The 206,750-nt window shown below is 40.4% G+C and overlaps 21 protein-coding genes and 1 non-coding gene across 22 annotated transcripts; 9 read left to right on the top strand and 13 right to left on the bottom strand.

Annotated features, from left to right (window-relative positions):
• Positions 1-17,600: 17,600 nt before the first annotated feature.
• smyd4 (SET and MYND domain containing 4) lies at positions 17,601-21,929 on the top strand. Its single transcript, XM_030793080.1, has 10 exons — positions 17,601-17,734; positions 17,962-18,106; positions 18,472-18,561; positions 18,706-19,768; positions 20,104-20,367; positions 20,459-20,631; positions 20,858-20,993; positions 21,163-21,279; positions 21,427-21,550; positions 21,800-21,929. Exons 1-10 carry the CDS (start codon positions 17,601-17,603, stop codon positions 21,927-21,929), a joined length of 2,376 nt encoding a protein of 791 aa, XP_030648940.1.
• A 12,004-nt stretch (positions 21,930-33,933) lies between these two features.
• On the top strand, positions 33,934-34,914 carry tpbgl (trophoblast glycoprotein like). The gene has a single exon (XM_030792278.1). The coding sequence runs from the start codon at positions 33,934-33,936 to the stop codon at positions 34,912-34,914; it is 981 nt and encodes a 326-aa protein (XP_030648138.1).
• Positions 34,915-39,445: 4,531 nt separating this feature from the next.
• trnap-cgg (transfer RNA proline (anticodon CGG)) lies at positions 39,446-39,517 on the top strand. Its single transcript has one exon. It is a non-coding gene; the product is annotated as a tRNA-Pro (tRNA).
• Positions 39,518-43,958: 4,441 nt separating this feature from the next.
• LOC115828316 (olfactory receptor 2A12-like) lies at positions 43,959-44,945 on the top strand. Its single transcript, XM_030792277.1, has one exon. The coding sequence runs from the start codon at positions 43,959-43,961 to the stop codon at positions 44,943-44,945; it is 987 nt and encodes a 328-aa protein (XP_030648137.1).
• Positions 44,946-46,586: 1,641 nt separating this feature from the next.
• On the top strand, positions 46,587-47,573 carry coa4 (cytochrome c oxidase assembly factor 4 homolog). Its single transcript, XM_030792110.1, has 2 exons — positions 46,587-46,638; positions 47,097-47,573. The coding sequence occupies exon 2, from the start codon at positions 47,115-47,117 to the stop codon at positions 47,361-47,363; it is 249 nt and encodes an 82-aa protein (XP_030647970.1). The 5' UTR covers positions 46,587-46,638; positions 47,097-47,114; the 3' UTR covers positions 47,364-47,573.
• A 715-nt stretch (positions 47,574-48,288) lies between these two features.
• Positions 48,289-49,281, bottom strand: LOC115828315 (olfactory receptor 1-like). Its single transcript, XM_030792276.1, has one exon. The coding sequence runs from the start codon at positions 49,279-49,281 to the stop codon at positions 48,289-48,291; it is 993 nt and encodes a 330-aa protein (XP_030648136.1).
• A 9,731-nt stretch (positions 49,282-59,012) lies between these two features.
• Positions 59,013-73,208, bottom strand: LOC115828314 (olfactory receptor 52K2-like). Its single transcript, XM_030792275.1, has 7 exons — positions 72,225-73,208; positions 62,810-62,923; positions 61,638-61,781; positions 61,380-61,532; positions 60,938-61,010; positions 60,511-60,576; positions 59,013-59,146 (listed from the first exon to the last, which is right to left on the bottom strand). Exons 1-7 carry the CDS (start codon positions 73,206-73,208, stop codon positions 59,013-59,015), a joined length of 1,668 nt encoding a protein of 555 aa, XP_030648135.1.
• Positions 73,209-76,703: 3,495 nt separating this feature from the next.
• On the bottom strand, positions 76,704-77,675 carry LOC115828313 (olfactory receptor 52B2-like; the record flags this gene model as incomplete). Its single annotated transcript, XM_030792273.1, has 1 exon — positions 76,704-77,675. A coding segment is annotated over exon 1 (972 nt), but the record flags the coding sequence as incomplete, so codon positions are not given.
• A 4,867-nt stretch (positions 77,676-82,542) lies between these two features.
• Positions 82,543-83,535, bottom strand: LOC115828312 (olfactory receptor 6F1-like). Its single transcript, XM_030792272.1, has one exon. The coding sequence runs from the start codon at positions 83,533-83,535 to the stop codon at positions 82,543-82,545; it is 993 nt and encodes a 330-aa protein (XP_030648132.1).
• A 4,649-nt stretch (positions 83,536-88,184) lies between these two features.
• On the bottom strand, positions 88,185-91,249 carry LOC115828311 (olfactory receptor 52B2-like; the record flags this gene model as incomplete). Its single annotated transcript, XM_030792271.1, has 2 exons — positions 90,289-91,249; positions 88,185-88,219 (listed from the first exon to the last, which is right to left on the bottom strand). Coding segments are annotated over exons 1-2 (996 nt in total), but the record flags the coding sequence as incomplete, so codon positions are not given.
• A 7,378-nt stretch (positions 91,250-98,627) lies between these two features.
• Positions 98,628-99,620, bottom strand: LOC115828310 (olfactory receptor 143-like). The gene has a single exon (XM_030792270.1). It carries the CDS (start codon positions 99,618-99,620, stop codon positions 98,628-98,630), a length of 993 nt encoding a protein of 330 aa, XP_030648130.1.
• Positions 99,621-107,408: 7,788 nt separating this feature from the next.
• Positions 107,409-108,404, bottom strand: LOC115828309 (olfactory receptor 52B2-like). Its single transcript, XM_030792269.1, has one exon. The coding sequence runs from the start codon at positions 108,402-108,404 to the stop codon at positions 107,409-107,411; it is 996 nt and encodes a 331-aa protein (XP_030648129.1).
• A 13,252-nt stretch (positions 108,405-121,656) lies between these two features.
• Positions 121,657-123,104, bottom strand: LOC115828308 (olfactory receptor 51E2-like). Its single transcript, XM_030792268.1, has 2 exons — positions 122,126-123,104; positions 121,657-121,697 (listed from the first exon to the last, which is right to left on the bottom strand). Exons 1-2 carry the CDS (start codon positions 123,102-123,104, stop codon positions 121,657-121,659), a joined length of 1,020 nt encoding a protein of 339 aa, XP_030648128.1.
• A 3,059-nt stretch (positions 123,105-126,163) lies between these two features.
• Positions 126,164-127,156, bottom strand: LOC115828307 (olfactory receptor 143-like). Its single transcript, XM_030792267.1, has one exon. It carries the CDS (start codon positions 127,154-127,156, stop codon positions 126,164-126,166), a length of 993 nt encoding a protein of 330 aa, XP_030648127.1.
• A 2,808-nt stretch (positions 127,157-129,964) lies between these two features.
• Positions 129,965-131,349, bottom strand: LOC115828306 (olfactory receptor 2AT4-like). Its single transcript, XM_030792265.1, has 2 exons — positions 130,422-131,349; positions 129,965-130,035 (listed from the first exon to the last, which is right to left on the bottom strand). The coding sequence occupies exons 1-2, from the start codon at positions 131,347-131,349 to the stop codon at positions 129,965-129,967; spliced, it is 999 nt and encodes a 332-aa protein (XP_030648125.1).
• Positions 131,350-134,470: 3,121 nt separating this feature from the next.
• Positions 134,471-135,427, bottom strand: LOC115828305 (olfactory receptor 2AT4-like). Its single transcript, XM_030792264.1, has one exon. It carries the CDS (start codon positions 135,425-135,427, stop codon positions 134,471-134,473), a length of 957 nt encoding a protein of 318 aa, XP_030648124.1.
• Positions 135,428-138,511: 3,084 nt separating this feature from the next.
• LOC115828612 (olfactory receptor 2AT4-like) lies at positions 138,512-139,468 on the bottom strand. Its single transcript, XM_030792661.1, has one exon. The coding sequence runs from the start codon at positions 139,466-139,468 to the stop codon at positions 138,512-138,514; it is 957 nt and encodes a 318-aa protein (XP_030648521.1).
• A 3,920-nt stretch (positions 139,469-143,388) lies between these two features.
• LOC115828624 (olfactory receptor 10H2-like) lies at positions 143,389-144,345 on the bottom strand. The gene has a single exon (XM_030792676.1). The coding sequence runs from the start codon at positions 144,343-144,345 to the stop codon at positions 143,389-143,391; it is 957 nt and encodes a 318-aa protein (XP_030648536.1).
• Positions 144,346-171,438: 27,093 nt separating this feature from the next.
• Positions 171,439-172,389, top strand: LOC115828304 (olfactory receptor 10G4-like). The gene has a single exon (XM_030792263.1). The coding sequence runs from the start codon at positions 171,439-171,441 to the stop codon at positions 172,387-172,389; it is 951 nt and encodes a 316-aa protein (XP_030648123.1).
• Positions 172,390-180,235: 7,846 nt separating this feature from the next.
• LOC115828303 (olfactory receptor 10G4-like) lies at positions 180,236-181,198 on the top strand. The gene has a single exon (XM_030792262.1). The coding sequence runs from the start codon at positions 180,236-180,238 to the stop codon at positions 181,196-181,198; it is 963 nt and encodes a 320-aa protein (XP_030648122.1).
• A 9,425-nt stretch (positions 181,199-190,623) lies between these two features.
• Positions 190,624-191,595, top strand: LOC115828302 (olfactory receptor 10G4-like). The gene has a single exon (XM_030792261.1). The coding sequence runs from the start codon at positions 190,624-190,626 to the stop codon at positions 191,593-191,595; it is 972 nt and encodes a 323-aa protein (XP_030648121.1).
• A 10,391-nt stretch (positions 191,596-201,986) lies between these two features.
• LOC115828301 (olfactory receptor 10G4-like) lies at positions 201,987-202,934 on the top strand. Its single transcript, XM_030792260.1, has one exon. The coding sequence runs from the start codon at positions 201,987-201,989 to the stop codon at positions 202,932-202,934; it is 948 nt and encodes a 315-aa protein (XP_030648120.1).
• The last annotated feature ends 3,816 nt before the right edge of the window (positions 202,935-206,750 follow it).

The raw sequence follows: 206,750 nt of genomic DNA, 5'->3' as shown, positions 1-206,750 counted from the left end.
TGAGCACGTTCTTTAGAGGAGATGCAATTTGTAAACATGAGCATGTGGGTCACACTGCGTGTTTGCAAACTCGTGGTTTAATTTAGAATGCGTACAGGTGTGTCCTGTTAACTTGTAGACATGCCACACGTTACGTTTTGTAATATACCTCTGCTCGTGATTGGCGTTTCCCGATTGCTTTTCTCCTCCTCTTTCAGCTCCACCAATCCCTGCCATTTCCTGTTAATTTGCATTGAGTCAACATAGTATAAAAGCAGGATGAAAACTGTTACTTGGTTTAACAAGCCACACTAGTGTCATCTGTGGTTTAGAGTGGTAGCACAAATAATTAGGGTGTAGAATATGTATTTACTACATAGATAATGCATGTGTATCTGCTGCATGGGGGTGGAGGATGGGGGGTCAGAGATGAAAATCTATTTCAGGCAGTGAACATCATACTGTGGTAAATACTGTGGTTTCTTTTTTCTATCCTGCCAAGTCAGTGAAGAAAACAACCCTTTGTTAACTCAGAGTAAGAGCTTAATTTGGCCAGATCTCACTTGCTTTGGGGATGCAGTACCAAACCCAGTGAGAACATCCTGTATGAAGTCAGATGTGTGTTAGTTCTTTTGGCTAATCCATGTTTGTGGCATAAATCGGGTCAATCAGGTAGGCTAATGCTGTTGGCAGGTCTGGAAGATCTTGGATTGTTTGGTCTTCCAGCACAACAGCAGTTTTTCGGACTGATGCCAAGGAGGTTGATGTCCCATCATCCTCTACGATGGTGAGAACACCAACGCTGATGCCTCTGGTCTGTCTCGCCTCTGGGTCAGGTTTCTATTGGTTATTAGTGTGAAAATAAAATACCATTAATACAGACACTAAGACCAGCGGCACAGGTGTGAGAAAGTAAGCCAATTCTGAAAGCAAGCCAGTTATGTAGAATTAATTTACACATTTTGCCACAATCTGGTATGTGTCTTAGCAACACTGCTGTGTGTGTCTGAATGTGTGTGTGTGTGGGGGGGGGTGGTCGCTGGTAGAGCCACCGCCCCTCTGAACGTCTCTGCACATCACTGAGGAGGATCGTACTTTTTGTTGTGAATTGTATGGATTTTATTCCAACTGCGCCATGCAGCCTTTGTGGCGACACAGCAAGCCATCAACATCAACCCAGGTCAGCGTATCCTTGAGCTACAGAAGCTCTCAGACACCCGGTGGAGCTGCAGGAAGAGAGCCCTGAAGACACTCTCAAAGGGCCTCCCTGCTCTTATTCAACGCCTGGAGGATCTGACAAAGCGTGAGCCACCTGATCAGGCTGCTGGAGGGGCATAAATGCTGTTGCACAGTATAAACTTTGAATTCTTTCTATGTCTCGAAATGGCAACACCGGTCCTCATGGAAGCAGCAATTGCTCTCAAACAGCAAGACCTGGACTTAGCAGCTGCATACATGGTTGTTGATGGTGTCTTGAGTTGCGTGAGGGAACTGAGGACTGAAGTATAATTTTAAGGACATTTTCCACAATGCCTCAGTGAATGCAGAGGCTATGGAAATTGAAGTACCACAAGACATCTGAGGGGCAAGTAAGACGCCAAAAAGTCCCTGGTAAATTCAAGTACTCCTCCGTGGCAGCAACTCAGGACCACCAAGCAGAAAACAATGGAAGACTTCTATCGAGCAGCTCCAGAGATGATTTTGAGGGCGAGGGAGCCAATTGAATCGGTTCAAGGAATGAAAACGAAAACCCCAAAAAATCGATATTTTGCCAGGAACGAAAACGAAACCAGAAACTTTTTAGTTTAATGTTCTGGAACAAACATTTATTTGAAATAATGGTAACCGGTTAATAACGTTTTTTTTTTTTTTTTTATTTACTACAATAAATTAAAAGATTTTCTGCTTATACTAACCTTGTTGTTTGCTTCCTGGTTTTTGATGTCATAGCGTTGTACGTTTCTCACTTTACAGTAGGCTTGCATGTACATTTCATGCTGCCAAGGGGAAGCCAGACTTAGTTCACGCCCACTTGGCCTCCTGTCACTTTTTTTTTTTAGAAAAATTTGACTTTTTTTAGAAAAATGATCCCCTTTAAGTGTTGTACTGCACTGTGAAGGAAAAAAAAAGCCCAGTGGGTGTGCAGAGGAAGCCCATGAATGTTTAGCTTCCATGAAAACATACAGTAAATTGTCAGAGGGCGGGCGAGGGAATCCAACCTGCTGCTGTCTTCGCACCAATCAGGTCTGAAATGCAAATCGTGACTGTCTGACATGAGCAGCCAATAAACTGAATTTCAACCAGAGAGTGAATCGTTGGTCAGAGATCATTTTATTAGCAAGATGGATGTCGACTTGGATTTTTTGTTGCATAATGCTTTTGTTAAGTTGCCATTGGAACAACAACTTAATATTAAAAAGAAAGGGAGGCCGACACCAGATATTGTGATAGAGCAAAAGAAAACAGTCAGAACCTTTTCTACTCAACGTTACAGCAAGACTGCGTGGTTAACTGCAGGCACGACACTTGGGAGGCTATACTGTTGGCCGTGCGTTCTGTTTGAGAGGACAGCTGAGTGTGTTAGCAATCTGTGGGTTATAACCGGGTTTGCAGATTTAGCTAATTTGACTGGAGCAAATTGAAGTCCCACATTACATCCAGTCTTAAATGAAAGTTATTCGGCAAAGTCAGGATTGATCAGGCCCTCGATCAAGCAGTTGCCATAAGCGTCGAAGCAGTTGTGACAGAAATTTCGAAACAGTTTCGAAACAATCCAACACCCTTCTCCACGGTGACACCCACTGGCCACTTTTACTACTGTAACATCTTGATATTGCAACTCTGTGAAACAACGACTCAGACAAGCATTGACAAATTCTAAACTACTTATTATTCTGGTGGGTTATGCCAGGCTATCAATACATATGATCAATACATTTCGAAGAAATCACCATACAACAAACAAAGAAACAAAACCTTTGAGATTGTCAGAGACAGCAAATTGGGACTGTAATGAACAATGTGTTTCAATAAATATTTCTTTTTTCTGTTGTTTTGAGTTCATTAACATCTGTGAGGCTATTTCAGTTACTTGGTATTTCAGTTTCATGTGTAAGACCTGACATTTAGGAAGATAATTTATCGACAAAAGGCTGCTATGTTTATTGGGATAAATAACCATATGGGTTTGTGGTTTTTAATGTACTTTGTAACCTCTGAAGTTAATAATATTCCACAAATAAAGGGCATTATTTAATCTATGGCGGAATTAAGTCTGAGTGAAAACCCCTCAAAACGGGGATGTGTCTGCTTGACTTTTAACCATTCAGGGAATTTTTTGTTGAGACAGATCAGGTTTGTTCCAGACAGCGTCAATCAAATGTAGGAGCGGCAGGTATGCCACCCGCTGAAACAGGGTTTTGAAACAGGGGTGAAATGCACCGAAGCTTCGGTTAGCCATGGTCACGTGACTTGGGCATTCTGAACCACACTTCGGAGCAGTGTTTTGAAACGTCTGTGCTTCGGAAGCTCGACACAGCCTCGAAACATCTGTATCAAACATCCCTTCCCTATTGAAAAGACCAGCCTTCTTGGTTTTTGGGGAATTACACAATGGGATGATAGTGTCCAACTGAATTTGAAAATGTTATGAAGGCTGCATTGTAGGTTGTATTGTGTTTCTGTACATGGGCCAGCTCTGTTGGATTTGGTGATTGCAGCAAAAAAATCAAATTCAGCAGGTGTTTCCTCTTCTCTGAATATGTCTGCATCACTGTCCTCCTTTTCTCTCTCCATGTCCTCTCTTCCTTTCTCCAACTCTACATGTTTTGCCTCTGCCCTCTTTATTTCCATAGCTTCTCTGTGTGTTGGCCGGCCATGCTCAGCCATTGACCCCTGGGTTTGACTCTATAGGTCTGCACTGCCCTGATGTGGCTCCTCAAGAGAGCTCAGCGAGCTCTGACTCACTTTCTGGTCTAGAGCCTTGTGGTTGTCTGTTGTCTTAAAGTGAATTATTAGAATCAGAATTAAGAATCTGCATTTTCTACAGCATTTTCCACTCAAAAGTTTCACTTGAACGTGGTGGAACTACTGGCCTATTTCAAATATGGAGATAGATATTTGGGACATGGCTCCCAGATGTTTTCTATGATTCACCTGCTGGTGGTTTTGAATCCAGCTCTGAAGGCTTGCGCTACCACTAGCTGCCTTCCTCAGCTCTTTGTCTCGCTGCCTCTTTCTCCTCTACTTGGATGGCACTGTAGCAATACTGCAACGGCAACACATTAACCTTCATTAAATCACTGTTTGAACGTCTAAAAGAAAAAGGCAACATTTACTACATCTGCTTGTTGGCTGAAAAAGTGAAAAATAATCACAACTAGGCCTTAGTGAATGAAGCTAGGCTACAACACCTCAAAGAATATGCTACAGCGAACATATCAAGACAGGCTATTGCCTCATTTGGAGGACTGTGAGGTGAGACATTTTTATTTATAGTGGGGTTGTACAATATATAAAAAAATATCATCATAGCCTATCACAATGTCAAAGTGATAATGTAATGTCAAGATAATGTTGCAATATTTTGTTCACACTTTGGCATCAATAGGCAAACACCTTGGCCTGTCCTGTATTTACTTTAAGACCTGAGTGAGCTTGCACAAAGTGTGGCCTTTTGGCCTAGTGTATCAAAAATTACTCAGGCATGTGATTGGTGAAGGACAAAAAAAAAAAGAAAAAAGGAAAAGCCCCCCCCCCCCCCGGCAGAAGTTTGTATGTTAGACACTTTATTTCTTATGCGAGTGAGTCACAGTGTAGAACATTTTTTGTCCAAAAGGGTGATCTCATATACAGGAGCTAGCACACCCTAACATAACCTTTACCCGCCACAGAAATGTTGCTTCGGATGCACACAAAAAGTGAAATGTGCTGTCACAACACACTCTTCTCACTGACGTATTCATAAGCTGAGTTGACTATATAACCTGGTTAAAACAAAACTGAGCTGGGAGACTTTTTTGACAACTGAAATGTGTAATTTATAAAATTTTATACTATTCATTTGAACAACAAAAACAACAACAAAAACATATCAAACAAACTGTGTTGAAGGGAACACAGAAGGAGAGAGAGATCACAATAAAAACTGCGAGCTGTCTGAATATTTCACAGTTCCTCTCTAGGCCTCTTTAGCCTTTGCAGCCTTTGGAGATCAAGAAAAGTAGAAAGTTATCTTTAGATGATTAGGACATACTCCCACCATTATACTGCTACAGTTGCCTACACATAACGTTAACTACTACATGACCTACCTAATGACAAAGTTACACAGTTGGCGAGCTAGCTAGAAAGAATGACGTTCAGTAGAATGTTTGTAGCCTGAGGGCAGGCTTAAAGCCTCTTCTCAGTAGCGAAATAGCTAGCTAAGCTAACTATCACTAACTAACGATATGTAGCTTGCTTGAAGCTTATATTAACTGTTAACACAACTTATCTATTACCTAGCTAACTAGCTAGCTCACATAAAAACAAAGACCAATTGCATATGTTACATAGACATCAAACTAGTTTGCAAGCGATAGCTTGCTGGTTATGTATCCAGCCTGCAAAGCCAGTCAAAGGCAGTCTGCAGCCATTGCCATCACTGTTGCTCAAAGCATTTTCTTCTGACTAGCTAGTTAAGATATTCACGTTTGAAGGAGCCCATGACTGCTTCAATGGGGCGCAAAGCCAGTGGCTGCTGAGGGTAGCAAGGACAGATAACCGTTTACACTGAACTAAGGAGCCTACATAATGCACGTAAGCCACAGAGTCCCTCCCAACCAGTCAGGAACTATCTTACTAATATATCGCTCTTGTCAACAACAACTATGATGAAAACATAACTAATAGCTTTAACTAAAATAATATGGCAATTTGATTTGGTCTAACTTCAGCAATGATGTACTAGTGATACTACTGGCTAATCCCAGCTATCAGAGTCCTTCAGAGGGGGAGATTGGCCAAAAGAGGGCCAATGGGCCGTTGCCTGGGCAACAATAGCATGAAAGCGTGCACGTCCCTGATCCTCCAGCCTTCTGGGAACTCTGGTATATGATCTGGAAAGATGTAATCCAGGTCCACGTGAAGTTTTAAAAACACACACACACAGCGTGAGTGGATACAAGGCCAGTGAGTTGCTTCTCCATGTCACAGACAAGCAGTCCTTTGGCAGAGCCTCTTCTTTGCAGCTTCTAAACTTAAATTTGTAAAGCATGAGTATTACTACCCTGAAGGAAAAAAAAAAAAGAAAAAAGCTGAAAGCATTAACTGCAGAGCTGGCTCTTTTTTTCTGCATTGAAAGGCCTAACATTGACCTGGATAATGATCGGTTCTGCTGGAAATCACACATACCTATCCGTCGGCAACCATTTCTTGTGACGTTTAATTGAAAAGGGCCTAGTGAGCCAAATAAACATGAGTTGCATGCGATGATGGATTGTTTTCCGTTTTCCAGTTTTACATCAAATCAGAAATCCAATATCAGTTCGTTAGCCGTTTTACAGTTTCCTATCGCTAATCGAAAATCGTATAGACAAAATGTACACGGACAGAAGTAACAGTCTTGTTTGAAATTAGTGTGTGTATTTATTCCTATGTTGAGCGGCAAAAGTTGAGTCCATTTCAGCACAATATTTCTTCATGTTGTGTTCATTCTAACGGCTGAATGATTCTGCAAAACTTTCAGTGAAGCTGACGGGTGCAGGCAGTCAGGAGACGCCCTTGCCACCTTACGGTTAGGGCTTAACGTGGGTGGGAAGGTGGGTGAGTGAGCGAGTTCCAAGTCAGACACTCTTGAAGCGGACATGAAAAGGAACGTTCTGATGTCATAGCAGGGCTGCATCTGTCAGTGAGGGGGTAAAAAGCTTACAGCACGAGGTATTCCCAAGTGGTCTCCCATCCAAGTTAAAAAAAAAAAAAAAAAAAAAAGAAGGAGAAGAAGAAGAAGAAGAAGAAAAAACTTCAACAAAGCCTAAGTTGCTTGAATACGACTATTCATTTCTCTGCTTCCACATTTCCAGTCTGAACATATAACTGTGTATGCATATGTAAGATTAATACTTGAAAACTTGAAATTCCCAAAGAGAAAAAAGGAGCATGTAATATACTCTCCAATTTCTTGGGACACTTTTTTTTTGAATAATGCAAGGAACTGCAGCTTTCTTCCTGATGACTTTATCCGAACGAGGCACCAGCCCAGTCATGCCAAAGGCCATAAACATTACTTGTGCCTCTGAGTCAACAGATCACAATTTAATTAATGAGCCAAAAGCCATTAGGCATTTTAATTACATAACTCAACTGAACTGAAAATACCAGAATTCTGTGCAGCTCAGTGGAGGTCACATCTTGCACTGCAGAAAAGATATGCGGCAGAAAAGATATATGGATATATCAAAATCGTGCTCACTTTTCATGCTTTTTATCCTCTCTCATTAAACTTTTGGGTTTTTTTTTTTCCTGGAAACTCATATTGTTCTGTGGGCAAAAGAAAGTAAAAAAAACAAAGTAAATATAAATCCATTAAAAAAAAAGAAAAACTAAGAAGCAATCACAGGGGGGTGGGGGCGGGGGAGAAGAGAAGAGAAAAGCATAGTTATAACAGCAAAGAGAAAACTGTTTGATGGATTGTTTTTCTTTCTTTTTTTTTTTTATTTCTATGCCTTTAAATGTTTGAGACTAAAACTCAAAGAAAATGAGCCGTCTCAGAGAAGCTCGAACTTATCCTTTCATCTCCTATCTGTCAACACATACAACAAGAACATACACACGCTCTACAGAAATAACATGTAACATGCACCCGACATGGCCAGCAGCCATAATAAACATCAACTTGCATTCAATCAAATGTCACATCATGCACCATAACAGTGAAATCTCTCCCAGTTTGTACAGGAAGATGAACTGGCGTAGACGGAGGGCTCGAATGCAGAATTAGCTGTTGTTATTGTCAGTTTTGACATGAGCGTTGCCCGTCTGGAGGTCTCACGGTGGTTGCCAAGGCACGGCTCAAGTAGCACACTAAACAGAATAAACTGCCGTGATATGTGGGTAGGGTCTTACAAAGTCTGGGTTGAATTTAGGGTGGCCAAAATGATTGACATGTTCAAGCAACAAATGAAAATCTTCTGAATTCCAAACGTCCTTATTAAAATGCTGAAAATATGTACTTGGTTTCTTTGGAGGCAAATTAGACATGTGTAAGAAATCACTATCTTTCTTTCATCTCCAGAAAGCACCGTACATCCAAACCCAAACAGTGACACATAGGAACAAGACTGACAGAGAGAAACAAGATCATTCTTACTGTTCAACTTCATCAATGTTTCATTTATTTTATTTATATATCCTTAATTTATCCAGAGTGGGTAGCGCTGTCGCCTCACAGCAAGAAGGTTTCAGGTTCGGTTCTCGGCCGGGTGGCCAGGGTCCTTTCTGAGTGGAGTTTGCATGTTCTCCCCGTGTCTGCGTGGGTTTCCTCCCACAGTCCAAAGACATGCAGGTTAGGTGAATTGGAGACACTAAATTGCCCTTAGGTATGAATGTGTGTGTGAGTGTGTTTGTCTGTGTGTCTGCCCTGCGATGGACTGGCGACCTGTCCAGGGTGTTTCCCTGCCTTTCGCCCTATGAGCGCTGGGATAGGCTCCAGCACCCTCCGCGACCCTAATCAGGATAAGCAGCTTAGATAGTGAGTGAGTGAGTAATTTATCCAGGTGAATCCCACAGACATTAAAATCCTCTTTCAAGGGAGCCCAATCAAGAATGTTGAATGCCCAAACGGAACTGTGCAAATCGTTAAAACAGTTTTCTACAATTAAGTATACGCACACACACACACACACACACATATATATATGTATGTATGTATGTGTATATATATATATATATATGTGTGTGTGTGTGTGTGTGTGTGTGTGTGTATGTGTATATATATATATATATATACATATATATATATATGAATTTTGACAAACTGATAGAGAATTAAGTATACGCACACACACACACACACACACACACACACATATATATATATATGAATTTTGACAAACTGATAGAGAATTAAGTACAAATGAGGTTAAGTAAATAGCAGTCTATTTTGATTCAATTCAAATCGATTTACTTCAATTCAATTTTATTAGCAGTGTGCTTTTTACAAGGAAGAATTACTGTATGCCAGACCCAATACCCTCTGTGAGCAAACCTCTGTGTTTGTATATATGTATGTATGTATGTATGTACGTATATATAAATAAAGAAAGAAAAAGATTTAAATCATGATGGTTTACAGTCATCTTTTAGTAATGGATTCTCTGATGGTTGAGTTTAAGACATAATGTTCCATTTTGAACTAAATATAAGGTTGTATTTTCCTTTACTGAGGTAATAATTAGAATCTGATGAATAGAATCTCACAATTCATGAATAATTCATTTCAGGTGTAGAGCTAGTTTGTCACTGTAAAAAAACAAACAAACAAAAAAAAACAAAAATTTGTAAACTACAATGGATATAAATGATCTCATAAAGTCGTTATGGAGATAAACAAACACTCATCACATTCAAAACAGGCCGTGTAATGAAAGAGGATCATGAATCCAGCAGTTGCTAAGCAGTCCAACTAACTGCAAGAGAAAAAAGTCAAACGGAAGTCTTTTTTCAAGCTTAACTAGGTTTTATTCACTCTGCTGACCATCAGAATGGGTCATTACCACAGTGTTTCACATGTTTCTCTTCATATGCCAACGGTGTGGAGAACTGACAGGTAAAGTACATTTATACTCCCTCACATTTACACTCTGATGTGTCATATGCTTTTCCATGTGGAGGATGAGGGTCAAATCTGAAATTAAAACCCTGGATGTTCACAGTGTTGGTCTTTTTTATAAGGCCCCTGCGGTGTTGTCCGACAACCAGCGAGCAAGTCGGCAATCAGTTCCTCCCTGTCAGAAAGTTTCCACACAACTTTTCTGGGCACGTTCTCCTGAGAGCTGGAAAACGGAGAAATAAGGATATCCATTCTTCCACAGCTGTTTTAATCACTCAAACTCAAGACGTTGACGAAATGTGACGGAGAGGAAACGGATCTGTCTGCGACAAATGAAAAAAACATCATAATAAGTGCAGCTCATAATTGCCGTTTTGTAGATCTGAGTCTTTCGAAAGTCTGAGATGCCAGATTTCATTGTCAAAAACGAATGAATAAATGATTTGATCCCCTGAGTCGTTCTAACAAGCGTCTGTAACGGCGAACACAGGCATGACTGAAAAGAACATTCCCCAACATCGGTTCCTCAGTCAGAAACAGAGTCACAGAAAGTCTCGTTAAATATTATACAACAGTCATCAGATGAAGCGTGTAGATTTTCGGCTAGACACGTTGTTCATCATCTAAAAATTATGGCCATCTCAAAACAAATGAAATATACTGCTCTGTCCATTATCATGTTTACTGAGCTTCCCAAAGGTTCCCAACTAAATGAAGGAGAGCTATGGAGAGCGGTTAAGGATGACTGTTTGATGTTATCCCCCCTAGGATTAGCTTGTGTTTGAAAGTCGCAGTAAAAAACACACAAAGTTTGTGAGTAAACTTTCCTTTGGCGTCCAGGTCAAGGTCACGTAGTTCAATAAAGCAAATCAGATTTTACACTCCAGAAACTTGAATCAAACAGCCCATAGACCCTAAACCCCGGATTAACCGCTCACGGCCCACAGACTCTCAGTTTAACTGCAAATCAACTCTCTCGAGACACGGCACATGAGATAAAGTGGTACACAAGGTCCTGATCACCTTGCAGAAGTGTGTGTGTGTGTGTGTGTGTGTGTGTGTGTGTGTGTGTGCGCGTGTGTGTGCATGTGAGAGAGAGGAAGAGAGAGAGAGAGTGATCAACTGGTGTGTGTGTGTGTGTGTGTGTGTGTGTGTGTGTGTGTGTGTGTGTGTGTGTGCCTGCATGTGAGAGAGAGAGAGAGGGAATGGGAGAAAGAGAGTGTGTGAGAGAGAGAGAGAATAAGAGAGCATTCATCTTGTACATGTGTGCGTGAGGGAGAGAGAGAGAGCATGCTAACAGTGAAATAGCAGTGTAATACCTACCCCCATGTGGTTGTGGCTATTTGTTCATCTGCTCAAAACCAAATTTTTTTCTATCTGAGATTAATAAGACGCAATACAGGTTCAAATCTCATTCCTTCTGCCTACTTGTCATTCAGGTCATTGCATTCTGCCTCTCCACAACATCAGACAGAGCAGGACACACAAAGGAGAGACCTTTCGCTCCACTGCAGCTTGTCCCCACTTTGTCAATGACCCTGGGTGTTTGTTTTGACATGCAGTATACTTAATAGACTGATAACAATAATTTTGAGGCTACGAGGCTAAAATCCAATCTTAACTTGTGATTAGATTGTCATGCTTTGTCAAAATAAGGTCGCCCTTCAATTCAAAACATGCTTGAGTAACTGTGAAACTGACTAGTTATCCAATTTAAATGCAGACTCCATTAGGAACGACTCATTTGCTTTCACTGAGAGGTAGAGAGAAAAAAATCAAATTTTGTAGCATCAGCTTTACCACCAATTAATCTGCTACAAACAAATGGCAGGATAAGCTTAATCCAAAGAAGTCAATTTCTACTCTTAATGTATTTCTACTCTCACTGCAATTTTACACTCACTGCAATTCTACTCTCACTGCAATTCTATTCTCACTGCAATTCTATTCTCAGTGTTTTTCTGCCCTCTCTGTATTTCTACTCTCAAGGAAGGAGCCTGCAGGGAAAGTGAATCTGCATTCATGACATGAATTATTGCTTTAAGTTTGAATAAGCAAGGCCTTGTTAAGTCATTATGTCATTAAGATAAATTTGCAACAGATTATTATTAGTGTTTTTATTATGGTTGTTGTTGACGATAATGATGATGATAATGATGATGATGATGATGATGTGACACAAACAAGCTAAACACAAAACACATTACTGTTTGCTTTAGCAGCAGAAATGTTTAAAATTAGAAAAGTGTTCAAATTTCTGAAGTTCAGAACTGTATGTAATTTATGGGAACAGTCTTAAATTCTGTTGCAGTACATTAAAAAAAATTTAATTTTTTAATATTTGCATTTATTAATTCATAGCTCGTATAACAGTACACTGATCATAAACCAACCCAGACTGATCAGTTAAAAAATACAATTTAAAAATCCAGTCTTTAGAAAAGAGAAGAGAAAAAGAAAAAGAGAAGCAAGGTGTTTTGTGTTTTTTCCAATACCTGAAAGAAAGGAAGTAATTGACCAAAGTGAGAAACAGTGCTGAGATTGATTACTGGGAAGTAACACCCCATTAGATGCTGATTTAATAGGAAACAGTGAAAAAACAGATGAAAAATTAAAAAAAAAAAAGTAAAAGAAAAAACAAAGGCTGCCGCAGTAGCAGTCGATGTGTGTGTGTGGACTGTGTATTACCCAGGAGCCCCTGCTGTTGCACAGCTCCTCAGCTAAGCCTAAGAGAGCTGTGAGACCTGCCATAAAGTAAGGTCATTCTCTAAATGAAGTGAACTGATTTCATTTCCATTTAAATTTACCAGTGCCCCAGAGAACCCACAACTACTGGAATTTCAACTGTGAGATGTGTATTTGTGTATGTGTGTGTGAGAGAGAAAGAAGGAGAGAGAGAGAGTGTGTGTGCGCGTGTTTGCGTTTGTGTGTGTGTGTGTGTGAGAGAGAGAGGGAGAGAGAGAGTGTGTGTGTGCGTGTTTGCGTTTGTGTGTGTGTGTGTGTGTGTGTGTGTGTGTGTGTGTGTGTGTGTTTAAATAGCTGTCAGTGATACCAGATTCTTGTGCTCTGTTTGTCTTGCATTATTCAAAGTGATGTCCTTTGACAGGATAAAAAGCATTAGGGAAGTGGAGACTGTGTTATTTCGGAATGTGTCCTGACACTATTTCAACGGTGAACGCTTCTGTCTTTTTTATTTTTATTTATTTTATTTATTTATTTATTTATTTATCTATCTATTTTTTGTGGAAAGTGTTTGGGCAGATGGCAGCAGGTGCTGCAGTCAGCTACAAGATGTCAGTTTGCTGTTTGAAGCTGTGGAAGACAAAAAAAAAAGAAAAAGAGAAAGAAAGAAAGAAAAGAAAGAAAGAAAAGCCCTGTGTGCTTTGTGAGAGTTCGGATGGATCATGGAATAGCAATGCGCATTCTGAACAACAAGATTTGATCTATTTTTAATCACCAGAGCTGAGGCGGATTTGGCCCTCACACAGATAATGGGCAGATCCTTTTCTGTGAGTGTCCAACTTTTTTTTTTTTTGAGTTTCATATTTTAAATCATTCATTGAGCAAAGTATCATGAATTCCATATTTGTGTTGTGAACAGCGTTTTCTGAACAGCCAGTGTTAAATTAACCCTGTAAATGTTCAATCAACACTGTTGACAAAAAAAAAAAGTTTTTGGTGTTAATTTATCAGTCTCAAGTTGATTTAACACTGAGTGAGTAATTATGTGAATTCTATGTGATGGTAATTGTATGGTGTTGAATATTACATAATAATGTCAGTGTCAGTCTGCAAAGGTCTGTAAACGTGTGGTTTCAGTGGAGCATGGCAGCACACGGCGAGTGAGTTTGATTGCCGTTCCACTAATCACAGTAAGATACTGAATGAGGAACAAAACATCGAGAGATCTGAAACGCAGAAAGATGGCGCTACATGTAACGCAGAGAAGCAGTAGACAGAACGAAAAAGCAAAAACAGTACAAAAAATCAATACATGCAATAAATTACAAGACAATACACATAATGGACAACAGACAACAGGCACAAAACAATAACAATAAACAAGGAGCATAAACAATAAGTGCTGAATAGAAAATACACAGTAGCTGTAGTTGTAAGGGCATTCCTTAGCAGCAGATAACAGTGTACACAGTGTAGTCAGTATGTGAACAATGAAAGAGCCTTGTGCATATGAGGTGAAATATAACGTCTCTCACATACAGTGACTAGGTGCAGTGGGTAAAGCCCAGTTGATGAGGATGAGGAGTAGATTCAAGTATGAGTGGGATATCAGGCAAGGCCGTTGGCCAATCATCTGATGGCCTGTGGGAAGTAGCTTTTCAGGAATCCAGAGGATCTGGCCCAGACGCTACGAAACCTTCCTCCAGATGGGAGGGTGTGTAAACAGTCCATGGACAGGGCGAGAGGAGTCCTTCCCGATAATCCTTCCTTTCTCATACATCGTTTGGTGTAGATATCCTTGATGGTAGTAAAACTTGACCCGGTAACAGACTGTGAAGTTTTTACGACCAGCTGCAGTGCCTGTCGGTCTGAGGCAGAGCAGTTTCCATACTAGACAGTGATGCTACAGGTCAGTATACTCTCCCTGAAGTACCCACAGAAGCTGGAGGTGGGGGGGGGGGGGGTCATGGTGAGGATGGCTGTGTGCAGACCAGCCCCTCTTCAGACTTCTTAAGGAGCAGTGGTGTTACTCTGCCTTCTTCAATAATGAGGAGGTGTTCAGGGACCACGGGAGGTTTTCGGTAACGTGCACTGACAGAAACTTAAGGCTGCAGGCTGTTTCCACTGATGGCACCCTGGTCTGCAGAGGGGTGTGAGCCACCTGGGAACTTCTGAAGTCAATAATCAGCCTTTTGTCTTGTTGACATTATGGGAAAGGTTGTTTTCCTTGCACCAGACCTCAAACCGTCTCACTTTCCCTCAATAGGCAGTCTCATTGCTGTTGGTGATGAGCTCTATAACTGTGGTGTTGACAGCAAAATTGATGGTGTGATTTCTGCGATGTCTGACGATGCAGGAAGTCTAGAACCCAAACACAAAGCGAGATTAAGTTAAAGAACACAGACTTAAGGAAATTCCAAGATGAAATGATATCTTACATGTTCTTCACTGGAGTGAAGAGCAATGTTGTCAGTTTAACCAGAGTTTACTACAGTCTTCAATGACATGCAGAGATTGGTGCTAAGGCCATATTTAGGCTACTAAAATGTTCAATAAATATCTTGGATATTTGACTGTTTGCAGAGAGCACAAAAGTCTGACTGCAATTTGGAAGAATCTAGTAATAAACACAGGAACAAAAAAAAAACAACAAAAAACAAGCAAGGCCAAGATGACATCTGTGTTCTAAAGAAAAATGGAGGCATTTTCCTACCAGAGATTAATGACATCTTCAATGGCACACACACCACAGTTATGTCAGAGCACTCTTCTCTCACCATTTGGCCCATTTAGTTCAAGCTTAAGTTACTCAGCTGCAGTGATTTAACAGTTATTGCGGAAAATGTCAGAGGTCACACAGTGGTCAGGAGTAACCTGGGGTGTAAGAGCTTTGCTCATGGCAAACATCAGCTGTAAATTGTTGGCCAGAGGTTTGAATGCACATGGTTCTGATAACTTCCTTAACACTATGTTATTACTGCCACTACTGACATAACTGCTATGGTTAATTTGTTTATGATGACACCCCCCCAACCCCGGCCCTCCGCAAAGAGAAACTCCACTGTCATGGAGCTACTGCTACTTGACAATCAGACATCTGAATCTCTGTTAGAAGAACCCTTTACCTCACAGTTAAAGGGAAGATGAGCTAGTCAAAACAGTGAAAAGGAACAACAAACCATATAAAACCACTGTGAAGCTAAAAGCCACAAATTTAGCAAGCTTAAAGGGACAGAAAATGTCCAAAAAGACAAGCACTGAAGTATTCATCTGCCAGGGCGAGAGAGAGAGAGAGAGAGAGAGAGAGAGAGAGAGAGAGAGAGAGAGAGAGAGAGAGAGAGAGAGAGAGATCTTGTGTTGTGGTTCACAGTATCCTGCTGTAAAAAGAAAGAAAGGCATAAAAAATGCATGACACTTAAGTTGTCCTGAATTACTGAGGCATGGTACCGCACTATGGGGACATCAGCATGGCAAGCGCAACTCCTCTGAGTGCGCTCTCATGTACAACTCCCGTTACAGATCATTACAAACTCAGTACGGTAATAAGATGTGTGATGAATAGCCCACAGTCTCAAAGGAAATCACAGACGAAGCTGCTATTTTAAGTTCTAATTGACCATTAATATTCATATGCATGTAGTATTCAGTACCAGGAGAAGGCGTTAGGAGAGCGAAGTAGCGGTACAGGATTCCTGTCCATTTGTTTTCAAACAGCGTAGATGGGACCAGACTGAATAGGCGTCTAAGGCGAGGGAATGAAGATAGAGGAGTAATCAAGGTAATATCTGCCTTTTAAACGCGCCTGAGAGGCAACGTGCTGTGAGGGAAACGCACAGCAAATTATGAAATATTTGCAGTCATACAATGGAGCAAAATACATTAAACAGCGCTGTGATAATCTGAAGAAACCATTTCCCTGCCAACAAAACCTGCAACGCCCCATAACCCGTTTAACAGCCAACGCATCCATTATCCAGCTAAAACGTGTTTATTTCTGTATTAAGTTAAATACCAGGCAATTTAGCAAATGTGACTATTTGGACAGCTTGGCGTGCTTAGTATGCGAAGGCAAAGGGAACAGTGTGGCATCTTGTGTCTTTTTCCGTAGTAAAGTACAGCCGTGTCTTTGACAAGCCTGTTTTTCTCAGCACAGCAGCTGCCCTTTATAAACAGCTGAAATTCATAGTAATTAAGCCTCCAGAGGGCTGAGACAGTGATGCAGTACAAGGGATGTAAAGAAAAGGTCTCCAGGGTCCGTAACCAGTTTCAATACATAAGTAAATAAGTAAGTAAATAAATAAATAAATGCCGCGCGGCCCACATTTGTCATATTAAGCGTGACATTACCCAAATGTGCAAACATAAATTCATCAGTGTGTGAATGGCGCCATCTGAAGGAGGGGGAAAACACCTCATATGTCTGATCAGTTTGTCACGCAGTCTTACCTTTTAAAATATTGGTAAATAAATGTTGGCGCAAGTTGTTAGTATGAGAAGAGATATAACCGTGTCGTGATAGTGCTAACTTAAATGTATGTGTTTTACGCAAGCAGATTAATTACACGATACGTTTGCAGTAACACTACACAGCACTGACTGAAATGGAGAATGTAGTATGGGGAGAATTTTAGTGTGCATATGTTTCATCTTTTGCATTCTCAAAAATATGATTTTCGACAATTATTAAATAGAACAAGCAACTTGGTGAACTGATAAGGAACTGAATTCACCGGTGAGAGTTTCCGCGGACTGTAATGTGTGTTCCGGTGTGATGTTGAAATATGAAAGCAACAGAAATAGGTTTTCACTCTTTACAGATTCGGTTCGAAATTAATTTACTATAACTCGATGCAGCTGTAAAGCATAATAATTCTCAGCTTCAAATGGAACAGTTTCGAACAGTTAAAAACGAAAACAAAAAAATGTCCTACGCTATCGGCCATGCAAAGTGGGTACACGAGCAAATGAAACTACTTCCGTGTTGAGGAAAAAATCAGCCAGGTAAAGTGATGAGAGAATGGTTGCTTCATGAGAGGTTGCTTAATATTAAGTCCTGTCATTGTGTGCTGTTCGTTGCAGTCCTGATAGGTTAACCCAGGTTTGCAGTCCTACGTTTCCTCAGCAACATACAATGGATCTTCCCTGTCCTAAATGGATGAAACACGTTGAGCAGAAATGGACCGGACTAAGTGCAGAGACTAGACAGAGTTTCACAGTTCTTGATAAAACTGATGAAATGTTCCAGTTTGGATTATCACAAATAAAGTTAGTAAAACACGCATCTTTTGATCCATCGTACGCTGTTGCATTAGCATTTGCATTTCCCAGTTATGTGGCTGAGTTGGTTGCCAAGGCTGAAACGTTTTAAACCCAAAAGCTGTACAAATAATCAGCAATTGAATACACCTGTCATCTTGTAAGTATATTGCTTTCATCGTGCTCTGTGGAGGATCGAGCAAATTTTCCCTCATCTTTCCCCCTCCCGTTTTTAGTCAAGAAGACCTTGAAATTTTGACAGATGTCTCGGGGGACTACGGTGCGCAGAAGTCCCCAGAATCTGCAGGGAGGTTCAGGGAGCAAGGCAATAGGAGCTTTAAAGCCAGGGATTACGCTGCTGCAGCTCTACTCTATTCTAAGGTGAATATAATGCCATATCGTTACGAGCCAGCTGTCGGTTATCATCGACTGTTATACACCGAAACTTGTATTTGTATCTTTTATCATAGATGTTCGTAACTGAAATGAGTTTGCGTTCCTTATCGTTTCTCGCAGTGGATCTTATCCAGTCTTGAGTTGATAGAACAGTTAACACTGATCGTGAATTCCAATGACACTGTCTTTCACATTGCTTTACACTGCGACAGTAAGTAAACAAGCTGTCTGGGATTCAGTTTATTAACACACACACACACTATAAACTGCAGTCACAACAATGCAGAAAAAAACAAGAATGTCTTTAATGTTGTTATTGAAACCCCATATCCCTTTCTTTTATGTTGCAGGGTATATGCCATGCCACGAAGGGCACAGAACAGTTAGCCCTGTGCTATGCTAATCGCTCAGCTGCCTTGTTCTATCTCTCTCTATATAAGGTGTGACTCTACAATCCAGTTAAATGTCCCACAGTCGAAAAATGTTTTTAAAGTTCTTAAAGTTTTAGTAACGCGCATGTCAAGATAAGGTCATGTGCATTATCCCATGGGAGTGTGATTGTTTTGATTGATTCTTTTTCACAGGAATGCCTTGCTGACATCTGTCGGGCTCTTGACGAAGGCTACCCTGGTCACCTTCGGCATAAACTCTCCGAGAGACGGACTCAGTGTCTGAATCGCCTCAGAGAGCAGGGACGGGATCCAGAGGTGAATGGGACAGAAAATGTTTTGGTAAACACAGACTTTCAGACAGCACAGGGGGAGGAGGGGGCAGATGCGGTCTCCTACGTATCCCCTGACGTGTCTGTCTGCCTCAACCCAGGGAAGGGCCGTCACCTGCTCGCCAGAGTGGAGAAACCAGCAGGGGAGGTGGTACTCGAGGACACAGCTTACAGCTCTGTTCTCATACCTGGGGAGGGAAGATGTACCGAGGGGGAGCGCACCAAAAGGACTGCGTTTGGTACAGAGGACAGACACTGTCACCACTGTTTAAGTCATAGTCTGAACCCCATCCCGTGCGCAAGCTGTAGCTACGCCCGTTACTGTGGGGAAAGATGCCAGAGAGAGGCGTGGCAGCAATACCACTGTTGGGACTGTCCAATCGGTAGCGAGCTTTTGGCTCTGGGGGTGCTTGCACATCTCTCGTTAAGGGTGGCATTGAAAGCCGGGTTGAAGGAGGTCCAGAAAGCGCGAGGGAATGCAGTTACCCCAAAGAACGACGTGCACGAACCAACCAAAGAAAACTTCTTAAATGAGGACAAAGATGGTGGGGAGGGTCTCAGCACAAAGTTTCCAAGTGGTCAGAAGAGCCCAGCGTCGGAGGTGCCTTTTGGGGGAAATTCCCTGTCAGTCACCTGCAGTCAATGCCACGACCACTCGAGCTGTTACCACGAATCATATTTGGGCGTCTACAGCCTGTTACCACATGTAACTAAACAGGCACCCAGCCTACGCTTCCTATTGGCCGTTACCATGGGAGTGTTGTATCAGAGACTACAAAAGGTGGGGCCACCACCGGCGTCATGGGATTCCACTGGCCAGGGAGGAGGTTGGGCTCCAGAGATGACCATGCTGGGAGCTACAGCACTCAGACACATGATGCAGCTCAGATGTAATGCTCAGGCCGTCAGGACAGTAAGAGTCTCAGGTCTGTCTGTGCCGCTTGCGTCTCGCTGCACATATGCATAAACTGTCATTTTGAGAAAACCTACGCAATGGCGCAGCTGCAGTGAACCTTACAGAACTTTTCATGCTGTTGTGCGAATTAGCAGGATGTGCATTCTGCTAGCTATTTACAGTGATCATTCAACAGCTTCGTATCAGGGTTCATGTCATTTTAAGTTTAGATATCTGAAGAGATCAAAATGGCTTCAGTGCCTGAATACATTAGCTAACAGTGTGAAGGTTGTGTATGATTCATCAGTAATTAAATTCTTTTCTTCTCCCCGTTCCCCACCCTCAACCTTCTCTGCAATTTCACAGATGAGACAGGAAGTTCAGTGCAGTCCAGTCAGGAAATACGGGTCGCCACGGCGATCTTCCCAGTCCTCAGTCTGCTGAACCACTCATGTTCTCCAAATACAAGCCTTACATTTACCACTGACTTACCGTCTGAACCTTCGAAGACTACCGATTCTGATGGTCCAGAAACCAAATCCGTGATCTCTCATACTAGCCCAGGCATAAGAGTCGTCGTCCGGACCTCCAGAGATGTCGCTGCAGGACAGGAGCTACTGCATTGTTATGGTACTTCCTGTGTTGGTTGTGCTTGAGCAGTGTCCTTTGTCTCATCTGACATGATGTTCAGCATATATCTGACTCACCTGTTCTCCCTCAGGACCTCACTACAGCAGAATGGAGGTTTGGGAGCGTCAGCACCTCCTGCAGGAGCAGTACTTTTTCCACTGTCAGTGCCAGGCATGCCAGCGCGAAACCGGATCGAGCAGCAAGACTCAAGAGCCTGCAGCAGCCAGGGGGTTCAAATGTTCTAAATGTGAAGGCCCCCTACAGGTAGAACTGTGAATACCGTTAACAGTCCCTGACCATTCTGAATAAGAACTCACACAAATAGAATCAACAGTCCCTGAACACTCTGTTTACAACTTCACTTGAACAGAATTAGCAGTCCCTAAACACTCTGAATGAATTTGTAATCTTACTCAGCGTGTGTTAGCTGTTTTATGAAAGAGAAAAGCCGAGCTAATGAAATATGTCTACTTCTTTGTTCTCACTCCAGTCTGATGGAGATGGTTCTCTGTGTCTGCGGTCATCGTGTGGTCACTTTGTGTCTAAAACTGACATGGAATGGAGACTTCAGAGCATACGACATCACCTGGATCGAGGGGTGCAGTCCTTAGAGATGGACAGAGCGGGTAAGGAGAGAAGGAACCTTTAAAACCGTGGCATCAGAGTGTGTCTTTACTGACTTAGAGAGTGGGTGTGCCCTTAACAAGCCTTTGGCCTCGTGTGCCTGTTGTGAATGTGTCACCATTGATCAGGTCCATTTTTCTCACCCTCTGTGGCTGTCCCTCCCTGTGTTAGATGAGGCCCTTGGGATTTTGAAGGAAGCATCTGCTCAAGCGGACAGTATCCTGGAGAGGACCCACCCGTTACAGGGTGAACTGGCTGATACAGTGGCCCGAGCTTATGCCACAATGGGTGAGATCCAGAGTTTTTTCTCTTTTTACAAAAGCCTTAAAATGCATGGAGCTGATGTGCATTTACCACAGAATCTTTTTAAGCCAGAACATTTTTATTTTAAACAGCCAGTAATTACAGTCTTGTTTGTTACTCTGGGCTGTGCAGGAGACTGGAGCAGGGCTGCGGTCCATTTGAGGAGAAGCGTGGAAGCAGTTCGCTCACAGTATGGAGAAAACAGCGTAGAACTGGGACGGCAGCTCTTCAAATTAGCGCAGCTCCATTTTAACGGGTAAGAGCAAAACTAAACGTAACTATGACAGCTTTTATCAGCAGGCTGTCGTCTTCATAAACTGGCGAGCTAAGACAAAATGGCTCAGTTTATAGAGGATACAGCAGAGGGGGGGGGGGGGGGGGGGGATTCAAGTCCTTAGTTCCACTCAGCAGTGTTTTATCATTGTAAATGCTTCTCATTCTGCGTCACCCGTCCCTTTTCCCTGTCTCCCTTGGCTGTCCCTGCGGCCCTTCCCCGGCATTCCAGAGGGGACGCCGGATCTGCGATGTCTGTCATTCCCGCAGCGCGATGCTCGCTCTCTCTGCACTGCGGTCCACGCTGTGAGGAGCTGCAGGAGCTGCAGGCCATGGAGGACTGTTTGAGAGGTGTACTGTGACACGCCACAGATGCTCGTCCAAATTCTTCCCTCAGTGGCCCTCAGCAGATAATAATAATAATAATAATAATAACAATAATAATAATAAAATCAATTTTGAAGAATTGCCTAGTGTCTTCTTAATATTGCCTGCAGATACAGAGACAAACCTGTAGGGGGCAGTGTATATTAACAGTAAGAGGAGTACTTACCTTGCCCTTGAGCCAGGCTGTGGTTGAACTGGTGACAAAAGTTTGAAAATCTGATGGTTCTACACTTAACCACGAGCATGCTTCACCAATTAAGGTTAAGATACACATGCTAAGTAAGTGACCATTTGACCAGATGTCACTTTTTTCCATTTGCTTTTCCACTGTCAACCAAACACAGATTCTGTTGCATGCTTTGTGTAATACTGAAATTCTATCTCCTAATCAATGGGCTGTTCAGTGTGAACAAAGAACCACACGTTTTCTGTGCTGTGGAATCAATGCCAAACATCTGTGTAATCGTAATTGCATTGAATTAACATAACGCTATTCCTGCATGCAATATCATGACTTCCACCACAATAATATTCAATATCAGCTGCGTGGAGGATGAGGTATGCAGGTCTCAGATGAGACATGAAGTGAAAACACTACTTACTGACTGTAATAATTCTCTTAATTGACCGGCTGTTCCCTGTGGTTTATTATCCATTCGCGTTGCAAAGGCCAATGACCTAATTGACCTTTACGATCCTGATAGGCTTTCAGACAGCTATGATGTAACTCAATACGCAGGCACGTTCTCTCAGAAAAATCATTAAAGCTTTTCTTCACACTTCAGTTTTAATAACTGTCAGGTGGTCAAGGGGAGAGGCTGACCCAGAAGATTAAGTAGCGCTGTTCTTTTCCCCTTTGGTTCAAGGCACCATGGAGACTTTTTTTTTTCTTTTTTCCTCTTTTTTTTTTTCTTCCTCAGCTCAGTGTTTATGTTGTTGTTTATCAGTCTATTTCGCGGTGGTTCATTTCAGCCTGTGGTCGAGGTTCCGGGATTGTAAATCTGTTTAATAGTTTGGGGATAATGTGATTATGTTTCTCTGGAGAGCATGAACGGTGCGTTCGACCTCTCCCAGGCATCCAGGGCACAGCAGCCAAACAGGCAAAAAATAAAAAAATAAAATAAACCAATCACATTTTAAAATAAGATCCCAGAGAAAGGTGGACACGCAGAATCAACCTAACTCGGACATCGTAACCTCGCTGACAGCCAATAAACACATCTCAAGTATGGATATAATCAAATCACTGTGTAATCACGCATCAGTGTATTTTATTTATAATGTTCCCAGAACTTGAAATTTTCATATATTTTTTTAGGACTTAATGGACAAATCTAGGCAAAAGCCTACTGCATGCCCACCCACCCACTCACACGTTAACCCCACTCCTGTTTAGTGTCAGGTATTCCCGTGGTGGCAGAAATGCCCTGAGAATTTAACGTCAGGTGATCTAAGCTGTCTGTGTGGGCTCTCCACTTTGCCCTGACACTGTCCCCTCTCGTTAAAGCCCATGAAAGCATCCACTTGTGTTTGCATGCAACACTCACTGTCACTGGACACAGCAGAGAGCGGATGAGAGACAGAGAGAGAAAGAGACTCTTTCTAGAAATCCTGTACTCAGCCTGTCTGCACATGGATTCTTTGTCCTATCTCGTTACTTAGAGACGTGTGCCGCCTTTCACAGGTCGTTAAACGTCCCTCTGTGCATGCCTCAAGGACGTCACAGACATCTCCCCAGTGAATATTTCCACCGCTAATTCCCGAAAAATGTAATTCCACCTGGTAACTAAAAGCCTGCGTCGTCCGTCTATGTAACGTAAAGATATTTATTGTGTGTGTGTGCGTGTGTGTGTGTGTGTGTGTGTGTGTGTGTGTGGGGAGAGGACTATCGAGATGCTTCCGACCTTAGTCGTAACCTTGACAAGCTTCTTTGTCAAGTTCTGACATGAAAAGCTGAGTAAGGTCAGAGAATTGTTGTCAAAATGGCGCGTGAAATACTTTTATTTTGCTGATGTCAGTGTCTCGGGTATGGCATTAGCCCCTCTCCCCGTTCCTGAAAGATGAGTGATCTGCTCTCCAGACTCACCAAGCATAACACAGACCTGCCAATCACAGAGAGTGATGTCTTTCTTTTTTTTTTTTTCTTTTTTGCAAGCCAAGGTCATGCTGACAGGGAAGTCAGGCAGAATACACGACAGAGAGCAAGCAGAGAGTAAACCATCAGCACCCCTCTCTCTCTCTCTCTCTCTCTCTCTCTCTCACTCTCTCTCCCTCTGTGTGTGTGTGTGTGTATACACGTGTGAGGAGATACCAACAAGACTGACCACCTCTGTGTCCCGCCACTTGGCGCTATTGATCTGGGCCTTATCAAATGACTTGCTATACATAATGCAATCAAAAGCCTGGAGTAAAACGCTTGTGCCGTGTATTCTGTAGCCAGAGCTGCGTCAGCCGTGTCATTTGACACACGCAGAGAGGCATGCCCGCAGACTGGAAGGATGAGGACTCAGAAGATGGTTGTCCATCATCGCAAGCCACTCCACTCCACGGCTGACGTTGCATTATGCATGCAGGCCGGCCCCGGGTGACGCGGGAGCTGGATGCCCGTCTTAGTCAAGTTATAGGAATATGAGAGAGAGGGAGAGTAGTCAACCACACTTCATGGTTTGTCTGTGGTCAGAATAGTGGGTCCGAACAGACTGAAAATATTCTAGGGCTTGCTAAAGACATCATTTGTCATGCTTAATCAAATGATGAATTGGTTAACAGGATAGGTTAATACTTTTTAATGCTGAAATCATTTTAAACATGATTTAGACTTCCAAGGCGAGTCAAGGGACTGTCGAGCTCTGAATAACATCTTCAAACGTAAACTGCATCAGAGCAATTAGATATAGCCTTCGCTATGGAGTTAATAACCGTTATTCACTCTCATTCACATTCATCTATTTTTCCATTCCCATTTAACTCTTTTAACATGATGTCTGAGAGAGGAAGCTTGATTTCCTCTCCATTTATCAGGTAAAATCCACATTACTGTCTCTCATACAGTCATTACTGTAATATATGAGCCAAAGGCACTAACTGAAGCCAAGTCTTAGCCTGGTGAATTTTTTATGAACTCAGCAGTTGACTCGGTAGTAGTGAGGGGGCACAAGGTTAAGCTGTGAGATTCTGACTGATGGAGGTTCATTTTTGTAAAGAGAAATCAAAGAACAAAACGAAACATGTCAGCTCTCTTAAAGAGGCCTGTTTACTTCCAGGTGCTTATTTTCCGGGAACTAATTGCGGGCGGTTTGTGTCCATACTGGAAGTTATTTTTACTGTATTCAGAGCAGCGCTCTCAATCTTTCTGACACAAACCTATTTTAAACATCTCCCTGGGCGAAGGCTTGAGAGAGAACGAGAGAGAGAGAGAGAACAAGAGAGAGAGAGAGAGAGAGAGCGGCAGATATGGAGGTAAAAGAGAGTCACGTTCACTTTGTGTTAGAAAGGTGATGTAATTTCAGCTGCTCTAAAAAAGGGCTTCTCTAGCGAGCTGCAGAAAACCCACAGCAGTGCAGTGTTACTGTATCTGACTAAAGTGGGGGGGGGGGGGCCTCTTTATCAAAGATGACTGTACATGTCTTCCTTTTCTAAAGAGCTTTTTAAAAGCATGACAGACCTGCAAGAGTTCAAATAAATACCTGAACATATCCCTAACAATGTGTCCTATATGTATTTGATTGTTTCATATTTGAGATCTTTGTTGAATCTGCTTAAATAGATTTGTTAAACCTAGCTTAATTGTTGCTTAAATAGAGCTTATTAATTAAATTTGATACGAACTCATTTACCTCTCTAGGGTGGCTAATGATGAAGGGTGTCAGGTCAGAAAAATGAATGAGCAGTCAGTTTTTTGATCAATGGGTTACTATTTTATAACAGGGAAACTCTTAACAGGAGTGATCTCCCTGAAACCATGTTAATTTCATTAACCATAATTGTCCGTCCCACTGTAATAGAAAAAAGCACCTTCTCTGTAATTGAAGACACAAGTCAAACACAGATATTTAACAGTACAAGGGCGTTTCCTTCTCTCTGATGAAAATCATCGTAGCCTCTCACAGCAGACAGCTCCACATCATCAATAATTGAATTTGTGTGAAGACATTAGCTTGGCTGGACTATCATTCTAACCAAGGTCACTCCCCGTGGCAGAGAGCGATGACCGCTGTCCGCGGCTCTCGTCCACGCCCGGCGGACGGACGGGGTGCGGCCGCGCCCTGATTTATGACGCCTCTGACACTCACAGGATATGGACCCTCATGTCACTAACACAGATTTTCATGGGCCAGTCATCAAATACACACACTGCTATCTGTGTTCAACCGGATGACAAAGCATAGTCCCAATGCATATGTGCATATGTTTGTATGTATGTGTATATATGTATAGACACACACACACACACATATACACACACAATCCATCAACTTCTGCAGAAATTCACATCATAATTTGTTTGTAAGCAGCTGAACTCACTTACCCAAAGGCAAGGCTTTTGGGAGTGTATAAATGTATCAGATATCATTGCCTAGTGGAATACTCTTAGCATAACGATCCATGCTATATGACCTAAGTAAATGTATCAAAAATAGAGGTTTCAGATTATGGTGTTTGCTGCGAACTTCAAACCAAACAGGAAACACTGCCATATTTCGTAAACGATTGCCAGTTCAGTTCTTCCACGGACGACTAAGGGGATGTTGAGTGACTAAGTGCTATGTTAATGACATTTGCTACTCACTATAAAGGGGGGAAATGTTAAAAGGATATTCAGGCTCATGGAAAATTACTCTTTTCAGTCATAAGAAAATCTACTCAAGAAAATCAGTGTGGGAAATAGAGGCATAACAAACTAAGTGACAAACATTGCAGCCATTTTCGCTGAATATCAACCCCCTGAACAAAATACGCTGAAAACATTTCAAGAGCTTGATTATTTGCAGTTTCCATAGAACGCTCTGACTCCACGACCGTCATTTTAAAGTACCCTAAAGCGCCGGCTGCACACACTAGTTGTAAGAGGAAAGTTGAATCGAAGGACAGAAAGGTGTTGATTGTTAGCATGTGACGGTACTTTGCGAACCCGAGACGGCGTGACCGTGTGAAACGCCTGTCCGTACGACAGAGTTACTCCGTCCTTCTCTGCCTGGTACATCTGGACACAACCCACTCCATTACAAGACAGAATGACTAATTAATGGCAAGTGACACTATTTTATAAGTATCCATTACTCCACGGCCCATGGGTATCATAATGTATTCAGACTGGACAGACGTGGAGTCAGTCTTCATCACTTATTAATTCCTACTCAGCAGTAGTGTTTAAGAAAGTGCGTCTCTCCTACACCTCGCCAGTGCTTCGCAGGCTTTTTATCCACACTCCACAGGCCGCAGGGCTATCCTGATCAAACAGGCTGTGAGCCTACATCCGATAGGCATGGAGGTTTGTCTGAGGCCGAACTGAAAACCAAATTCAACAAAAGAAAAATTATTTGAATTTTCATGAGTGGGATAGTCGAGGTTCTTATCACGAGGTTAAACAAATATGTGACGCCCCCCCCCCCCCCCCCCCAACTGAGTCCTTTGCATTCAAATGGATTTCAGACTCAGATTGACACAAGTTGAAAGTATCCTATTGCTGTATTGACTGTTTCCTCCCGGTGGGATGTATGACTGACTAATCTATAAGATTCAGTGACCCAAAAATGAAACAGAAAGAGGTAACTCGAGTCACGACTCGCTAACCACAAATAACCTCGCATCTTGAGGAATGGCAGCAGTGCACTGGTGTCAACGCTTTGTCATCCAGGGGGTAGTTTGTCTCCTCAGATAGGAGTTTACACTGTAAGCGGCTGATGGATGAGATATCCCTTTTTTAAAGTTAGTGTGTGTGTGTGTGTGTGTGTACAGTTTGTGCTTCCACGCATGCACGAGAGAGAGAGAGAGAGAGAAACGGCTTCCGTGTCGGATGTGCCAGATTAGTCTCTCAGGGCCACCAGAGTCCTTCAACTTCTCACCCTGGCCTCCAAGGCAGCTCTGAAGGACAGAAACGGAGACGGGAGGAGGATGAGCTTCCTGCGCTCACAAATCCTCGCCTTTTGGGACACTCTGGGCTCCCTCATGTCAGGCCGATGGGACCACGTAGTGAATGGCTGAGTTTTAATCCCCGATGACACGAACACCCTCGACGGGTCACTTTCATAACGCGCTCCCTTATTTACGTGCACCTAAGCTTTCATGCAACTCAGAAATAATAAACCGTATAGGAGGATGAAAGGTTGATACTAATCAGTTTCCCTATTTCTAGCATTTTACTTGGAATTATATAACAAATAATCCACAAATAATCAGTCGGATATTACCCTGGTGTTTACCCTCTGTCTCTGAGCCCTCCGATTCTGGACTCAGTTTTGAAAAGAGAATGATATCGAACAGTACCCCAAAGTGGCACGTAAGAAACAAGCAGTAGAAGTCAGGTTAACTCATGTTTGTTTGTTACAAGGTGGATATTCAGGCAAGGAAGAAAACACAACCTGTTCTCGAGCTCTGTTCTTATAATCTCATACTTCGAACAGCTGATTGAACTGCAGCTCAAAGCAAGAGTAAGAGACTAAAACAGTATTAAAAAAGTAACAAATCAGTTAGTGTAGCGTGATCTGAAAACACCAGGCTCTGCAACTTACAGTGCCAAAACACCAGCATGAACCTGTAAAACACTGTCAATCTGCATATCAATCACTAACAAAAATAATAATAATAATAATAACATCGTAAAGCTCATAAAACTTCAGGCAACCGACAGTCTCAAATCTAAACAATTAAGCACCAAAACAAAAGCAATTCCAAAGAGCCACCCATTGTGTAAAAATACCTATAAATATACATGTAAAACATATAGATATGGGTTCTTAATTTATTGAGTTTTGTTTCTGTGGTGGTCAGTAGCATTGGATTTTTTTGAGCTATTGCAGCGTTTTGTTGTTGTTGTTCTTGTTGTTGTTGTTGTTTGTTTTTTGTTTTGTTTTATTTTGTTTTGTACAGTCCAGGGGTGGCAGGACATTGGCTGGACATCAGAAAGGCTACAGAACCTCTTCCAGAACCTTCTCTTGCTTGTGCCTGAGGTGTGATGCTGCCCCCAGGTTTCTGTGTTTATGTTTTCTTTTTCCGTTCCATCTCAGCTTGGCACACTGAGCTTTATGCTGACTCACTGACTGGTGGAATCAGTCATCGGGTTTGGGGCCTGGGGTGACGGAGAGGTGAAGGGGAAAATTCGAGGTGGCTGGTGCCACTGAGGCCTGGCCTGAAAAGAGGAGACGGGGAGGTGTCTTTGGCAGGCTCAAGACGGGCAGAGTCTCTCGGTGCAAGGCAGCTCTCAGTGGATATCTCCTGCTATATCAAATTCAATGTCAAACTGGGGGCCCTGCATTAGGGCTTTAATATTGCAATTACGAGGTTTGATTAGACACCTGCAGTAAATTCTGTCGCGGAGATCGGGGGACAGTCAGACAGAGCCAGAGCCGCCAAAGCGGGTTTGATGGATACAAGCCACAGATGTCCTGCTGAGATTGGGCCGTCAGATGCTTGGCCACAAGGGGAGCACCTTGTCCTAATGAAACATAAAACCTGCTGTTAATCGGGCCGTCCTGCTTATCAGAGTGAGCAGAGCCGTTCCCTCTGAATCACCACGCACCAGCCCACCCACCCCCAGGCTCTGCCTACCCACCAGCCCTTGGCTTTGAACAGGCTCTGGAGCCCTCAGTTTGAACAAAAACAGACTTTTAAATGAGTTGAGCTATCAGGGGATTACTAATATCCCTCCTTTTCGCCACACTGTCACCCACACATTACGCAACACAAGGACACAGGCTTCAACTGGGCCCTGTTAAAAGAGCAGTTGTCCTGTAACAATGTTTGTCCTGCTAAATGCATGGGAAGAAGAGGAGTGTTATCATTAATGGCCAAAATATATAAAAATGTTAAATGATAAGGATTAATCCTTTTCCAGTCATTGCTCTTTTGAAGAATTCGCAACAATATTAATCGATTAAATCACATCACACCAACATTCACAACAAAACAATTATCACTTTTTTCAAAAGGATTGTAAAAAGAAAATACAAAAGGCAAAAATATACTTGCCTTTTTGTCTCACATGTGTAATATCTTTTTTTTTTTAATTTAAAAACATTTAAAACCGATTAAATTGTATAACTGCTGAAACAGGGGAAACATCCCAGATAACGAGGGTATAAACTACATTTGAAGCAGATGCCTCCAAACAGATTCTCTTAATTAGTTAAATGATTGCCTTCTCATCATGCCTTTGGGGTAGGATAAAAATGAGGGGAGGACCAGTCACTCAGTATTTTGGCTGCTGTGGCCAGAGGAAGAGATTTCAGTGAAATCCAAACTGGCGATTGGTCAGTCTAACTGTAGCCCCACAACTTGGAGGTGGGGATAAGAACATATGGTTGAGAGATGGAGTTGGAGGCAAAGGAGAAATGCCATAAATATGATGAAGAGAGTATCTATCCATGGGATGAATAAAGTGTCTATCTATCTATCTATCTATCTATCTATCTATCTATCTATCTATCTATCTATCTATCTATCTATCTATCTATCTATCTATCTATCTATCTATCTATCTATCTATCAAGTGAGAGGGGGAGGATAGATACAGCACTTGAATACTGTGGTTTGATTGGTGTTGGGAGACCAAAGCATCTTCAAATCCCTCCTCCAGAATTCTCATTAGGACCTTCACCAAAGGTGATGCTGGCATGCAGGTTAGCTGGGGTCACTTCTGGCTAAACATGCACATTCCTTGCCAAGTAATGTCTGGGCATTGGTTCAAGAAGTGTCACAAAAAGAGACAAGCAACACTGAATCAGCTGACTGCAAATATCAACCTAGGGCCTAAGCAAACACCTCCGTCAAGAACAGCCCATTGAAAACTTCACAGAAAAGTACACTTATGGTCAGATTGCAGTGCACCAACCCTATACAGCACATGAAAATGCATGTTCATGGGTAAAATGGGACAATGAGCACAAGCAGTGGACCACCCATCAGTGGACAGACATTCGTGCAGTTAGATGAGTCAGCCATTGTTCTCAACAAATGGTTGAGTGCGTCATGTGTGGAGCACGGCAGGCAAGTGCATGTTTCCCACTGTGACAAGTTCTGGTGGCTCTGTGGTGGTGTGATGTGCATTTTCCTGGCATGGTTCAGGTCAGCCCATGCCCTCAGAGGGCAAAGTCAATGACAAAACAATACAAAGCTCTTCCAAACTATCGCTGTCAACCTATGGTAAAACGTTACTGTCTTGGTAATGGTATCTTCCTGGATGAACACATGCCTATCCACACGGCATGAACGTTTATTGAATTGCTTGGCGAATGCTGAACCGATGCAGGCTAAACCATACAGCAGACACACACAGCTCATTGGCCAGACCTGAACCCCCAGCCTAATTTATGAGATCTCAACACAACTTATAAGATGTGCTGTCCGAGATGGCACTGAGAACAAAACACCAAACGATGGAATTTATTGTGGGGGACCGGTGTGACATCCTTTATACAAAGCTCCAGACACCTATAGCATCTATGCTATGATGCACTTAAGATGTTCTGGGTGCTCACTGGGGCCCAGGAGCCTATCAAAAACACTTTGCACTGGTGTTTTTCCTTTACCTTGGCATTTTTGCGTAGAATACGGGGGTTGGGTTTAAACAGATGGAAAGTAATCAGATAAAAGTATCGCAGTGTGTCAGGGTCTAGTGGAAACAGTAGTGTAGGAAGAGATCAGAGAATCACAGTCCATAACACAACAACTCTGCCAGCTGGCACAAATCCAGTCCACTCAGCCAACGCTCCTGGTTTAAAGATGTAGGCACAGTGCAAGCAAACAGTGTCAGAAACAACAATGCGCAACTGACACAAAGGACATAACACAATACACATTGCCAGCAGACAAAGGTTACATCAAACAGGCTCCCAAACAAATACAAATGGATCCACATAAAAGCAACAAGCCAACACCATCACCTAGCAGCTCTGCACACAGCAAATAGGACTGCAACAAAGTCACGCTGTCATTTAGCATACAAGTAAAACATTCAACCAACAAGCACATTTGAGGATGACACATATACACGTAATGATATACACTTCAGATAATTCAACAACAGATTCATGTCTAACATAATCCTGGCTGTCCATTTCCGACTAACAAACCCAAACAATACATTGACAAAACACATCGGCATTACGGCCCCAAAAGGTCCACTCACAGACACCACAAACAAAACAGGAAACCGCCACTTCCGGGTAATACTCAAGGTAAACAAGTGTGGCATTACGACAGCACACACATCTCAGTTACGGAGTGTGTAAGTGATAGTGCCCATCCATCCTAAGACACACACACACACACACAAAAACTAGTTTACTTCAGGATGACAGGTATAAGTGCCTTCGCTTAGCTTTCTGCCAAATGACTGAGGAAACAATGTCACAATAACTTGATAAGAGAAACCACTTATCTTTCCCTTTATGCTACAATGACAATGCCTCCTTGACCATGTAATCGAGGTAGTGCACGACTGGTTGGCAGAGGTCTGTCTGCACAGTGGACGTGAGCGCAGCTGATCTGATTAATTATGTTAGTCATGCAGAAATGAAAGAGAGGGTAGAATTTAATTAAGTTCCCACAACTGAATTATCACTAGCGTTGACAGTTGTATGTTCCTGCAGTCTGGGTTGAATGAGTGATGAATGCACCTCTTTGAACTGTAGTAACCTCCAGAGATAACCAAGGGCCGTGGTTTAGTGTCCCCACCCCGCCATCTACCAGCAACACACTCTCTACAACCCATTAAACTGTTAGCCTCCAGGCCCTGTGACACCAAACCATTCATCAGCTCTGTCTCTGATCCTGTTTGTTGCTTAGACCACAACTACCTGAGCAGTAATATTGTACCTGACTACACAATGTTAAACATGATGAGCATAGAGACTGTTTCCTCCAATCAGAACCCATATTTCACTCCCAACATTCATAAACAAACATACACATGCGCGCGCGCGCGCACACACACACACACACACACACACACACAGGAAGGAACTTCAAGTAACATTAAACCTTGAGGACAAATACCTCCCACTAGCATGATTAGATTCCACGCTCACAGCAACGGAAACACAGAATAAACACCACACACACACACACACACACACACACACACACACACACAAACAAACAATTTAACAGTTTAACATGCATATAGCTATATGAAAACTGAAAATGAAAAAATGAGGTGAACATGTATGAGTGACCACAAAAATCGTATAGACAGTATGTAACAGTAATAACTTAGTAATAAGTAATTAATCTTGCTGAGTTACTTATCCATGTGTTCGAGATTAGTGGGGACACTTTTGAAAACCCAATATTAGGATGCTATACCTAATTTATTTTTCATGTCCTTTAGGTCTAGCTACTGTGACAGGGAAACTCCTCCTGTCCGTAGTTACAGGGAGGACACAGGGTGGGCGAGGCTCAGACCTCTCTCCTATGTTGGGGGAAAGCACTTGACTGCAGTCGTGGTGTGAGCGTCAAAAGGACTTTCCAGAATGAACGTGCCGAGCGGTGGCGTCCTAGACATTACAGATTTTAAACCACGCTGACAGCATTTCTCAAAGGAATGGATGAAATTCTTTCATTCACTCAGAAATATGGGACATTACATAATCTTTAACACTTTTCTCAAATAACCTGCACTTGAAAACACACTTGACAACACAATCATTTTTTTTAAACGACGCGTTCGTCTCCGTCAAAATGGAAAGAAAGAAGACGTGGATTTTTTCATGTGACCGTATGACATTCCACTTTTTAACGCATCAGTATTTTAAGTCCTTGATGGTTTGCTTTCTGTTTTTGTCCGCCAGTGCTGAGAACTGTCCCTTGTCCTGCACCTGCATCCGAAGTACAGCGACCGTTACCTGTCTTGACTCGCCAGAAATCGAACTGCCCCTCGTCGTGTCCCAGTGGACCCACACATTAATTCTCAGAGGGAACAATGTCACCACTATACCAGAGGGCGCGTTCTCCAAAAATGGGACAGAATTAGGACTATTGACTCTCCTTCTGACTGGAAACAACGTACAGGTAATCGAAGCTTACGCTTTTGCCGGGCTCCCACATCTTCTCCATTTAGATCTCAGCTACAATAATTTGATGGTAATTTCAGCTATGGCATTTGGAGGGTTGAGGGAGCTGCGTTATCTGTACCTGAATAACACGCTCGCGATTTCAGGCGCGAGGCAGCTTTCAAGTGCGCTGTCATCGGAAAGTTTGCAAAGTCTTCAGAGACTGGAATTATCTGGAAACGGTTTAAAAGCAATTCCCATCTCCAGGTTTGACATTTTTAATTTGAATGCACTGGTACTAACAAATAATTCTATCGAGGCCATAGGAAAAAACAATGTGTCGAGTTTGAGTGAATTCAAGAAAATAAGACTATATTTATCTCAGAATCCTTTCAAATGCAGCTGCGAACTGGAGCCGTTTTATTACTGGCTAAAAAACGGCTCTCAGTGCCCTGATTCGAGTCGCGTGCTCTGCGCGCAACCGGAGGCGAGGAGGGGAACACCCGTAGAGAAACTTCGAAGGGAGGACGTGGACTGCATAAACCCGGAGTTAGAAGCTGTCTCATATGTGTTTCTTGGCATTGTGCTGGCTCTGATTGGAGTTGTGTTTCTTATGGTTTTGTACTTGAACAGAGGCGGTATCAAAAGATGGCTTAACAACATCAGAGAAGCGTGCCGTGACCAGATGGAAGTATATCATTACAGATACGAACAGGACTCTGATCCCAGATTGGCTAATGTAGCCGTTTAAGCAAACATGCAGGAACATATGCCGCGATTACCTGTTTGACATCGGTTTATTAAATCCTGTATAGTATTACCCCATAACTTTTAATCATCACTGAAAACACACAGCTTGCTAAAAATAGAAAAGTGACGTTGTCAATCAGCCCCTTAGTGTAAAAACTGGTACTGGTTTGAATATATGTTAGTTTGAAAACATAATGAGTAGACTTCAGGTTTTGATTAACGTCAATATATTTTATCTACAGTTGTTTGAAAACAAAAATCAAAATAAAAAGATATAACCAGCAAGATATATTAATGTTATTATTATTTATGGAATGATATGTTATGATATGATATGATATGATATGATATGATATGATATGATATGATATGATATGATATGGAGTCCCCTAGTTTTAACTGGCAAAGTGATAGTATGCCTTGTACAGAAGGCAGGTCATTTAAGTCTGTCAAGGAGATCCAAAGGCAGGAGAGACACAAATCATCAGTTTTGACTTGTATTGGATGTATTTAGTCAATGTAAGGGTGAATGCAGCGTTGTGTTTGTGAGACACATTGCTGTTTTTTTTTTTGTTTTGTTTTTTTACACTGGTTTGTACACTGTGCCAAGTCTTTAGAGAGGAGTTGCTGACTCCTTGTGATGATCAACAAGATAGCCCATGAACTTTATTTCAATCCAGTACCGTTCACCTGTCAGTGTACATAAGAACTAGAGGCTGCAAAGCATTTTACATTGAAGTCAGTACATATTTACATACGGTCCCCATTCAGTGTAGTGTGTAAAATGAACGAACATCTGTATAAAAATGGTGTTATATGCTCAATAGTTGTATGCTCAACTTTTTTGTATGAGAATGAACTGCATCCATAATAAACCATTCAAATATCAAGCTTAGTCCACCTCTTCTTTTGTCTTGTTCCTCGACAAGAAGAAACGTTTGCTTTGTTGGGCAGTTTTCCTTAAAAAAAAAAAGGGAATCCAAAGGTATTTCAGTTTTACAGTGAAACAAAACAGAAAGTTTTACACAAAATTAATTTTCACTAGTAAGTAACCACAGACTCCTGCTGAAAAAAATTTCTCAGAATTAACATCTTTGGAGTATGTCATCGAAGCCTCAAAGCCAACATGTCATTTTGACTGGTCCCAGAAGAGATTCCCAGTGCCAAGTGGTTTTCAAATAACACTCAGTGACAGAGCTATCTGTACATATTACTGATGGGGGGGCGGAGACAATTTGCTGCTAATAAAAGAACTGTGACATGGCTAAAGATGAATCTCCTCCATAATTATAGGAAAAATGGGATTAATCTCGACCGTGCTGTGACTAAGAGCAAGGCTGCGTTTAGGTCCCTATAAATCCTGACACTCTTCGCCTGCTTCATTTGGCCATTTTAATTAACAGGCTCTAGACGACAGGGTGTCTGATTTTAATGGCAAGGTCAAACGGGCGTGAATGCCATGTCTGAGGGGTTTTGCTGAGTGTACAGAACATTATGGTACTATTCACCCGCACCTGCACCGTATGTGCGTGGATGTGTGTCTGTGTGTGTGTGTGTGTGTGTGTGTGTGTCTGTGTGTGTGTGCGTGTGTGTGTCTGTGTGTATACTGTATATATGAGTCATAGTAAGATTTTGCGTACGAAGATAGCAGACTTCATCTGAGAGCATTATTTCTTCTGAGGTTAAGTTTCTAGCAATCTGTCCCTTCGTGATTTGACATTGATTTTGTTGGGTATGACTAGGGTACCCTTAAGAATTTTACTGTAGTTTTAGTATTGCAGAACTGAATTTGTCGCAGGAAAGATAAAACAGCTGCAGTCATGTTGAGCTAATGAAAGGGGAAGCCGAGGAAGAAAATGAGAGGACCAAAATCAAATCCACTTCGGAAATTACTATTTAATTACACTTGCGACTACTGTTGGTGATTGGGCAGTTGCGAGTGAAGTTTAAGAGGGAAACAAGCCAATCGGCATTCTTTTGGAATACTCTGACTTACTTTTTGCCTGCCTACAATCACGGGCACCTCTTTAGCATACGTTGTCCCACACAGACCTCTGCCTCCCAGTACACTGGCCCTCTGATTCAGAACAAGCTTTGCCTTGCAAATTACTTCAGCCAGCCCAGTGACTTTTTCATATGAGGGAGGACAGAACAGATGACAACTAAAGCAGAAAAAGAGTGAAGGCAAGCAGAAAAGGAGAAAAATCCATAGAAATTGAGTAATTTTTCTATTATTGTAGGTTTAGCCTTTTGTGCACTTCTGGCCTTGTGTCACCTTTTTTCTCCATAGTTCTGGGTCATTCAGCCATTGCAATTCCATATTATTAGTTGAGCACCGCTCTCAGAGTAGAATCTGCCAGTCACAGTTTCACATTGTCATGTCAGAGACGACAATTTAATGAAAGTAACTGTTGATGTTGAATGTTCTATAGTGATGTCGGACATTTTGGTCGCATATGACCTAAAATCCTCCATACGTTTGATGGTCTTTTGACAAAGTCAAGAACTGTGTTCACAGTTGAAGCTAAATCTAAAGTTATGTTCTAATGTGAAAGAAATCAAGGTCATTCTTACACCCTAGTGTTAAGAAAGCTCAGGCAAATCTCACCTTCAAAAAAAAGTTTTTTCTTTTACATAATAGGAGATGGTGTATTGTGGTAACCATTGGACTGTCGATTTGCACTGTATCTTGAACTGCATGCATTTGTCTGAGACGAGATATTCGGTTTAATTGTTGTTCATTTGGGAGGAAGGAGAAGAGGGACACAAGGCTGTTCTCTAGAGTAGCACATTACAGCTGCAATAACAAAAATGTTTTCTTTTCCGCTCTCCAATTAACTCTCATTAAGGTCAATAGAGAAGTTTTCTGTTTTTTTCTCTTTTTTCTTTCTTTTTTTGGTTGTTGTTGTTGGTGGTGGTTATGATCAGCAAGGAGGTCCCAACAGGGACAGCTAAAATCCAGTTAAGCATTAAGGAATGCTAGTTAACGCAAAAGTTAATTAACCCCAAGATTACTTTATTGTCAAGGGTGATGCAGTCGTGCATTGGTTGTCTCCTCAGTGGAATACAGACCACAAAGATTATGCAGTCTTAAAACTGTGGAAATGTAACCACTCTAATGGAAAAAGAAATTTAAGCATGGTTTAAGTATTTTGACAGGGACAAAAAATTTTACTGAAAGACTTTCTTGGTTTTGAGTTTGCAACCGTGAACTAACAACTGTTTTCCTTCGCAACTAGAAATGAAAAAATCTTCGTCACAGAACTGGTGTGTGTGTACAGATTTTCTGTGCACTTTGGTGCTTGATTTATTGATTATGACTTTAAAGATTAAAGCACTGAACTGTAATGATAGTGCCAATCGCCAGTCACAAGACGAAGAGGACTCCCTACCCTGGGTCCCTTTTGGCAGTGTGACTGAAATAACCAATCCAGAAAAATACTGCAGAAAGATTCCCACTCAAAGATAAAAAGCCAGGATGCATAGGCAAAATAACCACACCAAGTCAAACAGCTTGGTTTCACACACTTTTCTCATTTGTCCTGTATCTTTTTTTTATCATGTCAAGCTGCTAGTAAAGGAGGACTTTTTGTATCTTGGCCTCTGATTTTCGTGACCACGTATATTGACCTTGCATATTTACAAACTTTCTTTTCTTACGCTCCAGTCATTACATCTATATTCTCTCACACCATCATTACCAACATCATACATGGTCATAAGTCCGTCATCACTTACCTACATTTTAACATCAGACACATCAAATTCTCTGTCACCACATGGGTGATTCATATGACTCAGTGAAGCCTGAAATGACATCAGTTCTCTAGGATTATTTAATTTAGTAATATTCCTCTGTTCAATTTGAATTATTTCGGTTTCACCAAACTGCTTGACCTTCTCCAAATTCTGAATCACGAATAACAGCCAGTTGTACAAAATTCAGTCACTTTGAAGTTTTTTTCACATGTTATAATTGCTTCTGAAGAAAGGTCTTCTCTCTGAAAAAAAAAAAAACACTTGTGAAGATTAATTAGCTTGCTCTAAGGACTAAACACTACTTTGTTTACACGCCAGTTTCCAATAGGTTCATTACTTAGTACACCCTTGAGATGCGAACAGGACCAAGCTAATTAGCACGGCACCTCAGAGGGCAAAAGTGTAGTCTATACAATGACTTCAGTTTCTAAATTCTGTCACAAGAAAACATTCCCTTTTTCTGAGTTGACAGGTTGTTTTGGCATTACACTGAACAGCTGGTACTGGATGGGAGTGATGCATCAAACTTTCTTTCTTTCTTTCCTTCTGTTTTTTTTTTTTGTGGCATGCAGTTCACGTTTAAAGAAATCTTAATGCTTAACAATAACCGTCTGCAATGCACAAATCTGTTCAGTTCTCATGGTTTAGCACACTGTGCCCCTGTTACTATATGCTGTAAATCACATTATTATCATTAAAGATGAATGAATAATATGGTGCTAATAACGCCAACGCCACGGGTTTGATACCCGTACATGCCAGCCTGTTTTGTCGGCTCGTTGGTCTAGGCGTATGATTCTCGCTTCGGGTGCGAGAGGTCCCGGGTTCAATTCCCGGACGAGCCCCTTGGCTGGGCTGGGCTGGCCAGCTTGGGTTTAACTGCATTTTGTTGGCTTTGTACCTGTACTCTGCACAATGACAATAAAGTTGACAGTAAAGTTGAATCTGTCCAATATACATGTTGAAACAGTTCAAAAATCGGACACCCCCCCCCCCCCCCCCCCCTTTACTGACCATTTAGCCATCTCACAGTTTCAGCGTACCTTTTACCTGAGCATGAAAGAAGGGTGCTTTAAATATAAAAACAATTAAGAAGAGTGAGGTTGTATGGAATAAGGCGATGATTCAAAAAAGGAGGGTGGTCCAATTCTTGCTCTTACACACAGACAAGGCAGCATTCCAAGGTCAGGTTGACAAACCTCGTTCTTCAACGAAACTTAGAAACAATGTCCAAATGTTCTGAAAAATATGCTAAACATGCCTAACATGAAGACATTGCTCTTAATCAAAGGGTCAAAAAGGGGCAAGTTACAATGCAATCAAACTCTTTGCCTGTAGTAAACTGAGGTTTACTGTGGTAAACAGATGTTTACTCATTTGGATTCATGATATATTAATGACAATGTCTCTGGGACAAGATGAAAAATACAGAGCTTAGGACATACAGGAATTTCCTGGCAAATAATTTGGGGAATGATTCTAATTGTTGTCTTCCAAAAGCTTCACTAGGACTCACATAGCCAGATACAGTGGAATTAAGTCCCTTTATGTGTTCACATTTTAAACAGCTTTATCCTGAATGTTCGGGGATTTATTGCATTTTTCTGGTGTTTTGTAAGTTCTCATCAAGCAGTTATATTGGATCATTCTAAATTCACTATTAACTGACAAAGTTTGTGCAGGAGAGCACTCCACTCTTTCTCTGTAACATCTGTTGGAAGATCATGGATTCATGCTACTTTTGTTGTTGTTGTTGTTGTTGTTGATGTTGTTATTTGAAATGTCTTAAGGTGCGTTCACAGATTTTTCCATACAAAAGAGTAATCTGCCTTTTTGTCGGATTACCCAGTTCCAATTTACAAATGTATACACAGAACTGCAAAATTATGTTAATTTATAAACAAAAATAATCTGAATCCATAATAGCTTCTGCGATTATGACAAAATTAATCAAATTCAGTCTCTGAGACTCTAGTCTTTACAGTTATTGAACTGAGTGATACTGAGTCGCTCTCAAAGGGGCCTAAGATGATGAAGATGCTCACTGAGAATTTTTGTGATAACATCTGCAGCATGGAAGAAAAATGAGCTGATAGCATGCATTTCCTGTTTTTCCGTTTCCATTTGCTTTTTTTTCCCATCAAGACTAAAATTAATTTCTTCATTATTTAAATCCAAAATGGAGACTATACAGTACTCATATTTGCATGTCTTTAATGAAGTATCATTTGGATCCCTCTTTCTAAACCTGCAAAAAAAGAAAGAAAGAAAGAAAGAAAGAAAGAAATCACCATCATCTTAACAGTCAAAAAAGAATATATTTCATTTCAGTACAATAAAATACATTACAATTCAATCAAAGCAATAACAATGCCATACGCAGTCAAATGGCATTATATATACATATAAGGTATCAACATGCTTTGGACTTAATGAACATGCTTGATTGAGGTTTGTTATACACAGTAAATGTAGTCCAGCATGCTGTTTGATGACTGAAAAAGCTGGAAAAAAAAAACCCCTGGGAATTATCTTGTGGCTAATTTAAACCTCCGATTAGATCCTGGGGTTGGATCACTTCCAGCATACTGTGGATGAGAAGACCCTGTCGATCGAATGCCCTCTGACCCCCTGGTGTTCTCTGTGTTAACAAGCTCTTGGAGGTCGACATCTAAGCTAATTAATATTTCCTTGGGATTTCATGCTCATTATTTGTCACTTCCAATTTAAGCAGAAACTTATTCCACTAAACCATGTTTGAAGAAAATAATTTATAAAGTATTATAAAGCTATTCAAAACCACTCAGCACAATTTGGCTGAAGTGGGCACTGACAGGTTGGCATTCTGACATATTAGTGTCAGTGCTGATGGACTGTTTCTCTTTCAGGGCATTTTTGTAGGTGTTTGTGTCTCTCCACAATAATTTAAACGCCTCGAAGCATCCATGTCTCTTGTGGCAAGTCATCAGTCTGTCTTCCTGTCCACCATTTGTTTCAATTACTGTAACTTCACAGCTTGGCAACAGGGAGAACAGATGTCTAAGTGTCTATATTGGGAATTCAGAGAGTCCTTCTTTCTAGAAGGTGGCAGCTTACATGGAGATCTGACCACATGCATCACTGAGTGCAAAGTCAAATAACACAGGAAGCCAAACAAGGTGAGTTACAACCAAAGATATTTAGTAATAACAATAGCAATTGAATACAATTCAAATACACAATATCACTGTAAAAACAGACAAAAAAAAACCCAAAGTTTGGTTTATTAAAAAACGCAAGGCGACTTAGTTCTTACTTTTCAGCTTTTAGGAGGGAACTCCAAAAACTACTCGGCATATAGGTGCTTAAAGGTCTGGAAAATTGAATTTCACTCAGAAAGAAAGTAAAAGTTAACTTTAATAAATAACTGCTCGGTGTACTTGGTTCGGTTCACTCAGCAAAAAATCAGTGGGATGTTTGTCTGACCAAAGAAGAGCAACAGCAAGAGCTAACTGTGCAACCACAATAAGGAAAAAAAGAAACACACACAAGATGCATAGGATAGACGATCAAATCTCAAACAAAACAAAATACTTAAGGTGTCACTATCATCCTATTTGTAATGTCTGTGTGATGTAACTGTTGATAATGGTTAAGTGTAATCCTATCAATATAGTTCCAATTTTATCCACCAATATGCTTGCAAGAAGGAGAAACAGATTACAAGTCCCGAGCCCTTTCAGATGCTCCAGGCTCCTGCACGCCTTGTCTGGTTAACTGGGAACTGGAGTCAACTGAATTAGTCAACATGAATTAGTGTGATAGACCAAAGACTTTTATCATAATGTCTATATCTATACAGCTCTCTGGTCAAGTGGTCATGAGGGCATAAGGAAGGAGAGTGTTTAAGGAGTACTAGAACAGGCTCAAGGACTTGATTGCCTTAAATATACAGTACATCCAATCCTGATCAGTAAACAGCTACTGAAACCCCGCTAGTGATACTACTTTTATATTTCAATTCAGTGTTTTTCATGATTACTTTCTGAGCAACATGGAACTTTTATTTAAATAAACTCTGCAAATGCATTTACTGTAACACATCTATCCTGCCAGATATAATTCGGGGGTAGGGGGGGAAGGGGGGTGCTCTCACCATCCATCTCTCTCCATCGCTCATGCCAAGAGTTCTTCTTCTCCGTACTTTTTATTCCTCACATGAGAGCAAGAATCCATCAAACTCTGTACAGAAATATGACAAATGTTCTGTCAGAGTTAGAAAAGAGATTAAGATCAATAACTATGAGTTGTTTTCTCAGAATGATTTGTGAAGGAAAAGTAGATGTTTCTCAACAGTTTAACTTTGTCACAGTTATTCGACACTGAAAACATCTGGAGAATTTGTACAGATTTTTTTTTGCTGTTTAATCTCCCTCCCATGCACAGCTATCCTTCACGTGGTCTTTTACTGCGTCTGTTCTGGAAGTTTCATTATTATAAATGAGCAACAATAGATGGAAGAAACTGAAACTGAATCTTTTCTTCATATATACATAGATAAAACCCATCCCCTGGGAATTTACAGAATAAAAGTATATAGGCAGAGATACATCAAAACACATACCAACCAATACAAAAAATCCATATATACATACACACATGCATAAAATAACATGGGGGATACTTTTCGCTGAACAGGATTCATCAATGTTTATCCCTTCAGGAGAATGTACATATTAGAGAATGAGTTTTTTTTTTTTTTTCAGAGTAATGACACCTCTGGAGAACAAAGTGGTTTATAAATCTGTAGAGGAGAATGATGAAGTGGATTTGGGGATCCACAACATCCTGGTGAGACATTTCTCGCAGAGAGAAACATTTGTTGGATGACTGTTTTAGTTTTGTGTGTGAGTGTGTGTGTGTGTGTGTGTGTGTGTGTTTACACACTTCGTGAGTATTTATAAATGCTTACATTAATGTCTTGCAGGTGATTCATTAACGATTTTTAAGAATAAATTTAAGTATAATAAAACAGGACAAATATAAAGACGATAGTCTTGCATCACAGTTCTGTGTCCTCCGATAGATGTTTGTATGTGCAGGTAGGGGAGAGAGATAACCAAATCGTTCTACACATTTAAATTGTTATTTATTCAATCCAAGATAAAAGTAACAGATACAGGAGTTAGGTAAGAGCGGCATGACAATGTCTTGTGATGGGTAGGCCAGAATTTAAGTCGCCTAATTGTTTTATATACAGGTAGCACGGAAACACGGGCAAACTGGAGCAGCATACGGACAGTGGCTATGCTGCATCTCAGGAGCTCAGCGCATAACAACTCCATCATTCATCCATCCGGGTTTTACATCATTGGCTTCACATCTTTGCCATATTCAAGTCTCTACGTAATTTTCTTAGCCGTGGTTTACGTCATAACAGTACTATCAAATTCTTTTGTCATTAGTATAATCTCGTTTGACGAGCGTTTACATCGTCCAAAATTCCTGGCTGTCGGGAACCTTGCGGTCGTCGATCTGATCCTCAGTACCTCTCTTATTCCTGGAATGATAAAGACTTACCTTTTCAAAGACAATTTTGTGCCTTTTAAATTATGCCTGGTGCAAATGTATTTTTATTACACCCCTTTGTGTCTTGAATCATTTTCCCTCGCGGTGTTGGCTTTTGATAGATTTATTGCTATATGTTTCCCTTTGCGACAAAACTCCATTAACACGAATATCACCATGGTATCCATACTGACAGTGTGTTGGTCGTTTTGCATAGGCATGGTAATGTATTCCGTCTACATAATGAAATATTTATCTTTCTGTGGCTCTGTCCTGGTAAATAGCTACTTCTGTGACTATGCTCCAGTTTTCAGGTTAGCTTGCAATGATAACTCTATGCAGTGGGCCACAGCGACGTCTTTGAGTTTAATAATCTTGTTTGGGCCGCTGTCTTTAATAATTATCTCATACGTCAGCATTTTGATCGCTGTGTTCAAGATGAAAAGCGTTGAGAGCAGATTCAAAGCGTTGGCCACTTGTACGGAACACCTCATCCTCGTTGCTGTTTTTTACATACCGATTCTGACCATTTTTATCATTGGATTTTTCTGGCATGGTGTCAACTCAGACCTCAGGGTGTTGAGTTTGTCATTATCCTCTTGCATTCCTCCCTGTCTGAACCCAATCATCTATTCTCTCAAAACGAGTGAGATAAGGAGACAGGCGTCTTTTCTCTTACGAAAAAGTATATTTGGTACTCTGTGGAAAACTGTTCATCCTTTTTGATAGAAATATAAGTTAACATAGGTCAAACATATGTCAAATAAAACTTCTGGGTTTTTTAAATTAGTAATAATTTATTTATTTATTTATTTTTTGGTTTCTCCAGGACGTTGCAGCTCTAATGCGGTGAAAACCTAATAGCCATTCAAAGAATTCCATTACACAGCTGTGTACTTACATTGTGCATAAACGTAATAATTTGTCAATCATTCCTTCACATAGCTCTCGTGTAATTGCAACGTAGGAAACACTGCTTCGTCATAACATGTGTTGTATGTAACGTGCTGCCTACTTTTTTACATAAATACACACAGACTGTTTTAATTCTAAAACTGTACATTTGCAATGGAAAACAAACCTATCCTGGCTAATGTAGTATGGCATAAGGTTATAGAGCATAAAGCTTATTGTTTTTACTGTTTTATAACTCATGGTTTTGCGGTTTTGATAGGTAAAGATGGGGGCTTTAACGTTTATCAAATAACATTTGATAAATGTTAAAGGCTAAATTGTTGGTTTAGTGTATGCAGATTAGCAGTTCACAAATTGCACAAGTAGTAGGCTACAGTGGAAGTATCTAAGATGCTAAATGGTAAAACAGTTGTGTGTTCTATTTATTCTGTGTTTTAGTCATTTAGTAATCATGCTGCCTATACTGCCTGGCTTGTTGTTATTATTGTTGTCTGGTTTAAGTTTATACCGTGTTTGCTGGGCTTCAAACGAATAATGATTTATTTATTTATTTATTTTTACTTCAGTGTTGTTTAGTGTTATTAGCGTTTGCTCGTCTGCTCTTCGCGCCCTTTCTTCAGTTTACATTAAAGAAACAAATGCTGTAAGTTTTAAGCATCCAACTGTAATTTATATCCACCTGTCACATAGCCTACCCAGCAATTCGTTTGAATATGCCATCCAACAGAATATGCCCTCCTCCCTTTGTTTAACACCTTCACACTATCCAATAAGATATCTTACAATAGAGATCAGGCAGAGAGAGAACATGAATGTGAACATGTTGATACTCAAGGATCAGAAAAACATATTTAGGCTACACAATCTCAACAAGAAGCCTTTTTTACGCATAAGTGGCCAGGTTGAAGTGTAGCCTACGTGTCTTGATGAATAGAGACAGTGATTACAGCCATCGTACAGTACAATATTTTGCCCTGCTTCACTCATATAGACAATTTGCTGACCCTTTGGTTTCTTATTGAAGGCAAGACCTGCTAATTTACGAGAGAAACTGTAGGCTCTATCTTCTACAGTGCTGCTAAATGCAAGGATAGACTTCAGGATTGACTCCATATCATTAAAGGGTTTATTCTGAGGGACTAAAAAGAACCATAATTTAATGGTTTCGTTTAATTTCTACACTCAGTAAACACAAATAAGCTTTACTCGAGCCGTACCATTCAGCTATCTGCTTTCACAACAAGCAAAAAATAATCTAATTTAGGAAATACACTGAGGTTCTAAAATGGTACGATACTTCCCTCTAGCGGAAGGAAGGATAAAATACCCGACAATGCGGATCAACACAGCAGAGGGCAGCACTACATTTGAGAGCGAAGTGAGAGGTAGTTGCGAAGTCGGACATGTTTATATGTTGCGCCTTTCCTGTCCTCCCATTAAATTCTTCCGTGTCTTAAGTGGAGGCGTTATGAAAGGTGGTCGTCTGAAGAGCGGAGAGTGAAAGGTAATTTTGAAAGACAGTTTGTCGTACTATTAATATGTGTTGAAATATGTATTTAATTCTCTTTGAGCAGTGATTGAGCTCAGTACACATTCGCGTTTACATTAATGCAAAATTCAGACACACTTTTGTAAGCCTGAAGTCTTGTTCAGAGACTGTTCAGAGCACATTGAGTGTACAGTGGATGATGTCTTTACAGATTCAAAAAGTGTCCATGCAGTCTCATTGCGACTACATATTTTATACGTTTTCACTGTAGCTTTAATGAGTATGATTTAAAGTGTTCTTGAACTGAATCCAACGTTCTCGTGCTTTTCCTGGTCTGTAATTCAGTCTACGAGGATTTCGCTATCGTTTTCGAGACAACTGTTGCACACCTAATATCCGGATGAATGAGAAAAGGAAGTTTTAAATGTGTCATCTGTGGGTGCGTCGTTATAACAATCTTTTAAATTTCACAGTAACCGGTTCGAGGCAAAATGACATCTGGGCCATCACCACACAACCGCAGCAGGAGTGAGGAAGAGGATGATCCTGTGGATCAGATGATTTCTAAAACAGGCTGTGCAGAGCTGCACTACGCCGTTCAGGACTGTATGGCTGAACACCAGGACTGGCGGAAGTGCCAGAGTCCAGTGCAGAACTTTAAAGACTGCATGATGTCATTTCAGAAAGCAAGGAAGGAACAGCTGCTGAAACAGAAAGGAGCTGTCACAGAGTCTACCTAAAAACACTGTCCTCAGTGGGGGTTTTTTTTCTCTTCTTTTTTTTTTTTTTACACTGGACTGTCTCTTAATAATAATATGAGGAAATGCCAACAAGCTTACGTTGGCTTTCAGTCAGATGGAAACTGAGTGCTACACAGTGACTGACAAACAGAGATTTTTCAGAGATTTCTCTCATTTCCTGTGGTTTTGCTAAAAGGACTTCTTATCTGATGTCAGCACAAAACATGATGATTGAGGGTGAAAATAAAGTTACAGAATGAGTGGAAATTGCACACTGCTTCTGAATGACTTATTTCTGTCTCTGTGCCACCGTGGTTGACGTCTAGGTTTAAAACACACATTGAAAATTGTTATAAATACATTCTCAGTAGTGTCACAGTCTTAACTCCAGACTGTTTGATTAATTATTCTGTTTTATAAACACCTTTTAGTACGACGCTCTTGTTTGTTTTCCAGTTTTCAGTTAAAAGAAAATTCAGGATAATTGATGGATTATTAATAGGCCTACACACATGGATCAGACATTAACACATGGATGATTTATTTATTACATATGCAAGAAAAAAAAGCTTAAATCATTCTTCTCCTTTAACTCTAGTCTTTCATCTTTAATAAATCTTTATTCAGCGTAGGGAAGAGTTTGAAAAAAGAAAAAGTCATGCAGTTCCAGTTTAAGCATAATTCAATTCAATTCAGTTTTATTGTCATTACCACAATGTGCAGGCACATGTGTAAAAGAAAAGATATCATGCCTTTCATTTGGCTTCTTTTTCCATTAAATAAATGATATACGACAATGTTTTACTCTAGGACTTAAAAACAACAAACCCTGAAGGGACATGGCTTCCACATAAACTCTGTTTCTATTGGTTAACAAAGCCACTACCTATTTGCATGTTTGTAATCACATTGCATGTTTAGGGTTCTATCTTGCCTCTGTTCTCATTGTGTTTTTCTCTGTTGTGTTATTTACCATGGCTCGTTTGTAGAGCCCTCTCATAGACTGCCTGACCTCTTCTGTATTAATCGTGTAAATGAAAGGGTTTAGCATGGATGGTATTGTTTGCGTAAGAGAGTAACTGATTATCCTGGCATTAGCATTAGTAGCCCCTGCCCATGCTGCTGCATATATGCTAAAGATTGGCAGATAGAAAACAGCAACTAAAATGAGATGGGATGTACATGTTTTCATGGCTTTGATCCGTGCCGTGCCCTGAGCGATTCTCAGCAGTGCAACAGCTATGCAAGCATATGAAATAGTTATTAATATAAACGGAATGCAAAGGATGCTGGCAGTGCAGACAAAGCCCATGATGTCATTCAGAGAATAGTCATTACAGGCCAGTTTATAAATTGGGCCATGGTCACAGAAGTAGCCATTGATCACAGTAGATCGACAAAAAGAGAGTCTGGTAATCAGTGCTACAGTGGAAGCAACTAGAGCTGTTGAAAACACCCACATACATCCAACGATTGAAGCCATTGCTGTTTTAGTGACGGTTGCATGGTATCTGAGAGGAAAACAAATTGCAACCACTCTGTCATAAGCCAAAAGAAGCAGAGTGAGAGACTGCAGAGTCATGAAAAAGAAAACAAAAAACATGTTGGCCAAGCAAGCTTCATAAGATATGTACTGGTGTTCAAACAAAAATGTTTCTATGAGCTTTGGAATCAGAGCAGTACTTCCGCCCAAATCAGTCACAGCCAAGTTAAACACAGCAATGTACTTCGCTGTGTGAAGAGTACGGGCCAGGCATATAGTACACATTATAAAGGAGTTCCCAAAGACCGTTGTGGTGTAGACAAGGCAGAGAAATATATAATAATACTTTGCATGTGGGACGTTGGAAAATCCATTAATATAAAATGTGGATGGACGCACAAATGTTGTGTTCGCAGAGACTGGCTGTATGGGCATCATGAAATGTCTTCTTTTTTTCATGTGCAGGGAGCAATCTGAAAAGATTCAGTTCATGTGAATTAATATAAGTTAAATTAATTTTCAAGAAAAAAGATACAAATGCAATCCATACCACCTTTTCTCAGAATATCACCAATATCCACTTGTAAAATTGATGAAATGCTGCTCTTTTATCTTCACGTTCACTTCATGAGTAACAAATATTGAATCAGTAATAAAGAGTACAACCTGTTCAACAACGCGGGAGAAAAAGGAACTGATCAAAAACAGATTTAAGTTGTGTTATCTTTGTTCTTGTGTCTGAAGCAACCTGACGATCTACGTGCAGCATTCACAGATTCTGAATATATATACAGTTGGCAAGTGGCTCATTTCCAGTGCAGAACTGGCTCTGCCCCCCAGAGACGGTCCGAGAGAAAGCAATAACTGTTTACCAGAATGCCTCTTTACGCCCTCTGCACCCTCACTTGGTCTCGATCGTTATGAAGCGGGTATGTAACCCCAAGTGTGAAACTGGCGAGTGACAACATACAAAATCATTTGAAAAAGATTTACCCACAACACTTACCCACCTACCCCATTTGGTTAATAGTAAAAAGAACAAACTGTGGATGTCATGTCGTTTTGTTGACTGGGTCCAGCTTCTTTGTTATTCTCTGATGGGCACATAGTCCTCCATACTGTGAATATCAATCACACTTGATGAGTGTCTTTTGTTTACATAATCAGAGGGGCAATTAAAGAAATGATATAATCCTGAAATGGGAAATGGTAGGACTCAAAACTTTTCCAGATAAAATTACAGTATGGGTTTCAATCTCTCAGCTGAAGCTTACATATGGAGTTGAAATTGTGTCGAAGATTCCCCCAGTTTCCCAGTTTGTGTTTGACAGATGCGTACTGAAATATCTCAAACTGGTAATAGATATAGGAGTTTGTGAATGCTCACACCTTCACACATTGATACAAAGCTGACTGCACAATTGACATTTATAAATGTGCACAGCAAAGTGCACAATTAGTAACACAGAACAAATTAGCATTTGTAGATCTTTCGGATGCGTTGATTTTTGAATATTTTGAAGTGGCAAAGGAAAAGCAGAATTTTTACTTCCCATTTGAATCCAAGTATGCGTGAAAAATTGTCAAGTTGGAACATGCATTTGGAACTAGGATCCAAGTGTGAATCCAAATCTGACATAGCACCTGTCAGCCGTGGTACATAGCACCTGTCAGCTGTGTTTTTTCGTGATTTAATGGGTTTAGTTTGCAAGTATGAAGACTGCATAACAAGCCTTGTGACTGGTTGTTCTTAAATGATGTTGGCAGTCTTATACAACACTTGAGTCTATGTTATTACATGCTCAGGACTTGACTAAGTCTTCATTAAGAAAGGCAATTTAACCTTACATTTAATTTTCCATAAATGAAAATGCAGCACACTTTGTGGAAACTGTATGGTCTCTGTGCACAGAGACAAGGCAAAAACATGGATCAAAACAAGGAGGCTGTCTTAATGTCTCAAACGTTCACAACATACTAACGAATGACAACACACAGTGAGAGTACTTGTCTGGCTGAAACTGTGAATAAATAATATTAGCAGATATCTGAAGAACACAGACCATTCACACCTACACTTGTGGCAATAAGAGCCATGTCCCCTTATAATAAAATATTTTTTTAAAAAAAGAAACATGGCGTCTGCATACGGGTCATGATCCGTGTCTATAAATACCTGGCCCAGGTAACATTGCGCTCTCTCCCCCCACTTCCTCTGTCTGGTGTGTCGCACTTGTGCGTTTTTAGTACACCTTGAGGTGGCTGCGCTGTCCGGACGCGCTTGGTTTTTTTTTTTGAGTATCGTAGAGAGAGCGAGGTTTTCTTTTTCCTCCATTCTGAGCCTTCTGAACCCGACAAGTTCCACCGGTAAGCCGTGGTCAGTTACTGCTTACGATTTTATTGTGATTTTTTTTAATCGTATTTAGCAGGTGACACGGCAGCGGTGAGGCAAATCTTTTTTTTTAAGTCCGGTTCCATACTGACCGCTCTTTAGAAGCCGTAACCTTGGGCTACGGCTTGGGTTTTTTTTTTCTTCTGAAAGGGTTTTTTTAAACCTTGGGATAGCTCTTCTGTTCTCCGTTTATTTCAGTTTTGTTTTATTTTATTGTTATTTTCCTATGGCGCCCGGGTTGCCCTATTATTGTTAATGTGATGGAAATTGTGTTTAAAGGTATTCTGTTACAGAAATTTTAAAAGTCGGATTGTCGGAATTTTGCGTCTAAAGACTTTTGTTACTGCGCACCGACTGCCGAAATACAACGCATCTTGGAAGATTGGTTCAGGACTAATTTTCTTTAGACAAGTAAATAAATAAATAATTGAATAACTGTGCCTGTTGTGTTTGGTTCACTGTAGCTTTAGCCAGCATCAGTAACCTTTATTATTATAATATATTTATTTTTAACCACTCTGTCTGAGTGGTGGTGGATTTCACCTGGCGCCCGAACTGTTAAAATTAAAATAGTCCCACTACCGTCACACACTCCTCTTAGTAAAGCAGGGCTGGAGATCCAAAACAGATAATGCCCAAACTGTCACCTGCCATTAGAATCCTCTTTGGGGTATTTTGGTGTAGGGGCTGCATAACGGAGGATGTCAGATACCTCTTGCTACAGGCACCTGTAGATCCACCTGGATCTCTGCTGAACTGAAGACTCACAGCGTGCTGAGCACAGTCCCTGTCTCCATGGCTGAAGACATTAAACCAGAATTAGATTCTTATCGAACATCAAGCACGAGGCTAATTCTATATTGCTGTGCTCTACCGTCGCAGTGGCTTTGTCAATAACTGCCAGGACCTTTAAGGCCTTGAGACAATAGCTGACGGAGGAGAGAAAATGTGTTTGAAAGCTGCACAGTTAGGAAGATGTACTTTCTGTTGTGAGGTAGCAAAGGATAGGTGAATGGCAGGCAGATCTGAGTGTTTTAGTCATTAGGACCTAGTGGGTAGCTTGCTGAAACCACAAGACAGAGGAGATGTTGTGGATGGTGCACGATCAAATCCAAATCACACAGATACAAATTCTTAAAGCTGGCCCCCAATCCACCCACAGTGGGAGTTAATAAAATCCAGGGATGGGTTTGGCAGTGAGTCAGGCCCTGACAAAATATTTAGAGCTTGTATAAGTTGTCTTACATGGTCTGTGAGAAATGGTAAGTTGTCTTACCCATGCTGTGAGAAAGTATTCCTTGTGCTATTGTAACCCACGTGAATTAATTCCATACTCTGTAAGCCAGTTATAGATAGTTCCTTTAGAGGGCGCACTTCCGAAAAAAATGGCAGCACAGTATACATGCACGAGTTGAACTGATCTCACGCAGACAGTAGCGAACATTTCAGAAGAAAGCCCGTTAGTATGTCATACAGGAGTCAGTCAGTTTTTTTATTTCATAATTGACGATAACTCTGTGTTAGAGCAACGTGTAGAGTAACTTTTCCCGCGTCTGCATTTGTTGAGCGAAACTCAGGTGAGTTGTTTCTTTTTTTGTGCTATGCTAGCAAATTCGCTAGTCATGTTAGCATGGTATTAGTATATATAGTCAAGTGAATGATAGACCTGGGACTAAATTCGGTGCGTACAAAGGAGTACGAGTTTTTTGGAAAAAAAAAAAACAATCGGAGTAGTGTTGTATGATTGTCGATCGTATGATTGTATGAACTTGTGTAAGGCTGGTAATCTTTATGCGTGTGTGTGCTAGTGCGTGGAGTGATCGGATATGCTACTGTAACAGACCCTTTTGAATGTGTAATTCGATACCCTACACTGTATTTGAATTTTTATTTTGTTATGGGGAAAAAATGCAGATTTTCTAAGTGTACGTTGCAAATGTGAATTTATGTATTTCATAAATTAACAGTTAAGTTTTCCTGCATTTTGTTCTTTCTAAGTGCATCCCTTGTTCAGTTAAAGAAATAGCGAGAGAGAGAGTTTTTTGTAACTAGGTTGTAAGGTTGCAGAATTGACCATAATGAACGTATTCTGTGCCATGCAGTTTTTTTTTTTCTTTTACCACAACTAGACGGTATATTACATGGCGAGCCAGACCCAGCGGTGAGCGCATGCCGAGATAGTGTGAGGAGTTCCTGTGGTCAGACGCCTTCCGTCAGCTAACTGTACGTTCACACTGAACGCGGCGAGAGCGTCAAAGTGACCGGAAGTCATTCATTTTCAATGAGAGCCAGCGTCTTTAAGCGGCGAAGAGCGTCGCGGCAAAGGGCGTCGCGGTGAGGGTGGTTTGGGCGTCAAAATACAGTTGAAGTTCGGTTAACTTTATGGTAATGAGATATGACGCGGTTGGGCGGCAACCAATAGAAACTTGGAAGTGCTCCGCTCTAGAGAATTGTAGAGAACACGACAGTATAAACTATTGTTCCCACAAAACTTTTGGTCCTAAGCAAAATGGAGGAGAAACTGATTATATCGGTGGTGGGTTTCCCCATGTTGTACTGTAATGTAGGTTATGCACAAACGTTAGTGTTAATTAAAGACCAAGGCTAGTAAACGTGTCCTATAAACTCCATGCTGGAATTTGACCTAGCCTATCATTAACACAAAAGACACACAACAACAAAAAGCTTTTAAGTAGTGTTTTTCATTAGTTAATTTTGTTACGAAATATGTAATTAGCATTGTTTATTTATTTCTGTCATCGGTCGATTTCGCACCTTCACATTTAAAATATCTCATAAGGTTAACTTATAGCCTACTGGTGGTCAGTCAGCACAAAGATACCGCTCGACCTGTTTGTTTGCTTTATAGCCCCTTTAAAAACATTTGCATAACCAAGCTTTCCGAAGGAACTTGTACCCGCCTATTTCATCAACGGCAGAGCGTCCACAGTGTTCAACAGCGTCGTTGGCAGGGAGGTTTGGGCGACTCTTGACGCTCTCGCCGCTCTCAGTGTGAACGTACAGTAAGAGACACAGACAGTGCACTGCTACTCTTTTTTTTTTCACATTCAATCACATATACATTTCCACATACACTTGGACTTGTGCCTACAGCAAAGAAGCCTACCCGGGTAGCAACTGTGGGACAGAAAAGATTTATTCTTTTGTATTTATTTATTTTTTGTTGTTTGTTTTTGTTCCCTGAGGCCTCATTAGGCGCTTTCGGACAGTTCTAGGGTCTCAGTTGATAGGAACTACCCCCTGGGGAGCTTCCCCTAGAACTACATACATTCTAGGGCCTTTTTTCTGTTTGCATTCGCACCGCCAGTAGGAACGCTGAAGTGACGGTACAGCTGATGGTACAGCTAAGAGCTGTTGTTTACGACTAACCATGGATAGCTGCACATTTTTGGTCATTGTGGGGGGATATAAAATACCGGTAAAATAAAACATAAAAACCATGTCTCCCCTCCTACAATTCCAGACATTTTAAGGCATTTTTAGACATGAATATCAAAAAATAAATGTAATACGTTCTAAGACTTTATATTTTGCACTGATCTTTAAAAATGGCGGTTACAGTCATTGTATACCTGCGACTGGACCAATGGACCATCTACGTCACAAGGTTCCTATTGCGCTGCGAAAGTACCTACCCTGAAGTAGGAGCTAAAAAAGCCCCTCAAAACGGCGTTCTAAGAACTATGATCATTCTAAGTTCCTGCGGTGTGAACACGCGAAAAAGGGGGTACTTTCTCCGACAGTTCTAAGAACTATGGAAAAGTTCCTCCGGTGTGAAAGCACCTATTGTCAGTATTGTAACTTGTTCTGCAATTTATGTTTAGAAGTGAATATATTTCTTTTCCTTTAATACATACTTACCTGTTTTCTACCAAACCATATTCTTGTTGTGCTTTTCTGCCCGCTTACTATCCTCCTTCCCGAACCTAGAGACGTGGTGTTAACTGTGCTGTGCCCGTTAGTTATCAATTAGAGAAGAGACCACCACGTTACACCATGTTGGAACAGCCCAGTGTTGGGTAGTGGATGGAACAGGTGGCCAGTCTCACTGTGAAACTGTGAAATATCACTGTGAAACACCTTACGGTGCAGAATGGGCATGGACTGAGGGTGACCATACATCAGATGTAGTTAGAGGGCCAGTAGAATACAGTGCTGCCCCAAGACTGAATGACTCCTTACTAAAATAGAGAAACCCTTGCCCTTGACTGTGATGGAAATTTGGGTAAAGGAATCATGCCGACCTACAGGCATGGAGGGTTTTTGATTGGCTAATCCAAATGCCACACTGTATAAAGGACTGGATAGGAATGTAAACCAGGAGGTAGCTGAAGGGCTCTGGATACTCTGGAGGACAAAAGAAGGATGTCAGAGGCCCATTTGCCTCATTGGGTATTGACCACAAACAATAGAGGGATTGCAGGCACGAGCCCTGAGATTGTGAAAACACCAAACCATTGCATTCTGTTGTGTCAGAGATGAATAACCTGATGGATAAAATATTGTGTTTTAGTAAAGATCTTTATTAGCTGATCAGCTGGTTTCATTAATCTTACTTCCAAATTTTATTTTATATTTTAAATTTCTCTGGTTGTAAACTTTAGTAATGAGCACACAGCCACACAGAGGGAACAGGGTAAGGCTGAGGCATTTAATTATGTGCTTAATACATGTAGTAGTACTGCTTCTCCACAAGGGGGAAGCAGTGACCAGAGATGGAGGAACTCAGTTTGCTGGCAGGGTACTGTCTCCTCCAGAGCTGTGATGATTGTCCTGTGCCATACAATGTGTTGAAGGGTACCTTTTGGTTTTACTGAGCTGTCCAGAGTGGCACTGCGATCTGTCAGATGATGTTGATAACTTCAGACTCCCAAGACAAGATATCCACTTGTTCTGTGTGATTATTCACAGAGAAAAGATAGGCAGTACTCTTTTGCTGTCTAACACAAACGAAAATGGCATTTGAGATCAGAAGTTAATCTGAAATAGCTACATATTCACAACAGAGAACCTACAATCTCTGCAAAAAGACACTGAAGGTCTGATCAAAATCAAGCTATATTAGCTATTTTGGCAGTGCAATTCAAGTTAATTACATGTCAGTGACGTCAAGGAGATATGCTAGCATCTAGCACATGATGGTTCAAAAAATTGCTCGATGCATCAGATTCTCCCCAAATTATTCAAAATATGGACATGTATTACAAGATAAGGATAAACACAGTTTTGCATAAGCCTGAGACTTCTGCAAATGGATGCTGATTCTAACATGTACAGTAAGTACAGTGAATGCATTAAAGGCCTACCATCCTTAGAAATTCACACTCAAGATATTCAAAAGGTATTCACACTCCAGACTGAGCAAACACTAATTTCCTTTGTATGGGCTATATTATGTGTACTAAAGAATATTCTTAACATTAGAAGGAGACAGATTAAAGTGGGCACTGAATAGAGGTGTACAGAGATGTGATTATCTGTATCTGTATCTGTTCAACCAACAAAGTTATCTGTCTCTGTATCTGTATTCAGATAGTAGACCAGAAGTGTTCATGGTTTACGGCGGAAGTCATGTTAAATAGTGCAAATGTTGTATTTCCTAACCTAATATTCATTGGTAATGCATTATTTTAGCCTTCAAAGCATCAAATTGATTTAATACTGGCATATAATTAATTATGAAATATATTTCCACATCCTCATACTGTACTTTTCATCTCTCTCTCTCCCTCTCTCTCTCTCTCTCTCCTCTGTCTTACACTTTTTTTTAAATTCTTAGTTTTAACTAAACTAAGTTCTATGAACTGCACCCCCCCCCCCCCCCGACTTTAACTGAAGGACACTGAACAATCTGTTTTATAAATCGAAAGATTCTCTTTTGCATTGGAAATAGAAACTATTTACAGTAAAACTATACAGAAAATATCCTTCCGTTAAAGGGAATAATCCTAAATTGCAATGATGCTGTGTTCGCGATTCTTCGTGTGTTAAAGTCACTGCAGTTCGCTAGGCAAACGTGAATTACTATTTTACAACAGTAATTTGCGCTGACTTGGTGGGGGTGACTAGACAATGTAGCTATCACTTTTCAATAATGTGTAGCAGCCTAAATGAAACGACGTGAGGTTTTTTGAAGTGGAGGAAATTAACACATAACCTACAGCTAAAAACTACAGGTTCTAAACTTCATTTTGATATAGGCCTGTAGGTTGCAGGGGTAATCCAGCTGCCCCACCAGGCTTTTGTCTCGCTAGCTCCCGCGCTTGACTCGGAGGGGGCGACTACAGAATGTAGCGATCAGTTTTCAATAATGTGTAGTAAATGAAACGACTAATTTGTGAAATTAAAGTCCTATGTTGCAAACAGGATGGGCATTTTATCTTGTGGCCATCCACAACTATAAGGGTCGATTTGAAGAAACACAATGGCTGACGTACAGACATGTCCCCTAAAATCCCAAAAGGTAATATTTTTTTGTCTTGTGCGAACAAGTTAATATCAGCGTAGTAAAGGCATGATAGGCATATCCTTTGAAGACCATGGGAGTAAGTTGTGTTTATAGCTTTTGTTGAGTTTGTTTATTTCTCAGGTATGTTTGAAACATGGTGGCGTTCATTGGTTTATTTGAACAGTCAGTTTGCCATGTTCTTGGTGGGTGAGCTGGTTGAAGATAGCTTTGTGCGACTCTTTAGTTGTACCGAAGTGTTCATGTCCGCCTAAACAGAACCTGTCGGTTGCTGTGTGCATCTGAGGTTGTTAGAGACGCATATGAATTTTGTAGTAATCATCTTGTGCGCACAAGATGATAATAAATTGTTCGCACGAGATAATAACTTGTGCGCACAAGATAAAAAGAGATTTTTCACAGTGTGGAACTCCTTGTACTTTTTGATTATGCTTTGCACTGTGTCCACTGCCACTTGAGAGCACTTGGATACAGCTTTATACCCTAGTGGAAATTCCAGTTCAAATCCAGTAGAAAATCCTAGTAGACATCCAGTAGAATACCAGTAGAAAACCATTTAAAAACCAATAGCAATTTTAACTGGTTCCTATTGTTTTTCTTAGAGGAACTGAAACACATTCAACTGGTTTCATAACTGGTTTCTACTGGAATGCCCAGTAGACATCCAGTAGAACACCAGTAGAAAACCATTTAAAAACCAATAGAAATTTCTACTGGAATGTTTGGTCTGGTTCCAGTTGAGAAAAAACTGATAGAAGCTGCTGGTCTCAAATGGTCTGTATTGGCTGAACTGGTCTCAGATGGTCTGTACTGTTTGAACTGGTCTCAGGTAGTCTGTACTGGTTCTAGCTGGCGTTACTAGGTTCCCAGTGGTGTCTGAAATGTTACTGTTGGTACTTAAAGGCAATGGGTGGAACCTGGAATTATAGTGAATACATAACTGCATTCAATTCATGTTCTAACTATTTATATCCACCACTCCCACAACACACACACACACCTCTGTATACTGGAACATACATGCACCTTGATAATAACAATTTAACAGAGAATATTGAAGTAGAGGCAACAGGTAAATGTATAACAAAGACAAATACCTTTATTTTCATTGTACATGTACAGTGAGATTCAGTGTGCTATATCATACACAGGAGGAATTGAAATATAAATACAAAATGTAAATACAAAAAAAATATATATAGGAATATAAAAATATGAATACAAAGTGATTTTAAAGTGGCAAGTGCTGTCAGTGACAGTTTGTGTTAGTGTAGTTAACTTTAACTATTACGACTTTTTCAGCGATTTGTTGATGTCCATGATTTTCTCCGAGACGTACTGCCCACTTTTTCGGCTGCACGTAGCCACCTCTGTTTCAGACACACCTTTTTCCAGCAGCCATCTCTTGAAAGAGCCTGTCACTGGAAAAACAATACATAGAGTTGAAAAATTATATGTAATTTCCACAGGGATATACCCTAACTCTTGCATACAACCACGCAAACATCTTTCACTGAAATAAAATACTAACCTTTAACTGCTTGGTATTTTTCTGGAGTGAGGGGAGGTTTCACAACAGCTCCTTTGGGCTTTGAGCCTGTTGCACACCTTCCCCTCAGTGGACCGGTTCTGCAGGACCTCTGACCCCCAGATGGATACGGCTAGGTCCTTGCAGACCCGGGAGTCATTTTTGGCTCTCCTAATCCAGGTCCAGGTCCCTGCTGGAATGTAGGCTCCACCCCCAATATGTATTTAAGAGAAGAATAAAGAAAAATTGTTAGGAAAATTAAGCAATAGTACAGGAGAGGCAATGGCAACAACATGAGTGACATCACTCCCATCACAACAAGCAACATAAGTCACACAAGAACAGCAGTGGTCATTGCATTTATCCTATTTGCAATACAGCTTGGTACAATCGTCACAATTACTTTGAAAGTATTATGGTCACACAATGACACTGAGGAACAAAAGCTGATTACTGCAGAGTAATAAAATGTACCTTTCCTTCCGGACATTGAAGGGTTGTCTCTTCACTGGTCTGTGAGGGGCTGGGCAGCACAGGTGTACCGAAGGATACTGAAAAAAATTATACCTGTCAATTTTACTTTGTTGCAATTAGCTATTGTCAAAGTGTCAGGAGTTTCTTAAAACAAATTTGCTAGGAAGTTTGACCTTCAGTAGCCAATAGAAATTTACACATTTACCCAAGTGCTATGCGTTGGTATGCATGTTATGTGGTTAAATGTGTACTATGTTTAGTCTTCAAAAACAAAAAGGTGGCAGTAGGAATGAAAATAATATGGTAGTTTCATATCAGTTATAATTACATCATTTAAATGTTTGTTCACCCTCTAACGCTTCCCCTTGGAGCAGTGATCTTATCTTGCCCTGGATGGACCGTAAGTAGTCACACTCGCCTTTGTACTGGTCACATTCATTTTGTATCCCCTGTCACGACTCGGCTCAGAAGAGGTGACAAAAAGAAGGGCAGACCACACACAGATCTCATTAAGGACAAAGCAAATTTATTATCAAAGCAAAAACCACCAATAACTTAACAATTAGGCTGGTAGTCAGCAGTATCAGTAGTGCAGGCAAGGTATGGATGTGTGTTAGAGAAGTGTGGGGGTGTTGAAATGCAGTAACCAAAATCCTCATGAAACAAATGGTGGAGGCCTAAGGAAGAAAGAAACAGAAAATAGGTAGAAGGAAAGGAAAAGCAAGAGAGGAAGGGGAGAAGTGAGAGAGAGGTAGAACCGTCAGTTCCCTTTAGGCTTTATACACCTGGAGATCAGAGCACCCAGGTGCCCAATATCAACCAGGACGGCCCTCCCACTCTGACACCCAACTGCACCCAACACAAATACAGAGCGGAGGCCGTCACACCCTCCTCCTAAAAAAGGATTCCACCAGGAACCTTAACAGATTAACTACTCAATTTTAAACAAAGTCAACCCAAAATGTTTAACCTAAATCCAACACCACAGAATTCAATAAACCAACTAACTTACCTTGCTTTACCCTAAAACATGAACCTTATTTACCAAAATCTCCCTTTTTTAGCACAAAATAACATCACACACTTACATATTAATCTACCTTAATCTAAGGTTATTCAATCAGCTTAAACAAATATCCCCCAGAACTCCCCTGGAACAATTTTTACTCCAGCACAAACCACCAAGCCATGAACCACCTGCACCTTGTACCTGCATTTTCTCCACTGGCCGTGCTAACCCCCCAACTCAGCAACCTCGGTACCTCAGGAAGCAAATTAAGAGACTGGAAGATGAACCATCCAACAAGAGATGAGTAAAAACCAACAGGTCAAAGACAGGCAATACACAGTCACTATAATAAAGGCGCGCGAGACAGAGCATCTGCGATGACATTATCAGCGCCCTTAATATGACGAATATCTAAACAGTAGGGCTGAAGAAATAACGCCCAACGCATCAGTCGTTGGTTTGGATTCTGTAAAGAACGAAGAAAAGTTAAAGGATTATGATCGGTATAAACAGTCAAGGGAGTAACACCAGAACCCAAATAAACATCAAAATGCTGAAGCGCCCAAATAAGAGCCAATGCCTCCTTTTCAATGACCGAATAGTTTAACTGGTAAAAATTGAATTTTCTCGAGAAGTAACTCACAGGACGCTCCACGCCCAGGTCATCGGTCTGCAACAACACAGCACCTGCCCCTATGTGGCTAGCATCCACCTGGAGACAAAACGGCTCCTCCAACCGCGGAGCGGCCAATACCGGCGCAGAACAAAGAAGTGCTTTCACATTGTCAAAGGCGCACTGGCATTCAGACGACCATATGTATTTTGACTGTAACTTTAAAAGGTTCGTTAATGGGGCAACTACGGACGAAAAGTTTTTGCAAAAACTTCGATAATAACCTACCATTCCAAGAAAACGCATCAGCTCCTTCTTGGTGGCGGGAGGCGGGAACTTCTTTATAGCCAGAACTTTTGCATGCATCGGTCGTACCTCGCCTTTACCCACTACTTTGCCCAAATAGGTCACGGTAGCTTTTACAAACTCGCACTTGGCCAAGTTCACAGTCAAATTAGCCCAAGACAACCGATCAAATAAAGCACGGATACGTTGAACATGCTCAGTCCAAGAACTACTATAAACAACAACATCGTCCAGATAAACAGCACAACCCTCCAGTCCTGAAACTACGTGGTTCATTAAACGCTGAAATGTAGCAGGTGCGTTTTTTAAACCAAAAGGCATTACAGCGTAAGAATATAAGCCAAAGGGAGTAATAAAAGCACAAATCTCCTGAGCACGTTTAGTCAAAGGAACCTGCCAATAACCTTTCAGCAAATCAAACTTGCTTACATATGTAGCTGAACCAATCTGATCAACACAATCCTCCATCCGAGGAAGTGGATAAGAATCTGTCTTGGTTATGCTATTAACTCTACGATAATCTGTGCAAAGTCTAAGAGTGAAATCGGGTTTCCTCACCAGTAGACAAGGAGAAGCCCAACTAGAACGAGATGGTTCCGCTATCCCGTTCTCCAGCATATACTGAACTTCGGCTTCTAATAGTCTCCGTTTCTCTGGGCTAACTCTATAAAAACGTTGTTTTATTGGCTCAACATCGCCGACAATCACATCATGTTCAATAAGATGTGTCCGAGAAGGTGTATTTAGGAACAAAGTTGGATAACTTTGAATAAGAGCAACCAATTCACTGCGATGGGGCTCCTCCAAATAGCCCAGCAAATCATGCAATTTTGCAAGCGACTCAGAATTTCTTAGTCGACCCCGCAATACGGCATCGTCAGGCGCCGACAATTCGTCCTCCTCCCCATAAAATTCCCCTGAATGTGGGATATGAGCAGAACCTGCAGTAGAATGAACTGACAACACTGCACGGACCTTTTCTGTTCAATAGGCCCATATTCAGCTGAACGTGTATAATAAGGCTTCAACAAATTAACATGACAAAGCATGGTGGATTTCTTACGAGGGGGAGTCGCAATCAAATAATTCTGATCAGAAATCTTACGAATGATGGTATAAGGACCACTAAATTTGGCTTGAAATGGTGAACTTACAACAGGTAACAAGGCCAGGACTTGATCACCAGGACTAAACTGTCGTTGTTCAGCGCTACGGTCATACAATCGTTTCATTTTTCGTTGAGAAACCTCAAGTTTCTGTTTTGCCAACTCCCCAGCTGCATACAGTCTATAACGAAAACCGTTAACATAATCAAGCAGATTTTTAGGGGGTTCTGAAGACTTCCAATCGTCGCTCAATACTGCTAGGAGACCGCGCACCGTATGCCCAAACACCAAATCATTTGGACTAAATCCTGTGCTCTCCTGAACAACCTCTCTACAAGACAACAACAACCATGGCATACCCTCCTCCCAGTCTTGGTTCAACTCTGTGCAATATGCTCGTAACAATGACTTAAAAGACTGATGAAACCGTTCCAGGGCGCCTTGACTTTGCGCATGGTAAGGAGAGGCTTTATTGTGTTTTACACGCAACAGTTTTAAAATTTGTGCAAACAAGTGTGACGTGAAATTGGATCCTTGGTCGCTCTGAATGGTTTTGGGTATTCCAAACACTGAAATGAACAAAGACAAAGCTTTTACTACCGACTTAGCTGTGATATTACAAAGTGGATACGCCGCTGGATATCTGGTAGCCAGACACATAACGGTCAGCAGATAATTGCTACCCGATTTTGAGCGAGGCAAAGGCCCAACACAATCAATGATCAGATGTTCAAAAGGCTGACAAATTACTGGAATAGGGTACAAAGGGACAGGAGTAATTTCCTGATTCGGCTTCCCGGTGAGCTGACAGGTATGACAAGTTTTAATATATGCAGAAACCTCCCGTTTGAGCCGAGGCCAAAAGAACTGACGCAAAATGCGTTCATACGTTTTCCTAACACCCATATGTCCTGCACGATTTCCATGCGCAGTCTGTAATACTAGATTTCGAAATTTAACCGGCACAACAATTTGCCAAATCGGGTCGCCCGCAAAACTCTCAGACTGAGGCAACCACTTCCTTACCAATAAACCATCATGAAGTGTATACCCCTGTGCACAACTATCAACTTCGTGAGGAGGCAGGAGGCCATCATACAACAATTTTAAGGAGGGATCATTTCTTTGCTCCTCAATCAATTCCTCTTGAGAAACTGTCGAAAACTCTGGAGGTAAAAGCAGATTAAACCGCTTCCGAGCAAACTCACATTTCGTGTCTGGGCCTGATTTAAGTCGACTCATAGCCCTAGTCACTGCACAAGCGGGAAACAGGTCAGAAGGACCTGGAACATTCTCCAATTCTGCGTGACCCAACGGGGAAGCCGGCACCTGGGCAACAACATTTGGTGGCGGGGCATCAGGCCAAACATGCCCCCCAGCAAGATCGTTCCCCAGAATCATATCAACACCTGAAACTGGCAACGAGGGACGCACTCCAACCTGTACCACACCCTGTACCAAATCCGAAGAGAGCCTTATAGCATGCAGCGGAACAGACAAAGTATTTAAACCTATACCTTGTATTAAAATCTGAGCACCTGTAGCAGACTCCGATGAAAAAGGCAATATCGACTCCCGCAGAAAAGAGTTCGAGGCACCTGTGTCACGCAAAATAGTAACTGGCACTTGTTTATTATTGCAAAGAAGTGAGACGTAACCTGTCGAGACAAAAGCAGAGTAATCTGGATCCTTAGTAATCGGACAGGAATGTTCAGGTTCAATCTCAGGACAAATTAAACCGAGGACAGGTGCAGCCAATACCACAGGTTTAACGTGAATGCCCCTACTGGAAGATTTTAACTTTGCTTTTAAGACCGGACATTCATTTTTCCAGTGACCACTACAGCGGCAGTAATTACAAGTTCCATCAAAAACCCTTCTGTCCGATGGAACACGGCCAGATTTGTGTGCTGCTGCACCACCGAACCTAATTCTCCTTTCAACCACGGAAGAACTGTCCACGTGGTTACCTTCAGTGTACCCTGTACTGACAAACTTACTTTTATGAGTTAAAACATACTCATCAGCGAGAACGGCAGCTTCACTAGGGGTTTTCACTTTATTCTGGTTAATATACATAGCAATAGACCCAGGAACTGAATTCTTAAACTGCTCCAATACCACCAACTCGCTAAGTTCTACAAACGTTTTAACGTCCGACGCAGAACACCAACAACTGAACAACGAATTTAAGTCTCTTACAAACTCTAAGTGTGTCTGTTTCTCAGCCCTTTTCCAATTACAAAAACGTTGCCGATACGCTTCTGGAACCAGCTCATAAGCTTTAAGTACAGCAGCCTTTACCTTCTGATAAACTTTGGCGTCGCCTGGATTTAACGCCGAATAAGCCTCCTGAGCCTTACCTGTAAAAACACATTGCAGAAGAAGCATTCAAGCATCGTCAGACCAGTTACGGGAATCAGCTATCCGCTCAAACAAAGAGAAAAAGGTATCTGGATCCCGCTCATTAAATTTAGGCATCAACTTCAAATAGCCAATTATATCAGTGCTAGTTCGCCCAATCAAAACGGAACCTTCGTCAGCGTGATCAGAAAATCGTCCCTCTTGGCCTAAGGTAAGCTTATATCGTTCTAATTCCAGTCGGGCTTTCTTTGTTTGCAGTTTCATATGTTCCAATTCCAATTCTTTTTGATGTTTCAATTTTTCTAATTCGAACTCCCGTTGTTGTTGTTCCAGCTGTAACATCAAAAGCTCCTTTTGTTGATTAAAATTTAGTCCAGGAGAAACGACAGGCACTGAAGGGCCAGGACTAGGTGGGTTTGACGAAGTTAATACACCTGCCTCTACCAAATTTGCACACAAAATAGCCTTTATATCATCTTTTCTTCTCTGTGTTCCAATTTCAATTTTATAGTGCTCAGCAATTTTCAACAACTGTTGTTTCTTACATTTGTCTAAAAGCTCTTCTCAGGGGGACTGAAAAAATTCTTCCACAGCAGATTCCATGGTCCAACCAACAAACACCAACCCTGATCCACAAGACTACGATAACACAACACTTTTGCAACAATAAAAGCACTTTACCTGGAGCATCCCCACCCCTAACTAACTAAGTGGCGCGTCCAACTAACTATCTAAGCTCAACCCTAGTCTTCGTACGATTACTTGTGGTGGGTACTTATGCACTAAAAGCCCGCTGGCACGGGAAGCAACCGAAAAAGGGCGACTCCACGCAACCACGGAAGTGCTCCCAGGACAACTGCCGCATCCACGTTCACCGCCACACTAATAAAAACAACAAACACCAATGGAGTCCATAGGGGACAACATGGTTAAACCTAACGGGTAGACAGCTCCAGATTACAAACCAACAGTCACAAAACAAAGGATCAGGCTTACCTCCAGGCCTACCACAACTCACAGCTTAACTCCACAAAGCACAGGCCACAAAACAATGGAGGTCCAAATGAGCTCCTCCCTCAAGCACTACAAACAAATTCCCCACAAATCTTAGAACAACAGAAAACAAAACCAGGTTTGTCTCTTCCAACTCTGCATATCTAGGGTTGCATAAAAATGGAGAAAAGACAAAAGAACTTTTAACTGTCCTATAATGGTAAAGACCACTACCATAACTGCACAACCAGAATCCTAGACTTGAGGAGAACACAATATTTTGTACATTTACCACTGGGAATCAACGACAATCAAAATTTCAATGACAATTTCATTTCATTTTCACAACATTTCATCTATGAAAGGCAACAACTGTCCCAGTATTGACTCTTTATGTCCAAAGTACTTACTTCTGTTGAAGATCACTGAGCTCCACTGACAGTCGCTGCTTCTTCTTCTTTAATTGATGGTACCCTTGGAGCAATTCATCATAAATTTGCTGGGAGATCACCCCACCTTCATCTGTGCTATCAGAATCCTAATTGTGAAGGAAAGACTTCAATGCATCTCTTGAGATGTGTTACGTCCCCGTGAGTTAGGTCTAGGGACTTTGGGAGGTAACAACAAAAAAAACTCGAAAAGATAGATGGGAAACGGAAATATGTGAGTTGTGAATTTATTGAGTCAGGAAAAGAAAAAATAAAGGGTTATAACAAAACCAAAAGTAATATCCAAATCTACTTAATCGCCGTCATCCGATTTATACACAAAGATATATCACTGTAATAGTTACAGGACACGCGCGCGCGCACGCACACAGCGTTAACCCTGCCGTCTGGCCCACTGGCCCCGTCTATAGGTCTCCCCAGGACTTTTAAAACAGCCGGTTCCAGTGAACAATTAAGCACCGGTGCTGTTAACCACTCATGGTGACGATGAGAACAGGGGAGGGCGGTACCTGGAGAGAGACGTGGAGAGAAAAAAAACACACCCCAACACCACAGCCGTAACAAGATGTTTACTATATGGCTTAGGCTACTTATGCCAACCTTGTCTGTGCCAATTACCACGAGACATAAGCAAGAATTTGGTCACATATGCTTGGAAGTCCTACCTCATCATCTGAAGACAGCACTCCTCTTTTTCTCTTCTTCTGTACCTTCTCCGAGGTATCAGAGTAAGTTTCTTCACACTGTGGATTTTTTCTTTTGGCAGTGATTTTTTTCATCAGCACACTGGTGCCTCTCTTCTTAGCCTACAATTCAAGAAATAGGATTTTCTCAACACCCTGGCTTGTGTTGTTTAAAAGGAAACTGCATTATTTTTCACTAGATCACTTATTCAGCCACCCATAACACTGAAATACCTCTGATCGTCGGTAATGAGCACTTATGCACATTTTTTGGTCCCCCTCCCTTTCATGCCTCTTCATTGCCTGAAGAAATGTTGTGATTGATTTAGCAGTACATTGGAGTATGGAAAATTCTAAACTTTAAAACAGCGCCGTCCATTTCTAGGCTATTTCATAGGCCTAAATATTGTTAACTAAGCATACAACATTCGCTACTAATGGTCATAAATACAATACAGAATTCCTATTTTAAAATCATACTTTGCCGTTCTTATTGGCGGTGGCCTCCAATCCAGTGCTGTCTTTCCTGGTGGGTGACGCGCTTTCTGTCCTTATTTTGGGGACCGGGGCCCTCTTGTTCTCTAGACGCTGTCTTAGCGAGTTCTCTTGATCTGAATTATAGAAAACCCGTAACCATGTACTCATTACACACATCAACAGCAGCAGGCATATACAATATAAACCGTATCTACATACATGTTCTGGCCAGCCTAATGTTACGATTGACAAAAAACAAAGCATGTTGAATTCACTGGCTCATCAGCGGGAAATACAATGGGGACACACGACTAACTAATTTAGTAACATTATCTTTAACTATCAATATAACTGGCATGCTAGCCCACGAAGTGAATACTTGTTTTTGGCATATGTTAAGGCTGAACTAAGCTAAAGACAAAGTTAAAGACAACTTTCAAAAATAAGTACGTAATGCTACCGATTTTGCTTACCTGAAAGGAGCAAAACTTGGCCTTGGCCGCCGTCCCTCCACAACACCCAGTGCTTGGTTGTTTTGTCGAAATTGTTGATGTTGGCTGGGTCGAAATCTTTTATGTTTTTGTAACATTTTTACTGTGAACTAACACGGACTTCAGACAGCAACTGTAAAGCTGTGTTTTAACCGAATGAGAAGTGAAATACGCGGGGTTTGGTCGCTTGCCTTCGCACCACATCACAGCGAGTGTAGTGCACCAATCAGATTACACATGAGCAGCTTGTCCTCCATGTCACGTGAAAATTTTGTCTGGCGAAAGCCAATGACCCTCAAGTATGGCTAGAAACCATGCCCCTTTCCCCAGAAATCTCTTCAAGTAGGGTGGAGGACAAGCTGATCGTGTAATCTGATTGGTGAATTAAAAAATGTGGCGCAAAATTCGTTTTTTTATTTTCAGCCAAGCGATCAAACCCGTGCGAGGAAAGTGAGAACACAGCTAGTCTTCGCTATGGAATCAAGGAGGAAACAATACAAGTGATATTTAGAGCCACAAATCTCTGCTTCAGTGCCCCGAAGTTTAAAGTGGCGACGGAAGCAACGCCCAACAAAGGTAAGAACAGGACATAAAGGAAAAAATGTATAGGCCAGGTATGTGAAAATGCAGATTATGTCAAAACGCTCTCCGTCCACACTACTGTTTTCATACCGTTTTCCAAATGTTCCTTGTCCACACCAGAACGCTGAAATGATACCGAGCATTTATGTTTGTTTTGGAGTACAAAGTTTTGCAGTGTCATGGTAACCGTTCGTCATCGTTTCACTTGCATGTTCTTTGTATGTTTTCTGTCCATTACAACGCAGACCTGGCGTTTTCAAATTTATGCACCTCAGAGAACGTTTTTCGAAAAGTATCATTTTCAGTGGTGGAATTAATGCCGTTTTAGTGTGGAAGGCTAAACGGAGAAATAATTATCTGTTTTGATGTACTCGGCTAGTGGTATAGCTGCATGTTAAGTACATTTTGTTGTTCTATCGTTCTATATTAAACGGTTATAATCATTCCTTCTCCTGCACAGGGTCATGATGAAGACTCATGGCCAGACGAAGATCAGGGCCCTCATGGTGTTGCCTCTGTGGTACGTTCTGTTACTGATATGGGTCCCCAACATATTACCCAGTTTTGTGTTAATCCCGTTTAAATCTTTCCTTCTCATATCTCCCCTGCACAGGATCAATTTTATTATATTTCATTATTTCTGAATACATTCTCAATGTACAGCACTTTCTAACAAGTGCCAAGGTATTGGGTTTGTTAGACCAGGTGAGACCAATTGTTTCCAATTGAAATAAATAGCAGACAACACCAGTTACATCCTATTGGTTTCAACTGGGTTAAACTGGTGAAGCAGCCACTGCCCATAGCTCTATTGGCTTAAATGGGTTTTAAATGGTTTCGACTGGTATTCTTAACTGGGGAAACCATTAGAATCTGAAAACCCAGTTGGATCCAGTTGAAACCAGTACAGACCATTTGAGACCAGTTCATTTCAATAGACTAGCTACTGGATTTTCAACTGGAATTTCCACTAGGGTAGCCTTTCCCTGTCTTGTTAGCAGCCACAATGCGCAACCGGAGGTCCTCACTAAGCTCTGTAGTTTTCGCCATGACTTGTAATTTACTAGTAACTAACCAGAGAACTTCTGCATCAACTGTTCTCAGTTTACAGCTGATGAGAATGCTGTAGAACATGGTAGAAATTACTAGGGCCGTTTGGAATGGTATAAAAGCTTGCACTTTCTCAAACATTTGTGATCATTTCAAAGGGTATGCATCATTTTGGACATGGCATTTTTAATAAAAATGTAAGAAAACAAACAAGCATGCAGATGTAACTGGGGTGTTCCATCTTCTATCTGCACCTCCGTTAACTTAGCTTCTGTAATCTGCATTGTGTTCGATGGTCTGCTTAACTTGACTGGATAATGATCACACTGATGATTCCAGTTGTTGTGTTTTTATTCAAGAAGAGATACCGACTGCACAAATTAACACAGAACGAAAAAAATGTTTGACATGCAGCCCTCACGCACACACACAGGACATCAGCAACCTCTCCTCAGTTCAACAACCGCAGACTGAGAGCGACACAGTTATGACAACTACTAACTGCAGTGTCTTAAAGAAGCAGTACAGGTGCTACAACTCAGTGCTGAAGTTAAACACATTACATAAACACATTATTTACAAACATAAAATAGGACAATAGCAATCATGTCAGGATTTGGTGAAGTTTCATACAATAATAAAAAAAACAAATGTGCACTTTTTAACCTGGTTATACAAACGACAACAAGCAAACAAACAAATAAATAAATAATTTATTGGTCAAATAAAAATTCACTATAAATCATAATTTGGCATGGGTATGAATAATTTTGGGCTTAACTGTAAGTGTAATAACATTATGATCAAGTTATTCAGAATCAATACAAGTGTAACCCATTTGAAATATAGGGCAACTAGTACCCAGTATGTCATGTAGAGGTGTAGTGGCATGCTGCTCCTGAGGGGAGCGTATAATGCACATCTGAAATGGTAGAGAACACTATGTGCAGTCATTATTTCTGCTGGAGGTCTCTTCTTGTAAATGTGCTGTGAACCAACGTAATGATTTCGGTACGAAACGCCACACAGTAGTCCTAAATTTTGGACTGTTTCCATATATCAACGCTAATAAGCTGTCTTTTATCAGAATCCCAGCTGTGAGCGTGAGAAAGGCAGTTCTGTGGAGTAATAACTCTCATGGGTTTTTGAACTACCAGATAGAATCTGGAGGATTCCATGATCGTGAGGCCAGCCCAGCGAGACTGTGGACGGTCGTGGAAGCGGTGTGGCCTGCCATAGGATCTGTTCCCAGGAGATGTCTGACTAGCTCGATGCGTTCATCCGGACACCAGATAAGAGACCATACACACTATTTCCTCTACCCAGGCAGAAATAGTCAGAATAGTAGTACGTCCAATACACACACAAGGACAAGGACTTGAACCCTTTGGATCTCAAACTCCTATATTTAAAGGAGCAGTCATCGAGGGTTGCAACTCAAAAGAGACTTTATTTGTTCTCCCATTTTCATTTAGCATTGGAAAGAGCTCTGTTTTTTTCCCCATTTCTTTATATACAAGGTTCAGCGCTCTGTGTGCACTGTGTATGTTATGTGTTGTGGTAAAGCAATATAAATGGCAGGGGTTCAACTCAACATCAACTCTCCCCGTGAGTTAGTCAAGGCATACCACTCCCTGAACCTAGGTAGATGTTAGTGTCTTCACTACTACAACTGGTTAGGACTAGAGGCGCTACACAAGTTTTACATATTGAAATGTTATCCGCATTCTTATGTTTAGTCTAGTACAATCTTTCTTCGGTATGGAATTTCGTTGAATTTCATCAAATTCAGTTTCGTTTACCATAATTCCAGTTCCAGTATCTCCTGTGATATCAATTCAATTTACATGACTTAAATGATTACCGTGATTAATCGTGATGATAATATAAATATAGAATGGAGTATGTCAGTCTCAGCTGAGCCCTATATTGTACTAAAACATGCTATAGTGAGGTAAAAAAAAACATCACATTGTATATTTTGTTTATTTTCGAAGTTTCACTTAAGTATGGTACACAATACTGCTAAATGACAGTTTCAAATGGGAGAAAAGGGGGAAGAATATTACGATTTTAGGTGAAGCACCTCAAACATGCAGAAGAGCATGGACTAAGCAAAAATGGAGAAAAAAAATTCAAATGTAGAAACTAAATATTTTAAGTCACATCTCCTCATTAACTCTATTTTACCCATTACGTTTTTGTAAATCCAAGTCAGAGAAGTCCTCGTTTTATGTTATTAATTTTGCTTTTGAATGATATAAAACCCTAAATGTTTTCTCTCAGCAGCAAGCCTTGAAAGGGCCATGCCCCTACCTAAAGGCTTCCCTCCATTGCATTACAAAGTAGCTTGCATTACAGGATTTTATTTTGCTCTGGAATTCTTCATATTTTTGTCTACTGTTTTATTTACCATGGCTCTTTTGTAGAGTCCTCTAATAGACTGCCTGACCTCCTCTGTCTTAACTGTGTATATAATAGGATTCAGCATGGATGGTATTGTTTGTGTGAGAGAGTAATTGATTATCCTGACATTAGGGTCTAGTCTTGACACCACAGCTGCTATGTTTATGAATAAAACTGGCAGGTAGAACATGGCCACTAATATCAAATGGGATGTACAGGTTTTCATGGCTTTGATACGCTCAGTTCCCTGTGCAATTCTCAGTAATGCAAAAGCTATGCAAGCATATGAAATACCTATTAACATCAATGGAATGCAAATGATTACAGCAAAACAGACATAGGCCATGATGTCATTCAACGATGTGTCATTACAGGCCAGTGCATAAATTGGTCCATGGTCACAAAAATAGCTGTTAACAACAGTAGATCGACAAAAAGAGAGTCTGGTAATCAGTGCTACAGTGGAAGCAATTAGAACTGTTGAAAACATCCAGATACATCCAGTGATCAAAGCCATAGTTGTTTTAGTGACAATTGCATGGTATCTGAGAGGAAAACAAATTGCAACCGCTCTGTCATAAGCCAAAGCAAGCAGAGTGAGAGACTGCAGAGTCATGAAAAAGAAAACAAAAAACATGTTGGCCAAGCAAGCTTCATATGATATGTACTGGTGTTCAAACAAAAATGTGTCCACAAGCCTCGGAATCAGAGCAGTACTTCCGCCCAAGTCAGTCACAGCCAAGTTAAACACGGCAATGTACTTCGCTGTGTGAAGAGTACGGGCCAGGCATATAGTACACATTATAAAGGAGTTCCCAAGGACCGTTGTGGTGTAGACAAGGCAGAGAAATATATAATAATACTTTGCATGTGGGACATTGGAAAATCCATTAATATAAAATGTGGATGGACGTACAAATGTTGTGTTCACAGAGACTGGCTGTATGGGCATCTTGAAATGTCTCCTTTTTTCACGTACAGGGAAAAATGTCTGAAAAAAAAGAATACAGTTGCATGAATGATTGAATATTTCAACTGAAATAATCTTTCAGGGATGAAAAGTAGTAAAAACATAGTTACTAAAGTCATGCTTACCTTTCTTATAAAACCATGAGGCTTCAGTGGTATACCTCATTAAATGCTTTTACCTTTATGATTAAATATTAGCTTGAACAAAAAAAATATTTTACAAATTTTACAAATATTTCCTAATGAGGAGTAGCTGCAATACAAGACCAATTCAAGACACAAGTGAAGATGAATGGAAATGGCAGCATGTTGATCTACAAGCAGGGATCACACATTCTGCATAAGCATATATATCCTTCTATAATGGCTATAATCCAGTGTAGAGGCAGGCGTCTCTATGTCCAGGAAATGATCCTGTTCCCAGAAGAATGCAATGGGTGTTTTCAAAATCACATGTTCATGTTCTCTACTTTTGTGTACTCAGATTCTCAGGTGTTCTCTTGAGTCTGTGGCACAAGTAAGGAGCGGAATGCCCTGGTTACTGTTTATTACAAAGTTAAAGTATGAAGAAAACATATTGTAGCAAGGAGGGAAAGACACATTTAGCAAAATATACTAAGGAACACAAGATTAAAAGCACACAGTACAAAGAATTGTTGAAAGTTTCAAAGCAAAAAATGCTCACCATTCCACAATCCCCACACATCTCTTGGAGCCTCAGACTGAAAACCAACTGACCTACATAAGTTGAAAATATGTTTTTCTAATTTTCAAAACATTCTACTCACTTTGACACACAGTTTACATTACTGTGTGACACCCAAACACCACAAAGTTCAGAGTAAGGTCAGTTGTGCCATGGAGTGTGCAGGTGCTGTGGGTATCTTTATAAGTCTTGACAAATCTCGACAAATCAGCTTCAAAATTATTGCACCTTAAATTTGGAAATGTAATAATTTATTAAAACGTCAACAGTTGTGGTAGGAAAAAAATATTAAATTTACTATTGTTGGGCATTGGCATGTTTTGCTGTTAAAATAATAAAAAGGCACAACGTTTCTTTTTGGTAGTAGTATTCTTTACTGAAGTTGAAATGATGATACAGGCGAAGCAGGAGCGAAGAGGAGGCTCTCCTGCACACTATGCACATGATGTTACCCAGACTGAGTCATGATGTTACTGACCAAAGAAAACGATTTCTTGCACCCAGATATACCCAGGCCACACGAGGCCTTTGGCCTTGCGTCTCTCAGATAAGAAATACCTTTTACCCACATCTGAGAGAAAAAGCAAGTGCTTTCTGGTGTTTCTGCTGAGCCCTCAGAATTATGACACCAATAAATGAACATAAATGACCAGGTGAAAATGACCATCTGTGTAGGGGTTGAGGTAAAGGTTTTGTAAGAAAGATGGTTTTGTAAGTGTGTACAAAGACAAACAGTTATGCATGCTTCTGTGAGTTACTTGTGAGTCTCTTCAGACCTTATGTCCGTAAAAAAAATTCTGCTAGGCCCCACACTACCTTAATTTAATTACCATGGAGAACACGTATACACTTATAAAAGTAATCAATACATGTACAGTATATACTAAAGGGAAAGCTATGTGGCTATTCACTAAAGAAGGGGAAGAGCAGGGTTGTAGAAGCATTCAAATACAATAATTGAGTTAAAACTAAGACACAGACATGAAAAATTGACTGGTGCAAGTCACCCATGAAAAAAATAACTTGAGTCATATTCTTGAAGTATCAGGCATTTAATATACTCACATTTTCAAAAGTACAAAATAAAAATAAGCATCAAACAAGTAATAAATGATGTCCATCATTCATTTATTTATTCTTCTAGCAAAACAAAGCCCAATGCTAGGAGAATGAAGCCATAGGGCTCTTCTATTAGGAGTTTTACTACTTACTCTGAGTTAAGTAAATCAGCGTTTTCACTAAACCTGCTTTCTGGAATACCCCCCAGGAGGTTGGATTTATTGATATATTGTTACATAAACAGAAATTTAAAAAATGATCTATGAGGTTACATTAGGACTGGTCCTGTCATCATTGGACACGATCTGCTGGAGTGCTGATCATCCACACAGTTGTCGGCTGTTTACACATTTAAAGCTTGGACATGAAGGACAATGTGGAAGTAGCAGGACTCATGGCTATGAAACCTGACCTGATCATGTGACATGCTAAACTCAAGTTGATTGAGTGGAGTGTTGTTTGTCAGTGAGAATGACCCTCCCTAAGCAGTATTAGGTTGCTGTGGTGAATTTCCAATGTTTCATCATGTTTCCAAACTCTTTTTTTTTGTTCATTTAATGGTTTCCACTGATTGTAATTCCAAAATTAAAATTATAAATTATTTCAGATTTGAAGTGTTGCTTGTTGTTCCACCTTTGTCTCCGACTCCCTCTGATTCAGTCTGTCATCGCTGGGCTTCACCAGCTTATTTACCACAGGCTCATTCAGCTCACTGACTGATTATCATTCAGACTCCACGGGGGTAATCCAGAAATTGGGTTTAGTGAAAACTCAGAGTTAGTTAACTCAGAATAAGTAGGAAACCTTCTAATAGAAGAGCCCTATGGCCTCATTCTCCTAGCAAAACAAAGCCATAGGGCTCTTCTATTAGGAGGTTTACTACTTACTCTGAGTTAGCCAACTCTAAGTTTTCACTAAACCCGCTCTCTGGAACACCCCCCCCCCCCCCCCAGTACATATACTCCTTTGTTGCTTTGTTCTTTGTGAAGTCTCTCATTCCCACTGAGTGTACCAAGCTGTGTTATCCTCTTCTAGTATTATTGCTGTTCCTGTCTTTTAACCCTACCTCGTTAATCATTGATGATTTCCTGTTCTGCCTATGATAGTCTGTTACTCGTGCACTGAATTCTGTCTGTTTTGTGATTTGAGTTGAGATTAGTTCCAAAATTAAAATTTATGTCAGATTTGAAAACTGGTGTCACTGTAAATTCAAATTCCAAAAACTGGAATTAGAATGCATCAGTTTTCATTTGAATTGCCCTAAAGCCTTATCTAAATTTAATCTAAATTGTCAAAGTGCCTAAAATTATTCAAGCTGAACAACAAGAAAGGAAACTATTCTCTTGTTACAAGCAAACAGGTTGCTGTTGCTGGAGTGATAAGAGTACATTTTTATTTAAAATGTAGGTAAAGGCACACGATGACACTCAATACACAAATCACATCCTTTCTCACAATTCCATCTATAATTGATTTGCACTCAAGATTGGGACTGAAATTCATTTAAGTTGTAAAAATTCCAGACCAGCAGTATTGGAGTATGGCTCATTTAACTTGGCTGAGTAAATTATATGCTCAATATGGTTTTATTCCATAGCTTAAAACAAGTCCTTAAGGTTTAAAATCTCTCTGTTTCCTTCGCAAGCACTCACTGCTTGAATATCACATTGTAATGTATCACATTACAGGATTTTATTTATCTGTGGTGCTCTTCATATTTTTGTCTACTGTTTTATTTACCATGGCTCTTTTGTAGAGTCCTCTAATAGACTGCCTGACCTCCTTTGTCTTAACTGTGTATATAATAGGATTCAGCATGGATGGTATTGTTTGTGTGAGAGAGTAATTGATTATCCTGACATTAGGGTCTAGTCTTGACATGACAGCTGCTATGTTTATGAATAAAAGTGGCAGGTAGAACATGGCTACTAATATCAAATGGGATGTACAGGTTTTCATGGCTTTGATACGCCCAGTTCCTTGTGCAATTCTCAGTAATGCAAAAGCTATGCAAGCATATGAAATACCTATTAACATCAATGGAATGCAAAGGATTGTGACCATACCGACATAGGCCATGATGATATTCAAGGAGTTATCATTACAGGCCAGTGCACAAATTGGCCCATGGTCACAAAAATAGCTGTTAACAACAGTAGATCGACAAAAAGAGAGTCTGGTAATCAGTTCTACAACAGAAGCAACTAGAGCTGTTGTAAACACCCACATACATCCAATGATCAAAGCCATCGCTGTTTTAGTGACAATTGCATGGTATCTGAGAGGAAAACAAATTGCAACCACTCTATCATAAGCCAAAGCAAGCAGAGTGAGAGACTGCAGAGTCATGAAAAAGAAAACAAAAAACATGTTGGCCAAGCAAGCTTCATAAGATATGTACCGGTGTTCAAACAAAAAAGTGTCTATAAGCTTTGGAATCAGAGCAGTACTTCCACCCAAGTCAGTCACAGCCAAGTTAAACACGGCAATGTACTTCGCTGTGTGAAGGCTGCGTGCTAAGCATACAGTACACATTATAAAGGAGTTCCCAAGGACCGTTGTGGTGTAGACAAGGCAGAGAAATATATAATAATACTTTGCATGTGGGACGTTAGAAAAACCATTAATATAAAATGTGGATGGACGCACAAATGTTGTGTTCCCAGAGACTGGCTGTATGGGCATCTTGAAATGTCTTCTTTTTTTCACGTACAAGGAAAAATGTCTGAAAAAAAGAATACAATTGCATGAATGATTGAATATTTCAACTGAAATAATCTTTCAGGGATGAAAAGTAGTAAAAACATAGTTACTAAAGTCATGCTTACCTTTCTCATAAAACCATGAGGCTTCAGTGGTATACCTCATTAAATGCTTTTACCTTTATGATTAAATATTAGCTTGAACAAAAAAAATATTTTACAAATTTTACAAATATTTCCTAATGAGGAGTAGCTGCAATACAAGACCAATTCAAGACACAAGTGAAGATGAATGGAAATGGCAGCATGTTGATCTACAAGCAGGGATCACACATTCTGCATAAGCATATATATCCTTCTATAATGGCTATAATCCAGTGTAGAGGCAGGCGTCTCTATGTCCAGGAAATGACCCTGTTCCCAGAAGAATGCAATGGGTGTTTTCAAAATCACATGTTCATGTTCTCTACTTTTGTGTACTCAGATTCTCAGGTGTTCTCTTGAGTCTGTGGCACAAGTAAGGAGCGGAATGCCCTGGTTACTGTTTATTACAAAGTTAAAGTATGAAGAAAACATATTGTAGCAAGGAGGGAAAGACACATTTAGCAAAATATACTAAGGAACACAAGATTAAAAGCACACAGTACAAAGAATTGTTGAAAGTTTCAAAGCAAAAAATGCTCACCATTCCACAATCCCCACACATCTCTTGGAGCCTCAGACTGAAAACCAACTGACCTACATAAGTTGAAAATATGTTTTTCTAATTTTCAAAACATTCTACTCACTTTGACACACAGTTTACATTACTGTGTGACACCCAAACACCACAAAGTTCAGAGTAAGGTCAGTTGTGCCATGGAGTGTGCAGGTGCTGTGGGTATCTTTATAAGTCTTGACAAATCTCGACAAATCAGCTTCAAAATTATTGCACCTTAAATTTGGAAATGTAATAATTTATTAAAACGTCAACAGTTGTGGTAGGAAAAAAATATTAAATTTACTATTGTTGGGCATTGGCATGATTTGCTGTTAAAATAATAAAAAGGCACAACGTTTCTTTTTGGTAGTAGTATTCTTTACTGAAGTTGAAATGATGATACAGGCGAAGCAGGAGCGAAGAGGAGGCTCTCCTGCACACTATGCACATGATGTTACCCAGACTGAGTCATGATGTTACTGACCAAAGATTTCTTGCACCCAGATATACCCAGGCCACACGAGGCCTTTGGCCTTGCGTCTCTCGGATAAGAAATACTTCGATGTTACAGAAAACCTGGACAAAAGAGGACATAAACTGAGTCTACCACAGAAGAAATTTAATATACTTTAATTTCCCTTTTTTATGGAATGTTATTCATGTAGTTTACACACTTCATTAATGCAGATAACAGCTCTCTTTATGGTGGAATTTCAATTAATTGAATCCTGTTGATTATAATTCTAACCCATTTCTACAGTTACATCCTCAAAACTTTTTTTAATGTTTTCATTGATTGTAGTTCCAAAATTAAAATTTATGTCAGATTTGAAAACTGGTGTCACTGTAAATTCAAATTCCAAAAACTGGAATTAGAATGCATCAGTTTTCATTTGACTTGCCCTAAAGCCTCATCTAAATTTAATCTAAATTGTCAAAGTTTTTAAAATTATTCAAGCTGAACAACAAGAAAGGAAGCTATTCTCTTGTTACAAGCAAACAGGTTGGTGTTGCTGGAGTGATAAGAGTACATTTTTATTTAAAATGTAGGTAAAGGCACACGATGATACTCAATACACAAATCACATCCTTTCTCACAATTCCATCTATAATTGATTTGCACTCAAGATTGGGACTGAAATTCATTTAAGTTGTAAAATTCCAGACCAGCAGTATTTGAGTATGGCTCATTTAACTTGGCTGAGTAAATTATATGCTCAATATGGTTTTATTCCATAGCTTAAAACAAGTCCTTAAGGTTTAAAATCTCTCTGTTTCCTTCGCAAGCACTCACTGCTTGAATATCACATTGTAATGTATCACATTACAGGATTTTATTTATCTGCGGTGCTCTTCATATTTTTATCTACTGTTTTATTTACCATGGCTCTTTTGTAGAGTCCTCTAATAGACTGCCTGACCTCCTCTGTCTTAACTGTGTATATAATAGGATTCAGCATGGATGGTATTGTTTGTGTGAGAGAGTAATTGATTATCCTGACATTAGGGTCTAGTCTTGACATGACAGCTGCTATGTTTATGAATAAAACTGGCAGGTAGAGCATGGCCACTAATATTAAATGGGATTTATTTAGTGTTTAGTTTGAAGCTCTAGGAGATGTGTGGGGATTGTGGAATGGGGAACATTTTTTGAGACCAGTTCATTTCAATAGACTAGCTACTGGATTTTCAACTGGAATTTCCACTAAGGTAGCCTTTCCCTGTCTTGTTAGCAGCCACAATGTGCAACCGGAGGTCCTCACTAAGTTCTTTAGTTTTCGCCACGACTTGTAATTTAATGGTAACTAACTAGAGAACTTCTGCGTCAACTGTTCTCAGTTTACAGCTGATGAGAATGCTGTAGAACATGGTAGAAATTACTAGGGCCGTTTGGAATGGTATAAAAGCTTGCACTTTCTCAAACATTTGTGATAATTTCAAGGGGTATGCATCATTTTGGACATGGCATTTTTAATAAAAATGTAAGAAAACAAACAAGCATGCAAATGTAACTGGGGTGTTCCATCTTCTATCTGCACCTCCGTTAACTTAGCTTCTGTAATCTGCATTGTGTTCGATGGTCTGCTTAACTTGACCGGATAATGATCACACTGATGATTCCAGTTGTTGTGTTTTTATTCAAGAAGAGATACCGTCTGCACAAATTAACACAGAACGAAAAAAATGTTTGACATGCAGCTCTCACGCACACACACAGGACATCAGCAACCTCTCCTCAGTTCAACAACCGCAGACTGAGAGCGACACAGTTATGACAACTACTAACAGCAGTGTCTTAAAGAGGCAGTACAGGTGCTACAACTCAGTGCTGAAGTTAAACACATTACATAAACACATTATTTACAAACATAAAATAGGACAATAGCAATCATGTCAGGATTTGGTGAAGTTTCATACAATAATAAAAAAAACAAATGTGCACTTTTTAACCTGGTTATACAAACGACAACAAGCAAACAAACAAATAAATAAATAATTTATTGGTCAAATAAAAATTCACTATAAATCATAATTTGGCATGGGTATGAATAATTTTGGGCTTAACTGTAAGTGTAATAACATTATGATCAAGTTATTCAGAATCAATACAAGTGTAACCCATTTGAAATATAGGGCAACTAGTACCCAGTATGTCATGTAGAGGTGTAGTGGCATGCTGCTCCTGAGGGGAGCGTATAATGCACATCTGAAATGGTAGAGAACACTATGTGCAGTCATTATTTCTGCTGGAGGTCTCTTCTTGTAAATGTGCTGTGAACCAACGTAATGATTTCGGTACGAAACGCCACACAATAGTCCTAAATTTTGGACTGTTTCCATATATCAACGCTAATAAGCTGTCTTTTATCAGAATCCCAGCTGTGAGCGTGAGAAAGGCAGTTCTGTGGAGTAATAACTCTCATGGGTTTTTGAACTACCAGATAGAATCTGGAGGATTCCATGATCGTGAGGCCAGCCCAGCGAGACTGTGGACGGTCGTGGAAGCGGTGTGGCCTGCCATAGGATCTGTTCCCAGGAGATGTCTGACTAGCTCGATGCGTTCATCCGGACACCAGATAAGAGACCATACACACTATTTCCTCTACCCAGGCAGAAATAGTCAGAATAGTAGTACGTCCAATACACACACAAGGACAAGGACTTGAACCCTTTGGATCTCAAACTCCTATATTTAAAGGAGCAGTCATCGAGGGTTGCAACTCAAAAGAGACTTTATTTGTTCTCCCATTTTCATTTGGCATTGGAAAGAGCTCTGTTTTTTTCCCCATTTCTTTATATACAAGGTTCAGCGCTCTGTGTGCACTGTGTATGTTATGTGTTGTGGTAAAGCAATATAAATGGCAGGGGTTCAACTCAACATCAACTCTCCCCGTGAGTTAGTCAAGGCATACCACTCCCTGAACCTAGGTAGATGTTAGTGTCTTCACTACTACAACTGGTTAGGACTAGAGGCGCTACACAAGTTTTACATATTGAAATGTTATCTGCATTCTTATGTTTAGTCTAGTACAATCTTTCTTCGGTATGGAATTTCATTGAATTTCATCAAATTCAGTTCCGTTTACCATAATTCCAGTTCCAGTATCTCCTGTGATATCAATTCAATTTACATGACTTAAATGATTACCGTGATTAATCGTGATGATAATATAAATATAGAATGGAGTATGTCAGTCTCAGCTGAGCCCTATATTGTACTAAAACATGCTATAGTGAGGTAAAAAAAAACATCACATTGTATATTTTGTTTATTTTCGAAGTTTCACTTAAGTATGGTACACAATACTGCTAAATGACAGTTTCAAATGGGAGAAAAGGGAGAAGAATATTACGATTTTAGGTGAAGCACCTCAAACATGCAGAAGAGCATGGACTAAGCAAAAATGGAGAAAAAAAATTCAAATGTAGAAACTAAATATTTTAAGTCACATCTCCTCATTAACTCTATTTTACCCATTACGTTTTTGTAAATCCAAGTCAGAGAAGTCCTCGTTTTATGTTATTAATTTTGCTTTTGAATGATATAAAACCCTAAATGTTTTCTCTCAGCAGCAAGCCTTGAAAGGGCCATGCCCCTACCTAAAGGCTTCCCTCCATTGCATTACAAAGTAGCTTGCATTACAGGATTTTATTTTGCTCTGGAATTCTTCATATTTTTGTCTACTGTTTTATTTACCATGGCTCTTTTGTAGAGTCCTCTAATAGACTGCCTGACCTCCTCTGTCTTAACTGTGTATATAATAGGATTCAGCATGGATGGTATTGTTTGTGTGAGAGAGTAATTGATTATCCTGACATTAGGGTCTAGTCTTGACACCACAGCTGCTATGTTTATGAATAAAACTGGCAGGTAGAGTATGGCCACTAATATCAAATGGGATGTACAGGTTTTCATGGCTTTGATACGCCCAGTTCCCTGTGCAATTCTCAGTAATGCAAAAGCTATGCAAGCATATGAAATACCTATTAACATCAATGGAATGCAAATGATTACAGCAAAACAGACATAGGCCATGATGATATTCAAGGAGTTATCATTACAGGCCAGTGCATAAATTGGCCCATGGTCACAAAAATAGCTGTTAACAACAGTAGATCGACAAAAAGAGAGTCTGGTAATCAGTGCTACAGTGGAAGCAATTAGAACTGTTGAAAACATCCAGATACATCCAGTGATCAAAGCCATAGTTGTTTTAGTGACAATTGCATGGTATCTGAGAGGAAAACAAATTGCAACCACTCTGTCATAAGCCAAAGCAAGCAGAGTGAGAGACTGCAGAGTCATGAAAAAGAAAACAAAAAACATGTTGGCCAAGCAAGCTTCATATGATATGTACTGGTGTTCAAACAAAAATGTGTCCACAAGCCTCGGAATCAGAGCAGTACTTCCGCCCAAGTCAGTCACAGCCAAGTTAAACACGGCAATGTACTTCGCTGTGTGAAGAGTACGGGCCAGGCTTATAGTACACATTATAAAGGAGTTCCCAAGGACCGTTGTGGTGTAGACAAGGCAGAGAAATATATAATAATACTTTGCATGTGGGACATTGGAAAATCCATTAATATAAAATGTGGATGGACGTACAAATGTTGTGTTCACAGAGACTGGCTGTATGGGCATCTTGAAATGTCTCCTTTTTTCACGTACAAGGAAAAATGTCTGAAAAAAAAGAATACAGTTGCATGAATGATTGAATATTTCAACTGAAATAATCTTTCAGGGATGAAAAGTAGTAAAAACATAGTTACTAAAGTCATGCTTACCTTTCTTATAAAACCATGAGGCTTCAGTGGTATACCTCATTAAATGCTTTTACCTTTATGATTAAATATTAGCTTGAACAAAAAAAATATTTTACAAATTTTACAAATATTTCCTAATGAGGAGTAGCTGCAATACAAGACCAATTCAAGACACAAGTGAAGATGAATGGAAATGGCAGCATGTTGATCTACAAGCAGGGATCACACATTCTGCATAAGCATATATATCCTTCTATAATGGCTATAATCCAGTGTAGAGGCAGGCGTCTCTATGTCCAGGGAATGATCCTGTTCCCAGAAGAATGCAATGGGTGTTTTCAAAATCACATGTTCATGTTCTCTACTTTTATGTACTCAGATTCTCAGGTGTTCTCTTGAGTCTGTGGCACAAGTAAGGAGCGGAATGCCCTGGTTACTGTTTATTACAAAGTTAAAGTATGAAGAAAACATATTGTAGCAAGGAGGGAAAGACACATTTAGCAAAATATACTAAGGAACACAAGATTAAAAGCACACAGTACAAAGAATTGTTGAAAGTTTCAAAGCAAAAAATGCTCACCATTCCACAATCCCCACACATCTCTTGGAGCCTCAGACTGAAAACCAACTGACCTACATAAGTTGAAAATATGTTTTTCTAATTTTCAAAACATTCTACTCACTTTGACACACAGTTTACATTACTGTGTGACACCCAAACACCACAAAGTTCAGAGTAAGGTCAGTTGTGCCATGGAGTGTGCAGGTGCTGTGGGTATCTTTATAAGTCTTGACAAATCTCGACATATCAGCTTCAAAATTATTGCACCTTAAATTTGGAAATGTAATCATTTATTAAAACGTCAACAGTTGTGGTAGGAAAAAAATATTAAATTTACTATTGTTGGGCATTGGCATGTTTTGCTGTTAAAATAATAAAAAGGCACAACGTTTCTTTTTGGTAGTAGTATTCTTTACTGAAGTTGAAATGATGATACAGGCGAAGCAGGAGCGAAGAGGAGGCTCTCCTGCACACTATGCACATGATTTTACCCAGACTGAGTCATGATGTTACTGACCAAAGAAAACGATTTCTTGCACCCAGATATACCCAGGCCACACGAGGCCTTTGGCCTTGCGTCTCTCGGATAAGAAATACCTTTTACCTACATCTGAGAGAAAAAGCAAGTGCTTTCTGGTGTTTCTGCTGAGCAGTCAGAATTATGACACCAATAAATGAACATAAATGACCAGGTGAAAATGACCATCTGTGTAGGGGTTGAGGTAAAGGTTTTGTAAGAAAGATGGTTTTGTAAGTGTGTACAAAGACAAACAGTTATGCATGCTTCTGTGAGTTACTTGTGAGTCTCTTCAGACCTTATGTCCGTAAAAAAAATTCTGCTAGGCCCCACACTACCTTAATTTAATTACCATGGAGAACACGTATACACTTATAAAAGTAATCAATACATGTACAGTATATACTAAAGGGAAAGCTATGTGGCTATTCACTAAAGAAGGGGAAGAGCAGGGTTGTAGAAGCATTCAAATACAATAATTGAGTTAAAACTAAGACACAGACATGAAAAATTGACTGGTGCAAGTCACCCATGAAAAAAATAACTTGAGTCATATTCTTGAAGTATCAGGCATTTAATATACTCACATTTTCAAAAGTACAAAATAAAAATAAGCATCAAACAAGTAATAAATGATGTCCATCATTCATTTATTTATTCTTCTAGCAAAACAAAGCCCAATGCTAGGAGAATGAAGCCATAGGGCTCTTCTATTAGGAGTTTTACTACTTACTCTGAGTTAAGTAAATCAGCGTTTTCACTAAACCTGCTTTCTGGAATACCCCCCAGGAGGTTGGATTTATTGATATATTGTTACATAAACAGAAATTTAAAAAATGATCTATGAGGTCACATTAGGACTGGTCCTGTCATCATTGGACACGATCTGCTGGAGTGCTGATCATCCACACAGTTGTCGGCTGTTTACACATTTAAAGCTTGGACATGAAGGACAATGTGGAAGTAGCAGGACTCATGGCTATGAAACCTGACCTGATCATGTGACATGCTAAACTCAAGTTGATTGAGTGGAGTGTTGTTTGTCAGTGAGAATGACCCTCCCTAAGCAGTATTAGGTTGCTGTGGTGAATTTCCAATGTTTCATCATGTTTCCAAACTCTTTTTTTTTGTTCATTTAATGGTTTCCACTGATTGTAATTCCAAAATTAAAATTATAAATTATTTCAGATTTGAAGTGTTGCTTGTTGTTCCACCTTTGTCTCCGACTCCCTCTGATTCAGTCTGTCATTGCTGGGCTTCACCAGCTTATTTACCACAGGCTCATTCAGCTCACTGACTGATTATCATTCAGACTCCACGGGGGTAATCCAGAAATTGGGTTTAGTGAAAACTCAGAGTTAGTTAACTCAGAATAAGTAGGAAACCTTCTAATAGAAGAGCCCTATGGCCTCATTCTCCTAGCAAAACAAAGCCATAGGGCTCTTCTATTAGGAGGTTTACTACTTACTCTGAGTTAGCCACACTGCGTGAAAAGAGGTGTATTCGGCCTGGAATACTCCTGTATATTCCCGGATACTCCACAGATTATCAGCTGTATCCAGCAGTTTGCAGCTCTGTTACGCGGCATGGAATACTCCTGAATATGTACCGTGTTTTGGGGTCTGCCTAGAGCCCTTAGTTGCCATGGTGAATAATCCCTTGGGGGTGCTTGGAAGGGAACATTTGCACTTCACACCTTGGGCCACCAGGTATCCTGCAATTGGTCAAAAGTCTTTCTTTGGATTGGTGGAGCAATGTCTTGCCCCTCCCCTAAAACCCTTCCCCATTGGTCCATTGTGGGTCCCCAGACATGAATTCATATGGTTTATATAATAATAATTATTAATATTATTATTATTGGTGGTGGTGTTGTTTTATGTTCATAGGTAGATTGTATAGATAGTCTGGCAAACACAAATTTTATTATAAATAAAGCAAATACAGTATAATATAAGGCATATAAATTGACAATTTTATATATATATATATATATATCAGTGTACAATATATAACAGAATAGAATACATTAGAACAGAATATACTGTAATATCATAGTATATAATACAAATGCTTTTTGGGAGCATAAATGAAACTCTAAATGTTGAGCATTCCCAGTAACAACCCAGCTTCCGTGGTCTCTATTCTGTAGCACCCCACACAGTGCAGACAACTCTGTGCTAGGCGGGAGGACCCACGCTGGCCTTCCATCCAAGATGGCGGCGTCCCCTTCAGAAATGATATCTACTGATGCGGTCCTCCATATGGCAGCCTCTTCCTCAGTTTAAAGAACACTAGCTCTGGCCTTGAGCAGATGCAAAACACAGTGAAAACAGAAATTAGATCACTGAAAATAGCAAATGGAGAAAAAGTCTAAGAACTACTAGGGAAATGATGTTTTGACTTACTCTTCTCCTCCTTTGCCTCGTTCGAGTGGCGATCCTGCCCCCCTCTTTGTTCTCTGGTTTCACCCGGTAACTCTTTCGAATAGTCTCAATCGGTCTTTCAGGATGCTAGAGAGAAAAAAAACGGAGAAGAAAGGAAGACTGATTAAAAGTTCGTTGAGTATTCCAAGCACTGCTATGAAACAATCGCGACGATATAGTCTACCAACAAAACACGCTGTCCTACCTTGTCTGTCGATCATATCTGTGCGTGTTGTTTTCAGCATTATGCATTCTCCGCACAGCTTCCTGTAGAAGCAAAATTAATACAAGAGTTAAATTCAACCACATTAAGGGATAAAGCAGATAAAGAAATGTGAACGTATCAGAATGCGCGGCAGTCAAAGACGAAAGCCAGAAGGCTACAGAAATAAACTTACCGAAACAGAGTTATTCCCCGCTCGTCTTCTTTTCTCGGGCAGACTCCTCTTGCGCCTCTTTGATGGGACTCCATCCTGTCCAACCGCCGAATAACATTCTCCATGAACGTTTACTGCTGTTCAGACATCTTCTTAAAAATGCATTTAACGGGGACACCAGTTGTTTGTTTTCGTTCGGACTCGGCGTTGGAAAAATTGGATATTCACGGCGCACGAGTAGCCTCTCCACTCCGCTGTCCGTTCGAAAACTTAAGTGTTCTTTTGCAAGCCATCTTCAAAATGCACACTATCGACAGAATACGGAGTACAACTTCTGTAATCCTTCAGTGACTCGCTTCTCCTTACCTTACTACAGGTAACCCCTTCCCCAAAGCAAATTTCGCGCTGCAGTTGCACACAATGCTATTGGTTACTGTCACCCTACGCCATGCACGCACAGAAAACTGATTGGACAGGACTCAACCTCAGATTCTAAGTGGGTGGTTTGAAAACGGGGCGCGTCCTCGTACTGAGGAGAAACATTCCGAACAAACAAGCGAGAATCAACAACAAAAACTCCTATGCCCTGTAAACTTTTTTTTTTTTTTTCCTGTATCCTTTGTCCCGCATCCCTCATACTGAGATAATGTCCCGCATTTTCGCTGGTCGTTTGGTTTTTAACTGTCAGAAATAAAAAAATATATGGATCCATTATTTTACCCGCCTGCACATGAGCATAGTTTCTAATCTATTTAATAGCGCTATGTCAAAAGCAGTAAAAATGCAACATAGGCGAGTTTTTTTAAAAGCCTTGCTTTCACCAAATGGCTGAGAGGAGAGCGTTGAGGGCGGTCATCAAGAATCTGTGGCGGCCGTCAATCAAACTGTGCAGCTGTGGGGCCGACGAATTTCTTTGCTAAGTCACAAAAACCAAACTTAGTAAAACTTTACAGATATGAAGATAAACGCTGTCAGCCGACGTCATGGTCAAAAAGAAAGGAAAAAGTACTTCTATCCCTTCTGACCATGCTACCCATCCAATAGAGATTTTGGCTTGATATAAAGATTTGCATTGAAATTGTTTTATTTTATGTAATATTTTATTTTGAGCCTTATTTATTCTTATAGTTGGATTTGGTCAGGGGTTTAACTTGAAAGACTTGAGCTGTATGATGCCTGCTGCTTTGCTTAAGTACAGTTGCCTTTGATGGGCCTGTAATGGCCAATGCATGTTGGATGTCTATCAATACAAGTGTATATAAGTGTTTCTTATTCAGTTAGACTGACATTATATCTAAGTTTTACATCATCTCTCAGCATGTCCCACATTGTCCCACTCAAACTTACTACTTGTCCCCCATTTGGTCTGTTTGAATCTGGTCACCCTGTACCTTTGACCCCAAGTAAAGGACAGTTGCATAACCATCAAATATGTAATTAATGAACCTCTCATTTAGACTTTTTTTAAATTATGTTTTCAGTGTGTTTTTGTATGCTCCATTTGAAGTGTCCATTGTAATTTAGCTGCACGACAGAGCAATGACATTAAAGGCTACATGGGCCTACCACTGCTATATTATACACCATGCAACACCTAAGAAGTTTGTGTGGTTATCAAAATATCGGCTAAATATTACATATAGGCTAACTGATAGAAAGTTACAGTGAGGAAGGGGGGCAGGCTTCCATACCCAGTCCCACCTAGACCACTGACTGTTATTAGCATTTGAAAGGCCAAGCCATCAGCTAACGACTGTGGTCACGCGGATGCCTGAAAACTGCCATCTAACAGCTGTATTCGGACATTTGCGGGAGTTTTCAGGTCTGCATGACAAAGTTCTGCGGGCATCCGAATACCTCCGGGAAACAGCAGGTTTAGCGGAAGTTTACTTTGTCCGGATATTTCCAAATACACCACTTTTCACGCAGTGCCAACTCTAAGTTTTCACTAAACCCGCTCTCTGGAACACCCCCCCCCCAGTACATATACTCCTTTGTTGCTTTGTTCTTTGTGAAGTCTCTCATTCCCACTGAGTGTACCAAGCTGTGTTATCCTCTTCTAGTATTATTGCTGTTCCTGTCTTTTAACCCTACCTCGTTAATCATTGATGATTTCCTGTTCTGCCTATGATAGTCTGTTACTCGTGCACTGAATTCTGTCTGTTTTGTGATTTGAGTTGAGATTAGTTCCAAAATTAAAATTTATGTCAGATTTGAAAACTTGTGTCACTGTAAATTCAAATTCCAAAAACTGGAATTAGAATGCATCAGTTTTCATTTGAATTGCCCTAAAGCCTTATCTAAATTTAATCTAAATTGTCAAAGTGCCTAAAATTATTCAAGCTGAACAACAAGAAAGGAAACTATTCTCTTGTTACAAGCAAACAGGTTGGTGTTGCTGGAGTGATAAGAGTACATTTTTATTTAAAATGTAGGTAAAGTCACACGATGACACTCAATACACAAATCACATTCCTTTCTCACAATTCCATCTATAATTGATTTGCACTCAAGATTGGGACTGAAATTCATTTAAGTTGTAAAATTCCAGACCAGCAGTATTTGAGTATGGCTCATTTAACTTGGCTGAGCAAATTATATGCTCAATATGGTTTTATTCCATAGCTTAAAACAAGTCCTTAAGGTTTAAAATCTCTCTGTTTCCTTCGCAAGCACTCACTGCTTGAATATCACATTGTAATGTATCACATTACAGGATTTTATTTATCTGCGGTGCTCTTCATATTTTTATCTACTGTTTTATTTACCATGGCTCTTTTGTAGAGTCCTCTAATAGACTGCCTGACCTCCTCTGTCTTAACTGTGTATATAATAGGATTCAGCATGGATGGTATTGTTTGTGTGAGAGAGTAATTGATTATCCTGACATTAGGGTCTAGTCTTGACATGACAGCTGCTATGTTTATGAATAAAAGTGGCAGGTAGAACATGGCTACTAATATCAAATGGGATGTACAGGTTTTCATGGCTTTGATATGCCCAGTTCCTTGTGCAATTCTCAGTAATGCCAAAGCTATGCAAGCATATGAAATACCTATTAACATCAATGGAATGCAAAGGATTGTGACCATACCGACATAGGCCATGATGATATTCAAGGAGTTATCATTACAGGCCAGTGCACAAATTGGCCCATGGTCACAAAAATAGCTGTTAACAACAGTAGATCGACAAAAAGAGAGTCTGGTAATCAGTTCTACAACAGAAGCAACTAGAGCTGTTGTAAACACCCACATACATCCAATGATCAAAGCCATCGCTGTTTTAGTGACAATTGCATGGTATCTGAGAGGAAAACAAATTGCAACCACTCTATCATAAGCCAAAGCAAGCAGAGTGAGAGACTGCAGAGTCATGAAAAAGAAAACAAAAAACATGTTGGCCAAACAAGCCTCATAAGATATGTACTGGTGTTCAAACAAAAATGTGTCCACAAGCCTCGGAATCAGAGCAGTACTTCCACCCAAGTCAGTCACAGCCAAGTTAAACACGGCAATGTACTTCGCTGTGTGAAGGCTGCGTGCTAAGCATACAGTACACATTATAAAGGAGTTCCCAAGGACCGTTGTGGTGTAGACAAGGCAGAGAAATATATAATAATACTTTGCATGTGGGACGTTAGAAAATCCATTAATATAAAATGTGGATGGACGCACAAATGTTGTGTTCCCAGAGACTGGCTGTATGGGCATCTTGAAATGTCTTCTTTTTTTCACGTACAAGGAAAAATGTTGGAAAAAAAAGAATACAATTGCATGAATGATTGAATATTTCAACTGAAATAATCTTTCAGGCACGAAAAGTAGTAAAAACATAGTTACTAAAGTCATGCTTACCTTTCTCATAAAACCATGAGGCTTCAGTGCTATACCTCATTAAATGCTTTTACTTTTATGATTAAATATTAGCTTGAACAAAAAAAAAGATTTTACAAATTTTACAAATATTTCCTAATGAGGAGTAGCTGCAATACAAGACCAATTCAAGACACAAGTGAAGATGAATGGAAATGGCAGCATGTTGATCTACAAGCAGGGATCACACATTCTGCATAAGCATATATATCCTTCTATAATGGCTATAATCCAGTGTAGAGGCAGGTGTCTCTATGTCCAGGAAATGACCCTGTTCCCAGAAGAATGCAATGGGTGTTTTCAAAATCACATGTTCATGTTCTCTACTTTTGTGTACTCAGATTCTCAGGTGTTCTCTTGAGTCTGTGGCACAAGTAAGGAGCGGAATGCCCTGGTTACTGTTTATTACAAAGTTAAAGTATGAAGAAAACATATTGTAGCAAGGAGGGAAAGACACATTTAGCAAAATATACTAAGGAACACAAGATTAAAAGCACACAGTACAAAGAATTGTTGAAAGTTTCAAAGCAAAAAATGCTCACCATTCCACAATCCCCACACATCTCTTGGAGCTTCAGACTGAAAACCAACTGACCTACATAAGTTGAAAATATGTTTTTCTAATTTTCAAAACATTCTACTCACTTTGACACACAGTTTACATTACTGTGTGACACCCAAACACCACAAAGTTCAGAGTAAGGTCAGTTGTGCCATGGAGTGTGCAGGTGCTGTGGGTATCTTTATAAGTCTTGACAAATCTCGACATATCAGCTTCAAAATTATTGCACCTTAAATTTGGAAATGTAATCATTTATTAAAACGTCAACAGTTGTGGTAGGAAAAAAATATTAAATTTACTATTGTTGGGCATTGGCATGTTTTGCTGTTAAAATAATAAAAAGGCACAACGTTTCTTTTTGGTAGTAGTATTCTTTACTGAAGTTGAAATGATGATACAGGCGAAGCAGGAGCGAAGAGGAGGCTCTCCTGCACACTATGCACATGATGTTACCCAGACTGAGTCATGATGTTACTGACCAAAGAAAACGATTTCTTGCACCCAGATATACCCAGGCCACACGAGGCCTTTGGCCTTGCGTCTCTCGGATAAGAAATACCTTTTACCTACATCTGAGAGAAAAAGCAAGTGCTTTCTGGTGTTTCTGCTGAGCCCTCAGAATTATGACACCAATAAATGAACATAAATGACCAGGTGAAATGACCATCTGTGTAGGGGTTAAGGTAAAGGTTTTGTAAGAAAGATGGTTTTGTAAGTGTGTACAAAGACAAACAGTTATGCATGCTTCTGTGAGTTACTTGTGAGTCTCTTCAGACCTTATGCCCATAAAAAAAAAATTCTGCTAGGCCCCACACTACCTTAATTTAATTACCATGGAGAACACGTATACACTTATAAAAGTAATCAATACATGTACAGTATATACTAAAGGGAAAGCTATGTGGCTATTTCACTAAAGAAGGGGAAGAGCAGGGTTGTAGAAGCATTCAGATACAATACTTGAGTTAAAACTAAGATACAAACATGAAGGAATGACTAGTGCAAGTCACCCATGAAAAAAATAGCTTGAGTGATATTCTTGAAGTATCAGGCATTTAATATACTCACATTTTCAAAAGTACAAAATAAAAATAAGCATAAAACAAGTAATAAATTATGTCCATCATTCATTTATTTATTCTTCTAGCAAAACAAAGCCCAACGCTAGGAGAATGAAGCCATAGTGCTCTTCTATTAGGAGTTTTACTACTTACTCTGAGTTAACTAAGTCAGCGTTTTCACTAAACCTGCTCTCTGGAATACCCCCCAGGAGGTTGGATTTATTGATATATTGTTACATAAACAGAAATCGCAAAAAGCGATTCTGAAAGCCCTTATGATCAGCACCCACATAGATACAGGCACCTCGCCCGGAATAGGGAGATAGGGGCCCCCTCCTGGAGCCAGGCCTGGGAGGGGAGCTTGTAGACGAGTGCCTGGTGGCTGGACCTGCCTCGGGGTCCAGCCAGGCTCAGCCCGAATGAGAAACGTGGGGCTGCCCTCTCGTGGGCCCACCACCTGTGAGGGGAGAAATAGGGGCCGGGTGCGATGCCACACAGGTGGCAGGATGGGGCGAGGGCCTCAGCAGACTGGACTTACAGTACAGAAACTGGCTTTTGGTACGTGGAATGTCACCTCTCTGGGGGGGAAGGAGCCGGAACTTGTTGCTGGAGGTGGAGCGATACCAACTAGATATAGTTGGGCTCACCTCTACGCACAGCCTTGGCTCTGGAACCAAACTCCTGGATGGGGGCTGGACTCTGTCCTTCTCTGGAGTTGCCTGGGGTGAGAGGCGACGGGCAGGTGTGGGGTTACTTGTTAGCCCCCGACTGAGCGCCGCTGTGTTGGAGTTTGTCCCGGTGAACGAAAGGGTCGCCTCACTGCGCCTTCAGGTTGCAGGGGGGAAATCTCTGACTGTCGTGACGGCGTACGCGCTGAACGGCAGCTCAGAGTACCCAGCCTTCCTAGATACACTGGAAAGTGTCCTAGTGAAGACACCATCTGGGGACTCTGTAGTTCTACTGGGAGACTTCAATGCTCATGTTGGCAATGATGGACAGACTTGGAGGGGAGTGATTGGGAGGAACGGCCTACCCGATCTGAACCCAAGTGGTGCTTTGTTGTTGGACTTCTGTGCGAGTCATGGATTGTCCATAACGAACACCATGTTCGAGCATAAGGCGGCTCATAAATGTACCTGGTACCAGAGCTCCTTAGGCCAACGGTTGATGATCGACTTTGTAGTCGTCTCATCAGACCTGCGGCCGTATGTGCTGGACACTCGGGTGAAGAGAGGGGCAGAGCTGTCAACTGATCACCACCTGGTGGTGAGTCGGATCAGATGGCGGGGGAGGCTGCCGGACAGACCTGGTAAACCCAAGCGCATAGTGAGGGTGAACTGAGAACGGCTGACTGAGGACCCTGTACGGAAGATCTTCAACTCACACCTCCGGAGGAGTTTCTCCCTAATCCCGAGGGAGACTGGGGACCTGGAGTCCGAATGGACCCTGTTTAGAGCCTCCATTGTTGAAGCGGCAGCTTTGAGCTGTGGCCAGACGGTCGTCGGTGCCTGTCGTGGCGGCAACCCAAGGACCCGGTGGTGGACGCCACCGGTGAGGGAAGCCGTCAGGCTGAAGAAGGAGGCCTTCCGGGCTTGGCTAGCACGGGGGACTCCGGAATTGGCTGAGAGGTACCGGCATGCCAAAAGGGCTGCAGCGACAGCTGTCATGGAAGCAAAAACTCGGGTATGGGAGGAGTTTGGGGAGGCCATGGAAATGGACTTTCGGTTGGCCTCAAAGAGGTTCTGGCAAACCGTCAGGCGACTTAGGAGGGGCAGGCAGGGCCTCGTCCAGGCTGTTCTCAGCAGGGATGGGGAGGTCCTGACCTCAGCTGAGGATGTGGTCGGACGGTGGAAGGAATACTTTGAGGAGCTCCTAAACCCGACTGACACGCCCTCCACAGAGGAGATTCAGGAGGGTCGTCACCCATCTCTCTGGTAGAGGTCACTGAGGCAGTTAGAAAACTCCGCAGTGGCAAGGCGCCAGGAGTGGATGAGATCCGCCCTGAAATGCTGAAGGCTTTGGATGTTGTTGGGCTGTCATGGCTGACACGCCTCTTCAACATTGCAAGGGAGTTAGGGACAGTGCCTGTGGAGTGGCAGACGGGGTGGTGGTCCCCATTATTAAAAAAGGGGACCAGAGAATGTGCTCCAATTATCGGAGTATCACACTGCTCAGCCTCCCTGGGAAAGCCTACTCCAGGGTACTGGAAAGGAGACTGCAGCCGATTGTCGAACCTCGGATCCAGGAGGAACAATGTGGATTCCGCCCTGGCCGTGGAACAGCGGACCAGCTGTTCACCCTTGCACGGATACTGGAGGGATCATGGGAATTTGCCAACCCGGTCTACATGTGTTTTGTGGACCTGGAGAGGGCTTATGATCATGTTCCCTGGGGTGTCCTGTGGGGGGTACTGCGGGAGTATGGGGTGCCAGGTTCGCTGCTGCGAGCCATTCGGTCCCTGTATAACCATAGTGAGAGCTGTGTCCGTATTCTCGGCACAAAGTCAAACTCATTCCCAGTGAGTATTGGACTCCGCCAGGGCTGTACCTTGTCTCCGATCTTGTTCTTAATTTTCATGGACAGGATCTCAAGGCGCAGTCGGGGTGAGGAGGGTGTCCAGTACAGTGGCCTCAGGATTGCGTCTCTGCTTTTTGCAGATGATGTGGTTCTGTTGGCCTCATCAAACTGTGACCTCCAGCACGCATTGGGGCGGTTCGCAGCTGAGTGTGAAGTGGTCGGGATGAGGATCAGCACCTCCAAGTCCGAGGCCATGGTCCTATGCCGGAAAAAGGTGGCTTGCCCCCTCCGAGTTGGGACTGAGTTTCTGCCTCAAGTTCAAGTATCTCGGGGTCTTGTTCACGAGTGAGGGTAAAATGGAGCGGGAGATCGACAGGTGGATCGGGGTGGCGGCGGGAGTCATGCGGTCGTTGTACCGGACCGTCGTAGTGAAGAAGGAGCTGAGTCAGAAGGCAAGGCTCTCAATTTACCAGTCGATCTTTGTTCCAACCCTCACCTATGGTCACGAGCTCTGGGTAGTGACCGAAAGAATGAGATCGCGGATACAAGTGGCAGAAATGAGCTTCCTCTGCAGGGTGGCTGGGCGCACCCGTAGGGATAGGGTGAGGAGCTCGAACACCCGGGAGGAGCTCGGAGTAGAGCCGCTGCTCCTCCGCATTTAAAGGAGCCAGTTGAGGTGGTTAGGGCACCTAGTCAGGATGCCTCCTGGGCACCTCCCTATGGAGGTGTTCTGGGCACGACCAACTGGGAGGAGCCCCCGGGGAAGACCCAGGACACGTTGGGAGAATTATATATCTTGGATGGCCTGGGAACGCCTTTGGATCCCCCAGGAGGAGCTGGTGGATGTAGCCGGGGAAAGGGTTGTCTGGGCTACCCTCCTCAGCCTGCTGCCACCGCGACCCGGTCCCGGATAAGCGGTAGAAAATGATGATGATGATGATAAACAGAAATTTAAAAAATTATCTATGAGGTCACATTAGGACTGGTCCTGTCATCGTTGGACACGACCTGCTGGAGTGCTGATCATCCGCACAGTTGCCGGCTGTTTACACATTGTAAGCTTGTAGTTGGACATGAAGGACAATGTGGAGGTAGCAGGACTCATGGCTATGAAACCCATAAAACCCATGGTGTTTATTTGAGTAAGCCTGAAGTGATCATGTGACATGCTAAACTCAAGTTGATTGAGTGGAGTGTTGTTTGTCAGCGAGAATGACCCTCCCTAGGCAGTATTAGGCTGCTGTGGTGAATTTCCAGTGTTCCATCATGTTTCCAAACTCTTTTTTTGTTCGTTTAATGGTTTCCACCGATTGTAATTCCAAAATTAAAATTATAAATTATTTCAGATTTGAAGTGTTGCTTGTTGTTCCACCTTTGTCTCCGACTCCCTCTGATTCAGTCTGTCATTGCTGGGCTTCACCAGCTTATTTACCACAGGCTCATTCAGCTCACTGACTGATTATCATTCAGACTCCATGGGGGTAATCCAGAAATTGGGTTTAGTGAAAACTCAGAGTTAAGTAACTCAGAATAAGTAGTAAATCGTCTAATAGAAGAGCCCTATGGCCTTATTCTCCTAGCAAAACAAAGCCATAGGGCTCTTCTATTAGGAGGTTTACTACTTATTCTGAGTTAGCTAACTCTAAGTTTTCACTAAACCCGCTCTCTGGAACATCCCCCCCCCCAGTACATATACTCCTTTGTTGCTTTGTTCTTTGTGAAGTCTCTCATTCCCACTGAGTGTACCAAGCTGTGTTATCCTCTTCTAGTATTATTGCTGTTCCTGTCTTTTAACCCCCTCCTCGTTAATCATTGATGATTTCCTGTTCTGCCTATGATAGTCTGTTACTCGTGCACTGAATTCTGTCTGTTTTGTGATTTGAGTTGAGATTACATTTTTTTGTGTCACTTTGTCCTGCAAATGCCCTCTAAATTCATGAATACTTGTGACACCTGTTGTGAATTTCAGAAATGCAGCACAAGGGCACATACAGGCAAAATATCATGTGCTTAATGTTTAATTTCTAATATTAATCGTTTAACATTTATCATTGTAATGCTCTGCGAGGGACAGGCGACCTGTCCAGGGTGTTCTCACACCTTTCAACCAGTGAGCACTGGGACAGGCTCCAGCACCCCGCAACCCTAATTAGGATAAACGGATTGGGAATGAATGAATGAATGATCATTGTAATGCTTTACTAAGCTTAATATTTCATTTACACATTGTTACATTTAAAAGATTCCAGAAAGCAACCCCTTCAATGTAAACTGAAAAAATCATTTCTGCAGGTTTTCTCTAACTTCAGTGTTACAGAAAACCTGGACAAAAGAGGACATAAACTGAGTCTATCACAGAAGAAATTTAATATATTTTAATTTCCCTTTTTTATGGAATGTTATTCATGTAGTTTATACACTTCATTAATGCAGATAACAGCTCTCTTTATGGTGGAATTTCAATTAATTGAATCCTGTTGATTATAATTCCAACCCATTTCTACAGTTACATCCTCAAAACCTTTTTTTAATGTTTTCATTGATTGTAGTTCCAAAATTAAAATTTATGTCAGATTTGAAAACTGGTGTCACTGTAAATTCAAATTCCAAAAACTGGAATTAGAATGCATCAGTTTTCATTTGACTTGCACTAAAGCCTCATCTAAATTTAATCTAAATTGTGCCTAAAATTATTCAAGCTGAACAACAAGAAAGGAAGCTATTCTCTTGTTACAAGCAAACAGGTTGGTGTTGCTGGAGTGATAAGAGTACATTTTTATTTAAAATGTAGGTAAAGTCACACGATGACACTCAATATATAAATCACATTCCTTTCTTACAATTCCATCTATAATTGATTTGCATTCAAGATTGGGACTGAAATTCATTTAAGTCTTAAAATTCCAGACCAGCAGTATTTGAGTATGGCTCATTTAACTTGGCTGAGTAAATTATATTCTCAATATGGTTTTATTCCATAGCTTAAAACAAGTCCTTAAGGTTTAAAATCTCTCTGTTTCCTTCACAAGCACTCACTGCTTGAATATCACATTGTAATGTATCACATTACAGGATTTTATTTATCTGCGGTGCTCTTCATATTTTTATCTACTGTTTTATTTACCATGGCTCTCTTGTAGAGTCCTCTAATAGACTGCCGGACCTCCTCTGTCTTAACTGTGTATATAATAGGATTCAGCATGGATGGTATTGTTTGTGTGAGAGAGTAATTGATTATCCTGACATTAGGGTCTAGTCTTGACACCACAGCTGCTATGTTTATGAATAAAAGTGGTAGGTAGAACATGGCCACTAATATCAAATGGGATGTACAGGTTTTCATGGCTTTGATACGCCCAGTTCCTTGTGCAATTCTCAGTAATGCAAAAGCTATGCAAGCATATGAAATACCTATTAATATCAATGGAATGCAAAGGATTGTGACCACACCGACATAGGCCATGATGATATTCAAGGAGTTATCATTACAGGCCAGTGCATAAATTGGTCCATGGTCACAAAAATAGCTGTTAACAACAGTAGATCGACAAAAAGAGAGTCTGGTAATCAGTGCTACAACAGAAGCAACTAGAGCTGTTGTAAACACCCACATACATCCAATGATCAAAGCCATCGCTGTTTTAGTGACAATTGCATGGTATCTGAGAGGAAAACAAATTGCAACCGCCCTGTCATAAGCCAAAGCAAGCAGAGTGAGAGACTGCAGAGTCATGAAAAAGAAAACAAAAAACATGTTGGCCAAGCAAGCCACATAAGATATGTACTGGTGTTCAAACAAAAATGTGTCCACAAGCCTCGGAATCAGAGCAGTACTTCCGCCCAAGTCAGTCACAGCCAAGTTAAACACGGCAATGTACTTCGCTGTGTGAAGGTTGCGTGCTAAGCATATAGTACACATTATAAAGGAGTTCCCGAGGACCGTTGTGGTGTAGACAAGGCAGAGAAATATATAATAATACTTTGCATGTGGGACGTTAGAAAATCCATTAATATAAAATGTGGATGGACGCACAAATGTTGTGTTCCCAGAGACTGGCTGTATGGGCATCTTGAAATGTCTTCTTTTTTTCACGTACAAGGAGAAATGTTGGAAAAAAAAGAATACAATTGCATGAATGATTGAATATTTCAACTGAAATAATCTTTCAGGCACGAAAAGTAGTAAAAACATAGTTACTAAAGTCATGCTTACCTGTCTCATAAAACCATGAGGCTTCAGTGCTATACCTCATTAAATGCTTTTACTTTTATGATTAAATATTAGCTTGAACAAAAAAAATATTTTACAAATTTTACAAATATTTCCTAATGAAGACTAGCTGCAATACAAGACCAATTCAAGACACAAGTGAAGATGAATGGAAATGGCAGCATGTTGATCTACAAGCAGGGATCACACATTCTGCATAAGCATATATATCCTTGTATAATGGCTATAATCCAGTGTAGAGGCAGGTCTCTCTATGTCCAGGAAATGACCCTGTTCCCAAAAGAATGCAGTGGGTGTTTTCAAAATCACATGTTCATGTTCTCTACTTTTGTGTACTCAGATTCTCAGGTGTTCTCTTGAGTCTGTGTGCAAAGGATGACCTTGCGTCACGGAATAAGAGGCAGGATAGGTGCTGTGCGATGCCAAGGAGTGTAGATTTTATTTTTTCACACAGTGATTCTCCAAGTGATGAGTGTCCCAAACCAGCCAGCAACAAGTGCCACCAAACCAAAAACAATAATAAAAAAAAAAAAACACTATTTCCCTCAAAAATGAAAATAATAATGATGATGAATAGAAAATAAAAACAAAGTATCCTCTATTTACAACTTTCAACAACTTTTCCAATTTCTAGCTTCACACCAGCTCAATTACAAGGCTCCTCCAGCTCTCCTCACGTCTCACTCCCCCCTGCGTGAACTACCCTGGGGTTTTTAAGCTGGGGGGGAGAAACCATTTCTAATTGAAAAACTTTTTTTACTTCAGACACACAAAAAGAAAGAAAGAAAAAGAAACGTACAGACACAATCATTTACAATAATTTAAAATTATAATAATTTACATTAATAACCCATACCAAATAGTATTCAATCAGAAATGTACACATTGATATTTTAAAATGCCTGGCTCCGTGATCTCTTAGACAACTTTAAAATCTCCCCATATTTCCCATAACTGAGACAGTCCGCGGGAATGACATCATATCCCTAAAACTACAAATATCCCAACAACACTGCAGTCGGGTCTTTCACGTGACAACCAATGGCTGCATCTACACCGTAAGTATTTGACCAGAATAAATTATTGCTCAGTGAAGGTGTGCAATGATAGAATTCGACTAAAACTTCCCAACCGTCTAGTTTGCCACCCTAAATGTTAGAAAGGCGATGATTGTAGTTATGTTTTCCAGTGTAGATGCCGCCATTGCAATTCCTGTTTTGCTACCACTTGCCGGTAAGCTGCGAGTGTGCACAATTAAATGTTCTTCCAAGTTGGAATGGGCCGTGGCTCCGTTACACTTTCCCCTCCTTCCACAGTCGACCCATGTCGTCAAGGCAAGGGACATTATAAAAACCAGGACTAAAAGAAATTATTACTCCTACCCCATACCCTCAGGGATGTGGGACAGGAAGTCTGCTACCTTGTTCACTGACCCAGGTCGGTAGCAGACTGTAAAGTTGTTGGGCTGAATAGAGAGGTACCATCTGGTGATCCGGGTGTGGCAAGGGTAAAGGCTTAAAGCATACCAAGTCAAATAAAAAAAAAAAATTTAAATTGTAGCCAACTATGCCACCCTGGGAATTTCACCCAGAGAATTTATGTCAGTACATCTGCCAGGATTGGGTAATTTGGCCGCCCTGCTGGCCATTCTGTGTATTGTCATGCCTTGTGCTTTTGTTTGTTTTGGTTTTCCATGTGCTTCTATTTGTCCCTGTGTACTCCTGTCCCCGCCCCCCACCTGATCCCTATTATTACCTGGTTTGTTTCCTCCAATAGTCTGTCTCTGCTGTTAATTGTTCTGTGCATTTAAGTCCTGTGTTTGTACCTGTTCCTTGTCCGATTGTGACCTTTTGTTCCTTCTGCCTGTTTGTGTGAGTTTTGCCCTCCGTGATTTGTAAGTTTGACTGTTTACCTGGACCTGTTTTTGCCTAACGTTTTGGATTTGGTTGCCCTGTGGATCTCTGGTCAAAAACAGGGTACAAACAAGGTCAAAGCCAATCTTTTGCTTAACGATTTGGATTTGTTTGCTCTCTGGATTAGACCTTGGACTGGACACTGTTTTGAGATTGCCTTTTGATTTTTTTGAATAAACCTAATTCTACCCAGTGGGTCTGCGATTGGGTCTTGCTCTGTCAAAACCTCACAATTTCAACCTAGTACTAGCACGTAGAACACAGGTTTGTTAATACCAGGAGGCCAGAGACGTGGTTTCAGATGTAAAATTGAATTTTATTGATCAAGGAGGCAGTGGAATCACTGCAAAGCTGGAATCATGCGAAAGTATTCTGGCAACAATTTCAATGTAATAGCAAACGATATTTATTGCAGATACAGTCAACCCTGCAAGTTACAAGGTGGGACCATAATTAGGAATTCTTTATTACAGAAATAGCCTTTAAAAGTGTAGCAGTACAAGCATATAAAATACTTCCACTAACGCACCATCACAGCACTCACACAGTCAGACTTCCACTATCACAGTCATCATACAAACAATTACCCACTCTTGCAACTGGAGTAAAAAAGAGGGCATTGACAGCAGAGCTAAGGCTTACCTTGGGGGAGGCAGACTAATTGGGAGGTGTGCCCAGGTCCCACACCACATGCACATGTGCACCCACACTGCAAACAATAAGTGAACCAAGCCAAGGTGCTCCTGGAAACTTCACACTGTGAGGGGACACCGCCAGTGACTAGCCTCCCCAAAAGGGGCACTCAGCTGCAGCCTGGGTTCAAGGGAATTATTAATTGAATAGTGGACACGCCAGATCATATACCAGTCGGCACCAAACTAAACAAAACAAATAAATACAAATCACACATCTGCAAACTCATACAAAAAAAAGTGAACCAAGAAAAAAAAGAAAGGACACAGTTAAACACAACACGGCCTGCGCAAACGTCGTGCAGACCAGACAATAATGAATAAACAGAATACACTGCGCTGAGAGACTGACCGTCTAACAGCGCGAGCAATATCCTAGAGTCGGTATAAGCCAACTAACACTGACGAAACATAAGCGAAGGAATAATAGAAACAAAAAAACAAAGACAGAAACCAAAGGGAGACAAAAGAGAAACAAAAAGGAGACAAAACAGCAGCTTCAACCAAGATGCGGCACGCCAATACCAAATCTCCTTTGCAGGTCTAATACTACCTGTCGGAACAAAATGAAATTACAAAAAAAAGAAGAAAATAAACCTTATATTTAAAAGTAACAGTACCGTACCCTGTGCATACGTACCCACAGATAACCCCAGGCAGTGCTACGGCGAGGCAGGTGAAGCTACAAACAAAAGCGATTGTGCTACTACCACGCCAAACACAACCAGGAAAATATAGCACGAGAGCTGGGAGTGTGCCTACCTGAGGGTCAGTAGCAGAGGAACATACTGAAAGTCATACTGGCAGTAACTACAAAAACCAAGCTTTCTAATAATGAAGGAACAGGTGGCGGAAGGGGCAGATATCCGGAAAGCAAACCTTCAGGTAGCGTTTACCTGGGCCTTTTATGCACAAGAGCTTGTCAGTTATGCTAATTAGTTACCAGCAAACTGAACAATAGATACCCAAAAAGGGGAGGTGACGCTACCCGGCTACACGGGCATTAGAATTGCACATTCTATCCAGCCACTGCAGTGCTCAGTGGTCTGTCTCCTGCAGAAAGTGTCTCTCCAGGAGGTACACCGTTACACTGTGGCACAAGTAAGGAGCAGAATGCCCTGGTTACTGTTTATTACAAAGTTAAAGTATGAAGAAAATATATTGTAGCAAGGAGAGAAAGACACATTTAGCAAAATATACTAAGGAACACAAGATCAAAAGCACACAGTACAAAGAATTGATGAAATTCTCAAAGCAAAAAATGCTCACCATTCCACAATCCCCACACATTTCTTGGAGCTTCAAACTGAAAACCAACTGACCTACATAAGTTGAAAATGTTTTTCTAATTTTCAAAACATTCTACTCACTTTGACACACAGCATATACTACTGTGTGACACCCACACACCACATAGTGCGGAGTAAGGTCAGTTGTGCCGTGGACTGTGTGACGTGCTGTGGGTATCTTGATAAGTAATCAGTTTCAAAATTATTTGCATCTTAAATTTGGAAATGTAATAATTTATTAAAACGTCAACATTTGTGGTAGGAAAAAATATTAAATTTACTATTGCTGGGCACTGGCGTTTTGCTGTTAAAATAATAAAAAGGCGCGACATTTCTTTTTGGTAGTAGTATTCTTTACTGAAGTTGAAAAGATTATACAGGCGAAGCAGGAGCGAAGAGGAGGCTCTCCTGCACACTATGCATACGATGTTACCCAGACTGAGTCATGATGTTACTGACCAAAGAAAACGATTTCTTGCACCCAGATATACCCAGGCCACACGAGGCCTTTGGCCTTGCGTCTCTCGGATAAGAAATACCTTTTACCTACATCTGAGAGAAAAAGCAAGTGCTTTCTGGTGTTTCTGCTGAGCAGTCAGAATTATGACACCAATAAATGAACAAAAATGACCTGGTGAAAATGACCATCTGTTTAGGGGTGAAGGTAAAGGTTTTGTAAGAAAGATGGTTTTGTAAGTGTGTACAAAGACAAACAGTTATGCATGCTTCTGTGAGTTACTTGTGAGTCTCTTCAGACCTTATGCCCATAAAAAAAATTCTGCTAGGCCCCACACTACCTTAATTTAATTACCATGGAGAACACGTATACACTTATAAAAGTAATCAATACATGTACAGTATGTACTAAAGGGAAAGCTATGTGGCTATTTCACTAAAGAAGGGGAAGAGCAGGGTTGTAGAAGCATTCAGATACAGTCCTCACACAACAGGCGACCCAGCTCCTGGTCCAAGCGCTTGTCATCTCCCGCCTGGACTGCTACAACGTTCTACTGGCTGGCTTGCTGGCCTGTGCCATCAGGCCGCTCCAGCTCGTGCAGAACGCCGCTGCATGCCTGGTATTCAACCTCCCTAAGCACTCTCATGTCACTCCACTGCTTACTGCGCTCCACTGGCTTCCGGTAGCAGCCCGCATCCAGTTCAAGACACTGGTGCTGGCCTACCAGGCCACAAGAGGCTTCGCCCCATCATACCTTCTGTCTCTTATAACTCCGTACACCCCAACTAGGACCCTGCGCTCTACAACCTCTGGACAACTGACGGTCCCCTCACTCCGGGAACCCGGCAGCCGCTCCTCCCGACCACGCCTCTTCTCCGCCATTGCCCCGAGGTGGTGGAACGACCTCCCCCATGCAGTCAAGACTGCGCAATCTCTTATCATCTTCCGCAGGAAACTGAAAACCCACCTCTTTAGAACACACCTGTCCCCCAATGCCTAACCTCCCTTTCCTAGAAAAAAAAACAAAACAAACAAAAAAACCTTTGTCTTGTATCTGTGTTTGTCAAAGTATTCCAGGGGCGCAATGCGAAGGGGCAATTTGACGCTCAGTCTTATTGTGATCTCTGCTCACAAGGTATTAGAAATCCGACTGATGCACTGATTGCAAGTCGCTTTGGTAAAAAGCGTCTGCCAAATAACTAAATCGTAAATCGCACTTGAGTTAAAACTAAGACACAAACATGAAGGAATGACTAGTGCAAGTCACCCATGAAAAAAATAACGAGTCATATTCTTGAGTTATCAGGCATTTAATATACTCACATTTTCAAAAGTACAAAATAAAAATAAGCATCAAACAAGTAATAAATGATGTCCATCATTCATTTATTTATTCTTCTAGCAAAACAAAGCCCAATGCTAGGAGAATGAAGCCATAGGGCTCTTCTATTAGGAGTTTTACTACTTACTCTGAGTTAAGTAAATCAGCGTTTTCACTAAACCTGCTTTCTGGAATACCCCCCAGGAGGTTGGATTTATTGATATATTGTTACATAAACAGAAATTTAAAAAATGATCTATGAGGTCACATTAGGACTGGTCCTGTCATCATTGGACACGATCTGCTGGACTGTTGATCATCCACACAGTTGTCGGCTGTTTCACACATTTAAAGCTTGTAGTTGGACATGAAGGACAATGTGGCAGGACTCATGGCTATGAAACCCATAAAACCCATGGTGTACATTTGAGTAAGCCTGAAGTGATCATGTGACATGCTAAACTCAAGTTGATTGAGTGGAGTGTTGTTTGTCAGTTAGAATGACCCTCCCTAGGCAGTATTAGGTTGCTTTGGTGAATTTCCAATGTTTCATCATGTTTCCAAACTCTTTTTTGTTCATTTAATGGTTTCCACTTATTGTAATTCCAAAATTAAAATTAATTGAGTGTACCAAGCTGTGTTATCCTCTTCTAGTATTATTGCTGTTCCTGTCTTTTAACCCTACCTCGTTAATCACTGATGATTTCCTGTTCTGCCTATGATAGTCTGTTACTCGTGCACTGAATTCTGTCTGTTTTGTGATTTGAGTTGAGATTACATTTTTTTGTGTCACTTTGTCCTGCAAATGCCTTCTAAATTTATGAATACTTTTAACACCCGTTGTGAATTTCAGAAATGCAGCACAAGGGCACATACAGGCAAAATATCATGTGCTTAAGGTTTGATTTCTAATATTAATCATTTAACAATTATTATTATAATGCTCTGCGATGGAATGGCGACCTGTCCAGGGTGTTCTCACACCTTTCAACCAATGAGCACTGGGACAGGCTCCAGCACCCCCACAACCCTAATTGGGATAAACGGATTGGGAATGAATGAATGAATGATCATTGTAATGCTTTACTAAGCTAAATTTTTCATTTACACATTGTTACATTTAAAAGATTCCAGAAAGCAACCAATGTAAACTGAAAAAAATCATTTCTGCAGGTTTTCTCTAACTTCAGTGTTACAGACCTAGACAAAAGAGGACATGGAGTCTATCACAGAAGAAATTTAATATATTTTAATTTCCCTTTTTTATGGAATGTTATTCATGTGGTTTAGACACTTCATTAATGCAGATAACAGCTCTCTTTATGGTGGAATTTCAATTAATTGAATCCTGTTGATTATAATTCCAACCCATTTCTACAGTTACATCCTCAAAACTTTTTTTTAAATGTTTTCATTGATTGTAGTTCCAAAATTAAAATTTGTATCAGATTTGAAAACTGGTGTCACTGTAAATTCATAATTCCAAAAACTGGAATTAGAATGCATCAGTTTTCATTTGACTTGCCCTAAAGCCTCATCTAAATTTAATCTAAATTGTGCCTAAAATTATTCAAGCTGAACAACAAGAAAGGAAACTATTCTCTTGTTACAAGCAAACAGGTTGGTGTTGCTGGAGTGATAAGAGTACATTTTTATTTAAAATGTAGGTAAAGGCACACGATGACACTCAATATACAAATCACATTCCTTTCTCACAATTCCATCTATAATTGATTTGCACTCAAGATTGGGACTGAAATTCATTTAAGTCTTAAAATTCCAGACCAGCAGTATTGGAGTATGGTTCATTTAACTTGGCTGAGTAAATTATATGCTCAATATGGTTTTATTTCATACCTTAAAACAGGAAGTCCTTAAGGTTTAAATCTCTCTGTTTCCTTCGCAAGCACTCACTGCTTGAATATCACATTGTAATGTATCACATTACAGGATTTTATTTATCCGCGGTGCTCTTCATATTTTTATCTACTGTTTTATTTACCATGGCTCTTTTGTAGAGTCCTCTAATAGACTGCCTGACCTCCTCTGTCTTAACTGTGTATATAATAGGATTCAGCATGGATGGTATTGTTTGTGTGAGAGAGTAATTGATTATCCTGGCATCAGGATCTAGTCTTGACACCACAGCTGCTATGTTTATGAATAAAAGTGGTAGGTAGAACATGGCCACTAATATCAAATGGGATGTACAGGTTTTCATGGCTTTGATACGCCCAGTTCCCTGTGCAATTCTCAGTAATGCAAAAGCTATGCAAGTATATGAAATACCTATTAATATCAATGGAATGCAAAGGATTGTGACCACACCGACATAGGCCATGATGATATTCAAGGAGTTATCATTACAGGCCAGTACATAAATTGGTCCATGGTCACAAAAATAGCTGTTAACAACAGTAGATCGACAAAAAGAGAGTCTGGTAATCAGTGCTACAGTGGGAGCAACTAGGGCTGTTGTAAACACCCACATACATCCAATGATCAAAGCCATCGCTGTTTTAGTGACAATTGCATGGTATCTGAGAGGAAAACAAATTGCAACCGCCCTGTCATAAGCCAAAGCAAGCAGAGTGAGAGACTGCAGAGTCAAGAAAAAAAAAACAAAAAACATGTTGGCCAAGCAAGCCTCATAAGATATGTAATAGTGTTCAAACAAAAATGTGTCTATAAGCTTTGGAATCAGAGCAGTACTTCCACCCAAGTCGGTCACAGCCAAGTTAAACACGGCAATGTACTTCGCTGTGTGAAGGCTGCGTGCTAAGCATATAGTACACATTATAAAGGAGTTCCCAAGGACCGTTGTGGTGTAGACAAGGCAGAGAAATATATAATAATACTTTGCATGGGCAATATTAGAAAATCCATTAATATAAAATGTGGATGGACGCACAAATGTTGTGTTCACAGAGACTGGCTGTATGGACATCATGAAATGTCTCCTTTTTTTCAAGTACAGGGAAAAATGTCTGAAAAAAAATATACAATTACATGAATGATAATGATGAATATTTCAACTGAAATAATCTTTCAGGCATGAAAAGCAGTAAAAACATAGTTACTCAAGTCATACTTACCTTTCTCATAAAACCATGAGGCTTCAGTGCTATGAACATAAAAAATTTATTTTACAAATTTTACAAATATTTCCTAATGAGGAGTAGCTGCAATACAAGACCAATTCAAGACACAAGTGAAGATGAATGGAAATGGCAGCATGTTGATCTACAAGCAGGGATCACACATTCTGCATAAGCATATATATCCTTCTATAATGGCCATAATCAGTGTAGAGGCAGGTGTCTCTTTGTCCAGGAAATGACCCTGTTCCCAGAAGAATGCAATGGGTGTTTTCAAAATCACATGTTCATGTTCTCTACTTTTGTGTACTCAGATTCTCAGGTGTTCTCTTGAGTCTGTGGCACAAGTAAGGAGCGGAATGCCCTGGTTACTGTTTATTACAAAGTTAAAGTATGAAGAAAACGTATTGTAGCGAAGAGGGAAAGACACATTTAGCAAAATATACTAAGGAACACGGGATTAAAAGCACACAGTACAAAGAATTGGTGAAATGTGAAAATATATCTTTCTAATTTTCAAAACATTCTACTCACTTTTGATACACAGTATATATTACTGTGTGACACCCAAACACCAAAAAGTGCAGAGTAAGGTCACTTGTGGTGTGGACTGTGTGGGCACTGTGGGTATCTCAATAAGTCATCAGTTGCAAAATTATTTGTATCTTAAATTTGGAAATATAATAACTTATTAAAACGTAAAATTTTGTGGTAAGAAAAAAAAATAAATTTACTGTCTCAATTTAATTACCATGGAGAACATGTATACAGTGATATGTGGTTATTTCACTAAAGAAGGGGAAGAGACTGGTGAAGGAATGACTAGTGCAAGTCACCCATGGAAAAAAAATAACTTAAGTCAATTTCTTAAAATATCAGGCTTTTAATATACTCACATTTGCAAAAGTACAAAATAAAAATAAAGGATACAACAATTAATAAATGATGTCCAAACACAGCTTTCTTGAGATTAGATTGCGACTAATCTGGAGGGCTCTTATTTCCCTATCCCATGGTTTAAAAAAAACTATTTTGTCCGGAAGGTTTTTTTGTTTATTCCTGGGGGGATAGGCATCACCCTTGTACTTTTCAAGCTACTAGCAATTGAAGGTATCTTATGAAGCTTGCTTGGCGAACATGCCCCCCAACCATTCAGTTCAGTTCAATTCAGTTTAATTCAGTTCAGTTTTATCTGTATAGTGCTTTCCACAATGGACATTGTCACATAGCAGCTTCACAGGATGTTAGACCTGATACTCCCCATGAACAAGCCCAGGGTGGGAGTGATAAGGCAAAACTTCCTTAGACTGAGATAGGAAGAAACCTTGGGAGGAACCAGGGGCTTCATATATAAAACATTCTTATGAGCAGATTTCATCTTAGAATGCGGGTATGCTGAAATCCACGCCATAGTTAAGATTTATAAAAAAGGTCTTTAACATGGAAAAGTACTTAGCTCCTCGTCAGGTTCCAGCTTGGCATATGCACATTTCCTTGTGGCAATGTTGGAGTACTGCAGGTATGTGTAGTAGTAGTAGTAGCAGTAGTTGTGGTTATTGTAGTAGCAGTAGTGGTAGTAGATGCTGTTGTTGTTTTTGTATTGCCAGACTGAACACATTGCTTAGGCTACATGTAATGGTTTGCACAATAAAGTTAGTAATAAATTAAAAGCTAGGCTACTTGTGGAAAACAAAATAAAAACACACATTGGTTTTCCAAAACTACCCCTATTAGCATAATTGACACTTCCTTGAGGGAAATTTATTTAATATACATACTATGGTTCCACACGTGTAAAACATTTCGGCCAATCTATAGTCTATAAAATGTCCCATAATGGAGTGGTTTGCAAGAGGAAGAATGGCAGCATTGGCATCTCGAAGATATCGCCAACCGCACAACAAGAAAGAAATACGTTTTTATAGATTGGGCAGACTTGTTTGTGCATGATGACAAATGTCTCATAAGCAGGTACTGTTTGCTGAGAGCTACGCTATTACAACTTTGTGTCCAAATGGGCTTGAATTTACAGAGACGCACCAGCTGCAACCAGGCCATACCAGTTGCAGCTGCAATTGTTATCCATCCTTGGGTTCCTGGCTACTGAGGTATTAATAGTTTTTTATTTTCAAATTTGTTTCATTTTTATTTGGATAATATGTTTGTATTCAATCTGAATTTCAGTTTAGTTTTAATTAGTTTCAACAGTGGTTTCATTAGTCTCAGTTCAGGTTTTATTTCATGGACTCATTTCTATTTCCTTTTAGTTTATTATAGTCAGTGTTGGGGTAGTTACTCAAAAAAAGTAATTAGTTATAAGTTGCCAATTACTTCTTTAAATTGTAATGGGATTACTTGTTACTCCTTTTGAAAAGTGATTACATTACTCATTACTTTAATTTTGAGTTACTCTCTAAAACTACAGATTCCCAATTTACCACATAAAAATACAGGGACAAACATCATAGTCCTTTCATTACTTTATTTTCAATGCAATAGTTTCATGTCATGCTAAAGAACACCCCATAGCCGCTCTAAAATAACTGTGAAGCGTGGGGTCATTCATGAGTTCACATTTTTCCCCAGTGACAAGAAACAGAAGCACACAAGCTTAGCCATCTAACAATAACTATAGTTTAGCTACATTAGTCGGGATGTTGTCATTTAGCTTCAATGGTTAACTAATGGTAGTTTCTGAGCTAGCTAGTAATACGTTTTGGTATCATCATCAGCCCACAGCTGCGTTATCTGTATTTTGTGTTTAAAAGTAATATTAAATTCTCCATATTATTGTCCTGGTTGGCTACACCGTATTTTTGGGATTTCTCAAATATAGCAAACCTTGCCAGCTAGCTAACTAACCAGTCTTGTCCCATTTAACGGGAGCTACTGTCAAGGACCCAATCTCTCATTAGTGACAGTGGGTAGTCATATTATAGATACAAAAGTAAGGTGAACAGTTGTGTGTCATGTCATAGCTGCTTCTATACTCAAGTATTTTAACATCGCTGGAACACTGTATTGACCAGTTGCCACCCAGGACCGAAACTATCCGTTTTATAATTTAAATTTAAATATTCAGCACGAACACTCTTTTCAAAAGGTGTGTGTAACTCAGTAAAGGGCATTTTAATAATCCAGTAACTGTACTGTGATTACTGAAATTTGAACGGTAATGCTTTACTTCGTTATGGAGGAAAGTAATATAATTACTGTAACACGTTACTTTATGACTCGTTACCCCCAACACTGGTTATAGTGTCAGTTTTAGTTTTAGTGATTTTAGTTAAAAATTGTCAAGGATTAGTGCAGCATGAAAAATAACCTGTTCCATTGAAGACATCAACATTTCAACACTAAACTGACAGATGTGATACGTTTGTTTCAGACTGAAAGCCTGTTAATACACATAAGGGCAAGATTTCAACCATTTCAACCATTTACTTCGGGCAAACAACATGACATGCGTTTTCATGGTTGACCCTAACAGTATAACAACTAACTAAAGATCACTGAAGAACTCACATGTGAATTTACAGGTTGTTAAAAACCTGCTGCTGGCTGGACGTAGTCCTATTGCTGACATTTAGTTCGTCACTCACACCCTGTCCCGCTACACCTTTTCTATGAATAATGAGTACCCATCGCTGGTAACTTTGAAGATGAACTTTAAAATTTGTGGGATTTTTGCTTTTGTTTCCCTACGCCACAGATGCTGTTACCTGAATTTACCGTGCATTTGTTTGCACCACTTTCACAATTAAATTTGAAATAGTCCCATGCAGGACTCGTGCGTTTTCTTCCTGACATATCTGACTTCTTCACTTGATAATAAGGCTTACTTCCATTAGTTAACGAGTGTAGGGCCTGACATGCTATATCGCTATCTTATGGTTGTCGGCTATAGCTACACATAATTTTGGGAGTGTGACACCTGCTGCCTTGAATGGATACAACATCCGCCATCTTTAAACGATAACAACAATTATATTTTGTCCTTTCTTATTTTATTTTTGTTATTTTTTTAGCAGTCATTATTAGTTTTGTTTAGTTTTAGATTTACATTTCATTCGGATAAATTATTATATGTCGGTATACGAGAATGTCTCAGAATCATTAGATTTCATCTCAGCTTTGGTTTTAGTACATGATAATAGCCCTGCTGGCTACAGGAACATTCCAAAGAGAAATTGGTGACCTGTCAGGCATATCCCAGCCATCAGTAGAATTCAGCTGTACTTCAAGGCATCATTCATTTGTCCTCAGTACCTAAAGTTTCCTTACACTGCTGAGGAGCTGTGGAATGTGAAAGAGGATTTTGTGCGCACAACAGGATTCCCCAACATCATAGGTGCAATAGATTGCATCCACATTACGGGCACCCCATGCAAATGAGTATGTATATGTTAACAGGAAGAATTACCACTCAATTAATGTGCAACTCATTTGCAATGCCCATATGGCAATTCTAAATGCCGTCGCAAGATGGCCAGCATCAATGCCTGACTCCCTCATTGTGTGGATTGGCAGTGTGGGGAATCTGGAGGCTGGAGCAGGCGGAGAAGGTTAGCTTCTCGGTAAATCACTTTTTTCTTTGTACTTTGCTGCTTTTTTGCTTTTTTAAAGTGCATAAAATAATTATCTCTACACAATCAGGTGACGGAGGTTATCCTCTGAAGCCATGGCTTCTCACTCCCATAGCACACCCACAGACAGACGTGCACGATCAGTAGGGGAGCGCACTATCGGGATGTTAAAGGGAAGGTTGCAGTGTCTGGATGCATCGGGAGGGAAACTGCTGTATGAGCCCAACAGGGTGTGCCAAATTATCTTGGCCTGTTTTGTGCTTCACAATATCGCTGTGAGCCATGGGCTTGGGATGCAAGGGGATGAAATGCACATGGGTGTAGAAGATTCCCCTCCACTACTCACTGACTGGAATACACGTGCCACTGTGCTCATGAGAAATCGGTTGATTCACATGTTATTCCAACAGGTAACAATGTTATTGGATAAAAATCAAACTATAAATTCACTTTTTTCCAAAATATTTTATTCACAGACACCGTTCACTCATGCAGTCTACAAGAGCTTACAGAGTCTGGTTCAACTGAACCAGAGCTGGTCGCACCTGCCCAAGTTCGGCAACTACTTCAGCCAACTGACGGAATAAGATGTCTTTGTGACCATAGGACGGCCTCAGATGGGACACTCCCCTGACTGGGATAGCCTGAAGTGGATGCTGGTGAGGGCCAGGGAAATTCCTCCAATGTGGGAGCGTTCACCCTTGCTGTTGCTGCAGCTGTTTGGGAGATGGTTCTACCAGAGGGCGTTTTTCACCAGATTGGTTCCTCATCTGCATTAATAAAATGGCACAATTACAACAACATTTCAAGTTTCATTATTTATACTAGACCATACATGGTTTTAACCGCATGCCAGCATACCCTCTGAAGCTGCATCAGTCAAAAGATCTTTGTCACCTTCCGCATAGATGCCAACAACAGCACTCTCTCCAATGATACCAGCTATTCTTTCATCCTCTGGGGTGAGGTTTGGGGTGTCACTTCCACCTCCCATGGCCTGTGCTCTGGCCGTATGGTGTGCAATGTGCATTTTTGACCTCAGTTTTAAATCAGACAACATTTCTTTACGTCTTTCAGGGACCTTTGCTGCCCGCCCACCTCAATCACAGCCTGGGCTACAGACTGCCAGGCCACGTACTTGATTTTAGTGGTAACACCACGGGAAAGACTCCCAAACAGCATCCCTTCACGCATCTGCACCTCTGCCAACAGGACCTCGATTTGGGCCTCGCTAAAAAATTTTTTCTTGCAGCTCGCCATTATCAAGTAGAGGATTTGGGTTTTGGTTCGAGCTCCTTTATATGATAATGAAATTAGATAGGGGGCATTTACAAGGCAGAGATCTAATACCATTCAGCTGAACACAATTTCAAGATCATTTGTGATTTATAGATTTCACATCTGGGAGAGTGGCGTACACACGTTTTTTTGAGTGTACGTTCCTTTTCTCTGAAACACGTGTGCATATTTCAGAAATGATCTTACATCAAATGTAGGATGGTTTATACACAACCTTTCTTTAGAAATGAGACCGGCTTCCAGTTTGAGCGGTGAGCAAGATGGCAGCTTAAAACTGAGCTCTCCCTGTCGGTCTTGTAAACACCCCCAAGTTCAAGAATAGTCGTTATAAAGTTGTACAATTTTGGAGAAACTGGGAGGGGGAAAAAAGAAAGTTGTTTGTGGAACTTCGATAAGTTGCGACAGAAGGGAAGAAATGGACCCTGAGATTGATAACATCGCTGCGCCAGAGGAAGGAGAAGATGGTGACTGCCAGCAAGGATTCACCCAAGCTTTAACGATCAGAGTTGGGGTCAGAGAAGTCATGTCAAAGGAAATGGAGCGGCTTAAAAAAGAACTTCTTGAATTCCGGGAAGAACTCGGTCGGGACACGAAAAGGGAATTACACAAACTGAGAACTGAAATACTCAAGAAAATCAAAGATAATGCTGAAGACCTTAAAAACGTGATTGGAAGGGTAGAGGAAACAGAACGACGAACTGGTGAGAATTTAGCTCAGCCAACAAAAAAAAAAGGCAAATGTAAAAACAGTAGTACTGCTTGAACATAAATTTTGCTCTCCTTTCCTTCTGGCCTGCAAATTTCTCAATGACTCTGGTTAAAGTCAGTCATCTCAGTCACTCGTTTCTTTTCCATTGACAGCATGGCCGAAGCATTCAGCCTGGGTCACGGTGTTTCTGAGAAAAGTTTTAATTCTCTTCAAGCTCTCACTCTCATTATGTCCACGCAGGGCCAACTCAAAGGCTCCACAAAATTTTACATAGTTTATTATTCTCAGCAGAATCATTTTTAAGTGAACAAAGCAATCTGCCAAAAGCAGTACCAGGTGAGCGTTTTAGATTAACCGTAACATTTCCTTTGTACACACGCAGGCGTAAATTAATAGGCTTAAATGCATAGTGAAAGGCACTGGCGGAGCAAACTCCACAACTTGAAGCAGGATTTCCCTGCACCACATCCAGTATTTCCGTATCTGGACAGTTTGTCAACCTTCATCCCTGACAGTCACCAAATTAACACAGAACCACAATTTACCAAGGTAACAAAATGCGATGTCTGCTTCTCTTAAAAGGCCATTCGGAGCTTGTTGGTACTACATATGCGAAATGCCAGCTTGCCACACTGCGACTCTATGCTGAGTTTGCCTATGTCTCGTCCAGTATTTTCATGTCGGGACAGCTCGTCAACCATTATCCCTGACTTAATCACCAATTTAACACCACAATTAAAAGAGTTCGTTTTTCACTAGGCATGCAAAATGCTCTCCGACATCGGTGAATTAGCAACACTGCTAACGTGCTCTATACACGTAAACAAAAACATGAACACATAAGCAGTTTCATAAACTCTTAAATTGGGCTAGCATTAGCCATGTTGACTTTGAATATGTCAAGTTTGCTGGCTGTCCCGGTGATCCCTACACCAGGTTACGTATGACGAAATCATGTTAGTGCAAACCCTCCCAGAACCCATACAGATTGCATTGCAGTGCCTGCAGTTTGAAAAAAATTGCCTTAACATGAGAGTCTATCAGAGAAATCTGGGCGATTTTCAGTCAGACTGATATCGCCCAAAGGGGGCAGTACTCCACAGAAAATGACGTGATGCTGAAAATGACGTGACTGTCTAGAACAGTCACAGCTAGCTTAACTCTGTGGTAGAATGTAATAGAAAAATACCCTCTCTTTCCCCCTTTGGCAGTGCGCCTCCCGATCGCCCGAAGGAACAAACCGCCCCTGGTGAGATCGCAGACTGGAATGTTGGGGTAAAAGAAACACTCACTCAGATAGTTAAAATTCAGCGGGCACAACAAGCTAAAATGACAGAGCTTGAGGGTTTTTCAAAAAGGAATTACACAATTATACAATGTTCCTGAAGGGATCAAACAAGACTTGGTGGCTAAGTATGCGGAAAACTTTTTGAAGACGGAGCTGGAGGATATTAGCTACATTGAGGACCTTGACATACAACGAGCACATAGAGCATTGGCCGCAAAACCTCCTAGAGATGCACCATCGCGTTCAGTGGTCATCAGATTCCTTCAATTCACGACAAAAGCATGAGTCTTGCGAGCCGCCTGGAAAAAGATTTTCTCCAAGGGAAGCATATATATTTTGATAATGATTATGCAGGCGGAGTACTGAGAAAAAAGAAGGAATATGCCCCCATTGAAAGAGAAAGGCATATGCTTCCAGACTCCATACCCAGCGTGGATGTGAGTGTTTCTGAACACTAGCACCATGGTTTAAGAAACTGTGCAGGAGGCAGCAGAAGATCTGAGGGCGAAGGGTTACAACGTGCATCCCATTAAGAAGACTACCGATGCAGACGAGAGACTGGCACAGCTTCTGCCATGGGAGGTGGCGGGCAATCATCAACGCAGGGATAAATCAATTTGCAAGCAGAATATCCGCGGGAAACTTTGAGGATTCCAGAGAGGAACAGACACAGTAGAATGAAAATGCAAGGTGAAAGAAATGAGGTTGTTTAGGGTCATATCTTTCTTTTCTAATCTTTAATTTTCAGTCTTAAAAATTAACGAGGTTGACGGTCATCTTTAAATGAACAATACTTTAATTTATTTGATTGTATTGACTAGACCCAGCTGCTTTTCCATGACAATAATTGTTTAATAGTGTAATTGATGATGCTGTGCGAGGGGCCCCCTTTAGTGGACAGGTTCTTCCCCTTACCCCTCAGAAGAAAAGGACACACTTCTGACTTGGAAGCTCTGTTAATGTTCACAGTTGTGATTTCATTGTTTTATGCATGTTGTTGTTTTGTTATCGTATTGGGCTGCACTAGTATTGGATTATTTTTTTCTATTTCTTTCAAATAATGTTTCAGGAATATAAGGTAATATCTTTAAATGTGAATGGGTTATCTTGTTGGTCCAAGAGAAACAAAGTAATAGCCAAAATGAAGAGGGAGAAAATTAGTATAATTTTTCTGCAAGAAACACAGTTGTCTAATTTTGAGCATGATGAATTAAAAAAATAGGAATACCTATTATTCTTCCCACAGAAAGGGTTGCAATACTGTTACCTAACTCAGTCTCATTTGAATTTATCTCAGAATTGAAGGATAAGGAGAGGCGGTTTATAATTGTCAAGGGGAAGGTAGATCACAAAGAAGTAACATTATGTAATATATAGGCACCTCCGGGGAGTGACAAGCTCCTCTATAAGAAAGTATTCGACATTATTGCCTCGGAAACACATGGTACTCTTATTTGTGGGGGAGATTTTAATATCCTCCTTAACCCCGAACTCGATAGTACCAATCAAAATAGGAAAAAAAATCGAACTGAAGTTAATGTCAGTGCAATGCTTCATGAATTGGGCCTGATGGATATATGGCGAGAACTTAATGGGTCGGGGAAAGATTATACTTTTTATTCTGCACATCACGCCGCCTACTCCAGGATAGATTATTTCTTTATGTGCAGTAAAGACAGACATAGAGTGAAGAACTACAGTATAGGCCAGCGGAATCTGTCAGATCACTCTGGACTATATCTGACTCTGCATCTGGGCAACAGGCCTAAGAATACGTTATGGAGGCTTAATACAAGCCTGCTAAATGATACAACATTTACAGGACAGATGAAAACGGAATTTGACACCTATCCACAGAACAATGATAATGGGGAGGTGTCACCGGTGACACTGTGGAATGCAGCCAAAGCAGTAATAAGGGAGGAAATCATTTCTATAGCAGCACTACGGAAGAAAGTAAAAGCACAAAAATTGATAGATCTACAAAAAACATTACGAACTCTGGAGCAGACCCACAGCGAGACTAAAGATCCTTTGATTTTGCAACAGATGAGACTAATAAAACAGGATCTGGACAAGATGTATTCAGAGAAGAAAAAACTTAAATTCATGAAACGACGTTATTACGAGGCAGGCTCAAAAGCGTGAAGAAAGAAACTACTCACTTGGAGATTTAAAAAACAACAAGCAGATAATACAATTTCAAAAATAAAAGATCCCAAGACTAACAGGATTACAAGTAAGTTAAATGAAATACAGGCAGCCTTTTGAGGTATACTATAAAAACTGATATACTCAGTCTGATAGTGCTGATGTCCAGACCATGGACCAGTTTTTAATGAGTCTGGATCTCCCATCGATTGAAAGTGAACAAAATAGAAGACTTACTTCTGATATAACTATGGAGGAAATTGATAGGGCACTCTCCAATCTGAGCACAAATTGGAGAGTGCCTGATGGCTTCCCTCCAGAGTGGTATAAGAGTTTTAGAACCCAGATTACACCACTGTTTCAGGCCAGTTTTCACTGGACTCTTAGAAAAGGGGAAACCCGAGTGTCTTTGAGGGAGGCCATCATATCAGTAATTCCTAAAGAGGGTAAGGATAAAACGTAATGCAGCGCCTTTTCGGCCAATAAGTGTTTTAAATGTGGATTATAAATTATATGCATCGATACTGGCCAAAAGGCTAGAGTTGGTAATCCCAGATCTGATAGATGAAGAACAGACTGGTTTTATTAAAAATAGACGAACCCAGGACAATATAAGACGGACCTTGCATGTGATAGACCATGTTGTAAAGGAGAAGACTAGCGCCATGTTGGTCAGCCTGGACACAGAAAAGGCGTTCGACTCCGTGGGTTGGGAGTTTCTGTATCGGGCCATGGGAAGGTTTGGTTTCAGCAAAGATTTCATACAGTGTATTAAAACAATATACTCGGCCCCAGTAGCCAGAATTAAAATCAATGGACACCTGTCACGTACCATCACCTTGGAGAGGGGGCGAGACAGGGGTGGCCTCTCTCGCCAACCCTTTTTAACCTGTATATTGAACCGCTGGCGCAGGCCGTTAGACAGGATTTATCTATAGAGGGTATAGAGATAAGGGGGAGTGAACGTAGGATCTCTATGTACGCAGATGATGTGCTGGTTTTCCTTAAGAATCCTGTGTCTGGCCTGCCTGTTTTGATGGGATTTCTGGGTGCATACAGGAGACTTTCAGGACATCTGTTGAATATTAGCAAGACTCAGACGCTGGTATTTAATTTCGCCTCTTCAAACAAGTTAAAACATAAATACAAATTTAAATGAACTTTATCCCACATGAAATACTTCAGGGTAAACTTACATAGAGATGTATCCAAGCTTTTTGAAGTAAATTATTCTCCTGCTGTTAAAAAGATCTATCAGGACATAGAGAGGTGGAGCTCTCTCCCACTAGACTTCAGCAACAGAATCGAGACTGTTAAAATGAACATCTTACATAGGTTGTTGTACTTGTTCCAGTCCCTGCCAGTAGAAATTCCACTAAAACAATTTGAGGAATGGGATAGAAGGATTTCAAGATTTGTGTGGAATGGCAGGAGACCTGGAATAAGATACACTACACTGCATCTACCTAAAGATAGGGGTGTCATGGCTACTTCATTGCAGCCCAACTGAGACCCCTTGTCTGCTGATGTATTACTGAATGTGAATCAAAATGGAAAGGCCTTGAATTCTCCCTGATGGAGAAACCTGGGCAATCAGCTTTAGGCAACCAATGTTTAGCAGGGGAGGTATATAATGTACAAAGTCCTTGGGTACATTTTTCCTTAAGAACTTGGTTTAACATAGTAAAAGAATTTCAGACAAAGTTGGCCTGCATATGATTCACATTTTATGCCAGCATCCCAGGATTCTAGGTTTAGGGAGTGGATTAGGGAGGAGAATAACAGCAATTTGTGCAGTTATGCGGGATGGAGATATTGAAAGTTTCCAGAGCCTGAGAGAGAGACATATATTGGATAAGTCAGATTTCTATAGGTACCTGCAACTCTGCCATTACTTCCAACAGGAAATAAAGTTTGGTAACTCCAGGGAACCAGCAGTTATTGACAGATATTCATTAATGCATATAAATCAGAAAGCTCTAAAAGATGATATCTAAATTGTATCAAAGTATATTGCTTTTGAAGGAATATTCCACTGAATACATTAAAAATAAATGCGAGAAAGAACTGCCGATTGAAATTACCGACGAGACATGGGAGATTGTCTGTAAGAATCAAATTAGCTCCACTAACTCGAGGCTGTGGAAGGAATTCTGTTGGAAGAATTGTGTACGTTTTTTTTATAACACCTAGACAGCAAGGGAGAGTATCTAATACCCAGTGCCCCTGTTGGAGCCAATGTGGGCTGGTAATGGTAGATCATGCACATGTTTTCTGGTCATGTGCTTTTATCCAGCCATATTGGGAGGATGTGGGTACCGCAGTTAATGAGATAATGGGTTTTGATGTTAACTGCTCTTTTGTTTCCCTGTATCTGTGTGACCTGCCTGGTGAATTGCATACCTATGACAAATACTTGTTGAAAGTCCTGTTGGCTGCAAGCAAAAAGGCCATCACAAGCAGATGGCTTTCGCGAGAACCCCCTACAGTGACCCAGTGGATGGACATTGTTAACAACATATACAGCAGGGAGAGATTAACATTCGCATTAAGACTGGACCAAGAAAAAGGGCAAAGATATTCTGCTCATCATCACCCTCATCTGTTGTCACTTATTTCTCGATGTATTGACACCCCTTGCTTTCAAGCTCTCTTTGCAAAGTCTTCACTCTCTTGTGAATTCCGAGCGTTGGCATTCGTATCTCCAGTGTGTTTGCCTGTTTGTATTCCGTGGTCTGTTTTATTGATCCCTGTTTTTTATCACCTCTATTTAAAGTTATTAAAGTCAATCATCAATTTTATCTGCATTTGCATCCTGCCTTTTTGGAGTATTCATGATAAACACATAATATTGTAATGCTCTGTGATGGACTGACGACCTCTCCAGGGTGTTTCCCCGCCTTTCGCCCAACGAGTGCTGGGATAGGCTCCAGCACCCCCTGCAACCTTAATTAGGATAAGCAACTTAGAAATGAATGAATGCATGAATAATAACTGTAATGCTTTACTAAGCTTAATGTTTCATTTTCAAAGATTCCAGAAAGCAACCCCTTCAATGTAAACTGAAAAAATCATTTCTGCAGGTTTTCTGTAACTTCAATGTTATAATAACCTGGACAAAAGAGGACATAAACTGAGTCTATCACAGAAGAAATTTAATATATTTTAATTTACTTTGTTTTATGGAATGTTACTCATGTAGTTTATGTGCTTAATTAATGCAGATAGCAGCTTTTTTTATGGTAGAATTTCAATTAATTGATTCCTAGTGACTATAATTGCAACTCATTTCTATAGTTACATCCTCAAAACTTGCCTAACTCAAGCTGACTGACTGGAGTGTACAGATCCACAGTATTTGAATATGGTTCATTTAACTTGGCTGAGTAAATTGTATGCTCATTATGATTTTATTCCATGGTTTAAAACAGGAAGTCCTTAAGGTTTAAAACCTCTCCATTTCCTCTGCAAGCACTGCTTGAATATCACATTGCACTATCACTGCTTGCACATCACATTCCATTACAGGATTTTATTTACCTCTGGTGCCCTTCATATTTTTATCTACTGTTTTATTTACCATGGCTCTTTTGTAGAGTCCTCTAATAGACTGCCTGACCTCCTCTGTCTTAATTGTGTATATAATAGGATTCAGCATGGATGGTATTGTTTGTGTGAGAGAGTAATTGATTATCCTGACATTAGGGTCTAGTCTTGACAATACAGCTGCTGCATTTATGAATAAAAGTGGTAGGTAGAACATGGCCACTAATATCAAATGGGATGTACAGGTTTTCATGGCTTTGATACGCTCAGTTCCCTGTGCAATTTTAAGTAATGCAAAAGCTATGCAAGTATATGAAATACCTATTAATATCGATGGTATGCAGAGGATTGTGACCAAACAGACATAGGCCATGATGATATTCAAGGAGTTATCATTACAGGCCAGTGCATAAATTGGTCCATGGTCACAAAAATAGCTGTTAACAACAGTAGATCGACAAAAAGAGAGTCTGGTAATCAGTGCTACAACAGAAGCAACTAGAGCTGTTGTAAATACCCACATACATCCAGTGATCAAAGCCATTGCTGTTTTAGTGACAATTGCATGGTATCTGAGAGGGAAACAAATTGCAACCACTCTGTCATAAGCCAAAGCAAGCAGAGTGAGAGACTGCAGAGTCATGAAAAAGAAAACAAAAAACATGTTGGCCAAGCAAGCTTCATAAGATATGTACTGGTGTTCAAACAAAAAAGTGTCTATAAGCTTTGGAATCAGAGCAGTACTTCCACCCAAATCAGTCACAGCCAAGTTAAACACGGCAATGTACTTCGCTGTGTGAAGAGTACGGGCCAGGCATATAGTACACATTATAAAGGAGTTCCCAAAGACCATTGTGGTGTAGACAAGGCAGAGAAATATATAATAATACTTTGCATGTGGCATGTTGGAAAATCCATTAATATAAAATGTGGATGGACGTACAAATGTTGTGTTCACAGAGAATGGCTGCATGGGCATCTTGAAATGTCTTCTTTTTTCATGCACAGGGACAAATCTCTCTAAAAAAAAACAATACAGTGACATGAATGACTGAATATTGCTGAAATAATCTTTCAGGCACAAAAAGTAGTAAAAACATAGTTACTCAAGTCATACTTACCATTCTCATAAAACCATGAGGCTTCAGCGCTATACCTCATTAAATGCTCTTGCTTTTATGATTAAATATTAGCTTGAACAAAAAAAAATTATTTTGCAAATTTTACAAATATTTCCTAATGAAGAGTAGCTGCAATACAAGACCAGTTCAAGACACAAGTGAAGATGAATGGAAATGGCAGCATGTTGATCTACAAGCAGGGATCACACATTCTGCATAAGCATATATATCCTTGTATAATGGCTATAATCCAGTGTAGAGGCGGGTGTCTCTTTGTCCAGGAAATGACCCTGTTCCCAGAAGAATGCAATGGGTGTTTTCAAAATCACATGTTCATGTTCTCTACTTTTGTGTATTCAGATTCTCAGGTGTTCTCTTGAGTCTGTGGCACAAGTAAGGAGCGGAATACCAGGATTATTGCTTATTACAAAGTTAAAGTATGAAGAAAACATGTTGTAGCAAGTAGAGAAAGAGACATTCAGCAAAATATGCTAAGGCACACAAGGTTAAAAGCACACAGTATGAAGAATTGGTGAAATTCTCAAAGCAAAACATGTTCCTCATTCCACAATCCCCACACATCTCTTGGAGCTTCAAAATGAAAACCAACCGACCTACATAAATTGAAAATATGTTTTTCTAATTTTCAAAACATTCTACTCACTTTTGACACACAGTTTACATTACTGTGTGACACCCAAACACCACAAAGTTCAGAGTAAGGTCAGTTGTGCCATGGAGTGTGTAGGTGTTGTGGGTGTCTTCATAAGTCTTGACAAATCTGGACGAATCAGCTTCAAAATTATTTGCACCTTAAATTTGGAAATGTAATAATTTATCAAAATGTCAAATTTTATGGTAGGAAAAAATATTAAATTTACTGTCTCAATTTAATTACCATGGAGAACATGTATACAGTGATAAAATTCATCAACATATGTGCGGAATATACTAAAGGGAAAACTATGTGGCTATTTCACCAAAGAAGGGGAAGAGCAGTGTCGTAGAAGCATTCAAATACAATACTGAGTGAATGAGTGAAAACTAAGACACATGAAGGATTGACTAGTGCAAGTCACCCATGGAAAAAATAACTTGAGTCAGTCTCTTAAAGTATCAGGCTTTTTAGTATACTCACATTTGCAAAAGTACAAGTTAAAAATAAGGATACAGCAATTAATAAATGATGTCCAAACACAACCTTCTTGAGATTTGATTGTGACTATTCTGGAGGGCTCTTATTTCCCTCTCCCATGGTAAAAAAAAAAAAAAAACTACTTTGTCTGGAAGGTTTTTTTGTTTATTCCTGGGGGGATAGGCATCACCCTTGTACTTTTCATGCTACTAGCAGTTGAAGGTCAGGTTCATGTCACTACTGGTGTCACCATCCAGTCATCTCGGCCTAAGGCAGACTAGCGCTGTGGTCGCCTACTGCTGTCTGTATAAAATCCTGCCCCCCCATCCATTCAGTTCAGTTCCATTCAGTTTAATTCAGTTCAGTTTTATCTATATAGTGCTTTCCACAATGGACACTGTCACATAGCAGCTTCACAGGATGTTAGACCTGATACTCCCCATGAATAAGCCCAGGGTGGGATTGATAAGGCAAAACTTCCTTAGACTGAGATAGGAAGAAACCTTGGGAGGAACCAGAATTCAACAGTGGGAGTCCACTCTCCTCTGGCTAGCCCAGGTGCATAGACCAAAGGATACAATATTCAATAAAAGCAATGGAAGACAATGTCTCCATGAAAGTTAGCGTCCTTAAATACAAAAAACTTTAGAAAGTTGTTAATAATCTAAATAGAAGAGTTAGTTTACTTAATAGATGATCATATAAACAGAAATCAGCAAAGACCTATACAGTGTTATTAAATATCAAAATGCTGAAATGTTATCAGAGTTAAAAATAATATGTCCAGGAGGTTGGATTTATTGATGTATTGTTACATAAACAAAAATTTAAAAAATGATCTATGAGGTCAGATTAGGACTGGTCCTGTCATCATTGGACATGATCTGCTGGAGTGCTGATCATCCACACCGTTGTCAGCTGTTTACACATTTAAAGCTTGTAGTTGGACAATGGACAATGAAGGGCAATGTGGAGGTAGCAGGACTCATGGCTATGAAACCCATGGTGTATATTTGAGTAAGCTTGAACTGATCATGTGACATGCTAAACTCAAGTTGATTGAGTGGAGTGCTGTCTGCCTGCAAGAATGACACTCCCCAAGGAGTATTAGGTTGCTGTGGTAAGTTTTCAATGTTTCATGATATTTCATGTTACATCCTCAAAACTTTTTTAATGCTCTCATTGATTGTAGTTCCAAAATTAAAATTTATGTCAGATTTGAAAACAGGTGTCGCTGTAAATTCAAATCCCACAAACTGGAATTAGAATGCACAAGTTTTCTTTTGAACTGCCTCGAAGCTTCATCTAAATTTAATGTAAATTGTCAAAGTTTTTAAAATTGTTCAAATTGAACAACAAGAAAGGATGAAGTTGTGAAAATGCCTCCTTCACAAGGAAGCTGTTCTCTTGTTACAAACAAACAGGTTACTCTTGCTTGAGTGATAAGAATATATTTTTATTTAAAATGTAGGTAAAGGCACACGATGACACTCAATGTATTTATCACGTTCCTTTCTCACAATTCCATATTTAAATAAATTGCACTCAAAATTGGGACTGAAATTCATTTGAGTCGTAAAATTCCAGATTCACAGTATTTGAATATGGTTCATTTAACTTGGCTGAGTAAATTGTATGCTCATTATGTTTTTATTCCATGGTTTAAAACAGGAAGTCCTTAAGGTTTAAAACCTCTCCATTTCCTCTGCAAGCACTCACTGCTTGAATATCACATTGCACTATCACTGCTTGCACATCACATTCCATTACAGGATTTTATTTACCTCTGGTGCCCTTCATATTTTTATCTACTGTTTTATTTACCATGGCTCTCTTGTAGAGTCCTCTAATAGACTGCCTGACCTCCTCTGTCTTAATTGTGTATATAATAGGATTCAGCATGGATGGTATTGTTTGTGTGAGAGAGTAATTGATTATCCTGACATTAGGGTCTAGTCTTGACACCACAGCTGCAATGTTTATGAATAAAAGTGGCAGGTACAGCATGGCCACTAATATTAAATGGGATGTACAGGTTTTCAAGGCTTTGATACGCTCAAGTCCTTGTGCAATTTTAAGTAATGCAAAAGCTATGCAAGCATATGAAATACCTATTAATATTACCGGAATGCAAATGATTACGGCAAAACAGACATAGGCCATGATGTTATTCAACGATGTGTCATTACAGGCCAGTTTATATAGAGGCCCATGGTCACAAAAATAGCTGTTAACAACAGTAGATCGACAAAAAGAGAGTCTGGTAATCAGTGCTACAGTGGAAGCAACTAGAGCTGTTGTAAACACCCACATACATCCAATGATCAAAGCCATCGCTGTTTTAGTGACAACTGCATGGTATGTCAGAGGAAAACAAATTGCAACCACTCTGTCATAAGCCAAAGCAAGCAGAGTGAGAGACTGCAGAGTCATGAAAAAGAAAACAAAAAACATGTTGGCCAAGCAAGCCTCATAAGATATGTAATGGTGTTCAAACAAAAATGTGTCCACAAGCCTCGGAATCAGAGCAGTACTTCCGCCCAAGTCAGTCACAGCCAAGTTAAACACGGCAATGTACTTCGCTGTGTGAAGCCTGCGTGCTAAGCATATAGTACACATTATAAAGGAGTTCCCGAGGACCGTTGTGGTGTAGACAAGGCAGAGAAATATATAATAATACTTTGCATGTGGGACATTGGAAAATCCATTAATATAAAATGTGGATGGACGTACAAATGTCGTGTTTGCAGAGATTGGTTGTGAAGACATCTGGAAATTTCGTCGTCTTCGCATGTAGAGAAAAATAACGTCTGAAATAGTTCAGTTTTCATCTAAATCTTAGTTTGAATTCATTCACTTTTAAGTGAAACACTAAAATTACAATCAGCATTCACACAGTGAAGTAAGAAGCATGACTGGAGGTGAATGATGGTTGATCAATACTGACCTTCCTCAGAACACACACAGGCAGTGCAAAAAGTGCATTAGATGTTTCTCCTTTCTATTAAAATATGTGACAGAATACAAAATATTTTGTTTAACAAATTTCAAATACGGAATTCAGAACAAAGAGCAGATCCACTGCAACAACAATCCAAGACAAAGTAGAAAATGGATGGAAACAAAACACAGATTTAACATACTTTACCTCTGCTTTAGTCACTACAGGAGCATGCTGATATGGAGGCAGAGACCAGATATTATATATATATGTACATTCTCGAAGTCACAGCAACTGATCCCCCCCCCCTCCCACCTCCCTCCAGGTAGCAGTCTGAGAGAAGGCAATGACTATCATTCAAATCACGTGTCCACATATTTTACCCTCGTGTATTCAGGTGTGCATGCTCTCAGCTGTTCTCCTGAGTGCATACCCCTGGGCAGGAGACTCTTAGATGGGCAGTGTGACAGAGGGCTCTGTCGCAGGCCGCGAGCGACGCCTTTTCCCCCCAAACTAACCACTTTTCCGTAATTGTACAGTGTTCGTTCGTGTTTGTCCTGTTACGTGTACGTCATTCATATATATCTATAATGCACATACACCAATAAAATACCGCGCTAACTTCGAGGGTGCACACTCGAAGTACGCAGCAGGTTACCCGGTTTCATACACACAAACATTTCCAATTCACGTTCACAATCTTACAGTTTAAAACACCCCACAAACACCCCCAATTACACTTAAATGTTTGTTAGCGTCTTTACTGTTTGTTTTACCGTTACCGTCCCTATCATGTTACACTCACACACATTACCCAGTTAAATGTTTGTCCCGTCTTTATTACAGGCCTACATATCGCTTTGTTTGAATGTTCGTATTGTGGTGTAATGTTTGTTGGATTGTCGTGTCTCCCTCTGTTTTCTCTGTTTGTCCGTCTGTTTGGTTATCTGTTTGGTTACAGTAGCATGGGACTACCGGTGCAGGGGAGGACCAAACAGAACCATAGGAATGTGAGTTCGCTTATTTGGTTTAGCCAGAAGGGCGCATGCGTGATGCACACGGGGACGGGGCCACTCCATGGGAAAGGGGTTTTACGTTAAAATGTAATGATCAGCTGTTACTAGCCACAAATGGTACAAGTTGAAACATTACTGTAGAGTGTATATTTGTGTTTGTGATTATGTGTATGTATTGGAGGGGATAATTAATGGCTATCTTATTTTAACTTAACAGAACGAATGTGGTATGTTCTGGGGGAGGGGCTTATAGCACAAAAAGGGGTTTTTGGTCATTGTACACTGAGGGAGTCAGGAGAACAGAGAGTAGCTGTTGAGTGGTGAATTGAATTTAGTGAGAATTGAAAGTAGCGATTTGTTTGTTTATTTGTTTATCTATATATTTTTTGTTTGTTTGTTTTTTCTTGTAAATATATATATACATATTCTTTCACTGTAAATATTTGCTATTTTGGACATTTTTTTCACTTTTCTTCACTTTGGTTGGACCATTTTTTTTGTTGTTTTTTTTTGCACTGTAGATAAAACACCTTGTACTTACGTGCTATTTGCGGCGGAGCCATTTTTTTTTTTTGTTTTTGGTGCGTTTTGGGCAACCCGAACCTTGGTTCGGCTTCACCCTGCCACAGGCAGATACTTGCAAATATTTCAAACAGACTTGTCCATGTCAGCTGCTCAATCATATTCTGGGTATTTGTTTCATTTCCTAATGAATGGGGTGAAATACTCCGTAAATATGAAACCTATCAGTGTATGCTTGTGTGACAATTAATATACTTACCAAGCACAGTTCATGATGGTCATGAAAAATATGGCTGGTTGGCTTCACCTTTTTTACTGTTTCAAATGTTTTGTGTAAAACTGCATGATGGAATACAGCCTCTCAGGTTGCGATTTCAACTATGCATGGTTAACAAATTGTCAGATCAGAGCATGTATTTATTCATTTTGATCCATTTTTAGCTTTCCATACTTATAACTGAAGTTATAGAGTTAATTAAACTTATAAAAATGTGCAATCAGTACACTTTGTTCATTTATAACATAAAGAGTCTCATAGATTCATCACAATATGTTTTGAACTTTAATGGTAAACTTGATTTTTAACATCTTTCAGGCTGGAATGTTACCAAAGTCCAGCTGGAAATTTCCCAATTAAGTGTCATCCTTCTTAACTCTGCAAACACAATCAATATCGTCTCATCTCACCTCATACAGACTTTTCTGTCATTTTTTCAGAGTTTTCTTTCTCTTTACTCCCTGGAATATGTTAACTACAATAGGGCTCCACCCAAATGAGTTTTATTCCTCTGAGGGTTTCAAATGATCTATTTGATCATTTGGGAGTCTGTCCATTATGCTGTGGCTTTATGCTTGCTCACAGTATGCCCTGTACCCCTTAAACTGCTCTGTGACAGTGTCTATTATGTTAGGAATAACTGAACATGGTGATGACCACATTTACACCCCTTGCTTCTTGTCCCTGACTTGATCTCAATTAGGATGTTTTCTCAATACTGTACTGATCAGAGCACAGCTTGTTCTATAGGTACTGTTGCTGTTTCTTACTTTTTTTCCCCTTTCCTCAATAATTCATCTTTTTCATGGTAGTTATGCTGTCTAGTAACTCATGCTGGTCACTGAACTAAGGACAACAAAAGTACTTTTGTGTAATATTTTTACTTTATTTCCAGGAACTACTCTGCATTGTGCCATTTTCTATACAAAACATAAAATGTGATACAACATATAAGAACAATTTGATTGTTTACAACCATGGGTTTACTTACAGACCTCCACATTTCCCCATCTCTTCCATGCAGAGCTATAGTTATTATTGTTATTATTATTTCTAATTCATCAAGTTTCACAAAACAACAAATAAAGCTATTTTTAATATTTATATATATATACACATACATATGTATATAGATAGAGAGAGAGAGAGAGAGAGAGAGAGAGAGAGAGAGAGAGAGCGAGTGAATTATATAGAGTTATATATACATACATACATATAAAAATTAGTTCAGTAGCTTCAGAAGAGATATTCATTTTCTTGATGGAAAAATGGGTTTTCTTTTCAAAATCTTTTTGACAGAAACCTTAAACTCCTCTGTCTTCAGAGTGTAAATGATTGGATTAAGCATGGGAGGAATGGTTGAGGTCATAGAAAGGTAGATGATCCTTGCATTTTGGTGGATTTTAGGGCCTAAACCAAATGTTATACTTATAGGAAGATAAAATATTGCTACCAACATCAAATGAGAGGTACATGTTCTTAGAGCTTTTACCCGGTCCTGTGATGTAGCGATTTTTAATACTGTAACAAATATGCAAGTGTATGAAATTAAGATAAATAACATTGGGAACCACAAGAGCATGGAAGGAAATAAAAAGCTTATTACAGTACTTGGGAAGTTATTGTTGCAGGCTAATCGAAACATAGGTCCATGATCACAGTAGAAACTTTCAATCACAATGGACCTACAAAAAGACAGCTTTGAGATGAAACCTACTGCAACGAACAGTGACACTAAAGAGTATGTCCATGCAACTGCAACTATAATGAACATTGACCTGTGTGTCACAATCATGTGATATTTTAATGGAAAACAAATGGCTGCAAGTCTATCATACGACAAAATTGTTAGAGTTAAGGACTGCATTGTCCAGAACAGGAGAACAAAAAACATATTGGACAAACATGCTGCATAAGAGATGAACTGATTTCCAAACAGGAAGGTATCCAACAGTTGTGGAATAAGCGAAGTGCTTTCAAACAAGTCAGTGATCGACAAATTGAAGACAGCAATGTACTTTGGTGTGTGAAGACTGCGGTCAGTATAGATGACAATCATTAGGAAAGAGTTACCAAGCACAGATATTATGAAGGCGAAGAAGATGAATACATAATAATATTTCATATGGGGTATGCCAGAAAATCCACTGATATAGAAATACGGTGGCTGGACGATGGTGTCATTTTCATTGATAGGAAAATGCATCTCCTTTGTTTATCTATGATATTTTGATTCCTGCAGCCTGTTTGGGGAAAACGGTGACACATTAATCAGCCTATATCATAGTTTTAAATTACACAGATATATATGTCCACATTGGAGTTAAAAGGATTTCTTAAATTAATGATGTAGTCACAAGCAAAACAATGTTTCAAAGTATCTTAAAGGAAAAGTCATTAGCTTTACTATAGACCTATGCAAAAAAAACATGACTGAAGCTCTTTCTATGCATAGACCAAAGCCCCAAATTCATAAAAGCTTTGTACTGCCCAGTGTAAGTCACCTTTAGCAGGGTGTAGATTTAGCAGGCTGATTCTCTCCTATGACCTTGGTAATTTGATCCATTCAAACCACTTTAAAAAATGTAATTTTTTTTATTCTATTTGAAAACATTAATCCCATCTCATTAAAAAATGAAATTTAATTCTAGATTAAACAATCAGACTTTTAAGAAGGTTCTTCTGAAATTTGTGAGTACTCACCTCAAACTACTATGAAAAGAAAGACAAGCTGTGATTGTGACAGTGTGCCCCAGTTTAAAAAAAAAAGAAGTTAACACAGACCTGGACTCTACATCTGTCTAATCTTTCTGGATTAACAGTCAGTTATTTATTGAGCTTATCTTCGATGGGGCTCTCTGTTTATAAATGCTGACTGTATGAAACTAATCATCTGATAAAGGCCCAAACAGGAGTCACGTCACCCATCTGTGCAACACTGCTTGACCACACCCCCACAAAATGATGTCTTCTCTGTGTTGTGCACTTTTGATAAACTCCAAATTGTTCCTCATTGATCTTTATAGTTATTGTGAGAAATGTGCTGGTATGTTTAATGCTGTCACTGTCTGAGTCGTAAATTCGGCACCGTATTTAAGTGTATACTCATCTTCGTTTAGGCTCTCTGGCTGTCTGTCTCTGCCTCTCTCTCTCTCTCCCACACACACACACACACACACACACCCCTTTGCACCTGAAGAACCGTGATGTTCTCCACTCTCGGCTCTGATCGTCAAATCCAGATATCATTCTATCCCTTGAAATCCTCCTTTTGTCCTTTTTCTCCGAATGGGATACCACTCCTAATGCTTTACAGCCCTTCATTTCTCTTCTGTAGGGCCTGTGACATCTAGATATTAAATGATATCAAATACTCCTTGGACACAGCTGTCACCCATCCCATCACTGGAGAGTGACAGTTAAACAAACTCTAATCATAGTTTGTTTAGAAATGATGACAGAGTTCTATTAACCTCGGAGTTTTTAGAGGTGAAAGTTAGAGAGGTGAAAGAGTGTTTAATTAGCCTTAGGGATAACATCAGTCATGACGTGGTTTCAGTGTGGCAAGTTACTTTTGCCCTGTAGCTTGTAGTGTAGATAGCTGCTTTTCTGTGAAGGGTAGCTTTCATGCAGCTGAGCAATGTATGTTTTTGTAGAGTAACTGGTTGCTTAGCTTGCTACATTTTTTTAAGTGACTTGGTCAACACTGCTTGGTACCTGGAGTCTTTCAAAGTTTAAAAACTTCCTGGAAAATTACCAGGTATGGAAATTTTCAGTTGGACTTCAACACTGATGTTGGATTGACGCCACTACCACTGAAGCCATTAAAGTCCTTAAAGCAACTTGCTTGCCATGTCCAACCTAAGACTCCATAAAATAACTGTCAGAAACCATCAGCGGCGGAGATGAGTTGAACATCTTGCCAGTGCCTTTTGGAATGATGGAGGTGAAAGGAGCTTTCTACACTCCAAGGTCATAGTAAGTGGCAAGAGAGACCCCAACATGAAGGAAGGAGATTTACTACCCCTGAGTCTTGTCACTAAAGCCCATCTTGACAGTGATGGAAAGATCAGAAGACCTGAGCTGAAGGTCACCAAAGCCTTACTAAAGAAATGGGGGTGCTTATGACTATCATTCAAATCACGTGTCCACATCTTTTACCCTTGTGTATTCAGGTGCGCATGCTCTCAGCTGTTCTCCTGAGTGCATACCCCTGGGCAGGAGACTCTTAGATGGGCAGATACGTGCAAATATTTCAAACGTAACTTGTCCATGTCAGCGGCTCAATCATATTCTGGGTATTTGTTTCATTTCCTAATGAATGTGCCGAAATACTCGGTAATTATGAAACCTATCAGTGTATGCTTGTGTGACAATTGATATACTTACCAAGCACAATTCATGATGGTCATGAAAAACATACAGACTCTTCTGTCATTTTTTCAGAGTTTTCTTTCTCTTTACTCCCTGGAATATGTTAACTACAATAGGGCTCCACCCAAATGAGTTTTATTCCTCTGAGGGTTTCAAATGATCTATTTGATCATTTGGGAGTCTGTCCATTATGCTGTGGCTTTATGCTTGCTCACAGTATGCCCTGTACCCCTTAAACTGCTCTGTGACAGTGTCTATTATGTTAGGAATAACTGAACATGGTGATGACCACATTTACACCCCTTGCTTCTTGTCCCTGACTTGATCTCAATTAGGATGTTTTCTCAATACTGTACTGATCAGAGCACAGCTTGCTCTATAGGTACTGTTGCTGTTTCTTACTTTTTGTCCCCTTTCCTCAGTAATTCATCTTTTTCATGGTTGTTATACTGTCTAGTAACTCATGCTGGTCACTGAACTAAGGACAACAAAAGTACTTTTGTGTAATATTTTTTACTTTATTTCCAGGAACTACTCGCATTGTGCCATTTTCTATACAAAACATAAAATGTGATACAACATATAAGAGGAATGGGATTGTTTCCAACCAAGGGTTTACTTACAGACCTCCACATTTCCCCATCTCTTCCATGCAGAGCTAAAGTTATTATTGTTATTATTATTTCTAACTCATCAAGTTTCACAAAACAACAATTAAACAATTAAAGCTATTTTTAATGTTTATATATCTAGACACATACATACACACACACACACATATATATATATATATATATGTGTATATATATATATATATATATATATATATATATATATATATATATAATGTGTGTGTGTGTGTGTGTGTGTGTAGAGAGAGAGAGAGAGCGAGTGAATTATATAGAGTTATATATACATATAAATATTAGTTCATTTAGCTTCAGAAGAGATATTCATTTTCTTGATGGAAAAATGGGTTTTCTTTTCAAAATCTTTTTGACAGAAACCTTAAACTCCTCTGTCTTCAGAGTGTAAATAATTGGATTAAGCATGGGGGGAATGGTTGAGGTCATAGAAAGGCAGATGATCCTTGCATTTTGGTGGATTTTAGATCCTACACCAAATGTTATACTTATAGGAAGGTAAAATATTGCTACCAACATCAAATGAGAGGTACACGTTCTTAGAGCTTTTACCCGGTCCTGTGATGTAGCGATTTTTAATACTGTAACAAATATGCAAGTGTATGAAATTAAGATAAATAACATTGGGAACCACAAGAACATGGAAGGAGATAAAAAGCTTATTACAGTACTTGGGAAATTATTGTTGCAGGCTAATCGAAACATAGGTCCATGATCACAGTAGAAACTTTCAATCACAGTGGACCTACAAAAAGAGAGCTTTGAGATGAAACCTATTGCAACGAACAGTGGCACTAAAGAGCATGTCCATGCAACTGCAACTATAATGAACATTGACCTGCGTGTCACAATCATGTGATATTTTAATGGAAAACAAATGGCTGCAAGTCTATCATACGACAAAATTGTTAGAGTTAAGGACTGCATTGTCCAGAACAGGAGAACAAAAAACATATTGGACAAACATGCTGCATAAGAGATGAACTGATTTCCAAACAGGAAGGTATCCAACAGTTGTGGAATAAGCGAAGTGCTTTCAAACAAGTCAGTGATCGACAAATTGAAGACAGCAATGTACTTTGGTGTGTGAAGACTGCGGTCAGTATAGATGACAATCATTAGGAAAGAGTTACCAAGCACAGATATTATGAAGGCGAAGAAGATGAATACATAATAATATTTCATATGGGGTATGCCAGAAAATCCACTGATATAGAAATACGGTGGCTGGACGATGGTGTCATTTTCATTGATAGGAAAATGCATGTCTCCTTTGTTTATCTATGATATTTTGATTCCTGCAGCCTGTTTGGGGAAAACGGTGACACATTAATCAGCCTATATCATAGTTTTAAATTACACAGATATATATGTCCACATTGGAGTTAAAAGGATTTCTTAAATTAATGATGTAGTCACAAGCAAAACAATGTTTCAAAGTATCTTAAAGGAAAAGTCATTAGCTTTACTATAGACCTATGCACAGAAAACATGACTGAAGCTCTTTCTATGCATAGACCAAAGCCCCAAATTCATAAAAGCTTTGTACTGCCCAGTGTAAGTCAGCTTTAGCAGGGTGTAGATTTAGCAGGCCGATTCTCTCCTATGACCTTGGTAATTTGATCCATTCAAACCACTTTAAAAAATGTAATTTTTTTTATTCTATTTGAAAACATTAATCCCATCTCATTAAAAAATGAAATTTAATTCTAGATTAAACAATCACACTTTTAAGAAGGTTCTTCTGAAATTTGTGAGTACTCACCTTAAACTACTATGAAAAGAAAGACAAGCTGTGATTGTGACAGTGTGCCCCAGTTTAAAAAAAAAAGAAGTTAACACAGACCTGGACTCTACATCTGTCTAATCTGTCTGGATTAACAGTCAGTTATTTATTGAGTTTATCTTCGATGGGGCTCTCTGTTTATAAATGCTGACTGTATGAAACTAATCATCTGATAAAGGCCCAAACAGGAGTCACGTCACCCATCTGTGCAACACTGCTTGACCACACCCCCACAAAATGATGTCTTCTCTGTGTTGTGCACTTTTGATAAACTCCAAATTGTTCCTCATTGATCTTTATAGTTATTGTGAGAAATGTGCTGGTATGTTTAATGCTGTCACTGTCTGAGTCGTAAATTCAGCACCGTATTGAAGTGTATACTCATCTTCGTTTAGGCTCTCTGGCTGTCTGTCTCTGCCTCTCTCTCTCTCTCCCACACACACACACACACACACCCCTTTGCACCTGAAGAACCGTGATGTTCTCCACTCTCGGCTCTGATCGTCAAATCCAGATATCATTCTATCCCTTGAAATCCTCCTTTTGTCCTTTTTCTCCGAATGGGATACCACTCCTAATGCTTTACAGCCCTTCATCTCTCATCTGTAGGGCCTGTGACATCTAGATATTAAATGATATCAAATACTCCTTGGACATAGCTGTCACCCATCCCATCACTGGAGAGTGACAGTTAAACAAACTCTAATCATAGTTTGTTTAGAAATGATGACAGAGTTCTATTAACCTCAGAGTTTTTAGAGGTGAAAGTTAGAGAGGTGAAAGAGTGTTTAATTAGCCTTAGGGTAAAAAAACATCAGTCATGACGTGGTTTCAGTGTGGCAAGTTACTTTTGCCCTGTAGCTTGTAGTGTAGATAGCTGCTTTTCTGTGAAGGATAGCTTTCATGCCGCTGAGCTATGTATGTTTTTGTAGAGTAACTGGTCGCTTAGCTTGCTACATTTTTTTAAGTGACTTGGTCAACACTGCTTGGTACCTGGAGTCTTTCAAAGTTTAAAAACTTCCTGGAAAATTACCAGGTATGGAAATCTTCAGTTGGACTTCAACACTGATGTTGGATTGACGCCACTACCACTGAAGCCATCAAAGTCCTTAAAGCAACTTGCTTGCCATGTCCAACCTAAGACTCCATAAAATAACTGTCAGAAACCATCAGCGGTGGAGATGAGTTGAACATCTTGCCAATGCCTTTTGGAATGATGGAGGTGAAAGGAGCTTTCTACACTCCAAGGTCATAGTAAGTGGCAAGAGAGACCCCAACATGAAGGAAGGAGATTTACTACCCCTGACTCTTGTCACTAAAGCCCATCCTGACAGTGATGGAAAGGTCAGAAGACCTGAGCTGAAGGTCACCAAAGCCTTACTAAAGAAACGGGGGTGCTTATGACTATCATTCAGATCACGTGTCCACATCTTTTACCCTTGTGTATTCAGGTGCGCATGCTCTCAGCTGTTCTCCTGAGTGCATACCCTTGGACAGGAGACTCTTAGATGGGCAGATACGTGCAAATATTTCAAACGTAACTTGTCCATGTCAGCTGCTCAATCATATTCTGGGTATTAGTTTCATTTCCTAATGAATGTGCCGAAATACTCGGTAATTATGAAACCTATCAGTGTATGCTTGTGTGACAATTGATATACTTACCAAGCACAATTCATGATGGTCATGAAAAACATACAGACTCTTCTGTCATTTTTTCAGAGTTTTCTTTCTCTTTACTCCCTGGAATATGTTAACTACAATAGGGCTCCACCCAAATGAGTTTTTATTCCTCTGAGGGTTTCAAATGATCTATTTGATCATTTGGGAGTCTGTCCATTATGTTGTGGCTTTATGCTTGCTCACAGTATGCCCTGTACCCCTTAAACTGCTCTGTGACAGTGTCTATTATGTTAGGAATAACTGAACATGGTGATGACCACATTTACACCCCTTGCTTCTTGTCCCTGACTTGATCTCAATTAGGATGTTCTCTCAATACTGTACTGATCAGAGCACAGCTTGCTCTATAGGTACTGTTGCTGTTTCTTACTTTTTTTCCCCTTTCCTCAGTAATTCATCTTTTTCATGGTTGTTATACTGTCTAGTAACTCATGCTGGTCACTGAACTAAGGACAACAAAAGTACTTTTGTGTAATATTTTTACTTTATTTCCAGGAACTACTCTGCATTGTGCCATTTTCTATACAAAACATAAAATGTGATACAACATATAAGAACAATTTGATTGTTTACAACCATGGGTTTACTTACAGACCTCCACATTTCCCCATCTCTTCCATGCAGAGCTATAGTTATTATTGTTATTATTATTTCTAATTCATCAAGTTTCACAAAACAACAATTAAACAATTAAAGCTATTTTTAATATTTATACACACACACACACACACACACACACACACACACACATATATATATATATATATATATATATATGTATATACATATGTAGAGAGAGAGAGAGAGAGCGAGTGAATTATATAGAGTTATATATACATACATACATATAAAAATTAGTTCAGTAGCTTCAGAAGAGATATTCATTTTCTTGATGGAAAAATGGGTTTTCTTTTCAAAATCTTTTTGACAGAAACCCTAAACTCCTCTGTCTTCAGAGTGTAAATAATTGGGTTAAGCATGGGGGGAATGGTTGAGGTCATAGAAAGGCAGATGATCCTTGCATTTTGGTGGATTTTAGATCCTACACCAAATGTTATACTTATAGGAAGGTAAAATATTGCTACCAACATCAAATGAGAGGTACACGTTCTTAGAGCTTTTACCCGGTCCTGTGATGTAGCAATTTTTAACACTGTAACAAATATGCAAGTGTATGAAATTAAGATAAATAACATTGGGAACCACAAGAGCAAGAAAGGAAATGAAAAACCTATTACAGTACTTGGGAAATTATTGTTGCAGGCTAATCGAAACACAGGTCCATGATCACAGTAGAAACTTTCAATCACAATGGACCTACAAAAAGACAGCTTTGAGATGAAACCTACTGCAACGAACAGTGACACTAAAGAGCATGTCCATGCAACTGCAACTATAATGAACATTGACCTGTGTGTCACAATCATGTGATATTTTAATGGAAAACAAATGGCTGCAAGTCTATCATACGACAAAATTGTTAGAGTTAAGGACTGCATTGTCCAGAACAGGAGAACAAAAAACATATTGGACAAACATGCTGCATAAGAGATGAACTGATTTCCAAACAGGAAGGTATCCAACAGCTGTGGAATAAGCGAAGTGCTTTCAAACAAGTCAGTGATCGACAAATTGAAGACAGCAATGTACTTTGGTGTGTGAAGACTGCGGTCAGTATAGATGACAATCATTAGGAAAGAGTTACCAAGCACAGATATTATGAAGGCGAAGAAGATGAATATATAATAATATTTTATATGGGGTATGCCAGAAAATCCACTGATATAGAAATACGGTGGCCGGACGATGGTGTCACTTTCATTGATAGGAAAATTCATGTCTCCTTTGTTTATCTATGATATTTTGATTCCTGCAGCCTGTTTGGGGAAAACGGTGACACATTAATCAGCCTATATCATAGTTTTAAATTACACAGTTATATGTCCACATCGGAGTTAAAAGGATTTCTTAAATTAATGATGTAGTCACAAGCAAAACAATGTTTCAAAGTATCTTAAAGGAAAAGTCATTAACTTTACTATAGACCTATGCACAGAAAACATGACTGAAGCTCTTTCTATGCATAGACCAAAGCCCCAAATTCATAAAAGCTTTGTACTGCCCAGTGTAAGTCACCTTTAGAAGGGTGTAGATTTAGCAGGCCGATTCTCTCCTATGATCTTGGTAATTTGATCCATTCAAACCACTTTAAAAAATGTAATTTTTTTTACTCTATTTGAAAGCATTAATCCCATCTCATTAAAAAATAAAATTTAATTCTAGATTAAACAATCAGACTTTTAAGAAGGTTCTTCTGAAATTTGTGAGTACTCACCTCAAACTACTATGAAAAGAAAGACAAGCTGTGATTGTGACAGTGTGCCCCAGTTTAAAAAAAAAAAAGAAGTTAACACAGACCTGGACTCTACATCTGTCTAATCTTTCTGGATTAACAGTCAGTTATTTATTGAGCTTATCTTCGATGGTGCTCTCTGTTTATAAATGCTGACTGTATGAAACTGATCATCTGATAAAGGCCCAAACAGGAGTCACGTCACCCATCTGTGCAACACTGCTTGACCACACCCCCACAAAATGATGTCTTCTCTGTGTTGTGCACTTTTGATAAACTCCAAATTGTTCTTCGTTGATCTTTATAGTTATTGTGAGAAATGTGCTCGTATGTTTAATGCTGTCACTGTCTGAGTCGTAAATTCGGCACCATATTTAAGTGTATACTCATCTTCGTTTAGGCTCTCTGGCTGTCTGTCTCTGCCTCTCTCTCTCTCTCTCTCTCTCTCTCTCTCTCTCTCTCTCTCTCTCACACACAAACACACACACACACACCCCTTTGCACCTAAACTGTAGTTCATCTACCTGTGGCCACAGAGGGTCCAAGGCACTGTAATGGAGATAGCACCTTTATGTTCTCCACTCTCGGCTCTGATCTTCAAATCCAGATATCATTCTATCCCTTAAAATCCTCCTTTTGTCCTTTTTCTCCGAATGGGATACCACTCCTAATGCTTTACAGCCCTTCATCTCTCATCTTCAGGGCCTGTGACATCTAGATATTAAATGATATCAAATACTCCTTGGACATAGCTGTCACCCATCCCATCACTGGAGAGTGACAGTTAAACAAACTCTAATCATAGTTTGTTTAGAAATGATGACAGAGTTCTATTAACATCAGAGTTTTTAGAGGTGAAAGTTAGAGAGGTGAGTTTAAGAGTGTTTAATTAGCCTTAGGGATAACATCAGTCATGATGTGGTTTTAGTGTGGCAAGTTACTTTTGCCCTGTAGCTTGTAGTGTAGATAGCTGCTTTTCTGTGAAGGATAGCTTTCATGCTGCTGAGCTATGTACGTTTTTGTAGAGTGACTGGTCGCTTAGCTTGCTACATTTTTTTAAGTGACTTGGTCAACACTGCTTGGTACCTGGAGTCTTTCAAAGTTTAAAAGCTGTCTGGAAAATTACCAGGTATGGAAATCTTCAGTTGGACTTCATGTTATGATCCTCAGTCATAAATGGGTATTATCTTGTGTGCTGCTGTTTTTCTCCCCCTGCCTGTGTGTGGAGCTGTTTCCTCCCCTGTCTGGTGTGTTTTCCCTGTATGTTTCTGTCCCTTTTAATGTGTTCATTTGCAGGTGGTGATCGGGGATGGCCCACAGCTTGACGGCGCCGGTTTGAAAAAGACGCGACATCCAGATGCCGGTTGCCCCCCCCTTTTTCCTGGCCCATTTGACCGTGTGTTTTCGATAACCCGTGTGTATTTTTTCAGAGATATTCGTTGTATAGGTTGTAAAACTTTATTTGTGTGTTTGTAATTTTCGTTGTGTTAGGTTCTAGTAGATGTGCGATGTAAATATTGTAAATAATTTTTGTATGAACAATTCGGATAGTTGTAGGGGGTGTGAAGCCATTTTTGTTCGTTCTTCTTTTCTCCTGTTTTTCGTTAGGGAGTTAGGGAAGAGTTCTGTATTTTCTTTCTCTTTTTGGGGGGGAAGTAGTTTAGTTAGTTTGGGAATTATAGATTGTTTTGTTTGTTGTTTTGGCCGCGCTTCCCCCCGAAGCTTTTTACTATCACTTTTGTAAATAAATCACTTTTTGGATTGTATTCGCTGGCACGGGTCATCACTGGGAACAGGGAAAGGGGAGTCACTTTTGTTATGCTCGGTGACCCCTAGGCTGGGCATAACACTTCAACACTGATGTTGGATTGACGCCACTACCACTGAAGCCATCAAAGTCCTTAAAGCAACTTGCTTGCAACTTGCTTGCCATGTCCAACCTAAGACTCCATAAAATAACTGTCAGAAACCATCAGCGGCGGAGATGAGTTGAACATCTTGCCAATGCCTTTGGAATGATGGAGGTGAAAGGAGCTTTCTACACTCCAAGGTCATAGTAAGTGGCAAGAGAGACCCCAACATGAAGGAAGGAGATTTACTACCCCTGACTCTTGTCACTAAAGCCCATCCTGACAGTGATGGAAAGGTCAGAAGACCTGAGCTGAAGGTCACCAAAGCCTTACTAAAGAAACGGGGGTGCTTATGACTATCATTCAAATCACGTGTCCACATCTTTTACCCTTGTGTATTCAGGTGCGCATGCTCTCAGCTGTTCTCCTGAGTGCATACCCCTGGGCAGGAGACTCTTAGATGGGCAGATACGTGCAAATATTTCAAACGAACTTGTCCATGTCAGCTGCTCAATCATATTCTGGGTATTAGTTTCATTTCCTAATGAATGTGCCGAAATACTCGGTAATTATGAAACCTATCAGTGTATGCTTGTGTGACAATTGATATACTTACCAAGCACAATTCATGATGGTCATGAAAAACATACAGACTCTTCTGTCATTTTTTCAGAGTTTTCTTTCTCTTTACTCCCTGGAATATGTTAACTACAATAGGGCTCCACCCAAATGAGTTTTTATTCCTCTGAGGGTTTCAAATGATCTATTTGATCATTTGGGAGTCTGTCCATTATGCTGTGGCTTTATGCTTGCTCACAGTATGCCCTGTACCCCTTAAACTGCTCTGTGACAGTGTCTATTATGTTAGGAATAACTGAACACAGTGATGACCACATATACACCCCTTGCTTCTTGTCCCTGACTTGATCTCAATTAGGATGTTTTCTCAATACTGTACTGATCAGAGCACAGCTTGCTCTATAGGTACTGTTGCTGTTTCTTACTTTTTGTCCCCTTTCCTCAGTAATTCATCTTTTTCATGGTTGTTATACTGTCTAGTAACTCATGCTGGTCACTGAACTAAGGACAACAAAAGTACTTTTGTGTAATATTTTTACTTTATTTCCAGGAACTACTCTGCATTGTGCCATTTTCTATACAAAACATAAAATGTGATACAACATATAAGAGGAATGGGATTGTTTCCAACCAAGGGTTTACTTACAGACCTCCACATTTCCCCATCTCTTCCATGCAGAGCTAAAGTTATGATTGTTATTATTATTTCTAATTCATCAAGTTTCACAAAACAACAATTAAACAATTAAAGTTATTTTTAATATTTATATATACACATACATATATACACACACACACACACACACACACACACACATATATATATATATATATATATATATATATATATATATATATATATATATATATATATATATATATGTATAGAGAGAGAGAGAGAGAGCGAGTGAATTATATAGAGTTATATATACATACATACATATAAAAATTAGTTCAGTAGCTTCAGAAGAGATATTCATTTTCTTGATGGAAAAATGGGTTTTCTTTTCAAAATCTTTTTGACAGAAACCCTAAACTCCTCTGTCTTCAGAGTGTAAATAATTGGGTTAAGCATGGGGGGAATGGTTGAGGTCATAGAAAGGCAGATGATCCTTGCATTTTGGTGGATTTTAGATCCTACACCAAATGTTATACTTACAGGGAGGTAAAATATTGCTACCAACATCAAATGAGAGGTACATGTTCTTAGAGCTTTTACCCGGTCCTGTGATGTAGCGATTTTTAATACTGTAACAAATATGCAAGTGTATGAAATTAAGATAAATAACATTGGGAACCACAAGAACATGAAAGGAAATGAAAAACCTGTTACAGCACTTGGGAAATTATTGTTGCAGGCTAATCGAAACATAGGTCCATGATCACAGTAGAAACTTTCAATCACAATGGACCTACAAAAAGACAGCTTTGAGATGAAACCTGCTGCAACGAACAATGACACTAAACAGTATGTCCATGCAATTCCCACTATAATGAACATTGACCTGTGTGTCACAATCATATGATATTTTAATGGAAAACAAATGGCTGCAAGTCTATCAAACGACAAAATTGTTAGAGTTAAGGACTGCATTGTCCCAAACAGGAGAACAAAAAACATATTGGACAAACATGCTGCATAAGAGATGAACTGATTTCCAAACAGGAAGGTATCCAACAGTTGTGGAATAAGCGAAGTGCTTTCAAACAAGTCAGTGATCGACAAATTGAAGACAGCAATGTACTTTGGTGTGTGAAGACTGCGGTCAGTATAGATGACAATCATTAGGAAAGAGTTACCAAGCACAGATATTATGAAGACAAAGAAGATGAATATATAATAATATTTCATATGGGGTATGCCAGAAAATCCACTGATATAGAAATACGGTGGCCGGACGATGGTGTCACTTTCATTGATAGGAAAATTCATGTCTCCTTTGTTTATCTATGATATTTTGATTCCTGCAGCCTGTTTGGGGAAAACGGTGACACATTAATCAGCCTATATCATAGTTTTAAATTACACAGTTATATGTCCACATCGGAGTTAAAAGGATTTCTTAAATTAATGATGTAGTCACAAGCAAAACAATGTTTCAAAGTATCTTAAAGGAAAAGTCATTAGCTTTACTATAGACCTATGCACAGAAAACATGACTGAAGCTCTTTCTATGCATAGACCAAAGCCCCAAATTCATAAAAGCTTTGTACTGCCCAGTGTAAGTCAGCTTTAGCAGGGTGTAGATTTAGCAGGCCGATTCTCTCCTATGACCTTGGTAATTTGATCCATTCAAACCACTTTAAAAAATGTAATTTTTTTTATTCTATTTGAAAACATTAATCCCATCTCATTAAAAAAATGAAATTTAATTCTAGATTAAACAATCACACTTTTAAGAAGGTTCTTCTGAAATTTGTGAGTACTCACCTCAAGCTACTATGAACAGAAAGACAAGCTGTGATTGTGACAGTGTGCCCCAGTTTAAAAAAAAAAGAAGTTAACACAGACCTGGACTCTACATCTGTCTAATCTTTCTGGATTAACAATCAGTTATTTATTGAGCTTATCTTCGATGGGGCTCTCCGTTTATAAATGCTGACTGTATGAAACTGATCATCTGATAAAGGCCCAAACAGGAGTCACGTCACCCATCTGTGCAACACTGCTTGACCACACCCCCGCAAAATGATGTCTTCTCTGTGTTGTGCACTTTTGATAAACTCCTAATTGTTCTTTTATAGTAATTGTGAGAAATGTGCTGGTATGTTTAATGCTGTCACTGTCTGAGTCGTAAATTCGGCACCGTATACTCATCTTCGTTTAGGCTCTCTGGCTGTCTGTCTCTGCCTCTCTCTCTCTCTCTCTCTCTCTCACATACACACACACACACACACACACCCCTTTGCAACTGAAGAACCGTGATGTTCTCCACTCTCGGCTCTGATCGTCCAATCCAGATATCATTCTATCCCTTGAAATCCTCCTTTTGTCCTTTTTCTCCGAATGGGATACCACTCCTAATGCTTTACAGCCCTTCATCTCTCATCTGTAGGGCCTGTGACATCTAGATATTAAATGATATCAAATACTCCCTGGACACAGCTGTCACCCATCCCATCATTGGAGAGTGACAGTTAAATAAACTCTAATCATAGTTTGTTTATAAATGATGACAGAGTTCTATTAACCTCAGAGTTTTTAGAGGTGAAAGTTAGAGAGGTGAGTTTAAGAGTGTTTAATTAGCCTTAGGGATAACATCAGTCATGATGTGGTTTCAGTGTGGCAAGTTACTTTTGCCCTGTAGCTTGTAGTGTAGATAGCTGCTTTTCTGTGAAGGATAGCTTTCATGCAGCTGAGCGATGTATGTTTTTGTAGAGTAACTGGTTGCTTAGCTTGCTACATTTTTTTAAGTGACTTGGTCAACACTGCTTGGTACCTGGAGTCTTTCAAAGTTTAAAAACTTCCTGGAAAATTACCAGGTATGGAAATCTTCAGTTGGACTTCAACACTGATGTTGGATTGACGCCACTACCACTGAAGCCATCAAAGTCCTTAAAGCAACTTGCTTGCAACTTGCTTGCCATGTCCAACCTAAGACTCCATAAAATAACTGTCAGAAACCATCAGCGGTGGAGATGAGTTGAACATCTTGCCAATGCCTTTTGGAATGATGGAGGTGAAAGGAGGCAAGAGAGACCCCAACATGAAGGAAGGAGATTTACTACCCCTGAGTCTTGTCACTAAAGCCCATCCTGACAGTGATGGAAAGGTCAGAAGACCTGAGCTGAAGGTCACCAAAGCCTTACTAAAGAAATGGGGTGCTTATGTCACCACGCGCCTTGAATGTGATAATGCTTCACTTGAGTTTTAAGAATGGTATTGAGCCCAATACCAGGTGAGGAGTGTTGTGCTGTCTAAAACATTTATGCCTCTGGTGGCCAGGTTTGTAATTGCATTCAACTGTAGATTTTATTAGTGTATTTGCTTACTGGGCAGTTACAATCATGTGACAAAGTGTGCAGGAGGGCATGGATAGATGTGCACTTTGTTGCCATGGCAGCAAATGTGTGATACTTTGAAGATGTCCCATGCAGCTGAGAGTGTGGTGGCAGAATGAGACTTTGTAGTTTATTTTATGGATAGTTTTCTTGAAGTTTAGTTGTGTTTATTATCAGTAAATCCATCATCTCAAGCCCTATACTACATGTTCATTGCAATCTAATCGATATACCTGGGTGAACACTGCTGCTCCTATGCCAGAGCAGTTCTTCATCTGGGGGCCTCCTCAACACAAAGCTTCAATCAATCATCCGCCTCTTTGTCTCACTTTATTTTGGAAGGAAGCGTTGTTTTTGATCTATATACATCCTCACACGTGGAGCCTGGGAGAAGCTTTGTTTTTTCTTCACTTATTTAACAAACTGAAGCTCAGTAAACATCACTGGAATTTATTCTTGTGTCTCAGTAAAGAAGTGTTGATCTCAGTTCTTTAATAAAAGCACCTTGAAGTCAAATTTATTTCAGTTGTTTTGTTTCTATGTATAACTAGGTGAAAAACTGTCAACAGTCTGTGGAGTTTAACTGCAGTCTGAGACATCGAACAGAGCAAACAAATGAAAACAGTTTGTAAAACCATAACTTTAACCTTTGTCATTCAGCTGAACTGACTTGACCTTGCATTAGACACCTTTGTGGATGAAATAACTGCCAAGAGTTGCATCATCTCTTGCTTAGCATGAAGGTGTCATTCAATACAATGCTCTCATGTTGCAGGGATGGGTGTTAATTGACTCACTAATTAGTGTGAATTTGTTTTGAAGACCATGAAGAGATTGATGTGGAAAAATTCCTTAGAGAGTAACATCATGTAAGCGAAAGCTCATTAGTACAAAATATGATACCCTTGTGAGTACTCTACATATCATTAGTGAAAAAAAATACAAGTACTCCCTCTATGGGCCAGGTACATTCTTTCCTATGAGTAACTATAATGCTGTGACTTTTGGCCAGTGTCTGTATAATGTGAAGTTTCTGAGAAAAGCATAATACCAAGATCTATTTTAAAGAAAACCAACAAATAAACAAACAGAAGGCCCCCAGTTAGGAATCCTGTTAGGATTAGGACGTGACATTAATGTAATAGATGTGATTGATGAAATGAAATAACAACATTATGGCGACACTGAATCTGCTTAGAGTTAGAAGGGTCTCTGTGAGCTTGTGTGTGAACGTGAATATTTATGTACATATGCATCATACTGTGTCTTTGATATCTAAACTTTATCTAAAAAGGCCTTAAATATCCCTTGAAGATGAGTAGAGACTGCTGTTAGAATAGGCAAAATGTATAAAGATAAAGGCATAGTGATTCCAGAGTAGTTAAGAGCCCGAATAAACCCCCTGAATATCCATTTAATAGAAGTTCAGCTGAAGTATCCTCAAAGTGGTTGCATACACTTTGACAACACCTGTGTTTTGAAAGAGAAGACAGTTTTGGCACAACAAATTAATAATAATTTTTAATTAAAACTCAAATCCAGAGCAATCTGTTCATCTTCATATGTCAATGGTTGGATCAATTTTAACTTAAGGTTAAGCAATCACTAAAAATAATCCCCCCAAAACAGACCAGAAGTGCAGCAAAAAGACCAAATCATGGTATTCCCTACAGGATCATTAATGTTTAAATATTAATTTAATTAAACCATATGTGTTTGGCAGTTTTGCTCTGAGGGGTTTGATGAAGCACGGTGAAGTGGGAATATGGCGCAGACAAGCTATTGTCATTCTGAGGTATGACTGACAATTAGTGTTAGAGATATACAGAAATATTGAAAATATGCTTCAATCTCCATTTTAAAAAGTTAATTTTAATTTTAAACTCATTTAAATCCACTGCCATGCTGATTTAGTTCAGTCTATGTGTTTATTCAGTATAACAGGCACTCTTATCTAGTGCAACTTTGCAGACATTTGAAAAAATTATACTTTTTTATGTGTTGTTGCTGCTGTTAAAACGGTGATTCAGTCTCTTATTCATTAAGCTGACGCAGGAAGATGAAAAATATACATTTCTAAAATATATATTTCTATAAGTAAATTTACTACAAAAGTTGCAAAATTACATCAGTCCTCATTTACGGCGCGAGAGAAGAGTCAGGAATCATGCACTCCAAACGAACAATAACGGTTCCTCTCGACTCCTCAGGGTTTCTGGCACTTGAATTATCAAGAGAATCGTGTTGTTAAGTTATGTGCTCTCATCAGTTATAATATTGGGTATATTGTCTGTTAGGTTGTAAGGTATAATTTGTTAAAATTATTTGTTCCTACTATTAAATGGTTTACGACGATGCTTTTTGTTATACGCATGTATTATGTGTAATACGTTCTATTTGTGACATTGACTATAAAAATGGAACGGCTACTAATAATTGTTCAGTGCTGCATGTACGTAAGAGAGAGGGAGAGAGAATAAAATCGACTGCATTCAAAGATATCTTGTGCGTGATCCTTTATAGATATGGAGAACAGAGTTGAAAACTCAACACGTGCGCACCCCACTGTTTTTGCAATGTGCCTGTCTGCCACGAGAGCAGTCTAAATATTATCCTGCACAGGTGAATGCCATTGAAAAGTTGCCAATAGGCTAACGTGTTTTTGGTGATTTTTTTGTAAGTAATTAGCCATGTTGTTATTTATTTAGTTAAATGGTGCTCTTAGACGATGGATAATCTCTTTTTTATTTGTTTGTTATCCAGATTTTTTTTACATTGGAGAAAGCGTAACATTGTACCCAGACATAGCTAGTTGACAGAGTTCAACGGCTGTTTGGACTTTATCATTACTAGCAAACAAACGTAAGGGCTATGATTAATATGTGTTTGCTACAAAACATTTTGCGGGTAATGTCGGCTATGAAACATTTCTGCATATGTTTTGCAGAAATGTCTTCCACCTATGTTAATTTAAGTGTACAAGGTGGCAAAGTTTTGGGTTTTGGCTTGCTATCAACCTAAAACTGACGTTCTCTGGAAGGCTAGCTAAGTGGTAAAAAAGCTAGTTTGTAAAGCTGGGCTGGCGTGCAACGTCCAGACGTTGTCTGGCTTATTGTGTGTGTGTGCGTGTGGCTGGATTGGCGGGTGTGAGCGCACGCGAATGTAGCCTACAGAATACAACAAAAGTACGTTTTCTTGGTAGCTAACAGCCAACTTCTATTGTTCACTGTTATTTAACAAAATGTTTTTTTGTCCTATGGAATGTGCTTCTGCGCCAAATTAGGCACAAATATCTAATAACCATGCTCCGTGAAAATTTTAGTGGTGTTTAGTTGCATTTTTGTCAGATGGTTATGCAAATCTAGCCTAATCACATTTATTTTTCTTCTCAGGTCATGACAGAATTTACTTCTTGGTTTGACATGCGTGAGGCTGAAAGACATTAAATTTGAAGAATACTGGCCTGATTTTAAAGGTGAGCTTCCAGTGACTTGTGTGCAAACACAATGCAACAGTGTCTAAACTACCACGGAGGTATGCCCCATAAGAGATACTGCAAGCATATGTAACGGTCTTGATTCTTCATGTATCGTTAACTCTGCGTTGTGTATTTTTTTGTCCGTTTAATAACCTCTCCGAGTCGATATTTGTGATCATTGAAGTTTATTCGTAGATTCCCTGACAACAATAATAACACTTTCAGTATCTTCACTCTCCAGCAACACCGAAACCACAGGAAAACACCCTCTGTTACCGGTTAAAAGACTGGGAAGAAGGGGCCATATACAAAACTAATGATACTATATATACACTATATAATCTTATATATGTATAAAAATAACGTATGAAACAATTAAAATGTACCTGACAACAATAATAACACTTTCAGTATCTTCACTCTCCAGCAACACCGAAACCACAGGAAAACACTATAAAAAAAGAAATGTTAGCTGCGTTGCCCAGCGACAGCCGGTCAAACAGCTGATATGCATCTGCTAATCACTATAAACAACTATATAAAAACGTTATATTTCATCAACGTGTTCTTTAATATTACATAAAATATTATTAATAATAAACAAAATAACTTAGATATCATTTTGGAACATAAGGTTGAATAAATTAATGAGTGATTAAACTTTTCGACCTACCCCTCTGTTACCGGTTAAAAGACTGGGAAGAAGGGGCGGAGTCTTACTTCCCAAGTCTGTATAGGCACGAGGGGCGGGGTCACGGGCTCAAATAGATAAACAGTATGTGGCAAGTGGAATATTACATAGCTCTGCTACACATACACAGAGTTTTGATGACAGTAAGCAAAGCAAAAAATTAGGCAAATGTGGATGTTTGATACTATGAGAGGCAGGGGCATTTGTAAGAAGACATGGTTTGGCCCAGAGCAATGTAAGGGAGCTAGGGGGAATTCTCCCTGAGAAGAATGTTTTTTTAACAGTACTGAATGCGCTGTTTTTAAGGTATCTGAGACAAAATTAAGAGCCCAGATCATCTAAGGCTTTCGTTTAAACAAACCTAAAACACTGACATCTCCAGATGTTAGAGGCATATCATGCTAGTTGGTTAACACACTCAGCCAAAGCACCTCACAGTGAACTGCATACATTTTTATAATGGGATGTAGCCCTTCAGGGAATCAGTTGATAACCTTGAAAGCATTAGTGCACTGCTTGTGAAAGGGTAATAATCCATGTCTCAGTAATTTAGAAAAAGCTGTATTGTGCTGTTTGGTGCACATGAAGCATAAAGAATTAAATTTTATGCATATACTAGAGACGGTGTCTTGTGTCTTGTCTGTCTCTTTCCTGTTGTCTTTTGTCCTCTGTACAGCTACTGTCTGTGTTTTGTTACTCTCTTCCTATCTGTCGTTTTGTTTTCATTCAATGCTGATGTCAGTGCCTTTTCTTTCTCTCTCTCATATTGTTGGTCATTTTTTTTTCATACTGTTGCTATCTGTAGTTGGGCTGTCTCTCTTTCCTCCTCACCTCTCTTGTTACTGTCTGTCTCCATGCTACTACCTTTCACCCTTCATTGTTTTCTGAGTCTGCTTACCTTTCCTCTCTCCTGTTTTGTTGTTTGCTTTGTCTTTGTTTTGTTGTATCTCCAACTCAGGGTGGAACCACTAGTGTCCAGTTTTAATACATAAAAGCAGCTCTCTCATACTCCTCTTTATAGTTCCTGGGTTACATCACCTGCCACCTCAATTATTCATCATTCAACTATGTTATCTGAAAGTATCAGATAACATATCAGATTTAACTGCTTGTGGGCCTTCTCTTCTAATATCACACCAAATGTCACTTTTGCAGCATTTACATCTGCTTACAGTATCTGTTTATTTGCACAATACTTGTATTGGCAAAGAGCAGCTTTTGGTGTCAACATTTCCAGAACAACAGCAGGTCAGTGCTAATAAGACAGAAGTAGCTTTAATCCTCAGTTGGATGACCGAGCAAGGGGATGGTGAAGTCACCAATTAAAGAACTTATTCCTCTAAAGCTTTCAGCTCGAAATGCATTTTGTCAGAAGGCCAGCTTTTCACAATTACCATGTTTTGTCAGCGTGCTGTGTGACGCAAAAGAACGTGCGCAGAAAGCACGTAAGATTCTACATATGAAAGTGGTTGCGTTCAAGTGTTTACGTGGATGTTAATGCTTAATATCTTTCTGTTGAATAGATTATTGAGAATGTACATCACCTTTTTGTTCGGATAGAATTTTTGTTTGGATCAAGCGCAGTCATATTCCTCTATTCTGTTTTAGGTGTTTATAGCCTATCATTTGTACTGATCAAGCTATTAGTTGGTTTATTAAAGGATAATGAGGCTGCAGGTAAATGTAGTCACTGTGTGTAACCTTGACCAAGTAGTGACATATTTTGAACTGCTATTGTATTGTAGTTGTTCATTTTAGAGTTTTTTAATATGATAGTGAACACAGCAACCCGACTGATTCCCAACACGTCACATCTGATGTAATATGTAAAGAGAACTAACTATTTATCTGCATAGAACATTCCATATAAAAGACACATGTAACGAACCTTTAATTAATTCTCTAAAGAAATTTCACTGACTCCTGAGAGTAGTATCGTTGGATAACCAAACCTTAGAGAAAACTGCCACACCTTAGATCAGTTCAGTAAACACACTATTAGTGATTGAAGGTATACCACTGTAGTTACACAAAGAAGTCTATGGCAGCAGTTCCAACAGTACTGTGCAATTCATTTCACTGAATTCTCAACAGGTCCATCATGGGAGGTTGTTAATATACATAACACTCAGTTCAGTGGCTTTGATGAGGACAACGGCATCAGTTTTCTAGTAGTTTCCTAATACAAATAGTCTTAAGACACAAGAAGAATGCCTTTTATCACCTTTTATCATTTGAAATCTGCAAAGATGACTCTGTAAAGTGCTGTTACACAGTGGCTATGGAAATCACTGAATTGTTCTATTCAGGTCAATTGCTAAGTTTCTGCACCTCATGCTGTTTTTTTAACAAACGTGTTGTAATCCTGCATCCATCTTTGGTGTACATTTTGCCTTTGCACAGCTGAATGGACATACTTGACATGGCAAGGTGCATCTCTGTGACAAACTGGGCAAAGAAAATGTAGTTCGTGTCCATGACAAAATGATTGTCAGCACTGAACAGCCTAGCATTGAAATATCTGCTTGGGGAGATCTTCTTTGGTCGCTCTGATATATCAAATGTGTTCTTGCCTGTGTGGAATTGCACCGGAAATGCCATGGACTCTAATTTAAGAGTTCTGAAAAGGTTGACGGGTTGATTTCCTTCTGCTGGTGCAATGGAGTCAATATTATCTCCAAATGACAATATTTGTTGGCGCACATCAGCTGGCTGGAGACATGAATCAAATGCAATTCCATGGTTTTGCGCAACACTATCCTGTTGATCAGATGGGGCTTCAGTTGTTGGACATTCTTGCCCTTTGTTGTGGTCATCAATTTTTTCATCATCAACATCTTCAGTGTTGTCCTCTCCCCTTGCATAGTCTGATGTTTTAACATAATCATCCTCTGCATGCTCTCGTAAAGATACTCCTCTGTATTCTGAATGAATCTCCTTTAATTTAAGTAAGGCAATCCTCACCTTCTTCATGTCCAGATTTTGAAATTGAAAATGACCTTTGTACCGTAAGCACCTCTTCAACTTCACCCTGAGACGTTTCGATTCGGATGGTGGTCTAGGTAGACACTCAACAGCTGACTCCACTTCAGATGGAACACACACCACTGCTCCATGTATCGCACGCTGTTGACCCTTTGGAAGTGAAACGATTTTAGCAAAAGGTATAAAATTGCAATGTGTCTCTCCAGTTCATTCAGCCCTTGCAGTTCATCAGGTATGGGGTCAAGTGCAAGGTTGTTTGCAACTGCAGCAGCTGGCAGGTGACCGGACTTCAGGTTTTCATGACAGCTATGACAAATCCACTCTTCTTTCCTTTCAGACATTATGCACTCACTCTGCTCTGCACACCTGTCTTCGCAAACGTGGACAAAAGTCCCTGTTAAGCACATGGATGCAAGCTCAGGGTCTTTAGAATACGCATGTGACAGAGGGCTCTGTCTCAGGCCGCGAGCGGCGCCTTCTCCCCCCCAAACTAACCACTTTTCCGTAATTGTACAGTGTTCGTTCGTGTTTGTGTCTTGTTACGTGTACGTCATTCATACATATCTATAATGCACATATTCCAATAACATATTGCATTAGCTTCGAGGGTGCACACTCGAAGCACGCAGCAGGTTATCCGGTTCCATATACACAAACATTTCCAATTCACGTTCCAATCTTACAGTTTAAAACACCCCACAAACACCCCCAATTACACTTAAATGTTTGTTAGCGTCTTTACTGTTTGTTTTACCGTTACCGTCTTTATCAGGTTACACTCACACACAATTACTGTAGAGTGTATATTTGTGTTTGTGATTATGTGTATGTATTGGAGGGGATAATTAATGGCTATCTTATTTTAACTTAACAGAACGAATGTGGTATGTTCTGGGGGAGGGGCTTATAGCACAAAAAGGGGTTGTTTGGTCATTGTAGATGAGGGAGTCAGGAGAACAGAGAGTAGCTGTTGAGTGGTGAATTGAATTTAGTGAGAATTGAAAGTAGCGATTTGTTTGTTTATTTGTTTATCTATATATTTTTTGTTTGTTTGTTTTTTTCTTATATATATATATATATATATATATATATATATATATATATATATATATATATATATGTGTGTATATATATATATATATATATACACACATATTCTTTCACTGTAAATATTTGCTATTTTGGACATTTTTTTTTCACTTTTCTTCACTTTGGTTTGGACCATTTTTTTTGTTGCACTGTAAATAAAATACCTTGCACTTACGTGCTATTTGCGGCGGAGCCATTTTTTTGTTTATTTTTGGTGCGTTTTGGGCAACCCGAACCCCGGTTCGGCTTCACCCTACCACATTTGGTGTCAGAAGTGGGATGGTCAGCTGCAAAACAGTGCAGCCAGTGAGGAGGAGGACGGGCCTTCGGTCCCAGACGATGAAGCTGCCGGACCCCAAAGAGGATGCGGGCTGGGATACCGTGGAGGAGGAGTTGGAGTCGGAGCGGCAGGGAGCGCGTCCGAGAACCAGCACTCCACAGCAAGGGCTTCCCAGCCAAGCCGCAGCCCCAGAGTCAGGCATGGTGGCGCTGCTGCGGGACTTCCTCACCGCCCAGCAACGACGGGAGGAAGGGTTTCTGGAGGAGATCCGAGGCCTAGCAGCAATCATCCGGCAAACACCACAACCAACCACATCAGATGTGCCCATTCAGCCTGATCAGACCTCAACAAAAGTGACAACAGCTTCTGAAAGTCCCCGATTGGCTCTCCCAACACCCACACCACGCCGACGCTCCACTGCACCCGTTGTCCAGCAAGACACCAGCCCCGCTCCATCCCCAGCTGAGAGGGTTTACTGCAAAGAGCCAAAGATGCCCATCTACCAGCCAGGGGAGGACATAGAAAATTACCTCCTGCGCTTTGAACGCATGGCCAGGACCTGCGCATGGCCAGAGCAGGAGTGGGCATGCCGCCTGGTGCCATTGTTGACAGGTAAAGCACTGGAAGCCTACACAGCGATGGACGAGGAGAGGTCCAACTCCTATGCAGGCCTTAAGGAGGCGTTGCTGGAAAAATTCAACATTTCGCCAGAGACCTACCGCCAGCGCTTCCGAGAGACCACCCCACCACTTGGAGAGACCCCCACCGAGACCTACAACTGCCTAAAGGGGCTGTACCGCCGTTGGATTCGTCCAGACCAGTGCACCAAGAAGGAGATCAGCGAGATGATCATCCTGGAGCAGCTGCTGCACGTCCTGCCTGGTGATGTCAGAACCTGGGTCAAAGAGCATGATCCAGACAATGGACTGACAGCCGCAAAGCTAGCCCAGCAATACCTGAACGCCCGTCGAAGGAGCGTGCTGCCACCACAGGCAACACCCAGAACACCCTGGGACAATCGGGACAAAGGAGGTAACCCTGTTGGGGTTGGGGCTGTAAAGGGGAATAGCAGCCGAAATATGAGCAAAGGGCTAGTTTGTTTTTACTGCCAGCAGCCAGGTCATAAGGCTTCTGTTTGTCCAGTAAGAAAACCTAAACTGACGGGATTCTGTTATGTGCCAAGGGAGGGGGACAGTCCTGGTTGGGAGGGGGAAGGCTCTGATATGAAATGTGAAATCATTGTTAATGGTCAATCTGTCCAGGCACTAGTGGACACTGGAAGTTCTGTGACTCTCATAAAAAAGAACTTGGTCCCTGAGGGTAACATGAACTACAGTAGAAAAATTGCTGTCCAGTGTGTACATGGTGACAGGAAGGTGTACCCCACGGTGGAGATTACAGTCAACATAAAAGATCAAATGTACTTGTTAAATGCTGGGGTGGTTGAGAGCCTGCCTACTGATATGGTCTTGGGGAGAGATTTGCCAGTGTTATCTGATCTGTTGGTGTTGAATGATGGAAATGTAATGAATGTGGAAATTTCATGTCCTGTTGTTACAAGGGCCCAAGCTAAGGCGGGTCTGCAGCCACTGCCAGACTTATGTGATAGTCTGTGCCAGGGCGGGACCAAAGGGCCCAGAAAGTCACGCCGTCAGCGGCGCTTGGAGAAACACTTGGGTTCTCCAGTAGCTAAAACAGATGTGTCAGGGCTTGATGCTGGAGAATGGGAGATTCCTGAGAATACTGGGGCTTTGCAATGTGCTGATGTGTCTTTAAAACCAATGTTTGAGAAGGCAAGTACAGGTGGGGGCAGCTGTGTGGGTCATAGTGGGGAACGTATTTTTGTTGAAAATGGGATTCTTTATGTTGAAGGAGAAAATGGTAAACGGTTGGTTGTTCCCACCGCATGTAGACCCCTGGTCCTCCACCTCGCACACACCATCCCTTGGGCTGGACACCTAGCCTTGCAAAAAACATATCTTAGGTTAAGTTCCCGGTTCTACTGGCCTTCCATGTATACAGATGTTCAGTCCTACTGCATAACATGTCCTGTGTGTCAGAAAACAGGTGCCGTCCGCAGGTCTGACAGAGCACCTCTGTACTCATTGCCAGTGATCTCCACACCATTCCAGCGGATTGCAATGGACATCGTGGGGCCCCTGGAGAAGAGCAGTGCTGAGTACCAGTATATCCTTGTCATCTGTGACTATGCCACCAGGTACCCTGAGGCCTTCCCACTCTGTTCCATCACGACCCCAAAAATCATTAGTGCTCTGGTTCAGTTGTTCTTCCGTGTAGGATTTCCCGAGGAGATCTTGACAGACCAGGGGACAAACTTCACCTCCCACTTGATGCAACAACTACATCAGCAGTTGGGCATCAAGGCGATCAGGACCAGTCCCTACCATCCCCAAACCGACGGGCTTGTGGAACGGTTCAACCAGACCCTCAAGAACATGCTGAGGAAGTTCGTGGCAGACACAGGGAAGAATTGGGATAAATGGTTGCCATTCTTGTTGTTTGCTTACAGGGAGGTGCCCCAGGCGTCCACAGGGTTCTCCCCATTTGAGCTGGTCTACGGATGGAGAGTTCAGGGACCACTGGACCTCTTAAAGAAGAGCTGGGAGGGGGCCAAATCAGCTGCTTCAGAGACTGGCATTGTCCAATATGTCCTGCAGATGAGGGACCGTCTTGAGAAGTATAGGGAGGAGGCTGCGGAAAACCTACAGAAGGCACAAAGGGCTCAAAAGCTGTGGTACGACAAGTATGCCAGGCACCGTGAGTACCAGCCAGGACAGAAGGTTCTGCTGCTGCTTCCATCATCCACCAGCAAGCTACTGGCAAAGTGGCAGGGGCCCTACACCATCACTAGAAAGATGGGTCCAGTCACCTATGAGGTTCACCACCCAGATAAAGGCAAGGAGACTCAGGTGTATCATGTGAACCTCATGAAAGAATGGAAGGAGAGACAGACTGCGCAGGTGATGTTAGTGAGAAAAGTGGAGGCAGATGAGGAAAATGGAGGAGACTTGGAGGCTTGGCAGCAGCAGGGGAGTGCGGACCAGGAGCATCTGGAGAGTGGCTAGAGAGCTGAGCTCCAGCGGGTGTTTGCTGCCTTCAGGACCCCCATGGGCCTGTTCCAGTTTACGGTGATGCCGTTTGGGTTACATGGAGCGCCGGCCACCTTCCAGCGACCTATGGACCGTGTGCTGCGGGACTGTGAAGACTGCTGTGCAGCTTACTTGGACGATGTGGTCATCTTTAGTAGTTCTTGGGACGACCATCTTCGGCACCTCCGCAAGGTTCTACAACGCATTCAGGAAGCAGGACTCACCCTGAATGTGCAGAAGTGTGAGTGGGCAAGGCCAGAAACCAAATACCTGGGGTACCTGGTGGGCAGAGGAGCAGTCCGGCCTCAAGTGGATAAGGTTGAGGCAATACAGAACAGCCCTCGTCCCCGCACCAGAAAACAGGTCAGGTCATTCCTGGGTCTTGTAGGTTGGTACTGCCGATTTATTCCTAATTTCTCCACAATTGCTGCACCCCTGACCAACCTCACCAGTAAGACAGCCAAGAACCCGGTCGAATGGACAGAGGAGTGTGAGGTGGCGTTTGTTACACTAAAGAGACATTTGTGTGCGTCCCCAGTGCTCCAAAGTCCAGACTTTGGTAAGCGGTTCCTGGTGCAAGTGGATGCCTCAGCTGTGGGCGTTGGGGCAGTTCTGGCACAGGGCAAGCCAGGAGAAGAGCGTCCCGTCCTATACCTCAGCCGGAAGCTGCTGCCCAGAGAGCAGAGGTATTCTACTATTGAGAAGGAGTGCCTTACCATAAAATGGGCCCCTAGACAGCCTCCAGTATTATCTGCTGGGGCGGGAGTTTGACCTAGACACAGACCACCGAGCACTGACTTGGATCCAGACCATGAAAGATCATAATGCATGGGTGACTAGGTGGTACCTGGCACTGCAGCCCTACAAATTCGTCATCAGGCATAAGGCAGGAAAGCAAAATCTAATGGCTGATTACCTTTCCAGATTGCCGACCTTCGGCAATCCAGAAGAGGAGGGAGGTAATGTGACAGAGGGCTCTGTCTCAGGCCGCGAGCGGCGCCTTCTCCCCCCCAAACTAACCACTTTTCTGTAATTGTACAGTGTTTGTTCGTGTTTGTGTCTTGTTACGTGTACGTCATTCATACATATCTATAATGCACATATTCCAATAACATATTGCGTTAGCTTCGAGGGTGCACACTCGAAGCACGCAGCAGGTTATCCGGTTCCATACACACAAACATTTCCAATTCACGTTCCAATCTTACAGTTTAAAACACCCCACAAACACCCCCAATTACACTTAAATGTTTGTTAGCGTCTTTACTGTTTGTTTTACCGTTACCGTCTTTATCAGGTTACACTCACACACAATTACTGTAGAGTGTATATTTGTGTTTGTGATTATGTGTATGTATTGGAGGGGATAATTAATGACTATCTTATTTTAACTTAACAGAACGAATGTGGTATATTCTGGGGGAGGGGCTTATAGCACAAAAAGGGGTTGTTTGGTCATTGTAGATGAGGGAGTCAGGAGAACAGAGAGTAGCTGTTTAGTGAGAATTGAAAGTAGCGATTTGTTTGTTTACAATTTACAATTTTACAATTTTAGTTATTTGGCAGACGCTTTTTACCAAAGCGACTTACAATTGGTTTATCTATTGTTTATTTGTTTATCTATATATTTTTTGTTTGTTTTTTTTTCTTGTAAATATATATATATACATATTCTTTCACTGTAAATATTTGCTATTTTGGACATTTTTTTCACTTTTCTTCACTTTGGTTGGGACCATTTTTTTTTTGTTGCACTGTAAATAAAACACCTTGCACTTACGTGCTATTTGCGGCGGAGCCATTTTTTTGTTTATTTTTGGTGCGTTTTGGGCAACCCAAACCCTGATTCGGCTTCACCCTACCACAACACACATAGCCTGACCTGGTAGGGAAACAAATATCTGTGGCAGATGGTACAAATATATATTGGCCCTTGTTGGACATTCAGTGCAAACAGTGATTGTGCTTTCTTTATTATTGGGTCAGACAAGTTTTCACAGCTATGCTGCCTTGTAGTTGACTCAGCAATGGTCCTGTACTTGTCCTTGATGTGATTGCTACACCTTATGCTATGCAGCACTTTGAGGTCCGTGGTCCGTTTCAATTTGAAGTGTTGGCCTTGTGTCATACAATGTACGATGCAATACTTCAAACTTCACTAAGCTAACTTCACCTAAATTATGCTATAAAATGTCTCCACAACTGTTTGTGCTGTTATGTGCCCTGTCCTCCTTTTTTTTTTTTTTTTTGTCCTCCTCTTTTTCTGGATTGGTGGCGAGATGGAGACAGAGCGAGCTGGAGGCTGTTGATTGGCTGATTGATTGCAGCACAGAGTGTTTTTTTGGTTGTCTTTTGTTTAACTTTTGTCACCGTGGAACTGCTTCATAATTTTGTTATCTTCGTTTTGTTAAACATGTCGGTTGTACTTTTGCCTGTTTTCTACCCTTTGTCATCTTACTTTCTTCTTGTTTTTTTTATTTCTTTGTTTTGTTGGCACCTCTTCAGGATGGTGAGGGTTTAGTACTCTGTCAGCTAGCCTAGACAGACAGGAGGGAAGGAAGAGGTCTGGAAGACTTTGATCAAATTGGGAGTTGGGAAGCTCTTAAACAATCAAGCAAGTGGCAGAGTATGCAGGTCTCCTGTCCTGGTTACATTGCCTTTTTTTAGAGGTTGCATTAGACTGTTTTGTTAAAGAATGTGGTGACTTAATAACTCGCTTTTGCCATGGCCATGCAACTTTGCACCTTTTTCTCTTTTTGACAGCTCATTAAGTTGGGCCCTGATTTGGGTCATAACAGTGATGCACACACACCTTACACTTCCTAAAACCTCTACCTGTTTTTCTCTGTGTCTGGTTCTGACTCTGACTCTGAACCAAAGATGCTTACCTGTCATTTTTTGCACATCTAAGTCAAGTCTCAAGTCTTTGGTCACAAGTCCAAGTCAAGTGGCAAGTCTCTTATGGTTGTTATGAGCATTCTATCATCTGCTGAATGCCATCTGGTCTGGTTTAGAACACAGAATTGCGATATCTAAGGAATTAAAAACATGTACTGCATTATCATCACTCCCTTATCTGGGTTATTCTCACGAAATCCTGGTTTCAAAGATTTCAAAGGACATAAATAAGGTAATTTTCTTTTGAAACAAAAAACAAGGTCTTAGGTAATCGGGACTATTAATCTCAAAACATATATTGACAATATATCACATTTTTATTCACATTTCACCAAACAAGTCCTTAAATTCTCATTACCGCAACTGTCCAAAACACCAAAAACATTGGAAAAACAAATAATTTACTTTCAAAAATACAAGTAATTATTAACAGGCCTGTACAGAGTTACAAGAAACTCTGGAAAAAAAGATTTTTTACATAAATACATTTATTTCATTTTACTGATTTCTCTCACTACTGTAACACGCCCAACGATCTACAACTTTTTTGTGATATTTCGTGGAAACCCAACATATTTTAAAAGTCGTGCTGCAAAACAAATAACTACACTTCTAGATTCTTCACAGAATTTGAAAAGCAAAATAGTATTTGTTAATTAATTAACCTCTCAATTTAGTACCTTTTTCGGTAATGATATACATATTTCAGAAATGAGGTTGATGATTTCGGTAATGAGAATTAGTGAGTGATTTTTTTTATTCTTGCATTCATAAGATAATCTACTCAGTCGTTCCCAATCCTGCTCCTGGGGTACCCCTGTTCTGCATGTATTTCATCTTTCACTGCCTTACCTACCTGACCGCACTTATTAGTGGCACTTTTGATTGGCTAAGCACACCTGATTTAATCAAGAGCATGTTAATCACACTAATCAGGTGTGTTCGGAGCAGGGGTAGACAGAGGATATGCAAAACATGGTTCTCCAAGAGCAGGATTGAGAAACACTAACTAATTCACTCCGCCTATCCTGATTAGGGTCGCGGGGGATGCTAGAGCCTATCCCTTGATTCATTAAAATGTGAAATTTTAAAAAAACATTAGTTCAGCTCGGCTCATAACTTTATTCTGGTTAACATCAGTCTGGTTAAAAATACAAAATGCAAGATACAACATACAGAATAATAACAAAAGACAAACATGTTTCACAGAAAAATACACTATAAAACAGAACACAATCACAAATGTCATTAGATAGGCCTGATAAAGCAAAATGTGAAACTGTGAACCTTGCTTAGAGCTGTAGGAGAACTCCGACTATGTGTACTCTGACCCACCCCACCCCTGCATTTCACTTGCAAAGAACTGAATAAAATTTATTCTGGTTAAAACTAGTAGGCCTATACAAAATGCAGCATAGCCTATAATATAATGACAGAACACAATCATGACACACACACACACACACCAGTGTTTTAGACACGTTTCTTTGTGTGTTTTGCCCAGTTCTCAGCTGCAACACTGAAATGACATGCAGAGGATGTAGCAGGTAGTGGCTCCAGGATGATGCATTTAATGTCGTCCAAGTAGTACAACCCTTTCTCTCCATCGTATCTCTTAGACGGAATGTAGAACTTGTTCTCTCCAGCACAATTCATAGTGTCCGCTTCATACTGATCACTCACAATCTGCAGAGGAAATAGGTAGAACAAAAGGTACAGATTCAGACTCAGAATTTATCATTAACATAGAGTGTTCATACCTCCAACTAGTTCTGTATACCTGTGTGATGGTGCCAGGGAACAGTTCTGCACCATTGTACAAGGACCCACTTTCCCACTTCTAAAACAGGTTCTGGCTCTGCTTTCTCCTTCCCTGAAGTTGAACTCTTTCGGGAGAAAGCATCCCCGTGCACAGCCACAAAAGCAGGACACTTCCCGGGTCTTGATAACCCCTGGTTTTGTCGATGTCAACTATTAATACGCAGAAAATAAGTAGTATTTTGGGGTGAGATTCAACTCAGAAATTGAACTCAGTCACACATCATCAGTAATTTGATTTTATAGAATGTATTCTACTTAAATGCTGTATGCTGATCTCATACAGCCTCACTGATAAATGCTCTGCCAGTTGTTCATACCAAGTATTGGCATCTGGGATGTTACTCCCATAAGCCACAATCCTGTCTGCCAGGTTCCTGAGGGCACCCCCCCACCCCATCAGGGGCTCCCTTGCCATGCGACGCCTCTGTGAAGTACCAAGTGACATATTCAAACCCCCCTCATGAAAGGCACTGTTGAGGCCAGGTAGAGCGCTGTTTTGTTGTGGTACTGGGAGGTGGGTCCATCTGAAATTAAATGAATATGCCTGACTGCTGGATGCTCCTCTCGGATGGACTTCAGTACAGCATCAAGATGAGCCCATGCTGCAACGGCATCATGCTCCAGGCACGCTGACAGGGAGGCAAAAGACTCCACGCATCCCCCACTCAGGTATTCGACCCCAGTATGTAGCATCACTTGCTGGCTCCCCCCTGCCAAAGTGGGTGTCTTTGACTTCCCTGCTGTACTCGCCGCTGTAGTTTTCACTATAATCCATGTGGATGACCACATCCTTCTCAGTCAGGCTCTCCCTTAGTGACTTCAGCCTCTAAAACTGGTGCAGGATGTTATACACATGAATGGCAAATTTGTTAATGCGTTCCTGCGCAAGGTCAACAAGTTTTTCTATTGACGTGTTTTTTTTTCTAGTATGGTATTTTTTATTTCAATCTCCTCCATTACACCATCACTTCCTTTTCTCATTGCTGGAACCGTCTGGGTGACCCACTCATCCCAGGGGATGATGTTTTCTTTGGTTGATGGATCAATGGATATTGGGAAGGTTTTGTCTTGACATTCAGTGTATCCTCTGTACATGCGCTCCATGTTGCTTGTACTGCAGACACAAGACTCAACTGTCTGAGTTGCAGATAGTCTTGCAAGAATGCCAGGCTGGTGAAGTTTTTTGATCTTAAAATTAAAGTTCTCATGGATTTTACAAGCACACGTTTCTATTTGCGAGACACCAGGCTTAATTATCCAGAAGGGCTTTAATCGTCAGAATTGAGCCCTGGACAGCTTGTACCGTGGATGTTGACTGAGGAACTTTGTGTGGAGTCTAACCGTTGTGTCGTTCAGCGCCCTCTTCTGGAAAACTTGACCTTTCGTGTGGACCTCCCCAGTTTTGCCATTAATGATGGTGGCATTGTTGTCCTGGTGCAGGAAACGACTCACAAGATGTCCTATCAGCCGTCTCTGGCTGTTGTTAGGCAGGGTCTTGGGATCTCTCCTGTGGGTGGCTCTCTTCTTTGCGGTGCTGCAGGCTGTTGCTTTTTTTTTTTTTCTTGCAACCTTCTAAGTTGCTTTTTTAGGTTATGAAGTACTCTGGTCTTGACTTCTAGTTTGTGTTGTGTCTCCCTCAATTTTGACCTCAGTGAGGTTATTGTTGCCTTTCTTTTTCTTCTTGCTTTGGGGGTGGAGGTCTGCAGTGGAGTCGGGCAGTGTAATGGCAGTGGGGGGCTTGGTGCTACCTGTACCTGTCTTGTATATGTACAGGTACAGCATCTGGCTCATTGATGGAAGGAGGGGTCAAATCCAAGACTGCATTGAGGGCGTTCTTTTTAGCGTAATATCTTGCCAAATTTTGTCTCCATTGTTTTTTTGTTTTTTTTCTTTTCATGTTCTTTAATGGTAAGATCTGCCATTTTTTTCAGCGTTTCATTTTGTTTTCTTCTCTGATATCTGAAAGTACAATACACATTATCAGAATGTAGTTTCCCTCTACAATAGCAACAATCTAATGTCGTTTGACTAATTGATTAATTTAATACCCCAAATCATGCACAGTGAGTGAGTGGGTGGGTGAGTGAGTGAGAGATCAATGTATAACAACCAATGGGACTCAATTCAAGGAAGCTAATGTATAATAATGTTAGATAACATGTAATAACAGCTATACATGACAATGGAACTCAATTCAACGAAGCTATGTGTAATAACTTGTTAGATAACATGTAATAACAGCTATACATGATAAGACCTGCTTGACACTCTTTCTGTGACTTTTCTGACTCCTGACCGTTCTCTTTCCTTCCTTCTGTGCTCCTCCAGGAGTTCTGGTTCACTGTAAATCCTCTGTCTATGCTTTTTTAACCTAGCACTTGCTGCAGCTTTCTTTTTTGTGCTAACTTTAACCCTGCAATACGAATCAGCAAAACATCAAGTTAATCAGTCAATGATAGACCTGTAGGTGGCGCTACAGGCACTACAATGTCCAGCTACAATGGCACTATCAGATTTTGTTTGGCATGTAAAATTGAGCATGTGTGCCTCTTTTGAGGCTTCTACTCAAAATTATGGGGCCTTCTATACATTCCGTGTAATTACGGACCTATAGGTTGTGCTACATGGTCCTACAGTACCAAGATAAAATAAAATATAAAACAATGAAACAATAACTCACTTATAAAAGGGTAAATTATCACTACCGCAACAGCGATTCTCGGTACCACAACAGGCATCACAGTGTAGCGGTATATGAGATGTGTGTTGCGGAGGATGAGGAGCTAGCTTATTTCACTAACAATGGAGAACCCATTATGACTCAGCGGAAAATTTGTCATGGTTCATGTAAAGAACTTATTTACCTTTATATTGATCAAATATTGATAATCAAAGCTCTATTCAAATAAGTAATATTTCATGTTGCAGTAATGAGAATCAGTTTTGTCATGTACAGGGGTTGAACTGGGAAGTTTTCATTTTAAAGTGTGAAAAGTTGAAGAGACTCAGCTTACCTGGTATCCATCTTGTAACTTGTCTCTTTGTGATGCATCTTGGGAGAATACAATTTTATTTAAAAAATACTGAAAACTGAATACTGACATAAGAACTGCATCCACGCCAATGCGTTTTTCCACAAAAATTTGAAAATAAAACTGTATTATGCATCATGTTTTACTTTACTTTACTACAAGACTTAATAAACAATATGCATTTTGTTTTAGTGAAAATCTCTGAGTTTATTCAATCTAACATTCAGTCAAGGATCCACTGAAATGAATGTGGACACATTGCGGTAATGAGAATTTCAGCTCAGAATGTGTTAAAATACGATAATAATTAACTTTTATGTGTAGCTCACACTCTGTACTAGAAAAAGCCCAAAATTACCTTTAATATTATGGATTTTACTAAATTGTGACTTATTTTGAAAAGTTCACAGCCATGGTATCATTGGTTTCATGAGAATGACTCATCTATTAGCATACTGTCAGCATTGATTAGTTGTTTGGTATATGATCAGTTTAAACAGGCTATTGCAATGCTGTATGAAAAAAAAACAACACACACACAGTAAAGGCTTTCCTTTAAAAAGTTAATAATTATATTTTGCAACATTCGCTCATCTTTTCAAAATATTCGGTGAACACCAGTCGAATCAAGTCAACCTCCCTTAGCTACAAAGCAAACAAGTTAATGTTAGATAGCTGATGCTGAGCATGTTTGCTAACTGTCTGTTGGTGCTACCATTAACTTGTCTTTCACATTACCAAGTGACTCACTATCCTGTCTGGGTGCGTGTTGAGGTGCCTGATAAAATTTGATGTGGTCAATCCAGCATCCTTTATTTTGATACTGCACACCTTACATTTCCATTCTTTTGTTTGAGACTTGTGTGAAGCCATTATAGCCAAAGGTTATCACAAATGGCACAGCAGCGGCAGGTGTGGTTGCCATGGTTACGGTGTTGTTGCTGCAGCTTTAGTCATCTGTGGCCACGTGCATGCGTAAAGTTATGCATGATAATAAGGAAGGGAATGACACCCAGCTTGTCAGACATTTCCTTAATGTTAATGCACCAAAAAAAAAGGTAAAATAAAGGTTGTTTACGAGTCCCAAATATCGAGTCGAGTCTCAAGTCAAGTCGCTAGTGTCTGTGTGTGCTGCTTAAGTGCAACTCGAGTCCAAGTCGCAAACTCGAATCCCCATCTCTGCGCTGAACTGACACTGCTCTTATCCAGGTTCACTTCAACGTCGTTCTCCTCATCAATGCCAACTAGCTCATCCTCACTCTCCTCTGGTAGAAGAGCTAACATAGCCCTTTACTCTTTCCCTCTCCCATAAAAAAATGAAACATGCATCTTCTAAGGATGAAAACAGCATGTGTAAGATGACTATACAGTAAAAAAACACAAAATATAGCTTACAGTTCCAATTGCCATATTATCTGCACCATATTTCACAGTTTATTTGCATACTGGCAAACATTTACAATGTCTTATAAGACTACAAAATGACTAAAATTACAAACCCAAGTATAAATAATGGTTTTTTTTGCTTCAAAATATTATCAAAAGTTGTAAATATATTCTTAGAGTATCCTAGTTTTATGTAAGCCTATTACATTCCAGTCAGTTGAATGGACACACTTCAGTGACACATTTACATGTTGTGGCCATATGACAATTACATTTTACCATTTTACGAAAGACCCAGTACATCTAAATTTGTTTTAATGATAAAATTAAATGTTTACGTCCCACAGATAGTGTTTCAATGTTTTTCTTAAAGGACTTTTGTTTAAATACTGAACACTACTTCAATTTTGACAGGCCTCAGGTTATGACCTTCAGGGTGTCATGCATCTGCTGAAAAGGGAGGTGCTACAAGCATTTCCTGGTCATGTGACCTGACTATTATTTTTCATATCAAAATAAATGTCCCCTTTTCACAAATTAATAGTAAAACTTAGGTTTATGGTACTGTGTATTAGGAAAAAAATGAGAAATTAATTGTTGCCATGTGGCAACACCATGCACCATTCATGTAATATTTCATATTATTTAACTGTTCTTATAAAACAACTGCCAACAAAGTGCTGCACTTTGCTAGCTATACTTTTCTAGCTTTGTGTTGTGAGGCTTTGCCACTTGTGTAAAATCCTCAGACTTGGGAGGGTAATTTGAAAAGAAAAGATGCAAATGTCAAATATAGTAGGAAAAAATGTTCTCTTTTTAGTAGATTATAAGCATGAATTGATCTGATTTTGAAGGATGTTCCAGAGTGGCGTAATCATTGCTCTGCACAACCTTTGCATATTGTTTATAGGCTAAATCACTGAAATATACAACTTAAGTGCATGCTTGTATATTGGGGAAAAAACCCCAATTCAGAACAGTTTTAGGCGCACGGGAGGTAATGACGTGAATATGTTACATTTTTCTGCATTTCTATTTTCACAAATTAGCATAATGTGCATTTTAATTTGTGTGTATGTTTGACATATGTGTTCATGCTTACAAAGCACAGGGGAACATCCTCAGGAGAATGTGAAGCTGTTTTTAAAATGGCATGCTGCAGAGTGCTTTTTGTCTAAACACAAGGGTTTAGACAAAATGGGTGTCAGTGCAGGGCTACAGATCGTTAAGAGAAGGGCGTCAGCAGCAGTGTCAATTGTGAAATAAATAGTTAACTAACTCTTAAACTGTCTGTAGGCTGTGTACATACAGAGTATATACTAAGGAAAAAAGGGAGAGTAGCTAACTAGCTGAAACAGAGAAATAACTCCTTGTTGCTTAGCAATGTGCAAAATGGAATTAAATGGCTATTGTTAGACACTGTGCTTCTTATCTTTAAGAATTTACAGTACTGCGAAACTAATCCTAGCTGCACATTAACTCAAAAGCTAAACAACTCACAACTCACGCCGGCAGTTTAAAACCAATTTACTTCTGTGCACGTGTTCGAAGAACAGTTCCTGTCATTTTTTGCTTTTTTTGCTCACAATTTTACGTGTGAAGTAAAACATCAGCAAAACTCTTAGTAAATCTAGCCAGTATATGTAAGACTGAATCATGGATGTATCAAAGGACAGCTTTGGAGAGGGGTCACGTCATACACAAGCATCCACTGGAGATAATGGGGTCACACATGTGAGATTGAGGATGCTAGGTATAATTAGGCTACCTCCATGTTAAGTTAGCAAGCACACAAACACGTTGTCATGGGAAAATGCAGATTTTACTGCAAGTGGCAGGAGAATAGCCAAGAATCTGGTTGGTTAAAATTCATACCTGCAAATGATTTTGGAGCTCATTGCACACTTTACCATAGAAGCACTAGAATCCAATGTGCAAGAGGCATAGAAGGCAAGGGCTGGTCAATGTCCAGTTGCTCAGCTTTTGTAGATGCCAACACCTTGAGAGGAAATCAACAGCTGTTGTCAGAATCATCCTCTTCTGACATCTATTTGATTTGTGGCTTAACACAAACACTTACAGCAGAGGAAGTTTGGGGTTTTGAGAACAGTGGAAAGCCACTGCCCACAGACCTTTGACGCATACCAATTATACAGATATATAGACAGAGAAATTGCTACACTTAAGAGACCTTAAAGATTAATAGACTGTGCAAAGTCTCATGTTATGCCCAGCCTAGGGGTTACCGAGCATAACAAAAGTGACCCCCCCTTTTCCTGTACCCAGTGATGACCCGTGCCAGCGAATACAATCCAAAAAGTGATTTATTTACAGGTGGTAGTAAAAAGCTTTGGGGGTGAGCGCGGCCAAAACAACAAACCAAACAATCTAAATTTCCCAAACTAAATAAACTACTTTCCAAAAATAAAGAAAAGAAAATACAGAACTCTTCCCTAACTCCCTAACGAAAAACAGGAGAAAAGAAGAGCGAACAAAAATGGCTTCCCACCCCCTACCACTACCCGAACAGTTAATACGAAAATTATTTGCAATTATTTTACAACAACAAAAATCACAAACACACAAATAAAGCTTTACAAACTATACGACGAATCTTTCTCCAAAACACACACAACAAATCTTTCTCAAAAACACACACAACAAGTTATTGATTCACAAACGACAAAGTGGCCAGGACAAACGAGAGGCAACCGGCATCTGGATGGCGCGTCTTTTTAAAACCGGCACCGTCGACTGTGGGCCAATCCCCGATCGCCACCTGCAGAATAATACATTAAAGACACAGAGAGACATACGGGGAAAACACACCAGACAGGGGAGGAAACAGCACCACACACAGGCAGGGGGAGAAAAACAACAGCACACAAAATAGTACACATTTATGACCATTTATGACTCAGGGTCATAACACTCAGAATACACAAATGGCCCTACATCTATGGAGCATGTGGAATTATTCAGACGCAGAACAAATGCATATCTGGTCTGAAACAGCATCTAATGAAATATATACCTCTGATAAACTAAATGATGTTTGTCAGAGACAAGCAGCATGAATCTGTCTCCAATTACTGAGTGACCCATGGCTTACATGACCTGTCTGTCATCTGTACCTGTTCATTACAGCAGAGGACAAATGGACACATTAGTGTGGGACTGTAATTGATGTTAAAGAAATGGAGATCAGTATTACTTGAAATATGAGAATTACAGTGTTCATAAACAAACAGTAAAAAAATCTCTCTCACTCATTATCTAAGCCGCTTATCCTGATTAGGGTCGCGGGGGGTGCTGGAGCCTATCCCAGCTCTCATAGGGCGAAAGGCGGGGAAACACCCTGGACAAGTATCCAGTCCATCACAGGGCAGACACACAGACAAACACATTCATACCTCGGGGCAATTGTCTCCAATTCACCTAACCTGCATGTCTTTGGACTGTGGGAGGAAACCAGAGCTCCCGGAGGAAACCCACGCAGACACGGGGAGAACATGCAAACTCCACACAGAAAGGACCCTGGCCGCCCGGCAATCAAACCCGAGACCTTCTTGCTGTGAGGCGACAGCGCAACCCACTGCACCACTGTGCCGCCGTAAAAAAATCTGAATAGCACAAATTTTTGCAGACTTTGGAATCTTAGCTTATATTAGTAGTCATTAAGTCACTATTTAAAAAACATTGAGAGTTTACGCTTAACTCTTATGACTGCTGAAAGCTACTTATTCAGACATCCATGATTCAAGCATCTATGATAATCATATCCAGGGACAGCAGAATGCTGACTTAACTGAACACTTGATACTGCACATAGTGTACATACTGTTGAATTCCCAGGTCTCAGCCTTTAGCTGATGATTGTGTTTGAGTGACATAAATTCATGTTTACTATTGCCTTAAGTGAAACCACCAGTCATTGGATAGAAGGACTGTCATGAAAAAAATGGGTTTGGCTCACTTGCAGTTAAAGCTGGCTGTCACAGCAGCAGTCTGTCATCATTATTAACAAGGAGTGTTGCAAATTTAAGGTAATGGTTCATTAACTGTGCACTGGATTTTGTTGTTGCAAGAACAGGACATATTGTAGGTCCACAGAACGAACAATCTAGACCTGACCTTTTTTTTTTAACCTTTTACTAACCAAAGCTTATAGAGATTGTATATTCAAGCTCATTGATGACAGTGTGACTCCTCATTTAATCATTTTCTTTCAGGTTTTAACACTTCTTGCAGAAAATGAATCCAGCAAATGACACTGCTCTTTCAGTAACCCAGTTTACAATTACAGGTTTTGACCATCTATCCAATCAAAAGCTTCTTGGCTCTCTCATCCTTATTACTTATATTTTTGTGTTGCTTGGTAGTGCAACAAATATGAGCATCATAGTCACCAGCAGACACTTGCATACACCAATGTATGTTCTCATATGCAACTTGGCTGTTGTTGACATCATGTTCACCACTAGTGCCAGCACAACAATGATTTCTGTTCTTCTTGCGGAGATTAAAACTATTTCATATATATCTTGCATTTCAAGGATGTATGTTTACCACCTTGGTGACATGACAGAATGTCTTGCTTTGTCTTTAATGGCTGTGGATCGCATGGTGGCTATATGTCTCCCATTAAGGTACCACAGCATTCTTACAGTCCCACGTGTTTTTGTGCTCATTGCATTTACATGGCTTATTGGCATGATTGCCATGGCAGCCATGACAGCAACTGCCGATAATCTTCCCTACTGTCAACCAATTATCAGATATGTCTTCTGTGACTACGCTGCAGTGGTCAGGGCTGCGTGCACAGACCCAGAACCATCATTTCTCATATCAACAATTTTGGGTGCATGGTTTTTAGCTGGACAGTTTCCATTCATCCTGTTGACCTATGTAAAAATTGTGCACACTGTTGTGAGGATGCCAAATAAAGAGAGCCAGGCACAGATGTTCAAAACATGCACTACTCACGTTTTAGTGGTCGCATGGTATTACACACCAAAATTAATTACCATACTCCTAACCAGGATAGGTGTTGTCCTCACTGTGACTGAGCGAAATGCCATGGTGATTGTGGCTACGCTGATTCCTTCATTTTTGAATCCAATCATTTATTGTTTAAGGACCAGAGAAATCAGAACACAATTACTGAAAGTACTCTCAAAATTACACGTTACACCAGTAAAATAATACTCTTAACAAGAATGTTCTCTGTTGACCGATCACCATCATTTTAAACTGGATAAATCAAGCTAGTATAATTATAATTAGAAATCAAGCTATTGAAATCATGCCCATCCCTATTATTTGGTTAAGCTCATGAATACCTTGTTAGTCACCCCAATGTGTTCACAGACACTGTAAAGTGATGAAATATATGGCAGTATTTGCTCTTAACTTTTGTTTAGGGGGTGGGGGTGTTGGGGGTAATACTACATTTGATTTTTTTTTTGTCCTCCAACTCAGTGATATGAATGACATATTTATTTTCATGTGACATCCAATACAATTGTTAGGGAATTTCCCTACCGCACATCTGCATAGAAATCATTACAAATCTCCATCCTCAAGGACCATTTTATGCTGTAACATTCACTACAATAATTCTAATCTTTTAAATTCAATAAAGAAATATTGAAATTTAAAGCAGTCGCCAAGTGACATATTACTGTTCTCGGCCTTGCAAAGTTATTGTGCTGGCACTCTAGAAAAAGATGAGTTCCTGCAATGAGCAGTCATTTCTGGGTAAGTTCTGTTACAAATTTCACAAGAGGCTGGATGCATCTGCCAAGCTGATGGTTTATGTAAACACAGTCTAATAATAATAATAATAATAATAATAATAATAATAATAATAATAATATTTAAAAAAAAAACAGAAAACTACACAAGATTACCACTAAGACACTCACAGGACTGAAAGACGATGCTCAATAGAGACACAAAATGAACATGGGTATTTATACACCGAAACTAAAGTTCTAATTAACAAAATGTGAGTGTACAACATAATTTAATAATTAGATGATTAATCTGAAAAACATAACACACAGTGACCAGCAGGAGGAGAATGTGGCGTGTGTGAATTTTGAGTTCATAGAGACATTATCTAAAAAGCATTTTTAAAATATCAGGGAAATGTGTTTAGACAATATGGTGTTTGCCTTTAAAAAAAAAATCTTACTTTCAGCCTTTTCATTTTTTATTTTTGCATTTTAAGAAAGAAAATTGCAGGCTGTATTTTACAATTTGTAATATAGAGTTTCAAAATGTGATTAAATTAGTGAAAAACAAACAAAAAAAATGATTCTCCAAGATTTTCAAACAGCTTGAAGCAACTTATTTAAAAACTTAGTAAACAATTTTACAATTATACAATTATACAATTTTATTGTATAACTGTGAAAACTGCAAAATCTAGTGAGCTGTCTAATTAGTCAGCTGTCTATATAGGCATTTAATTGTAGTGGGACATTATAAGACACTGTATTTAAGACATTCTGTAGTTAGACAGCGATTATATCACCAGTCATTCCCGACCCTTGCACCCGACTGTTTGCTCACTTCAGCCATTAACGTCCGTCAAAGTGTAAGGGCCATGCAGCCTGTTTTCTGGTCTGTCATATTCATTGGCATTAATTTGAGCACCAATGAATCCCCATGTTTGTAGGCAATTCAAGTAGATAGCCAACACTACAACACATAGCTAGGGTGGTTAGCTACAGTAGATAATAATGTTTGACAGAAGGAACATAATAACCCAGTGCTAGGTACCTAAGCTAACATATTACCTAGGTTGTTGGCCATTTGAAACAATAGTCTGAGGTGACAGAGCTAGTGCTTTAATATTCTAATGTCCTCGATGTACAAAATAATGTACAATGCCCGTGGACATGACTAAAATTGTTTATAATGACATTTCTGCACTTTTATGACAACAAACACAAGCAAAACACCATACATTGGGTGAAAGAACTTGTGTAAGAAATTAAATTATCCTCATCGGCTCTGTACTCCCATCTTGAATGAAAATTTTGAAGAAAACTCATCACGTTGCATTTTGGGATTAATTTATTGATTAAATATACAGGAAATGCACTGTGTGTGAATGAGACAGAGTATGTTACAGTCTGTCACAGATAAAGTTGTCTGTTTCACATCTTGCTGTGGTAGAAAACTAGTTCACATGGGCACAGACAGGCAAAGAACTGCACTACCAAACACGGGTTTGTTGTGAAATACAACCATTCAGCTTATGCATCCTGCTTCCTGGAACCTAAGTGACAACCTGCCACTTGCTTTTTGGGCAGGTGGTGGGTGTTAATCTGAAGCCTTGGTCACAGCAACGTCTAATCCTGGAAAAGCTTAATGGACTGAGGAAAGCATCAAACTACATCAACACATAAGACATGTGAAGCCTTTGGAATTATTCGAAAGCGGAATAATTGAGTCCCCAGTTTCAGTATATCTTGAGATCCCCTGCCTGTATTCTGATTTGCGTGAGGTTTACAGCAAACAAGCCACTCATCTCCCTCCTCATCGCCCGTGGGACTGCGTCATCGGCCACCTGTCCAGTACTTCACCACCTCAAGGTTGGGTACACCCCCTGTCTATAAAGGAAACCCTTGCTATAGAGGAATACATTGAGGAAGCTCTACAACAGGGATCTGTCCTTCTACTTTACCAGCATCAGCAGGGTTTTTCTTTGTTGAAAAGGAAGACGGGGGTTTGCGTCTTTGTTTTGATTATGGGCTGAATTCCATGAAGGTGAAATACTGGCACCCACTCCCTGTAGTCCCATCTGCTATTGAACAGCTCCAGGAGTCCTGGTTTTTCACTAAATTAGACCTTTGGAGTGCTTACAATTTGATCTGTATTTGAGAGGGAGAGGAGTGGCAAACTGCCTTTAGCACTACTTCTCACCACTATGAGTATTGGATTATGCCTTTTGGCCTTGTAACTGCACCCTCTGTCTTGCATGCCATGGTGAACGAGAGATGATGGGAAGAATTGCTCTCACTCACATTGACGACATTCCTCTCCATTCCACTGTGCTCTCTGAGCATATCGCACACGTTCGCCTGGTTTTGGCCCGACTTCTTCAACATCAACTTTATGTGAGGGCAAAGAAGTGCGTTAACCATCAGACCACAATCTCCTTCCTTGGATATGTGATCAGCCCTGAGGGAGTGAGGATGGAGGAAAAGGAAATCAGTGCAGTGACATCATGGCCAGAACCCAATACTGTTACAGAACTCCAGTGATTTCTGGGCTTTGCCAACTTCTAACGCCATTTCATTCATGGTTTTAGCTGAGCAGCTGCCCCTCTCTCTGCCCATCTCAAAGGTCAGCCCAGACGGCTTCACTGGAATGACAGGGCCAGGGCTGCTTTCCACTTGCTGAAGGAGCGTTTCACCTCAGCTCCTATCCTGAAAATGCCCGATTCACAAAAGCAGTTCATTGTGGAGGTGGGCACCTCTGACACTGGTGTGGGAGCAGTTTTGTTGCAGCGTTGTGGCGAGCCATCGAAACTTTACCCTTGTGCTTTCTTTTCAGGGAAGCTGTCTTTGGCCGAGAGAAATTATGACGTGAGCAACCATGAGCTACTGGCAGTGAAATTGGTGCTTGAGTGGAGACATTAGAGACATTAGAGGGATCTCAGGAGCCATTCCTTGTGCTAACTGACCACCACAACCTGGGGTACATCAGAGCAGCAAAGCAGCTAAACTCACGTCAAGCCAGGTGGGCCCTCCTTTTCTCTCCTTTCATTTTCTCTATTACCTTCCGCCCAGGTTCATTTTAATGTATGTGAACATGTGATATTCTTCACTCTTAGTGACAGTTGTTTTATTTACTTGCCAGTTCACATTTTGAACGGTTTGAATTTTCTTGTGTCTAAACTTCTATCAATAACACAAGCCCTCAACAGCAATCTATTTTAACAGAATTGATAGAATTGCATTCTACTGAGATTACTAATGTCACTTTGCCTTTTAGGCCAATTTTTAGGCTTTTTAGACCAGGTGTTGCAGACACAGAGGCCTTGTCTTCTACATAATAAATGCTCATTGTTTTAACACACATCCATTTCTGCAGTATATAGCAATTAAGCAAGCGCAGGTTTCTATAATGTTAATACTTCATCGTCATGACAAAAGCCTTAAGCCACATTTTAGTTCTAAAAGTTACAGTCATAAAACAAAGCAGAATTTTTCCCACAACCATCTGCTGTGACCAGGACCAACTTCTCTCGTAAGCCCAAGGCTGCAATGCTTGGATGGCAGCTGCTGGGGAAAGGCCAGACAACACCGGGATGTCTATCTTCAAAGTTGGATAATGGGTGGCCCCTCTGATGCTTGGCTCATAGTAGGTGCAATGAGCCATGTTTGTTAAAAACAGAGCGAGAATGTGAGTTGGACCTTTCCTCTGATTCTCTCCACAGTGCACTTAAAAGAATGAAGTAGGGGTCGACCAATATGTTTTTTTCAGGGTCGATACCAATACCGATTATTAGCAGTCAAGGAGATCGATAACCGATATTTGGAACCGATATTTGCAGTAAAAATGAAACTCTTGGTGTCAAAATTTAGAATAACACGGAACTTCATTGAAATGCCTTTGAGCATATGTTTAATTAAAAGAGAACTTTTCAACATTATCTTAAAACAAAAAGTGCAGGGAGCTCCCAGCAGCATTTCTTATAAAATTAACTGAAAAATTAAATAAGTAAATGAATAGATAGATAAGTAAATACATATATAAATAAATTAATAAATAGAAGTGTCTGTTCAACTCTGACAACTCAGTCCATGTCAGTTTTCAAATTACTGGGGGCATCGGGGGGTCCCCCCCAATTAAGACTTGGACCCCCCCCCCCCCCCCCAAAGAGGTAAAAACAACAGAAAAACAACAGTTTGGGGGGGTTCAAACATTTAAATGCTATATCGCCCTGGAGAAAAAGTTTACCCCCCAATTGTCATTGTTTAATTTGCACTCTGGTCCGTATATGGATTAACACAGGCCTTAAATGCAGTTCCATTACGTCTAAAGTCTCTAACAACAATGTCCTTCACCTCTCTACAACAGTAACATTACTAGTAGTTGTGGGTCGAAACTGAGAGTATGAGTGGCCCTGGTAAGTGACGTGCAAGAAATAATGTTATAGCCTATCAGTTTTTCCGCAAGTCAGCTGGCTAAATTACGGATCAACAAATGAACTTGTTGACGTTTGCTATTGCATTCATGTTAACTCTACAAGACTCAGCATTAGCTTACGTAATTATGAGCATCAGCTACCTATAACATGTAAAAACACCAACTCATACAGGTGAGTAATTTCACGTTCGCTAAAATAAATTCCAGTTGCAGCGCAACCAACATTACTCAAAGATATAGCTATCACTACATAAATAAACTCTATTATCTCGTTAGGGTCCTACTAATTGCCACACTACACCACACTACACCACATAAACGCCTACCACACTGTACCACACTACACCACACTGTACCACACTATATCACACTACACCACACTGTACCACACTGTACCGCACTACACCACACTGTACCGCACTACACCTCACTGTACCGCACTACACCTCACTGTACCGCACTGTACCACACTACACCACACTGTACCACACTATATCACACTACACCACACTATACCATATAAACGCCTACGACACTGTACCACACTACACCACACTGTACCACACTATATCACACTACACCACACTGTACCGCACTACACCACACTGTACCGCACTACACCACACTGTACCGCACTACACCACACTGGACCGCACTACACCACACTGTACCGCACTACACCACACTGGACCGCACTATACCACACTGGACCACACTACACCACACTGTACCATGCTATACCACACTGGGCCGCACTGGACCTGGTATAGTGTGGTGTAGTGTGGTAGGCGTTTATGTGGTGTAGTGTGGTCCGGTGTGGTGCAGTGTGGTATTATGTGGCAATTAGTAGGACCTTCTCGTTATAGTTAACTGTATATCACTGTGACGAAGTGCATTATTCGGACATTTCCTGTGCAACTGGGAAACTGGGTATTTTACAGCTTCAGCGTAAAGGATTGCGATGTTTACTGCAACTTTGGCAAAATCTGCTGCCTCACCTTGGAAACACAGCTCCGGTGAGCTCTGGTCTGCAAATGCGTTCCTCTGTGCCCGTGTGTGGCAAGGTAGCCTTCAGAGTTGACAAGCTATTACTCGTGACGTTTAACCAATAAGATAGTGCTCTGGGCAGGACATTGCTCTAGACCACAGAGTGGTGACTACAGACAGAGAGAGGCGGCTGCATCAGAGCCAAAATAGTGCATTTTTAAATGAATTTATTTTATCGGCAATCAGATAAAAAAAAAAATACCAATACCAATAATCGGAAAAAAGCTGATTTTTTTTATTCAGTTTGTTTATTTGGCTCTGCTCACAGTTTGGATAAATAGTCCTAGTTTAGTTCTCTTAGTGTTGTAGAAGAATAAATGCTAAATGTCTGAGCTGGTTATCAGCGTGTCTGTAGGTGCTTTGAGAAGTCTTTCATTAATACTGTTTCGTTCAAATAAACTGACCTAAGCTGCACATGCATCCAGAATCGCCTTCAGATAGTGACACGTTTCCCCAGTGTAACACAGGGCAGATGTTACCAACCACAGCCACATTGGACTTGGATTGTATAAGGTCCACATCTGAGAAACTGTCAAAAGGTCTTCCTCCCAGATTGACTTGTAAAAGTTGGCCTATATCTCCACAGCAAATATCTGTTATCCAGTGTAACATCTTAGCATTTAAGCAAACACTCATAGATCACGGAACTATTTTTTCTTCCTCCTTATAATTCTAAGGAATATGTCACAATGCTGCTACAAGTATTAAGCTACCTATGTATACCATATGTATATGTGCCCCATACCATGTGTGTATTTATACCATATGTCCACTAAGACCACAGACACTGTTAAGTGTTCAATAAAAACAGCAATATTTCACATTGATTTTTCTTTTCCCATCGACGTCAGTACAAAAATAGCAGTGACATATACATAAATGATACATTGTAAAGGGTAAAATCGATTTAAAAAGAAAGAATGATTACAATTTGACTGATAATTGTAATCATGCATTTGAATGAAAGCAATTTTTTTATCATAATATTGTCTTTGTCATCGGTTCCAGATTTGAAGACTTTATTTAACATTATAAAACTTTGTAGTGACTGGGTGTCACTTTTGTTTCTTGTTTTTCTTCTTGTTGCTAATAAGCACATGAAATCAGTTGCTCACTTGTAAATCTCTGCTTACAAGGCCCCTCTCTCTGCAGGAGGTTGGCAAGTTAGCAAATTCCTACGTATGGTATAATATTCTGATGTAAAATGAACATATCTTATGATGTGTTACATTTGTTCATTTGAATGGACTGTAATAATACCATTTCAAAAAGGCCTCTAATGATATCAAGGAAATTTGTCAGGGAAAAGGCAATTCTGAGTTGTAATAACTCTGACACAGCCATTCACGATGATCGCATTCAGAGATAGTCTGGTAAAGTGGTACATCACTGTATTGTCAGAGGACACTGTACATAGCACTCACACCTATAATGAGTTCATCTGAGACAAATGAGTCCGTGACTAACTTTGTTTGAATGACACAATCCCAACATACTCACCAGGGCCTAAACAACAACTTATTGGACAGAAAAACTAAGAGGGCGTGGTGGTGGTTGTCTTGAAATTGATGTTTCCTGCTATCTGCCATCACAATCATCAAAGAGTGTTGCAGACCGGAGGTAACGGATCACTACTTATACACCGACCTTTTGGCTTTCTATCAAATATGCCTTAATGTAATAGAACACACTGCAGATCCTCAAAATAAGCAGTGTTGTCTTTTGTTTTGTTTTTTCATGAAGCGCATCAGCTCTTTTGGGAACTAGATGTTGCAAACCTGTTCTGTGTAACATTATTTCTTCATTTCATCATTATCTTTTAGGTTTGAAGAAAATGCTTTCAGCAAATGCCACAGCTGCTCCGGTTACCCAGTTCATAATTACAGGTTTTGACCATTTATCCAATCAAAAGCTTCTTGGATCTCTCATCCTTATAGCCTATTTCATTGCATTATTGGGCAGCACAACAAATTTGGTCATCATTGTAACCAGCAGACAGTTGCATACACCAATGTATATTTTGATATGCAACTTGGCTGTTGTTGACATTATGTTCACCACTAGTGCCAGCACGACAATGATTTCTGTACTTCTAACAGAGATTAAATCTATTTCTTACTACTCCTGTATTTCAAGAATGTATGTTTACCACCTTGGTGGCCTAACAGAATGTCTTGCATTGTCTTTGATGGCTGTGGATCGTATGGTTGCAATAAGTCTGCCTTTAAGATACCACAGCATTCTTACAGTCCCACGTATACTTCTGCTCATTGCATTTACATGGCTTACTGGCATACTTGCCATGGCAGCTGTAGCAGTAATTGCCAATAATCTTCCTTATTGTCAGCCAGTAATCAGATATGTATTCTGTGACTACCCTGCAATGGTCAGGGCTGCATGCACAGACCCTGAACCAGCATTTGTGGTGTCTACCGTTTTGAGTTTATGGATTTGGGCCGGACAATTTCCCTTCATCCTGTTAACATATATGAAAATAGTTTACACTGTTGTTAGAATGCCAAAAGGACAAATGAAAACAGAAAGCCAAAATGCAATGTTCACAACATGCGTTTCCCATGTTACTGCAGTCTTCTGTTACTATGCACCAAAGTTAGTATCTAACCTACTAACCAGAGTGGGCGTTGTACTGACTCTAACTGAACGGAATGCCCTGCTGATTGTGGCCACACTGGTTCCTCCTCTACTGAATCCAATTGTTTATTGTCTAAAGACTAAAGAAATCAGAATTCGACTGAAAAATGTAGTGTTAAATTTGCGTGTGACACAGGTTCAGTGAAGCTGTAGTGAGAACATTTTGCATTGATATTTCATTGTTATCGTAATCTTCTATTCAAAAATAAGCACTTATTCCTACTGAAAGATGTTCTCTTCCCTCACCAAGATTTGCTTAGGTTGACCTCACTTTCAAATGAACTAAATTAGCACTTCCAGTTATGGTGACCACACCAAGTCAGTAATGTTATCAGTTGGTCAGAGTTAACAAAGCCCTTTTCTAGCCCCTATTAATGAACTAATTTTTATCCCTTATTTTATTTTTTTATTTTATTCTTAACAATACGATTTAACGATATGATGTAAGTATAGAATGCAGTGTTTGTGTTTCTTTGCTGCTAAGCACATCTGTTTCATGTGATGTTCCACAAACATGACATGTATGTCAATTAAACTATTACGGGATACGGGCTACATGTTGTATTATGTACAAAAGTAGCTGTATTTGAGTCATGAAACAAGTAAGTTCACATTCAGCAAAACATATAAATAGTACAATCAGCACAGGTTTGACATTTAGGCTTACATTATTTTTCAACATAGGTGAGCACAGACACTGTTCTGTGAAAACAGCAGTATTGATCAATATTTTGACGCTACACATTGACACTGTAACATTAGACATTAGCTAGAATAGGGTTAATCTTTTTTTATGTTTGTCTATAGTTTGATTCTTAGCTCTCCCAGTATGAGGCTACAAAAACACAGTGTATGTTGTTAAACAGAGCTTTTGCCTGGGTCTCCTGTTACAAAGAGCATGTTATGCTGCGCTAAGAAATTGCCTGTAATCTCTAGAACTAAGTAAAGAAAGATAAAAGAAAAGAAACATGACTTTGCTGTCCTGGGTTTTCCACTAAAGAAGGATTAAATGGGATGATTTCCACAATGCTGAACTCCTGACATTTTCAAGTGGATTGGTACATTTTGAGAATATTGGACAGGGAAAGTGTTGGGTTTTATTACATAACTAAAAAAATGCATGATCACTGATACAAGTCTTGGATATTGCTAATTGTAATGTATGTGGAAATTCTTCTATGTGATATTCTTCAGTCTTTGTGATCTATTGGTTCATTTACTAGCCAGTTCACATTTTTGAACGGTTTGGGTTTTCTTGTGTTTAAACCCTTGTCAATAACACAAGCCCTCAACAGCAGAGGAGACTCATCCATTGAGCAAAGAGAGGACCGTCCTACCTGATATCTATTTTTATAGAATTTTAGAGAATTACATTCTGCCGAGATAACTAATGTATATTGAAAATAATAAGATGGTGTGACAGAGGGCTCTGTTGTTAACCGCGGCAGCCCTTTTGGTTAACCCCTAAACATATCACATTCTCTTCCCTGTTACTAGTTAGACACTTCTGAGTGCATGCACAGAATTAGTGGCTAAATATGTTCCATTTGCATGCACGCAATCACAACTATTTTGTTGTCAATCCTCCACTATGGTATGAGCTAGGGGCGGGGTTTAGGGTAGAAGAAGAGCCCTGGGGTACCTAGAGGTAGTTCTTGTGAGGACTCGGTCATGGTAGGACCGCTGAGTGTCGTGTACAAGTAAACTATGTCTGTCTGTGTGTGTGTGTGTGTGTGTGTATGTATGTGTGTGTATATATATATATATATAATTGTGTGTATAAATTTGAATTCTTTTGTTTTGCTTTGTATTTTGATTCCTGTACTTTAAATATGTATTTTGCACTTTTTGGATTTTTGTCACAGTTTTTTGCGTTGTTTAGCTGTTTGGGACACACTGTAAATAAAACACCGTTGCACCACCACGTCACTCCACAACAGATGGACACAGATAAAGTTCAAGAATGTATGTGAATTGTTTTGTCACTTCTTATTGACACTGTATACTAGTAATGTACTAATAAGCCATAACCCTATAGTTTTGTTTTGTTTTTTCCCGCTCAAACACGCTCCTTAGTGGTCCGAGTAGTACATTTAATAACTTTTTTTTCAGGTTAATTATGTAAAAACTGTAAGGTTAAATGTTGACTTCCTGTCATGTCCCTGTCCCCACCTCCCTGTCTTCTGGCCTGTCAAAGCTCTGCTCATTAACCACTCATCATGTATACCTGTTCCTTGTTCATTAGCTCATTAGCTCTGTAAATATACTCTTGAATTACCTTTTGTCTTTTTATAAAGTCTCTTATTCTTGTGTGTGTACTGAGCCGTGCTACTCCTATGTTGAACTGTTCTCGTAAAGCGTTTTTGGCTCTATTGTTTTGACTGTAGCCTGCTCATTTTTACTGATTCCTAGTCCTGCTCTCAGTAGTCTCTTTACCCTGTACCAAACCTGGCCTCTTATTGTGATATAAATTTTGGATTATGTTTTGGATTAAACTTGCCCTGTGCATTTTCTCACTTCTAGTACTAACATTTCAGTTCCCTCTTACATCACAAAAATTCAACACTAGGCTTAATTGTAATAGCAGTGAAGCTAATATAACTATGCTTTATATAGATGACTGATCAACAACAACAACAAAAATGTTGTACTTTCAGTGTGTATGATTTAAAATCTTAAAAGGCATATGTCACTGTATCTAGTGAAGCATGAGTTGTGAATCAGATTGTTAATTTCGAAGAACTGTTTCATCACTACTTTTCCTGCTGTGTTGGTGTTTCATTAACACCAAGGCTACATGTCCAAACATCTCTCCTTGTCACACAAGATTCATAGAGTACATTTGGTATTATTATTGCTGGCATAAGCTGTAATGCAGCATATGAAGTATACATAGGTCATAGTTGTTCTCAGTGGTAGGTCATTGACTGAGAGGTGTTGGGTAATGTACTGATAATATTTAATAAGCAGGTACCACAACAAGTAAAATCTTTACATTTTTGCCAGACCTGACGAATTAGATCTTTACACTGTCCAAGGTCTTGCACCTCAGCATTTTTGGGGCAAGTTTTGAGCTGCCACACACTCCACCAAGCATATTTGAGACAGTCATCCTCATGCTGCACTTCAGAACAAGGAGGTGAACGTAATAGGATGCCTCACTTTCCATGCTGGTTTCTTCAACCAGTAAACAGGAGGGTGTTGGGTTAAGCAGAATCAGGTTCGTCTCCTCCATCTGGCTTTCCTGCCAGTTGAAATCCAGGGTAGTCCCATCTCACCAACAGGGGAATCAGTGGGATCTCCACAGTGCTTACCAGCATGCTCCACTGGTCCTGGGTTGAACTTAATTTCACCTTAGCCACTAGAACAAGGATTTCGTTATTTAGGAAGGTAAGGACAAGGGAGCTAATGGTCAATTTGGTTTTTAGGGAGGACAAGGGTCTAGACAGGGATGCTCCTAGAGTACAACCAGGCCTCAACTGATCATCCTTGGATCATGATCTTTGTGATGATAGGTGAAGTGGTGCTCCTCCAAGGGTCTTCAGTTAGGCATAGCTCGGTAGCATTTGAGAGTCACTGTGGAAGTATCTCTAGCTGGCACTAGCTTGGGCTCATCCAGAAGGTATGATCTCCATCATCATTACCAGGTTTTCTAATCTGGTGCCTTTCATCTTGAACTCTGACTCTGGCTACAGTGGTCAAGAGTTCCGTGTTCAGCCCTTGTCATTTTCCTTGACTTGGTGGATCAGGAAGTGTTCTAGAACTTGAGAGTCCATTCAGTAGCCTCCAGTCTGCTAGCTGTGTCATCCCTCTGAGTCATCTAGGGTCTTACTAGCCCATACATTTCTGCACAGATCAAGGAAGCACTCTCAGGTATCTGTCAATGGTGACACTATCCACTATTTTTTTCTTTAGTGGGGCTTTCAGGTTGCAGACAGCATGCTGCATATCTGTAGAGGCTGGACCATGTAAGGGAAATTTGGAGTCTCCTTATGGAGAGTTGCTAAGCCTCGGAGACAACAAACCTCAGATGTGATAAATCAGTCTTTATTTTGTGCAGCACGGCAGAAGTACACCTCAGAGGCAAAGCGCAGTTCTGTCTCAGGTTAAGGAATACAGAGCTTTTTCATACAGTGAGACAGACTTCCAAGGGCATTTGTGGGGGTATACAAGATAACTTCTCTCATGGAGCTTTGGATAATTGGTGCTTGCTCCCAGGTGTTGCAGACACACAGAGGCCTTGTCTTCTAGATAATAAATGCTCATTGTTTTAACACACACACATACATTTTGCAGTATGTCGTAATTAAGCGAGCACAGGTTTCTATAACATTAAGACTTCATCATGACAAAAGCCTTAAGCCACATTTTAGTTCTAAAACAGCCATAAAGCAAAGCAGTATTTTTCCCACAACCATCTGCTGTGACCTGGACTAACTTCTCTCATAAGCCCAAGTCTGCAATGCTTGGATGGCAGCTTCCGGTGGAAAGGCCAGAAAACACCGGGATGTCCATCTTCAAAGTTGGATAATGGGTGGCCCCTCTGATGCTGGGCTCATAGTAGGTGCAATGAGCCATGTTTGTTAAAAACAGAGCGAGAATGTGAGTTGGACCATTCCTCTGATTCCCTCCACAGTGCACTTAAAAGTGTGTGCATCGTTTTTCGGTCAGATTTCTTCTCCATCAGAGCAGGATCTAAGTATGGCTTTGCTTTATTTTGCTTCAGTAGCCGCAATTTCTGAGGGGGCGGGGCTGTAGCCAGCCCATAAGCCGCGAGCGCTGTAGTCACATGGCTCATTAGGAATAGTGCTTCCGGTAAGCAGCAGCCGGAGCGGTCTCGTCTCCCTTGTCTCATCGGACGAAGACTCGGTCGGACGAAGACAAGGGAGTCTACCTGCGGGAGTCCACTGAGGAAGGACAACAAGGAAGCCGAGACAACTACTGCCCATCTGCCGTACCCACAGTGATTGTGTTCCTTTCTCCTAGTCCCTGTGCTCTAGTTGTTGCGTTATAATCATTTTCCATTTGCTCTACATAATTGTGCTACTACTCCTATTTTCATAAGTATCTTTGTCCCTCTCCTTCTGTTTATCTGTGTAATTATGTGACCACGCTTACTGCTGTAGTTTCATCGTACTGAAACTGTGCTACTATGCCCTTTATTCCAATGATCTTTTTCTCTCCCGCACTCACACTAATCATGTGTCATCTCCCTATTCTTGTTCGAGTTTCCCCTCGCAATCTTTGCAGGTGGTGGACTCTGCATCCTCACAGACGTAACCTGTCTAACCTCATCCATCCGCCACGCTCTGCTGACACTACTGTTGTCATTTCAGGTGGCCTCTGGAACTGCCAATCGGCGGTACAGAAGGCCGACTTCATCTCTGCTCAAGGCTCCATGCTGTCCCTGCACTTTCTAGCCCTAACTGAGACGTGGATCACGCCGGAGAACACAGCCACTCCCACTGCCCTCTCCTCTGCCTTTGCCTTCCCTCACACCCCTGGACCCTCGGGGAGGGGTGGAGGAACTGGCTTCCTGATCTCCCCCTCATGCAGCTTCCAAATAACCTCTCTCCCTTCTATCTCCCCCACATCTTTTGAATTTCATGCTGTTTCTGTTTCTTCCCCTTGTAAACTGCACATGACTGTTCTCTACCGTCCACCAGGCCCTTTGCAGTCATTCCTGGATGAATTGGACACCCTCCTCAGCTCCTTCCCTGAGGACAGCACTCCCATCCTGCTGCTAGGAGACTTCAATCTTCCGCTGAATTCTACTCAGTCTGCTGGCCTCCTCTCCCTCCTCCAGTCCTTCAGCCTCACCCTCGTGGAGTCCCCTGCAACGCACAAGGATGGCAACCAGCTGGACCTTGTCTTCACAAGAGATCTCGCAGTCACACCTCTCCGCGCCTCAGATCACTTCTTCATGTCCTTCTGCCTCTCAATCTCACCCTCCCTGACATCCTCAGCTCCCACTCTGCCAGTCTCAGCTAGATGTAACCTTCACACCCTCTCCTCTAGTGCCTTGTCTTCCGCGGTCTTCTCCTCTCTCCCCTCTGAGGAAGCCTTCTCACTTCTTCCTGCGGAGGAGAAATCCTCTACGATCCTCTCTGCACTGACCTCTTCCCTGGACACCCTCTGCCCCCCCCCCCATTACCAAACCGGCTCGCCTCTCCGCTCCCAGTCCCTGGCTGACGGATGGTATTCGTGCTGACAGAGCCAAACTTTGCGTGGCTGAATGGAGACAGCGAAAATCGAAATCTCCAGACAAGCTATCCCACTACCACTCTCTTGTTTCTTCTTTCTGCTCTACCCTATCCTCTGCCAAGTCTTCCTTCTTCCACTCCAGGCAAACTCTGCCTCTTCTAACACTCGCAAACTCTTCTCTACTTTCTCCTCCCTCCTCTCCCCTCCTCCTTCTCCTCCTCCCTCATCCCTATCTGCTGATGACTTTGTCTCCTTCTTTTAGAAGAAGATCAAAGACATCTGCGATGCCTTCCCCCCATCCCCTCCCACCCTGGATCCTGCACCATCCGTCCCTCCCACTATCTTTTCCTCCTTCTCCCCTCTATCTGACTCTGAAGTTCTTCTACTAATAAAATCCCACCATCCTACTACCTGTCCTCTTATCCCATCCCCTCCTCTCTCTTTCAGGCCATCTCGGAGGATATTCTGCCCTTCGTCTTGTCCTTGATCAACAGCTCCCTGTCTACTGGTACAGTTCTCTCTGCCCTGAAGAGGGCAAGGGTCAAGCCACTGCTTAAGAAGCCCACTCTAGACCCGGCTGATGTCAGTAGCTACCATCCAGTATCTCTTCTACCTTTTCTCTCCAAAACCCTGGAACATGCAGTCTATAACCAACTCTCTCCTCATCTTCTCCAGAACAATGTCCTGGATCAGAATCAGTCGGGATTCAAAGCCGGCCACTCCACCGAGACGACCCTCCTTGCTGTCACAGAAGAGCTCCACTTGCAATGCGAGGCTGACTCTCAGGTTCAGCCTTGCATTACAGCCTGCTTAGCTGACACTGCCTCCTGGATGTCTGCCAGCCATCTCAAGCTCAACCTGGAGAAAACAGAGCTTCTCTTTTTTCCCTCTATGTCCTCCCCAAAGATCGACACTTGAGGGTTCTGTGGTGTACCCCTCCAGAGCAGCCAAAAACCTTGGCGTGACCCTTGAAGGCCAGCGAACTACTCTAGCCACATCGCGGCGGTCACTTGATCCTGTAGATTCTCCCTCTACAACATGAGGAGGATCCGCCCCTTTCCTCACACAACAAGCAACTCAGCTCTTGGTCAGCACTTGTCATCTCCCGCCTTGACTACTGCAACGTCTTACTGGCTGGCTTACCGACCTGCGCCATAAGGCCGCTTCAGCTTGTTCAGAATGCCGCTGCACACCTGGTATTCAACCTCCCAAAGCACTCTCATGTCACTCCGCTTCTTACTGCACTCCACTGGCTTCCGGTAGCAGGCCGCATCCAGTTACAGACACTGGTGCTGGCCTACCAGGCCACAAGAGGCTCCACCCCATCCTACCTTCAATCTCTGATAACTCCTTATATCCCTGCTAGAGCTCTCCACCCTACCACCTCTGGTCAGCTGACGGTCCCTTCACTTCGGGAACCCGGCAGCCGTTCTTCTCGATCATGCCTCTTCTCTGCCATTGCTCCACAGTGGTGGAATGACCTCCCTCACTCAGTCAAGACTGCGGAATCTCTTGCCATCTTCCACAGGAAACTGAAAACCCACCTCTTCAAAACCTACCTGTCCCCCACTGCCCAACTTCCCTTTCCCTTTCCCTTTCTAAAAAAAAAATCCTACTAATCTTGTCCCTATATCACAAGTCTTGTTTTTATTGTTTTCTGTCACAGAATTCCAGGAGCGTAATACGGAGGGTAATTTATGTACAGCCTTATTGTGATCTCTGTTTATTGGGCAATGGGATCTGATTGATGCACTTATTGTAAGTCGCTTTGGTTGAAAGCGTCTGCTAAATACCAAATAAATACCATAAATAGTCCTAGTTTGGTTCTCTTAGTGTTGTAGAAGTATAAATGCTAAATGTCTGAGCTGGTTATCAGCGTGTCTGTAGGTGCTTTGAGAAGTCTTTCATTAATACTGTTTCGTTCAAATAAACTGACCTAAGCTGCACATGCATCCAGAATCACCTTCAGATTGTGACACGTTTCCCAAGTGTAACACAGGGTAGATGTTACCAACCACAGCCACATTGGACTTGGATTGTATAAGGTCCACATCTGAGAAACTGTCAAAAGCTCTTCCTCCCAGATTGACTTGTAAAAGTTGGCCTATATCTCCACAGCAAATATCTGTTATCCAGTGTAACATCTTAGCATTTAAGCAAACATTCATAGATCACAAAACTATTTTTTTCTTCCTCCTTATAATTCCAAGGAATATATCACGATGCTGCTACAAGTATTACGCTACCTATCTATACCATATGTATATGTGCCCCATACCATGTGTATATTTATACCATATGTGCACTAAGACCTGTTTATTGTTTATTGTTGTTCAATAAAAACAGCAATATTTCACTTTTGTCTTCATCGACATTAATACAATATAAAAATAGCATAGTGACATATACATAAATGATACATTGTAAAAGGGAAATTTGATTTAAAAAAAAACAGGATGATTACAATTTGAATAAAAATTGCAATCATTCAATTGAATGAAAGCAGTTTTCTTCTCATAATATTGTCTTTGTCATCGGTTCCAGATTTGAAGACTTTATTTAACATTATAAAACTTTGTAGTGACTGGGTGTCACTTGTGTTTCTTGTTTTTCTTCTTGTTGCTAATAAGCACATGAAATCGCTTGTTCACTGGTAAATCTCTGCTTACAAGGCCCCCCTCTCTGCAGGGGATTGGCAAGTTAACAAGTTCCTACATATGGAATAATATTCTGATGTAAAATGAACATATCTTATGATGTGTTACATTTGTTCAGTTGAATGGACTGTAATAATACTATTTCAAAAAGGCCTGTAGTGATATCAAGGAAATTTGTAAGAGAAAAGGCAATTCTGAGTTGTAATAACTCTGACACAGCCATTCACGATGATCGTATTCAGAGACAGTCTGGTAAAGTGGTACATCACTGTATTGTCAGAGGACACTGTGCATAGCACTCAAACCTATAATGAATTCATCTGAGACAAATGAGTCCGTGACTAACTTTGAATGACACAATCCCAACATACTCACCAGGGCCTAAACAACAACTTATTGGACAGAAAAACTAAGAGGGCGTGGTGGTTGTCTTGAAATTGAAGTTTCCTGCTATCTGCCATCACAATCATCAAAGAGTGTTGCAGACCAGAGGTAACGGGTCTCTACTTATACACCGACCTTTTGGCTTTCTATCAAATATGCCTTAATTTAATAGAACACACTGCAGATCCTCAAAATAAGTAGTGTTGTCTTAGATTTTGCTTTTTTTTCATGAAGCGTATCAACTCTTTTGGGAACTAGATGTTGCAAACCTGTTCTGTGTAACATTATTTCTTCTTTTCATCATTATCTTTTAGGTTTGAAGAAAATGCTTTCAGCAAATGCCACAGCTGCTCCAGTAACCCAGTTCATAATTACAGGTTTTGACCATTTATCCAATCAAAAGCTTCTTGGATCTCTCATCCTTATAGCCTATTTCATTGCATTATTGGGCAGCACAACAAATTTGGTCATCATTGTAACCAGCAGACAGTTGCATACACCAATGTATATTTTGATATGCAACTTGGCTGTTGTTGACATTATGTTCACCACTAGTGCCAGCACGACAATGATTTCTGTACTTCTTACAGAGATTAAATCTATTTCTTACTACTCCTGTTTTTCAAGAATGTATGTTTACCACCTTGGTGGCCTAACAGAATGTCTTGCATTGTCTTTGATGGCTGTGGATCGTATGGTTGCAATAAGTCTGCCTTTAAGATACCACAGCATTCTTACAGTCCCACGTATACTTCTGCTCATTGCATTTACATGGCTTATTGGCATACTTGCCATGGCAGCTGTAGCAGTAATTGCCAATAATCTTCCTTATTGTCAGCCAGTAATCAGATATGTATTCTGTGACTACCCTGCAATGGTCAGGGCTGCATGCACAGACCCTGAACCAGCATTTGTGGTGCCTGTAATATTGAATTTATGGCTTTTAGCTGGACAACTTCCCTTCATCCTGTTAACATATATGAAAATAGTTTACACTGTTGTTAGAATGCCAAAGGGACAAATGAAAACAGAAAGCCAAAATGCAATGTTCACAACATGCGTTTCCCATGTTACTGCAGTCTTCTGTTACTATGCACCAAAGTTAGTATCTAACCTACTAACCAGAGTGGGCGTTGTACTGACTCTAACTGAACGGAATGCCCTGCTGATTGTGGCCACACTGGTTCCTCCTCTACTGAATCCAATTGTTTATTGTCTAAAGACTAAAGAAATCAGAATTCGACTGAAAAATGTACTCTTAAATTTGCGTGTATCACAAGTTCAGCAAAACTCCTGAGAGAATTTTGCGATGATTTATCATAGTTATTGTGATCTTCTACTCACCAATAAGCACTTATTCCTACTGAAAGATGTTCTCTCTTCAGTTATCAAGATTTGCTTAGTTTGACCTCACTTTCAAATGAATTAAATTAGCACTTCCAGTTATGCTGATCACACCAAGTCAGTAATGTTATCAGTTGGTCAGAGTTAACAATACCTTTTTTGGTCCTCATTAGTTAATTTAACTTTTATCCCCATATTTCTTTTCCTGAATAGCAATATGGTAACCATGTAAGTATAGAATGCAGTGTTGTTTGTGTTTTGTTACAGTGAAAGGCATCTTTTTTATTGGATGTCCCACAAACATGACATGTTTGTGAATTAAACTATCACAGGATAAATGGTACTTGTTGCATTATGCACAAAAGCAGCTATATTCATGTCATTAAACATGTTCATACAAAGCAAAACCTAAAAATAGTGCAGTCAGCACTCATTTGACATTTTGGCCTATGCTATTGTTCAGTATGAGTGAGCACAGTTACTATTGTGTAGAAACAGCAGTATTTCTCCTGTAATTAGATGACATTAGATATTAGAATAGGATGATCTTTTTGATAATGCTTTTGATTCTTATTCTCCCTATGTGAGGCAACAAAGTACAGATATACTAAAATACAGATATACTGTGCCTGTCTTGGAGAGGTGGAGTCCTCCTTGGTTTGCGTCCATGGAGACCAGCCTTGTGCAGTGTCTGCCTTGAGATGTTGGTACCAGAATTGCTCATGAGGAAGACTTTGATGGTGATCCTTGGATTCTTCTTGGCCTCTCGCACTGTCATTCTTGCCAGCACAGGGGTCACTTTTGGCCTCCTACCCCGCCCTTTGAGATTTTTTCACAGTGTAGAACTGCTTTGCACTGTGGCCACTGGCACTTTAAATAAGGCTTTATAGCCTTTCCCCGTCTTGTGAGCAGCCACAATGCGCAACCGGAAGTCCTCACTAAGCTCTTTGGTTTTAGCTATGACTTGCAATTGACTGTTAACTGCCTAGAGAACTACTGCATGAACTGTTCTCAATTTATAGTTGATTAGAATGCTCTAGAACATGGTAAAAAATTACCAAGACCATTTGGAATGGTATAAAAGCTTGCATTTTCTCAAAAATATGCGACCATTTGAAGGGGTATGAATAATTTTGAAGATAACATTTTTGGTAAAAATGTAAAAAAAAAACATACATTTTAACTATTTCTATTATTAACATCTCTGACACAATGTTTTACCATCTTTTGTCACTTGTTTATGTCAATTCCAGCCAGCTGAAACCTATTGGTCAAATAAAAATTCACTATAAATGCACATTTGACATGGGTATGAATCATTTTGGGCTTAACTGTATATGATTAAAACGTGTATTGGCAATCATTTGTGTCTACATCAACACGGGTTGTTGTTTACATGTTACTTGAGCTTAGTTGGGGCCAGGGTGGTACAAAAATACTCTCTCAACGGATCTGGTTGGGGCACGTAGACCACTGTAGATCATCATTTAAGCGCTCAAACTTTTGAGGTAGGTGAGTTGCTTGCTGTTTGTGACCACGCCCCCAGTACGAAATTATGCAGTGTGAAATTCGCAAGGTGTTTCGCTGTGTGGAAACCTAGCGTCAGGGATGTCAATCTATCAGTGCAAGAGAGCTTTTTGAAATGCTCTGTGCAATCAAGAATGTCCTTTGAAGAACAGAAAGCTGTACCTTTGTACACCTAGACACTCCCACCAAGTCCTGACAGCACCCAAATGGCTGCAATTAGGATAACCTGCATGATGGGGTAATTCCTCCATTTTAGAAAGCTACGCTGGTGGTGTAATTCTTCATTTATTATCTTAAAATGGATTATTTGGAGTGTCAGATTTTTTTAAATAGAATGTGTTTCTGCATAACACAAGCTTTCTCCTTTTTTCAACTCTTTTGCCCAGTAGAAACTGTAGGCATGGTGGAAGACGTGTAACCTTAAGTACACCATATGCCTGCATAGTAGATCTTAGGCACGATTAGATTTAGATATGTTGTTCCGGAGGGAAATTCTTTTCCACAGCACTGTACAAGAGGGAGAATCAACATCACGCTATCAACATCACACTGTACACACATAGGTAACATAGATGCTTGTACACATAGGTAAACATAAACACACACACACTAACATGTAGACAGTATTCCTTAGTTCCTTCTAAGAGTCATTCTGTTTAGGGCTGCTATGGCGGCAGGAACCAGACTTTTTCCAAACTGAGCCCTTTTGCACCTCAGGTATCAGTACCTGCACCTAGAGGGCAGTGCAATGAATTGGCAGTTGAGTGGGTGTGTGGTGTCCTGTGCTATTGTGATCGCAATGTGTGTGATGGCCCTACTATTGATCTCTGAGAGGTTGAGTGTGGGGAGGCCTATTATTTTGGCAGCAGTATTAGTAATGCGTGTGAATTTGGCACGGTTTGTGACAGAGCATGTTAAAGAAACAGGTGGATTAGTAGAGCAGGATGGGTTGGACAATACTCTGGTACAGTAGTAGGAGGAGGTGGGGAGCGACAGAGTCCTTTGAGTTTACAAATAACTGATAGTCTTTGATGGCTCCTTTTTTGAATTTCCTTTGTGTGCTGGTCAAAGCTGAGTTTATTGTCCAGAGTGAGTCCAAGATATTTGAAGCTGTCCACTATTTCAATAGTTTCGTTACTGATTTGGATGGGGTGCTGGGGTGACGGGGTACCGATTTCTTTTGTTTTCCTGACGTTGAGATGGAGTTGGTTACTCTCACACCACTGGGTAAAGTGTGCAACAGAGTTGTGGTAGTCCAGAACAGAATGGTTATCTGTGAGAAGAGCAAGAATGGCAGTGTTGTCAGAGTATTTGAGATAAGTGGTGGTGGGTGAGGGGCTGATGCAGTCTTTGTATAGCGTGTAGAGAAATGGGCTCAGCACACAACCCTGCAGTGCTCCGATGTTGGTGATGACTGTAGGTGATGTTTTTGTGCCCTACCCGCACTGCTTGCCGTCTGTCACTGAGGAAATTGTGCAGGAGGTGGATCAGATGGGGGAGCGTTGAGCTGGTGTAGCTTCTGGATCATCAGGTGCCTTTGGATGGTATTAACACTAGAAGAGCCGAGCGCCGGTCATTTGACCGCTGTGACGTCTTACTAGAAGCACCGTGCTGGTTTGACCTACTTATACCTAGAAGCGCCGAGCGCCGGTCATTTGACCGCAGTGACGCAAAAAAAAAAAAATCTTTGCACTCGGTCAAATTTCAGGACCGTCCTTTCATGACTTTTCCTAGATTTGTGCATTTTATCACCCAGTATCCTTAAATTTTCAAAATCACCCCGATACAAGCTAATTTAAAGCTATTTTGCTTCTAATTCTGTGAAACTGCTGTCAGCCTCGCGTTCGGCCATGTTGTTTCCTGCCTTTCAAGGCTGCGATTCTCTTTTCTCGCAGCAGATGGCGCAAGGGTTCGCTCATAATAGTTTTTTGTCTTTATATATGTATGTATCAGTGTTTTATATATATTAATGTATATATCGAGAGTTATAAGAGTCATACATTAATATTACATAAAGTGCAAAAATGACGACAATTTAATAACTATGAAGTGCATTTTTGTTTCATGTAGGCCTACATGGGCGTATAAATTGTCACTGATTTTTGCACTAGCCTACTTGAACCGTGCGTAATTAGTCATCATATGACTGATAGTTCGTGTGTAAACTAGGGTAAGCTTTATTCTCATGTTATGACATTACATTATTTTAGAGCTGCAAAAATAATTTACAGTATTAAAATGCAAATCTTTTGTAAAGCGGACAAACGTATAATAAATGCATTTTTGTTTCACGTAGAGGGGCGTAACTAATTATTATATGACTTAGATAGTGAGCAGGAATTTTGCGAATGCTAATTCATTCAATATAATAACACCCTACGCAAGAGACGGCACAGTATGGGTTGAACAAACTGCTGGCACGAGAGTGCAATATCATGAGAGAAACCCCAGGGCCCACATGTTATGCCAAGGACAATATTACAAGTCCAGTGGGCAGTTTAGTGTGTTTGACTGACACAGAAATGTGGTGAAAGATTCAGAAATACTCTGAAGCAGATGGAAATGATGATCGAAAATAAGTTCAAACTGCAGGTCTCCTTTACTTGGGAGGTATTACGGGCGGTAGAATCATAAACCCGGACGACTACTGGTCTGCTAACGTGGGAAATCCCATTTTCAGAGACGGATGTCTCGAAAGAGATTCCACGATATCATGCGCTATCTGCGCTTTGATGACAAGAGTGCAAAGGCTGCCCACCTTGTGACAGATAAATTAGATTTTCGATAAAGTATTGCCTCTTACACACCTAGTGAGAACATAACTGTAGATGAACAACTGTTCTCTATCAAGTTGTTACTGTGTCGTTTCACACAGAACATGGCCATTAAACTAATTTGCTATTAAATTCTGGGTGGCCGCTGACGTTGAAACAAAATACATGTTGAGCGCAATTCTCTATCTAGGGAAAGATGACATTAGGAAAATTTCTTCACCTCGTTTAGGCACTGGGATTATTGTTACGGTTTTCCAGAGGGTGGGTATTGTGGCGGACCAGTAGGATTCGTAGAAGAGTGAGTGAAGAGTTAGTGCCTTGCCTGGCTTACACCAGCTAAGCTGGCGCCGTGTGTCCTCCACTGAAAAAGGGACTGGCTCGTTGGGGTCCAGTGGGGGGAGGGCTCTCAGCTCTTTCATGCATTCGTCTGTGGAGTCTTGTGTCAAAACAGGAGAAGAATAAGTTTAGCTTGGTAGTGAGAAGTCCTGTGTCGGGTGATGTTGATGGACAGTGTTTGGGTTCACAGCCAGTCAGGGTTTTGGCCATCTGGAAAGCTTGTTTTGTGTTCATGTTGCCAAATTCTTGCTCAGGTTTGTTCTTGAATTTCAGTTTTGCTTTGAGAACCTCATTTTTTTATTTTTCGGTTTTCCATCCTGAGCCCAGCCCAGTCTTTGATCTTGAAGGCTTTATGTTTCTCTTTCATGCTCTGTTTTATTTGAGGAGTGATCCAGGGTTGTGGCCTGCAAGTCCGAGTGGTGGGTATGAACGGGCACTAAAAGCATCAGTAATGTTGCTGTAGCACAAATCCAGTGTGTTTTCCCTTCTGGTGGGAATGTCAACAAACTGATGAAATGACGGTAGCACTGAGTCCAGTCTGCAAGTATTAAAAACCCCCAAAATAAACACCGGAGCTCCGGGATACTTAGCTGACATAGCATTCGCATCTGGGGGTAATATAAATACAGCTGACCACAACAGTTGGGAATTCCCAGGGGAGATAGTAGGGATGCAGGGACAGGGTCAGCATCTCCAGGTCAGGTGTACAGACTTTACAGTGCACCTTGATGTTACTGCACCATCTGTTATTGATATAGAAGCAGACCCCACCATCCTGCATCTTCCCTGATTGCCTCATTCTGTCGGATCTGATGATCGTAAAGTTGTCCAGGCTAACCTCGACATCAGAGACTGACTCATCCAGCCAGGTTTCGGTCAGGGCGATAAAGCAAATGTCCCTGAAAGCCCTTTCTAGTCGGCATCGTGCGTGTAGCAGGTCTGTTTTGTTTCGGAGTGAGCGAACATTTGACAAGAGGATGGAGGGGAGAGGTGGTTTAAACAGACACTTCCTTATTCTACAGCGGACACCACCACATCTACCTCTTTTCCTCAGCCGAAGCTCCGATGGTAGGACCACAGCAAGCTTGATGTTACACAGCAGCGAGGTACGAGTTTGTCGCGGCTGTAGGTGAGTAACATACTTGGGACACTGGAACACTTAGACAAGATGTAGCGTAAAATCAAACAGAAATGAGGCAGCTTATCTTTCTAGCACACCTCCTGGGATAAGTCAGCAGCCTTCAGCACTTTGACAGCATTGTGCACGGAAAGTCGTAAAATATTCAAAACTTGGTTGATTAATCCTTTGCACATAATTTCCAAAAGGCGCCCGATGTAATCAATGGTAACTTTTGCCTTTCCTTCTCAGTTCTCAATTTATTTGCCTTTTTCCTGTTATGATTAATTTTGTAATGAAAATTTAATTATCACAAGTATTGTGTGAGCAGGAAATAGTATTGCAAAATAACAATATAATTCCAATAATAATAGTAATAATGTTGGAGATTGTAAGCCACAATGTCCAATCAGGTTTCAGGAGGTTGGTAGGCCCTGTCGGGCAGACACTATGCAGCTTTCAGAAAGAAAAGGACATTTGTTAACCTTAAGTGTTCCTTAGTAATTACAGTTGCAGTTGTGTAAACTCTCTCCCTCTTTTTCACCCTTCCTTATCTATTTCTATCACTCTCACTCTGCCTCTCTATCCCCATCCCCTTTGATCCCAGTTCTCTCTTTTATGGGCCAGGCCTCCCTGTGTTCAGGGCCAATGCACACCAAAACAGAAATCCCTCACTGTAGCACCTAAAAGACACCAGGCTCGATGTTTTAGCGCAGCAACCCCCAGACCATTTGGTCAAATGCTTGTAATGTTTAGTTGCGAAGGAGACTAGATCACCTTGGGGGGTAGTTTCCCTGTGAGAATGGAATTCAGACCATGTCACAGGCCCCATCTGCATTGCTCCACTCGGACACAAACTATGTAGAACAAAAGAAAAATGAAACTAACCATAAGATATTATCAATTAAATACACATATCGAGCCATAACCATTCCTATAATCATAAAAGCGCAGTAAAAATTAAAAATAACCACATGCCAAGTCACGAGTACCTAATTGTATGATCATCGATGTAACTGTGATGGTCTTGTTCGCGAGCACAAAATGAGGCAGATACGAGTACGCAGATGTAATTTTACTATTCTTTAATGGGAAAAAGTTATGTAAAATTATTTCAACCGAGCTCAAATTAATACTTCCCAAATTCCAGGGAGTGTCTCCTCCCTTCAGGCAGAGACACCCCCAAAAGGATAGCAGCATCCCCCATCTGCAAATCAGATAAAATGCCAGACTCCCTGCTATTCTACAGTTCAGCTACACTTCAGTTCAACTACGCTACGGTTCAGCTATGCTACAGTTCAGGTATGCGTTCCGATACTCTACAGTTTGGCTTAGCGTCAGTTTGGCTCCAGTTGTATCAGCCGTAATGTAAGTCCATCCGTTCTGTCCTGCTTGTCTCCACGAAGGATTGGCCCAGGCTCACTGCTACGGAAGATCCGCAACGCTAAAAGTCTTTCCCGGCACTGACACGAAGTCTCGCTCACAGTCTCCTTCTGCCAACCTCGGTAACTCTGATCTCTCATACCTTAATGTGGCTGGGCCTGCTCTTGCTCTTCCTCATCCCTTTCCGCTCCTTCCCTTTGTACCCTTTTGTGTGTAAGTAACTCCACTAGAACATCACTCAGATAGTTCTTTTGGTTAAGCGTGCCTCTTCGTGAGTAATGCCTCATACTCACATAGTTGTTCATTCATACATACTTTAGATAACGAGGATATTGTTATTGTCTACCTTTAGTTGTTTGTCTTCTTGTGAGTACTTCAGATGCTGTTTTGTGTGTGTATAGCAGATGTGCTTAAATTCCACCTGATTTCCAATTCATTCCACGTTAGATTAATTGATTGTAATAAACGTGTTCGTATTCCTACTCTTTGAGTATGTGATAAGTTATTTCCAAGTTACTGATTGTGGTGATCCAGGAACTTAGTTAGCTAGTAGTATTGAATTCAAAGAGTATTATTGTACTTGCTATTTTAATGCTGTTATTTATTGTATATACAGCTAATGAAGAATTATTCTGATTAATTTCTAGGTTCAGTGTTCAGAGCCCTGAGCGACAAATAGAGTTTTTCAGAATATCTGTAATTTCACTGGGTTCAGGTTCTGAAATAAGGTTATGGTTACAGCTAAGTGATATTAGTATTAAGTCTAATATTCACAGTGAACCATTAACCAGATTTCCCTCATACCATTGGCACGACAACCCCCATGCAGACCAGACAGAAGGAGCCTGTACTGGTATAGCTCAGTGGGCATGCCAAAAATGTTTTACCCTGTCCAAGGTCTTGCACCCTAGCATTTTTGGAGCAGGTTTTGAGCTGCCACACACTCCACTAAGTATGTTTGAGGCAGTCATCCTCATGCTGCACTTCAGAACAAGGTGAGATTAAGAGGATGTCTCACCTTCCATGCTGGTTTCTTCAACCAGCAAACAGGAGTGCAGCTAGAGGGTGTTGGGTTAAGCAGGATCAGGTCCATCTCTACCTGGCTTTCCTGCCAATAGAGGTCCAGGGTAGTCTCACTCACCATCAGGGGAATCAATGGGCTCTCCACAACGTTTGCTGGCATGCGCCACTTGCCCTGGGCTGTGCCTAATTTCACCTTAGCCACTAGTCCCAGGATGTTCCAGGTCCATTCAGGTTTTAAGGGAGGACAAGGGTCTAGACAATGATGCTGCCAGAGCATAACAGGGCCTTGGATCATGATCTCTGTTATAATACATGAAGTGGTGCTCTTCTTAATGAATGTCTTCAGCCAGGCATGGTTGAACTCATTAGGAAGAGATCTCATCGCATCTCATCTCATCTACTGACCATAAACAGTGCAATAATGACAGATCCCCATCCCTTTTTCAAAGCAGATCCCTTTCACACTTGCTCTCTCGTGATGACACATGCCAAAAAATGCCACTGTTTTCAGCCATATATATATATGTGTGTGTGTGTGTGTGTGTGTGTGTGTGTGTGTATATATATGTATATATGTATGTATATATATTTTTATATATATATATATATATATATATATATGTGTGTGTGTGTGTGTGTGTGTGTGTGTGTATATATATATATGTCTGTATATATATGTATATGTATGGTGTAAGCGATCATTAAACATTAAACGTCAGGATTAAAATGCACTATTCAGAATGGGCAAGTGTCTATGACCCATTAAAAAAATACCAATACAACAAATGTGTTTTTTTATTTTTTGTTGCTGTTTTTTTTTATTATTTGCTTTTTTTTTTGTTTGTTTGTTTTTTCCCAGAAGAAGGGGTTTATCTTTATGTGTCCAGAACCGGCAAAATAGCCTACATCTCACATGTAGGAAAATATTTTATAACTTAAAATAAATAGCAAATAGTAGCTAGACTTTCTAATGTACAAACAATGTAACAAAACGAAAACATACATTGAATCCTCCAGCGCCAAGAGTGCTGTAACAAAAACCTCCTCCTCAGCTCTTGGCTAATTAATGATCAAGAACAGCCAACAGGTTAACAAAATGGGAACTTGTAGTGGCATTTTTCAGACCTCAAAATAAAATAAACAGGCCAGGCCCACCTCTGTCCTCAGTATAGCAGACAGCTTGTCTGCTGTTTTTTTTTTCATATTATATTGTGGATGCTGGCTTTGCAAGTGGTTGGATTACTGCTATATTTCAATACTGCATTGCATAATTTACAGATAACCTCGTCGTCCATTCAGTTGAAATGGGCCCATGCAGTACTCCTTTTTGCTCGCTTCATTTTGCTCAGACTCAGCAAAATATGGCTGTAGGCACGTGTGGTTGGTTGCACGTGTCAACACGCCCCCATGAGTTGATTGATATGTGTAGCCTATCTTTCTTTTACCATGCAACAAACTTTTTAAGTTATATATATATATATATATATATATATATATGTGTGTGTGTGTGTGTGTGTGTGTGTGTGTGTGTGTGTGTGCGTGTGTGTATATGTATATATATATACACATACATATATTTATATTTATATTTGTGTGTGTGTGTGTGTGTGTGTGTGTGTGTATATGTGTGTATCTATATATGTATTTATGTATGTATTAATCTGTCAAAATTCCTATTGTCGGTTCATGGTTAAATGGTTGATTATTGACATCCCTAGTTTACAGTATCCATAGAGATTATTGTGTTCAGCTGGAGAGGCATCTCATAGGCTAGTAGGACAAAAGAGGTGGGAAAGCCCTTTATAAGCAGTGGGCTCCTATTCTCAGGTTAGTCTTCAGTGATGCTCCCTGGACTAGGAGTAAATTTCTGTGTCTGTTATAAGAAGAGTTAATGTAAAGATTTGTTCCTTTTATAGTTATCACTTCATTACACGTAAAACAGGTCCAGCAAACTACAGGTAATTGTTCATTGTTTTTGTGTTTTTAACAGACTGTATGATATGCTTAAAGCTTAAATTTAGTTTTAATCTTCATACTTCAGATAGACAGGAATTTCCTTATACTGTGTATCATGTACCTGCTCATTTCTTGTCGTTTTAAGAGGTGGTCATTCCCTATAGCAACATGTCTGATCTTTTCTTGCTTTAATTTTCTTCCTCCAGATGATAAGGGCTCTGGCAGAACATGAATCTAGCAAACAATACAACCATGCGAGTATCGCAGTTTACAATTACAGGTTTTGACCATTTATCCAATAGAAAGCTTCTTGGATGTCTCATCCTCATATCTTATTTCCTTACATTGTTGGGGAGTGGAACAAACATATGCCTCATTTTAATTGACAGACGTTTACATAAACCCATGTATATTCTCATATGTAATTTAGCACTTGTGGATATCATGTTCACTACAAGTGCCAGTACAACAATGATTTCAGTTCTCCTTGCCGAGATGAAAACTATTTCTTACTACTCCTGTATTTCAAGAATGTATATTTATCACCTTGGTGATATTACAGAATGTTTGGCCTTGACTTTGATGGCTGTGGATCGTTTGATTGCTATCAGCCTCCCATTAAGATACCACAGCATCCTCACTAATTCACGCATATTCATGCTTATAGCAAATGCATGGCTTATTGCTATATGCTCCATGGTGCCCATAGCTCTGACTGCTGATAATCTTCCCTACTGTCAGCCAATTATCAGATATGTGTTTTGTGATTACCCTGCAATGGTGAGGGCTGCATGTGCAGATCCAGAACCATCATTTGTGGTATCAACAATAATCGCTATGTGGCTCCTAGCTCAACTTCCATTCATCTTTTTAACATATGTGAAGATTATGTTCACTGTTCTAAAAATGCCAAATAAGGAGAGTCAGGGGCAAATGTTCAGAACATGTACTTCTCATGTTATAACGGTCTGCTCTTACTATTTACCGAAATTAGTATCTGTGCTGCTAACCAGAGTAGGACTTGTACTTAATCTAACTGAGCGGAATGCCCTGCTCATCGTGGCCACAATGGTTCCCACGCTCATTAATCCAGTAGTTTATTGTTTAAGGACCAAAGAAATCAGAACTCGATTACTCCACATGTTCTCAAAAGTGTATGTATTACCTAGGGAATGACTCATAGACTGCTCTGTTTGTTGGAGATTTTCATTTTTGTCATTCAAACTTGCTTGCTATTATAAGTGTCATCATAGTATTACGTTGGCAGTGTCAGTTAGACTGATAACATGTGCATGCAGTGTTCTTTGAATAATTTCAGTTTTACTTAGCACTTCTTAGTAAAAATAATTACCTTTTCTCTCTGTTTTTTTTATACCCGAAGACCACAGAAACTGTTGAATGTTCAATAGAAAGAGTAGTGTTTTCCATTACTTTCACAGAAATAAATACAAGGCAAAAATAGCATAGTGGCTTATTATTATTATTATTGTTATTATTATTATTGTTGTTGTTGTTATTATTATTAGCGTTTTTGTTGTTGTTTGTTGTTCTTCTTCTTGTTATTATTATTATTTCTGACTTGTGTATACATTTTAGATAACTGAGTTACATTTCTACTATAGTATAAATGGATTCTGATTGTAGTATGCTCCTGTGTTTCTTTGTGGTGAACAGCTGAGAAATGTAGCATATCTCTGTGTAGACTTCGCCCATCTTCCATATGATTTCACACACAAAAATTAAAAAGCATTTTGTACAATGATATTTCATCAAGTACCTACAGTCACATCCATCTAGTAAACAACTTTCACTGATGGCATTTTATTAGACTCAATCCTTCCAGGAATAGTAAGATTTTGTATTGTCTGTGAAGAGGGTTTTTTTAACTTGTAAATACAAATCATTTCAAATGCAAAAGTGCAGCTATGTCTCATTTTGGGTTTTTTGAAAACTCATTCAGATGTTCAACAGAAAACCACAAATGGTGTCAGATTTAGTGGTCCAAAAACAAAAAAGAAGATGATGAACTCCAAACTAAATATAAATCATATAAGGGGATATCTTTTTTAGCTGAATAATTGCATTTTAAAATCAATTATTTTTTATAATAATATGCTATCATTGGTTCCAAACTTTTAAACTTTATTTAACATTAAAAAAAACTTTGAGGCAACTGAGCATAACTTCTGTTTCTTGTTTTTCTTGTTGTTGCTAATAAGAAAATGAAATCACAGTTCACTTGTAAATCTCTGATTACAAGTCACCCTCTCTGCAGGAGGCTCTGGATGGGGTTGTGTTCCCTGCTTTGGCAAGTAAATCAGACCACATTCATGTACCTCCCAATTTAACAACATAAATCCACCAACCCAGTAGTGATGCCTATGTTTGTGGCATTCAAGTTAGCAAGTTCCTACATAGGGTAAACTTAGGCAGTTGGTGTGTGTATGCCTGATATTTTGATACCATATGAATATATTTTATGGCATGCTAATTATGTTTATTGAAATGGATTGTACAAATACCATTTCAAAAAGACCTCTTGTGATGGAGTGAAAATTTGTCACAGAGCATGCGATTCAAGAACATCCAACATGATAAAATAAAAAAATCCAAAAGTCTTTCATGGAGGTCCAACAGTGAGTGCAGTCATAGGAGACAGGGGCAAAGTGATGATCAGTGTTTTAAGTATGTCCAGAGTTTATTCATTTTTAAATAACTTAAATCATCCCGCACAATTTACCTGTACTTTTGTAAAATTCTCGGTTTTTGCTTGCATGGGAATAACATCCAAGGATTCACGGACTCCTAACCAGATAGATAGATAGATAGATAGATAGATAGATAGATAGATAGATAGATAGATAGATAGATAGATAGCTTTCACAGAACACATTAACTCTGTGGACAATAACTTCAAGTTCACACAAGAGGATGTCAAGAACACAAACTTCTTGGATTGTGCCATACTCATTGAAGAGGAAAGAAGCATCCACATTGAAGTATACAGGAATACAGAAAGGAATGCACAGACTTATTCATTGGTGAAATGAAACAACTTTTAAACAAACGCATGGCTCAGCAAAGGAGGGCCAACTCCTCAGGTCAAGACTCAGCAGTTTACCTACACCTGAAGGACAAGGGGCACTCCTTTGAGGACAGCAATGTACATATTTTGGATAGGAAAGACGGGTGGTTTGAAAGAGGGGTGAAAAAGGCCATCTGCGTTAAAGTAGAGAAACCATCTCTCAACAGAGGAGGAGGTCTATGACACCGCTTATCACCTACCTACAATACTGTTCTTTCATCCCTTTCCAGGACATTTAACAACTGTTCACACTTGGCCACACATAACTCCAACGACTCTAACGACTGTCGTTACAACAACCAGGAAAACTAACAAACCAAGTGACATGAATGGCCTCGACAGCGACCCCACAGAGGTTAAATACCTGGAACTCGGCACCAGTCAGTCAGAAGTGAGGAAGCTGGATGAGAGGTGAAACGTCCTCAAGTATCTACAGCCAAGTCCAATTGCCCTTACACTCTTAGACTCTTTTTGGGTAAATCCAGCATGATAGTTATTATAGTCCAGTATGATAGCTCCTTACACTCTGATCCTCTCATGCTCATTACATGCAGTCTGTCTCATTCCCTAAGCCATGCTTTCCAAGTGAAAACCTGACACCTTTCCTTGTCCACACAGGTATAAGGGGCGTGTATCACAAATTATGTTGCTGCCACACGACGGGTATTCAGAGGTCATGCCCTCAGGGGTAAAAACAAACCTGAAGTCCCAAATAAGATGAAAATAAAACAGACCCTTTCAAATGATCGTTTAAGTTTTACCATTTACACCATAAATTTTACCACTTACACCATAATTTGGCCTTCAGTAGCAGACCACAAGTTAGGTAATTGGAAAGTTTCCTTCATAAAAGCATCAGAGGGCAACATAATAACAACATTGCTATAATGAACAAACTGGCTGCAAGCCATAAGTGAAGATCAGATTAAGCTTTTGGGTCTTAATGAAGACTGGGAATGCACTACATGTCTGTTAAAATCTTGACATGTGGAACCCATTCATATTTCACAGAATAGCATCTAAAACTTAGCTAGTCAGCATGTATCCTTGTAGATTCCTGCTTGTAACACTTCTCATTCTTGAAGAACACCAAACAAAAGTTCTTAGATGTCAGAAAATAATTGGGTCGTCCCAGACTGATCAGGAGGTCATAAGGACAGTTATCTGCACAACTTTCACCGCTTGTATTGTGCAGATTTTGCGCATTTGTGGCTCAAAAATGGAGGACCTATTTAATGTTTAATGAACGATGAGATTAAAAAGCACAGGCTCTCCCCACACCTCTCTCTCTCCTACTCAAGGCCCAGTGACGTCCAAAGATTGGTTCACAAGAACAACCAAAAATTCTCCATTGTCATATCGTTTTGTATAACAAATGCCGTCCTCTATGAGTGATTGCAGCACCAGCAATCTGCCCACATGTTGAGGATAGTATGGTACCACTAAGACCACCACCACCAAAGTGGAATGTGTTTAGTGGTCCACAAGCCTTGAGTGATTTGACAGTCAGCAGTGCCCATACAACGTCCCTGTCTATAGTTATTGACATGATTAGGACAGACAGATATGCTACGCTCATTACAGTGACCAGCTGGGCCAGTTTTAGAAGCTTGAGATGAGTGATGTAGTTACCTTTTGGGAGCATTGATTTTTTTAGCCATTTTGTAGAGCAAAATCCTTGTTTCCAGGGAGCGTGCATGCACTGGTTTGATTGGGATGAAGTCCACCCACACTACAGACTTTACCTGCCATGATGGTAAACTTCATGGTTGTGGTTAAAGTGATTAGCTGTCCTGAGCTGACAGGTGTGTAGAGAGCCTGCATGTCTGTATCTGTATGCAGCTTCCAGTAATCTATGCAGAATCTAAGCCCATCTGTTTCTTTTTTAAGTATACTAACCACAGAGA

Source organism: Chanos chanos, chromosome 15 (assembly GCF_902362185.1).
Source record: "Chanos chanos chromosome 15, fChaCha1.1, whole genome shotgun sequence".
Taxonomy (NCBI): Eukaryota; Metazoa; Chordata; class Actinopteri; order Gonorynchiformes; family Chanidae; genus Chanos; species Chanos chanos.
This window is presented reverse-complemented; position numbering and strand designations above follow the sequence as displayed.

Bases quoted from the DNA above. Each gene is read 5' to 3' on its own strand.
- smyd4 (XM_030793080.1), top strand. From the start codon at position 17,601: ATGGATCTTCCCTGTCCTAAATGGATGAAACACGTTGAGCAGAAATGG. The intron at 20,632-20,857 runs GTAGAACTGTGA...TTCTCACTCCAG, and splicing joins AATGTGAAGGCCCCCTACAG to TCTGATGGAGATGGTTCTCT. The intron at 21,280-21,426 runs GTGAGATCCAGA...TGGGCTGTGCAG, and splicing joins CCGAGCTTATGCCACAATGG to GAGACTGGAGCAGGGCTGCG.
- tpbgl (XM_030792278.1), top strand. From the start codon at position 33,934: ATGGTTTGCTTTCTGTTTTTGTCCGCCAGTGCTGAGAACTGTCCCTTG.
- LOC115828316 (XM_030792277.1), top strand. From the start codon at position 43,959: ATGCTGCATCTCAGGAGCTCAGCGCATAACAACTCCATCATTCATCCA.
- coa4 (XM_030792110.1), top strand. From the start codon at position 47,115: ATGACATCTGGGCCATCACCACACAACCGCAGCAGGAGTGAGGAAGAG.
- LOC115828315 (XM_030792276.1), bottom strand. From the start codon at position 49,281: ATGCCCATACAGCCAGTCTCTGCGAACACAACATTTGTGCGTCCATCC.
- LOC115828314 (XM_030792275.1), bottom strand. From the start codon at position 73,208: ATGCCCATACAGCCAGTCTCTGTGAACACAACATTTGTACGTCCATCC. The intron at 61,533-61,637 runs GTAGGTTATTAT...TCTGAATGCCAG, and splicing joins TGATGCGTTTTCTTGGAATG to TGCGCCTTTGACAATGTGAA. The intron at 60,577-60,937 runs GTACAAGGTGCA...TGTTGGGTGCAG, and splicing joins GGCCAGTGGAGAAAATGCAG to TTGGGTGTCAGAGTGGGAGG.
- LOC115828312 (XM_030792272.1), bottom strand. From the start codon at position 83,535: ATGCCCATACAGCCAGTCTCTGTGAACACAACATTTGTACGTCCATCC.
- LOC115828310 (XM_030792270.1), bottom strand. From the start codon at position 99,620: ATGCCCATACAGCCAGTCTCTGGGAACACAACATTTGTGCGTCCATCC.
- LOC115828309 (XM_030792269.1), bottom strand. From the start codon at position 108,404: ATGATGTCCATACAGCCAGTCTCTGTGAACACAACATTTGTGCGTCCA.
- LOC115828308 (XM_030792268.1), bottom strand. From the start codon at position 123,104: ATGCAGCCATTCTCTGTGAACACAACATTTGTACGTCCATCCACATTT. The intron at 121,698-122,125 runs GTAAATAAAATC...TCTTTTGTCCAG, and splicing joins AAATATGAAGGGCACCAGAG to GTTATTATAACATTGAAGTT.
- LOC115828307 (XM_030792267.1), bottom strand. From the start codon at position 127,156: ATGTCTTCACAACCAATCTCTGCAAACACGACATTTGTACGTCCATCC.
- LOC115828306 (XM_030792265.1), bottom strand. From the start codon at position 131,349: ATGCATTTTCCTATCAATGAAAATGACACCATCGTCCAGCCACCGTAT. The intron at 130,036-130,421 runs GAAAACCCATTT...GAGTAGTTCCTG, and splicing joins TGTCAAAAAGATTTTGAAAA to GAAATAAAGTAAAAATATTA.
- LOC115828305 (XM_030792264.1), bottom strand. From the start codon at position 135,427: ATGCATTTTCCTATCAATGAAAATGACACCATCGTCCAGCCACCGTAT.
- LOC115828612 (XM_030792661.1), bottom strand. From the start codon at position 139,468: ATGAATTTTCCTATCAATGAAAGTGACACCATCGTCCGGCCACCGTAT.
- LOC115828624 (XM_030792676.1), bottom strand. From the start codon at position 144,345: ATGAATTTTCCTATCAATGAAAGTGACACCATCGTCCGGCCACCGTAT.
- LOC115828304 (XM_030792263.1), top strand. From the start codon at position 171,439: ATGAATCCAGCAAATGACACTGCTCTTTCAGTAACCCAGTTTACAATT.
- LOC115828303 (XM_030792262.1), top strand. From the start codon at position 180,236: ATGCTTTCAGCAAATGCCACAGCTGCTCCGGTTACCCAGTTCATAATT.
- LOC115828302 (XM_030792261.1), top strand. From the start codon at position 190,624: ATGCTTTCAGCAAATGCCACAGCTGCTCCAGTAACCCAGTTCATAATT.
- LOC115828301 (XM_030792260.1), top strand. From the start codon at position 201,987: ATGAATCTAGCAAACAATACAACCATGCGAGTATCGCAGTTTACAATT.